Consider the following 250,888-nt stretch of genomic DNA (forward strand, 5'->3'; position numbering starts at 1 on the left):
TCTTAAGATTCTTTTTAAAATAGCACTTGAATTAGTGCCAAAATTCCTAAATGTATCTTATATATTTATTGACGTTGGTTTGATGCCCAAAGAGACTTACATCATTCATTGGTCGCTCAAACATTGAATGGAGTCGATTACTTGTGCGCATGCCAACATTCAAAATAAAAACATCTTCATACACATTAGCATATATGCCTAACTATGCACATAACTTGATTTCATACATGAGGTCACTCTCTCCCATTCTCACACGTACATACATATTTTGTTGATAATGCGAGCAAAGGGAAGAATACCTCGTTGTTGTTTTCATTATTATTCGAGTATGGATCTACATCTTGACATGGGATATGCATCAACATGACATCTTTGCTTCGCTTGCAGAAAACTATTGCTCAAATCGTAGCATAATACTCACTGCTCGTATTCTTTGCATTCAATAGCCGGCCCAGTTATAACAAATGGCCGAAGATAAATTTCAGTATGGGTCTCGCTTTTTTGGGGACGTGCCGGTAACTCCCGGTTGCTTGCCGGTCTCTCAACCTTTTTGTTTTTTAAAAATCAACTTGAAACGAAATACGTTATCTTCATCGATGTGACTCGCGGGCGCGTGGTTAAAGCTTCGCAGTGTGGGATCGGGGGTACAGTGTTCGATATTCGGAACAATTCTCCGGGCGAGACCAATGCCCGTTTTAGGGGGCTTTTAATTTGTGGGCCCCACAGTCACCCAACGACCGGGTAAACCCCTGAAAAAATGTGGGGCCCTTGCTGATATATATCCACAGCCATAACAAATTCTCCTTACAAGCCAATGCTGATTACGTTAAAAGACCTTCAGAGTATCAGTATGTTTGGTGATACCGAATCTTCGCTGAAGAGCTGTAAGACCTTTTGTATTCCCCAAGTCAGGGGGTTGCTAGTAACCATCCTACATAGCTGGAGACATGATTGAGGTGCTTCCATATGATGTTGTTGGGTTGGGTTACTGGCAAGCATTGTTGTACTTCGTGGTGATAGTTGGTGTTGATTGCAGTCATCATGCTGCACATTGTAGGCAGCATAAGTACTATCAATATTGCGGCTTAAGATGGAGTAAGTGGGACTGCATGGTGGTCGGAGCTTTTCAAGCCAGGGGTGCCTCAACACTTCTTCAATAGATAGCCGAGTCCGAGGGTTGCGGTCGAGGGTGCGCCTCAGGAGGTCCTTCGCCCCACCAGAAACATGGTTTGGCGGCCAGCGGCGCCCTGAACAAAAATCAAACTCAATGAGCTGATCGATGGGCCATGTCATGGCAGCTCGTCTGATGTCCTCTTTGCAGTCAGCTTGGTATCCCCAGAATGGGAAGGTGCCAGAGAGCATGGCGAAAAGGCATACACCCAAGCTCCAAACGTCCACTTTCTGATCGTATCCTTGTAGCTCTTGATCATCATGGCAAGGAGTACCTTCGCAGGCCCAAACTTCAGGGGCCATGTACTCCCATGTACCCAGCTGCTCTTTGGGCAGAGATCCTCCATTCAAATCTGCAACGAAGCCGAAGTCTGCCAACTTGAGGCTCTCAAAAGCTGCGCAAGCAGAGGCAGAGTTGTACTCCAATGTACTGTCTTCTCCATGCAGACTTGCAGGAAGGAGGAAGTTGTCCAGCTTGAGGTCGCGGTGGGCGAGGCCATGCGCATGGCAATGGGCGACGGCACGTGCCATGGCGCGCATCGCAGCAGCGGCTTCGGCCTCAGAGAGCTGCGGCGCGGGGCGTGCCTCCAGGACGCCCACAAGGTCTCCGCCGCGGCAGAGCTCCATGACCAGGCATACAGAGTACTGGTCTTCAAAGACCTCTTCCAGCACTACGATGTTGTTACTGCTAGGGCAATAAGTACTACTGTCAGCCTCTGATTCGATGTTGTTGCAGCAGCAGCTGGTGCAGTTGTTTGGATATTGATTAACATAACGATGATCATCATTACAATGGTTAATGTTGAGTCGATAGGACTTGGCCTTAGGGTTTAGGGTCTGAAGGGCAGCCACTTCTGCTGTGAGGCGATGGCGGAGGAGGCTGGAATCATGATGACTACGGCCGGCCGTGCCTGTTTTGGGGATGCGCTTGCAGGCGAACTCGCGGCGAGTGCGCTTGTGCGTGCAGCGCCATACGCTCCTCTCGTCGGCTGCCGAGCCGCCAGCGAGCTTCCTCCCCATCACATACTCATCCTCCACGTCCACTCCACGGCGAGCCCCCGCGCTCTCAGGCAGCCAGTAGTACGTCAAGCCGTCTCCTAAGCAGCTGCCGCTGCTGCTCCTCCTGTCATCGACGTTGTTGCTGCCAGCTCGAATATGGTCGTCCTCCTGCTCTTGCTTTTTGCCTTGCGATCCCATCTCTCTCTCTCTCTCTCTCTCTCTCTCTCTCTCTCTCTCTCAATAGCGTCACTATTTACGTGTCCATCCCTCGCTTCCCAAAAAGCCAAAAAACACACCCCCCCTACAAAATTCTCTTAAGAACGTACCGACAGTCTTTTACGACATGGCCAATAACTCACGTGGCATTCTAAAGGAATGCTCATTGCTCCTCATTCTCATGAATGTGGCCAACTACCAAACTACAATTGGGAGTGCACTATCCTAAGAGTCATTTCTCGCATTGCCTTTCCCCATAATTTTCACATGATTTTATTTCCTTCTCACAAGGCATTTGGCTTGTGTATAAAATTGTCATGGGCCCCATTTCGTTTTGCTGAATTTTGCCAACTTCCAACTTCCCGCCAATGCCCCTCTATAGTTCAACCCCATAACTTATTGCAACACCCATGAGGTCAAAGCAGTGTTCGGCAAAAAGAATTTTGTGAACCTGACATAGATCCTTCTGGTCTTAGCCTAAGGCGACGGTTCTATAAAATTTGAACCATCCAAAACTTTTACATTCCAAATTGAACCGGCCCAATTCTTTTGATCTTGCAAATTGAATCGGCCCAATTCTTTTTTGAATCTATAATGAAAGGATAATCACCTCTTTCTCACTATTTACAAGGATCTATATTTCAAGGTTTCCTTTCGAATTCGTTCAATTACTTATCTCTTACACCTTAGAAATCAAAACCCTTATTATCATTGAGCAACTTGATCTACATTACTTATCTAAAATTTTAATAGTAAAAAACAAATGTATACAAATAGTTTCTATGTCTATTAGTGGGTCTATGGCTTCAGAGAAGTATCTTTACTATTAGTTAAGGGGAGGTTGGGGGCAGGTGCCACGTGGCAGCCCCCAGCCTCCCCACGAAGAATGGCGGGGGCGGGTGCCACGCGTCCGACACTCGCCCTCCCCGCAACAAGGGCGCACCGCCTCGACCTGCCCTCCTCGACCTGCGCACCGCCTTGACCTGCGCCAATCCTGGCGCAAAGCGTTGGGGCGAGTCTAGGTGCGGAGCGCCTTGTATACATTATAAGCACAAAGATAAAGAAAAAGTATAAAATAAAAACCCAAAAGAGAAGAAGTTAAAGCATAGAAGAAACAAAAATAAAAAACAAAACTAACCTAAAAGAGAACATAATAAAATACAAGAAAAATTAAAAATTAAAAATCCTAAAAAAGTCAAGCACATTTTATTGAAAGCAACCATGATACAAAAAAGTAAAAACAAAACTAACATGAAAGAGAACAAAATGAAATACAACCAAAATTATAAACAAAATAGCTTTAAAAATGTTAAGCACATTTTATTAAAAGCAAGCGTGATCTTGTAAAAAAATGTGAAAGATTTCTACTCAAAAGATAGAAGCAACCAAGGAAAAAATAAGGGTAAAAAGGCAAAAAAACTGAGACAACAAAAGTGCAAATGATGCATATTGACTTCAACATTATCATAGGCCATTTAAAAATTATCAATTGCTCTTATGAATATGTAAATTTATTGCAAAACTAGTGAGCAAATTCATTGTGCTGTGTATAAATGTCGATGTGTTTTGTTAGCCCATAAGTCCATACTCTCAACGAACTCCATATCACAAAACTTAGAAGGCCCTTCAATAAAGATTTTCATTAATGTATCTAAACTCTTAATCTCCAAATGATTACATAGCTTACTCTTTATCACAGTTCACTACAAGATATAGACCTTATACCGACGTTTAAAGCGACGAAAACGCAAATAATAAAATTTGCCCCCGTCGTCGCAAAAAAGCGTCGTTATTGGTGACGCCATAGAACAGTCGGTATTACCGTCGCTATCAGCGTCAGTATTTGCAATGCTGATACCGACGCCAATACCGACGCCAATAACGATGCGAGCAGTAAAATTTGCAACGCTAATAGCGACGGTAGCAGGGAAATTTTTTTTTATGGCAGGGCAGTAAGCTACCCTGCCACATATAGCACTGTGTGCTTTATGAGAGCCATACAAAATAGTTTCTACACTACTGTGTACAATGCGCTTGCAAACAAAAACAATGTATACTGAAATCATAAAACTGATACATGAAATAAATACATGATCGCATAATAAGTGATTGGTACAATCATGATAGGATATCACTAATACATAGAAAATGTCTACATAGATCAGGCGACTAAAAAATAAAGGTGTGTGAGCTCCAAGGATCCAAGGGCAAGCTACAAATCCTTGTCCCCCGAAAGCTCGTCCCGCTGCAAAGGAGCATCGAACGGACTCTGCAAAAAAAGAAACAACGCATCAGTCCACTATACAATAATGCATTCAAATATCTCATGGTAACTACGAACAAGAAAGATGAGTGACTTACAGGGCCGCCGCGTCTATACAATTGGTCGATCAATGCAGTGAGACTGTGCCTCTCTGCATATCGAGTCTCAAGGCCAGTCGGATCGTGATTTGTAATGGAGTGCTGCAAAGAAAACAAAATGTTAACTGTTAGAAACATGATTGTCAGTACAAAGAATATTTCAAAAAAATAAACAAGCAAAAAAAAAGAAAAACTTACAAAGTCCTCCAAATATGTCCTATGGCCGCCACTCCCAAGATGATGGACCACTCCGGCCTCGAGTCGTGCCCTCGCCACCTCGCGTTGCTGACTCCAACGTCCTGGAGAATCTATAGCCTCCTCCCTCAGTCGGCGCCAGTCGTCTGTATCTAACCACTCGGGCTTTGCAGCCCCACTCTTGATTACCTTGCATGCATCGGATTGTCTATGTGATATGTATGCATGCATGCAATCCATCATCCAGCCCATAGAGAATCTATCTACTGCGGCTGGCATCGGAAAATCCTCGTGCAAGGATGCTGCTATGTAGTCCTTGCTCTCCTCTGGTATGTTCTTTCAATGATCCAAGACGTTGTGCCGAAAAACTTGTTGGCACAACTCTCTCATGTGAGCCATCACCCTCCTCCCCTCATCATTCATGATGATGGCTCCTGACCTACTATCGACTAGATATCCATAACCCCCTGGAGTCTGCCTAAGATGGGTCCTCTCCCATCTGCATCCACGCTCCTGGGCATATCCAGGAGACCCCTGTGCATTTGGTGTACCGATGGGGGTAATATCTCTCCGAGTGGCACCCACAGGGGTGCCACCTAGCTGATGGCTGCGCAAAAGCCAGAGTAATTGGAGTAGACGTCCCCATAAGTGTGACAAATCCTGGAGGTGACGCAGCTTCAGCTGAACGACGAGACGGAGACACCGCGTCTGTGTCTCCACAGCATCCACCTGAGCCTAAGGCATGCTCCCTAGAAGGGCCAGGAGAGCGAGGAGTTGCACATATATCCCGTGTCGATCGCGGGCTCACTGCTTCTGTATCTCTGCAGCATCCCCCTGATCCCGATGCACTCCCTCCCTCTGGCCCATGTTGTGAGCGTTGAGCTCGTCTGCTCGAAGCCGAAGCATCCGATCACGCTGAAGCAGATCTAGCAGAGTGCCCTGACAAACACCGAGACAGCTCCTGGTCTGCTATCTCTATGAATTTGGCGATCTGGTCTGGCGACATGCGTGCGAAGATGTCCTGTAACTCCTCATCGCTCATCCCTTGACTCATCCTGAAAATGTCACCTTCACAGACAAAAAATAATGTTAGAATAATCAATTTAAATAATACAAAGCACAATAATATAAATCATTTAAAAAAAATCTCACTTAAAATGCATATATTATGTACCCTTATAAGCGATTGGTCAACGAATTGAGTAAGTGGATGCTCCAAGTATGAAATATCCTATGGTCCCATGTTAATCTCCTGACACAACTCCGCATACACTGGAAGGTCGATAGACATGCCACCACAAAAGATACACTGGACAAGTCGATAGACATGTCCCATTTGGATGTGACTCCGCGTGGACTATTTTCAGCTCGTACCAACTTGTGGCGTTTATACGTATTGGAGGTCGTCCAAGGAAACCTTCCCTGAGTTCATGATCCTCCGGCAAGAATGCAGTGTGTCCTTCATATACCATCTTCTTCATGGTTCGTGACCTTCAGGAGTCTAACTGCGGCCCTCACAATGGACATGCATGATAACCTGAGGTAACCAAACCTGTTCCAACACCATGACCTAGTGAGTACTTGCTTGAATGAGATAAAATGTAGATATTACCAACGAGAACGGAGGCCTGCTCACCTGAGCACTCTCCCAATCCCGGAAAGTCATGCATTGTCCACATGAGAATGGCTTGAATATTGGCTGACCGACCATCGTGCCTGCTCATATCTTGCACGGTGACCCCCTCCTCCCACAAAATCTTAAGCTCATCGACTAATGGACGAAGATACACGTCCATATTTTTTACTTTGTAGTAGCCGAGGACGAGCAAGCTAAGGATGAGATGTCATTTCTTCGTAGAAAGCCATGGAGGGATATTGTAGTTGACAAGGACTGTAGGCCACACGCTGTAAGAAGTTAAGCGCAGACCGAATGGGTTCACGCCATCCATTGCAAGACCAAGCCGAAGATTCCTTGGCTCTTGGGCAAAGCCTGGGAAGGTAGAGCCAATGTGGCTCCATGCGCGCGAATCCGCTGATATTTGTTGAATTCCATCCGTGGACCTATTCTGTGCATGCCACGTTGTCAAGCTCGCCATGTCGGACGTAGAAAACATGTGGTTTATGCGAGGGATAAGCGGAAAGTGTGTGAGAAATTTTTGAGGGATGGTTTGCCCTTGCAAGTCCTGTCGATACCTGTGAGCACCACACTTTGGACATGTCTCCATAGTCTCGTATTCTCCTCGAAACAGTATGCAATCGTTGATACATGTATGGATGTTATTGTAGTCCATGCCAAGCTTTCGTAAAACATGTCGTGCATCATCACGAGACTCAGTCATGGTATTTGCAGGTGGTAATATATGATATTTCAATAACCTGAAAAAAATCATTAAACGCCTTGAAAAAGCACAAATGTTTGTAATAATAGTGCTGAAAAAAATAAATCAATGAAGCGTATGTACAAGGTACCTAAACAACTCGGTCACACTCGTATCACTCCACCCGTATTTTGCTTGCACACTTAAGAGTGCAAGCAATGTCTTCAGCCGAGATACTCGGCACCCATCATATAATGGTATGGATGCTTCCTCTCTAAGCGGATCAGAAGTCTCAACATCCATGGGAATCAATGCATCGATCATTGCCTCCATCTCAGGCTCCAAGATTATAGGTAGGTCTGGAAGGTTACCTGTCTCCTCTGGCCTTGCGAGTGGTGGATTGGCTCCTGCACTCCATCCATCGCACGCCCAGGTACCCTTCTAATTGGCCGCAAAGGGTGCACTCCCCCTTGGGACGAGACATCACCTCCCTGGATAGAAAATTTGCTAGCAAGACCCAATCTTGTTGTATATGGTATTCAATTAGCTTGCGAGTACAATGCATGATTGATATTAACTTCAAATTACCGTTTGCTGAAAATCTGCAATGGCCTGATCAATGATCTTAGATTGAAACTCGCCAAATCGTCGTACATATTCTATAGACAATCGGCGTTTTCGTCTAATTGTCAATTTACATTGAGAGCAAGGACATGGGACACACTAATTAAGATACGCCTCGCGATCTTGAACAACATGACCTTCTTCGTTTTCCATTTTGTCTACGTTACAACAAATAACTTGTTTTTGTTATCATTCTTTTTTTTTCTTAGATTGTTATCCTCTCCTTCCATCTCTCTCTTTTCTATAACCTAGCATATAGTATCATAGAACACTAGTATTTAGTACCTAGTACTCAGTACCTAGCACATAATATTTCGTTTTCTCTCTTCCTCTCCCTCTCTCATTTCCTCTCCCTCCCTCGCCCTCACCCTCTCTTTCTCTATTTCCCTATTAGGTTTAATGATATTTCTCTTTTTCTCTTTCCTCTCTCTCTCTCTCATTTCCTTTTCTCTCTCTACTCTCCCTCTAATTCCTCTCCCTCCCTCTCTCTTTTTCTCTCTCCTCTCTCTCTCATTCCTCTTTCTCCCTTGCCCTCTCTCATTCCATTTTCTCTCTCCTCTCCCTCTCTCATTTCCTTTTTCTCTCTCCTCTCCCTCTCTCATTTCCTTTTCTCTCTCCTCTCCCTCTTATTCCTCTCCCTCCCTCTCTGTTGTTCTCTCTCCTCTCTCTCTCTCATTCCTCTCCCTCCCTTGCCCTCTCTCATTCCTTTTTCTCTCTCCTCTCCCTCTCTCATTTCCTCTCCGTCCCTCGCCCTCGCCCTCGCCCTCTCTTTCTCTTTCCCTATTAGGTATAATGATATTTCTCTTTTTCTCTCTCCTCTCTCTCTTTCATTTTCTTTTCTCTCTCTACCCTCCCTCTCATTCCTCTCCCTCCCTCTCTCTTTTTCTCTCTCCTCTCTCTCTCATTCCTCTCCCTCCCTTGCCCTCTCTCATTCCATTTTCTCTCTCCTCTCCCTCTCTCATTTCCTTTTCTCTCTCCTCTCCCTCTCATTCCTCTCCCTCCCTGTCTCTTTTTCTCTCTCCTCTCTCTCTCTCATTCCCACTCCTCCCTTACCCTCTCTCATTTTCTTTTTCTCTCTCCTCTCTCTCTCTCATTTCTTTTTCTCTCTCCTCTCCCTCTCTCATTTCTTTTTTCTCTCTCCACTCCCTCTCTCATTTCCTCTCCCTCCCTCGCCCTCACCCTCTCTTTCTCTCTTTCCCTATTAGATTTAATGGTTTTTCTCTCTTTTTCTCTCTCCTCTCTCTCTCATTTTTTTCTCTCTCCTCTTCCTCTCTCATTTCGTTTTCTCTCTTCCTCTCCCTCTCTCGCCCTCACCCTCTCTTTCTATCTCTCTTTGCCTATTAGGTTTAATGATTTTTCTCTCTTTTTCTCTCTCCTCTCTCTCTCTCTCATTTTTTCTTCTCTCTCCTCTCCCTCTCTCATTTACCTTTCTCTCTTTCTCTCCCTCTCTCATTTCCTGTCCCTTCTTCACCCTGACCCTCTCTTTTTCTCTTTCTCTATTATTTTTAATATTTTTTTCTCTTTTTCTCTCTCCTCTCCCTCTCTCATGTCCTCTCCCTCTCTCGCCCTCACCCTCACCCATACCCTCTCTTGCTCTATTTGCCTATTATGTTTAACATCTTATCTCTTTTTCTCTCTCCTCTCATTCTCTTTTTTTCTCTCTCCTCTCCCTCTCTCATTTCCTTTTGCTCTCTTCCTCTCCTTCTCTCATTTCTTCTCCCTCCCTCCCTCTCTCATTTCTCTCTCTTCCTCCCCCTCCCTCTCTTTAATTTCCCTCTATTTCTCCCTCTCCCTCTCCCTCTCCCTGATTTCTTCTCCTTCTCTCATTACATACAAATTATACAAAAAATAAATAAATAAGAGAGAGAATACACTCTCCCTTTCTCATTCCCTCTCTCTTCCTCTCTTTCTCTCTCTCATTTCCTCCCCCTCCCTCTCCCATTTCCTCCATCTCCCTCTCTTTAATTTCACTCTCTTTCTCCCTCTCCCTCTCCCTCATTTCTTCTCCCTCTCACATTATATACAAATTATACAAAAATTAAATAAATAAGAGAGAGAATACACTCTCCCTCTCTCTCATTCTCTCATTTCACCCCCTCCCTCTTCCATTTCCTCCCTCTCACTCTCCCTTCCTCCCCCTCTCCCTCCCTCCCCCATTTCCTCCCTCTCCCTCTCTTTCTCTCTCATTTCCTCTCCCTCTCTCAATATATATACATAAATTATAAAAGCAAAAGGGAGAGGGAGAGAGAGAATGCACTCCCCCTCCCTCTCCCTCTCCCTCTCTTTCTCTTTCTCTCCCTCTCTCATTTCCTCCCCCCTCCCTTTCCCTCTCTTTCTCTTTCTCTCCCTCCCTCTCCCTCTCTCTCATTCTCTCATTTCATTCCCCTCCCTCTTCCATTTCCTCCCTCTCCCTCCATCTTCCTCTCCCTCCCTCCCCCTCCCTCTCCCTCTCCCTCTCTTTCTCTCTCATTTCCTCTCCCTCTCTCAATATATATACACAAATTATAAAAGCAAAAGGGAGAGGGAGAGAGAGAATGCACTCTCCCTCCCTCTCCCTCTCTCATTTCCACCCTCTCCCTCTCTCTCTCTCTCTTTCTCTCCCTCTCTCATTTCCTCCCCCTCCCTCTCCCTCTCCCTCTCCCTCTCTTTCTCTTTCTCTTTCTCTTTCTCTCCCTCTCTCTTTCTCTTTCTCTCCCTCCCTCTCCGTCTCCCCCTTCCTCTCTTTCTCTCTCATTTCCTCTCCTAAACAAGTAAAAGAGAAAGAGAATTAAACCCTAAACAAGCAAAAGAAGGAGAGAATGGACTCACCGATGAGATATGGCGAGGGTTTGGCGGCTCCTCTTCGCGATGAAGGCTCCTCCTCTCCTTTGTAAACGACGGCAGTGGCGGCGGCAAGCCTTCTTTCTCTTCCTCTCTCATGACGGTCTCTCTCTCTCTCTCTCTCGCTCTCCCTCTCCAAATGATCGATGAAAATGCGTGAAATGAATCCACGCTCGGTTTCGACCTATTTTTTTTCCCTGTGGGGCGTCGCTATTTGCGTCGCAAATGCGATGTGAATGGCGACGCAAATAGCAACGCCGCTACCTGCGTCGCTACCCGTCGTCGCTATAGGTTTAAATCCTTGTAGTGGTTCGAGCACTAAAACCTCTCTCACAAATAGCAATACTCGAACATTGGACAACAACTACTTGACAAAGAGTAAGAACATTCAGATAAGCATCCCTCCACATACTATTGTAAGCAAGTACTGAAGCTACCTCTGGCAATGTGAATCGTATCCAATCTCTAGAAGCTTGATGCTCAAATTTTCTAAATTCTTTCTTAAACTCATCAACTTCTATCATTGCAGGGAATTCTTCTATATTTAGCTTTTTAGGGAAACCATAATATGAAGTTAATTGATCTATCTCTTGGGTTCCATAGTTTTTAAAGGCCTTTTCATGTATTGGATGCTGTGCAAGCACAAGTATTTTTAAACATTTAAGTATAGAATTATCTTGAAATCGAGAATTTAAGCTACTTACCACTGACTTGGCAAAAGCAACTTGGAATTCTAAGGCTATATTAAAGTCTTGTCCATTAATTTTACGTTTTAAATCATGCTCATAAAATTTCTTTCCATGCAAATCACCTCTTAATGTATATAAATACCGTTTTTCAAGCCCATAGTTTGGAAGGATGTCATATCCATATATTCCAACAGTTAATGCATTCACATGAGGAGGAGGACAATCAATGTAATATTGTGTTATGGATACAATTTCATTATTTACAAGACTATCTATAGTTGTGACATCTACAAAGTCTTTTTGAAACATTTGGCTTAGTGTTGTTAAACCTCTCAAAATGTTAGCTAAGAAATGTAAGCAATAAACGCACTCAAAATCGACCAATTTTTCATAAATATGCAATGCCTCTCTTTTTGTGATCTCAAGTATGGCATCTAAAGACTTGCATACTCTACTAATAGCTCTATATCTACTTAACCATCTCACATCAAAAGTATGCTCAAGTCGAAGAATGGGACATGCCAAATCTTGTTGCATAGCTTGCAATCCTTCTAATCTCTTTGTGCTAACATTAAAATGCGAAGCTATAGCATTAATAAGTTTTTCTAGCTTTTTGCAATAAGGCATCTCTTTTGCTACACTAGATATTGCAAGGGCACTATGATGGGCAACACAATGAATTGAAGTTAAAAATGGATTAACGTGTTTTTTCAATAAGGCTTGCACACCATTCTCCTTTCCTACCATTGTGGAACATCCATCAGACCCAAATGCAATGAATCTAGACATAGCTTGCATTTCTTGAGCTCACTAATAATAGCCTCGAACAAAGATCTTGCAGTGCCATCATGCACATGTATGATACCATAAAAACTTGTTTTAGAAACACAATTAGCCTCAAGATATGATAAATAAATAACCATATGTCCATGTGAGGAGATATCATTGGACTCATCAATTAAAACACCAAACCATGGACTAGCTGAAACCTTTTCTATTGTTCTTTTCATAAGATATGATGCCATGCAATAAATCATTTCAGCACATGCCTTATCATCATTATAAAGAGTGGTAGTATATGGTGCATGGCAATCTTGCATTAAGCTTATCATTTCAGAAAACACAGAAAATGGTAAATTTTACTTTGCAATCAAATATGAAGTTCTAAATAATAAAAGTAATGCCTCATCTTTTACTTCTCTTATTTTTTTAACACTATTTTCAATGGAGTCTTTTCCTTTGAGCAAAGTAGCTTGCATAGCAAACTTATGACATGATGTGTGAACATGGGATTTTAAGTTGCTAATTTTAAAATTTATAGACCCCTCTTTGGAATATGCACTATGTGGATGAGGATATTTCAAACAAAATTTGCAATACATTTTTACTTCATCTCTATCATAAATAAGCCATTTGAATTGGTCTAGCCAATCCTCTTGAAAAAGTAATTGCCCTTCTTTTTTCCTTTCAAATTCATCCTTTTCTTCAAGTGACATATTATCAAATGATTAATTTGAAGATAACATATTAATTGAGGTTGAGCCCCCAACATTATCCATACTTTCTTTTAGCTTTTTAGAAGGATGCTTGGCTATGTTTTCAATCCCAACCCATGCAAGAAGGTTTCCTTGTCTCTTATCTTTCAATTTAGATGTCATTTCTCAAATATAAAAAGAGTGGTTGTGATCTTACCTTGTTTTTATCAATGTTGAAATTAGCTACATTTTGTTATGCATTTGTTCCCTTTGAAAATCCAAGCTCCTCTAATGGCCAAACTCTATCTTTAAATTGCAATGTCTCACGAACATTTAACCTATTAACAATTACATAGCAAAAAGAATTTAGTACTAATATTTTATCTTTAAATATTAAGCTATCACTAATAGTTTTCATTTCAAACATGAGAAAGAGAAAGAGAAGCATGTATATATGTACCTGGAAGCTAGGAGATGGATCTTCTTCTTATGGTTGTGTAGCAGTGTGCTTGAGCCTTGCAAGTTGCATTGTAGATTTGTGTTGTAGGTTGTAGTAATGTAGCCTTCAAGTTCCTTGAGGCTTGAGGTCCCAAAGTGATGCCAAATGAACTCTCTCTCTCTCTCTCTCTCTCTCTCTCTCTAGACTCTAGAGTCTAGACTCTATCTATGCCCTTTGAAGTTTGAAGTTTGGATCGAAGATTTCAACTTTCAAGACACACTCTCTCTCTCTCTCTCTCTCTCTCTCTCTCTCTCTCCTAAGCCCTTTGAGTGAGTCGAACGGACACACACACACACACACACTCTCTCTCTCTCAGTCGAGACTCAAACAACAAATGCTGAAGTTGTGAACTGGTTATGCTACGGTTGAAGACAGTGGAGTATGGACTCTCTCTCTCTCTCTCTCTCTCTCTCTCTCTCTCTCTCTCTATGTGCGACAGAAAGTGGAGTCTAGACTGAGGACACACACACACTCTCTCTCTCTCTTAGCATGCGGCATGCATGCCACACGGTGCTGGATTCCGCACTCTAGAGGACTGAAGCTTGAAGCTAATTAGCGATCGTTGATGATCATCGGCACCCCAAAATTCAAAGGGAAAAAACCTGAAGGTTAAACCTTGAAACTTGAAGTTGAAATTTTGAACTTTGAAGCTTGAAGGCCGTCCGACGTCCAGACTCCTTGGTCTACCTCGTCTCTCCATGCCGCCATGGACCACTATCACCACTGTAGCGCTGAGAGCTTGTGGAGAGGGAGTCCACTCTCGAGTCTCCAAGCCTAGCTGCCCAAGGAACCAGCACTCGACGATCGCTGCTCCAGCCTCCAGCTCCTGCAGGCCAAGAGATTCCACCCGGTGTCCAGACTCGTCACTCCACGAGTCCACTGTAGTATATTTTGCCCAGGCCACCCCAATGCACCCAAGGTCCCAGCCTCCAGGACGACTCACGAGGTTAAGAATATAATAAGCTGAGAATATAACAAGCTGAAGGCTGAAGCCTGAGAGTCAAGACCACACAAATCAGAAAATTAGAAAAGGCAAGGTTTAACAGTTAACTTGAGTGATGAGTCTTGCTCATTGGAACTTGAATTTTGGCAGCTGCCTTAATTGTAATTAAAACTAAAACGTTTAAATTGTAAAGATTAAACTTGAAAAGTTAAAACTTAAAAGGTTAATTCAAATTTCAAAATTAAAATTTAATATATATTATTTAAAATCATTTTCAATATATATTTAGAAGGATCTTATCCTTCTACTTTAATTATGAGAAGGATATTCTCCTTCTATGAAAAAGGTGAACTGGCCCAAATCCTTTTCACTTGTATTTTTCACAAGTAGGCAGTTCCTCCTCACATTGAATCGAATAAGTTTTCTCTTAAAATGAACAGGTCTTAGGATGAAGCGAACCCGCCTTTTCCCGAACACTAGGTCAAAGATTCTACATCTCTAAAAATCATATTTTATTAACATATCACCTTTTAATATTTCTTTGGATGTTGGTATAATTCACTATTATCAATTATCAATGCTATTGCTAGTGGTAGGATTAACATGTTATTATTCAAAACTATATTTGCCATTATATGTGCTATTAATAAACATGTTAATCCATCCTCTTGTGAATGATAATTACCTTTCAATCTTCATATGAATTATAATTGATATCGGCTTGTGATAATATTGTTATGGATGCTCAAGCATATGGAGCACATGGCAAAGCCTGAAACAAATCAAGAAAGGGGGAGTGTGGGCTTAGCCCAAGAAGACCCGTGACCTTTGGGTGACCAAGAAGACATTTAAATACAAAGGAGGGTGACCAAGACAAAAGAGGATGAGGATGAATTCAGAAGACATATCGATTTCTTTACCATCATAGCCCAAGGAGAGAGAGTCCTTAGTGAAAAAGAGAAGGCCCCAAGTAAGGGCAACAGTGCTATCCAACTAAATTGGTCCAAAGAGAGAGAGTTCAATCTCCAAATTCAACTCTGGAAACTTCATAGCTCAAGGGGACAGAGTTCCTAGATCTCTAGTTGCACATTCCAACCATCCACCCTAGAAAGAAAGCATCTTATAGAGCACAATAAGGAAGCAAGGGTTGAGATCTCCAATTTACAACCACTGCTGAGAATCAAACACAAGCAAAAGGAAGTTAGACGTATGAGAGAAAGATGACCAAACCTACATGCTCAGGTCAAATCAATCTTTAATAATCTATTTGGAATCCCGAAATAAGCAAGCTATCCACGTGTTCCCTACTTTTTATTTCCATCTTCGATTGGGTAAAGTCTTCACTCACACTAATCTCATGATAACTTTTTGGTGGAGATGTGGGGCCTCTTACACTTTAAACATGAGTAAACCGAATTCTCCCTATCACAATCCAACTTCATCAACTTATGTGGATGCACAAATGTTTTTGGGATACCCACAGCAAATCCTTGTTGACACAGACATCCAAGCCATATACAATCTAATAGTCTAGGTGAATCATACCAACCAATCACTCATAAATGTTACAAATAATCAAGTCGAAGCAAGCAAAAGAACAAACAATAGGGTTGACCTAAGACATACTCTACTTTACCAACAAAAGATATTCTCACTTGGATTGACCATTTTGAGGTGGCAAGTTACGACCAGTGGGGACACCAAAAAGACAAGCTCTAAAAGTAAGGATGTTGCTTGAAGGAATAGTGGTGACATGATTCCTACAGCAAGATGAACACACAAAATCAAATTGGCAACAAACAAAACAACTACTAATCCAAAACTTTGCACATGAGAATGTAACACGAACAACCTTATAATAGTTACAAGAACTAAAATAGCGACCGATGGAGCTACTAGCACAATTTGCTATGAAATTCAACTAATTGCTCCTACGAGCTAATCTAGCCATGACCGAGGCAATCAAGTTATTCTACCTTTGGCTAAGTATAAATTAAGAACTCGTGGGGTGAGTCCAAGTTCAAGGACCAACAACACTTCATGAGACAATACAGATAGCCCAAAGAATAGAAGTCAATATGACATTCTCAACACCAACCACACATGACCATCAAGACCCAAGTCCATTGGACATTGATGTACAAAATGTGTAGTTTGCACAAAAAAGAAAACTCCCAAAGAGAAATCAACAAGGTAAATCCAAATTTTTCTTGTGCAACAATTATGGCCACATTAAAATTTATTACAAAAAATAGAAGTCAGACTTGGCTAGAGAAAATATACAAATTTGCCAATACAAGCTGATGAAGCTACAACAACTCAAGAAATACTATAAAAAAAATTCAACTATTGGATGTTGGAGACAATCCATTTGCACACTCAAGCTACCTCTTTAAAAAAGGTTAGTATGCATGACAAAAATAAAAATAGCACAAGAAAATATAGAGACACTTGTGGACATTGGAAGCTCCATATCATCCATAGGCCTAGATATGGTACAAAAATTAGATCTAAAAAAACACAAATCACAATGAATAATTGTACAAAAATTAGATCTAAAAAAACACAAATCACAATGAATAATGGTCATGTTTGGAGAGACCATCAAAACCTTTACTACATAGATCAAGCAACCAAACTTACATTTAGTACAAACAAAATTTGCACATGAATTCTACACTCTACCACAACAAATATTCCCTATCACACTAGGCCTAGATAAGTTCCTCAATACTAGAGCCAAATTAGATTTTAAAGAGAAAATACTTGTCTACCACAAACACACCAATCCCACTAGGACAAAGTGTAGCTTTAGACACAATTTGCACACAATACATAAGCATAACACACTAAATCCTAGAAAAAGAACAAAGAACAATAGATATTGGATGAGTTCTAACTCAATTTACAAGCATTTTTCAGCCAACAAAGCCGAGATAAATAATCAACCTCCCAATCATACATCAAATTCAAACAAAGGATCACCCACCAATAAAGATGGCAATGAGACAAATATCACCAAAGAAATAGAGAACATAAACAAAGTGATGGATGAAACACTACGAAAAGGAGTAATAGAGTCATCAAACAACGACAATTGCACAATAGAACATCACCTCGTAAGAAAAAATAATGGGCAATACCGATTTCGTATCGACTTCAAACCACTAAATAATATCACACAACACGATGTCTATCCACTACAAGTTTAGACACATTACTAGATGTGCTTAGAAAATCAAAATATTTCACATTATTAGGTCTAGCTTCAAGGTATCGGCAGATACAATCAAACCCAAAAGAAGCCCAAAAAATAGCATTCTCCATGCCAAAAAGACTCTATCAGTTCAAAATGATATCTTATCGTTTGTCAAATGCAAGCAACACCTTTTAAAGCATAGTAAGTAGGGTCTTTCTATTGGGGTAAAGGTCAATGTGGTCAATTGTCCATCTTACTCACAAGCCCTAACTATGCATGTCTGCACTTATTCATTATTATTTGAGTAATAAGGTGATGCTCACAAGAGACCTCTCTCTCTCTCTCTCTCTCTCTCTCTCTCTCTCTCTCTCTCTCTCTCTCTCTCTCTCTCTCTCTCTCTCTCTCTCTCTCTCTCTCTCTCTCTCTCTCTCATTTTGTGTGTGTGTGTGTGTGCATGCATTTCTAGCTCTTTGTCGCACTCCATCAACTAATATTAAAGCATTAGGAGTCTCCAAATAGCGCCGCCAATAGAAACCTTTATGGTATCTATTTTGGATTAGATTTGGCATGCACAAAGAGATTGATTTTTTTTTAATTTTATCCATAAAAGGGCTCATTTTGCTCCATTTTTTTATTTGAGGCTATTTCGAGCTCCATTTTTTATCTATGAGTGTTGCACATGCTATTTTATCTTTTTTTTGCAATTCTATACATATTATTTTAAACCTATAAATCATGTCACAAGTTACAACATCCACTATATAGACATTGTATACAAATTATTAAGTTAAGATAACAAGTTACATGTTGTTGAATACAATTGTATCAGAGTACAAATTATTTTACAAATGTTACAAATTGCAATATTTGGAGTTCTACGATTTGTTTGTTGGCTTTCTCATTGATGGATGTTGAAAGATGCTTCCTAGCCTTTGCTCCTCCAAAGTAAGGATTTTTTGCAAGTTACTAATTTTGTATGATCTTTTCTTATCTTTTATAATTGTGACTTGATGCTTGTGTAGCCCAATTTTTTATAGCACTCACTCCACATTCCTACACATTGCAATGGCTTCTTTTTTCGGTTGCATCTTATAAGGAAAGAAAATATATTCATACACAATTTTCTCCATGATTCTGAAAAAAGCATGTGCTGAATAAATATGAATACGATCCAATTGAATATTTAAGATGGGCTTCCAATTGTGATCTTCTTTATTGCATGTTGATGCAACACTTGTCACCCTTTACTAATTCTTTTTCCTTTTCCTTCCCTCTCTGTCAAGCAATATAGGCATGGATGCTTTGCATTTGTACCATTGGAGATTCCACACATGCATTTTAAAGTTTTCAAGTCTCTAGCAAGATGCCATTCTGCCAAGTATTGACCATACCCTTCAACTGAGAGCATCTCACCATGTTCTTGAATGATGGACGATGTTTGGGATACTATTGTACATAAAGGTTATCTATAGCACCTCAAATGTTTCCTTAGGAATCTCAAATGTAATGAGCCACCACACATGGAGCTCTGATTGTAGCTCCAACCTCCTATAGGGTGTTGACCACCATTTGCAACTGGCCCCTAGAAGAGCACATCATGACTCACCACTATTTAGATTGCATTTTGACAGAGAAGGAGTTACACATTGCTAGTAGAATAGACTCTGGTGATTTCCTAATGGATGTGCTCACCTACATCACTCATGGAAGCATTCGGCCTGTCGACATGGACCATTATGCTCAAATGGAGTACAACCCAAACTTCTAAGCTTGGCTCATTCAAAGGTGAAACACCATGAGCATACATCGAATAGCCTTCAGCCTTCAACCTATAATCCTAGGAAGGATTCTTCTCATCTCGGAGGGGGAGGGGGGAGGGGCAAGGTATGGAACATAAAAGGTGTGGAGCATAAAACAAACCCTAAAACCTCAATCAACATTCAAAGACCGAAAAGAATGCATAAAAATCAACTCATGATTAAGGAAAAGTATCAAAAAAAATTTGTGGCATGCATGGACTGTTTAAGGGAAATTTTTATTTCTCTAATTAAGCATTTCAGTTCCCATAGGTATTTTTTCCATTTCCTATGTGTCTTTTTGCAAAAAATTATTTGAAGAATACTGATAGTGACCTATGGCTTCATGACAGGCGCCTACAATGGCAAGACAGGAGAAAACTAGCAAGCTGCCATTCTCAGAGGAAGAGTAAGCAAGGTATGGCCTCTCAGTGGAGACGAGGGCCTACAATCAATTCAAGTTCATGTACATCCTAAATTTGGAAGACATAGTCATGGACGAGCAGGCCATAAGGCAAATTGTGAAGCAATGCTAGCTATAGAAGTATGTGGAGAAGGTGGGCCAGGTTGTGGACTATGAAAAGTGCACGGAGTTCCTCTGTACCTTCAACAAGAAATCATGGCACAGTGACTATGCAACAAGGAGAGGCCACCTACCAAGTAGAAGTCGAGATGACCCCAGAGCTGGTGGAGAGAGCGTTGGGCCTGGCCAACAAGGTTGAAAGATGACCAAAAAGGGATGTGTACAACATGCTAGGAATGGACAAAGTAGTGGTCCACACAAACGATGGCATCATCTTAGCTAATATCCCCGACCCCAAAGTCCAAACTACATGCCAAAATGGTGCACACCTTGTTTTCTAGCCAAATATACAACGCATTGATGAGCAGAATCAATGTGCCAATGCTGGAAAGCATCGTAGCCAAATCGTTCAACAAGGTGAACTTGAATGACTTCGTGTGGAAGACCATCAAAACTTTAGTTAAGGCACTAGCTATGGGCAAAAGACCCATATCCACAAGTGGAGAGTCCTCGGCCTTCAAGGCAAGGAAGAAGTCGTCATCTAAGGCCTCGACTATTGGATTTGGAGGGGTCTTGAAGGCCATCATCAGATAGGCATTGGGGGAAGCACAAGAAGACGAGGGAGTTGGCGAAACACCAAATAGGTCCCCTCTCCACCAAGAACAGGAACAATCCAATGAGAGGACCATGAGTGACGAAGTGGGACAATAGGAAATGCGGTCTCTAGCCAAGGAAGGGCCAGGAAGTCGAAGAAGGGGACCCCCCAAAGGAGAGAAGAAAAGAAGAGAAGGAAGAAAGAAATAGTTGACTACCTCAAGGCCCAAAGGGAATACAAGGAGGCGGAAGAAGAAAGAAAGAGAAAAGTAGACGAAGAGGCAGAGGAGCTCAGAAAGAGAGAAGAAGAAGACATAACCAAGGCCATCCACCTGTCAGTGGAGCAACCCTCCAGGAGTTGGTTGCCATGAGCCCTCACGGAGAAGAATGCTCGGGGACAAGCTCCCAAGTATTGAAAATCAAGCCACCCCCAATAGCAACAGGCAAGGGGACAAGGGTGCGATTGACCCCATTCCACATGTCCTAGTGCCTACCACCCCAATCTCTGCACCCACCTAAGGCACTTCTACACAGTAGATGCTAGTAACCTCATGGCGTGGGTGCAGTTTCTGGTCAATAAAGAGATAGCTCAACGTGCAAGTGGAGGAACTCCTATGTGACTGGAGTAAAAAGACCGGCATCTGGTTGTGGATGTGAAATCCAAGACAAAATCCCAAGAGACGAAAGATAGAAACATCCACAATGACTACTCCTATAGCACTATTATCATCCACCAACTATGATGATTACATCAAAGAGATCCTCTCACAACTGGAAAGAGTGAAGGAGGAAAAGAAGGTGGCCATTGCTGAGCTAGAAGCTAAAAAGGATAAGTTAGTGGCCTTCTAGCTCAAGAAAACTCGCCAAGTGACCTTCTATAAAAAAGAGATAAGTGAGTTTAAAGTCGAGCTTAAGGCAAAGGAAGGAGAAGAAGATAGGTGGCAAGCAAGGCTCGTTGATGAAAAGACACAAAACCTCATAAGCCTACAACAACATTATGATGATCTAGTTGTGCTACATAAAGACCTGCAAGGGGAGATGGAAAAAGTCCAAGATGCAATGGAGGAGTTAGTAGCAGTAGAGGAAGAGAGGGGCCAAAGGTATCAAGAGTACATGGAAAATTTGAAGAAGAAGGTAGCCTTAAAGCTAGAATAGTAGAAAAGATTAGAAAGAGAAATTGAGGAAAAGAATGGAGACTAATGATCCTATCTCAAAGGCAGGGTAAAAGCTTAGAAGAGATTAAAAAGAGAGCAGATGAATGGGTGGGTAGTAGTGAAAGAAGAATCAAAGATCTAGCATGCCATCTAGCTCATGCAAAAGGTGATAAGGTGCTAGCAAAGAGCAAGGCAAAGGCCGCACAAGTAAGCTTAAAAGCCCAACAACGTGCCTTCCAGAGCACTGTCATGGATGTCACCCAAATAGAGGAGGAGGAGGCTATTGAGTCATTAAAAAGAAAGCTAGGAGTTTCCTGCATGGCTCTGAGATAGCAGGGGCTGCACGCGTTGCCCTCCTACTATCTTTTTGCATAGCTCTCTTAGAGGATATGAGCGACAATTGTTTCACTAGCTGCAACCATCCCTTCCTATCCACCACTCCTCTTAATGTTCCAATGCATCTAAAAGGATATATTCAAGGTAGACAATTTCTTAGCAAATCCACCAACTTCTCCCTTGCATGACCATGATGACGAAGATTAGTTATTTGTTATAATCCCAAAAAAAAGGAGAAAAAAAAAACACAGGAAAAAAAATGAGATAAAGAAAAGAAAATAATAAGAGAACAAGAGAAGAAAATAACAAGAGAAAGCAAATGAATCAACTCACTATATGTAGGCCAAAGTCACTGCACCTAGGGATCCTCAAGCTAGGTGCATCCATTGGCCTCAGTCAATCAGCTCCGCCCCTAACCCCCTAACCCTTTTTTGATTCCTCACTTCATGCTAAGGGTAGATCAAGGGCAAGACATACCTAGGGAGGTCACCCTCTCCTATGGTTAGACATGTCTCCCTAAGCTACACCCATTGCATCTCCCATATGCACGAACTGGGTCCTCAAGTGTGGGACAACACCCAGGCTTGTGGTTCGACCCAAATCCTAGTTCCACTAGCACAAGTAGAATGCACTGCATGGTAAGGTAGACAAACCCCTCAGGTAGTAGGAGTGCACCTTATTTTCTTTTCAGGTAAATTCAAATGCTGCAAACCACCAACTTTGGTGGCCCCGTCATTCTCTCAATTCACTCTCGGCCTGCACCACCTCAATCATTTGATCAACTTCTCCCCATGCCCAATCCCCACCATGAGGCCCCATTATCATCAACTGACACGACTACCCTTTAGATCATCGAACCCTCATCAACACAGACCTGCAAATGCCATGGGACTAGCACTCATCTAAGAGGGGGATAATGTTAACCCCAATGCAAAATGAGAAAAATAAAATTCAAAAATATGGAATAATGTGGACAAAGGAAACCAAACAAGGAATAAAAGGGGAAATGCCAAAAGCACAATGGCAACCTCAAAGGTCAAGTCGAAGGCAAAGGTGCATTTTATAATGCAAAGGTACCACTAAAATTTTGTAAAAGAGTGCCAGGCTCCCTCTTATATAAATTGTAAAATCTAGATGGGCATAGGTGAAGGGATAAGGCAACTAGAAGGGAATAGGGGAAGAGGAACTTGGCAAGATGCCTGATCATGTAAAAAAAGAGATGGGTGCCCAAGGGATTTAGGGCTTGTATATAAACTCAAAAAGTGAATGAGAATCTCATTCTTTGGTGTGTGGCTAAAGTGGTCTCTTCTTCTTCTCTTCTTCTCTCTTTCTTGCTTGCTTGTGTGTGCTTGAGAGAGGGAGTGTGAGAGTGTGAGGGAGTGAGTGTGTGAGAGTGAGGGACCATGATGGAGAAGCTCTCCATCATCTCCTCTCTTCCTTTTCTCTTCTCTTCTCTTGTCTCGCACGTAACTATGGAGGATGGAGCTCAAAGGGGGAGGCTTGATTTAATTGTGGAGCTACCAGCTTGCTTGAGGGAGGAGGCTACTCATTCGGGCATCAAGGTAAGCTCACTACACCCCCATAGGATCAAAGGCACGTCGGCTAGGTGAGAGCATTTTTTGCTCAATTGAAATGCTTGAAGCAATAAGCAGTCAGTGGGTCTTGGCACTTGAGTATGAGCTCCCACTCCATCCTCCTTCTTCTCTTCTCTTTTCTCTTACGTGTGGCTATGGAGGTTGGAGATTGGACCTTGGAGATGGAGCTTTTTAGGGCGAGTTCCTTGACTTGTGGAGCCATAAAAGGATTCAAGGAAGAGGACTACAACGATCAAATTCAACTAGTAAGCTCACTACATCCTTGTGTGAGAGCATGCATGGATATGTGAGAGGTAGCCATTGCCACTCACTTGAAATGCTTGACTTGATAAGTGGTCTGTAGGGTCTCGCGGTGGTTGCTAGCAATAGCAATGGCAAGAGTGAGGGAGAGGAGAGTGAGGGAATAGTGAGGGTGAACCATTATCTTCAATCCTTGCTTCTATCTCTTTTTCCCTACTTGCTTCCACAACTCGAGATGGTAGGACTTAAGTGAGAGGGCGAGTGTGAGGGAGAGAGTGAGAGAGTGTGAGGGAGTGGTTGGGGAGAACTCTTTTCCATTTTCTTTTGCTCTTTCTCTTCTATCTTCTTCTCTTGGCTTGGATTTTTTTGTGCTTGTGGTTGGAAGAAAGTGAGGTAGCAAGTTGAGGAGCACCTCTTGGATCGTAAAGCCACCTAAAACTTCTCTTTGATTCAGAATGTTTTTTGAGAAGGTAATTTTAGTGAATCTACTACAACCTTGTGATCTATCTTTTCTTCTTACTTCCATAGGACTTAAAGGAGAGGCATAGGTGGTTTCAAGCTAGGGTATGGGCCAAGTATGTGAGAGTAGCTTGAGCCATTAGTAGGTTTGAACCTCTTGAAAGGATAAGTGAGGCAATTTTTGATCGAAGGAATCAATGTGCTAGAGAGGGATGAGGAGGCCAAATCAAAACAAAATGGGTTTAGAGAAAGGAGATAAGATAGTATAACTTAGGTTCTAATTATGAAAAACTTTTTTAAAAACCTCATAATTTTTCAATCCTCAATCATTTTTTAGCTCATGTTTTGCATTTTGATTAGTTGGTCTTGCGTAATGCGTCAAGCATGGTTCATATTTTATCTACTTCGAGAGCATTGGCTAAGTTGTTGATGGTTTTACAAATAGATAAGATGACCATAACTACTAATGTGACTAAGACTTCAACTTGACCACGATTATCACATGACTAAGAATGTTTGCATGGCTAAGATGATATAGTGACTAAGAGGGAAATGGTGACTAAGACTACAAGTGACTAAGACTATAAAAGTGGCCATGACTAAAGCAAGATTGAGAGTGCATGATGACTAAAAATTCCTAGTGACTAAAATTCCATGACCATGACTACAGCTTTTTCATTTCACAATCCTAAAGCACCCCACTTTTCCTAGTGTTTGCGCTTCCACAACTTGTCACAATCATTGGAAGATCACCTAAGCTTGTTTGTTTGTACTTGCATTTTCAATTTCAATAATTTTGTTTGTGTTTTGACCATCCCATAAATGAACATGGTTGCATACCCTATCATTATGATGATGAATCCTTTTTATTTGACCTAAAAAGTAACCTTAATTTTTACTTTTTAACATTATTAGTCAACAATAGGACTCCATAGAACCACCTAAAACTATTTAATATTGTTGGCCTTTCCAATTTTAGGATTTTTGGTTTTGTGTTTGATGATCCTAATATGATTATGATTGCATGCAACATGGCCACAATTGCATCCCACATGACTAGGATTGCCATTTTTAAAAAAACATAGAAAGCAACATTGTTTTTTGTGTTTCCACACTGCACTTACATATGATGATTCAACACAATCTCAAGTTGCTAAAATGACTTTCTTTTTAGGGCTTTTACCACAAAATTTGACCATGTGTATTAAAATTGACGATGACTAATGACGAACACAATCATAGCAAACTACATACCACTTGACCATGACTACTAGAAACCTTAATTGTACAAAAACAAAGTATGTTATAAAGGTCTATAGACTATAAACCTTGACCATCATTATTGCCAACATAGGTAGGATCATCAAGGACCAATTTCTTTTTAATATTTTTGCTCCAACATGATCATCACTACAATTAAGATGATCACGATTGTTTCACACATAATCATGATCACATGAACAACCATTTTTGCCACTATCAAGCACCATAAGTGACCATGATTTCTAGTTAGGGGTGAGTATGACTACCAAGATACACAAATTTCACACAATAGTCCCTAATTGATGCTTTTGTGCATACCATGACTGGATAGAGGGTGTGCATGCATGTGTACTTGGAAACCCTAGCTTTTGCATTAGGTTGAGGGAAAGAGAGAGAGCATTAGGTTGAGGAAAAGAGAGAGAAAAAGAGTGAGAGTTTGAAAGAAAAATTACAAAAGGAGAGCAAGTTGCAAGCTCGGGTAAGTTACTCATGAATATATGTGTGCATCACGTGGGTTCAAAATAAGGGATTTTAAAAATACCATTTTTATACATTTTTTACATACAAAAGGATGTAATATAAAGGGGTTATTTGCATGTTGAATAGAAAAGTGTTATGTTTTATTCAAGAAAAAATCACAAATAAGGATATTTATAAATAGGCCTTGAAGACACGTGATGTAGAGGATATACATATAGTAACTTTCCCAAGGTTGCAAGGAGCTATAAAGGAGGACTCAATATCTATAGAGCAAGAGATGAAAGGGAGAAGGATTGAGGTCTACATCCACAAGAAGAGCTTCACAACATACTATCACATATCAACAAGGTAGGCTCAAAATCCAACTCTATGTCTATGTATGGCATTAAATATTGCATTTCAATAGGTACTTCTCGTCCTTTTCCATCTTCTATCCATAGTTGAAAGATCTCTCTATCTACTAAGCCACCATCTCCTCTTGTGATTCCATTAGCCTCTGCAGTTATCTCACACCCACAACTTGTAAATCTATGAAAGAAGAGAGCTCATCTCTTATTATAGCCAAAAAATAAACCACACAAGTGATAGTCAAACCCTAAAAACTTTTACTTTTTTATGCTCCCATTATTACAAAAGATACCATAAAATCTTTCACCAACTAGCCATGATATTATTTTCCTTGCCTATTGATGTGTTTTTGCACAAATAACCATGATTATCAAACTCCTACTTTGACTATGATTGTTGTTTTTTTTAGCTACCACAAGTGCTAATCATTAAGACTATTGACTACTTATCATCACCACTATTTTGTGGCTCTTAAATGACCACTAATGTTTCCTAGTATCATTGCCTCATATATAACTCAACTACTACAGACTAATCTCATGTAGTTTACTACACTTGACCTCATACATCATTGGGACTCCTCTAGAGTAACTCTATCTATACTAATCTCATGCATGACTAGGACTCCTACATCTTGACCTCATACAGCATTGGGACTTTTCTAAAGTAACTCTAGTATTGCCCCCACTGCTAATCTCACCAAGACAACTAGTCTGAAAACCATTACATAGCTTAAGACCACCACCACTGCAAAGCCTATAACCACTACCATTGTTTATTAGACTTGTTCATGAATATAGATCGACCATGACCATGATTTTAATCAATCTACATTGATCGTGATTGTGACTAGTCTAGACCATAAATGCTAGCTAAATACTCCTATTAGTGCAAACCCACTTACTCAAGGTACTATTAGTAGTTGATAAATTTTGTACATAGTGACTACAAGAAATTTGCATTACTAGAACCTCCAATTGACCAATCTAGGATGATCATGTTTCCTCATGCATCATGATAAGAACTACAAGCTATGCTCATGATAGCTAACTATTACACTTGGATCTTGCCAAGAACTACTCCTTTCACTTGCTTGCTTGATTGGTAGTCATAATGCACCTTGAGAGCATTGTGCAATTCAAATTTTCTCTTGTACACTCGATATATTTCCTCTCTAGAAGCTCAAGATTTACAAAAGAAATTATCCCTTAGACTATTGAGATTGCATGACCATAGCTGTCAATACTATTTCTTGAACACCTATTGCAACTAGTCTACTTGTTGAGTTCTAATTGCTTATGACTAATGAGCTTTGATTGCTTATTACTATTCGGTTATCATAGAGTAAATGTGGTTATGTAAGAATGAGGAAAGGTTTACTTGATTGCATTTCAAACGACACATTGATTTGAACTATTGCATGCAAGATTAAAATCTTGCAATTTCCTTGATTGTATTGAAACAAGAAGATTAAAGTGAAGTAGATGCATTAAGAAACAAGGTAGAATATCATGGCTAGAGGATATATGTGACACTAAAAACTATGGATCCTAAAAGTAAACTCATAAACAATTCTCTTGGACTCCAAGGGTTTGACCACAATTCTTGCTTGAAGCCCCAAACCCAAATTCAAAACCCTAATAAAGATGAACTTTGCTAGATATTGGAATTGTACCTGTTAACCCTCTCTAAGAAAGCAAGGACGAAGGTGAGATATGCAAGGAAATTTGCAAAATTTTAAAAAATGGGGAGAAATAAAAATGTTCATTAAGTGCTTGTAATTTTAACAATGACTTATTTTGTAAATTATTTAGGAGAGCCACCCATGCAAATTGTAATAATATTTTTAAATGAGGCACAAGTGTAACCTCTTGGTTCAATACTTTGGGAAGGATTTGTAACCAATAGAGTATGCACAAAAGTGGGAAAGCCTAGTTTAAGCCAATGAAATGGGAGGGTGCTAAAAAAATCAAGGCTATGTATACAAATTATGAAATGAAAGGATTGTTGAGAAATAGACAAATGATGTATGCTCCAGGAAGAGTTGTATTGAATCCCATATGCACAGTGAGGAGAGTGGAACAACCAAACTTCTATAAAGCATTGTACTTGACTATCACTTTTATATGGAATGAATACAATGTCATGATGCTTTGTACTTTCAATTAAGTGTCTTGTCATTGTCAGTCCTACACAAGATTGTGTTTATGAGTCCAAGCTTCCATCTTGGAACCTAATTCACTTGTGTAATAGTTTGTCCCTACTTGTCCATGTCATCATGAGTTTGGTTTTTATCTTTCATCCGCCATAGCTTCTGTCATGCTCTAGATCCACATCTTCTAACATGGCATCAAAACCCAATCGAGCATGGCGTAGCTCCTCTCCATCTCTTCTCAGCTTTGTTTGAGTATTGGACCCCATCCTCAACCTCAGTTGCATCTATACCTTCAATGAAGCTTCCATGTCAGCCATAGTTAGTAGCACCCTGTTAAATTGAAGCTCTCATATCTCTCTTCATAGGCCAAATATCTTTGAACTTCCTTTTGAAGAAGTGATCCTCTACTTCTAGGGCTTCTTCTTGGTGCATCAATAATTGACGTTGGGCAACTATAGCTCCAGCATTGCACAAACTACTGCTTGCTGTCCTGATTATGTTTGCAAATTGCTATGCCTACTAACCTTGGAGGAAGTAGTGTGAGAAAACTAAGGCACCTCAACCCTTGCTCTCTTCAAGAGAGTTGTTCCTTGATTGAAGCCGCTTCCTCCCATCACATTAGAAGTCAACATTATGCTCTATAGGATCAGGCATTGTCAAAAAACATGAAATCGACATGACCTAGTGACCAACAAGACATGCAATCTTCCAGATCTTTGTGGGGTATTTGAAGCCCCCCTAGTGCGAATTCTCAAGCTAAAAGGGCTTCCAAAAATACTCTCTCTATCCATCTCAATCAATGAAACCCTAACTGTCATCCCTGTGGGCAACCATAGCCAAAGCTTCAAAGTTTGACATTTTTCATGGTTTTCTCTCATTGAAGTTATCAACAGTGATTTTACTCATTGAGCAACACTCTTTGAAGTTCATTACAGTTTTGGAAGTGCCTGAGGAAGTTCAAAAGGCATCCAAAAAGTTTGTGAGAGAAAGAAGATCAAGTACCAACTAGTATCCATTAATACTCAACTAGTGTCAATCTAACACTGATCTTCTTGTGTCTCTTGACACATTAAAATAAAACCTTTTGCTGGTTAATTGAACCTTATCAACATTGCAGAGCTTGATCAAATAGATAAATTCAATGGTGAAGGTTTTCATGCCTGGAAGGAGAAGACCATGTATCACCTTATGTGAAAGGACTTATGGGGCCTATTTGAAGATGATGCAAATAGCAAGAAGGAAGATGATGAAGACGGGTGCGTTAAACAAGACCAGCTCAAAAAGAACGGGAGATGATGAATAACAAGGCACTAGGCATCATTGCGTGGGGACTAAGTGATGATGTGCTACATCATATTCTGGCTTTAGAGATGCTAGAACTCCTTGGAAGGAACTTGACAGGATGTTTGGTACCCAAGCAAAGAATTCAAAAGTAAAATTGCTCATGCAATTTTATAAACTAGATATCAAAGACAGTGCCTCTATGACCACACACATTAATAAGTTCAAGAGCCTAAAAACCCAACTTGCAACTCTTAAGAAGAATATTGATAAAGATGAAGCAATAGCCACACTACTTGCAAGTGTAAATAAGGATCCATATGAGAACCTTGTGTCCACCCTAAGTAATGTTCCCAGTCTCTTATTCAAAGACATTGAGCACTCACTGCTTGATGGAGAAAGCAAATTTAAAAGCAAAGGTGTAAAAGAGACCAGCTCAAGGGAAAATCTCCTATACACCAAAGGAGCTATTGAACCCAAAGGAAGAGGTTGTGGATTCAACACTGACAACAAAAGTCGGATGCAATTTCATTATTGTGGTAAAACTGGCCATATTGCCAGTGAATGTTTTCACAAGAAAAGAGCACAAAAGATGCAGAATGACCACCACCAAGGTCAATTCATGAATGAATGAAGAAGAAGAAGAAGAAGAAGAAGAAGAAGCTTCCACAGCCATCAACAACTCTGATAGATTGTTCTAATGAATATGTTTCCATAATGGGTTTGCTTCGTAAAAATCCTTGCTAAAAATGTAAAGTCTCAAGCTTTAGCTTGACTAGGCTACCTATGAGCTAGTCTCCCAAACCATGTTATCATGTAGGGGGGGCAAAAGCTAGCAAGCATAGGGACTCATCATTTGAGATGTATGCTCCATGAAGAGCTATATTCAATCCCATATGCACAGTGAGGAGAGTGAAACAACCAAACTTCTATAAAGCATTGTACTTGACTATCACTTTTATATGGAATGAATACAATATCATGATGCTTTGTACTTTCAGTTTAGTGTCTTGTCATTGTCAGTCCTACACAAGATTTTGTTTATGAGTCTAAGCTTTCATCTTGGAACCTAATTCACTTGTGTAACAATTTTTCTCTACTTATCCATGTCATCATGAGTTTGGTGATTATCTTTCATCCGCCATAGCTTCTGTCATGCTCTAGATCCGCATCTTCTAGCAAGGATAAGCTCATATGTGATGTGCAATCTTGTGGAGCTCTCTTCTTGCTTATTTCTTGTGTCTTGCTTATGCGAGAGAGTGAGAGAGGGAGAGTGTGAGGTAGAGTGAAGGAGTATTGTGGGTGAAGCTCTCGCTTCCTTCTCCTCCTCCTCCTGCTCTTCTTCTTCTTCTTCTTCTTCTCAATTAAGCTTGTGTGGTGAATTGAGGCCATGTAGGTGGAGCTTTCTTGAGGCACATTGCTTGAGTCATGGAGTCATAAACCTAAGGTTCAAGGAATAAGCCTTCCTACTTTTTCTCCGCTCTACTTTTCCTCCTCATTCTCACTTTTCCTCTCTATTTCTCTCCTTGACACGATGAATTGGTTATGGAGTGATGACGATGTCATGCCGCTATGCGGACACTATGTAAAAAACCCTAGAGTACATCATCATCTGGCTTTCTTATTAATCTAGAGAGTCAATGTCATATTAGTCATTGGTGTTAGTATGCATAGTATGGATAGTATGGATAGTTCCAAAATAAGGGATTTTTGGATAAGATTAGCCTATTTTTAATATTTTGGATATTATTTCTTGTAAATATCCTAAAAAGATGTAGAAAACTTCTAGAATAGGGTGACATGCAAAAAGCAAGTTGCTTTTTAGCCAGTTTGGGAGACCTCATGCAAAAAAAAATATTTTTGAATTCGTATAGCGCATGATCATAGTTTTCAAGCAACAAATAGCACTCCGAATTGGGAGGAAGAAAAAGTAGTGATCTAGAAGAAACTTGATCAGATGTCCTAGGTTTTACTCCCTTTCAGCAGAACCATCAAATTTGCCATCTAAGCAACAAAGAAGAAGCTAGGGTTTGGTGTCCTAGGTTTTAACTCCATACAAGGATTTTGTTTATCTTCTCATGTTCTATCAATACATAGTGCTTTGAATCATTGAGCTTTGTCTTTATATTGTGTAAAGGCTTTGAATCCCTTGCCTATTATTTTTCTTCTCTTCTATCTCCTATTCTCTACTTTCTTCTCTCTTTGATCCCCGATGGATGCAACCTTTTGACTAAAACCCCTCCAACATTGGTGAACCCAATATGAAAGTTAGTTAGAAGGAAAGATGGGATGGAAGAACCTGCAAGCACAATTTCTAGTGATGTTTTGCAGTAGTTTAGTGCTGAATATGAACATGCTTATGCATATAAATAACAACACGTGATATAGGCTTCTTCTCAAATAAAAACTATTGTGATGAATGCTTTGCAAGTAGTAGAGCGTGAGATGAAGTTTTTTAATGGCAGGAATGTCTCTACATTTTTGCATACCTATGCTCAAAAGATGGAGTTCTTTGGGATGGCTCAACTTGCATGGAGCTAGTATTTTGTATGGATCACTATATATGAATTAAAAGCTTGAGTTATTAAACTGTACATGCAGGATACTAACTGGGTAGCTTTCAAGAAGACACTCAGGGAAGAATTTTACATTGAAGAAACTAGTTTGATTACCCGCAAGATATTTCAGGAGTGGGTTCTACAACCCAATAAGAGTCTTGTGGCTATAGAGTTACTAAGAGAATTTGAAAGTCGGTTTGAGTAGTAGAATCTTGCAAAACAGCAAGCTCTTGCAAGTGAAAATTTTGAATTGTTTCTACAAGTGGAAGATCATGAGCTTCAAGAGAAGCTTGATGATTTGTTAGAGGATTAGACTACAGAGACAGGTCTTAAAATAAAGTGGAGGCATGTTAAGGAAGCTATTACTGCACTGGTGAAAAAGCATAGAAGAAGAGAAAGATTGCATGTATCTAGTTTGCCCACTGTTACGAGCAAAATTGCTACTGTAACCAGTAAGCCATCCACTTCTGTGGCTAACCCTATGGATGCACCTGTTGTTTCCAATGTTAGAGAAGATGCATTAGATGAATTGGTTCAAGGCATGCAAGATAAATTGGATGAGAAAGGACAAGAGGAAAGGTGACAAGTAGTAGCCCCTAAACCAAGGAAAAATATGTATGTGATGTGATAGTTTGCAGTGTAATGAAAGGAATGATTATGGTTTTTATTAAGAGGCCTTGGTATGATAACTTATCTTGATGGCAAGATCCATGCACAAGAAACAGGATTGCCTCTTGCTTTGAATTTTGGAAAGGGAGGTATGCAAAAGTTGTTAGAAGACTTGGCTATCTGAAATGCTTATGCGATTATACATGTTGCTACTTTTGATTTACAATTGGATAGAATGCCTGGCCAAGTGAGTCGAAAGGCTATAATATGGGCACATGCTTTGCATGCAGCTGAAAAGAGGAAAGCTATTGATAGTGAAATGTCTCGTGCAAAGCAAGGACATTCATGACATGATTGGCTTGGGATAACCAGTAGATGCATATTCAATGCATGCATATTTAGCAAACTGTAAGACAAAGATGTACTTGTGGAAGAGAAATGGAAGAGAGATGAAGATAATGCAAGGACCTTTAAGAAGTAACAAGAAGAAGTGTGGATGAGCCTAAAGCTACAAATTAGCAACCTCTTGAGCATGTTATGGAAGAAGTTGTACAGGAACTATGAAACAGGATAGCGAAAAAGAGGGCAATAATAAGGGCAAGAAGCTAGGATATAAGTTGCAGTTTGATATTGAGACAACCCACGGATGCCTTGGAAGTTCCTATAGTGGAAGAGTCAACCATTGCATATGTGGATTTTCTTAATGTATTTGAAGAGGTTTACGAAGCTTATGTTTTGCTTGATCCAGAAACTCAGAGGGAGGTGAAATGTTGGATGCACATGATTTGCAAGATACAGTTATCATTTCTAAGATAGTTCATGAGCTAGAGGCTATGTAGATAAAGGATTATGTATATAATGCTCCACAGTTGGAAACTATTTTGGATGCTTTATCAAAGGCCTTGATACACAGTTCAAAGATGCTTCAAGTTATGGAGTGCTTCACTATTTTTGGTGATGGTCAACATGTGTTGGATACAAACTGAGGCTTAGTTTATGTTTGATGCGGTATACAATTGTCAATGCAAGAAAATTTCTATACGTTGGACCGTTTGAAAGAGTAGCCATGTTGCTATGTATTTGTTGATGGGTGCATTGATAGCATGTATACGGAGAATCGACAGCCTCTAGTGTATGATGCGCACCCAAGGCCTTATGACCCTAGAGAGGGTACTAGGTGGGGCTCAAGAGTTATACAGACACTGAGTATTTTGATCATTGATCCAGGGGAATGCCTGTTTATGTGCATGATGAGCAAGAAGTTGATGTTATGGGTGTTTGACCCAGGTTGTAATGTCCCCATTACTTAGTTTATTTTAATGTGTGTATACATTCCAAAGAAATTTGCTTTATGTTGCACATTTTTTAAAAAAAAACTAGCTCTAATTATGAAACTAACTCTCATTATATGAAGATAATTATTATTACTAATGAGGTATTATATGTCAGTTCATGGAAGAAAGACTGGGGAGACCCTCCCAAGAGTAGCTTATTAGAACTATGTTTGTAGTATAGAACAACAAAAAGAACTAGCCTAGTTGATAGTCACTTGGCAGTTAAGTGCACTTTGGTGACGACACTACTGGGATGGGTAACCTCTCAGGAAGATTTTCCTACAAGCTAGTGGGAGCTTCTCGCATGCAGCCAACAACACCAACAAAGCCTTTGTAGCCCATTGCCAAGTATGCCAAGGCCAAGATGCCAATGTCTATGCCTTGGTCGTTGCCTTGGAGTGACGTACTACAACAAGCTAAAAAAATAGTTAGAAGTGCTACAACAACCTCCAAAACTGCAAATACGACAACCACATGATGATTACTGGTTTCAAGTACTTGAAAATTAAGAGTTACAAGTTGTGGATTATTTTACATATTTCTTTCAAGATGCAATGTCTTATTCAAGATCCAAATTGGGTGGTACATTGCCATACATTAATTGTGATGCAAATGCTAGAGCATCATTGATATCTTTCCAAGTCAATGCAATTATTCTTTGCAATTGGAGCGATAATCTACTTATTCTATTATGGTTCTATATCTTCATTCTCTATGATATAATGTGGATGTCATTATATATGATGAGTTCTCAGCCTTTGTATATTTCATTGAAATGGTTGTATTATAGAACTATGGCTTATTATCTGTCAGCTTGCAGATACTTTCATTCTAGCTATAATGAAAGGGGACATTATAAAACTCACCATTAATGGATTTAGGCTCCGAATACTAATTCAAGTTGATTATGATGGGCCATAGAAGGATTCACAAGTTTAGTAAGTAGTTGGAATCAATTTATGCAAGTCACAATTGTAGTGTCTGAAGTAGTAGTAGTGCAAAATTATATGGACATTATGGTTATTTGTCAGTTTTATGAGATAAATAGTTCTCAAACTTTGACAATATCTCATTGTACTTATGCTGGTGATATTTTAATGATGGCAGTAGTATTTATTTGTATTGAATGGAAAAAATAGATATCATTTATGTTATATGAAACTACAATCTTGATGAAGATGATTGCAATCTTGGTGCTCTATGAGAGATTGTAACACCATTGCATGAAATAGGGTTACTGTAGCAAGAAACAAGGTTATTGCAGTGGAAAATGAGGTTACTACTATAGGCAACAACTTCATCACTACAGGAATAGTAGGTTTATCGCTGTTGCAAGCAACGTGTTTACCATTGTTAGTAAATAATGACTCCATATAGTAAGACGACGAGGACCCCATACAGTAAGACTGTGACTTGATACAACAATATATTATATTGGTTGTAGAAAGCAATGATAACCCTAAGGGGAGTAAGGGAACTGATATGGAGACACTCCAGGAGCAGTAAAAGCCTTCATTGAAAACAGAGGAGGATTTTGATAGAATCAAGAAATTCACAGGAAGCCCACAGTTGCAATTGATTTGGTTCAACCTTCTACAGTGTTGCTTCATACAACAGTAGAGGCAGTGGGGTTTTGCCTCATAAGGCAGTTTATGATTCTCTCATTCTTTCTCGGCCTTGTGTAGTGTTGCAGCAATCATTTGTGTCTGGAAATATGAAAGTACTTATTCATGAAAAGAATGTTCTTAAGGAGAAACTTGATAGAATGTAGGTTGACTATCATAGACTTGTGAAAATGGTTACTAGTTTGCAAAGTGTTAAGCAGATTGATCATGCTGAAATTTGATTTTCGGATATTGATGTTGTCAAGGCTGATATCAATGATGTATTGCATGATATTAGTAAACATGTAAAGATCAGGGAGCTTACAATTGACAAGATTCATGAAGTTGATGTTTTGTCTCTTGTGTCTCATGAGCAATATGCATAGGAGCAGTCTATCACTGACTCTCATGATGCTCATGAGCCTCATAGCTCATGAGACACTCTTTTGTACCATTGTTAGATTTTGTTCTTTTTTCAATCATACTTACCATGCATGCCTTTATGTTTTATGACTGTCTTTTGAGTGGATTACGCAACCATATTAAAGGGATATAAGTATTCTACAAGAGAGGATCTACTTATCATTTCTCTTTGTGGCTTACTTTATGGTGCAAGGTTGTGAGTAAGGCATATTTTTTCTTACTAGGTATGTCAGTTTTTTAGATAAGGCATTATGACACTGTGAATTATGCAAGGGTTTGAGTCATGGCTATGCTAGGCATCCACTGGACTGTGCTAGGTTTTAGCCATGGTTTCACACTTCATGTTTTGTGCCCTTAGCATGGTTTTACCTTAGTCATATTAGTTCTATGTGTGGGGAAGTAGTGTACATGGGCAAGCACAGAGGCCTTTTACCCCAACAACCTCCCACTAAAGGGCCAATGTGGCTAGGGAGTGAAAACAAAGAAAAGAAAAAAAAGACAAGGTGAGGAATCATGACATCTCACCCAATGCCCAATCGAAAAGCAAGCTGTGCAAGAAGTGTCGGGAACCTCTGTAGAAGAAGAGTCAAGCATCCCCGAGTCCATGACATCCAGGAGATAAGCGATCCTGCAGCTCCATACAATGGAGAAATCCAAGAAACACCAAATTGGGGAATATGGGAATTTCCCATAAGTTTGGGACACATGGTCAAATCTTTGGATTTGTCATAACTTGAACACTATAACTCCAAATCGAGCACTCTATAGCTCAATAGATTGTGTTTTTCAAGCACTTTCCAATGATAGGTCACATCATATGGTTTTGAGAAACTTATGGGCATGTTATCCGGATGCCACCTTTTTAGTATTCAAAAAATGGGGATTGGGAGATTCCCAAACTCACGAATATTGTGTTAAGAATGCTTCTCAAGAAGCAAGCACAACTCATCAGTGCACTGCTGTAAAGTATCAGAGTCATGCATAGCATCGGCGTGGCGCATACAAGATAGTAGAGAGAAGTCAAACTCTCCAAAGTCAATCACTAAAAGAGAGCCAACATCGTGGACACTTGGCCAACAGGGTCTCAAGACTGCATGTGGCCTCAGCGAAGCGGAAGACTGACATATGGCTGGCTTTCCAGCCTGCGAAACTACAAGAAAAAGGCTCTCATGAGCCTGCAAGGGGTCTTGCAACTTACCACCAACATCCTGACCCAGACTGCTATGCATAGCTAGGTCATCTGGGCCAATAAGTGCCTCATTTTCAACATAAACAACTTGTTGTAATGGCATTGTAGCTGCTGTAAAATCAGCCATAAAGCATACTGAATGCTCATCAAGAGGCTTGAGAGGTGTTTGTGTCTCATAGAAGATAGCATGATGGCTGCGTATGACCTGCTAGGCATCCAAATCCCATAATCTATAGGCCTTAAAGTCACCACCTCATAACCAAGGAGGATACATCTACGTGACATAGGCTCATGTGGCATACGTACAGATGCTTGGCAGCCAAACATCCTCAAGTAATCATAGAAGCGCCGCATGCCACTCCATGCCTCATGGGGGGTAATACGATCCAAGGTCAAGCACGACGTCTTGTTAACCAAATAGACTTCCGTCATAAGGGCCTTAGCCCAAAAGCCATAAGACAACCCAGTTGTGGTAAGCATAGAAGCAACCTTTGCCTGTAAGGTCAGGCACATGCCATGAGCAATCCCATAATACCGTGGGCACAAGAAATCAATGCCATACTACTAAACAAGAGGTCCAAAAGTTGGGAGAGAGAGCATGACTCTCATAATCCATCTTCAAGCACCTAGGCCTACTACTAGCAGAGTCCATAAAGATCCTTGTCTTGGGGCTGCTGTAGGTGTTTGCCAAGGTTGGGGGGTGTTGCCAAGAAGACAAAGAAGACTCCAGATCAAGCTAGGTAAGCAATCAAGCTCTCCAATGGTTGCCACAAGCTCAAACCCTGCTGTGAACCTGTGAGCTAAAAATTGAGTGAGAGAAGAACTCCCATACCTCGTGTCAATGCCGAGAAGAGGCTGGGAAGTACTCACAAAAGGACCCACTCTGATACCAGTTGAAGGGAATGCAATGGCAATGGAGAAGGAGAATAGGAAAATGCGGGAGAGAAGAGCACACACAATGTAGGTGATGTCCAACTGAACTGACATCCTTCTTGAACTATCATATTATATATGAATAAATAATGGGCAGTCACAGTGTACACGGGCATGCATAGAGGCCTTTTACCCCAACATGAAATACAAAACTAAAAAAGTCTATCTGAATAGAAGGATAGATGAGGTTCGTCCTTCTTCTGGTGGTCTTCTTCTTCTTCTTCTTCTTCTTCCTTTGCTCTGTTTTCTTCTTCTTCTTTCACTACAACTAGATAGGCCTTTTGGGACCTCTTTCTAGCATGGCAAAACTTCTCTGTGTGTTTGGTCCTTTTGCAGAAGTCACAGAAGAGCTGATCCTTCTTCCCTTTGTACCTATTGCCAACATATAATGCATGCTCATCTCTAGAGGTCCTTAGTTCTTCCTTAGTTTTTAGCTTCTTTTCCTCCTCTAATAGTGATGCGTGGATATCAACAAGTTCATGATTTGGCATGTTGATTAAAGTTGTTGATACATTATTATATTCAGGAGGCAAACTCTTAAGTAGAACACTGATGCAAACATCTTCTTCCATTTTAATGTTGATTCCTGAAAGTTGGATTAGAAGTCCTTCCATGTAATTTAGATGCGTGGCAAGCGTTGTGTTGGACTTCATTTCAAGCCTAAAAAACTCAATCAGGAGACCATACTTTGATGATTTAGACTGTGCATCAAACAAAGTGTCAAGTCTCTTCCATGTATCTTGTGAGGTTTCACAGTTATCCACATGGTGGATATAGCTGTCATCTAGCTCCAGTTTGATAATGGCCCGAGCCTTATCATCGTTCTTTTGTCGAGTGACAGCAAGATCCGCATCACAAGGCTTCTTTTCTTTTCTAGTGGTAATGGCCCAAAGGCCCTTCTTCATCATGATGAGTTTGATGCGGGTCTACCAGGTGTGAAACCCGACTCCTTTGAAGCGAGCAGTTGGAGAGTATTTTCCCATGTTAGACTTGCGGGAACAACAACAAATCAAGTTCAGACTTATCAGATTTGAGTAATAGAAGAGTTGGTTGAGATGTGTCAAAAGACACAAGTGCTAAGAGCACTAAATGAGTGTCAATGGTCACTATGTTTCTTCCTTGAGTCTTCCAAATCTGCAAAATCCTTCAAGTTCTTTCAAATCCGAATCTTCCCCTTCTTGTTCTGATGCTGGGACAATAGATCGGAGTGGCAATGGGTTGTTCCAATGGGCAGAAGAGAGAAAATGATGAGATTTTTGAGCTTCAATGAAATTTGGCTATGGCTTCCTGGATTAGGGTTTTGACCCAACCCTAGTTTTTGGCTGATTGTGGGAGCTACAATGGAGACCACGAATTTTGTCAATGCTAGGCTTTGGAGTGGCCAATGTCAAGGTGTCAAGTGATAGGAATCTTCTCCCTGAGAAAAAGCACAACTCTCTAGATGGAAGCTTCCAAAGATATGATCTCTATGATGAGATATGAATGCTCCAAGTACAGTAAGTCCTATCTGGCTATGGAGGCCATGGAACAAAACCTGAGAAAATTGACAATGTTGAGTGGTGGATGAGGCAATGTCAAATTTTTGAGATGATATAGAGAAGCATTAGTAGTGGGGGAACACTTATCCATAAGGAAGCTTGATAAGATTTGGCATGTGGAGTGAGATACAAGAGCTTCAATCTGACAGGGTGCTGCTGGCTATGGCAGCCATGAAGGCAAGCTTGAAGGTGGAGATGGAAAGTGAGTTCATAGACTGAGACTGAGCTGAGTAGAGATGGACCAAAGGTGAAGATCTACTAAAATGAGCTAATCCATGCTTAGCTGAGCTTTGATACCATGTTAAAATATGTGGGATCTAGAGCATGGCAGATGCGGAAGCTATGGAGGTTGAAAGAGGAAAAGGGAACTCATGAAGACATTGACCCTGACAAGGACAAATTATTACACAAGTGAATTAGGTTGCAAGATTGAGACTTGGACTCATAAACACAATCTTGTGTACTAACATTGACATGACACTTTACTGGAAAGAAAGAGTACTATCATAGCATTAGAAAAAGAGTGCAAGACAATGCTTTATAGGATTTGAGTGGTAGTACTTTCTCTTACTGTGCATATGGGATTCTGGTCATGAGCCCTCACTGCCCCTCACAAAGGGACTAAAGTAGGTGTGATTGCAAATATTTCAACACCTAGGATAACCATGAGTAATTTACTTCTAGATAGTGAGTTGAACATTAATGATTTTGTGTGTGGTTTATTGGCTATTGAAGAGATATGCAAGAAATCCATGGACTAATGTAGAACTAATTAGGCATTTGAAAATCAAGAAGAAAGAGGCAAAAAATAGTATAAAGAAAGAACTTGAATCATGAGAGTCTTGTTTTATTAGCTAGGTCTTTAGCCATGCTAATTATAAATCTCTTCTCATAACTGGTATGTTTGGTATTCAAGAAAACCTCCTTTTTGTCATTTGCTTTTTTAACTAGCCTCACAACTTCTTCCTTCTTAACTATTTGATTAGTTTCTTGATGAGCAATGTTTGTTTGATATGTGGTAGCCAAAGAGTGTGGCTTCCCTCATATTCAGCTTGTGCACATAAAAGGTTCTTAGACACCCACCTTGGTTTGGTGTTTCATCTTATATACTCCTTGCCCTTTCTAGTTAATTTACTTCTTGATCATTATTGTATGGTCTTCTTTATTTGTGGAGGTCTGTGATGTGACTATCTTGGTTTCCATTCTCATATTCTATTGTTGCTTCCTTTTCTTAGTAGGGAGTGTAAACTAGCTTGCTAGTTTGAAGTTCTTATAAGCTTGTTGCACATTCACTAGCTATTATCCTTGCTTATGCCATAGAATTTTCAAACATCAACTCAATGTTATCCCTTTTAAATTAGTCTTCATCCCTGAATGGTACATCCATGGTGGCTAAGATATGCTTCCAATTCCATTTGTCCTTTGGAAAGCAAATATACTTTTTTAAGTAGCTTATAAATCTTTGTACTTGATCTTTATGTCCCGATAGCATCTTTAATATAACCTCTAGACCACAAGAGAGGGTTTCCAAGTCTTATTTCTATACATGCCTATCTATCATATTTCCAAAGAATACTACATAATCACCCCTATATCCTATGAGTCTTGCATTTCTCATCCAAGGTTTTGACATCCCCATGCAACAATGCAATCTTGACATCCATCTGATACATGTCCAAGGTCATCTTGACCACAGGAGAAAAGACTTCATCAAAGTTAACTCCGTGCTCCTATTTAAAACCCTTAGCAACAAGTTTTGCCTTATAAGCCAACTTGGGGTGTCCAAGGTTACTTCTCAACTTGTACACCCATTTGCATGGCAAAGTCTTCTTGCCAGCAGGTAGGGAAACCAAATCCCAAGTCATATTCTTATGCAAGAAGTCCATCTCAGACTACATAGCCCTCTCCCAGGAGTGACTGTCACCCCTGTGCATACCCTCATCATAGGTGAGAGGCTCTCCGACATCTGTAACCAAGACATAATGAATCGAGGGCTCAAATCGATCAAGTGGACATTTAGCTCTAGTAGATCATCTCACTACAAGCTCTGCTGCATGTCTAGCATCCTATCCCCAACACCCTAGCCATGTGTACCAACTGTTGCTGCACGTTGACCATCTAGTTGTGTAGGCTGTACTAGAGCATGCGGCTCCTCCTAGAATATAACCCTACATATCTCGACCACCTTCTCAGGCTACCTATGCATCTTGTCTTCATGGAAGACTACATCATGGCTGAGGATGACTTTTCATGCCTGTGGATCCTAGAGGTGGCAACCCATTTCACCTGCATCTCCATAGCCAAGGAAAATGCATTTGACACTCTTAAGATCCAGCTTACTATGCTTTGTCCTTGGACACATAGTAGAATGCCTCACATCCAAAGATACTGGAATGTGATCTATTTATGATATGCATAGTTGTAATGACTATCTCAATCCAAAAGCTCTGTGGTAGGCCTACATGGCTAAGCATACTACGTACACACTCTTGGATGGTTCTATTCATCCACTCAACCAAACCATTCTGGGGTGGGGTATAGGGGGCAGTCAACTAACACTTAATACCCCTCTCATCACATAGATGCTCAAAGGCACGTGACACATATTCTCTGCCATTGTCAGTCCTAAGGCATTTTAGTCTATGCCTAGTCTGGTTCTCAACTAATGCAAGCCATCTCTGAAACACAGCCAAGACATCTGACTTAAGCTTAATGGGATAAGCCCGGACTTTACGTGAAAAATCATCAATAAACACCACAAAATACTTTGCACTACCCATAGACTGATAGGGCATGGGCCCACAGACATCCGAATGTACTAATGCCAAGGGCTCACCTATGCGTGTCTGACTAGACTTCTTATGTGTATTTCTAGTCTGTTTGCCATAAAGACAATGCTCACATAAATCAAAACATGAGTAGTCAAGGGGTGGTAAGTATTGCAAAAACCAAAAAACATTTTCATTCCCTTCAAAGACATATGGCCCAAAAACGGGCATGCCAAAGAGGAACATGTGGGATGGAACCCCCTAACAAAACATGGTCAATAGAGGATCCATCAACTACAAGAGGATAGAGGCTGCCAGCCTTGGTACCTCTAGCAAGCATTAGTCTTCCACATGTGATCTTCCAGGTAGAGTCCCCAAATGAAACATGGAACCCAGCATCATCAAGCTGCCCCCTGCAAATATAAAACTGCGTGTAAGTGTAGGTACATGGCGTACATCCAATAACAGAAAAGTACTGCCAGTAGAGAACTACAGTCGTACATCCCCGATGCCAACAATAGCAAGTGACCTATCATCACCCAAGTGAACTGAACTAGAGACAGTGCGGTAAGAATGGAACCACTCATAGCATGGTATAGCATGAAATGAAGCGCCAGAATCCAAAAGCCAGCACTGCGCATACATAGAGTGAACCTCAGTTAACGGCGTAGCATCACAAGAACTAGCTACAAGTATGTACTTCCCATTAGAGTCATCAGTGTGCATGACATTTATCTCCTCGATTTTCACACTGGATTTCATAGGCATAATGTTGTGATCAAAGGACTTTTCCTGTACTTTGTCTTTCCCCTTCTCTTAGCGCTTCTCATTGTGCAACTCATGACACTGTGGGTGTATATGACCCTTCTTGCCGCAATGATAACATGTCACATTAGCATTTCTCCCACGAGACTTGATAGGTGACTTACCATGCGACTTAGACCTAGACTTCTACGAGTCTCTACCACATCCATACCCACGGTCATTCTTTCCATTGTCGTCTCTACCTCTAACAGTCAAAGCATGTAACACACGAGAGGCATCCAAGTTCTTACGGTTGATCTCTTCCTGTAGAAGAGCACTCTCTACATCAGGCAAGTTCAAAATAGTAGTAGGAGCACATAATCCAATGTGGAATACATCCCATGACTCACTCAGAGTCCCAAGCAAAAACAATGGAGTAACCTCATCATTAAAGGTAATATCCCGCAAAGTCAAGTTCTTGAGAATAGCATGGAACTTGCTCAAATGAGCAAACATTGTCATATTCTCCTTCATGCAAGGGTCCATAAGCTGCTTCAGCCTGGACTTTTCTTGTCATAGAGGTTCTTAATTTTGTCCCAAATCTTCCAAGCACTCTGTGCTTCCTCAACCACATTGTAATGCATATCTTCAATGAGAGAGAAGATGAGGGTAGACTTGCATAACTCATCAAGCTCATCCCATTTTTCATTAGTCATAGTTTCAGGCTACTCACTATGCATCCTTTTAGTGGCTTGATCTGAGATTTCAGCACCAATACCTGCCAAACTTGGCTCTTCCAATAGGCATAATTTGTACCATCAAGCTTAGTGGTGTTGAAGATAGCACTATCAGTGGAAGAAGATGCCATACTGCAGTCCAAAATGGTGTAGAGAATTCAAAACAGCTTGCTATTTTCTACTGAAACAGCCAAAACACCACCAAAATCAATGCAAAATGACCACGAACTAATAGCTAATGATGTTGCCCACCAAGTACCATCAAAAGTACATAAAATCAGGATGATTCAACATGAAAATTCCACGTCAATCCATGCATAACTATTTGCTGTAATAAATTACAACCATGTGCAATGAGAGCAAACTGTAGGCAAAATCAATGCACCAAGTCAACCATTGATTGTCAAAGCATAACCAACATCAAGCGGGCATAAATCAACATGTGACAGTCATACATACATCAAGCAAACACCCAAGCATGTCAAGTGAATCCTTCAGTAAGCCGACACACTCCCTGTGTAATAAGGAAAAGTATATACAACATTGGAAAGACCTAACACAAAGAGGTGTATGCTCAAGGAGTGCAAAGCCCAAATCAACCCAAGTACATCTGTGAGAACCATTGCATATCAGCCATGCAACATCCAAGCGAAGATCCCAGTCTCAAGTATCCAAATGCTCAAGTAGCATAAATTGCTTGTTGCTTAATGTCTATCAAGCATATCAAGATGCTCCCACTAGCACAAAAGCCATAAATATCAAGCAAAGAGGCTCAACAAGGGAATATGATAGCACCAGTGCCAAAAGATCCAAGACCAAGCATCAATAAGACCTCATGAATATATAGGCCATGTAGCATCCGTACATAGCATCCATAGACATCAAGTACATCAAAAGTGTAACTCTGGCAAGCCAAGAAATAGCCAAAGTAAGCTCCAGGCAATCAAATGTCAAGCCAAAGCAAGGTTTAGTAGCATCCAACTCCAAATAATGTAACGGGCATGTAGTAGTGGCATAGGCCAAGCATGTCAAGACCGGTTAGACATAAGCAAAATACATGCCATAATTACATCAAAGATGAAGATCCAAATGCTATGCAAAGCGAACTCAAGCTCAACCAATGATTTGAGAGCAAATCCAAGCTCTATGTTGATCCCCTGTCAAGATTATGGGAGAGAAGGAAGGAGTCTCACTTGTAGCTTTCTTGCTTGCACAATGGGGGAATACACACAAGGGTGGAGGCTGAAAACAGTTTCCCTCTTCTTAGTTGTGTAAGCCAAAAAAACTCTCTTACAAAGAAATAGAAGAACCCTATATGGGTCTCAAAACCAAACTCAACTAACTAAGGTTGCATACTAACTGAGCCACGAACTAGAGTAGATAAGGATAGCTATCATGTAGCTATTATTCATCGGCGGTGTACTAACCGCATCTGCAACTGACAAGTCGGTGACATAAGTACTCAACGGTCACCCTGGCGTATCACGAGTGGAGCTCGATATCTCAACACTCCCCCTCGAGCTCAATCCCAATTCCTGCACACCAAGCAGGTCTCTGAACTTGCACAGCTTCTCTGCGCCCAATGCCTTCGTGAATATGTCAGCTACCTGATCCTCTGTGCTGACATAAACTAGATCAATAAGACCTAGTAAAACCCTCTCCCGCACATAGTGATAATGCACCTCAATGTGCTTTGTTCTAGCATGATAGGCTGGGTTATTTGCCAAATGTATACTGCTCATGTTGTCACAATAAATGACAACCGACCCATCTGTAGGCTGATGCATATCATAAAGTAGCTTATGCAACCAAGCTACCTCACATGCAGCCATTGCTGCACCCCTGTACTCGGCCTCTGTGCTCGACAAGGCAACTGTAGGCTGTTTCTTGCTGCTCCAAGTGACTGCAGCACTCCCAAAAGAGAATACATATCCACTGGTAGATCGTTTATCAGAAATGCTACCAGCCCAATCAGCATCAGTGTATCCATGCAACTGTATCTGAACCCCAGTCTCATAAAATAGTCCATACTGCAATGTGGACTTCACATACCTGAGTATGCGTCTAGCCGCATCCAAATGCGGTTTCCTTGGAACCTGCATAAACTGACTTACCATTCCAACAGCATAGCTCAAATCTGGCCTGGTAATAGTCATATAAATCAAACTTCCTACTATGCGTCTGTACATAGTAGGATCTTCCAGAAGCTCACCTACATCTGCGCTCAGCTTCACATTCTGCTCCAAAGGAACTGAAATAGGCTTACAACCTGTCATCCCATATTTGGATAGCATGTCCAATCCATACTGCCTCTGCAAGAGCTGTATCCCACTTGGCGATCTAATCACCTCAATGCCCAAGAAATAACGCAGCTCTCCCAAATCCTTCATCTCAAACTTCTGCTTCAATAGCATTTTTACATGAAGGATATCTTCATCACTGTCACCTGTCATAATCAAATCATCAACATAAATGACAAGTAGCATAATACCTTTTGCTGTTTTTCTCACATAAAGTGAGAAATCTGCCTTGGAAATCTGAAAGCCAATAGTGACAAGATACTGTCCTATCTTGTCAGAACATGCTCTAGGTGCTTGCTTCAAGCCATACAAAGCTTTCTTCAACCTGCAAACAAACTCAGAATGAACAGCATGCACATAACCTGGTGGCTGCTCCATATAGACCTCTTCTTGCAAATCACCATGCAAGAAGGCATTCTTTACATCCATCTGATGTAAAGACCATCCCTTTGATGCAGCCATAGCAATGACTGCTCTTACGGTTGCCATCCTTGCAATCGGACTGAATGTTTCTTCATAGTCAATGCCATATGTTTGTGCATATCCCTTGACTACTAATCTTGCCTTGTATCTGTTCACAGAACCATCTGCATTGTGCTTCACCTTATAAACCCACTTACAGCAAATTGCATTCTTACCTTTAGGCAAAGGTACCAGTTCCCATGTAGCATTTGCTTCCAAGGCATCCATTTCTTCATCCATGGCTTTCTCCCATTTTTCTTTTCCCATGGCTTCCTCAAAAGAAGTGGGTTCTGGTTCCTGTATCACTTTAACCATATATGCATAGTGAATGGCTGTAAATCCATCATATTTCAGCCTATCCATAGGATACCTAGCTCTCGTAGACCTGCGCAAAGTAGGTTCACTCCCAGGTGCTCTCAAAACATCCCTGGTCTTCCTTACTCCAGGGGTAACAATAGAAGGAATACTCAACTCATCATCAATGCTCTGTTCTGAGCCACTGGATTCACCGTCCACATAAGAGTGACCTGTATTCACATCAAACATGGGCTGATCAACCTTCTCTTTTCCTTTTCGTGATACCTGCATACCACTATCTGCATTGCTTTGAGAAGATTCTCCTGATCTCAATCTGCCTGTCCATGGCGAAGAATGTGAACCACTGCTAGAGGACGCTCCAGGTCCACTAATATTTTGTGACTACTGCTATGAATTCTGTGCAGCATTACCATTTTGTGCATCTACATCATCAATCACATTTACTTGTTTATACCAGCTACTCATCTCATCAAAAACAACATCTCTGCTCACTGTAAACTTACGAGTAGAAGGGTTATAACATCTATACCCTTTTTGCTGCAGAGAGTAACCAATAAAGATGCACTTCTCAGCTTTTGGATCCAACTTGGATCTCAACTCATCTGGCACATGTACATAGGCAATGCAACCAAAAATTTTCAAATGAGAAATATCTGGTTTCCTACCAGTATACCTCTCCTCTGGAGTCATCCCATGTATTGCTGCAGTGGGAGTCCTGTTCATTATGTAGACTGCTGTAGCAACTGCTTCAACCCAATAAAAATCTAGCAGGTCTTTTTCATTGAGCATGGCACGAGATACCTCTCCAATATGCCTGTTTTTCCTTTCTGCAATTCTATTTTGTTGTGGGGTATGACTGCATGAATATTGCTGCTTTATGCCATGCTCCTGCAAGAACCTTGCAAACTCATTTGAGAGGTACTCTCCCCCTCCATCTGATCTTAGGCATTTTATTTGCAGGCCTGTTTCTTTTTCAACCATAGCTTTAAGAGTTTTGAAATGCCCAAAAACTTCACTTTTCTTTTTCATAAAATACACCCAAACTTTTCTGCTATAGTCATCAATAAAAGTAACAAAATAATGACAGCCTCCAAGAGATGCAGCTTTAGTAGTCCACACATCAGAGTGGATTAATTCCAATGGCTTCTCACTCTCTTGAACATGTCTAGGAAATGGTTTCCTTGCCTGTTTTCCAAACTGACAGGCTTCACATACCTTATGCATTTCTGCAACCTTGAATTTGGGCAATCCTGCAACAATATTTTGGGCCTGCATTGATTTAAGTCGCTGTACATTAACATGACCAATGCGTTTATGCCAGATATCAATATCTGCAACTACACCGGTCCCATGTGCAAACATTGCTGCACTCAATTCAGACATGTCTGCATCCAACGTAAACATTCTGCCCTTCTTCTTTCCTTTTGCTATCAAGCGACCTTTATTTTTCATATCCTCAACAAAGCATCCATGAGGATTAAATCTGACCTGCAAGCCCTGCTCAACCATTTGACCAACAGAAACCAGATTCTTGGTGATATTCGGGACATGAAATACATCGGACAGGTATTTCTTTTTCCCATCCTGCATAGACAAAGGAATTTTTCCAATCTGCACAATAGGATGTGCAGTATCATCACCAGTCTCCACAAATCCTGGTTTTTCCATTTTTCTTGCATCTTCCATCCATTCTGCATGACCTGTCATGTGGTTTGATGCACCTGAGTCAACATACCATACATCATTGCTTTCTTCTGCACTTGTCACAGTATTGTTCATGTGCTGCACCATAAACAGATGCTCATTTCTGTCATCACCCTGTCCTCCGTCTCTCTTCTTGTATTCTTAAGTGAGCTTCCTCTTGTGTATACAACGTGTGTTTAGCGCAGCAGCTCAAGCAAGTCCCCCACACGCGATTCTTGACAGTTTGTGCCTAGCCACCCATGTATTTTTACACTAACAATACTCACACACATGTATATTGTAGGTGACAAGTACCCATCACTGTCACTTCTTTCTTTATTTTTTCAATGACATTTGAATAAAGGAAAGGCTGGTCACCCATTGTGACTATTAGAGTTCCCACATCTTGTGTTTCTCTCTCTCTCTCTCTCTCTCTCTCTCTCTCTCTCTCTCTCTCTCTCTCTCTCTCTCTCTCTCTCTCTCTCTCTCTCTCTTGCTCCTTCCACCATAGCTCTTGATTCCACTCAAGTGCTTTCACTATGGGCTGACTTCCTTCAACTAGTATAAGAGCCAATCATTTGAGGAACTTCTTTATTCTTTGCTTTAGCTCGGATTCAAAGCTTTAACTCAAGGTTTCATGGCAACCATTGTTTCTTTCTCTCAAGGTATGCATTGAGTCTTTCCTTCTTCTAACTTATTCTAGCTTGCTCTACGTTTGTTGAGGAGCTTCGCAAGGTTTAGTAGAGCCTTGTTGAGTACTTATTGAGCTGAGGAGCAGTCACTTTATCCATTTTGAGTAGATATAGAGCATGTTGTAGAAGTTGTAGATAGCTAAAACACTATCATATTTTGGCCATAACTTTTGCATATGGTATCAGATTTAGGCATATAGTAAAAAATGAAGATTGCACAATGAGAGCTACAAAATTGACAGTCAGAAAGTTGATTCTATGTAGTTTTTTATTCTCTGTTTCACACAAAACAAAACTGTTCTACTTTGGACAACAAATAGTAAATTCCATAATGCATATTTGATGCTTTGAGGATGCTATTTTTTTGTACCTGGATGGCATGGTTTGTCAAGATTGTGGGAGAGAAGGAAGGAGTCTCACTTGTAGCTTTCTCACTTGTACAATGGGGGAATACCCACAAAGGTGGAGGCTGAAAACAGTTTTCCTCTTCTTAGTTATGTAAGCCAAAAAGAACTCTAGTATAGAGAAATAGAAGAACCCTATATATGAGTCTCAAACCAAACTCAACTAACTAAGGTGGCATACTAACTGAGCCACGAACTAGAGTAGATAAGGATAGCTGTCATCTAGCTATTATTCATGGGCCGTGTACCAACCACATCTGCAGCTAACAAGTCGGTGACATAAATGCGCAACAGTCACCCTGGCATATCACGAGTAGAGCTCGATATCTCAACACTCCCCCTCGAGCTCAATCCCAATTCTTGCACACCAAGTAGGTCTCTGAACTTGTGCAGCTTCTCTGCACCCAATGCCTTCGTGAATATGTCAGCGACCTGATCCTCTGTGCTGACATAAACTAGATCAATAAGACCTAGTAAAACCCTCTCCCGCACATAGTGATAATGCACCTCAATGTGCTTTGTTCTAGCATGATAGACTGGGTTATTTGCCAAGTGTATACTGCTCATGTTGTCACAATAAATGACAACTGGCCCATCTGTAGGTTGATGCATATCATAAAGTAGCTTATGCAACCGGGCTACCTCACATGCAACCATTGCTGCACCCCTGTACTCAGCCTCTGTGCTCGACAAGGCAACTGTAGGCTATTTCTTGCTGCTCCAAGTGACTGCAACACTCCCAAAAGAGAACACATATCCACTGGTAGATCGTCTATCAGAAATACTACTAGCCCAATCAGCATCAGTGTATCCATGCAACTGTATCTAAACCCTAGTCTCATAAAATAGTCCATACTGCAATGTGGACTTCACATACCTGAGTATGCATCTAGCCGCATCCAAATGCGGTTTCCTTGGAGCCTGCATAAACTGACTTGCCAATCCAATAACATAGCTCAAATCTGGCCTGGTAATAGTCATATAAATCAAACTTCCTACTATGCGTCTGTACATAGTAGGGTCTTCCAGAAGCTCACCTGCATCTGCGCTCAGCTTCACATTCTGCTCCAAAGGAACTGAAATAGGCTTACAGCCTATCGGATAGCATGTCTAATCCATACTGCCTCTGCAAGAGCTGAATCCTACTTGGTGATCTAATCACCTCAATGCCCAATAAATAACGCAGCTCTCCCAAATCCTTCATCTCAAACTTCTGCTTCAATGGTATTTTCACATGAAGGATATCTTCATCACTATCACCTGTGATAATCAAATTATCAACATAAATGACAAGCATCATAATACCTTTCTCTGTTTTTCTCACATAAAGTGAGAAATCTGCCTTGGAAATCTGAAAGCCAATAGTGACAAGATACTGTCCTATCTTGTCAGACCATGCTCTAGGTGCTTGCTTTAAGCCGTACAAGGCTTTCTTCAACCTGCAAACAAACTTAGGATGAACAACATGCACATAACCTGGTGGCTGCTCCATATAGACCTCTTCTTGCAATTTACTATGCAAGAAGGCATTCTTTACATCCATCTGATGTAAAGACCATCCCTTTGATGTAGCCATAACAATGACTGCTCTTACGGTTGCCATCCTTGCAACCCGACTGAATATTTCTTCATAATAAATGCCATATGTTTGTGCATACCCCTTGACTACTAATCTTGCCTTGTATCTGTTCACAGAACCATCTACATGGTGCTTCACCTTATAAACCCACTTACAACCAATTGCATTCTTATCTTTAGGCAAAGGTACCAATTCCCATGTAGCATTTGCTTCCAAGGCATCCATTTCTTCATCCATGGCTTTCTCCCATTTTTTTTTCCCATGGCTTGCTCAAAAGAAGTGGGTTCTGGTTCCTGTATCACTTTGACTATATAGGCATAGTGAATAGCTGTAAATCCATCATATTTCATCCTATCCATAGGATACCTAGCTCTGGTAGACCTGCACAAAGTAGGCTCGCTTCCAGATGCTCTCAAAACATCATCGATCTTCCTTACTCCTGGTGTAACAAAAGATGGAATACCTAACTCATCATCAATGCTCTGTTCTGAGCCACTAGATTTACCATCCACATAAGAGTGACCTGCATTCACATCAAACATGGGCTGATCTACCTTCTCTTTTCCTTTTCGTGATACCTGCATACCACTATCTGCATTGCTTTGAGGAGATTCTCCTGATCTCAATCTGCCTGTCCATGGCAAAGAATGTGAACCACTGCTAGAGGACACTCCAGGTCCAGATTGCTGCTGTGAATTTTGTGCAGCATTACCATTTTGTGCATCTACATTATCAATCACATTTACTGGTTTATACCAGCTACTCATCTCATCAAAAACAACATCTCTGCTCACTGTAAACTTACGAGTAGAAGGGTTATAGCATCTATATCCTTTCTACTGCAGAGAGTAACCAATAAAGATGCACTTCTCAGCTTTTGGATCCAACTTGGATCTCAACTCATCTGACACATGAACATAGGCAATGCAACCAAAAATTTTGAAATGAGAAATATCTGGTTTTCTACCAGTATACCTCTCCTCTGGAGTCATGCCATGTATTGCTGCAGTGGGAGTCCTGTTCATTATGTAGACTGTTGTAGCAACTGCCTCAACCCAGTAAAAATCTGGGAGGTCTTTTTCATTGAGCATGGCACGAGATACCTCTCCAATATGCCTGTTTTTTCTTTTTGCAATTCCATTTTGCTGTGGGGTATGACTACATGAATATTGCTGCTTTATGCCATGCTCCTGCAAGAACCTTGCAAACTTATTTGAGAGGTACTCTCCCCCTCCATCTGACCTTAGGCATTTTATTTGCAGGGCTGTTTCTTTTTCAACCATAACTTTAAGAGTTTTGAAATGCCCAAAAACTTCACTTTTCTTTTTCATAAAATACACCCAAACTTTTCTGCTATAGTCATCAATAAAAGTACCATATTCAAGGACATGCTTCGCAAGGAGTTAGAGGTCTTTGTCGATGACCTGTGTGTCCCTTCGACCTAGATTGAACACCTAGACAAACTCCGCGTGGTATTTAAACGGTGTCGCTTATACTGTCTCTCCCCCCTTGAAATGTCAGTTTTGGGTGAAGCACAGATGCATCTTAGGACACGTGGTGTCAAAGAACGGCATTGCCATGGACTTCTTGAAGGTCAAAGTTATCGTTGACCTTCCACCCCCAAGTAATTACAGGGGAGTTCAATGCTTCTTAGGTCACACAGGATACTATCGGCGGTTTGTACTGAACTACGCACTGATTTCTAGGCCATTGTACAAGTTGCTAATTGTCTTCGAGTGGACCGAAACATGCCAACGGGCGTACGAAGAATTGAAAAAGGCTCTAACAATGGCACCTATTCTACAAGCCCCAGATTGGACCATTACTTTCCACATACACATTGACGCCTCTAAGTTTATCTTGGGGGTACTGTTGTGCCAACATGGTGAGCATAACCTAGATTACCCAGTAAGTTTTGCTAGCATTCAACTCATTGAGACGGAGATGAATTATTCGACAACGGAAAGGGAGGGATTAGCCATGGTGTTCGCCGTGAAGAAGTTCCGGCATTACCTGCTGGCCACCCCCTTCACCTTCTTCGTAGACCATCAAGCCCTGCTCTATTTAGTGAACAAACCTTGTGCTACAGAACGTATAGCTCGATGGCTTCTCCTGCTCCTAGAGTTCGATTTCTCCATGGTGGTGCGGAAGGGAAAACAACATTACATGGCTGATCATTTGTCCCGTATACCCACAGGAGAAGCCGCTGGACGAGGCATCATGGACGAGTTACCGGACAGCCACTTATTCCATCTGTCCAGCGAAGGAGACCTATTCAAGGCCGATCTGACACCATACTGGGCAGACGACATAGTCCAAGTGCTCGAGCATGGGCTGCCTGAACAACCAATAGAACGGGCACGGCTTAGGTGCTTGATCCTGAAAATCCAGCCCTACCAGCTGATTGCAGGCCAACTCTATAGGCTGGAGCAAGATGGATTGCTATGTAGGTGCGTGTGAGCATGAGATGCACGATGTGCTCTCAGAGATGCACAACGGTATTGCAGGAGGACACTTTAGCGGAGACACGACAGCATGGAAGGTGCTGCAGTCCCAGCTATGGTGGCCCACACTTTTCCGCGATGCTACACAATTCGTCAAGCATTGTGACGAGTGCCAACGGACAAAAGTCCCGATTCGTAAGGATCGGATGGAGTTAACCCCTGTTATTACTTGCCAACCTTTCAAAAAATGGGGGATTGACTTCATAGGACCCATCAGCCCCGCGGCACAATACTCACAAGCCAAGTACATCGTGGTGGCCATGGATTACCTCACCAAATGGGCAGAGGCGAGAGCCACACGGAGAAACGATGCTAGGACGACTACCAAGTTCTTATGGGAGCAAGTAATCTCACGCTTTGGTTGCCCCATCGAACTGGTTAGCGACCATGGAACGCACTTCATCAACGAAGTGATAGCCCATCTCCTATCTGCCTTTCTTATCATCCATCGCAAATCCTCACCATACTACCCTCAGGCTAATGGCCAAGTGGAATCAACCAACAAAATTCTCATCAACGTCCTGACTAAAGTGGTCTTAGCCTCACGAAGTGACTGGGATAACAAGTTGATGGCAGTCTTGTGGGCCTACCGAACAGCTTATAAAACGGCCGTCGGTCAAACACCTTTTAGGCTGACCTATGGGACTGAAGCCATTCTCCCGTGAGAATTCTTCGTCCCTAGCCTGAGAATAGAGCTCCAAGAACGGTGGGAAGGGAAGGAAGCATGGATGTAATGCTTGGTTGAGCTGGAACGCCTATCAGAGATTCGTCTTCTAGCCACCCATGCACTTATCTGCAAGAAAGCCCAACGCAAAAGCTGGTTTGACAAACATGTCAAGCAACGGGAGTTAGAGCAGGGTGACCTAGTGCTCCTCTACTCAGTTAAAGGACATAAGCAAAAGATGAAATTCAGAGGTCTCAGACCCTTCAAGGTCCGTGCAATCAGCCGAACTGGTAATGTCGAGCTTGAGACACTAGATGGTGAAGGAATGGGCTTCTTCAATGGCAGCCGTGTCAAGAAGTACTACCCGCCCACTCATCCTTTGCATAAGCCACCAATGGTAGAACCACCCGTCAAAATACAAGTAGCCACAACTACGAAAATCTACGAGAATGAGGAGGAGCCTGTAGAACCCGCCTACCTCCGTGTCACGGTCACTGCCAATCAAACGTGCTCCTTCAACACCCTGATTGATGAGGGGGCGGATTTCAATGTTTTAACGCACAAGCATTGGATCCATCTCGGCAAGCCAATACTTCATCCCACAATAGCCAAATTAAGCCCATACGGGACTCAATCCTATCCACTTCTCGGCACATGCCGAGTCGCCATTTCTATCGAGTCTGAAACTATCCCCATGTTGTTTTACGTGTTGCCAAGTACCATGGATGCAAGCACAGAGTCATTGCTCGGGCAAACCTTTAAAAAGCAGACTCACTACAATGTTGATTATGAGTTGCAATGCATCCACTTAACGATTGGCAACATGCGTATTGTCACGACTTTCAGCAAGGGCCTCGTAACCCTATCACCCCTCATAGGGCCACCAATAGAAACAGCCGTAGGTAGGACTAAGGAGGTGAGTCATGCATATCTGCCGCACCCAGATCCCCATAAACCGTAGGCCGCAACACCCAAAGCAAAACCCCAACAGCCTCACTTGCAATGGGTACCTAAACAGCCTCGAGAACCGCCTAGAACTAGATGCGCATGTCTGCATAAGACCTACAAATCTAAATCTAGGAAACCAAGATGCCATCACCGCAAGTTCCACGTGATTAAACAAATATGGGTCCCTAAAATCCTCCTGCGTGCACAAGGCTACTATGAGGGGAATGCCTCGCTGTGGATCCCTAAAATCCCAACTTCCAAAAGCACTAGTCCTATGTCGACCTCAAGTCTAATCAGTCCTTGTCCCCCGATGCCTCAAGACCATGAATCGCAGTGCTCGCCCCACTCATCCGACCCCTCTATGCATCAACCCAAGAGAGTCACACACGCCTATCGGCCCAAACAACGGCCATCACCACAAGTGGCATCATCCAACCAAGTCAACCTACCGCTCCGCAGCCTAGCTGACTGCAGCAGCATAACTGCTGAGATCAAACCCGACCCATCCATCTTGCCAACAGCCAGGTTGCCGACTCAAACGGACCCCCAGCCGCAACTCTGTACTGTCAGAACCTCCAGGTCCAACAAACCTCAACCACCCGTCGACCTTAAGCCCTCCTATGAACGAAAGTCATTTCTAACGCTGGCCGCTGACCTTGCAGAGGACACTGGAGATGATGTGGTGGACTGCATCAAACAACTTGATGCCACCTTTGTTGCAGTGGCCCTCAGCTATGACCGCCTGGACTTGGGTCTATTAGCAGAACCCTTTGCAACAGACGTGCGCAATATGCCTTGCTCTTGGGAGACTTTTGAATTCGCCTTTGCACAGGCTTCTCACTCTGCGCCACCGCTGAGTTGCTCGCTAGCGAGGTCTCCAAAGAGCAAGCCATTAAGCAATGCCTCATCACATCATTTGACCCACGGACAACGTCTGCCATCACTGACCAAGAGAGTGCAAGGTTATCCCACCTGGCGGATACGGGATCACCCTTCTTGAAGCAGTGGTACGCTCTTAGGTTGCAATGGGAAGTCGACGGATGTCGCATAATGACCAACGCCGAACAATGCCGAGCCATCAAAACGGCCGAGTATGATCCCACCTACGTCGCACCTACCTCATAGAGAGTGTTAACCACTCTTCGGGGTTGGCCCATGGACGATCATATCTCAGGGCACCCCTATCTCGACCGCCTCTTAACAGAGGAAGAGCTCCACATTGCAAGTCGGGTCGACTCCGGTGATTTTCTCACAGATGTCCTCACGTACGTCACACATGTAGGCATTCGACCCTGTGACCTGGACTGTGCTGCACAACTGGAATATAACCCCAACTTCTACGTTTGGCTCCTACATAAATAAACATGAACGCCTTGGCCCCACAACCTCCAATCCTGGGACGGATTCTTCTTTTCCAAAAGGGGGAAGGGGCAGTAAGGGGATAAACGAAATAAAATCTAAAAAGTAAACCAAGTGTGAAACGCTCAAAATTGAAATGCAATATAAAAGGAGGTGATAGAAGTCTGAAAGGAAAAGTTAAGGCTATGGGCAATAAAATCTGCTATGCTTTTGGTCGTCCAGCAAATTAGTTGCCAAAAAATACTAAAGAGGGAAATGGCTAAATGTGCAGGTGGCGACCATGGCAAGCCAGGACAAAGCAGGCAAGCTCCCCTTATCGGAGGAAGAACAAGTAAAGTACGGCCTCACAGTGGAAACAAGAGCTTTCAACCAGTTAAAGTTCCACCACGTATTCAATCTGGAAGACGTAGTCATCGAAGAACCGGCAGTACGTCAAATTATAGAGCAATGCCACCTACAGAAGTACCTGGATGCAGTGGGCCGGAGGATAAACTACACCCTGTGCACTGATTTCTTGCGTACCTTCAACAGAAACAGGGCCACCGTCACGGTGCGTGACAAGGAAGCTACCAGACAGGTGCAGATCGAGCTAACCCCCGAGCTGGTAGAAAGGGCACTAGGGTTGCCAAATAAGGTGGAAATGAAGCCAAAAAGAGACATCTATGCCATGTTGGGGATGGATAAAGTGAAGGTTCACACCAATGACGGAATTAGCCTGGCGAACATCCCCAACCAAGAAATTCAGCTAGGCAAAGACAGCCCTATTCTCAAGCCAGAGGTACAACAACATTATGACCCGAATCAATGTACCTCTGCTCGACAGCATCGTGGCGCAATCGCTGGACGAGGTGAACCTCAATGGGTTTGTAAGAAAGACAATTGAGGCTTCGGCAAAGGCCCTAGCGACAGGAGGAAGAGCCGTGGCAGGAGAGTCCCCGTCATCCCGATCGACCCGCAAAGCCTCATCCTCCAAGGCCTCCACCATAGGGTTTGGAGGTGTCCTTACGGCAATCATTCAAGAAGCGATAGGGTAGGGATAAGCAAAAGAAGACAAAGAGGGAGGTGACGAGGAAAGTGGTGAATCATCGTCACAGTCCCAGCCTCACGCGGAAGAGCAGCAGAGGTCGTCTGATGAAACAGAAACAGACACCAATGAGGAGGAAGAACCCCAGGCTACACCACAAAGGAAGGCAGAACAACGAACTAAGGCCCTACATGGAAAAAGAGAGGAGGAGCGAAAGAAGAAAGAGAAGGAAGATCTAGAATGGGCCCAAAGGGAGTCGGTAAGGGATGAGGAGGAAAGAAAAAAGAAGGCCGAGGAGGAGCTGAGAAGGAAGGAAGAGGGAGAATTGAAGCTGGCAACCCGTCGCTCCATCGAGGAACAGTAAAGAAGAGACAAGGAAGGAGCAGAGGGTCTGCACCAACCTGAGGCACCCGGTCCCAGTACTGGTGTGTCGGAGATTACGCCCTGAAGAAACGTGACGTTGCCTGGGAGGGAAGAAGAAAAATCTTGATGGAGCGTCTCAACGGGGAGAGGGAAACGAATGCCCACCTTCGGCGCAAAAATGATCAGTTATCTGTAGTCAACCTGGAAGCGCAAAGCCAGCTTGACAAAATCAGACAGGAGGCTGCAGAGCTGGATCAATTAAGGGCAGAACAAGTGAGAAGGATGCAGGTGAAGCTGGACCAGCTCAATGCGCAAATCACAGAGGAACGCCAGGAGCAGTCCCGCCTGCACCGTGAGCTTGAGGCCCATCAGCAACAACTCATGGCAATGATCCTCCATCAGGGGGAGAGCCTGGAACATATGGAAAGAAGGGCAAAAGAATGGTCCAATCATAACGAGCATAGAGTACGGAACTTAGCACGCCGGCTAGCCAAGGCCGAAGGAGACAGGGTGCTGGCTGAGAATCAGGCAGAAGCGGCCCAGCTCTCCATGATAGCCCAGCAGCACACCTTTCTCAATACGCTGCTCCACGCCACCAAACGAGAAGGAGATGAAGCCAATGATCAGCTGCAAAGGAAACTAAGCATTGCGCGCAGAGCTCTCACAGTAGGCCTGCACGTGCCGCTGCAGTTAGGAGGCCCACCGCAGAGCCTAGAAGAGCAGAGAAGATATCTTGCACATGTAGGCCTGACGGTGCAGGAGATAGATGACCTCGGTTTCACAGAGGAAAAAACACAAGAAGACGAGCAAGCAGAAGGGGGTGAACCGGAGCTCGATCTGGGACCTCAGGAGGAGGAATACGTCCCACCACCCCCTCAACCACAACAAGCCGACGTGCAGCCCCCTGATAAATCAGCCGAGAGAAGAGCGGCCCAAACCAACCGTAGGAAAGAGATGGTGGAGAAGGCAAGAAGAAAGCTGAATGCCAGACGTGTCCCAAGATAGCCTGCCCCTCTCCTACCGCGCACCCAAGATTCCCCTGCTGAATTCTGTGCCGAATTGATTATCTGGGAACAGCAGGAGTATAATCGCAACCCCTTCGACTTGCGCTTTGAGTTTCCCACTGCCTTGAATAGGGTACTGCCCATTCAACTGGTGGAGGATGTCATTGCCATGGGGGCAAGGCTCAAAACCAAATGGTTAGTGGAGCGTGAGGCTCACCCAACTGCTTGGGGAGCCGAGGACCGCGAGTTTTGGCAAGATAAAGTCCCCCAGGTGCCTAGATCAGTGGAAGGCTATAATTGCCAACCCATCTGGAGGAGATGCATTTTTTACGTCAACCTGGAAGAATGGATGGCATTTTGCAACACCCTCCCTTCAGAGAGAAACGACCCCACTTTTATGCCGTATCCTCGAAGGGTAGGGGTAGACTTCAATCCGTCCATCCACGGCAGGTTCGATTTCCCCATCATCTATAATACCAATAGCACCTCCCATAGAAATGCCCTTCTTTTCACCCTCCCCGACTTGTATAGCTCTATAGATAAATTTCTTAGCGAGTTCACCTCTTGCCCCGACCCTGCATTCATCACCACTTGTAATTATCTTAGGTTAATTAGGATCCTAGTCCACCAAGAGCCCGCACCCCAAGAACGCCACCTCCCACCCCTCTATTTTGACCCCAACGCCATAGACAGCAACACCATGACTCGCCTCATGATGCGTGCTTCTCTTTTGCCATCTTTCTGTAGTGCACTACTCGAAGACATGAACGACAGCAAATTCACCCAATGCAACCACCCCTTCCTTTTTACCACCACCCTCAAAACCCGCCTCCACATCAAAGGCTACTTGTTGAGTCGAAAATTCCTTAATAAGGCCCCCTGCCCTCCACCAACCCCTACCCACTATTCAGATGACGAGGAGTAAACTCCTGTCATGCCCTTGTACCGCTTGCCTCCATGTATACGCCTCCTCATGCTATTATATTTATATATATATATATATATATATATATATATATTTAAAGGACGAAAAGATGCACCACAATCACCACACCTAGGACCCTCCCTAGTCCCCCCCCCACTTCACACTTAGGGCACATCAAGGGCAGGACGTTCAGACCTGTCACCCTAAGACTTGCACTGCACCACCAACAAAGCATGAACTGGGTCCTCAAGTGTGGGACATTACCAAGGGCTTGCCCAAGGTTAGACCAATCTCCCAATTCCACTGGCACGGGCACCATGCACTACACAGTGAGACAGACACATCCCCTAGGAAGTGCACCACTTTCCTTGCATGCTATGTTCATGTTTCAAGAACGGGATGTTGGGTTGAAGGGGATCATCTACTATATCCTCCAATGAAAATGAATTTTTTCAGGAGTCGGACATGACCCCATTACAGGAACTTCAGGAGCTTCGTTGCGAACGTTTCAATGGCTCAACGGATTTCATGTTGCCAATCATCTACCTACTGATGGCTACCATGGCTGAACCAAATCAAGCAGAAGGAAAACCTCGGGATGGGCTGCCATTGGCATAGATCTTGGAACCTCACCGTTCGATGATCTCAAATTTAAAGATCCTCTACTCCCCGACAAGGGCTTTCAGCCTAGGCTATGGCTTTTCAAGGCAAACAGGTTACGGAGGGTTTCTCCAGAATAAATCCCTCCAATACCATCCTCCTAAGGGATTGCTTATTGTTTCAAGCATTTCGGATACTCAAAAGACGACCGGCTCCATAGGGATGTCAGAACAGTGAGAAAGATGCCGCCAATCGTCAGGAAACCTAAAGCACGCCGAAATCTCTCCTGGTCATTGTCATCAAACTCCATCACTTCTCATTCACAAGCCTCGGTGTCATCTACCCACCAGTTACACCTAGCAATAGCATCATCTATTCCACTACTTCCCACGACAGTGCCATGGGACTGGCACTCGTCTAGGAGGGGGGTAATGTTAACCCCAACACGAAGAAAGCAAAAGAAAAAGAAAAAGAAAGTGGAAAAGATGCAGGGCAAAGGCGGAAAAAAGGTAGCCCGACTAAAGAAAGAAGAGGAAAAAAGACCAAAAGCGCAAGGGCAACCTTAAAAGTCCAAGGGAAATGCAAAAGGGGAAAGGCGCATTTTAAAATAAAAAGGCGTACCTCGAAATCTTGTAAAAGAGCGTTGGGCTCTCACCTATGCAATTTGTAAATGTAGACAAGAGGTGGAAAGGAAGCTAGGAAGATAGAAGGACAATGAGAAAAGGGGCCTAGGCTAATGGCTGGCCATGTAAAAAAGAGGGATGACCGCCCATGGAAATTAGGGCATGTATATAAAGTTAAAAAGTGAATGAGAAGCTCATTCTTTGGTGTGTGGCAAAAGGAGTCTTCTTCTTCCTCTCTTCTTCTCTCCTTCTTGCTTGTGTGTGCTCTTGAGAGAGGGAGTGTGAGAGTGCGAGGGAGTGAGTGTGTGTGAGAGTGAGGGATCAAGAGGGTGAAGCTCTTCACCATCTCCTCTCCTCTTCTTCTCTTCTCTTCTCTTCTCTTCTCTTCTCTTCTCTTCTCTTCTCTTCTCTTGCGCACACGGCCATGGAGGATGGAGCTTGGAGATGGAGGAGGCTTGAGGATGCTTGAGCTAGCATCTAGGATCGTGGAGCTACTGGAGTGCAAGAGAGAGGAGGGTACTCGATCGAGCATCAAGGTAAGCTCACTACACTCGTAGGATCGACGGCACGTCGGCTAGGTGAGAGAGCCATTAGAGCTCGCTTGGAACGCTTGAAAGAATAAGCGGTCCGAGGGTCTTGGCGGTTGAGCGAAAGCTCCCACATTTTGGTTCCGTTGGCCGGGACCAACGGATTCAAGCTTGAGCACTTGCGCGCCTCATATCGAGCATCGAAGTAGGGTATTCATCCCCGAAACGGAGCTTGAGATAGGTAGGAAGTTGGGTGTTTTCGATCTTCAGAATAGGTAAGTATTTTGGGATATTCTGGTTGTTTGATGATTGGAAAACATGGAGAAACTAGTTCCGTGTTTTGCTTTCGATTTATGTTGTGTTTAGGGTAGATTAATAGTAGGAAATCACACACGAAGAGGCAGAGGGTTGCTGCTGTGAAACAGGGAGAGAAAACAGGGGGAAAAATAGAGGAAATGCGAATGTAACTGCGTAGGAAACGCCAGGAGAGGGATCTGTAGTGTTCAGGGACGGACCAGCAGGGTATAAATTCTGGAAGGGCAAGAGAACCCCCATTTGCAACCAACGGAGAGTGAGAGAGAGAGAGAGAGAAAGAGCGAGCTTGGCGACCGTCCGATCGACCAGGGCACAGAGTGACATTGCATTCGGCGATCCCCAAGTACACCGATCTCCCCCTCACCACTCCAACTCCATCGCTAGTGAATTTCGTGGTCAATAGTAATAGACATCTGGAGATATTTGGGCGAATCCGTGTGCGCAAGCTCGTCGGGCCAGTGGACTCGGACGTCCGACCCAGTGTCCGATTTCCAGAATCGGACACTCGAACAACCGTCCGATCGAACGCTCAGAGACTCGGACGCTTTGACTCAGACCCACCCTGTCCGATCGGACGAATTAAGACACGTCACCAATCGGACCACCTGCCCGGTCCGATTCCCAAAATCGGACCCGCCCATAATCAAACCACTAGGATCGGACACTCAGACCAGTCTGCCCGATTCTAGAAATCGGACCACCCTGTCCGATTGGACCATTCGGACGAATCGGATCACCCAAAATCAGACCAGCCCAGAATCGGACCCCCCTTGTCCGATTCATTGAACACTTGCCTGTCCGATTTTTGAGAATCGGACACTCGGATTTTGAGACTGCCACTCAGCCCTGATACACTTGGTCCGATTCCCAGAATCGGACCACTGGTAAATCGGACGTCCGATTCCCAGAGTCAAACCAAAAAAAAAAAAAAAAAAAAACTTGACCCATCCAGGGACACACTGGGGCCCTCCCCAACGACCCACCCCCGCGTGAACAACAGGAAGCAGCACAAGACCCTAGAACCCGTTAGAACGGCCAGGACTGGAGTAGCAAAGCCTATCAGGCCCGAAACGAGCGAGAGTGAGTAAGACGCCGGGGAATTGCTTGCAGCACTCATGTTGAATTTTCGCACTTAAAGTACACTTAGGAAAGCTGAAAGCCTGATTGAGCACAAGTGCACGAGGAACAACACACTCACGAGTGACCATAAGTTGAGCACTGCATTCAAAAATTAAAGGAACTCATTCAGATAAATTGCTCAAAAAACCCACAAATAGGAGAAGACCCAAGGTATAGGCAAACGCGTGAAGCATAGGGTAGGATCAAGCAAGGAGCGTCAATGACAAGGGTCTGTCTCACGACCGGTTAACCTGATCGAGAGCGCAGCGAGGCGCAAGAATTCAACCATGACAGAGGAAGGCTCAGACCATCGGTTTACCGAGGGGCTCGATGTGAGCGCATTCAGAAAAACAAATGATAATGCCTAACCTTTCCTACGACAAAACCCATGGTTTGTTATAATCTATTATAGAATATTGATTTACATAGTCATTTACATTCATATCATACAACTAAATGCAAAGAAAATACAAATATCAATCAAACTATAAAGTTTTTATATTAAGAGGTTTCTTCTAGCATACTATAGTTGATGCAAAAATTTCTATTTGTAAAATCAAGTCATTTTGACATCATTACCACGTCCAAAACATATCAAAGTCTCTAAATCGACTTAATAAACTTTCAGTTCTGATATTGGATGAGGGAGAAATCATAAAACTAAGTTTTTATCCTACTCTCCTATTTTATGCGCAATCATATTGCTTTTATAAAGACAGCTAGAAAGGCTTTTTAAAAATGAATCACATAAAGAAAATAGCAAAGTATTCCATAAAGAAAGCTTGTTTTGATAAAAGTATATCTTAAAATAATAGTCTAATATTATTTATATAAATTATTGTTAAAGATGCTTAAACTTGTAATTTATAAATAAACTAATAATTTTAATAATATATAATATGATATAAATATATATTATTATATATGACACTTACTTTATAGATTCACCTAAATATTATTTAAATAATAATTTTCTTGCCACATCACAAGGCATGTTAATATCCCTCCATCTATTTGCTAGGCATAATAAGACCATTGTCACATATGCATACTTGTGCAACAAGTCACGGATCATGCGGCAAATACATAAAATCTATAATTAAAAATATTCTTACTTTCATAGTGAATTTTAGTAAAATATAGTAAATATCATAATTCCATAACATTTCCTAGGGATTAAAAATCATTTGTTCCTAGTTGATAAAAGAAGAAAAACAACATAGGTAATCAGCCATGTGCTAATGTTGCCTCATGCAGTGAATTTGCAATGTTCCTATATCGAGATAAGGTTCAATTTTCACAAAACATTGCGAATGTAGCAAATCGATGCCAATTATTAGGTAAGAACATCAACGGTGTTTACTTTTTAATGAAGTCAAGATAAAACTTGAAGATATTCAACCAAATAATAGCCATTTAATATAGATAGAATATATAGAGATTAAACAAATAATAGTTAAGGTGCAAATATAAACCTAAATTTATTTTGGTTATTGAAGTAAATTTTGAGTTGTGGGCATCTTGGGATTGAAATGCCTAAAATACCATTAATAATTAGAGTATTATACATAAATAAAAATTTAGATTTTTTAATCATTTACAAAATATATCCAACTAAGTATATTCTAAATATAAGGAACAAATGACCAAATTAATACTTGAAAATGACAAGAGAGTATACTTTTGGGAAAAGTGATAAAAATTAGACAAAGAGGTTGACTTTAGGTAAGATTAGCTTAAAAACTATACGTACTAAGTCAAAATTATGCCTAATACAAGTTATAGTTATTTCTATAAACTACAACTTTACTTTTTATAGTATATCTAAATTCTAAATAAATCAAAAATTATTTTGATGAGAAACTAGATCGTTATATATTTTTGAGTTGGAAAATGTGGCCAAGTTAATCTGAAGGTTAACATAAGTTTCTAAGTATTTTGATTCAATTTAAGATGATAACTAGAGAGTAATATATAATAAAAATTTTAATGAGTCATCTCCTATTGTGACTTGCTAATTTAGAAAATAAGAGTGAGAAAATAAAGCCCAAAGTTTGCCAAGTTATAAATTTCTGCTTATTGTTGTGAAATATGGGTTCATGCTTACTTTAGGATTAAAATATCTCATGAAATATTTAGAACTTATAATAAAACTTGCCTCTAATAAGAATTATACATCTTTTCAATCTCTAAATATTTTGTTTTTAAATCATCATTAAGTTCTAAATAGATAAAATATCTAGAAAATAGCTCCATCGAAGGATTTGGGACTAAAGTATAGTCATGATGACGACTTTGAGAGATTGGAGTTTGGACAATCCATATAATCATTCATAATTCAATAACTCTTTCCAAAAACTAGAGATGAGAAATATGAACTAGTTAACATAGTTAAGTAATGAAATTGAGGCTTTTGAAGTATGAGAAACATGACCGTAGCTTCTATGATCATAGCTTTTGTAGCCATAGCTTCCACTTGTTACGCTTTGTCTTATAGATCTTGATTGTTTTATAATGCTTGCCCTTACATAAGATGCCAAGAGATTGAAAGTTTGAAGCGTAGCCAAGCTCTAATATCACTATTGCGAAGAAGTAGACCATGTGGCAAACCTAGCATCTCAAATCTTAGATATAGAAAACGTAATTAAACATAACATTACAATTTGATGAAGTTAGCAAATTCACAAAGAACAAGATAAAAACACATGATAGGGCCCAACCTCCCCCATGATAAAATCCATGGTTTGCCATCCTCTATTATAGAGTATTGATTTAATAGCCATTTATATTCATATCATATATCTACTTGCAATGAAAATACCAATATTAAACAAACTACAAAGTTTTATATATTAAGAAGTTTCTTGTAGCTTGATATAGTTGATGCAAAAAATCACGTGTAGAATCAAGTCATCATTAGGAGAAATGTGGACTCTCTTTTTTGCCCCTTAAGGGGTTTCTCTCACCTCTCTCTCTCTCTCTAAAAAGAGATTCCAAATTAATATTAGAATAAGAGATCTTCTACAATCAAGAAAATCTTGTATTTGCATTTTCAATAGATTTTACCTATTATTTTATTCTCAAACTATAGGATAAGGTCACTTTTTCTCAAAATCCTCATAATTAAAAGAATATAATTCTATTTTATTTAAAAACAAAGTCAATCATTAATATACGACTCTTTAATGCCCTCATGACTTTTCAACATGAAAATATATTAGAATCGTTCTCATTCTTGCTTCTTAAAAGGACGGAAGTTAAAACATGATAAAAAATGACGTACACATCATATTTTAAGATTATTTTTTACCCAAAGACGCCTTTTTGACTCAAGAGTTTCCTTGTAAATTTTTATCATTTTTAGAAAAGTATATGCCTATTTCTGAGCATTTCTTCATTCCCTCTCAAAGCTCTAGTTTTGTCTAAAATTTTGTGTACTCTTCTCCTTCCCTCAAGGATATGGTTTCTTACATATGAATTCTTTTGAATCAACACTCATTACTATCTACAATACTCTCTACCCTGCTACAAGCAATCTCAGGAGTGGTTTTGATAGCATTTATTGAAATCAAATAATCTCTATCTACAACACTCTCTACCCTGCTACAAGCAATCTCAAGAGTGGTTTTGATAGCATTTACTGAAATCAAATAATCTCTATCTACAACACTCTCTACCCTGCTACAAGCAATCACCCTCTTCAATACTGCACTATAAGATATCTTTCTCTTCAACACTCTATACTACAAGCAATCAAGTAATAATTGAGGTATCTTTATTTTTTAAATCTCTATGATGTTATTATTCTTCATAGTTGTTGTGTAATCCTTAAGTGTCAATTTAGAGAGAGAGAGAGAGAGAGAGAGAGAGAGAGAGGGGGGGAAGGAGGGGGAAGAGAGAGGACTGTGTGAGGTGAACTAAGAAAATAAGTGATAAAGTGACAGAGAGTAAATTAGGGTAGAAGATAAGATGATGTTATTGTTCTCCACTAGCCAATCTTCTGTATGAATGTGTTTAAATATATTTGATCGATTCTGAGAGAGAGAGAGAGAGAGAGAGAGAGAGAGACAGACAGACAGACAGACAGAGGGAGAGAGAGAGAATATTTTGGATAGAACAGAAGATAAGATTGGATGCTGATTAGAGGTAGATTAAAAGCTAAGATTACAGGCAGATTAGGGATTGGTTAAGGTCTATCATGACTGAAATCAAGACAAAGAGACAAGATCCAACTAGGTAAAAAGAACACAAATATAGTGAATCAAAGGGGTGTAATTATGTGATTTCAGTTAGTTTAGAATTAGCTGCATGCTACTGGGACTTGCAGCTCCCAGATATTTAGACGTTCTTGCTATTGATCTGAAAATTGGCATCGACTCCTTAGTTACTATTAATCAAAGGGGTGTAATTGTGTAATGTTAAAATTGGCATATATTTTTCTTTGCAAGATGCATACGCAGGACGTACCAAGAGAAAGAGATATATTCACTTTCAATTGGAGGATGAATATGCACCAATGTTCAAAAGAATTGTAGAAAGGGATGATGCAATAAGATACAGGATGCAACAAGAAAGAAATGCAGGGGAAAAAAATGTGGACCTTTGGGTTGATGGGTGCATTTATCCACCCAATGATCCAGTCACTCAAAGGCCACCACAATTTGAAGGGCTTACATAATTTGTAAAGTTCGTTTGTGAAGGCAATGAAGGATTGTATGGATACACATTTATACTTGTCACATAAGGATTAGCGGGGGTTCATCAAGCCTTGAAAAATATGCAGACAAGATTACAAGGAAATATGTAGTCTTTGATGGAAAATGATAGATTATTGGCTGAGAAGGATAGGGAGAACCAGAGCCTACAACAAGCAATGTTTGCCATTGAAGATGCTATGCAGGCTACACGCATGCAAAATATGGAGTTATAGTCTAAAGTTATGGAGTTGGAGAAGAATAATCGCAACATAAAGAGATAGCTCACAAAAACTTTGGAGATTGGGCCCACTTTAAAAAACAAGTAAGCACATTGGCACATCCAATTAGTTAAACCAATTCACCAATTAACCAAAGGAAGTGGACAATATCATAGACAGATATATGTTCAATCTGCTACAATGAGAAATATATTTTCTCATGCAGAGAATGATACTATTGCCAAAGTCCTAAGCAAAGACATGGTAAAAAATGCATTGAAAAATCGTAAATTCAGGGACATTGTAGATGGTGTCGCAAGTGAACATCTTAGGGATGTGAGCAACTTATTTACTACTATAGATGCTCAGGGATTATGTGACAAGGTGGGAATGAGTTCTGAGTCATATAGTATGCTCTATCAACAATTGGATAGAGGATTTAAGCAAGTCTTCAAAACTAAGCGAGTAATGCCTCTGCCAAAACCATTTCATTTGAAGAAGGCTCAAAAACAAGTAAATGAGAAAGTTTTAGAACTAATTGGTGAGCCAACACATCTAGAAAATACACACATATTGAAGTATGGTTCCAAAAAAGTTACATTTGTATTGAATACATCCAACAACTTTGTATTGGATATATGTAGAGTTCAGATTGCTATGGTCAAGTTCTACAATATTTCTATGGAAGAATGTAGAGGCAAGCTTAAGTTTTGTCCTCAAACCTGATGAAAGTGAGATTATTAAGGGGCCAAAACTTGAACGTGTGAGTATAACACTTCTGAATCGAGCATTAGATTCCAACATCGATGAACACCATCCTTTATACTTCAGTGTATAGTTAGAGAATGAAATATGGTGGCTTGCAGCATTTGAAGTACCAAAGGAGGACCATGAAGTACTTAAAGTTTTTTCTAACCTTGCTAATATACCTAGTGTTATTCAACAGCAAAATAATGAAGCAATTTTACACATCGATGGGTTTGGGGACTATCAAGTTGAATGGCATCTTGCAAGTGATTTAAAAACATTGAAGTGTATGTTTGGTAACCCATATCGCCTACATCCCCATAACCAAGGAAAATGCATTTGACACTCTTAGGATCCAGCTTACTTCTCTTGTCCCTGGGCACATGGCAAAATGCATCACATCCAAAGACACGGAGATGTGCATAAGAGGGAGGTTTTCCAGTCCATACCTCCTCTGCAACCTGGAAATCCAAACCACTAGAAGGTGATCTATTTATGACATGCACATCTGTACTAACTGCCTCAGCCCAAAAGCTCTGTGGTAGGCATGCATGACTAAGCATACTGTGTACATGCTCCTGGATGGTTCCATTCATCTGCTCAGTCAAACCATTCTGGGGGGGTATAGGGGGCAGTCAACTGACGCTTAATACCCCACTCATCACATAACTCCTCAAAAGCACGTGAGACATACTCACCCCCATTATCTGTTCTTAGGCATTTTAGCCTATACCCAGACTGGTTCTCAACCAATGTAAGCCATCTCTGAAACACAACCAAGACATCAAATTTCAGCTTAATGGGATAAGCCCAAACTTTCCGTGAAAAATCATCTATGAAAGTAACAAAATACTTGGCACCACCCATAGACTGACAAGGCATGGGTCCACAGACATCCGAATGTACCAATGCCAAGGGCTCACTCTTGCGTGGCCTACCAGACTTCTTATGCGTAGACCTAGTCTCCCAGCCATAAAGACAATCCTCACATGAATCAAAACATGCATAAGCAAGGGGCGGTAAGTACTGCAAACCAGAAAGCATTTTCATTCCCTTCAAAGACATGTGGCCCAAACGGGCATGCCAAAGAGATACATGTGGGATAGAACCCACAGACAAAACATGATCAACGGAAGAAGCGGATACAATCAAGGGATAGAGGCTGTCAGCCTTTGCACCTCTCGCAATCACAAGTTTGCCACGAGTGATCTTCCATGCAGAGTCTCCAAAAGATACATGATAACCTACATCATCAAGCTATCCAGCTGACATGAGACTGCGTGTCAAAGTAGGTACATGACGTACATCCTACATAACAAAACTCCTGCCAGAAGGAAACTGCAGCCTAACATCACCAATGCCCACAATATCAAGAGAGTTGTCATCACCCAAGCGCAGAGAACCCGAAACAATACGGTATGAATGAAACCACTCTCGACAAGGTGTCACATGAAAGGATGCACCTGAGTCCAAGAGCCAACACTGTGTATACATAGAGTGTATCTCTATCATCGGCGAAGCATTAGAAGAAGCTACAAGGATATAATCATCATCATCAACATCCTCAGGGTGCATAACATTGATCTCTTCAATTTTAACATTGGACTTTGCAGGCACTATGCTGTGATCAGAAGACTTATCTTGCACTTTGTCTTTCCCCTTATCTTTGTGTCTTTCATTGCACAGTTCATGGCATTGTGGCCTGATATGGCCCTTTTTCCCACAATGGTGACAAGTGTCATCTGCATTCCTGCCATGGGATTTGTATGTGACTTCCCACAAGACTTGGACCGAGTGAGAATCCTGTCCACGGCCAGTGCCACTACCATGCTTTCCATATCCATCATTCCTGCCTCTAGCTGTCATAGCATGCAACACACGAGAGGCATCTAAATTCTTACAGTTAACCTCTTCCTGCAAAAGAGCACTCTCAACATCAGATAATTTCAAGGTAGCAGTAGAGGCACATAATGTAGTGCGGAATACATTCCATGACTCACTAAGAGTACCAAGCAAGAAAAAAGGAGTGACATCCTCTGCAAAAGTGATGTCTTGCGAAGTCAAGTTCTTGAGTATAGCATGGAAATATCTCAAGTGAGTAGACATAGTCACATTCTCCTTCATGCGCAGATCCATAAGCTGCTTCAGCCAATACATCTGACTCGTTGGACTTTTCTTGTCATAGAGATTCTTGATTTTATCCCACAACTGCAATGCACTCTGTTCTTCCTCAAATACATTGTAATGAACCTATTCTGTGAGAGATAATACAATAGTGGACTTACATAACTCATCAAGCTCAAGCCATTCCTCATTTGGCATAATTGCAGGTGGATGCCCGCTCAACCTCAATGGTTTGATCTGCAATTTTTGCACCAACACCTGCCAAATCTGGCTCTTCCAATAAGAGTAATTCGTACCATCAAGCTTAGTGATGTTGAAAATAGCATAATCAGTGGATGAACTCGCCATAATGCAAGCTGGAAGACTGTAGATAGTTCAAAAATACTTGCTGTTTACTGCAAAAAATGACCAAAAAATCACCAAAATCGAGAGAAAATGGCGAGAAAAGTGTAATCAAAGCTGCTGCGCACCAAGTACTAGTAAAAGTACATCATTTCAGAATATTTCAGCATGAAAAATCCATGTCAATCCGGAGTTATATGCTTGTTGTAATAAATGACAACAGGATACTGTGAGCCAATTGCTGACCAAATCACTGCACCAAGTCAAGAAATGACAGCCAAGACATGACCAGCCATAAACGGGCATAAATAAGTACCAAACAGTTATCAAGACCCTAAGCAAACACCCAAACATGTCACCAAAGCATCCTCAGTGAGGGTAGGCATACCCCCTGGACAATAGAGCAAAGTATATATAACACTGGCAAAGACCTGACACCAGTAGGTGTATGCTCACAAGAGTGCAAAGCCCAAGCTCAGGTCAAAAGCAACTCCAAGATATTAGTGCATGAACCATGCAACATTTAAGTGGTAAGAGATCCCAAAGTCTCAAGTATCTACAAAATGCTCAAAATAGCATAAACCTCCTGCTCAATGTCAATCAAGCATACAAGATGCTCCCACTGGCACAAGAGGCGGATAAATGAGCTCAACAACTCAATCAAACCAAGTCAGGGTACCAAAGACAGGTAACCAAGACAATGCCTCAATAGCATCCCAAGAGCATGACAGCTACAAAGCAACTGTAGGTAGCATCCATAAGCAAGACATACATCCCAATAAATATCTTTGACAACCAAAGTGGCATCCAATACAAAATTCCGGAATAGCAAATGAGAATCCAAACCAAGTCTTCAGAGAGCACTGAAGCTCAACAAGTACATGGTACACTATGCCAAGACAAATGCATCAAGCCGTAGGCGTCGAGTAAGCATGTACCCAAAGAGCATGTAACTGTCAAAGCACTGACCACTGTCAAGCATAAACCAATGTCAATAAGTGCAGGCTAAAATAAGCTCAAGCTTCCAAAAGCATCTGGATCCAATGACAAGCTCGAAGTCGTCCGTCGATGATCAATACATCATAGCATAATCCAAGACATACATCCGAAACCAATAGGCTTATGTCAAAGCATGAAAGATAGCTTCAGCCCAAGGGTATTCAACATGCATTTATGTTATAAGCTGAGTATTTCTAGCCCTACAATCAGGCCAAAATCATAGCATTACATGTAGCTTCAATCCCCCAATCAATCGACATCAATAGAAGCATCACATAAGCCATAGGCATACAAATACATGCTTTCTCAGACATGAAATCTGTTGCAGATATTCTATCATCAGAATTTGGTAAATCCAACATTGCCAAAGCATCCGAAGCATGCCAAAACCTCAACTTAGACTCTTACCTTGCCTGAATCGGGTTCCGAATGCTCGAGATATGACAAAAAGAGTGATTTTTGGGCCAGATTTTGAAACAGGTGTTTAAAAAAAAGGTGAGCTGGTTGGAGGGTTTGCTATCCCACGTGTTAACAACGGGGCCCAAAGGGGGCACAAATAGGGGCCAAAGAAGGCCTACACCAAGCCTCAGCAAGCCTTGATAGGCTGGAAGCAAGATCCATGTGAAGGAAGCTCCAAGAGGTGTGAGCTATGGCTACCCACAACCTGTGAAAACCCTGTTTACCTAGACCTGTGGACTGAAGTAAACTCTGAAATAATGAATCAATACCTGAATGTCAATGCCCTAATGGTACCTCAATAGGCCGAGAAGAAGCTCTGGAAGCTGGGGAGTGACGGGAGCTCAAGAGAATGAGCTATGGCTGCCGGGAAGGAGACCCAATGCGAGTGGGGAGTCGATGGGAAGCTGAGAATGCCACGAGCCAAACTCAAGAGTCGGGAAGCCATGCTCTGATACCAGTTGAAAGGTGAGAAGGATCAAAGCTTGCACTTGAGATCTATGGCAGGAGAGAAGAGCAAGAAAAAGAGAGACAAGAAATGGGAACTCCAACAGTCATAATGTGTGACCAGGCCTTCCTTTATTCAAACTGTCACTAAAATAATCAAGAATAAAGTGACGGTGGCGGGCGCCCGCCACCTGCAATGTGTAGTGGCGGTGACTGTCAGTGTAGTAATACATGGGAAGCTAGGTGGAGGCGCCTTTACCCCCAATAGATGCTACATGCAAGAAGGTAGAACGAGTCCTCTCTGAGGTTGGATTGCACGGAGGCCAAGTAGAAATAAAAAAGGACGAGAAAATTTTGAAAAATAGTGGAAACATCCCTTGTAAACCATGCTTTGGTGGACCCAAGGCTAGGAAGTTTATATCTCCACCTTGAGATGAGGAAGGCAATATACTTGTAAAACAACCAAAGAAGTATGAAGCATGGAAAAAGTTACACCTTGCTGTTCCAGATTGAAGCAATGGGGGACAAACAAGGATTGCAAAGACAGAAGTGTGGATACACCTAGATAGATTAGAAGCTCTCTTACAAAAGTTGAGGTTTAGAGATGGTGATGCCAATATATTTAAAGAGACACTTGCTAAATTTCATAAGTCCATGGTGGAGGCATGGACTACAAATAGTATAACACACTACATGGTCAGTATTGTCACCATTACAAAAAAATATCATCATTTTGAATTAAGTTGTGTTTCTAATCTCTCTTCTTGTGCAACATATACTTAAAGCACATTGTCCATACTTTGGAAATCAAGGAAGTTTGGTAATATGGTCAACTCAAGGCATGGAACGATCTCATTGGCAAGCTCGTTGTGCTTTTCAAAAGGCAACTGATCATGAAGGTGGCATCAATGATTCCAATTCTATAAGGCAATTATTACAATGGTGGTATAGGATATTAGAGATACGATATGAGGAAAAAGAAAAGAAGTCCAAAATCTCTCAAGCAGAATTTATAAGTAGGGCAATATATGAAGTGAGAAAAGCAAGATATGAAAACAGCATAGCTAGACAACACCACCCAGAATGATTGGCAACCCAAGAGAGAGATGGCAAGAAATAGAGACCCAGATAAAGATAATACTTTTGATGCATTTAGAGTCCATAAGAGAGCATATGTACCTAGGATATGACACATCAACACTCCTATCTTTAACATGAGATGTTTTGCAAATTTTGTTTAAAATTTCGAAAGTTTGTCATTATGTTCTTCAAAGTTGATTTCAAACTATGTTTTTTAATTTTAAAGTTCATTTACACCATAGTAAGTTTAAAAGTTTCGTATGTAAGTCAAGTCTCTCTTTTCATTTTTTCCCATTACTTTTCACTCTACATTGTATCTTTCTATCCTTCATCATCACAACCATGGTACGTTCCAAGCTTCCTATCAAGAAGGCGCCTGTAAGAGCAAGAGCTCAACACTCTTCTGAATCTAGTGATTGTATTGTGAGTGACAAAGGTCCCTTGGTGGCTGACAATAGTGGCCCTACTGCAACTAATAATGGTGGTGCTACTATGTCCAACAATGATGGCCCTAATGTGGTCAATAATGATGGTTAGCCATTGTCCAAAAATGGTGGTCCACATGCTCTAGTTGCTCCACCTCCCACTACTGCTCCAATTGGTAATACACATCCTCCAACACATAAGAGGCGAAGATGGAGACCAGGCACAACTGCGCTATATGAGATAAGGAAATCCCAAAAGAGTGCCAACTTGATTATTCCTAAAGCACCATTCTCTAGGTTGGTGCGAGAAATACTGCAAGATCTGTAGTTAGGGCATCATCACAAGTTCTTTTCAAGGAACCAGGCAAGGAATGTGGGGCGATGGTCAAGCCAAGCCTTGCTTGCTCTTCAAGAAGCAACTGAAAGTTACTTGATTGATCTAATGGGTGATCCTCAAGTTTGTCATTCATGCCCAACGTATCACTATTAAGCCCATAGATATGGTTCTTGTTCATAGGATCTGCAGCAACAAGGATGCATTTAATCTTAATGTCAATAATATACTTTGAGAAGCTACCTTATAATTGGATCTATATTTTTAGCTCAGGTTTGGTTGTAGATTGTAAGGAGCCTAGTTTTGGTTTATCTTTCCACTAGACCTTCAAGTATTTGATAGCAGTGGTCTACAAAATGGAGCTAAATTTTGCCTAGCTCTAGTTGTACTTAGTGCAATGCACTATCTACCGTGTATTTCATGGTTTCGTAATGCCAAATCACGCACACATCAATGATCAGTTGTACATGGGCCGATGCACTATATCTTTATTATATTTAGCGATTTGGCAATACTATATTCGATATGCGATATTCCATTAGACCCATGACTTATTTTTTGTGAATTTTTAAGTTTCCAATATTTCATGTAGTTTTGTTGACAACACATTTAATATACAGTTGCGTACACTCGGTGTGGTGGTGAGTTTTTCTGTTATAAGTGAATATAATCCAGTTAATTCATTTCCAAAAAATGATTGAACCTTCAATTTTATAAATCAAAATTTGGTGAAACTTCACCCACATGCCGAACATCATAAAAACTCATGGATATTAAAAATTTGCCCCCATCAAAAGTCTCTGGGACACCTGCCCGAAGGCTAGCATCCGGGGCCCTAAATCTAGGGATTCAGGGCCGCAGACGCCAGCGTCCAAACAGGTGTCTTAGAGACTTCTAATAAGGCCTTTCTTTTTTTGGATAGTTGATGTACCCTAGAGGAGTCCACATGTAAAATTTCATGTCAATCGGATCATTAGTCATATTTTTCCAAAGCCTAGATATATTAATTTAGGTTTAAGGGTTTTTTGAAAGTTTTGCTATAAGTTTAAAGTTTCACCTCATTTTACACATTTCACTTTTGAGTTTTGAGTTTTCTCTCCTAGAAGACATGGCACGCACCAAGCAGGCGGCCCGGAGACACCCCCTAGAAATCCTATGCAAAGGCCACCTCCCCCAACTCCACTACCATACCAGCATCGCAAGCGTCGATGGAAGGCAAGCACATTGGCTCTTTGTGAGATCCGCTCTAGAAGCTAGTGCCTCAGATTATGGATGACATACTCATTAAGAATAGCAAGAGTCACTTCCCAGATGGAACACGCTTGCAACAACCTGATCACTAGACTGCCCAAGCCCTCCTTGCACTACAAGAAGCTGTCGAAGCTTATGTCATCGACTTGTTCAGAGACTCAGTCTATGCAGCAATACATGCAAGGAGAGTCACTGTCATCGATAGGGATTTGAGGATAGTGAGATTCTTCCAGTGATGGAAGGATAGTCCTCGCGGAGATCAACTTTATTATTGTTTTATTTATGTCCTTGAGTTATCATTACATGCGTTTGAATGAATACATGTTGTGCACGAACTCGATAAAGCATTAAGTATTAAATTTAGGGTATGAATCATGTTGCATATAAATCCAATAAATCAACTTAATATTCAAGTAAAAAACAATAATAAATGACACCTATGACAAACTACATTGCACGCAACTTTGAGCTAGACTCCCCATGGTCAGAGCTATTCTTGATCATAGGCAACAATGCATTTCGCCCTAGTAGTTTCTGCCTAATGACATTGGGGTCTTCAACACCAGGACCCATGCCACGGGCCACCAGGAAAAAAGGTGGCCCAGACCTAGTACTAGAGAATAAGTAGAGGAGCTTTGAACGGTGAATTAACACTACTTTCTCCAAGCTAGAGTTCGTTGGGATGGTCTTGAAGAGCCCAGCCTTCGTTAGTACCCTCAACTTCAAGAAGTTCTCAAAAAAAGCCAGAGAGCATGTCTTATGGAATACAAAAATATCACTCACAAAGTTGGCTGATATACTCCTTCAATGCCAAGTCCTGCACCCTTCCTTGGCTATCAGATTGGCCACCTTGTCTAGATGAAAATTCATCTATATAGACAATATCTTGCATCACACAAGTTTAGTGTCAGACTCATTGTGTCAAACTCACTATGCATGGAGTGTGGTAAAGATATATACATCGGATTTGCATCAAAATTTACCAATAGGGCCTCTAGGGCATCGGGAGTGTGCACATCAAATTTTGCCAGGATCGAGCCCCCAAAGCTGCCCTGGCCAGAGGCTCACATTTGGGGACCTGAATGTGCATCAAGCCCCCAGACACGAGCCTTTGGCGCCAGGGCAGCTCTGGGGGCCCGATCTCGGCAAAATTTGATGTGTACACTCCTGATGTCCTAAAGGCTCTATTGGCAAATTTTGACGCGAATTCGATAACATTACCTTCTCTGCATCATCTATCTGCCGTTGTAATGGAGCATCCAAGTTTGATCCTGCAACTGGGCCACCCTCGTCTCTCTCTTGGGAAGGTACTGTGTAGTCAGGTCCAAAAATGCTTTCTTGCAACCACTCGAATTGGTCATCTAAGATCTCATAATGTGGCACCGCATTCTCAATCTGCTCTTGGATGTTCACAATGGCAGAGATGTCATCTACACTTGTGCCATCATATCGAGCCACCTCATCAACATGTGTTGGTGCACATTGTATATTAAAATCTATAAAATCATCAAGTGCATCACGCACCATGATACAATATAGCTCTTCTTCCCTTAGCTCCAAAATTTCTAGTACATCCTGCATAAGTAAATATTCCACCCCCTCGATGATGATAGCATGGAGAGAAGCAAGGGGTGGTCCATCACTTGTTGGCATCTCAACAAGGCAAGGAGGTGGGTGCACAATGGCTAAGCTTTATGCTGCCTCTACTCTCGGATCGAGTGTGATCTCTTCAGGCTCCCTCTTGAAATACTCTGACTATGGCCGAGAAGGTGTGTCAATGTCTTTCTCACTATCCTCTTGCACCTCATTGCACAAAACATGTATGGCAAATGATGCATTGCACTCGATGAGATTCATCATGGCGTGGTCCTAGGATGAGGTGGGCACTACTCTGGCGCGGAGATGCTGCCCCACATGCACGAGGGCTCGATTTATTACATTTGAATGGCTTGATCCATCATGTAAACTATATAGGAAATCTATGGGAACCCATCTTAGAGCAGAGTTTGGAATAGAGCAGGTGAGAGGGTTTGCCGCATCACAAAATGATGCCAATATACTAGAGCTAGCGTCTATGGCGGAAAGTGAGCTCTCTAGACTCAAGGTCGCACAAAACCTAAGGTATATCTAGTCTCCTATGTGTGCATAGCATGTGGAGCTAATCCATGCGGCAAAGGCGGGAGTGGTAGCCATGGCACACAAAGATAGAAGGGAGGAGAGCACGTGTAGGGAAGTAGAGAATGAAAGTGAAAATGAGTTTGGAGTTATAGCTTTTATGTACCTAGGGTTTTAAATAAAGGTTCTTTTTTAACCCTAAAGTTTCAAATTAAAACTCTTACCTTAGTTTCTTTATTTCAATACTTTAAAGTAACCATTAAAATTACTCATACAGACAAATGCTTCGTTCTACATTATTATATCCTCGAATATACTTGGGTCGCTAAGTATATTCAAGTCCAACTCTACAGAAAATATAGAAATTTTTTAAGAAAAATCTCTAAAAGACCTTCAAAATCCCTTGGATCTAATTTAATATTTAATTTTAAGAAATAAGTAGAAGAGATGAGCTACAATATATCATTATGAAAATACAATATTGCATAGATTATAGAACTCCAACGTGCAATTTAATTATGATTTTAACCAGCAAGATTGACTAATTACATTATGTATTATCGCACGCTTGGATCATAGTAAACTAAGATTATCTAAATTGAAAGTACTCAGAAGTTTTTAAAAAAATTATATTCGTTCTTTATTTTAAAAAATACAAGGATTCCACTATCTCAAGGATATGTGAAGAAGCAAATTGTTTAGATGTCATGGATCGCTCATTACAAATCCTGAATTTTCTATTATCTAACTTGAAATAGAAGTTGCAGAGGGGCTCATTGGAAATTAATTGGATTTCTTGTCTCAGAAAAGAAATGGGCCAATGGCTCTCTACGTTGACCACAAAAGGATTATGACCATTCCACAAGATAACCACATCTATGAGAGATGTATGTGTCTCATCTCAGGTATCTTGATCCAAGAAGCTGATCCACTCCCCTCGCAAAAGTTGCCATCTTCTATATCGAAAGTGAATGCATAGAGTTTGTCTAGCGATGAAATACATGTAATAAAAACAAAAATAATGATAAGTAAATGTGAATAACACAACAATTCATCTAAGTAAGACTTATGTCAATTAAATCAAGGCATTCAAAGTAGTAAAAAAGATTTACCTGAATGTGAGATCAAATTGGTTGACCCTGCATTCAATCATCTCATCAAAATATATTCTTTTGACTTTCCAAGACTCACCCAATAGCTGACTCATCCATTCCTCAGATGGACACTTGCATTGATAAGTAATCTTTGTTTTCTTCAAAACATCACATGAACGAAACAAATGTGCAAATAATGAGAATGGAATAAACCAACTAAGATGCACATCTTTGGAGCCTATGGTGGGTTTCATAGCACTATTGATGTCAAATTTTATCTTGGACTTACATGCTTTTGACAACTCCAAGCTACCAATCAACCATTCACCATTAGATAGTGGCAGCAATGGGACATGCTGCAATCTCTGGCTTTCTACTACATACAATGAATTATAAAAATATATATTTTGAGTTGCAAGTTGACTTGCAGAGTTATTATCATAGATCAAAGAGCCTATATCTTCATACCAAACATATATCTTGCCGCTCAAACATTCCACATTTTGCCATTCATGCAAAGTTGATGGATATAGAGATGTCACTAAAACAAGATTGAATTAGAACACTGCAAATATTTTTAAAAACAACTCCAATGCAAAAGAATAAACAATGATAAAATTTAAAAACTTACTGTTTAGTTTATAATTTGCAATGTAGTTCTTGTCGTGTACAGAGATTTGTTTGTGCATATAAACATGTTGGATCAACACTTCTGTTACTGTACTTATTCCATTAAACACTTTTCTAAACTCTAAAATTCTACCTTTCCAATCTTTGCTAGGGTTTGCAACATCCCTATGCCTAACCTTGAAACTCCCTCGAGTACTTGGGCGCATCAAAATCTAATCCAACATATAGTACTTATCACACATCCAATTACCGCTACTATCTTTCCTATTGAAGACCTCCACTGCAAGTATGTTACTTATGTTTTTCCTCCATGGTGAAGACATCTATGATAACCAAATAGAAAAGTTACCTATCAGCATGTGTATAATTTGCGAATGTTCTCTCCAAATGAAATGAAATTTAAATGGAGCAATTTAAAAAAACATTATACCTGTAATTCTTTTCACAAAGAAGTCCAGAGATGTTGAACAAGAAGTTGACTTATAACAAGACCATTGTTCCTTCACTAACAAATTCCTATAGTACAAAAACAAAAGAAATATCGACTCAAAGCATACATACACATAGGCTTTGTCCAAATGAGTTGAAACTTAACCATGGAGTAACAGAAAAAAGCGGCAATATACCTATGGCTCTCTTTGCAAAGAAGCCCAAAGATGTTGAAGAAGTTGAGTTTTTAGAAAATCATTGTTCTCCACCCTTGAAGACTCTAGGAGTAAAAAAACAAAGGAAAACTCAGTATGCATATAGCTTGCATGTTGTCCAAACGAGATAAAATTTAACCATAGAGCAGCAAAAAAACAAGACAGCATACATGTAACTTTGTTAACAAAGAAACCGTAAGATGTTGAAGAAGAAGTTGAGTGTTCAAAAGATCATTGTTCTTGACTATAAGAGACTCCTAGAGTACCAAAACAAAAGAAATTACATGTCAGAGAATGCACATAACTTGCACACGTTTTGTCCAAATGACATAAAACTTTACCATAAAACATCCATGAAAGAGAACAATATACCTGTAAAGTTTTATGATGAAAATCTTAGGCCTTTGGTAGAACAAGCTCTGCTCTCATAAAACATGTGAAACTCACTCTGTGCTTGTATAGAGGAAATGAAATTTCACAGGTTACAGATAGGGCAAGCAACAATGAGGCTGTAAGATTTCGTCAAGAAAGAAGAAGTAGGGAAAGAGATATAATAAATTTGAGTTCCACCTAAGAAAGAGGGGGAAACTAAAAAGGGGAGAAATGAAAAGTCAAACATAAAACAATAAGAAAATAAAAAATCGAGTCACAAACTTCCAAGAAGTGTCAACATTGTATTCCCCACATTTTCCCTTATTTTATTACTGAGGGAATATTTGGGCCAAGATGTGGGTAGAAGATTCATGTTACATGAATCTGGAATCCAAGCTCTCTCATTGGTTAGGCCTATATTGAAAGGGAAGTGGAACCTAGGAGGAAAAAGCTTGACGATGAGAGCTATGGTGGATGGAGAGCAAGAGCCAAGAGAGAGAGAGACTCAAAAGTGGGAACTCCAACAACCACAATGTGTGGCCGGGCCTTCCTTTATTCAAATTGTCACTAAAAGAATCATGAATAAGTGACTGTGACAGGCGCCTGCCACCTACAGTGTGCAGCGGCGGGTACTGTCAGTGTAGTAATACACAGGCGGCTAAGCGGAGGTGCCTTTACCCCCAACAACCTCCCACTTAAAGGCGAATCTTCCTCAGTGAGAGAGAAAAAAGAAAAGACAGTACAACATGTACACATGTACAACAGGATGAGGAAAAAGATGTCATCTCATCCAATGCCAATCAATCTCCTGAGGAAGGCAAAGCGCTCGGTAGTGAGGCTCTTCGTGAGCAAGTTTGCAGGATTCTGCTCAATTAGAATCTTGACAAGATCAACAGACCTATCCTCAACGACCTCGCGAATGAAGTGATACCTCACCTCAATATGTTTCGTCTTCACATGGAAGACCGGATTCTTGGCTAACTGAATGGCACTCATAGAATCCGAATGTAGTGCCAGTATAGCATCTATCATACCAAGGTCAGCAATCAAATGGCCTAACCAGATAGCCTCCTTGCAAGCCTCTGTGGCTGCAATATACTTGGCCTCTGTAGTGGAAAGGACCATACACTTCTACGCCCTAGACATCCAAGAGATAGCTCCTCCAGCATAAGTGAACACATAGCTAGAAGTGGGCATCCTACTATCTGCATGTCCTGCATAATCAGAGTTAGTGTACCCCATGACTCCTGTGTCTATCCTGGCTACCATAACAAAGACACATATCTGATGTGCCCTTCAAGTACCTTGTGATACCCTTCACGGCATCCCAATGTTTCTTGCCAGGAGTAGCCATATAACGTGCCACAACCCCAACTGCAAAAGCTATATCTAGACGGGTGGCTATTATGGCATACATAAGACTACCTACGGCTGAGGCATAGGGAATCTTGGCTATCTCAACCCTCTGCACATCCATCTACAGACAATCGGCATGTGAAACCTTCACATGAGAATGTAATGGACAGCCAATAGGCTTAACATCCTGCATGCGGAAGTGCTCAAGGACTTTATGAATGTACTCCTTCCCTGACAGATAGAGTAGTCCCTGAGATATATCACACGTAATGCACATTCCAAGTATATGAGAGGCATGTCCCAGATATTTCATCTCAAAGCTCTTCTTGAGCTAAGCCTTAAGAGCATCTAGCTCCTCATGAGCTATCCTTGCTAAAAGCATGTCATCCACATAGAGTACCAAAAACAGTAAAGAATCATCACGTGCTTTCTTCGTATACAAGCACAGATCCATAGCACTATGGCTGTAGTCCTGTGACTGCATGAAGGAATCAAACTTATGGTACCATTTCCTAGGTGCCTGCTTCAAGCCATATAGACTCTTCTTTAGCTTGCACACTAGGTGTTCTCTGCTAGGATCTGCAAAGCCCTTAGGCTGCTCCATGTAGATCTCATCATGCAAGTCCCCATGTAAAAAACCCGTCTTCATATCCATCTGGTACAAGTCCAGGTTAAGCTGTGCAACCACGGCTAAGACTAAGCGTAGGGTGGTCATCTTGTATGCCGGCTTGGGGTGTCTAGGGGTACTTTTCACTCATGGCAAAGTCTTCTTACCCTGAGGCAAGGAAACCAAATCCCAAGTCTAACTCTTATGCAATGAGTCAAGCTCAGACTGCATAGCCCCTTGCATAGCCTCATCATAAGTGAGAGGCTCTCCTACATCTATAACCAGTACATAATCCATAGAGGGCGCAAAATGGTCAGGAGGTCGTCCATCTCTAGTAGAACGCCTCAACCCAGGCTCTGCTACCTGACCGACATTCTGTGTAACATCAGTATGGGCAACTTACTACTATATTATTTTGGTTGTAGGTTTGGGAAGCCCCAAACCTCCAAAGGCTTCTCGAACCTGCCCCCTTTTCTAAACCTCTCTTTTTTAATTAAAACCCCCTCTCATCTCTCTCACATGTAATCTCTCCTTTTCTCTTCCCTCTCCCCTTTTTAATTAAAAGCCACCACCCCCCTCCCCCCCATGTATAGGGCCTAGGATTTCTCCCCCTCTCTCTCTCTTTTACCTCCCTTTTTTAAATTAAGACCCCCTTCCCTCTCTCTCATGTGTAATCTCTCCCTTTCTCTTCCCCCTCCCCTTTCTAATTAAATTCCTCCCCCCTCTCTTTCTCATGTGTAGGGCCTAGGCTCTCTCTCTCTCTCTCTCTCTCTCTCTCTCTCAAATCAAACTTCTTTTTAAATCAAAAGTCTCTCTCTCTCTCTCTCTCTCTCTCTCTCTCTCTCTCTCTCTCTCTCTCTCTCTCTCTCTCTCTCTCTCTCTCTCTCTCTCTCTTAATTTGATTAAACTTTTAAATTTAAACTTTTCTTTTAATAAAACATTTTTAAAAGTTATTTTTTAATTTGAAGTTCTTTTTACATAGGTTTTCACACACTTTGAGAGGGAGATAGAAGAGGAGAGAGAGAGAGAGAGAGAGAGAAGAAGAAGAAGAAGAAGAAGAAGAAGAGAGAATATGAACAAAGAGAGAGAATAATAGAGAGAAAATATAAAATTTAAAAGAGAGCCAGAGAGGAAAGAAAAATATTTAAAGAGAATGAAGAGAGAGAGAGAGAGAGAAGAAGAAGAAGAAGAAAAGGAAAAAAAGATGGAGAGAGAATGAAAAGAAAGGAGAGAGGGGGAGAAGAAAAGGAGAGAGAGAGAGAGAGAGAGAGAGAGAGAGAGAAGAAAAGCGGGGAGAGAGAGGGGAGAGAAGAAAAGGAGAGAGAGAGAGAGAGAACCAAGAGAGGAGGGAAAATCAACTAAGATGCAAGACACAGAGAGAGAGAGAGAGAGAGAGAGAGAGAGAGAGAGAGAGAGATGGGGAAGAGAGAGAGAGAGAGGAGAAAAAAATAGAAACTGAGAGGGAAAAGAGAAGAGAAAAATAGGAGAAATGAACTTCACTTGCCACTTCGTGGAGTGAAGCTGCCGCAAAGCAGCCTAGGATTTCATGTGCATGAAGCACATGTGGAACACTAGTATATATGACTTGAACACAATGAATTGTATAAAAACGTACATGTGATGCATGTATATAATACATCAATCTAAGAATCAACAAAAGTGAGTCCTTTTTTAGCATTAAATGGTAGAGGCCCAAATTTCCCACCCAAAATAGATCCCCTCATCAAAGAACTAGATAATGTAGATGCTTAGCAATGGTTACAACACATGGAAGAAAATTTACCAATGATACGACTAGCAACAACAAAAAATCTAAGAAGGGCTCAACAAGAACTAGAAAGAAAATATGACTTGGGACACAATAACATTCAGTATGAAAAAGGGCAAAAAGTAAGTGTATGTTTCCTGATCAAGAAAAATGACTCACAGAATCACTACTGCATAGATGGTTGAGACCATTCACACTCCTACAAAAAATATCGGCAAACACATACAAGATTGAAAGGGAAACAACACAAAGCATAATAACAATGTATTCAAGTTGAATAAAACCCTTCTACAAAACAAGACAAACAAACATACAAGAATATCAACATTTCCATGGGCAAGACAAAGACTAATATTAGGAAGAGGAACATCCCAATAGCACAATGACCCACAACGAAGATAACTTGCAAAAAGACACAACACAAAACATTCACAAGAAATAACACAATACAATACAACATATTGAAACCCATCAAAGAATACAAACTCTTTTCCTTGGGAGAGTTGTTATAGATGCTCAAGAATGTGGCAAAGCCTACAAAAAATCAAGAAAGGGGGAGCATAGCCCTGGCATCATCTTGGGTTGACCACAAAGGAGGGTGAGTGGGATAAAACAAGAGGTTGAATTTAGAAGAGGAAGACTAGTTTTTTCACCATCATAGCCCCAAGAAAAGCAAGGAAGTGAAGGTGGATCTCTAATTTGCAACTACTATTGAAAATCTAATGTGGGCAAAAGAATGACATTTGAGGAAGGAGAGAATGATGACTAAAGCTACATGCTCAGGTCAAATTAATCTTTTATAATCTATTTGGAATCTTGAAATAAGTTTGTTATCCACATGTTCCATGCTTTCTATTTCCATATTCGATTGCCGCATATCGAAAGAAAGCTCATGACATGCACTTTCAGCTTATATAGGAAGCACAACTCTAAAAATTGGTCATGATAAAAGCTATTCTAAAATAGTGACCTACCTAAGAATTGTCTGTAGTGAAATACAAGCTAAATATGTTTAATCCTCAACCAAAAGTGCCTCTTTGAGATTGGAAAACTCCTCCAATATAGATGCTAGTCTCCAAGAATTCATTGTCATAGTAGCACCCATGCACTATGTCTATGTACTCAATAATGCAACAATGGGTCGTTTCTTATTACTCTAAGTCATCACCCCACTTCTAAGGAAAAATACATAGCCACTAGTAAACTTCCTATTAGACACACTACTTGCTCAGTCTACATTAGTAGAACCAAATAACTACACCACCTAGTCAACCTCATAAAAGATACCATAATCCAATGTGGCCTTAAGGGACCACAAGGGACATCTCACAATATCCAAATGAGGCTTACGAGGCACCTTCATAAGCTAACTCCCCAAGACAACTATTACTTATAATCTAGCCTGGTGATAGTGATAAAAATCAAACTTCCCACCATCTTTCTATACATCTAGGATCCTCCAATATCTCACCCGCATTAGCACTTAGCTTAACATTTTGATCCAATGGTACCAAGATTGGCTTGCAATCAATCGTATTATACTTCATCACAATATCCAAGATATACTATCTTTGTGAGATCCATATCTCCTTAGATGCTCTTATCATCTCAATTCCAAGAAAGTACCTCAACTCTTTCAAATCTTTCATGTCAAAATTTTTGCTTTTGAGAAGACTCTTTACATGCTCCATCTCTTGTACATTATCACCCCCAACTATCAAATCATCCACTTACAAGGTAACCAAAACAATGCCACTATTACTCTAATGCCCATAAAGTGAATAATTTGCATTTCCAACATGAAAAAACATAGATACAAGATATTGTGCTATCTTGCCATGCCCTACTCTTGGTGCCTATTTCAGCCAAACATAAGGCTCTACATAGCCTACACACATAATTAGGGTGAACCATGTTCTCATAGCCTTGTGGCTGCTCCATGTACACTTCTTCTTGTAACTCACCATGAGAAAATGCATGTTTTACATCCATTTGATGCAAGAACCAACCTTTTGTTGTAGCCATTGGAATGATAGCTTTTAGAGTTGCCATCTTTGCCACCACTGGAGCAAATGTGTCCTCATCATCAATATCATAAGCCTATCCATGACCTTTGGTAACCAATGTTACTTTATACATGCCCATACTTCCATCTGCATTATGTTTTACTTTGTAAACTCACTTGCAACCTATACCTTTATTCCCCTCAAGTAGTGGCACAAAATCTCAAGTTTGATTTACATCTAATGCACCCATTTCTTCACCCATGGCTTTCTCCCAATGCACATAACCAATAGCTTTCTCAAAACAAGAATACTTAATTTATTTTATAACCTTTGCCATATATGCATAATGATTGGCAACATAACCATCGTATGTCAATCTATTTATGGGATACCTTACTCTTGTTGACCTATGTACATGCAAAGCATTCTGTGATCCCTTTACATCAACCTTGGGTTTTCACCATATGTATGAACAATTGGAATATCAAACTCCTCATCCACACTATGATCTAAACTATCAAATTCACCACTACATGTGAATAACTTACAGAAACATCTACCACACCAAGTGTTTCAACCACTTCTTATTTTTCCTTTTGTGATGCATTTTCTATACTTATAAAAGTGCTATTTTCATGCAACCTGCCACTCCATGGTCTCTTAGTAGACCTATTAGAAGATAACCCTTCTGCTCCACTCAATGTCTATGATTGTGGACTTGCACTTTCTACAATCACCTTTCCTTTTACATCATCTACAAAAATCTATTTTTCAACAGCATACCAATTGCTCATCTCATCAAACACAACATCTCTACTCACATGTTACTTGTGTATAACTAGATCATAATGCATGTAACCCTTTTGACTTGAGGGAATGGCCAATGAAAATGCACTGTTTAGCTTTTGGATCCAACTTCTTTCTTAGCTCATTAGGAACACGTATATATACAATGTATCCAAATACTTTATCATTTGAAAAATCTAGTTTCTTGCTAGTAAAATTCTCTTATGGTGTCACATCATGCACTACAATAGTGGGAGTCAAATTTATCATATATACAGCTGTAGGGACAACCTATTCATGTCTTCTAGTAGCTCAAAATAGTATATCAATAGCGATGTAGCATGAAGGAGCAATATCACCATGGCACACCTATCTATTCATGCATTCACATTGAAGAACAATGGGTGAAGACCGCCCTCTTATGCCACCTTCTAATTGAGCAATTGAAGAAGCAATCTTAAATAATTGCATATTGTAATGAAAGCGAGATCTAGACAGGAAGAGAAATCATCCATGAATCATTTGAAAGAAGGAATCAAATAATTCTCTCAAAACTTGAGGTTGTCTTCTGGCCTTTTTGCATTGACAATCTATATCAAAGGGAAATCATGCCAACCATGCCTTGCAAGTCGTAGTCAACTCCATGCCGCCTAGGATAAAGCATGTAAGTGGAGTTTCCTCATTCGAATAGTAGTGAGTAGTAGAAAGCTACCCATGCTTCCATGTTGCCAATTAGAATATTCATTCTCCATGCAAGCTAAGACTCATAACCATTCACAATTATTGACACCACAAACGCCCTATCATGCCAATAAATTGTTGATTCATGTTGCCACAATCCATGGTCTTGAAGTTTTTACTCCAACCAATTTTTTCCTAGCCTTAGTGACACCTGAATGAATCACCTTTTGCAGAACTGTTAAAGGTAGCACTTTTTTTAGCCCACGCAAAAAGTTAAATGCGGATTGCATGGGTGATTCTTGAGCCTCCCATTGCTTTCAAGTGATAAGCTCTCTATCCCAACTGACCAATAAGTATTCCTCAGTCTACGACAAGAGTATGTATGGCACTTCTTGAGAAGTGTTAGTGAGCTTCCTTCTACTTTTTTTCACCTGTTCTCTCCTTCTCTACATGGCTTCAAGTAATATTTCCTAGACTTCCATGGTTTGGTCAATTTTTTCTATGCTGGCTACCTCAATCATCTTCAATTCTTTTGTAGAGAGCCCCATTTCCCTAAGACTTTACACTTGTTCTTCCTTTGTCATATTGTACTCTCACTAGGGAACTATAATCTCTAGACTGTGCTTGAGTGCCTGCCTGGTGAATTGTAGCTTCTTCTTGAGAGTGTCTATAATGTCAGTCTCACATGACTTCCACACCCCAAGTAGTGTGTTAATGAAGCCTTATTGTTAAGCCCACATCACTACCTCTATTTCCTTAGCTCTTTCTAGTACCAAGCTTCTTTCACATTTTGCTTGCACTAAATGGGTGGCCATGTTTTGCAACACATCCACATTCTTTCTTTTCTTCCTACTAACTTACCTCTTCCTTTGCTATCTCTAGCCCTTGTTTTTGCCATTTAGCAAGGATTTCCAACATGGTTTACTATTCTTGATAGGTTTGGGCAAGGATGTTCCTGCACTTCATAGTCTAGTTGCTTTTGGAGTTGGGCATAGTTATGCATGGGCTTTTCTATCTTATTTTCCAACTCCACTAGATGCCTAGTGGGCCTCCTCCACTATCTACCTAGCTTTCTACTGGGCCTCCTCTTTGGCTTGATTTTCCTCCTCCATCACCCTTATTCATTGTCATTAGAGTTGCTTCATCTCCTCCGATTCTCCTTCAAACTTAGTTTTGTCTTTCATGCCTTGGGCATAGTAGCCTTCAAGTTTCACACAATTTTCTCTTTCTACTTCATAGTGTTCTTGCAACTCTTCATATCCTTTTTCTAATCATTACTTTTCCTAATCACAAAAGCTAGTTCTCTCTTTAGACTGAAAATATCTCTCTTTTTCCATTGCCAATATGTGGCATGGCTCTCATTTCCTTCTGTAAAGTTGCTAAGGCTTACTTCCTCTCCTTATCTAATTGATCCATTTGCTCTTCCAACTCTTTTAATAGCTCTTCAAAACAACTCTTCTGCTCTTGAGGGTTGCTCTACTAATCTTCTAATCACCAAGGCTATGTCTTCCTTCTCTTGCTTTCAAAGGCTCTCCTCCTCCTCCTCCTCTTGTTTTTAGCTTCATTTCTCTTCTTCCCTTTTGGAGACTTCTTTCTCTTTTTCAAGTTCTTTCTCGTCAATCATGCCCTTCTCTTGTTTGGTTGATATATTGGTGTCAATTTTTTCCCTTCTTTCCTTTTGATGGATATGGATTGTGGCTTTTGTTTGTTGCTCTTGGATTTCTAGCCTCCTTTACTATGGATCTTGGAACCCAACTAAACTTGTCATGGGGGTTTTGGCTGCAACTCTTTTATTAGGTGCTTTCTTGGTTTGAAGCTTCTACCAGGTGGCAACATGTCTTCTACTAGTCTCTACCTCCTATTGAAATCTCCTAATTTCCTATTCTTCTTACTCCCTTGAGGGCCCATGCTTTAAAGTTTCCATGCAAGTGGATGACACCTCTTGTATTGCTATGCCTAGAAGTTCCTCTAGACGGTTTTTCTCTTGGTGCCTTAGTGACTTCTTGTATAATGGCTATTAGTACTCCACTGAATCCCACGATAGTGGCTTTGGTTGTTGCCTTCTTTCTTTCTATGTTCTTGCTACTGCTAACATGGGTCATGATTTCGTTAACTCTTGTGCTCGAGAGATTAATGCCTTTGATGCATCATGGATGGTTTTTATGATGTAGGTATTGAGGTTTTTGTTGTTCATTGCCCGAGTAGCCACACTCTCTAGCCTTGCAACGTGGATCCTACTTGTCATGGATTTGTATCTGTTTCCAGAGAATAGGGCATGTATCAATTTGGCTTGAATTTTAATTGAGGGATCTAGGATGTCTTCTAGGCTAATGCCATCATTAGTGAAAACCTTTTGTTTATCCATCCCTAGCATTACATAGAGATCTCTCTTTGGTTGCTTCTCCCACTTATCTGGTATGCCCAAAGCTTTATGCACCACTATTGGATTAAGAGGGACCTCCACATGTTTCTGTCCATGGTTGTCACTTACTGAATTCATTATACTTGTCAAGATCGTAGGTCATTAGAAATTCTATGCACTCCTCATAATTTACTTCTCCTTCAATTTTTTCCATGTACTCATACAATTCATATTGGCCTATTGGCATCTAGATTTTTGGTTGCCACTTTTTTTAGGTTTTGGATCTATTTGTACCACAAGTGGTGATATCCTTTAATTATGTATTGAGCTTGTAGTCTACATGTTCTCTTTTAGAAAATTGTGTCTGGGACTTGGTCATCCTTTCGCATGCAGCTTTGTTTCCTTGTCCTACCATATTCAAAATCTAATAAAATTTTGTGGTGAGTTTTAAAGAAGTATTACATTTATTGAGAATAAAAAATATATGTACAACCTGCCAAGAAAAACTAAATCTTCACACCTCATACAAATTAAAAAGAGATTTTTGCATATAAAAAAAGTTAGAAAAATGATAATTTGCAGATTTTATGTCAAGTTTATGCAAACCCCTTCTCCTCCTCCCAATGGATTCCAAAATGTCCAAGATTACACAAGTGGGACATGGTGAGGATTTGACTTTGAGGTGCTAGCCCATCATCTTATATATAAAGAGACCCTCAACTATTTTTGTAACCACCACTTGTAGAAGTGCAGATGATATTTCATGGTAGCATAATGATCCATATCCTATGGGTGAATATTGATATGGATAATATAGGTCAAAACATCAACAAGAAGGTCCCCCTAAACCTATTTGACTACCAATATGAAGCTCTTCTTTGCTAAGGACTTCATCTATGTATGGATGTAGTACCACATTATCTTCTAACATATGTTTACAGGTTAAAGCAAGTATCCAAAACAATGTACATGCAACATAAGGAGGATCGTACTCTAACGTCTTAATAGCACATTGTTTCTCTATGTTCATCATGATCTAGAATCTCTATTTTCCATACATTCATAAAGTTAACTGATGCTACAAGAACAAGGAATCAATATGTGAGAGATGATCAAGGTTGGATAGTTCATCGAGTGTGTTCTCAACACAGCTCTATTTAAAGGAGGTGATTAATATTTCTTCAAGGCTTGCTCTCAGGAAACCTGATTTAGAATAAGCTCCTCGGCGATTGACGAAGCCTTAGTGAAGGTTAGTTCATATTCTTGCCATGAGCATGGTAGAGACCTCACATTGTTTGTGATATTTTCATTGAGGATGCCTAGATGAAGTCATTCATAGTTGCATGCAAATAGAGTAAAGGTGTTATCTAGCCACCCATCAAATACATGTGACTATATCATCATTTTAGTATTCATAACCATGTTAGCAACTAGTTCCAAGAGAGATTGCCTCTCATAAGAAGGTTTGAGGTCAAGAGGGACATTTGACTTTTGGTGATGTGGCTGATTTGATCAAGCGATGTGATTGTTTGATCTTTGCTTGTTGTAAGCATTGAATTCAAGGTGTTCTTAGGTTCAAATGGGGGATCTAGCATACATTGGCTGGACTTGGTCTTGGGAGGATGAGATTGAGGTACAATTCTAGTGGTCTTTGGCATTTCCTTGCAAGTAGGGATGGCTAACCTATGTGGGTCTATCAACTAAGTGAATTGTGATTTCTTTTACATGTTGCTTTCCAACTTCTAGAGCCTAGGATCTTTATGGGATTGACTAATCATGCATGTGGTTCTTTCATTTTGTAGGCTTGTTGAGGGACATAATTAGGTGTTGGTGGTCATGGTGATTTGTCTCCTTAGTTGTGGAAGTTTGGTGTCCCAGAATATTATGTGTGAGGATATTAGGATAGCCTCGTATGCGAGCTTCCACAAACTAGATGTGCTTGTTGCCAACATAGTAGCCTTGTGCTCTAAGTAGAGCTTTAGGAATATATCAAGTTGGATTTGGGGTATAATATTTGCATTGCCACTATACTTGGTTAGAGGTTGGTATTTACTAGACTTGATGAGCATGTGAGTGAGCATGTTGCCTCTGCCTATTCAACATCACCACCCACTTTTGATGGTTTGTATTGAAATGATGTGCTTGAGTGGTTTGCTTACCATGGTTTGCCTGAGCTTTGAGTAATTCATTAAGGAGAGCATCAATGCTTTTTTTAAGGGGTGAATTGGAATGTGTGGAGAGCATTGATGGTACTGCCTTCTCCCTCGAGGCATTAGTACTCTTGCTAAAAGTTGTGATGATCCTTACTTTGGGTAACTCTAGATGAATACAATGTAGTTCAATGTTGACTATACACTTGGTGAGTCATTTAAATGGGCATCCCAACAGTACCTCATTACCAACTCCTTCAATGTTAGGTAGCATGTAGGATATGGGGGTTAGACTTTTAGTCTCGATGGTTAAAATGATTTGATATTTCCCTAATAATGCATAAGGATATTTCCCATATGGATTTAACTTTTATAATCATTGGTGTGTGACTGGTGGTGCCTAATACCTATCTAAGCATTATATGTCAAAATGTTGCAATTACCATCTTCATCGATCTATGCAATGACGTTGCAAAATCTCCTTGCTATTAGGATATGCTACATGCATATGCCTTTCATGTTCAAAGTCCAGTGATTCTAACTGCCCATATAGCAATAGGCAATAGTGCCATTAGGGCTTTGTGTAGTGGATGTGCAAGCAGATAATATTTTTTGACATGGCTTCCATTGAAGAATCCTATGCCTTCACCATCCAATGTTTCAAGCTTTGACATTACTAGTTCTACTAATCGCACGCACTCGAAAAGGGTCAAGACCTTGGAATTTCATTTTTTGCCTATGCCCTCTGAATGGAATAGAGTAACACAATGTCACACTTCTCAAAATCCCATTGTTTGATGTGTTTGTAAAACTAGACCTTTCTTCATTCCTTTTTTAGATAAGAGCGTGTGTCACCAGTAATCATGTTTTAACAATTGTTCTAATTCTATTAAGTAGTTGGACCAAGCCTTCATACCTTCCCACCACTCTTGTAGTGCTACTCTCAAGCTTGGAACAAAGAATTTGACTAGCATAATCTCATCGGTACCATAAGTTAATTTAAAGGGAGTTTGGCCAATAGCGGTCTTGTAGTCTCTGCAATAGGCCTAAAGTGCTACCATTAGCTTGTTGTCATAATCACTTTGAGAGGTTGAGACAATTTTGATCAAGACATTAATCGAAATTTTGTTTGTAGCTTTGGCTTGACCATTTGTTTACAGGTAATATGGGGAGGATTTTCAATGTACGATCATGAATGTGGATAGCAAGTGTAAAAGCACTTCATTAATGAAATGCATACCTTGATTGTTCACAAAATGGGACAACTGAACCGTCAGATCACCTACTCCTATAAGAACTTTGATGTCATTCTCACTTCATTTTTCCTTATAGCCCTAGCCTCAACCCACTTGATCAAGTAACCAGTAACAATCATAATGTACCTAGGCTAAGAATATTGAGCTACGGGACTTATAAGTCCTACAAAGTCTATCCTCCACTTTTCAAAGGATTGTCCTGCAATTACTAGCATTAGCTCCACTTTTTCCTTCCTAAATGGAACATTTGTGTGTTAGGATTTGTCACAGTGCTTGATGAATCATGCAATGTCACAGAATCAAGTTGGCTACCACAACTGAGACTAAATCACATTTTCTTAGCATAAATTTTCCTTTCCTAGTTTATTATTTGGTATTGGTTACAAACAAACTTGTTACACAAACATCTATGCAAATCTAGATGCTGATAAAGAAGAGAAACGTATCCTACCTTTACATCAAGATTCTATGAATATGTGCATGAAGATGACCCCCTACAATTTCTATTTATGCCTTATCCAAAACTTCATACATCTCATGCTTGTAGGCACAATGTCTCATGAGACTATTTTGGCCTAACAAATGCAACTATTTGGCAATCAACTAATAGGGTTGTGTTTTAATTATGAGTCAACAAAGTTGAGCTTTTTCTATTGGTTGATCATCAAATATCCAATTTTTCAATATCTCAACAATGGCATCAATCTAGTGGGGTATGAGATTGTCTTTAAAGATGTCCTTTTCTTTAGGCATTTTTAGCAAATACGCATCTGGAAAGTCATATATGATGTCATTTCCTACTACTAGATCTCCATTCAGTATTTGACACAAATGGTCAACCATGTAATGTTGCTTCCCCTTTCACATCACAACTAAGAAGTCGAATTCAAGTAGAAGTAGCAACTATCGAGCTATGCAATCAATACAATAGAACTTGGTGGTCTATGAAGAAGGTGAAGGGTGTCGCTAGCAAATAATGCCACAACTTCTTTATAGCAAACACTGTCGCCAACCCTTCTTTTTAGTGGTTGAATAGGTCATCTCACTGTCTATGAGCTGGTGGCTAGCAAAGTTCACTGGGTAATCTAGTTTATGTTCTCCAAGTTGGTGTAACACTCCTCCCACCCCAAACTTCAAGACATCAATATGCACATCGAAGGCTATGTTCCAATTTGGGGCTCGTAAAATTGCTCTCATGGTTAGAGCTTTTTCGTTGTTTCATAGGCACATTGACACTCTTCAATCCATTCAAAAACATTTAATAGCTTATATAGAGGTTGAGTGATCAATGTGCAATTTAGCATAAGCCGCTAATACCCTGTATGGCAAAGGGATCATTGAACTCCCATGTAATTCATTGATGGTGGCAATTTGACAATGATTTTGACTTTCAAGAAGTCTATTGTGATGCCATTCTTGAATACCATGTGCCCTAAAATGCATATGTGTTACACCCAGAATTAGCACTTCAAGGGATTTAAGGAAAGACCGTATTGTCTACACCATTCAAAGATTGCTCATAGTTTCTCAAGATGATCTGTCTTGTTAGTGTGCATGCAAAGGTCATCCATAAACACTTCCAACCATTTACAGAGCATGTCTTTGAAAATTGTGCACATAAGTCATTGGAAAGTGGCAAGCGCATTGGTAAGGTTAAAGGGCATTCCAATGTATATAAACATGCTCCATTCCATGGAAAAAGCTATTTTGTGCTTATTGTTTACATGAACTTGCACCTAATTGTATCATGAGAATCCATCAAGGAAGCTGTAGGCTTCCTTTGTTACAACTCTTTCCAACACGTTCTCAATATAAGGCAATAGATAGTTGTCTCTTTTTGTGGCTACGTTGACTTTCTTGTAATTTATGCACACTCTAATTTTTTCAATTCTTCTTCAACACAATGACAATGGGCAAAACCCAATCTATGTGCTCAATTTTGTAGATAAATCTAGCATTTAGGAGCTTGTCAATTTCCTCATTAACTACATTGGCATGCTTTTGGGTTCATTGTGTATGGGTACTGCTTAGCTAGCACTACATCAAGCACCATAGAAATGTTATGGGTTACAATACTGCGGTCTATCCCCTTAAGCTCCTCGAGTGACCAGGTGAGCCCATCTTTGAACTCTCATAAGAGATGCAAAAGATTAGCCTCCTTGTCCTTAGTGAGGTCATTAGTAACAATGAAGACAAGTCTAGGTTTATCGTCCTAAATAGCTAAGCTAATCTCTTTAACTTTCGCTTGACTCTCAATAGGTTTGTTGGCTTGTCCTTGATGTTTGGCTCCCAACAATACTACTGTTCAATCTCCTTTTTTAAATTTAGTGAATTGCTCAAGGAGGTCCTATAACTTTTTTTGTTTTTCAACATCAGTGTTTGTTGCCTTCTTTCTTCTCTCTTTTAACATTTTGCATTGTAGGGTGACTCAAAGCTCCCCCTTTATGCATCGAGTTTTAAGCAAAAAGGAGATTTCTAGGTCACTATCTAAGCTTATCTCCAATTTAGAGTTAAAGTCGCGGCCTTTACTCAACAAGGGTGTTTCTCCTAGTGGTCGCAACTCAAAAGTGATTTCAACTTCATACGATGTTAGTAAATTGGCTTGCCACTTGTGCATAATCTAATACTTCCAAATATTCTAGCCAATTTTGATCACAATCCATCATGACTATTTTATCAACAAGCAACACGTGTGTTTCCCTAGGTTTGGAATCGACGATGATTTGCTTAATTGCATGCTTGCTAGTGTCATAGTCTATGGTTTCGAGTTCAATGGTTGAGGTTTCTTCTTCTTATTCGCAATCCATGTATGTGTTTTCTTTGTCTTTTGCATCAGAGCATTCATCACCCATAATTTCTTCCTCTTGCTATCCCTCATCTCTTTCTAGGAGAGCCCAATTATACAAAAATTCAAGTCATGGACTTTGGTCCACTTCCCATGTCAGGATTTCAAAATCTCTTCTATCAGTTTTAGGTTCACTCCAAGGTCATCATGCAACTCTTTTAAGAAGTCCAAGATATTTATAAACTCCAACTTTCTTGTAGGCATATAGTAGGGCATGCCAAGCTTTTTCTTGGTGTGTGGTGCCATCATGAAAATAAGAACCAAAGGTGGTATTTGACCTACTTCATTCTTCATTTCTCCTTGTTTCTCCAAATTACTAGCTATTTCAACTACTTTCTTATAGTCGTCCTCATCATCCGAGAAGGACAAATTGATGGTAACAAGAATGTACATCCAATCTTGCTCATCGTTACGATAAGGGATGTATCTTGTGAGTGGATCATAGTTTGGTTTGGATTTGATATTGCCCTTTAGGAGCAACGTAGAGATGGCGCCAAGGTCGACGAGTGAGGTCTTCCAACTATGCATCTCAATCCTAACAACTTTCATGTGATTTTCAAAAAACATCGAGTTGTTACCCCAATCCTCAATCATTGGAGTGCTTCTCATCCAAGGTCGACCTAGCAAAATGTCATAGTTGACTCCCTTCATGACAATAAAGTTCACTAAAAATCTAACACATGCAATTTTTATAGGCCAATACTTCAACATTACCAATGGTATGAACTTCATTCAATTAGCCAATGCAACATTAAATCACGCATTTTTCACAAGTGGGTTGCCCCAAGCTTGCAATACTGTATGGCTAAGGATACTAACCCCTGCTCTTGTGTCTACAATCCCCTTTGTGGTAGAGTCTCCCAATGTGACAATACTACTACATCTCCATTCCTTCCAAAAAGGCATTTACTTGCAAGTTCCCTGATGTGGGATGATTTAGAGTCAAACTATGTATGTGTGTGTCAAGAGTGTTGTCTTGGGGGATTGGTGTTTCCAATTGCATTGGTCCTTCGATCAAATTTTCAATGAATTCTAAAGTGAAGGGCTTTGCTTTGGTACTAGCCCTAGCAATAAGGCCACTAGCATTGAGGTCAAAGTAGCTAGCAAGCTAGCATTCAGTTTCTCATGTGCATATTCCACAATGTCTTGTTTCTAGTGGTCAGTTTGCAATTAATGTTGAGCTATGACTCTACTTGCCTAGAGAGGAGTTGTGTCAGGCGTATTGTTCTCTTCTATTCCCATGTAGGTAGGAGAAGTGGGTGGGCTCATTGTCAATGAGTTGTGCAGCCCTTCGTCCATTATGGATTCAATGTCCCAAAGGTGTGCTTGAGTCTCTTCTACACAGCTTCTCACTTTATCGATAGCATCCAATTATCAATTGGCATCTGCATATTCCCCAACTTTAGTACTCCCTTTTACGTTCATTTTGGGAGTTGAAGTCTCGACTTTAGAATCAAAAACTTATTACCCTTTTGTCAAGGTTGTTGCACTAGTAGTCTTAAGTGTTAGTTTCACTATAGTTCTCTTTTTCCTTTTCTTTTGATTCTTTTTGCCTATGGATCAGGTGTCCAAGTTGTTGGGTCTGCGCACTACAATGCTAGGATGTTTTGCCTAAGCTCTAGTCATAACATTTAATAGGATTGATGTGGCCTCATCGTCGGGTGTTTTGACACTAATATAAAGAGCACAAGTGGCAGTGCTAGTATCATCGTCAAGCTAGTGGAGGGTTTTGTCCTTGGATAATTAGCATACATGTGTGTGACACTACACTCTAAACACCTCAAATCCACTTTGTCTTTATTTTCTCGTTCCCTTTCTGGGCATCTAGATTATATATGTCTAGGGTGGGCCACATGTCCAACAAGTCAACACAAGCAGCACTTGTAGTGAGTTTCCTCTCATGCCTCGCCCCTTCCCCTACCTAAAGCCATGACTAGAACTGGTTGAAAATCCATTAGGACATGATATCCTTCTTTGTCAAAACTGACATATAGATTTACATATGGTTCATCTTTGGTTGTGGTTCTCCCACAAAGTATACTACTGCATCACTTGGTGAATGCATGACTATAGGTTGAGGTGGTCTTAGTATCCATGTTGAGTTTATGTCAATCCTAGGAGCTATGGGTTGTTGGTCATTGTGTGTGCAAGGAGTGCAAGCAGGGCTCCTCTTCCATAGTGAAGTTGCATATTCATCAAATAATATGGTTGTCGATAAGGCTAAGGATATGGAAGCCTTCTTGGTAAGTGATAATGCATGGCCTCATGGGTCATTCTTCCACATGTTGTGTAAGTGCATGATTGAGGATCTGCACACTCTGACAAAAGATGATTGCCACCATAATGGATGCATTGGACATGTGGTCTTATGTGTCATTGCAAGGCATTCTAAATCTTTGCCACATCTCTAGACTTGTTCCTATACTTCGTTTGAGATATTTATGCTCTTTCCTTTATCCTAGATGTTTATGATAGCTTGCTCACTATGGATTGTTCCTCTCTTACTACAGATGCTTAATATAAACCAAGGTATGATGTGCCCTCACTACCTTGCATAAAAGTGATAACTCTTTGGTGGTGTGTGGGGTATGGTGTGCATCCAATTGTGTGCATGCTTGGTAGTGCACCCAAGTGAGCTAGTCTTAGGATACATGCATGATAGATTCCCACTAGAATCCATTTATTATCTCTAAGCCAAGTTCACTATGTATTCCAAATCACGATGTCAACTCAAAGTGGGACTTCCAACTAGAGGTCTATTTGAAGTTTGTCTGCTTGTCTCAAGGTGGATGTCCAAGTTGGGGAGAGGATGGCTCTATGTGCCACTCATAGGACGTCCACTTGCATGGTGAGATACTTGCATGGTGTAAAACATCTCAAGATGGAAAGTATCACACTTAAAATGATGCTTCTTGATGTAATTAAATCATCTCTTCCAATATTTTCTAGATACTCAAAGTGAGCTAGCAAAACTTTCCAAAAAGAAATTGAGGCACTTGTCTTCAAGGAGAGGTTCAAGTATCCTAACTCCAAAGTAGTAGCAATGATTACGAGGGATGGTAGCAACATTCTTCTCCCACTTAATTAGAGTGATATGATCCTTAATTTAATGGAGTTGAGCAACATGAGAGGTGTGGTAAACACCTTGAAGTCATGGCACTAGTTCCACTTGAGGTGGTTGTGTTGGTAATGGGCTAGGCAACTTGATCACAAAGTGGTCTAGCTAGACTATGTTCCATCCTTCTCTAGAGACACAAGTATTTCATCCTCATGTTTGAGAATCACTTATAGTCCAAAGGCCCTTTTCTTCAACCAAGGGTTTGAGTGTACTATCAAATGAGAGTGAGCAACTCAAGGCATTTGGTTCCTTAATTAATTCTATACCATAAGATTATAATCATTAAATTTTTATCATGATTTTATTGCATCCATTAGTTTGTTAGCTATCCTTTGTGGTTTTTGTTGCATTGTTATCTCAAAAAAAAAAATTGTGGATTCTACTAATTGCTATTCGAAAATCCCTTTTTTGTGGTTATTGCATTGCTATCCCAAAGTTTGCTATCCATTGTCATCATGTGGATTGGATTGGAATAGTTCAAATTGAGGCAATGGATGTTCCTCCCCTTCTCCTTCTCGCCTAATGGCTTAGCCTATGCGAGCCTGTTTTGGTCTTCCTATTGGCCTTTCATGGCGGAGAAAGTATTTAAATACAAGGGGTCATCATTGTAAGGAGGGATGGCAAGAGTATTTGTACAAGAGGGCAAGGTATACCTCTCTCTCTCACACTTGGCCATATGATGGTTGGTGGCCTATTATGGACTGCACACTAAGAATGGGGTAAGGCAAAAAATCGTACAAGCTAGGCCATGTGGGCTGGCAGTCGTGCTAGCTACCAACACGGCCTAGGAGATGCAAGGGAAGGAGGAGAGGGTCACATGTTATTGGCAATCATGCATGCACAAAGGAAAGGTGCTTAATCCATCAAAATTGCATACAAGAAGGGAGGAGGTGACGCACAGCTATATGCTGGTTGTGATGATGATGTGACGAGAGGGGAGAAAATGAGCACATCTACAATTGATAGAGGGGGGGAGGTTTATAACATTAACATTTGAAAACACCTTTTGGCTCTATAGTATAGACATTTGGCTTATTTTATCAACTATTATGAATATTAACATGCATAACTTAATTCTACTAACCTCAATTCAATAATATTCTGATCTACCTAACTAATTGGTTAATCAATTCAATAATTATACTAACCACTTAGACTAGGTGTTCCATCACTTGTGCTTGCATAGTTCTCTTGCAACTTGGAAGCAAAGAATGTTGTTTTGAAAGAGCCACTTACCACAAAGCCTACATGGTTTGACAAAACTAGAGCGAAAGATAGCAACACAAGTAGCTATAATTAATAAATAGATTCAAGATGGCATCATGACGTTGACAACCAAAGTGCAAAAAAGGTACAATAGGCAATGGAAATAAGAAAATAGACAACTAACAAAAGACATGATAGATACCACATTTTCACGTCAATAAAGCCACATTACAAAAGAAGATTTTGAGGATGTTTAGAAGGTCTCAAAAGGATGGCATGAAAAAACAAAACGGAAACTAGATGGTGAAGACTATCAAGGATATCTAAGGATGTAATAGATACAAACTAGAGAAGAACAAACTAAGGCCAATTTTGGGAGATAGAGGATTCAAGTAAATGATACCATGGAAAATCACCAAGCAAGGAAAGATTCAAGCAACTTCGGAGTTTCGAAGTATACATGATAAAATCTTAAGTATTAAAGCAATCAAATGTTTCTAATGACCGAGGTATGGATCACAAATGAACTTACAATTTCACCAAATAAAGGCAACTAGAAAAGAGCACAAACGAACATTTTTATCAAGGTTGCAAAGCCATCATAGAGGAGTTCAAAAAGCCTAAGCACTAACTTATCTTGAGTAATTATCTATTTACTAACCTTTACAGCTTTAGGAGTTGATTCTCTCTTTATGCCCACAACATCCTAACATGGGTTTATTTTGTGCCAATGAAGACTAATGAATATAAAGTTAAAAGTTCTTCTTGTGCTAAGGAGAGAGTTCTGTCAATGTCCTATACACCTTTCAAGCATCTAAGAGGATGTTAATACAACTCCTCTCTCTCTCTCTCTCTCTCTCTCTCTCTCTTCAAAACCCACACACCCACCCTTACCCTCAAACAATCAGCCGTTTCACATATCCCAAGGGAGATGACAAAGACAATAGACTTCATATGTGCAAATGGAAATTACCAAAAAACAAAAGTTATAGCCGCAAAGTCGAGAGTGTTACTAGCTGACCAATATCAAAAACCCGTTTATTGCACGATGCATACGACGGTGCACGTGTCAAATTCTTCATATATATAAAGCACACAAAGGTATTTACGCTCTGACTACAATGGTGCAAAACAGGTACCTTCTCTCGCATACATGGATGGATTGCCAATGATATGCGAGAGCGGTGTTGAGAGACCTAGTGTGCCACCCGACAATAGAAAGGGCTGAGAAATGCAGTGCCCCGGTATAAACTGTACGATGTTATGCATGGGAATGTCAATGTTTTAAACCATATCCAACTTGATGATTACTCATGCAAAGCTTTCTGTAACTGTTTCTCACCATCTTGCCAATACTAACAAGCTTTCCATCTTCTCGCTTCCTTACCACAATGAACTCTCTCCACTAATGTGGCAGTGCAGGGTACAGAGCAGTCCTCAAGTATAATGGTCTAGGACAATATCGCAAGGCTAGAACAAACAATTTCCTCTCCTTCATGCTGAAGCCATCCTCAAAAAACTATTATTAGTTTTGCTAGCTCTGGAAAATTTGCCCAATGAATGTGTGTGAAGCAGGCTTTATATTTCTTTCACCTTATTAGCTTTATTAAGCATTGTCGTCTGGGCAAGGTTTTGTACATATTTACCTCTGTATTTTTATAGAGCCTTTCCACCTATATTGGGGTTTCCAAATAATGTATTGGCATATACAAGAAAAATGTGTGAGTGATGTGTGCAAGCCTGGATTGATAGAGCAGAAATTACGTACAGAATCATTACAGCGAAAGTAAAGAAACAGGATGCTGTCAGGATAGACTGCACGCTAACACTCTTGGACAACAGAATGCCTTCTCCTTGGCTCTCTCTTAGGGGTTCGCTAGGTAATACCATAATACCTCTAGCCAAGTCTTTGCACCATTGATTTCCTTGTGCAATCTGTTAACCCTCACAAAGGGAAAGGCTTAGACTCCATTCTGTTTACCTGTCAAGACCAAACTGGACCGCCCAGTGAGGAAAACTGTTAGATAATTTAAGTTAATAGTGCTTTTTGTAAGACTATTTGAATGCGAAGCTACGTATATAATACACACACGGCTATCCCTCATTTTCAAAATTGGAATTGATTCAAGCAGATTCTACGAACTCATAAGTCTGACCTACACCTCGTCTTTGTCCATCCCACCCTTTGTCAGCGAGGATTACATCCTACACCTTGTCTTGTTCTATAGATCGAGAAGCAGGAGCCCACACCAAAATGCAGTGTAATCCTCCATTTATCGTGATGAGACTGCTAACACTCACAAACTCACTCAAATTCACCAATATTACTGCTACAAATAGGAGGATCTCTACCTCACAAACTCACTCAAATTCACCCAATATTACTGCTACAAATAGGAGGATCCCCAGCTCAAATTGGTCTCCCACAAGGATGTGCAACTCACGAAGTTGCATTTGAAAGATTGGAGTAACAAGTCTACATACCCTCAGAAGTTGGAGATGATTATTTGAGCTCTGGGCTGCATGAATTTGTCTTTTGTGCTCTTCAATTTTTTTTGCCTCATATTCGAAGTTTTCAAGTTCTTTTGCTGACTCTCCTAACTCTCGATACAGAGCTGCAAAAGTTTAATGAGAGGGTTAGGAATGTGCTGGAGCTGAGAAACAATGCCACTGTTCAAAATTGGAGGACACACCTGTCAGTTCAGAAAGAACTCCAATCTGTGTTGGAATATCATGTAACATCTTTGCAAGGGTTAGTGAGGATTTCAGAATATCGTAAGCCTGACCAGTGTCATGTAATGCAAGAGCTAAACTTCCAAGAACTGTCAAATATTGTGATACAAGCTGATGATTTCCTAGTTGCTTGTGTGTCAACTTTAGCCCATTTGAAAGCCTTGTCCTACATAAGAAGGTTCATTGATTTTAAAAACGTAGAAACCTAACCATCAACAGTTAGTGACAAACAAAATAAGCTGCAGATTTGATAGGGTTACAAACTTTAAAAGATTTCTGAGCAGTTCTAGATTTTTAAAATTACCCAGAAAATGTTGAGGCCAGAGTACGAGATACAATATTAACATGTTCTTAAGGTTGTTATGGTTCAATATTTGTTCACTTTTTTATACCATGCCACAGACAAATAGACCAAATCACAATCCCACCTAATCAAGGATCAAGCTCTTTACACATCCTGTCATATCATGGAACATTCGATGCATACACCTTCAAGCCTGATATTCTGTTTGCCAATGCTATTTCTGAAGTTGATATGAAGCTTATCAATATGGTTTGCAAGATTCTGACAAATTGCATGGCCTTTTACCAGTAAAGAGGATGTGATCGTAAGAATGCTAACCTTGCTTCTTGCAAGTTGTGTTGTTTCATCTGCAGAAGACCTGAAGCAAACCAAACTCCTGTTTTCTCTCGCACCCCAACATATGAGTCCATGGTCCTATATATGGGTCCTATCAGGTCCAATGCCTACAACAGAAGAGTTTTATAAATAGAAATTCGAACCACAAGTTGTTGAACATCAAAGAATTGTGCACAAAGCTCAAGTTCATCTTTGTTTCTGTTCATAATGGAAAGACTCCTATGCATGAGATACCCTCAAAAGAAAGGTTCTAGGCAGTGCACCATATTTGTTAGCAAGAGATCTTACTACCTTAGCTGTGTCTAAACATTACTTGAAATGCATTCTCAGAATAAAAGACATGAAGAAGATGCTTAAGCTGTGGACAGGTAGATTGATGCACATAATGTAAAGACATAGCATACTCTTGAAGCTTTTCTACGAACCTGTGAGGATGAATCAGCATCACCAATGCATATGTACGAGATGGCTGCATATACATGGCACATTGCTTGGCAACTCTTGCTTTCAGTCAGCTGTGAGGAATTGCACTATCAATAAGTTTTCCAGCATGGGTTCTATAATTAATTGTGTGCATATTTTCACTACAGAACCATGACATAAAGGACCCAACCTTCTCTACATAACTGATTATAGGCACTAATACTTCATTCTTTGTATAATTATCGTCACTCCAAATATTATTGTGTAAAGGTTCAGGAACCTGATACGCATGAACTTCAAACATGTTTCATATTTTAAAAAACTTGCAAGTACTTTAAGACCTTTTACTGCATAAGCACTTGAAAGAAGCAGACAGGCATTATGCAACCAAAGTTCCATCTAACTTAATGCTGTGAACAGACAAAAATCAGCTCAGGCAAGTTAGCTGGTTTTCTCCGCGGCTCTGGTTCTAGCAGACATAAGGGAGTTTGCCTTGGTTTTCTCACAATTAGATTAATCAACTCATCAGGCAGAAAACAACATCAGGCGAGTGGGGTCAAGACAAATATCAACCGGGGGAAGTCGGTTGGTTTTCCCAGTCTCTGACTCTACTACGGATTAGGGGGCCACCTTGCTTTTCTCACAATTAGACTGATTAACTCCATCTGGCAGAAAACAACACACCAGAACACAGCTTGCCCAGATGTAGAAACATAAGGAAATTACATGTAATAAGAGACTAATATAAAATACCAGGTTTCAGTAGCAAAAAACAAAGGTCTAAACTTTTCAGGGAGAAACTTGCTGTAGTACTGTTTAGGACATGCCGTCCGAGCACAAAGACACACACCATTGTTTTCTGTGAAATATTGTAATGATCTAAATTAATGTAGGATTAAAATGTCATTACAATTTACAAATCTTTCAGCATAGAATTTTTCTTTAATTCTAAAGCTAATATATCCTTTCAAAAGTTTGGTGTCATGCACTCTAGCAACAGCCCATAGGTGAATATGAAATCCTAATGAGGAACTTCAACACCTTTTCCATCAATGGGCCTCTTACAATGCCTTGGCTGTGGACACAACATATGCTAGTTTGGTAAGCTGGACAGACTTTCATATTCTCATTAAAGTAAAGTTTTCCATTTATTAAGAGAATCCAGCCTCAAAGCAGTGCTTTCCGGTCATCAATGTGGCATGATTGCACTGTTACGCAAAAACAATTTGTAATCCGGACAGTCCAACCAAATTTCCTGGTATTTCCAGTACATTAGGAATAAAAAGGAGCTTTTCACACATCCAGGTCAAATCATATGATTTGGACAGGTCATGATATTAGCAGAGCCTTTAAATTAGTAAGTTGTGCAATGCATTGTGTTGTCCAACAAGCTTAGAAAAGCTTGTTTGTGACTCCACTAAGCAATCCAATTTCTGTCTTATTCAGACATATGTTAAACTTTGCCAAACTTCTAACATGTATCATTAATTTTTCCTCTCGTATTTATGCTACAACTATACATATTTTAAGCATCCAATGTAACAAACACATTTAGATACTTAAGCTTCTTACATTTGCTGCTTCTAAGAAATGCAGAGCAGCCTCATTGAAGCATCCAACAGAGTGTGTATAGTGGCCTAACAAAGTCTGAATGGTTGTCTCACATCCCTGCAAAATTGTTGGAAATCGGCGAAACCAATCCACTATCTGCACTAAAGTCTGCATCACAACCATAAAATCATCAAATCAATGTTGAAATAAGATGAACACAACAGACCCATCTTCCTGTACCACATAATAAAGTTTCAAAAGAATGTGGTACCATAAGGAACTAATAAATGAATGTTCAAACTCACAAGCACAATTTGTTGAGTACAACCAATATCCTAGTGTAAACATGCAAAGAGAGAGACAAAGTTAGCAACTACATATTGCAACTGCATGATGAAGGTGAGTATTCACTGCTCTCTGCTGAAATACACAGCAGCTGTGTTGTCCACATGACAATCTGCACAAAAACTGTGATTATCCTGTCATGACTTGTGAGCTGCCACAAGGTCCTTGAATGCTGAGCCCCACCCTGTGTGTGACTGCACCTGCTCTCTCCAGCTGCTGCCACCTGCCCCCTTGCTACCTCTACTCGATGCAGCCTGCCCCATCCTGCATCTGTGCCTGTCCCAAACACACCACCTTGCCCCATCCTGCGCCAATGCCTCTCCTAGCCACTCGTATGGTCGATTGAACCAGACATGGGAAGTGAAAGATTCCATACCCACATGGAAAAGGGGTTTGATCCTCATTTGTTGGAGTATGCGTTCGTAGCTTGTGATCTTCTTCCTCGACTCTAATGGCATAACACGACTACATTCCACTCCCTCCATAGTTGTCCTTCACCTTTAGCATACATCTTCGACATCCTGTTGCCGATGGACTGCGCTTCAATCCCTTCACTATGAAGATTCCCTTCAAGTGTTGTTGCCTAATCAAATAGGACAGTGCAGTTATCTTTTGAACTTTGGCTCTGCTATATCAGCTTTGTTTAGTTAGCACGATTCAATGCTTCATCTTCTTCTTTTATGTTTTCTGAGCTTCTCTTCTCTCTCAGTGTTTGCTATACACACTGTGTTTCTCCCCACAAACCCTATAGTCTCTCTAGTTTCCTTTCAAAATAGTCATTTCTTGACACTACCTCTACAATAGGCTATTCCGTTCCTTGTCATGACAATCCTCGACCCCCCTACAAGCAATGACAACACCTACACCTCTATAATCTTCCCTTCGACATCACCTAAACAGCCCTTCCCCCTCATGGGTAGTACACTTGCCCCCATAGTAGGCCATTCTTTTCATTACTATGCCCAACTCTTGCCACAAGACTTTTATCGATTTGGGTTTTGGACAAACATGAGACTTGCGAATCATGGGGAGCTTCCACTTCGATTGGAGGTGGTGATTTTTAGGATTGGCAAGTCTTGAAACAGCAAAGTGCACTATTGACTCCTCTAGATGGGTAGAACTATTACTACATCCAAGCTTCCCACTCTTGCCAATACTTAGAGACTCAAGTGCAAGTCATAGCAGTGAATGTTACCCTATCTATCCACACATCTAGTTTGTTTCCTCCCCAAGTGTGAAGAAAGGGGCCAAGGTGGGCTTCGTCTAGGATAGGAGCATCTTGGACATCATCTTCACCTTCTTCAAGGCTATTGAGTGGGCTTGGTAGAGTAGCAAAAGGGTTGAAGTGCTAACCATGAATCAAAAATGTCTTTGCATTGTACAAATTAGTAAGCAACCAAATGATTATAGGGGGGAGAAGAGGTGCAAACTTTCTACTAAAGCAATTAATCTAACAAGGTTATACCCTAGCTTCTTATGTGATGGGGATGTGAAATTTTAAGATGCTCTGCTCTTGCCAATAACATTTCATTAAGATATTAATCAAATATGCAAGGTTATTTAGCACGTGAGACACATGGCAATTATTTCATGGTAACACACCAAGGACTTCAAGTATGTAGTTGGTGCCAAAGACAAAAGTTGTAATAAGTTATGCCTAATAGATACTAGGTAGTATCCGGTGTTAGATTTGGGCCTAGACCAATTTATTGGCCACTAATGCAAGTGGTGACATTAGAGACTAGGCATTAATTAATTAATTGATGTCAGTCTAAGGGCCAATAAGTGCTCAACGATACTTAAAAGACAAATTGGCCTAGCCAATTTAATTATTGATTGGTAAAATTAATGTTTTGAGCAATAGAATAATTATTAAAATTATTTTCAGAATTAATATTCTTAAAATTAATTTAATAAGTTGAATAATGCTAAAAAATAGGATTAGAAGGCTCCCACTTTTGGCAAAACTTACCCATCCAAGAGAAAAAACGTTTTTAACGGCTAGTGAAAGTCTATTTCAGCCATTGTGAGAGAGAAAGAGGCTGTTAGAGAGCAAGGAGAGACTGTTGATGTGATTTGCAGCCACTAGGGATCAACTCTACAGCATGTGACAACAATTTGGGGTCCTCCAAGAGCAAATGACAACAACCCAAGGTTCTTCTAGTGCAAACGATAGCATACAGGAGAGAGCAACAATCTTTTTGGTGGTCCTAAGCTATAGCTAACAACCTCCATGGTTGTTTAAGCAAGGTAGATGTAGCTTTTCAATGTTCCTCGCAATGAAACTCTGAAATTTCTCTCTCTACTACATTCTCTCTCGTCCCCTAGCCATCTCTCAAGTTATCTCATCATTTTCCAACAATTTAAGCCATGAGAAGAATAGATTTCAATCAATCTTTGTTGTAGACCCTAATTTATAGTAGTATAATTAGGGTTTTGGCAGCCACCTCAGGATGTATGTTCAAAGTTGAGATCCTAGGACTCGAATTCCACTACCCCAAATTGAGGAATTTCAGGGAGATTCAAGAGGCTAGCTAGCTAATATCAAATTTGGGACTGAATTTCTCTTTCAAGGAGCAATCCCCAAGCAAAGCAAGGGGCAAATTGGTTTAGAGGCTTACGGGTCAGTTTTGACAGCAAGAGACACTTGGATTAGTAGAGGAGATCAAAGGATCTTAGTTATACTCCTTCCATTTGCAATATAAGATAAATAAATACTGCAAGGGACACCAATTTTGGGACCAACATAGAGTCTAATATTCAAAATTGAAGTGGTAAAGTATGCATTTTTAGTTTAAATGAATTTTATGCTTGTTGTAATTAGTGCTTATTCAAGTTTCACCACCCTCTTCAAGAGGGAAAGTTGGATTCAAGATTCCATCACTCAGATACCATCAATTCCCTTGAATTGGTGGGTTGGAGGCACTTGATTAAAGGTTAGAAGCTTTGCTCTAGTGCTGAAATTATATTCAGCTGAGCATTATAGCAACAATGTCTTCAGATAGTGAGATGGAATCAAGCAAAGATTATGCCTCTCGATTCAAAAATTCACAGTGTTGGAGAAAATGCACTGCATGATCTTGGACAAGGCACACAACATGGATATCAAGCTGATAATGTTGGCTCAAACCAAAATGTGGGTCCTTTTGGGCCTTTAAAAAATGATGACCAACAAGAAGAAGAGAAATTTGATGACTAGTGTAAAGATTCGTTGAGGATAGCAGCTAAAATGTTAAAGGAGAGAGGCAAAGGCAAAAAAACGAAATTATCTTCAAGAGGTTCAAGATAGCAAGATGCGCCAAACAAAGAGCCAATACAACAACATGATGTTCCAAATGTAGATAGTGAGCATAAGCAAATGATGCTAGTGGGGCAATTAATGCATATGCAAGGCCAACTTGGAAGTGCTAATCCAATGCTTTTTGGACAATAGGGCACAGCATGTAAATATGGGGCAACCAAGGTACTTTTGTGGTCACACTAGTTTCAATGCTATGGTGGGCTAGGGACTGCATACAGGGATGTATGGCACAACTCCTTACGGTATGCACCAACCGATGCGTGGTGTGCAAGGCCCAATGTATCCAGGTATGGTTGAAAATATGCATAACCCCATGTATAGTAATGTTGGCATGATGCTAAGGCACAAAGTAGCAAGTTTTGCAATGTATATATGCAGCCCACTCTATTTGAGACTCATGATATTAATGGTGGTTATGCAAATGCTCTATATAATGTTGGCCATAAGAAAAAGTGTTGCTAAAAATGCATACAATGTATAGGAAAATGTATCTCGGTATGGCTAGTAGTATGCAAATTTCCATGCACAATCACATTGCAATAGTCCAAAGTATGCAAACAAGAATGTTTTCTAATGCATATGGTGCTCCTAGCATGTTAGGTACACGTAAGAAGCTAGTCAATTAGATGCAATGTTGCATATTAATTAAGTTGGAATTGCAACAACGTGAAAGTATCAAGCATTGCAATGCTTAAGGGGAAGAAAGGCCTACAACCTAGTGAAGGTTTGAGGCAAGTAAAGTTAGAGGTAAAGTTTCCATAAGCTTCTTTGTAAAGCTTTAGTATTGTTTCACCAATAGATTAAAAGTGGATGGAAGAGGATGACTTGGCAAACCATCCTCACTCATTGCAACTTTACCAAGTGGCCTTTCAATTAGAGACAACTTTAGTTCAGGCTCAATTACGTTTAGCAAAGCAAGGGTCCGAAGTATTCGAGATGCTTAAGGGGGAGGTAGCACTTCCACTTTGCCACTTGTGGACAATTCTCGTATGTAGTGGATCTGAGATGTATTCAGCATACATCCAAGGTATTGTGCTGATAGTATGTTTGCCATGGGGCCACTACTTAGTGTACTAGTCATTGTGAAATGTATACAAATGAGTATGGTAATTACTGCAGCTCTGAGACTATACTTTTGCATCAGTTTGGGATTAGTTCATGATCAGTTGGGCAAGAGTATTTGCCTCAGTTTTAAGATCAAATTTTGAATAAGTTTCAACTCAGTTTTTGATTATTTGAGAACCGTTTATGGTCACTTTTGGGATCAATTTTGCATCAATTTATGCAATCAATTTGTGATTGGTTTGGAATTACATTTGCAACAGTTTGTGATCAATTCTCAAGTAAGCAAGTGATTAGTTTATAATCAGATTATGCTAAGTTTTCAAGATTTACAACTGGTTCCATGGACAGCAACATGTTAGTAAGTGTCATTGATAGTTTCAACCATGGTTTTTGCTAAGAATATGCTTTACTATTGAGAAACATGAGTTATGATGCATCCAATGGGTTTCTAGCAACAAAATCTAGGCTGATTCTCAGTATTATCTAATGTTTATGCAAGCTGAAAATTTTCAATAAGCTTTGGGGCATATAGCATGGTTAGACTAGGGTAATCACGTCCGATAGCGTCCGATTAGTATCGTACGATACTAGTACGGTACTTGTCCGACTAATAAATCTTGGACCTGCGTCCGATGAAAAAAATTGTACATTTATTTTAATTCCTAAATTGAATGTTGGGACTCAAAGTAATACACTTTAAACATTTAGAGACTTTATCCTAGAAGTTTATATATTAAGAGCTTGAGGATAGAGAGGATGGCCGATGGAGAGCTTGAAAGTGGAGATAGGTGTTGGTGAAGGAGAGCTTGAGGGAGTGGGGTTAGAGAGCTTGAGGAGAGAGAGTTTGAGAATAGAGAGCTTAAAAGTTGAGCTTGAAATTTGAATTTGAAATTAAAGAGAGAGAGAGAGAGAGAGAGAGAGAGAGAGAGAGAGAGAGAGATTTGGGATATATACAAGTGTGTGGTGGAGAGGAAGCCTAAACAACACCTACAATTTACCCCAAAAGTGACCCCAAATGGTCACAAATAGGCACTTGAAACAGTCGAACAGTTTTCATCAGAGGTCATACTGGACAGGACGGATCGAAAGAGTTGACCCCTCCATCGGACGTGGACAACCGTTAGACTTGTGATTGTGATGCCTTATGGAAATTCTCATACGGTTTGGTACAATGTACTGCAATCGAGGACGATCGCACTGATTTCGAGGGGGAGGTCTAACATGGGGACGTGAAATTTCAAGTTGCTCTAATCTTGGCGATAACATTTAATTAAGATATTAATAAAATGTCCGAGCTTATTTAGCACATGTGATGCACATGAAACTCATTTCATGGTAGCAGACCAAGGACCTCAAGGATGTAGTTGGTGCCAAAGGCAAAGGTTGTAATAAGTTATGTCTGATGCAACTGTTAAAAATAAAGAGTCACTGTGCCTTTTACCATGTTTGGGTGTATACACACCCTTACAAAGGTACTTTATATATATTATTAGAAAAACCTAAAGTGGTATTTTGTCATTGTACCCACACATGGAGTGTTACACTCTCTCTCTTCCTCACTCTCTACTCTACACTCCCTCTCTCATTGTGCATATCTCAGTCGCACTCTGTCTCGATCCTCACGCACTCAACAACAAATTGGTATCAAAGCGCAAGGAGTTCACGCTTCTCGATGCAAGCAGGAGAGGCCACATCAGCATTGGAGGTATGTCGACATGATCAAGCAAGTGGGCCTGGCGAGTAGGTGGTGGACTACACAATGAGGCCGTTGTCAAGTAAAAAGGCAACTGCTTGACACAAGTAGTCGACAAGCACAGGACCACGCGACCCTGTGACAAGTGGTTAGACGGCACGTCGCAGTCAACACTCGACGAAAGTCACAATCAGCAAGTTGACAAGGATGGACCAACGCATCTAGTGTTCAGATTCGATGGCAACTTTTTCGACTATTTTTTATATTAATTTCTCAAATATGTTCCTCTTCCACTGACGGGCATTCACATGTTCGTGCACAATGTGCAATTTTGACCTGAAAAACTGGGGCTTTTCTTGGATTTGGGAATTTTGATGCAAAACATGACAATCTAACTTAAAAATTACAAATTTGGTGCACATTTGCTTGGGAAATTTGAGGCTTTTCACATTTTAGTGAAAAATTTTTAATTTCATTGAAATTTATGCACACCGGACCCGAGAAAATTGGGGCTTTTATAGAATTTCATCAATATGTGCAAGAATTATCTAGTATATGCACTTGGGTCAAGTATTGATGCAATTAGGGCAATTTGGGACACATTTGCCTTAGGAAATTTGGGGCTTTTGACCGCAATCATCAAATTTGTGCTCGTAGAAGGCTGGCAATCAAAGCTCTGAGATGATGTGTTGAATGAAATTGATGTATTTTTCGGGCAACTTATTCAAGAAGAACGTAACTTGATTGTCGTCTGACTTTGGAGAGCCAATAGTAGCGAACTTGGCAAGTACCCGCCTATATTCAACCAACTTGACTTTCAGATCATCCCCTTCCTTAATAGAGAACTCTTGAAGCTCATAATCAAGATTTATGCGCCGAGTACGATCTCGGGCCGCATAGCGATCGAGAAGGTGACTCCAATGCTCTGACGCGAGTGGAAAGTATTGTAACTGAGAGAGAAACTAAGGAAGCAATCCTTGTATCAACTCAACATTGATGGTTGTGGCATTGCAGGCTCTCCATTGAAAAATGTAGTCAAGGTGAGCTAGGCTAGGATCCAGCATAGACTTTAGACCAATGACGAGGTCCCAAAGACCCTAAGACTCAAGCACTGTTACATGAAATTCGACCAAGTGGTGAAATTTGACCCGTTAAAACGAGTCTTATCCATGAAGGCATTTCTGGCCCTTGCAACAGGAGTGGTAGTGCTCGGAGATGGGTAGTGTGAAAAAGTGTCATAGGGGTAAGATGGGGGAGTGGAGTGCACTTGGGAATGGGCCCCAAAGTGCCCACCAAGCATACCGGTAGTGTGCAAGGTGGATCCATAGGTAGGGATGGGCTAACTAGGCATGGGCATGGCAGCCATATGAGTAGCCCATGGTGGAGGTGGGATGGAAACACGTGGAGCAGAAGATGGAAATCCCTACGTAGGTGTAACCCAAGGTAAGAGGGATGACGCACCATAAGCCGAGGATGGAATCCCATGCATCTAAGTGGTCATGTGAAAGGTGAATCTAGGAGTAGTGAGGGGGATGCCCATCACAGCTGTCCCAAGTGCTATGGGTGTGCTCATTTGCAGAAAGGTGAGAGGCACTGTGTTAAAGGGTGGCATTCCCCCTACTGAAGTACCATGGTGTAAAGAGGTAGAGAATGGGGTAGAGAAGGAGAAGGTGCTAGGAGCGGAGATGGAAGATCCACCCTAAGGTGTGTGAAGTGGATGTGGAGTGTAATCCCAGATTTTGAAAGAATGAAGAGAGATAATCAAGGGTGGAGGTAAAAGAGGGTGGGATGGGAGGGAAGTGAGAAGTGTGTGTTACATAATCAAATGAAACAGAAGTTGTAGATATACTTGAATTTCATCTGCTTCATGAGCCCCTCTATTAAAGTTCACATATGCAAAGCCATCCGGATTTTGCACCTCAAAAGAAGAAATAGGCGAGGGCTTTGATTCATTCAACTCAAAAGGGTTGTACGAACCTGACACTGGACCTGGCTGAAATGATAAAGATGGATCGCTAGATGCTTTAAGTGCCGTATGTCCTCCATGATCGGAGAGATAGCCAGCCTCACCAACCGGTCCGAATGTGGTAGCAAAGCTTGTAGGAGGGGTGTAAACATTATTGTACTTGTTGCGATAGTGCACCTCAAAGTCCTCCTCTGCCATGTTAGTGAAATCTAGAATAGGAGTAGAAAAAGAATATGAGGATGAAAGTGGAGTGTCATCCTCCTCATCAAGTTCATAATGCTGTCTCAGGGCCTCCAATGATGTAAAAGCCTTGAGCACCAAACGCAAGTAGGAGAAGCTATGAAGATGGAAGGCAGCCCCCAAATGAGTGTAAACGCAAAATGTGGATGTTGCCTGGATGAGGAGGAGAACCAACACCTATTGCCTGGAGAAAGAGACACCAAACACAAGTAGCTGAAGGTAATGAAGATGCTGGCGATGGCTGAAAGATGTCAAACACAGCCTGGAAGAGGGCGTCAAATAGTGGGCGACAGCGTGGAGGAAGGCGCCAGGGCACTACAAGGGCTGAGAGCTGGCAACATTCTCGAAGGCTGGACAGCCACATAGAGATAGATTGGTGGCTGAAATCTGCACTAAAGGGTGCGAAACCTGCACAAATGGGAATGAGGCTGAATGGGGGCAGCCTATCTATTTATAGATGTTGAAGGGTGCCCTAAAGAATTAAGGTTTTTGGGGGACGACTGAAAGTCTCTCGGAATGCTCCCCTTTTTAGGGTTTTTCATTAATTGAGTGTGTTTTGGGGCTGTTTTATGCTAATCAACTGCAAAGCGTGTTTTAGCTCAACATGCGGCTGTTATGACAGCCGTACACTTGATTAATTGGTCACCAAACAAGTCTTTTGGGGGGGGGGGGGGGGGGGGGGGGTATGTATGGTAATTTATGGGTGGGAGGGCGGTGGGTAGGCAAACGACCTTTGTATGCTCACTTGAGAGTGTTTGGCTGCAAGGCATTTATGCACATTCGCAAGAAAGAACGCACCAAACTTGAGCTAAAGTCCTGTAAATGTATTTTCCTAGCATATGGTGATGAGGGTGAAATGGGATATAGGCTATGGTATCCCGAAAAAAGGAAAATTGTACATAGCAATGATGTCATCTTCCCGGAAAATTGCATGCACAAATAGCTAGAAAAGACTCAGGAAGTCAAAAGGGTTGTATTCCAAGAAGATCTACTGATAGGACAGCAAAGAATGCCCGCTAGACAACAGCAAATACCCGCTGTATTTTGGCCCTGAAAATGCAAGAAATGATACTGAAAATGATCAACAAAATATTGCCCATGATGTACCACAAATTCAGCAAAAACAGAAGCCTTTGGAACAACGAGAACTAGTTGTATAGCAACGTTTCGATATGGGGGGGGGGGGGGGGGGGGGGGGGGGGGAAGAGAGCGGGGGGAAGCCATTGGTGTATTGTTGCCTTCATATGTGGAACTTAGTGCAGATGATAGTCCTACATCTGATGATGAAAATGTTGAGATGGCTAAGATTCCTTATGCTTCAATTGTTGGTAGCTTGATGTACGCTATGGTTGCTACACGTCCTAATATTGCATTTGTGGTGGAAGTGGTTAGCAAGTACATGGCATATCCTAGCAAAAAGCATTGGGAAGCAATGAAGGGTATCATGAGATTACTTAAGCGCACAAAGGACTTGTGTATCTACTTCGGGAAGCAAAAGTCATTGGTTGTTGGCTTCACGGACGAAAACTATGCTGGTCATCCTAACTGCATGAAGTCTACTTCAAGATATGTGTTCACGTTCATAGGGGGAGCAATCTCTTGGATATCTAGGCTGCAAAAGTGTGTTGCATTGTCTACTACAGAGACAGAGTATGTGGCTGCCACTGAGGCATACAAGGAGGCTTTATGGCTTTCACATCTGGTAAGAGAGCTCGATATTACAAAGGTTTCTATCCTTCACTGTGATAGTCGAAGTGCTATCATGCTAGCACCGAATCCTGTCTTTTATGCAAAGACAAAGCTCATACAAGTGAAGTATCATTTTATCAAGGATGTAGAGCATTAAGCTTATCAAGGTACATATCGATGATAACCCTACAGATCTTCTCACGAAGCGTCTTCCAGCAGAGCAGTTTGCTCATTGCCACCAAATGATGGGGATTAGATAGTATTTGTGTATTTCAGCTTTGTACATGCATAGACTGAACCAATTCATTCCTCTACCTTCAAGCACATTGCCTTTAAACAAGAGGTTGTTGGGAATAAAGAGACACTATGCATTTTATAATGTTCAGGTGTGTACACACTGTTACGCATGTACTTTATATATATTATTTAAAAAACCTAAAGTGATACACTTTGTCATTGTACCCACACATCCAGTGTCGTGCTCTCACTTTCTTCCTCACTCTACTTTGCACTCACTCCCTCTCTCACGGTGCATATCTCAGCCGCACTCTGTCTCAATCCTCCCGCACTAAACAACAGTAACCAGCCTTCCTTCCATGGATGGGTGGTAATTCCGTGATTACAACTTAGTTACAACAGTAACATTTATACAAAACTGAGAAATGCAAATTAACTTACAATCTTGGACAATGGATACCTTGTTGGCCCCAAAAGGGGCGTCCCTTTTGGTATTTTTTAAACTTTATTGAAGAAGAAGTTGATGTACAACAAGATTCTTCCAATCCCTTTCGATACTCCAACTCCCCTTGCTATCCAAAATGACCAACAAGTCTTCAATCTGATTTGCCCCTTAATTCCGGCAATCAATTAGTCTTCCCCCACTTAGATGGAGATGGAAAATGCCCCAAGTTCATTGATTTGCTAGTCCCTCCACTTGAATTTGACTAAAAGCAGCTTCAGGCCTCTTGAATCCAAGTCTTGGAGCTTCCAATTTCTAGTACGCTTCCTAAGGCTACTACTAAACCCTAATTTCTGTTATACACATTAGGGTTTATATCACAGAAATCTGAAATTTCTTTGTCTCTCTGGTGGTCTCGATGCTATAATCTTCGGAGCAAGGTTGTAGAAAGACTGGAGATGAGAGAGAATGCTAAGAAGAGACAAAATTCACACTTTCTTCGCGAAGAACTAAAGAAAATCGTTCATTTACTACTACTGCCCTGTCTCAATATCTTGTAGATACAAAGAACTAAAAACAATCAATCATTTACTCTTGTTGCTCTATCTCAATAGCATATAGATGCTGTCACCTGGTGTTGATCGGTCTTCTCCTACCCGTGGCAGCCTCGGAAGCTTCTCCAATGGCATATAGATCCTCTCACCTGCTATTGATTGGTCTTCTCCTGCCCCTAGCTGTCTCAAAAGGCCCTCCAATGGTTGTAGATCAAACCAACAGTATTTCCTTGCTCTCTCTTGTAGGTTCAATACACTACAATGCGTCTCATATTTTCAGTCTTGCATGGGCATTTTCGACAAAAGTGAAAGCCTCCCCAAATGGTTTTCTAGCATTATCCATATTTAAATATTAATTTTCAGTCTTTAAATACTGCAAATTCATCTAATAATTATTTCAATGCCCAAAAAAAAATCTAACTGGCCAATAATTAAATTAGCTTTGCAACTTCCATTCCCCAGTGTCTTTGCGCCATCTCTGACCATTAGATTGATGTTAGGTACCATCAAACGCCACTTTTCTAGTATCATCCACTGACACTTATGGCCAAATGAATGACCTAGGCCAACAACTAGCACCAGATACCACCATATCTATGCAACATAGCTTATAGCAACTTTTGCTTTTGACATCCCATGACTTCCTTGGATCCCACACTCGTTAATTTACTCTAACCCCAGTTACAATACATGTCTTCATGACACCTAACAGGTACTAGGTAATATCCGATGTCTTAGGTGGACCTAGACCAATTTCCTGACCACTAATGTCAATGGTGACATTAGAGACTAGACATTCATTAATTAATCAATGTTAGTCTAAGGGTCAAATAGTGCTCAAGGATACTTGAAAGAGAAATTGGCCTGGCCAATTTAATTATTGGCTCGTGAAGAATAATTGTTAAATTCATTTTTAAAATTAATATTTTGAAAATTAATTTAATCAGATGGATAATGCTGGAAAATGAGATTAGAAGGCTGCCACTTGGCCAAACTTACCTATGCAAAGTAAAAAAACGTTTTTAGCGGCTGGTGGAAGTCTATTAAATCCATTGTGAGAGAGAAGGATGTTGATAGAGAGCAAGGAGAGACTGTTGATGTGATTTGAATCCACTAAGAATCAGTCCTACAGCATGTGATAGCAATTTGGAGTCCTCCAAGAGCAAGTGATAGCAGCCCAAGGTTCTTCCAGTATAAATGATAGCCTATAGAAGAGGGTAACAATCTTTTTGATGGTCCTAAGCTATAACTGACAACTTCCATTGTTGTTTGAGCAAGGTAGCAGTAGCTTTTCAACATTTCTCGAGATGAAACTCTAAAATTTCTCTCTCTATAGCATTCTCTCTCATCCCCTAGCCATAGTGCTCAGAATTGAGGGCCCAGGACTTGAATTTCACCAGCTAAAATTAAGGAATTTCAGGTAGATTCAAGAAGCCAACCAGCCAATATTAAATTTGGGGCTGAATTTGTCTTTCAAGAAACAGGGTGAAGGTCAATCTCCAAGCAAAGCAAGGGGCAAATTAGTTTGAAGGCTTACTATTTAGTTTTGACAACAAGCGACACTTGGATTAGTGAAGGAGATCAAAGGATCTTAGTTGTACTCCTTCCATTTGCAATATAAGATAAAGAAATACGGCAAGGGGGCCAATTTTCGGACCAGCATGATGTTCAATGTCCAAGATTAAAGTGGTAAAGTGTGCATTTCACCACCCTCTTCAAGAAAGAACTCTGGTTTCATTTTACATCTTACTATTTCTAGAGGCAGTGGCTTGCTTCCTCCATTGGAGAGATGATGGCCTACTAAGACAAATCTACTAGATTCGAAATATGCAAATAGCATGCATAACACAATATGTTGAGGATGATGAGGTGATGCTTGAGAGGGTGAGACTAGCACTGGAGATATTCTATATGATAGTAGATGCGACAGTGGATACTTGATATCCAAAAGATTCCCACAAAAAAACAAGCTTGATCAAAGATACCCTCTTCTGGATAGAGTGCTGGTAAAAGTGGTTCCTCTTTGGTTACTATAATTGATGATTTCTTGTAAGAATGTTGCGTGTTGGTCTTCATCCAATGCCTTCGGCAAGTAGACATCTCTATCGACTGTCAATTCTTAATCCATGAAAGGGGGTGGAGTTTTATAAGCAAGATGTAACAGGGCAACCAATCCGTAGATGGATCTTCTCATCCACTTCCATCTTTTTTCCACTAAGTAAAGGATGTCATTGCGCCTTGGCGTGCCATCCATTATGTCAACACTACATTTTTTATTAAAAAAGCATTTAATTTAGTCATTCGAATTTGAAATTTGATACTCTTTACTTTAAACTTAACCAACTTATGCAAAAACAAGTGTAGTTGCATTGACTCCTCTACATCTCCTACTTTGCATGCCTTGATCTCTTCAATGGCCTCCCTCATGAAGTACACAAGAAGCCCCAAGGTGGCGCCCTCCATGTCAATCATGCGTAGAACCCTATATAAGGGGGCAATAGCAATGACTAACACTCGTACATCATTTCAAAATGCCTCTCGAGCAAAGCCGCTAAATGGCTTTTCCCTCCACACTTGAGAATTGCTTCTCCTTTAGCCATACTTTGAACTCCTTCAAGGCCATGGCTTGTTGAATTTTGTTTACACATCATATAGTAGCTTTAAAAGCAATCACATGGCGGCAAAATGGGCCTTGGAGAGAACTCTTTAACTCTATACTATTGTAACTGCAATAGATAGCCAAGACCTTATCTTCTTGGTGATGAAATCTACTATGAGACAAGTTTCCCCAACAATCTTCCTGACCCATTCCAATGATCCTATGTCTTCCATGAGGAGATCAATGCAACACATGATACATGGGCCCATAAAATGGATGGAAACTTTGCTTTAAGCAAGCGGCCCAACCTTGGACAATTGGAGGCATTGTCGGTGGCCACTTGCACCATTTTGGTTACACCAACCAACATGGCACAAGTGAACAAGGGGATAGGTTTGAGTTATGATGGAATCATTGATCCTGAAGATAGAGATTTATGAATCATGATGGAAAATGAAGAGATAGAGGTTTATGAATAGGCAAAATGAACTATGATTTATGAATGTTGAAACTGAAAATGAATAATGAATCATTGAATGATGAACCAAAAAAAGATTACCTCAATGATAGCTTGGCAAATATACAAGTATATGGATGTGCCCGTAGTTATTCGTCCTCTTTGCCCTACATATATGGCCTACGAGAAGAATATGCCAAGAGGTGAAGAAACAAGGATGATGGTAATCCCCCGTTTCTTCTAATCGCTCCATCCATTGGAATGTATGGTGCAACCATACTTTGCCCATCCAACATACACATGCTCAAGAGATTTATTCTCTCTCTCTCTCTCTCTCTCTCTCTCTCTCTCTCTCTCTCTCTCTCTCTCTCTCTCTCCTTGGTCCGCATATCATTATTGCTAACACTATACCACCCCTTGCATGGACCAATCACAGCAATGGCTTTGACCATTCTCTTCCACCTATCCACTCGAAGCAAGTGAAATGGAAGATTGCACTTAATGATAGTGCATGCAATGTCTATCTCTCCATTCCTTTGCCTCTCTTTGAAAAAAGACAAAGAACAAGAAACATCACCTGTAGCTTCTTGTGGTGAGGCTTGCCTACATGGCCTTTTGCTTGCAACGGTAGCGATAGAGCCCGAGGCCATTGAATGAACCTAACCTGCTGCGAGAGGTCTCTCCGTGGGTGCTGCTTGGACCTAACGGGCGAAACTTGGAGCGGCAATCCTGTAGATTGCTGGGATAGCCTTCGGGCACAATACTTGATGTAGGTGTAGGTGTAGAAGAAGGCATTTCCGAAGCATCCACTTCCATCAGGGTTACATTTCGTCCATGCACAGAACATGTTGTGTGGTATCATATCATATGGGCATTCCACACAATCCCATATAGTGTTCCATGCACTCTTAAAGGCACCAAGTGAATCCAACCATTGTAGACTATGCGCAATTCTCCATTTTCTCTCGCTTTTCTCATCGTTGCACACATGAACATTGGCTGATGGGCATTTTGTGTTTAAAAGTTATTCTCCTCTTTCTAACTTCTACTCTCCTCATATATGCGTCACCTCAGCCCACTATAAGGGACAGCCCCCCCTTCTTACCTCTTCATCCAAAAATCAGCCGCCTCCTTCAACCTTCCCCTCTTGGGCTCAAACTTGAAGCACCTCCAATGCCGCCTTCTCCTCTTGAGTCTTCTCCCCTCTCCTTCTTGCTCTCCCTTTCCCTATCCCTTTCTCTCACGTGCCTTCTTCTCCTCTTGAGTCTTTTCCCCTCTCCTATCCCTATCCCTCTACCCCTTGCTCTCCCCTTCCCTATCTCTTTCTCTCACGTTCTCTTCCTCTCCTCTTCCTCTCCTTCTCTTCCGCTTCTCTCTCTCTCCTCTCCGTATCCCTGTTCCTCTTGCTCTCCCTTTCCTTCACCTCCTCTTCATCTCCTCTCCCTATCTCTTGCCCCCCCTCCCCCCCCCTCTCTCTTCATTTCCACCACCTTCCTCTTCCTCTTCCTCTTCCTCTCCCTATCCCTATACGCAATGCCGAAGCCTCTTCACAAAGCTTTTGGTCTCTACACCACAAATCTTGAGAAGGCCTTGGGCAATGCAAATTGCTATCATTGGACTTGCAAGTTTTGTGGAAAGACAATGATTAGTGGCATGACATGGCTCATCACCCACTTGACCAAGGTGGGTGGACAATGCGGCCCATGTCCTTCCATCCCTATAATATTTCCATGCAATTAAAAGTTGGCTGGTTAGTTCGAAAGTAAGTTAGTCAATTAATAAGTTAATTAGGTTACTAACTAAGGTAAAAACTAACTAGTATTAATAACTAACAATTTTTACTTAATTAAATAACAATTTTTACTTAATTAAAAATATTTTATTTAAAAAAATCGAGTCATAAATCCGATCTTTTCCTCGGATTAACAAGGACCATAGCCACCCTTCACAGAAGTTACAACGTGAACGAGAGTTATGAGACATATTAATCACTAGTGTTAATATGTATAGTATGGATGATCCAAAAATATTAGATTTTGGGCAAAACTAGCATATTCTAGATATTTTAAAACGATATAGAGATTTCTAAAACTGGATGTCATTTAAAAGAAAAAACAAGTGATGTTTTAATTAGTTTTGGAGATTTTATAAAAAGAAAAAAATAAAGAGAGAAATTGACGAAATCCTGCGTGCCGCAATTGTGGTCTACAGACAGTAGACAGCACTTCGAACAGGGAGAGAAATAAGGAGTGATCTAAAAGCTTTCTAACCAAGTGTCCAAGTGTCTTGAGGTTTTACCCCCCTTTTGGAGCCAATGGAACCATCAGATTTATGTTAAGCATCAGATCACTAAGTTTTCCAAGAGTCCCTCCACCAAGAACTCTTGTTCTCAGCCACATCTCCTCTTCTCTAATTCATTATAAATATGAGGCATGGGGAGGCACAAGGAAGCATAAGGAGACCCCGAGAGGCTGTGAGAGGGAGGTAGAGAGAAGGATACCCCTCCAAGATATTGTGAGAGAGGTTGAGAGAGAGAGAGAGAGAGAGAGAATATATACTCCAAGAGGCTGCAAGGAAGAGAGTTAGCTCAATTCCCTCTATCTCGATCCTCGACTCAGCCATCTTCTCTTACGCTCTCCCATCTTGAATCTATTCCGTCTTCTTAATCTCTTGAGTCTACTTGCAGACGATAGCCTCCAAACGAAGAATGCCGCGTGTGGATGGCAATCCTACAACTAGCAATGAAGCTTCAGGCGAAGGCATCACTGTCAATCCAATTGCGGTTCCGGTCGTAAGTAATGTATTTCTAAATTAATAGATGCTTGCTCTGATTCTCGCATGAGATACATTAGGCCTTATACTATGATATACGAGAATAGATCATGGGAAGAGATAGGCCTCTTCTCACATATTCAAAAGATGGATTTTGCAAAATGCATGTATCAAGGAAAGTTAATTGCACTTAGTTGCCTATGGCTTATTCCTTGATAGAGCAGTTGGTCAGGGGTTATGAATAGCATAATCATAAAAAGAATAACATTAGGAATTGTGCATACAAGTATTAAGTAAATTTTGCAAAGAATCGCTCTTTGATCCCAAGAGGAAGAGCAAATATGAGATGGAATTATTATCGCATCTATTCTTGTATTGTTTGGGAAAAAAAATACAATTAGTTTTGTTGGTTGATTGAACAACACCCTAAATGCTTTTTACAATCAGCTGATTGTTGCACTGTGATTTGGATAAATATTCCAAGTGCTTATGTTTGATGGTAAAAGCATGGCAAAGGTCAGTAATGACAAGTAGCCATGGAAAATAAAGGAATGTTTCATTGGAAGATGATATTAGGCTGATTGCCTTGATTATGCTTGATTCTTAATTGGTTAATAAATGAAGGATATTTGCACGGGTGGATCATCTCCAAGATCGCACCGCGGATTTCCCCCAGAGGGCACTGTTCGATTCACAGGCCGAAGGTCGAGTGGTGAAAAAGCCAACCACAGAAAGTGTGTCTCACTCCTAGGCCGCTTGGGGTCAGTGGAACTCTAGACACCCCTTGCCGAGTCCGGAACGGAGTTCTAGACTGTCATGAGTCCAACGTCTAGGGTGTTGGAAGATCCTATTCTAGATAAAGGATGGAAATTTTGGTGCCATGTGATTTGGACCAGGTACTTCTGTTGGACAGAAGGGATACATAATTCTCTTGTATAGACAGGAGACAAAGATTAACTTGAAGATAAGTTAAGGAACTTGTTTGTCAAAAGGACTGCTTGTTTTGTTTTCATATCTGTAGTGTAAATTACGCAAACGAACCCTGTTCCCTAAAAGGATTAATTAATGAAGTTGATTTTAAATATCGCAGATAAATGTGATAGGACCTAATTAGAAAACTAAAGCTATCAGGGAAAGCGGGTGGACAGAATCCGTGACAGGTACACTAGGGTGGTCCCAGAGAACTAGAAGGCTTCTCACAAGGTTTTACCGTCATTCGACATTTAGGTATGGTTAGGTTAGAACCCGATTTATGTCGTTTTAGGGGACAAGAATGGGACTATGCCCTACGGGCAGAGAGATTGAACGGTGCATCCCTCTCGTTTCCCATTCTCTTTGAACTAAGTGCGGTATGGATCTGCTTCGGATTGGGTATCTCAACGTAAAGTAGAATATCCAAAACCCGACGCTAAAATGCTGTTAGGAGACCTTGGCCCTAGGAACCTAGATTTCAGGTCGATCCTAGTGGATTCGGCGTTGAACGTTCCGTTGCAAGGCGGACTTGGAAAATCCTAGGTGACAAACCCCGAAACATTCCCTAGGAGTGCCGGGCGGCAACCCTTAGACTCGTTTCTTGATGGATCGCTAAAACGTGCTTGGACAGCAGTCAATAGGCGGGCACGTTACAATCCCTCAATCTGTAGAGGATGAGATCATGGAGTACTCTCCCCTCTCATCAAAAGTGGCCATGTGTCATCAAGTATAGCAAAAGCTCAAGAGGAGGTGGTTCCCCTAACATGGAAGTGGATGCTTCCTTAATGTCTTCTTCTACATCTACTTCTACACCTTCTCCTAGCCCATGTGCCTTAACGGCCTCAGACTCCGTTGCCACCGTTGGAAGTAAAAGGCCGTGTAGGTATAGTTATCACGTACAAAAGGTATGATACGGTACGATATGATAAAATATGATACTAAATGGTACATTATGATTTTATAAGGTACAGTACAATATTAGTACAAAAAAATTTAACATGATTTATTTAAAAACTATAATTCATTAAATGATAGAACACAATGCACATGTTTAAAGTGAAAATAGCCATTTCATTACAAAATAGGATTAATACATGAGGGTGGTTGAGCTGCGCACAACATGCAATACAACTAGAGTCTAGTACATACGTGGTTCATACATAATGCATCATAGTGGTGTGTGGATACAATGATAGTAGATACAAATCAGAGAGAGACCTATAAATCTATGATGAGCATCATTATCATCATCAGAACCATTTGAGTGCTCATCAAGAGAATCCGAAAGGCTGAAGGGTCTCCAATGCGTATCCAAAGTTTTGCCACCAAAATAAAGGCTTCAGAAGTGACTGTCTCCTCCAACAACTGGAAGAGGCAAAAGCCACACGCTCTTTTGATCCACATAGCATCCTGGCTCATCCAGCATTGCATTGTGGTCACCCACAAGGACCACACGAGTGAAATGAGCAAGCTGGTCGCCGACCGGAGCTCTCTATCATTCATAACCGTTGACGATTTCTGCACCGGATGTACCAATACGACAAAACCATGGACGGGCTTATGCATCCATACTCATCTTCTCTCTCCTATCTCTAGAATATGTGCACGCTGTCTCTATAATCACCGTACAAGCACATGTCTCCACCAATGCCACTCTAAAGAAGTGAACAAGAATGCCCATGGTGGACCCTTGCAATCACTCATTCTGAAATAACCTAATCTCATGGGTAGTATAAGGAGCATTTAGCTCATCCCAAAGTGCAGTTCGAACAGAAAAAGATGTATCCATAAAGTTGGCACCTTATGGTACTAATACGTAAGGTACAGTACCTAAAGTATGGTATAGTATGAAACCTTTCATATGTGGTACTAGTCCAACTATGTGCTACCTTATGGTACTAATACGTAAGGTACAGTACCTAAAGTATGGTATAGTATGAAACCTTTCATATGTGGTACTAGTCCAACTATGTGCTAGCTTGATGAAATCCAAGGGGGACTAGGGAAGGAGTGCATAGCTGGAAAGGAAATGGGCTGAAGTATCCAAGGCTTCCATCCCCAACCCCCCCTCCACTCCCCCCCCCCCAAAAAAGTGCCATGTAAGAGACAGGCATAGGCAAAACACAAGGAGATGCAGCAATGGCCAATAAAGGCCTATTTTATCATACGAAACCGTACGGACACGTACAGTACTGTCGATACAAATCATACAGTACGAACAGTACTGTACAACATACGAGTGCAACTATGCATGTAGGCAAGCCTCACTACAAGAAGCTACAAGTGGTGTTTCTAATTCTTTGTCTTTCCTCAAAGAGAAGTGAAGGAATGCGGAGATAGAGATTACATGCACTATCATTGAGTGCAATCTCCCATTCCACTTTCTTCAAGTGGATAAGTGGACGAGAATGATCAAAGCCATTGCCGCAATTGATCCATGTGAGGGGTGGTATGGTGCTAGCTAAAATGACATACTGACCAAGAAGCTCAATCGAGAGACAGAGAGAGAGAGAGAGAGAGAGAATGACTTTTACGAAAAAAAAAAGAGAGAGAATGACTAAATCTCTCGAGTCTGTGTATGTCAGATGAGCAAAGTATGGTTGCATCATACTTTCTGATAGATGGAGCAATCAAAAGAAACGAAGGATTACCATCATCCTTGTTTCTTCACCTCTTGGTACATTCTTCTTGAGGGCTATAGATATGGGGCAAAGAGGACGAAAAACTACGAGCGCATTCATATACTCACATATTTGCCAACCTATCATTAAGGTAATCTTTTTTGGGTTTATGATTCAATGATTCATTACTCATTTTATGTTTCAACATTCATAAATCATAGTTCATTTTGCCTCTTCATAAACCTCTATCTCTTCATTCTCCATCATGATTCATAAATCTCTATCTCCATGATCCATGATTCCATCATAACTCAAACCTATCCCCTCGTTCACTTGTGCCATATAGGTTGGTGTAACCAAAGTGGTGCAAGTAGTCACTGATAATACTTCCAATTGTCCAAGGATGGGCCGCTTGCTTGAAGAGGAGTTCCCGTCCATTGTATGGGCCCCAGGTACCACGCATTCATTTTTTATCTCCTCATGGAAGACATAGGGTCATTGGAATGGGCAAGGAAGATTATTGGGGACGCTTGTCTCATGGTAGATTTCATCAACAAGAAGGTAAGGTCTTGGCTATCTACTGCACTTATAATGGTATAGAGTCAAAGGATCCCTCCAAGGCCCGTTTTGCCACCATGTGGTTGCTTTTAGAGCGACTATATGATGTGCAAACCGAAATTTAGCAAGCCATGGTCTCGAAGGAGTTCAAGGTATAGCTATAGGAGAAGCAATTTGCAAGTGTGGAGGAGGGGAAAGCCATTTAGAGGCTTTGCTCAATAGAGGCATTTTGGAATGATGTACGAGTGCTAGTCATTGCTATTGCCCCTTTATATAGGGTTCTATGCATGATTGACATGCAGGGAGCCACCTTAGGGGCTTCTCGTGCACTTCATGAGGAAGGCCATTGAAGAGATCAAGGCATGCAAAGTACTAGAAGCAGAGGACCCAAGGCAACTACACTTGTTTTTAAATAAGTTGATTGAGTTTAAAGTAAAGAGTATCAAATTTGAAATTCGAATGACTAAATTAAATGCTTTCTTAATAAAAAATGTAGTATTGACATAATGGATGCCACGCCAAGGCACGATGACATCCTTTACTTAATGCAAAAAAGATGAAAGTGGATGAGAAGATCCATCCACAGATTGGTTGCCCAGTTACATCCTGCTTATAAAGCTCCACCTCTTTTCATGGATCAAGAGTTGGTAGCCAATAGAGATATCTACCTCCTGAAGGCATTGGATCAAGACCAGCACACGTCATTCTTACAAGAAATCATTAATTATAGTGATCAAAGAGGAACCGCTTTTGCCAGCAGTCTAAGCAGGAAGAGGGTCTCTTTGGTCAAGCCTCTCTCTTGGTGGGAATCTTTTGGATATTAGGTACCCATTGTCCAAAAGATTGCCCTTAGAGTGCTTGCCCAAGTAAGTTGTAAGCACCCACTAGTAAGTTGTCACCTAAAGCTGAATTGTTGTGTGATCATTGAATTTGAATTTTGAAACAATTTGAACTTTTGGTCCAATGTCGAATTGTTCGACTAGTGCGTGTGAGATAAAGTAATTAGCATATTCTCTCATTCACACCAAGATCCAAAATAGGTTGAGCACACGGCAATTAGAGCGACTAATTTATTGTCGTTCTAACTTGCATATGCTTTAAACTATGCATGAGATGCCCATGGCTAGAGAGGTAAGTTATAACTTAAAAGTAACAAGTTGTATTCCACTTATTACGTATTCTAAATAATGAGTTAGATTGTAAATATGCAGATTATCATTTTACTTCAATTAGGTGAATGTTGATAAGATCATCTCAAGTAACGCTACCTTCAAGGGTATCAAAAAGGAGCAAAATGAGAAGCAAGAGGCCATCTTCAAGGATCTCTACATGGAGCTAGAGGAAATCGACCATCAAGTCTTACACACGCGTAGGGGCCATTGAGTTGTTGCTCAAGTTGCGAGCACTAGGACCAATCTCGTTGAGCTAAAACATGCTTTACAACTAATTAGTATTTTTAAACAGCCTAAAAACTCGCTTAATTAATGAAAAACACAAATTTGGTACACGGTTCAAGAGAGTTTCACACGCGTAGGGGCCATTGAGTTGTTGCTCAAGTTGCGAGCACTAGGACTAATCTCGTTGAGCTAAAACATGTTTTACAACTATTTAGTATTTTTAAACAGCCTAAAAACTCGCTTAATTAATGAAAAACACAAATTTGGTACACGGTTCAAGAGAGTTTCAGTGGTTCCCCAAAACCCTAATTTTTGGGACACCTTCAACATCTATAAATAGAAGGGCTATCCACCATTCAGTCTCATCCTTTCCTATAGGTTCCTCACTCTACCGTGCAGATTTCAGCCATCAACCACCTACCATCTGTTGTCCATCCATCACAGATTGCAGCCCATCACTATCCAACCCTAGGTGGCTTGTTTTCAGTCATTGCCCTACTGTTTGGAGGTCTTCATCTGTTGCGTCATCATAGAACTTGATCAGCCTACGTTTTCAGGATCCAATACAAAACAATGGGCTACTGTCATCTCTCCCACAAGGCAACTACTACAGTACCTGCGTTTTTGTTTCTGAAAGGGCACCTACATCAACACACACCTCTTCTGTTGTTGCTTGACAGTTCTTTGCCTCAGCACTCTTTTATCTTCCACTGGTGGCTACTACACTTCGGATCCATCTCCAATGGAGGTCACTATCCAACACTGCATTGCTTTGCCCTTGGGCATTCTATACACTCTTGCATTCATTTACAGCATCCATTCACTTCAGAGTTTCCTCTCTCTATGTTTGTCTCTGTTTTTGCATTTTGAGTGTCTGCGTTTTGCGTTTAGGGTTTGATCTGTCCAAGTCTTTGTATTTCAATCTTGGTTGTACATACTTTGTTTCCTCACTGCTTGGACAGCTTGCAACCATGTAATATTTCATACACATAAGTTGTGGACACTTCTTTGAATGAAGTGGATAGGTAGGTCAAAAGGTTCATCCAGAGCAGAGTCAGATAAGTAATTAAAGGAGAGAGTAAGAAGGGTAGAGAGCTGGAAGGGTCAGTATAAGTTGTGGACACTTCTTTGAATGAAGTGGATAGGTAGGTCAAAAGGTTCATCCAGAGCAGAGTCAGATAAGTAATTAAAGGAGAGAGTAAGAAGGGTAGAGAGCTGGAAGGGTCAGTATTGTCAGTATCATTGATGGGGTAAGTCATTGTGTTCCGTAATCACTCAGCAAGCAACCAAACAGGTAAGACCCAGGTGGGTAGAAGGTTTGTAAGTCGGTCGTTTGCTTGGACTGGAGGGTACAGGGGTATCGTTGATGGGGTGAGTCATTGTGTTCCATAATCACTCAGCAAGCAAGCAAGTAGGCAAGCAGGCAGGCAGGACCCAGGTGGGTAGGCAGGTTTGTAAGGTTTGTAAGTCAAGTCATTTGCTTGGACTGGAGAGTACAGGGGTGTCAAAGTGGAGAGGATGGGATGGCAGAGAGCTGGTAAGATCACAGGGGACAGTAGAGTCAGTGTCATGGGATGGGTTTTGGGAACAGGAATCAGAACAGGGACGGGGACAAGAATTGTCATCCCCTATCACCATGAGAGGGAGCTCTAACATAGGGACGGGATTGGGATGGGGTACAGGGACAGATGGGACTGGGATGGCAGAGAGCTAGAAAATGGCCATCCCATGTTACTATGCACTCACTTGTGGCACCCTGACAGGTGCATGGGTGGTGGGTGGGTGGGTCGTGGCTAGGTGGATGGGTTGGTGGCTATGTACGCAGGCAGGCAGGGCGCAAGCAGGTAAGTCGGTAGGTGGGTGTGTGCATGGATGGGTGCATAGGTCAGTGGCTGGCTAGCTGTGTCAGTGGCTTGTGTAGCTGGGTGGCTGGGTGGGCAGGCAGGTAGGCAATTATGTAGGTAAGAAGGCCGCAAGGTACTGTATACATTAGCCAGGTATGTCCACACACACCCCTCTCACTACATTAGAATACTAGGAGGAAGTATTCATATCATATTGAAATAGCAAAGATATGAAGGTGTAGTTACCAACCTGCTGTGCTTCTAGAAATTGGGTTCTAGTTAGGTCAATTATGACCTTATTCTCAAGCAGCTGGAGCAACAATATCAGATATATTCCAGATACCCAAATAGCCCAATGCTGAAGATCAACCTCTGCAAAAACGAAAGACCTACTGGATTCAGCTTTGAAGACCAGTTTACAGTTGAAAATATGGCAATGACAGCATTATGAGGCAATGAATAGGTGTAACAAGGTAAGCTAATTCAATATCCCATTGTTTGAAGGTTTGCCTGAGCTTACAGAATTAATCACTGTGAAGTATGCAAACTTAGCCTTCAGTATACAACTGGACACTGAAAAATAACACACTAACATCAAGAATGAATACAAGTTCCATTTGTAGTCACTCATTGGTTAATGCTAGCAAACACGTTCTTTCACTTTGAGAACAACTGAGGCATATGCCAGCTAAAGCATATTCAAGTCAGGAGAAAGAAGTCCCAGTAATAATTCATTACCATGACAGCACACAAAAAGGATGCAAAGCCAGCAGCTGACAGCTGTCTAGTTGCTATCATCAAAAGTCTTTAAATCATAAGTTCTGCACAGAGACTCCAGACATTTAAGATGTGCTTCTTCATGTTGGCATAAAATGAATAGCCACTATGATAGTTGTTTCCAGACACATTTGAAATCTGAATCAGACATTTGCAAGCATGTGTAGACCTCAAGATGATTTTGGGGTTTCAGATTGGCATGATTTTGAGGCAAATTTTTTTGGGAGAAGCTAAAAATTTGTATAGCCAGGTGCTAGGAGTTAGATGCCTATTATTTGACACACAGTATCTATTGTTTGATATTTGTTTTGGAGATGCTAAATAGTTTAATTGTAAAATTTCAATGTTATTGTATTGTCTCGGAATTTGTTAAAATATGTTAAAAAGTTAGGATCGTGTATGATTCAACTCCAAGGTTTGCATTATACTCAAATCATACTTTTGTATGCATTTGTGTTTTGGCATCTGATTCATGTGCAGCAAAACTATGGCCACTATGCACATCTCTATGTACTTTTATGTGCCTATTGACAATGCATTTGTTTTGTGTTGAACCACACAGTAGCAAAAACGAGTTACCATCCAAAAAGTAAAACACTTACAATAGAACCAAACTGTAGGAGCTTTTATATACAAATTAAGTATAGATATGTTAAAATTATTATGCTTGCAAAATAAGGTCGCTGACATAGACCCATACAAAGACAGCCAGACAATGTAATCATTAAGGACAAAACATAGAACACAGCTCCAGATCTTCAACCACTCTGAGTTGACGAAGTCCAACGTTTTTGCTTTCATTTACAAGAAGCCATAAAACATGTGAAAAATGCCAAAACACGGACTAAAAGTAAAAAGACATAATACATCCAATAACTGAATGGCAGCGGCTCACATTACTACGACATGGGCCGTTCAACACTACAGAAAAGGCAGCACAATCTGGTCTCAGCTATGACAACAGTCAAGATACAAACTGTACCCAAAATGTTTCATTTTGTAACTGCAATCTAAGATGTGAACTAACCTGGTCATGTACAAAGACATGCCTGGTTCTATGCCTGGCTATAGAACAATCCTCGCTACCTGAGTTTCCCCATAACCAGTTTATTCCTTTGATATAGTGTGGGTCGACTTGTTTCTTTGGCAAAATTCCCACATACCTTCCATTCATTTGCTCCCAAAATGCTTATTTTATACTCAAGGGTTGGTGATGCCGTCCATTCTAGTCTAGCCAGGCTACTATTCAATTTTTTCTGTATGGGAATCATGAATCATGATCAATGTGTGCTTCCTACATTACATAAGACATATTCCATACGTATATAAAGTTTCATAGTTCTTTTTCACCTGATTGAGGCTCACATGCAAGAGATGACCATACATGACACACATGACTGCTAACAATCAGACAATCCTCCAAATGAGATACTGGCCACGAAGTCCTGCATATAAGACCAGTTGGACAAGGAAACCACTGTGGATGCATGGGATCCTCATGGTCCAGGGGAGGGTATGTAAAAACCATGTGGCCACAGTAAACTCGGGCAGATTGGTATCAGTGTGGGCCCTCTAAGAATGCATCAGCAAAAGTTTCTTCTCTCTGTATGACGTGGCCGAAAGCAGTAATGATCTCAAACGGGTATGGACTGAACTACTCATTGACGCCAAGAAAGGAGAGATATAGTGGTGCCATCCCAAAGTACCAATAATCATGGCCCTTGAGGCATCTATCAAAATATACCACCAAGGAACTGACATTGAGCGACTTGGTGACAAGTTGAAATGTCCACATAGGATCCAACTTGCATACAAGATACAACACAAGTTGCATCCACGAACATAAGAGCAATGGACATCAGACTCACCTCCCAACCATAGCCAAACGGACTCACCCCCATGTTGAGCTAAAAAAACATTACAAACTGATTAGCTCTTTCAAACAGCCCCAAAACTCGAATGCTACCAAACTTTCATTAAAAAGAAATGTGTTTCTAGAAAGCTTGTGTCCCATAAGCAGAACCCTAATTTGGGAGAAGCTTTCTGCATCTATAAATAGACACGCTGCCCACCATTCAGCCCTCGTTTTGTAGGTTACACCGGTCCACAACCTCTCTATTGTAGTGGCGCCCCGTTCCCGCTCAAGTGGCTGTCCAAACTCACACAACTGCTGCCACATCATTACCATTTGCTGTTCAGCCATCATTGACTGCAGCCACGACTGTTGCAGCACCTAGCCCCCATTTTCCTGCGGCCGCCCAACTACCAAGAGACTTCACACAACTACACTTTGTATTAGGCTTGCATAGACTACCATGTTAGCATTCAAGTGGCAGTTCCCAGCCTATGTTTTATTGTACTGCAAGCTGCCATGCATCAGCACACATCCCTACAGCTGTCACCCTACTGTTATCAGCTCTAGTGATCAGTTTCCAGCCTCCGATTGGTGGCACACTGCTCTGTTCACCAGATTTCAGCCTCTAGACTGCTGCCTTTAGGTTATCAACCTGCTGCCATTCCACATTCAGCACTCTTTCAGTTCCAACCGGTGGTCAAAGCACTCAGGATCCATCTACAATGGATGTCACACTCTGACTACTCCCATTGCTCTGCCTTTGAGCATCTTGTACATTCTCTCCATCGTTTATAGCATTGATTCATTCACTTCAAAGTTCTCTTTCTTCTTTGTTGTGCTTGTTTTTGCATTTTATGTTTATGCTTTGTCTTTATTGCGTTACTGTCTAAGTTATTGTGTTTTAGTCGTGTTTGTATATTTTGTGTTTGCATTCCAAACCCTATCATATCTTCAAACCCCAAGCCTAGGAGCTAGCAGCCAACTGCATCACAACTGGGTCCCAAAAGTTGGTGTCATAGGGACATGTATTTTTAATGCTTAGCTTTGGCATTATTGAGTTGTACACATGTGAGATGCATTATGAAGTGCAACTAAGTTAAGTCATAGTGATAGCTAAATAGTATGCAATGGGTGACATTGGCAAAAGATGTATGAAGCTACATTGGACAAGTACTTATGATGGTTTGTGTCCCATAAGCCAAACCCTAATTCGGGAGGGTCCACTCATCTATAAATAGACAAGCTGCCCACCACTCAGTCTTATCCCTTGCGTTGCAAGTTTTAGCCATCAGCTCTCCCTCTAGTGATTGTCCAGCCCATCACGACTACTACCAGATCATCAACAACCCTTGGCACCCTATCCACTACTGTCACCTATTGACTGCAGTTGTTGGTGACTAGATTCTACCCCTTTAGGCAGCTCCATTTACCGTTTGAGCGAGCCGACTTGCTATCCAACCACTTCTAGTACATGTTGGAGCTTGCATTTACTGCAATGCAGGCCCAATCAGCGTCATCTTCACCTTCCTATACTTTCGCCAAGCTTCCTACACCCTTTGATGATTAGTAGCCTTCATCTTCAAGCAATTACATTGCCACATTTACCAATTCTAGCCCCAGAGATTGTTGTGTTTTGGTTTTCAACATGCTGCCCCTCCATTTTCAGCATCATCTCAGCTTTGACTAGTGGTTACAACACTCTAGATCTGTCTCGACATCAAACTCCAACTACTCCCTCAACCCATTCCCACCAGAAGGACTGACTATTGGACACCTCTTGCCTTTAAGCATCTTGTACATTCTTTACTTCATTTACTGCATTCATTCATTCACCTCAGTGTTCAATTTCTTCTTGGTTTGTGTTGACTTCTCTATGTTTCAGTGGTGGCCGTACACTTGGTGTTTTCTTTTGCAAACCCTAGCATATCTCCACGAACGGGCCCAATGGGATCATTTAGTCCTACAATCAAAAACCAATTCAGATTTGAGTGGAATATAACGAGCGCTATCCTCAAGCCATAGGACTTCCTCGATCGGAACTACCAATTCACATTGCCTAGGTTGTTCTTTCACACAACACACATGGAACACTAGATGAACTTTGTCACAACTCTATAGAAACAAAATTTGTATCCTTTTTCATTAATTTGTCTATATAATGATTTATTAAATTTGTTTCCTTTGCACTAATTAGATATAAAGAAAAGTGCATTGGAGCTGGCCACTGATGAGTGGTCACACGTTATGGTGGACCCACGCGGTGGGTTAGAGAAAAGATAGTTCACACTTCCACCTATATGGCCCAATTGGGCGCCTGTGACCAGAACTCACGCATATTAGGGTTAGACTCGCACACAGAAAGAATTGATGCCTTGAAGTGTGGGCTAGATCCGCCAGAACAGACAGTTACAATCAACAAGATGGCATGATCATGAAATGCTTGTACAATGTGCATGTGTGGGCTAAAAGCTTGAAATGCACATTTCTTTGCATAGGAAAGTCATATGAAGTCTCTGATACCGTTTTTGCGATGTACACGAAAAAAGCTTTCATATGACACCCATATTGCGGGGTCCCTAAATTTTAGGAGCCTCGAATTAGCCTAAAAATGCTAGTCCTAAAAAATAGGGATGTCATTTTAAAAATAGTAAATTCTGTACTCTGACTGTGCTTACTAAATTTGGTTGTTTCTATTCTTGACAGTATTCAGCCCAAACACGAAGTCCATAGAGAAGAGACAAGTGTCAAGACACTTGTCACACAAGTTTCCAAGTGTCCCACCACTTGTCACATCTCATGACATGTGACTGGGCACTTGTCTTGTGCTACTCCACTTTCCCCTTTTGTACTAGCTTTTCCCTCTCCTATAAATAAGAGCTCGTTTTTCTTCATTCAGCATCATTTTTCTTTGCTGTAAACTCATGTACAACACCCACAGATAGCTAGAAACTGGCCCTATCCATCCCCATCATCATCCCCCACTTCTCCATTATCAAATTCCTCCATATTCCCTCTTCTATCACTGCTGTTTTACAGGACAGCAAGCCTATAAATTCATTACAGCACCTCCTTCTCGAGCTCTTTCTTCCATTTTAGCAACAAGAAGCAAGCCCTATCCATGTACTGCTGATCAACGATGAAGAAAGGCTGATTTCCCCTCTTTCTTCTCTCATACTGTAAAGAAATCAGTTCTTATCATTGCATAATAGATAATGCATGTGTGTTTGTACATCTTTGCATGATCTTGTGAGAGTGAGAATTACTTCTCCTCACTCTCAGGTTGATTGTAACTGAGCTCTTCCCTAAGGGACTTGGGTTGAGCTGAAATACATTCCTTCGGGCGGGGGGGGGTTTTGGTTTGCCCATCTTCAACCCTCAATCTTGTCTCCATTACTTTTACATTTTAATGGCTGTAATTTTGTGAGTAATTTTCATTTTTCAGCTTTAAGTGTTCATTCTCTTTTATATTACATCTTGAAAACAAGCGAATATCATAATTGTTAAGCATACTACGTTGTTCGGAGCGTTTACAAACTTGGATATTTGAAGACAAATCTGAGCCCGTAAGGCTCTATGGCTAGGAGGTGAATCTGATGCCTATCCTCCATATGTTCACGGATAAAGCTTGTGTCATGTCTTGTGTGCAAGTTAGATCCTAGGTGGACCTTTCAATCTCATGAGACTCGCTAGCTCCATGTCTAGGTGGTATGGATGCTTCTTGATCAATTGGTACCAAGCTTTCCTATGGTGATTCCAACCTGTAGGGAGACCTCAACAGGAGAAAGCGAGATAGAAGCGGCTTCAGCAATGAATCTAACAAAGGCTGCTAGGGTGCACAAGATGTTGGAGGACTGGGCAGCGGTGCTATATAGGAAAGGCGAGAGAGGCAAAGTGAGGGAGGTGGTGCTATAAAAGAAGTGTCAAGTAGAACCAAAAGCAAAGAGAGCATGCACATTAATCGAGGTGCTCAATAGTACTGAACAGTGAGTGAGAGTGAGAGTGAGTCGACAGATAGGTGTGTACCAGTGTGGTACACAAAATAAAAGAATGTATTTATACTTACGGTACGGTACACTTACACCCACTAGGGTGATTTCATGTGTGTGAGGTAATATATACACAGGAGAGTGTAAAGGGCCTTTACACCCAACCTCCTCCCACTTAAAGGTCCTAAGAGAACCTTTAACAAACTCCCACAAGTCTAATGCAATGCTCATCTTGAGCCTTCCCAAGACTTTTAGTAAGAATATCTATAAGGTTATCCTATGATTTGATCTTAGTCAAGGTGACTAGACCATCATCCAAAACTTGTCTGATAAAATGAAACCGGACATCAATATGTTTGGTATATGCTACATAAGCAATGTCAGGTCTAGTGACAACCATAGCATACATGAGTAAACCACAAGTTGAAGCATAAGCAACACCCTTCATAGAGCTGGCTGCCTTATCATCTTTTGCGCAATCTACCTTGCTAAACTCAAGATAAGGTGGAAAAGATACACCAAGTCGCTTAGCATTAGCCATAGAAAAACAATCAAGTTCTCTGCTGATGTACTTTTCTTGTGAGAGAAATAAGAGCTGCTGCTCTCTATCTCATGTCACACACATGCCCAAAATATGTTCAATTGCACCCAAATCCTTCATGGAAAAGACTGAATTCAGCTGTCTTTTCAATGCATTAATCTGAATTTTATGCTTACCAGCAATAAGCATATCATCCACATAAGTATAATAAGGCTTCCATCATCAACCTTCTTAATATATAAGCAATGATCTGCACTACTCCTTTTAAAACCATGTGAGAGCATGAAGTCATCAAAATTTTTATACCATTGTCTAGGAGCCTATTTCAAACTATATAAGCTTCTCTTAAGCTTACATACCAAATGCTCCTATCCTTATATAACAAAGCCTTCGGCTGTTTCATGTACAGCTCTTCTTCCAAATCACCATGCAAAAATGCAGTTCTAACATCCATCTGATCAAGTTCAAGATCCATAGATGCTCCAATGGCAAATAACACTCGAAGAGTGGTCATTTCGAAAACATGAGAAAACACTTTCTAAAAATCAATGCCCTCCTTTTGTGTATAGCCCTTAGCCACGAGTCTGGCTTTATATTTCGGTTTGCCATCCACACATTTGATTTTATAGACCCATTTGTTAGGAATGGCTTTCCTATCCTTGGGCAATGTAACCAAATCCCAAGCATCATTCTAATACAATGACTTCATTTCTTGCCTAGCTAGCTCCCACTTTTTATTTAATTCACATGATAAGGCCTCTTTATACGTAAGAGGCTCACCTTCATCTGTGAGCAAAATGCAGTCCAAAGAAAGATCAAATCTTTATATAGATCTTCTAACACGTGTAGACCTTCTTGCCCAATGATCTATGTTATCAGGTAATGGATCCACATCCAAGGAAATGTCGACGAACCCATTGTTTGGGTGCTGAACTGCATGTTCAAGTGGCTGTAATATAATTTCAGGCTGCTGTAATTCATTTTCAGCATGCTGATTTTAGTGCTCAAACAGCATCCCCTTGCTGCCCATTTTCATATGGCTCAATAATGATATGCTAATTGTCATAATCAGCATCAAAAGGAGCTTAATTCTCAGAGGTTGATGGCTGCTCAAGTAACTGATCATGCTGAAATTTAATCTTATTTTGTCTAAGTCATTAGATGTGACATTTTTCAGCAGCTTTGACTCATTAAATATCACATCCCAGCTACATAGCACCCTTTTCATGCTTGGAACCCAAACTCTATAGCCCATTTCACATTCATCTCCATAACCGATGAATATACCTCTATGAGATTTCATGTCAACTTTGGTTCTACTATCAACAAGTACATGTACATAGCATTCACAGCCAAAGACCCTTAAGTGGTCATATGAAGCATGTTTGCCAGACCAAACCTCTTCAGGGATACCACTTTCAAGTGCACGATGTGGAGATCGGTTGCAAATATGCACCGCGGTTTTGAGTGTCTCTCCCCAAAACGACTGCGAGAGATTAGTTGTGGACAGTATGCACCGAATGCTCTCACATAACGTGAGATTCATTCGCTCAGCCACACCATTAGATGCTGAATTTTAAGGAGTCGTAAGCTCTCATTTAATCCCATTGACATCACAAAACTTATTCAATTCTTTAGATACATACTCTCCCCTATTATCTGTTCTTATGCATTTTAACTTTAAGCCATTTTGAGTACTAACCAATGCATAAAACTTTTTAAAAGCATCCAATGCCTCCCTTTTCTATTTAAGCAAGTAAACCCATAGCTTTCTAGAATCGTCATCAATAAAAGACATAAAATAACGGAAACCACTGTGAGTTTTTATTGGCATGGTGCATACATCAAAATGGACTAAATCCAAGATACATGCCTTCCTAGAGGCTCCATGAGAATATGGACTCTTTACATGTTTACCAAGAATACAATCATCACAAAAGTCAAGCTTTGAGTTTTTCACATCAACTCTTCCAAGTGAAGAAAGTGCCTACAAACCCTTTTGGCTCATGTGTCCAAGACGCTTGTGGCATAACTCCATGTGTGACTGCACTCAGCAAAATTGCAACAAACTTTCCAAGAAGTGCTTTGCAATAGAGATAATATAGAGTCTCCTTTTTACCACCTATAGTGACTAGCATAGACCCTTTCTGTATTTTCCACATTCCACCAAAAGTACTGAAGTAACCTTTGTTGTCTAGCTACCCAACAGAAAGCAAGCTCTTGTTGATACCAGGTACAAACCTAGCATCATGAAGAATCAATTTCTAACCATTTTCAAGAGCCAAGTGTATGGCGCCCATTCCTTCAATATCACATGCTTGATTGTTACCAAGGTAGACTTTTCCAAGATTACCTTCTGCATAAGAAGAAAAACACTCCAAAGATGGAGTTACATGAAATGAAGTACCGCTGTCAACAATCCACGATTGTGACAAACCATCATGAGCTGACAACAAAGCATCTATCACATCCATTTTAGTGATATACAGTATCAAGCCCCTTTATATCAACCAAGATATCATCTATGACAATCATTTTAATGTAAGTAATGGTCTTTTTATTTATTTTAGCCCAATCCTTATCTGACAAAGCAACACGCATATGTTTTGCTAAAGCATCATCACAATCCTTTAGAAAGAGTATACCCTGCATACGATCTTTCCAAAGATCAAAACCATTGCCATCAAATTTACGCAACTCAAATAGATTCTTTGTGTCAGATGTAGATACACTGCCAGCCATCTTCAGCAATACACAACTGCAATAAAGGGTTGAATGCTTTCAGCCAATAGCAAGGTTGTTGAATTGTAACAGCAAGTACACACTCTTGTACTTCCAAGGTGTCCAAGAAGCAAATGTTTAGCTGCAATTTCAGTCTCAAGTACTGATTACAACATATACATTAATCAAATCCGATACATTTGCATTAAAGACAACTCCCACTTCAGCAATACATCACCATAATACCCAAATGCAATGATCCAAATGCTGTATTTACCACTGTTTCACTGCATAGTGAGTATTCAGCAATACATCTATCAAGAGAAGCTGCCCTTTTTCAACATTTAAACCATCCAAAGCTCAGAAGACTCCCACTCAGTAGTGAATCTGCTGCAAATTTCATTGTCCAGTCTCAAATCAACTCAAAATACATCACCAATGTCAAAAGCCCCAAAAATTTTGCAATGAATCTGCTCCAATTGCATCAAAAAAGAGATAGATGCCCAAGGGATTTAGGGTATGTATAAAAGCCAAAAAGTGAATAGAGAAGCTCATTCTTTGGTGTGTGGCAAAAGTGAACTCATCTTCTTCTCTTCCTCTCTTCTCTTTGCTTGCTTGTGTGTGCTTAAGAGGGAGTGAGAGACTGAGGGAGTGAGTATGTGAGGGTGAGGGATCTTGGAGGTGAAGCTCTCTATCTTCTCCTCTCTTCTTATTCTCTTCTCTTCTCTTCTCTGGTCTCGTGCGCAGCTATGGAGGATGGAGAGGTGGAGGCTTGAGGATAATTGAGCTTGCATCACGAATCGTGGAGCTACCGATGTGCTTGAGGGAGGAGGCAACTCAATATCAAGGTAAGCTCAGTACATGCCGGTAGGATTGGAGGCATGTTGGCTAGGTGAGAGATAGCCATAGGTGCTCACTTGAAACGCTTAAAGGGATAAGCGGTCCGTGAATCTTGGCGGTGAGCTCCCTCTACATTTTGGTTCCATTGCCCGGACAAACGAATTCAAGCTTCACCGCTTGCGTGCCTCAACTCGAGCATCGATGTAAGGGTTCATCCTTGAATCGAAGCTTGAGATAGATAGGAGGTTTTGGGTTTTTAATCCTTGCAACAAGTAAGTATTTTGGGTTTTTCATGATTAGGCAAGTAGAAGAAATCATTTCAGTACTTTACTTTTTATTTTTGTTGCATTTAGAGATAGATAGGATCTAGAAATCGAGAGGAAGCTTTAGGGTTGCTACTATAAAAAAGACCCAAACAAGGCACAAATCAGGAAAAACGGGAAAAAAAAGAGTGCTTGAATGGCTTTATGTTGCTAAGAGAGTGATTGGAAAGGTCAAGCCTTAGTCAGGGAAGGGTTTAAAACCCAAGAGGCCAAAGGAGAGCTCATTTGCAACTATGGCATTGTGTGAGAGAGAGAGAGAGAGAGAGAGAGAGAGACCCACTTCCCGTGTTGGATCAATCACTTCACCGAGGAGTCTTTTGTACAGTGCAAGTATGTACAACTCTTCCCCCTCTATCCATAGCTTTGATCTGAAGGTGTATGCTATATGTCGTGACCTAAATCGTACGATTTAATCGATTCGTCGTCGTGTCTGCCAAAACCACGCCGCATTCAGCCCGCCTGAGTGACGGTAATTCTGGGCCGAACCCCAAAATCGGTCCTCCACCCTCTTGTATTTGGCCATTCGCCCCATCACCATTTGGACCCTTACGACTCGGCCCAAACAAATCAACCATTCGGACAACTTACATTTGGCCCACCTCACTCGGTCCTAAGTCGTTCGGCCCAAATCCATTCGAACGAACCACTCGGCCCAGTAGATTCAGCCAACTACTATTCGGCCATTATGCCCGAGAACCATGTTCGGACTTGCCCAATTTGGCATTCGGACCAGATGCATTCGGTGAAACCAGCCTTCCTTCACGGATAGGGTGGTTTAACCTGATTAAGCGCTTAATTACAGCAATTAGCAAATGAACATAAACTGAAATGCTCACTTTATCTTCATAAACTTGGACAGTGGACACCCTATTGGCCCAAAAACTGGCACCCCTTTCAGTATTTCTTTAATTTCAATTGCTAATGGATAAATTACAAGCCGAGATTTCACAATCTCCTTGGCTGATTCAAAAGCCCCTTGCTGTTCCAATAATCAACAAAGCATTCGGGCCAATTGCCCCTTGATTTTCACCCAAGACTGGCTCTAATGAAACCCCAATTGGTCAAATGCTGCCCCAAATTCACAATAGATGGGTTGGCATCTGAAATCCTCACAATTCCACGAATTTCCGGTGCTGATTTCAGTGTACAATGCCTTTGACTGATGGCACGGGTCCCAAGGCGGCTGCTATACCCTAATTACTGCTGTAATTTAGGGTTTACAGCAGTAAACTCTCTGCTGTCCACCAAATTTGGCTGTACTCTGCTACCCATGGCTGAAAATTGCTGAGAATACTTGAGCATAGACTAGAGGAGATGAGAGAATGCTATAGAAAGAGAGAAAATCAGCTGAAATGTATCTTCTGATTCGTAGCTCTAATGACAAATCTAATGGCACCAACAGCTTCAAAAGGGGAGTAAAACACCAGCTCAGCTAGCGAGCCCTCCTCTCCTACCGCCGCCTCTCTTGAGGCGGAAGAGAAAACCTGCTGCCCCCTGTTCTGTCGCGGCGTGTGATCAGCCGTCGTCGCCTCTCAGAGCCAAATCTGATCACCTCCTCTCCCTCCACCAAGCTCCGAATGGCTGCCATTCATCTTTCACCACCCTCCAATAGCCTTCTCCCTAGTTGCATGGGAAAGTTGCATTTTCAATCATTAAATTAATATTTCAGAATTAATTAATTCTGAAAATTAATTTCAGCCCTTTTGACCTTGCCCAAAATTAAACATGCCCATCTGGAATGAAATTGGCTAGGCCATTTGCAACTTGGAGCGGTTCCCAACCTCTGTTGACCCTTAGACTACATTAATTAATTAATTAATGCTAGTCCCTAGTGTCACCACTAACACTTAATGGCCAAACAATTGTCCTAGGGTCCAACCTGGCACCAACTGACCACCAAAACCCAATTCGCATAACTTAACACAACTTTTGCGTTTAAAACCTACTGCATCCTCGGGGTCCTTGGCCCATTCCCATAAAATAACTGCCATGTACATCACATGTGCTAAACAACCTTGCACATTTGATTAGTAACTTAATGAAATGTTACTAGCAAGATTAAGGCATCTCAAAATTTCACCTCCCCGTGACATTCGGCCCTCGGCCATTCAAACAGGCCAAATCAGACATTCAACCCCTGCAATTCAAACTTGCTGGGCCAAATTTGGATTTTTTCAAATTCTTAACTTGTAAACCCTCACTGATCTAGACCACTGTCGTACAAACCCCCGAAGCCCATACAGATGCTTAAAACACCTTTCTCACACAAGAAACAGAAAAATCAACGAAACAAGGACTTAGAAGCGACTCTAGCTGACCACCTAGCAATCCAAGCCCCTAGTAGGACCAGACTGAGTCATAGATCCCCATATACATCTTAATCGACCTAAGTGACGCAGCACAGACCCTAGGACCAATGAGAACGACCAAAAACGGAACTTACAGTCTATCAGGCCAAATCCGTAAACAAGAGTGCGAGAGCCGCATAGACACTTTACCTTCGCACTCGATCTATTTTCCAGCACTTGAAGTACACCTAAGAAAAGTTGAAAGCCAGATTGCACATAGTGAACGGAAGAGAGTACACACACACACACACACACAAAGTGAGAGTAAATTGAGGATTCTTTGTAATTAACAAGGAATGCACTCAAACATAACCATCGAACGAACCCACCACAAGGAGAAGACCCTAAGACATCGTCAAGTAATCGAAACCCCAAGCGTAGAACCAAGCGTAAGAGCCAACAAAGAAGCCAGACGCAACAAGGACAGACACCATTGGAGGAGTGAATCTACCCAATCTAATCAATCTCATCGACAACCTGATGGAGAGAGAGACCGCTGATATGGCAGAGACAAGTACTAACTACAGATGAAATGAAGAACTCGACCTGGGAGATTTCCCAGAGGTGATCTAGAAAATGATAAATAAATACGACACTCAAACCCAGTTGGACCATCAAACTAGGCTAGCTGAAGATATTATGGTGGATCTCAAGGAGGAAAGAAAGCTAGCACGCAAAGCCTTGCAAGGCATAGTTGCATACAATCAAGAATAGCAAACTAGAAGCTTACGGCAAAGCATAGAAATGTGAGAGATCCAACGAGTGTTAGCTATGGAAGGCAGAAATGGGACAGGACCAAACGCACACAGAGAGAGAGAGAGAGAGAGAGAGCCCTAGAAGAGAATCTCACACTGAGCGAACATCTGACGAAGCAAATACTAGATAACACGACAACAGAGCAGAGTGCAATAGCTCTAGTGACTTCATTGTTTGCAGGATAAGGAGTTACCCAAGGCTCCAAGAGCCAATCTAAAATTCATGTAGTGGCGAAGTAGCTAGATAAATACCAACCAAACAACAATCCCTACAACTTTGTAAAGCAATTCGAGCATGTCTGTGAAGCCAACAGCCTCACTGATCTCGCTCAGCGATCACAAGCTTTCAGCCTATGCTTAGGCGATAAGGGAAGGACTTAGTACACAAGTCTAGATGCGGCAAAGCGCAATAACTTCAATAATCTCAAGAATCTCTTCATTAAGAGATTCTCGGAGGCTAGGTACTTAGATTACCTGATCGTACGACTCATGAACGTGAAACAAAGATAAAGGAAGATATCAAGGATTATGTGATCCATGTGAGAAGTCACTTTATGAGAATCCCGACGAAGAAACAACCCATAGAGAGAGTGGTGTCCACAATCTTCATCAATGTGATACAGAGTGATAAAGTCAACAAAGCCTTGGCAGGCAACTCAAGATTGCAGCGAGACGCACTAACTAGGGCCTTTTAAGAGGCCATCAGAGTGGATGACCAGCTCAAGAAGAGAAACTCCAAGAGCTCAAGCCGAGAAGAGACTAATCCTAGAAACTTCCAGAGAGCTTCAACGTCGAGTAAAAGATCAGGCCCAAGTACTCAAGACAAAGGAAAGGGTGCTGACCTAAGTCAAAGCTAGCGGAGATGAAGATGGAGCTAGCCAAACTACAAGAGATTATGAGACGACCAACACGCCCTCACGTTCAATGTGTGTATTGTGACGGAAACCACTTGCTGAGTGTCAAGTCCCTAGGTCTCGACCTTGCACAAATTGCAGTAGGTTCTGCCATGATGCCATGCATTGCACACTATCAAGTAGACTTCGTACTCGCAACCTTACAATCGGCCTTATCTAGCGAATAGACCGCCAAACTTCTACGGAATACCCAGATCACCTAGACCCTACGTAACCCATCCACCAAGCGACACTCCGATCCACTATGTGGAGGAGCTGAAAAACGAAGAACCTTGCGTGAACCCTTACATCTCGTATGACGAAGAGGGTAATCGAATCGGATCCTTGTGGATTACATACCAATACCAGTGATAGCATTAGATAGAGATAGAGGTAGAGTTTGAGGAGAGCAGACCCAAGAGCAGATCTCATGTTGGAGTCACCCAACACATATCACCTCGCACTGCCCAGAGAGGGAGCAGGCCAACCGCGACAAGGCAGATCTTAGATACGCGGAGTGTGAAATCACTCATCTCTTTGTCGATTGCCCTAGATGGAAATTATCCTCTAGTTCGGCTATCGTACCATCAGTCCCATTGGGGTTGTTTGGTGTCGAGACACTCCACGGGGAGGCAACGCCCACTCGGTTGCATGTCATGACCCGCGCACAGACAAAGCAGGCCGCCATATCATTGCCAAGGCCTAGCAACTTAGATGCAGCCTCAATGAAAAAAGAGTCGTAGATGTGACGGAAAAAGAAACGAAACGCAAAGGTCACGCTAAAAACGGAGAGTGCCACAATGCTGCCTACTAGAAAAAAGATAACAGATGCAAAGGCAGAACCGTGGCTCCAAAGACGGTTGAGAAGGAAAGTGTGAAGGTCGGAGGGAGTACTCCAACCCAATGCGCCAACTTGAAGCCATCGAAAAAGTGGAGTGGGTGAAAGAGACCCAAGAACACTTAAAAAGAGGGTGAGCCCATATTGGAAGATGAGATCGATGATCTCTCAAGTATAAGCACGTCAAACTCACCACCACGCCAAAATCGAGAGACACAACTGCACCACAAGCAATACCGCTTATACAGAGCTCAAACGCAACAGGCCAGCGACTTAGTAAAGGCCATTGGCCTGAAAATGCAAAATTTGGAGAAAAGCAAGCAATTAGCAACCTCCTCACCATATTAGTGACCACCCTTGTGACGCTAAGCCTAGAAGACCTGCTTAGGCAGCATCCGATGTTGTGGCAAGAGCTGAAACAGTGGATTAAAGGTTCAATGGAGCAAGCTGTCACTGACTTGTACAAACATGATGCAGAGATGTAAATACCGAGTCTAACGCTCCACTCAATGCCTAAATCCTTGCACGTCAATGCTTTCTGGGAAGGCACGGAAATGCATGTTGTCTTACCTGTCTTAGCTCTTGGAGATACCACAAGAAAAGAAATTGTAGACATGGGGGCAGAAGTTAGTGTGCTTAGCCATGCACTACTCCATGGGATAAACCGCCTGTTAAGAATGTTAGGTTTAATATCACGCTAGCTAACAGAATGAAGGTAAGGCCATTCAGAGTGTTAAAGAACTGGCCCTTGAAGATCCCATGAGTCCACTTCTCCGTTGACTTTATAGTCATAAAGAGGGTGGACTATGACATCCTGCTAGGCCGGCCGTCGATGCGCAATGCACGGGTCATAGAGGACTGGGGTAATGGTCTAATCTTCTTACGCAATAGAACAGAAGCTGTAACCGGCCTTCCTTCCGTGGAATTAAATTGGCTAGGCATATTCCATTCCGGAGTGTCTCTACGCCATCTTTGACCATCAGATTGGTGTTAGATACCATTAAACGTCACTTCTCTAGTGTCACCAACAACTAACACTTATGGCCAAATAAATGCCCTAAACCAACAACTGGCACCAGATACCACCAAGTACCTATGCAGCATAACTTATAGCAACTTTTGCCTTTGGCATCCCATGATTTCCTCGGGTCACGAGCTCGTAAATTTACTTTAACCCTAGTTGCACCTCACATGTGCAACATTTACTTAATCATATGACTAAAAATTAATCCACATATTAAGTGAGGTTTCAAAAATACATGTCCTCATGACAACGCTTTCCCTTGAAATCCTTGCAATCGTCCTTGATTGCACTGCCAAATGCATCAAAAGCAAAGTACTACACTGGAATTTTCATAGGGCATCATAGTCAACACAACATTCCACACTATTGTTCAATCATTCCATATGCCCAACATATGCTGAAAATTACCAACCAACATAACATAACATAAGACTCACAAAGAATCTCAAAAACATTGCCAGATTATCATGTGACATGTTCATTTCTCATGAGCTCAACTCATCTCGTAAAACCAAACCATAGCATAGCATAACCAAGCAGAAACCATGGCTAAAACATCAATGGCATCATAACATATGCTATTGTCCATGGAACTAGATGTAAACCATTGAAAACTGAGCATAATCTAATCTTAAACTGATCATTTGCTGGTCTGAAAACTGATCACAAACTGCTACAAATGTGACCCCAAACTGATCACAAACTCATTGCAAAAACTGACCAACAATCAATGCAAAAACTAATGCAAAACTAATCCAAAAAGTGACCATAAACAATTCTCAAGCTCATCAAAAACTGACTTGAAACTTATCAAAATTTTTATCTCAAAATTGAGGCAAAACTCATGCCAAATTGATCATAAACTGATGCAAAAGTATAGTTCCAGTGCCTGGGTGAAACTCATGCTCATGTGCATACATCTCACCAGGACTAGTACACTTAGTGATCTCATGGCAAACATACTATCAACGCAGTACCTTGGATGCATGTTGGTCCACTACATACGAGCATTGTCCATAATTGGAGTGGAAGTGCTACCTCCCCCTTGAGCATCACACAATACTCCGGACCCTTGCTCTGCTAAACCTGATGGAGCCCGAACTCAAGTTAGCTCTAACTGAAAAGCATCTGGCTAAAGCTGCAACAATAGAGGATGGTCTGTGAAGTCATCCCCTTCCATCCAATTAGCATCCATTGGTGAATAATTTTAAAATTTCGCCAGATATCTCCTGGACACTTTATCTTTGACATTTCTTTCCTTATGTGTCAAAATCTACACAGGTACCAAAATCTCATCCAACTCCTCAACCTCAAGCTGAATTTCAACAGACATATCCTCTGGCACATGACCATGAAAAGACCTCACCAAACTGACATGAAAGGCACTATGTATCCGCCAATGCGGAGGTAATTTCAGCCGATATGCCACATCATTGATCTTCTTCAACACCTGGAAGGGCCCATAGTATCTCATACTCAACTTTGGATACAATCTTTCTCTTCCTTTCATCTTTTTCAGCGTTGCCTTTTTAAAACGCAGCAATCCATAATCACCCTTTGCAAACTGCAAAGCACGTCTATGGCGATCAGCTTCCCTCTTTTGCTTTTCTTGCGATCTCTGAAGTGCATATTTTATCTTTGCATAGGCTACATCCAAGTTTTCCACATAACGATCAGCCTCAAATATCTTTTCTTTTGTCTGCAAAATAAGGGGTACTTTCTTACTACCCTCTATTCAGCTTGCTGTTTATTAGGACAGCTGCCTGCCATATGCCCTTCCTGTTCACAAATATAGCATTTATTTGCAGCCATCAACTCACGTAGGTCGTGCATCACTTTTCCCACTCTTTCTCTACAATCTGTTCCTCTTTCCAACCCTATTTTCAGATCTGCCCTGATTTTCAGCTTTATTTTCAGATTTACCCTTTTTCTCAGCCTTTGCCTCTTTGACATGTGGCTTGGCATCATCATCATGGAATCCTGCATCCTTTCCACACAGCAATGTGTCGGCTGTAGTAGCAATTTCTATACGCTGAGACATGTTGGAAACTGTGGACTTAATGCAAAATCCCGAATACCCTTTGGCAAATCACAAATACACTTCTCCACCTACTCATGGAGGGGTATTGTGCGATAAGAAGTAATTGGCAGCAATGCATCCCAAAACTTCTTATTATACTGATCCAAGTTCTTGCAGTTTTTGGAATTCAACTAATTCCAAGTTGTCATATTGTCTACTTCACAGGTACTTGTCAACCAATTTGAAGCAAACATTTGCTTGAATTGGACCCAAGTGGTAGGTGACTTCCCTTGAATAAGAAGTGTAGACCACCATTGCAATGCATTTCCCTTCAAAAATGTGGCTGCCTTCTATATCTTAGATGCCTCTGTGAAATGGCCTCCAGAATAGACTGCATCAAACTGCTGAATAAAAACAAGTGCTTTCAACCTACCTTGTGCACCACTGAAAGGCTCAAACTTCACGCTTTTGCCACCTTCATCATAGTCCTTCGACGGACCTATGGGAGTCAAGTTATCATAAATGGGCTGCTACAAAAAGGGTACATTGGCTGTATTTGCATAAAAACCAGCACTATCTGAAGCACCTACATGACCAGCACCAAATCCTTGTGCTCCAACAGTCCCTGGGGGTGCCGATACATATACATATGGCCTGCTTTGTGCCCCAAGCATCATGCCTATGCTGCCATACATGGAATTTGGCATTCCACTTGCATTACCCAGATACATTGGGTGTTGTGAGCCATGCATTGGCTGTTGGATACCATAGGGATTTGTGCCATACATTCCCGTATGCGGCGCATGTTCAATCATAGCATGAAAAATGATACCACCACTAAAGTATCCTCGTTGTCCCATGCTTGCATGTGCAAAATTACCTTGCTGCCCATGTTCCCATTGATTGGCACTACCAAGTTGGCCATGCATTTGCACTTGATGCCCCACGGATACCAATTGTTTGTGCTCATCAAGCATTTTGGACTCTTCTAAAGAAGGCTTAGGCAATTCCTTCACTTCTTGTGGCTGTCCCGAAGATGTAGAGGGTGTCTTCTTCTCTTTGCCTTTGCTGTCCTTCTTTGAGGCATTCAAGAATCGAGTAAAATGGGGATCCTTTGCCAATTCAGCAAAAAGATTTGCTATTGTATGCATTCGATTCTTGAAGCTATCATCAAATTCTTCAGCCCCTTGCTGGTCATCAGCCTCTTTATGCATTGAAGTACCAACATTTGGGTCATTTTCCACATTTTCAGCATGCTGTCCATACTGAGAACCATGCCCAACATCAATCATTGCATTTCCCCCTTCACCATGTGATTGACCAAGGAGTGATGCATCCTCTCCACTTGATCCCATATCACGATGTGAAGGCATGCTTGCTGTAATTCATTGCTGAGAACGATTTCGGCAATAATGTAATAGTCCCAAGTTGCAATCAAGTACCACCATGTGCCCACCAATTCAAAGGATTTGATAGTATCCCAGCAATGGAACCATGTAACCAGCCTTCCCAAATGGTTTTCCCAACATCATCTATAATTAAATATTAATTTTCAATCTTTAAATACTGAAAATTAATCTAATAATTATTTCGATGCCCTGAAAAATAATTTGACTGGCTAATATTTAAATTGGCTAGGCATCTTCCATTCTCGAGTGTCTCTGCGCCATCCTTGACCATCCGATTGGCGTTAGGTACGATTAAACACCCACTTCTCTAGTGTCACCACAACTAACACTTATGGCCAAATGAATGACCTAGGCCAACAACTGGCACCAGATACCACCAAGTACCTATGCCGCATAACTTATAAAAACTTTTGCCTTTGACATCCTATGATTTCCTCAGGTCCCGAGCTCGTAAATTTACTTTTACCCCAATTGCACTTTACATGTGCAACATTTACTTAATCATGTGATTAAAAATTAATCCACATGTTAAGTGTGGTTTCAAAAATACATGTCCTCATGATAGAAGCAGTGAGGGTAGAGATGGACACTTGGAAGACAACACCAATCGACCTAGATGCCATCTAAGCCATGTTGAAGAGTGACACTCAGATTTGAAAATCTTACGGCCTGTTGACTAAGTATATCCCTTGTCCAAATTTTGAGCGAGATTGGACGCACGTGCTAGCCACTATCAATCTGCCATTCTCAGACGATGAGAAGTACAAGCAGGCTGCTAAGAGAGTCGGTAAACCCAAAGACAAACCTTCAGTGTCATTCTGCATGATGGCTAAAAGCTCAAACGAACGCCCAAACCCTGTCAAATTCCATATCCCGAACAACAAGCGAGAACTCCTTGAGATCCTAGAGCATCTGACAAACAAGCTAGCACACAACCCTACCGCTAACCTTAAACATCTTCAAGATCTCTTCGACAAACCTAAGTGGCGATGGACCAAAGTGCACGACTTAAACTTGATGTACAATTGGGCCTTAGTCAACAACGAAAAGGAGGAGCTGTATCAAGACTTAGGAGATGTCGAGCAGTCGGATAAAGATAGCTCTAATGATGAATATGAGGACTGTTGTTTCTTAAGTGATCAAAGCGAAGGAGCGATGGACACCAAAGAATACGACACTAAGGGACGAGTGATAGAATAGATACGAGCAGACTCCAAACCAAGTAAGAAGAATGTTTTTAGGATCGAGAAAGAAGTCATGCATATGGATTGCGACCACACATGGTTGGAGCACATAGGAGCAATAGATTACAAGCAAGCAAGCCTAGTCCAACCAAGTGCCCCACCATTGTTCAAGACAGATTCACCCTTTGAGCTACGACCTCCAAGAGAGACTCCTTCTTCTAATGAAGACGGAGAGTCCGATTCTGAGTCGGAAGTAAGCTTAGATAGTGATCCCGAAATACCTCAACCTCCTAAGACTAGATGCACCAAACGGAATCTACCCATTCACCTAAGCTGCCGGAGACTGAAGTAGGAAACAAGGAAGCAGCCCAAGAAACCACAGGCTGATGAGCAAAGAAAGCCATGAGACCTACCAAAGTGATTCACGAAGTTCAAAAAAGGCGATAGGGTAGTGATCTTGCTAGGAGCCAAACGCCAAGAACAAGCCAGCAAACCAATAGAAGGATCCGCCAAGGTCAAAGAGGTCAATTTCGCTAAGGAAGGGGAGACATCCCAACCTCTCTTTATAGCCGATGACTTGACTGAGGAAAAGGAAGCAAGTCTCATTGCTCTCTTGCGAGAGTATATAGACGTGTTTGCTTAGTCCCTTGATGAGCTAAAAGGGGTAGATCCGAGTGTAATGACTCACAACATACCCATAACACCCGATGCAATACCGGTCAAGTAGCGAAAGCATCCAATGAATCCCGAGCGCGCTCACGCAATGAAAGAGGAAATTGATAAGCTCTTGAGAGCAGGATTCATTTACAAGATTAAGCACACGAACTGGCTCTCGCCCATGGTGATCATGCTGAAAAAGAACAGAAAGATCAGAGTGTGTGTCAACTACAAGAAGGTAAACACTGTTACGAAGAGAGACAATTATCCATTGCCATATACTAATCCAGAGAGTGGCTGGTAAAGAAGCCTACAGCTTCCTGGACGGCTTCCCGAGATACAAACAGGTACAAGTGCATCCTGACAATAGGCATAAGACTACATTCGCCACTGAGTGGGGTATCTTCGCCTACATAGTCATGCCCTTTGGATTGACTAATGCACCAGCTACCTTCCAAAAGCTCATGGGTGCCATCTTCAAGGACATGCTTAGGAAGAAGTTAGAGGTTTTCGTAGATGATTTGAGGTGTGTTCACTCTACATGGAAGAAACACTTAGATAAGCTCGAAGCGGTCTTTGAACGATCTCGGTTATATTGCCTCTCGCTGAACCCCTTGAAGTGCGAGTTCTGAATAAGGCACGGATGTATCGTAGGGCACGTGGTGTCGCAGAACGGCATTGCCACGAACTTCTCCAAAGTCAAGGTTATTGTCGATCTTCCACCACCATCTGATTACAAGGGAGTTCAATGCTTCCTAAGCCACACGAGATACTAGCGACGCTTTGTGTTGAACTATGCATTAATTGCTAGACCTCTATACAAGTTGTTGATTATATTATAGAGGACCGAGGAATGCCAATGCACGTATGAGAAATTGAAAAAGGCTCTAACCCCTACACCAATTCTACATGCCCCAGACTGAACAATCACCTTCTATGTTCACATTGACGCTTCGAAATTCATTGTGGGAGCTGTGTTGTGCCAACCTGGTAAACACAACCTAGACTATCCAATGAGCTTTGCTAGTAGACAACTCACGGATACAAAAATGAATTACTCAACAACGGAGAGACAGGGCTTAGCCATGGTATTTGCTGTAAAGAAATTTCGGCATTATCTTTTCGCCACGCCTTTTACCCATAGAAACAGGGAACGGCCGTTCCGGCCTAGAGAAACAGCCTAACACGTTTCAAACCCTCCAAGGAGGTGAAATGGCCAGGGAACGTTCCCTGCCGTTCCCTGCCGTTCCCTGTTTGGAACGGCTATTCCAGGCCTGTTGACTGAAAATTGACATTTTTTCCCACTTTTTTTTTTGCTTAGGTCACAGTCTTTCTACAACATATTCACCCATCTCCATTGCCCAATGTGCACACACTAATCTCTCTCTCTCTCTCTCTCTCTCTCTCTCGGGTTGAAGATTCAAAGTGTCAAGACAACCCACAAGCTAATTAGGAATCCATGCAAAGTTCAAATTTGATGCATTATGAATTCTTGCAAATCAGAATCAAATTTCAGCCGACCCTCAATTCCAAGGTATTCATCCATTTATATTGTCTAATTTCAAGGGAAATTGGGATAATTGGAGCAATTTAAGGCAATTTGGAGCTATGGGGGTAATCGAGTCAATTTTGGGACATTTGGGTCAATTTCATGCATTGACGGGTATTAGGGCAATTAGAGGGACATTCTTTGGGGCAATTTGGATCATGCAGGGCATATTTGTGGCACTTATGACATGTGCCGTTCCCCCCGTTCCCGTTCCCGGACCTTGGACGTTCCCCCCGTTCCAGGGGGTCCCGTTCCCGTTCCCATTCCCCGTTCCAGGTAACTATGCTTTTACCTTCTTTGTTGACCATCAGGCATTGCTTTATCCTGTTAAAAAACCTTGTGCTACGGGACGCATTGCTCGATGGTTACTTCTACTTTCAAAATTTGACTTCTCCGTGGTGCTACGCAAGGGGAAGCAACATTACATGGCTGACCATATGTCTCGCATACCCACAAGAGGAGCCACTAGTGGATAAGGCATCCTGGATGGATCACCAGATGCGCATTTGTTTCACCTGTCTAGCAAGAGAGATTTATTTAGAGCTGATTTGATGCCATATTGGACAGACGACATAGTCCAAGTGCTTGCGCACGAACTCCCTGAAAACGACATATCAAGAAGGCCCGACTTAGGCGACTCATCCTTAAAATCCAACCCTATAAATTGATAGCACGCCAACTTTATAGACTAGAGCAAGATGGTTTGTTGGGTAGATGTGTCTGCAACCATGAAATGCACGACGTACTAGCAGAGGCACACGGCGAGATTGCAGGAGGACACTTCAACGAAGATACGACAGCCAACAAGGTGCTACAGTCTCAATTGTGGTAGCCTACTCTCTTCCGAGATGCAGCACAATTCGTAAAACACTGTGGCGAGTGCCAACGGACCAAGGTCTCGATTCGCAAGGATCAAATGGACCTAGCCCCTATCATTGCAAGACAACCTTTCAAGAAGTGGAGAATTGATTTCATTGGGCCAATTAGTCCTGCGGCACAGTATTCACAAGCCAAATACATCATCATTGCCACGGATTATCTCACGGAGTGGACTCAAGCACGAGTAACTTGGAAGAATGACGCTAGGACCACTATCAAGTTCTTATGAAAGCAGATAATCTCACAATTCGGCTGCCCCATCGAACTAGTTAGTGATTGAGGCACGCACTTCATTAATGAAGTGATCGCTTACTATCCTCAAGCGAATGGCCAGGTTGAGTCTACTAATAAAATCTTAATGAACGTCCTAACCAAAGTAGTCTCTGCTTCGCGCAGTGACTGGGATAACAAATTCATGGTAGCCTTGTGAGTCTACCGCGCAACCTATAAAACGGTTGTACAATAGACTCCCTTTAGGTTGACCTATGGGACTGAAGCAACTCTACCCGTAGAGTTCTTCGTTCCTAGCCTGAGAATCGCTCTTCACAAGAAATGGGATGAAAAGGAAGGATGGATAGAGCGCCTAATTAAGCTAGAATGCCTATCCGAAACTCGACTTCTAGCCACCCACACACTGATATGTGAGAAAGCAAGACGCAAAAGCTAGTTTAACAAGCATGTCAAGAAACAAGATTTCGAACAGGGAGACTTAGTACTCTTGTCATCAGTCAAGGGTTATAAACAGAAGATGAAGTTTAGAGGGCTAGAGCCTTTCAGAGTCCGTGCCATCAACAGAACCTATAATGTGAAACTCAAAACCCTAGAGGGAGAGGACATAGGCTTCTTCAATGGCAATTGCATCAAGAAGTACTACCCTCCCATGCACCCATTACATGAGCCTCCAATGCTAGAGTCCCATGTCAACATACGAGTAGCCACAATTACGGAGATTGAAGATGAGGATGAGAAAGCAGTAGAACCAGCTTACCTAAGCATAACGGTCACTGCCAAGCACACGTCCACCCTCAATGCACTGATTGATAAGGAAGCTAACTTTAATATCCTAACTCATGATCATTGGACCCAAATTGGCAAACCGCAGTTACAATCCACTAACGCCAAACTTAGCCCATTTAGGGACCGATCATATGCACTTTTGGGAAAGTGCAAAGTAGCAATCTCTATGGAGTCTCAGAGTATACCAATGATCTTCTATGTGTTGCCAAACACTAAAGATTCAAGTATGAAATCGCTATTAGGACGCACACTTAAAAAGCAAGCTCATTGCAATGTTAACAACGAGTCCTAGCGTATTCACCTCGCCATAGGCAACATACGTATAGTCACCGCTTTCAGCAAGGGCTGCGCCACTCCTTCAAAGTCTACAAAGCCACCGATAGAGAAACCCATCGTTAAGTCTAAGGAGGGGAGTCGTGACCTGTCACAACTCGCCAAACCTCAAGACAGGCAAATCACTGAAGTCAAAGCTGAGGCCTATGAACCAAAGCTTCAATGGATGGCTAAGCATCAAGGCCCGCCACCTAAGAGACTCCCACAGCCCCGCAAGGCTAAGAACCCGCACTCGAAATGAAACTAGCCTATCTTCTCGGATAGTGTGGTTTAACCTCATTAAGCACTTAATTACAGCAATCAGCAAATGAACATAAACTGAAATGCTCACTTTACCTTCATAAACTTGGACAGTGGACACCCTGTTGGCCCCAAAACTGGCGCCCCTTTCGGTATTTCTTTAATTTCAATTGCATTACAAGCCGAGATTTCACGATCCCCTTGGCTGATTCAAAAGCCCCTTGCTATTCCAATAATCAGCAAAGCATTCGGGCGAATTGCCCCTTGATTTTCACCCAAGACTTGCTCTAATGGAACCCCAACTGGTCAAATGCTGCCCCAAATTCACAATAGATGGACTGGCATCTGAAATCCTCACAATTCCACGAATTTCCGCTACTGATTTCAGTGTACAATGCCTTTGACTAATGGCAGGGTCCCAAGGTGGCTGCTAAACCCTAATTACTACTATAATTTAGGGTTTACAGCAGTAAACTCTTTGTTGTCCACCAAATTTGGCTGTACTCTACTACCAATGGCTGAGAATTACTGAGAATACTTGAGCATAGACTAGAGGAGATGCGAGAATACTGTAGAGAGAGAGGAAGGGGGATAAAACACCAGCTCCGCTGATGAGCCCTCCTCTTCTACTGCCGCCTCTCTTGAGGCGGAAGAGAAAACCTGCTTCCCCCTATCCTGTCACGGTGCGTGATCAGTCGTCGTCACCTCTCAGAGCCAAATCTGATCACCTCCTCTCCCTCCACCAAGCTCAAAATGGCTGCAATTCAACTTCCACCGCCCTTTAACAGCCTTCTCCCTAGTTGCATGGAAAAGTTTTGCCAAGTGGCAGCCTTCCTAATGCATTTTCAGCCATTAAATTAGTTTTTCAGAATTAATTAATTTTGAAAATTAATTTCAGCCCTTTTGGCACTGCCCAAAATTAAACATGCCCATCTATAATGAAATTGGCTAGGCCATTTATAACTTGGAGTGGTTCCCAACTTCTGTTGACCCTTAGACTAGTGTTAATTAATTAATTAATGCTAGTCCCTAGTGTCACCACTAATACTTAATGGCCAAACAATTGTCCTAAGGTCCAACCTGGCACCAACTGACCACCAAAACCCAATTGGCATAACTTAACACAACTTTTGTCTTTAACACCCACTGCATCCTTGGGGTCCTTGGCCTGTTCCCATGAAATAACTGCCATGTGCATCACATGTGCTAAACAACCTTGCACATATGATTAATAACTTAATCAAATGTTACTAGCAAGATTAGAGCATCTCAAAATTTCACAACCATGTGACAGACCTACTCAAATGTTACTAGCAAGATTAAAGCATCTCAAAATTTCACGTCCCGTGACACGAAACCTAGAAGGCCGAGACGAAACTACTAACATCAACGAACGGTCAATCTACGATGGATCTCCAAGACCTTATTGCAAGCTCAAGGCTATTACGAGGGTAATACATGGATATGGGTACCTAAAGCCAAGATGTCTAAGGGCACTACTCAAACATCGCCCTCAAGCTTTGACCACCCAAAGCATCAAGACAAATCAAGCACACATGCCACAAGCGACTCAAGCTGCGAAACCCATGGAACCTCAAAAGCCTAGGCTAGCAAATCCTGAACCGAGCTATCAACAAAAACTGCAGCCCGCTACTCACAAGCTACCTCAACCTAATCCCACTTGTACCCTTAAGGCCTCATAAGCATCTAGTAGCGTAACACCTGCAGCTCCAACCAAGCCCGTCGAACAAGTGGCCAAGCCACAACCTCAGGAGCAACCCAAGTTGCAACAATCACCTTCTCAACTATCTAGTTCGCAATCAAACCCCCACCACTGATCGGCCTTAGATGAAAATGCATCAGTTTTCGTTTCCCCGTGATGTTGCTTTTAGAGCCACATCTAGGTTACATTTAGTGCATTTAGATGTATGTGGGCCTATGCAAACAAAGTCATTGGGAGAATGCTACTATTTTGTGACTTTTATTGATGACCTTACTCGATTCTGCTCAGTCTATTCTTTGGTGAAGAAGTCAGAAGTATATGATGCATTCTTGGCTTTTGTAGCACTTGTTGAGAATCAATTTGGCTGTAAAATTAAAACTCTTTGTTTTGACCGAGGGAGAGAATATATATCCCCTATGCTAAATTCTTTTTTGAAGTAGAAGGGCATTGTTCATCATTTCACTATTGCTTATACTCCACAGCAGAACGGAGTTGCAGAGAGAAAGAATCAATTACTGATGGAGATGGCCAGATGTATGCTGAAAGCAAAGAGTTTGCCACATAGTTTTTGGATGAAAGCCGTTATGTGTGCTTGTCATGTTTTGAACAAATGCCCCACCAAAGCATTTAAGAAAATTACACCTTGAGGCTTGGAACAGCCGGAAACCTTCAGTTGGGCACTTCCGTACCTTTGGGTGTCTTGCATATACACACATTCCCCAGGTACTCAGAAAAAAGTTGGATGACAAGGCTATCAAATGCATTTTTGTGGGATATACTAGTGAGAGCAAAGGCTACAGAGTCTATGATCTAGTCTCTAAAAAGGTGTTTGTCAGTAGAGATGTACTCTTTGATGAAAAATCAGAATTATCCCTTGCTGGTTTAGACACATATCAAGCTGCCCGTGATGTATTTGAAGGGCTACTGCCCATTTCATTTGGTGATTCAGTTGGAGTTTCAGCAAGTGAACTCAATGTTCAGCCAACTGCTCCTTTGGAAAATGCAGAAAATCAGCCATTGGCTGATCTGAATATTCAGCAAAGTGCTGAAACTGAAATTCAGCAACAGCTTGTGCACAGTCAAGAGGCAAGACAAATGCCTAGATGGTATTTACAGACTATGATAGATAGTCATTTGGATGCACCCATGGCTGGTCGTACTAGAAGGCAAGCTCGTGTGCACATACCATGGAGTTTGTTATGGCAGCAAGTACAGTTGATGATGAAAAGCTTGAATGTTTTGAGGATACGCAACAAAGTGTGCATTGGATGGCAGCAATGCAAGCTGAATTTGATTCTATCATTAAGAATCAAGCATGGGATTAAGTGTCTTTGCCCTTTGGGAAGAAATATCATGTTCGAGTATGAACACTCCCTACAACCCTAAGGTCTAAGGGTTGTACTTTGTACTTTCAACTTACACTCTTTCAGTCTATTGCATTGGGTGTCATGCTTCACTCTCCACACTGTATACTGCACTCTCAACTGAGCTTCGATCCTCTCACTCTCTCACAGAAGTGCCTAGCTATGAGTGCCAACCCACATGGAGAAGGCGCATCCGTGAGATTATGGACACTTGGATGGCTTTTTGTAACATCTTGCCCTTCGAGCGGAACAACACAACGTTCATGTCGTACCCTCGAAGAGTAGGAGTGGATTTTGACCCCAATGTCCATGGCCGATACAACTTCCCTATAATCTACAGTGCGAATTGTACTAAACCTCAAGAGGCCCTTGTCTTCGCATCCGAAGATTTGTATGACTCTATAGTCCCCTTTATAGATGAATTCTCCTCTTGCCCCGACCCTGCTTTCATCACTACATGTAATTACCTTAGACTACTTAGAATACTACTTAGGCAAGATCCCACTCCACAAGAACGCAGCCTTCCAACCCTCTATTTTAATCCCAATGCCATAGACAGCTGCGCCATGACTTGATTGATGATGTGAGCTGCTCTTCTCTCTTCATTTTGCTTTTCCCTCCTTGAAGATAAAAGGATAGCTACTTTACGCATTGCAATCATCCATTTCTTTCTACTACCACTCTGCAAATCCGCCTGAACCTCAAACGGTACTTGCAAAGTCAGCAATTCTTAAATAAATCTCTTAGACCCCCATGTCCACCCCACTCGAATGATGAAGACTAGCTCTCATCATGACTATGTAATTTCAAAAAAAAAAAAAAGAACAAAGAGGAAAGAGAAAAGAGAAGCATCTCACAAGCAAAGCAATTAGACCACCTCACTTCACATAGGCCACAAGCACTACATCTAGGGGTTCTCACGTTAGGTGCTTCAGTCGGCCAACTCCATCCCTAACCCCCTAGCCCTTTTGATTCCCCACTATACACGCTTAAGGTACATCAAGGGCAGGACATACCTAGGGAGGTCACACTCGCCTATGGTTATAGACCTGCCTCCCTAAGCCGCACCCACCGCACCTCCCTTATGCACGAACTGGGTCCTCAAGTGTGGGACACCACCCAGGCTTGCCTGCGGTAAAACCCAGCTCCCAGTTCCACTCGCACGACCACAATGCACCACACGGTAAGGTAGACACACCCCCTAGGTAGCGCACTTCTTCTCTTTCAGGTAATGACAAATGCTGCAAACCACCAACACCGAAGGCCCCGCCATCCACGCAACATATCCTCGGCCTCCAACAACACAATCATTTGCCAAGCTTCTCACCCAGTACCCACCCACACAAGGCCCATTATCACCTCGACAACCACCCCTCCAAGCACCAAGCCCTCTACATCAGGGAATAAGCTGCAGCAACAGGATGTTTTTGCAACAAGGAACATCAAGGTGACATGACCATGGCTTATGAATATGTGGTATCCTACCTACATGATGGCAGATGCATGGCACACTCTGATGCAGTCTCTTTGGCCCATGCACACAGTTAGACATAGTTCTAAGGGTGCCACATCTAGACATCTACTTTCCTTTCTTGGCCTTAGAAGTGAAGTGACCATGGCTTATAAGTATGTGGTATCCTACCTACATGACGGCAGATGCATGGCACACTCTGATGCAGTCTCTTTGGTCCATGCACACTGTTAGACGTAGTTCTAAGGCTGCCACATCTAGACATCTACTTTCCTTTCTTGGAAAAGTTAGAAGTAATGATTTTTGGTCTATGGGACATGCAGATTTCCAACCTCATAATCTCCTCAATCTATGTGGAGAAAAGCCATGGGCATGCTTCATAACGTTGTGCATGCCACTATCTAAGAGCCACACAAATTTCTGCGAGTAAAAGCATCATCAACCAACTAAAGAAAGTATCTATAGAAAAGTAAATATATAAAAAATACAATGAGATGCTTTTACAGGAACAGCATAGAAGAGCCAACTTTGATATAACAAAAGGAATTCATATAGCAGCATACTGCTTCCATTGGGAAAAGCAATCAGAAAGAGACATCCTTCCTCAGAGAGTATGTAACAACCAGTCTGACAGGTAAAAATTGCCACATACCAGTAACATCTTTTTTGATACCAAGCTTTCGCAACTCCTCTGTAAGCACAGAAAAACACGATTTCTGGTAAGTACAAAAGTGTGGATGCAGGAGAGTCATGGATGCAAACAAGAACATTTTGAGGACCTCCATGCCTTTCATTCAACAGTATGAAAACAACCCAGATCAAGCACATGCATGCAAAAACTTCACCAATTATATTAACACTATGGATGCCGCCCAGCTCAACTAGTAAATATACCTTCTGCAGAGCTTATTCCAGTAAGAAGACGCTTGCCACATTCCTCAAACATGCCTTTTGGGCGCACACATATTATAGCCATCAAATCAACAAGCACAAGCACAGCGCTTCTTGGTAGCCAATCGCCATCAAGCGGAGGTGGTCCTAACCCAAGAGCATCTTTTAAACCTGTAGTCGATTTCTTGATCACTTTATTTGAGTAATTCTGGGCATGGCCCATTTTCTGGAATTGCTGGCTGAGTTCAGGAACCACAGTGCCAGACTGTTGATTCGCAACACCAGCAACTTCTGAAAAAGACTCTTTCACTGCTGCATCTAAAATTTCAACATGGGCTGCTGCTTCTTTATAGTCACAAATGCGAAGTAGGTAGAATACATGAAGGAGTTCATTGTAAAGATGCAGGCCAACACAAGATTTTCTCTGCAAACACAAAATAGAAATTAATACTATAATCTATTATACCAATGTCCAACAATCATTTACCAAAACTGTTTGTGTATAAACATTCAAGTCCTTGCCACTTAACCACGCCACTCAACAATAGAAACCCTATTAACACAACAAAATTGTCAAACCAAACTTAAAGATAATCTATGGGTAAGCACTTCCTCTAGCTAATGAGAGTTGTTAAGTGCTGCTAACACATAGCCTATTCCACTCTTCAAATAAAGAGTCTAAAATTGAGGCATAAAATAAATACGCAACCCAGCGGCTATCAACTGTTCAAGCATGTGATACCTATTCAGATGGTCAGTCTGACCACTAAATATACCAAACCAAATTTAAGGCAGAAAATAAAAGCACAGACTGACTGGCTAACAACTGTCCAAGCACATAATATTTAGATGGCTGGTCTGCTTGCGAGTGTGGAAGAGAATCCCTGTCCATTTGACTCCCTTTGTAAGTGGGCTTGGGGATCCATAAACATTCCCTCAAGTCATATGTATAACAAGTCATCACCTTCACCACACACTTCGCACATGACATGTATCTAATGTAAGTGGACTAGCTCAAAACCCTCAATTGAATTTGCAGGTCTTGTAAAATCTAGAGAATAAAAACCCTCCTGCTTGTCTATCAGCCTTCTTCTCTTCATGATGGCATCACAAGTTCCATAACAAAATTTAGAGGCCTTATTATTCCTCGTATATCCATCTTACCTGAGTCTAGAGGTGAAGCTTTCACATGCATTTTCCACCAACCACCTGTAGGAGACAATTCCGCCTTAGCCCATCTAGAGCAAGGAAAATTAAGGCTAAAACTTATTTGAAATTATCATGGATTTATGGCCTAATTCGACTCCTAAGTATAGCCCCAAAAAGATTTATTCACAAAGATATCTTAAAGACCAGTGTAACAAAACTCTCAAAACGTCCAAATAAAGGTAGTCGTGGGCATTCCCAACCTTTAATCTCCCATTGCCATGCCTGCCACACCCATTGCCATCATTGCGACAATTAGCAACATCCCTTCTTGCTGCATTTTTCCTACAGCCCTCTTCAACAACCATCAGCCTTCCATCATTATCATATCTCCTCATCACCTGGGGGACCTGCTGCGTTTTGAGAACTGCAGATGTCATCAGCAAGCTTGTTTCGGAACTGTTTTGCCGCTGCTGAAGGCTGTCATCTGCTGTGTTTTATGCTGATATCGTCTCCAATCTGACATGCTGCTGTTGCCACCTCCAGAAATACCTGTGGTTTCACTCCAGGAGATGTGTTTGCAGCCTTGGTGGGCTGTAGCCTGCTACTGCTGTGTGTGGTATCTGAAAGTATGACACACTCTTAAAGCTATTTCCAGCATCTCCAACTCCTACATAAGCTCACCTCATCCTTGGTCCTTGAGACACAGAGGTTCAAGGCCCCTCTTCATTCTTCTCTGCACTCTTACCTTCATGAGCATTCATCAGATTTGTTATGGCATGTCAAACAACTATGCTTCTCTATTTCTCCTAGCATTTCCTTAGGTGGTATCACAACCAAGTGCTCTTGACCAACACCTGACCCTTGATTCGGAAAGCTTGGCATGCAAGGGTCGAATAATTTCTGAGGGATTGATACCCTCAATCACCTACCACAAGTAACAGGGAATTCTACTCTTAACGGGATTTCTTGCATCACCCATGAAGAATACATGGAAGCCTAGAGACGGAGAGTTGATGAACAATGGAAAGAAGCTACAGTCCGGAGGGAGGTACAAAATATTCGGTGGGGCTTTACATAGACCAACATGGGCACAATATACTATCCAATGTTTTTGTTTCCACCTTAGTTGATGCAAGGTATGCATGGTTCACATTTTGTCCATACTTCTTCCATTATTGAATCTTCATTTCACATTGAAAGTCTGCTCATCTCCCCCTCTTCTCCTCTCCTTCCATCTTCTCATGATCCCATTTCTCATCCATCTTTTCATTCACATTCTACACCTAGTCACTCGGGGAGTTCTAATCACTCAGGTTTAAATAACATAGGCATATTTCTCTATCTATCAACCAAGTTCTAGAGGTGAGATAGTGGTGCAAGGAGCACAAACGCAAGAACGTCCATCCCATCTGTACCAAGCCCCTAATATCACTTGAGGCCACCCAATTTGCACGTATGCCAATGCCTAGTGGGCATCCTACTCTCCTCTTGCAAATCTCTCTTTCAATAGTCACAATCCGAGAAAGTGCCCACAACAAGCAACTTGGTGCCGCATGGAGTGCCCAACTAACCATCCTCTAGTGTCTTGCCACCTCATACATTCCTCGCCTCACTTCTCATCCCACTCTAACATCACGACAGAGAGCACATTTAGTTCATTCCAACAAGTTGAATTACACAACATGATCTACATGTTTTGGATTCACAAATGGGCCTTATTCAAGGACAAGAACCCTTACCCAATCCACATTGATCTTCATACAAGGTGAAAGAATTGCACTGCTACAACCATCGTCGAGTTGATGCAAGATCTTACGCCCCTATTTAATTCACAAGTCCAAAACTTGACTAATGGCCATGCAACTCATGATCATACCCATAGCATAAACCTTGAATATGTAGGCCATCTCATGGGCTTCACATTCATGCTTGCTAATCCAATTTATTAGGTACTTAAACTATTATTAAAACAGTTGTTATCTATAGTACCCTAAGACCCTAGTGACACTAGAGTTGGGATTTCTTATGACAATTAATCCATTTTAAGGTTAGGTTTTTCTATAAAAAGACACTTTGTACAACCCTAGCACATTAAGTGTAGCATCGTTAATTGTTGTCTTTAAGCATTGTACTTCCATTTATTCATCAGTACATTGGCTTCCGTTTTGTGATTGAGTGTCATTATGCATTGATTAATTCTCATCATCCTTCATTCTCCATCAACTTATCACACAATTATTCCATAGCCTTTGCTTGCAACAATTTTCCAAGTAGCCATTGCCATTGAGCACAACATATTGGCAGACCACCCCACAAAGCCATTGCCACCACATCGGCTTTTGTTGCTCCAACTAGTGGTTCCCAACAATTACACATCGCTATGCCACCATTGTTGCTGGCACTCTATCTAATCCCAAATTTTGGGTGCCTTTAAGGTCAAATTGGGCAAAAGCCCCAAATTTTTCTCAAAATTTGAAGTACAATTGAGAGATTTGATGGAATTTTTACCCAATTAATGTTGAATGTCATGCTGAGGCCAAAATGAGCCTTAATTTTGATGAATTTGGAAAATTTTCGTAAAAGCCTCAAAATGTATCCACAATTTGAAGAATTTTAGCAAAATTTTTACCCAAACACTATTCTGTGCCATAGCAAATACCAAATCAGGGCTCAATTCAATGAATTCTATCAAAATTAACAAAAGCCCCAAAAATTGGCAATGACTAGTGTTGAATTTTAGCAAGTCCATGAGAAATTCTTGAAATTGATGAGAATCCTCACTTCCAAATATGAATTCGTGGCCAATGGTCATTAAATTTGAGAAAATCCCCAAATTTCATGTAGATTGTGCTTAGATAGGGGCTTGCATAAGAACATGGCTTTGGATTTTGGCTCAAATAACTTCCTTCACCCTTCACATGTCTAAAAATAACATTAATAATCTTGTTGGTCCCATTTTTTCTTGACATTGAAGCCAAATTCTATTTATCGAGCATATTTAGATTATCAAAAAGCCATTAGTCATCGACTTCATCATACTTTTTACTGCCTCTTTATCAGGCAATGTTATACTTCTTCAAAATTATTGTTTTTGACTTTATTTTTTCTCTCCTCAATTTTCAATCAATGAGAGAAAATTTATTCTCTAATATTATTTGATTTCCACACATTATGTTAACCATAGTAGGATCAAAATGAATTTAGTTCTTCAAAAGCAGCAAGTATTACTTCTATTATTGGGTTAGCAATTCTTCATTTCAGGATTCATATTCTCTCTCTCCTCATTTGTTTTGGGCATATTATTTTGTTGAATTCTTTCAATGGTCAACGATAATAATGATTTATTGGGCATGCTCAACCCCGATGACGAGCTCGATGGCACAAACTATCCTATGTGGGCTTACATGATGCGACATGTCATTGTTGCAAAAAAGTTATGGAATATTGTAATCAGAACAAAGCAAAGGCCAACTTCTCAATACCAATACCACATCCCACCGCCACATTGAGAGGGGACTCTCATGATGCTAAGTCCTCTTCATCTTCTACACCAACTCCTACTCAAGACCAAAGCCGATGGGACAATTGTGATGCCCAAGTGCATGCCTTAATTGCCTCATCAATAAAGAGACATCATTCCCTCCATTCAATCATGCAAGGCAGACAAGGATGCATGGGAATAGTTTGCTTCCCTATATCAAAGTGTGAAATGAAGAGTGAGTGAGTTACTTACAAGCAACTAGAAGATGTTCGCATGGACCGAAGGAGATGATATGAATACTTATCTCATTGGCGACAAAGATCTTCATGATTAGTTATTAAATATTGATGAAGTGCTTCTAGATAATCAACTTGTTTTTATTATTCATAATGGTCTACCCAAATCTCATCAAGGCTTAGCAACTACTTTGCAGTTGGCAACTATGGGAAACCAAGTTACCTATACTTTCCACCAGCTTGTATCTCTATTTGTTATAAGAAGAATGAAGCCATCTTAACTACAACACTATTTTGCTGACAAAACATGCCTTTTCTGCCCACCATCATGAAAAGGGCAAGCCTCAAGCAAGAACAGGCCTGCTAGTCCAAAACCAACAAACCTTCATAGTAGGCATACTTTTGCTTTCACACATTCTACCTCGAAGACATGCACCCATGCTGGTCCCATCTTCTACCACCCCTCTAAAAACTGAAGAGCTGCAATGCCGAAAACCAAGGCATGATATCATTGAACATTGTAAGTGCATTGCATCAAAGTAGTAGTAGTCTAATCTTGCTATCACAAACAACTCATGAGACTATAAAGTATACTCAATTCAGGGATTATACTTTTTTCATTCGATGTCAATATAATCCTTCTATTCATGATGATGAGTGTTTCTCTATCATTGATGTAGGTTCATTGAGGGGGGGTGTTAGAAGACATGCATAGGAACCCACTATAAGCAAGGGAGCATAAGGGCAGATGAGTGTGAATAGCCCTAGGGGCAGGGGAAACCCTAATCCTAGCTTGGCAAAGGCTATATAAACAGCCTATGGGTCACTATCATGTGTGGGAGAGTGTACCCAAGTTGTACTCTAAGCAACTTAGTAAGCAAGATTTTGTTCTTGTACTTTGAGCTCTCTTCTCCCTCTTGTGCACACATTTCAATGCTGCAACTCTGATTTCCAACATAGGATGGGCCAGTGGTGGGAAGCATGTCTATTTAGAGATGAGTGGATCCTCCAAAATCAGGGTTTGGTTTATTGGATATTGATACTCTCTCGGAATGCGTTTCTCTTGAATGAAAGTTTGGCAATAATTGAGTTTTAGGGTTGTAATAAAGATCAGTTTTAAGCTCAACAACCCAATCATCATAAACCGAACACTGAGGGCCATCAAAGTTGATTCCAAATCCCGAAGTGGCAATGACTGAGATGGAAAGAAGGTTCTTCTTAATGGCAAGCACATAGAGAACATCTTGCAATATCATTGGAGTGCTTGAAACAAAGACAACATGTACATAACCAATGCCTTTAACTGTGTAAGAGGCCCTTCATATGGGAGATGAATTTTCCCAAATCTTCTCCTGATCGATATTCCAAGCTAAAGAATTCAATTTTAAGGAAGATTTTAGTATTTTTACCAGTGGCTCCATAGAGCTTTTCAAGCTCATCCCATTTTTCTTTAGCAGTGTTTAGTTGATCAACATGATGAATCAGGGATTCATCTAAGTGTAACATTATGATTGCTTGAGCACGTTGATCATCCTCTATATCAACCAGATTTGCAGAGTTTACAGCTCTACTGCCTTAAATGAGAGGCCAATACCCTCTCTCCATCATTTTGTATTTTATAAGTACCTGCCATGGGTGGAAATCTTTGCCATCAAACTTCCGAATTTGAGGACGGACATCAGCGTATGTTGTGGTCATTGAGAAGGTCTTACCACTTGTTAGGACAAGGGAAGTGTCTAGTCCCTTACAAATTTTCCACTGAATGCGGAAGCAAATCAGACAATTTGAAATCAAAGTTATAATGAAGAGAAAGGCTGAAAATCATATAAATGTAATATTTCAAAGTATGACTGTGGCGGTCCTTTTTTATGTGCAAACTTCTTCCGAGGTTTAATAGTCTTTTTAGGTTTTAATGAAGTAAACCTAGACTGGACTTCAGGCTCCTCCTTGTGGTATAGCTTAGTAGATGAAGCTTGTGTTGGACAAGGTTGGTCTATGATCTCAATGCTTATTGCTGATGATTCCGAGGAGAGTAGAATGACACTCATCCTTTTGATTTCATTGACCAGTGTACTTGAAACAAAGTCACTCACGGTATGCAATACACTTCTAGTGTATGATGGTCTATGTGTTTATAATTGTACACATAACCTTACAACAATATACGAAGAGAAATAAAAAACTCACTAGATTTTAGTGAATGCCCAGTAAAGCAAATGATTAGATGATTCATGATTAGTGTTTAGAAACACTAGTGTCAAGCTTAGTGAAGTGCTTGAATGGAACCCGGTTGGAAGTCGACTTCCCAATGCACTTAGTGATGTTCATTGAGCATGCCCTAGGGCTTTTGAATCTGGAATAAGCTTCAGAGATTATGCTTCAGTGATTAGAATCATTGTTAATGAAGCTCAGAGTGAAAAAATGACAAAATATCAAGCTTAGAGCTTCCTGGCTATGGCTGCCAAAAAATACAGAGTTAGGGTTTGGCTTGTAGCAGCCAGCAAAGGTTGAATTTCTCAGAGCCCTCTTAGGGGTAGATGGCCCGCCAGGGGGGCTACAAAAGCCCTATGGTAGCCACCATTAATGCACCTCCTACAGCCCGCGTTTCAGCACGAGGTAGTCGCCTGCCCAAAACTGCATCGTTCTGACTCAGAACGTAATGCCGTTCTTCTGCCCGCCTTATTCCACGGTCTATGGTGATAGACAGCTGCACCCTGAGATGTGGAAGAGTTCCTCAGAAGGAATTAGGAGCTAATATGGCCTCCTTTGTCCTCCCCAAGTCCTCCAATGGAGGTAGGTTGCAAGCAGTTATGGAGGAAAGAAGGATAAGATGAAGGAGATGATAGCTCATGTGCACTTAAAGGTAGCTGAGGGTATAGGAAGCTGAGGGGATCAGAGGAGGCTCTGATACCATGTTGGAAATCAGAGTTGCAGCATTGGAATGTGTCCACAAGAGGGAGAAGAGAGCTCAAAGTACAAGAACAAAATCTTGCTTACTAAGTTGCTTAGAGTACAACTTGGGTACACTCTCCCACACATGATAGTGACCCATAGGCTGTTTATATAGCCTTTGCCAAGCTAGGGTTAGGGTTTCCCATGCCCCTAGGGCTATTCACACTCATCTGCCCTTATACTCCCCTGCTTATAGTGGGTTCCTATGCCTGTCTTCTAACAAATTTGCACATTGTTGGCAACCTATCTCTGCTGTCCACACCCCATCTTCCAAAGGATATCCCAATTTGAGCTGTTGCCTATCATCATGTGTCTGCACCAACCCTCCTACTGCTGTTGGCAACTGTTTTCTAGCCAGTTTGCCTGCATTTATCAGTTTACTACTGTTGCCTGATTGCTGGCATCCTCCAGACAGTTGTATTTACTGTCCAGCACTGCTGTACAGCCTACCACCTCATCAGATTTGCTGTGTTTTGCTGCAGCAGCTGCCATCTACATCATGCTTAACTGTTTACAGTCTACTCCCCACTCTTCTGAGCTATCTAGCTTTATCTGCCAGACTCTATAGATCTCTGTTTGCTGCTGCTGCACACATTCAAAGGCTGAATAATGCATTTTGGGACCCATACATAGAATGACACACTCTCCAACTCACACTCTCTACCCTAATCCTAAGGACATAGGAGTTCAAGGTTTTGTATTCACCGTGCATAGTGTCTTTATTGCATGAGCATTGTATTTATTCATTATTCTTCATTTATTTTCAGTGTTCATTATCTTTGGGTTACCCTAACCCTACTAAGTTCTTTTATCAGACTGTGCTTTGTTATAAGATTGTGTTTGTTATCAATAGATGAGTATTTCTTTACATGGTATCAAAGCTAAGTACTCATTAAAGAAACCTAGGCTTTTGATTGGGAAGCTTGTTATTAGAAACAACATCTCACAGGGAAGATGACATCGAACACATCATCACCACTTTAGTCTCCAGAGCAACCTATGCTAAGAACTCAACGGAAGTGGGCATCATAGCTTGCTCTACACGGTTCCAACATTACAGAAACATCAAACTATTGTGGAATGGAGAAACCAGCCCAAAGTATTAATTTTATTTTCTCCTCCTCTGTCTACTCTTGTGTCAAGTATACCCACTTGTACTTCTATATCAACACATGTTCTTCTACTTCATTGCAAGATTTTGGCCATAATCAAGAAGAAGAAGGAACTCTTCAATCTATTCATAACAATTTAGGTCTTGAAGATGACCATTATCTTTATGTAAACACAAGAAAGATGTGTATTTAAAAAATCAGTGAACCCTTTTGTAAGTTTTCCTCAAGGTCAATCTGAACTTGATACACCATATTTTTCTTCATTTCCATCATTGTCCACATTTCAATTTCAACAATTAATATCAAAAATAAATAAATTCAATGTATTCACATCCATTTCATCCACACCTCAATTTCAAACCCAGCCCATCCCACCCACTTCTTTTGCTGCATCTCCATTATTCACACCTTTCACCTTTCCTTTTCACACACCACATGTCATCTCACATCACACCAAGGGATTCTTCAAAACACAAGCACAACCTTTAGGACCTCTATGTTCTCACATCCAAGTAATGACGATGCACCTATGGGGGAGGCTCATCCTCCATCTCACACACTTTCGGGTCTTTCCTTGCATGGGAAATCCTCCCAAGCATTCCTAAGCATGGACCAATTGGTACCATAGTTTGCCCACATGGCTATACCTTGTGGACCTTCTGGTTATCTTCCAATGTCCCAGTCCAAAGTTGGTCAAGGTTATTAGGTCTAGTGCCTCCTCCATCGGCACCTCATCCCAGTTCTGCCTACTCATCCTATCCTCCTTACCCATCAATCTTTCCCAACACCTCACAGTTCTTCTTGCTAATCAGCCAAGCATGTGTTCACTGACAAGACTCATTAAAATGGACCTAGCTATACTATTTAGTCAAATATAAGAGAAGTACACTACCATTTCACCAAAGAGCAAGTTGAGCTAGGCACCATCCTCCTAGAGTTTGTGCCTTCATTGCATGATTTTGCAGACATTTTGACCAAACAGGTTAATTGCCTAGTTCTTCAATATTTGCTACCCAGGTTCGACATGGATAATTTGCTACCCAAGATCAATGTGGACATATTGCATTGCTCTTTGCACTTACCCATGCATTGGCATTTTGTTCTTATAAACATGCATCTGTGCACATTTATCCCTGTTCAATCAGAGAGTGGTCAACTTTGGATCCACCATATTCATAGCAACTCAAGTTGCAATTTCCCTGGGTAGTTTCTGTGGCAAATCTACACACATACCCCCCATACTTTCCTTCTTCGCCAACACCCACGAATGGTCATAATAGCTTGCTTGTTTTGTGATGTGTTCGATTTGACCATCCCTTTTATTTTGCCTTTGGGGCACAGATGCTTGATAGGACAAAAACACTCAACTAAAAACACTGCCAAAAAAAAGGTGCAAAGTGGTTCCATCCACCTTTGCAAATCTTCATACACCACAGGGCAACCAATAAGCACCCTTTGTCCAATGCTTGGTCTTCTCTAGCGTAATCCTTTGGGCTCCCTTGATAAGATGACCATCACCTCTATAGTCTTGGTAGGTCTGATGCATTGGCTACTTTGGGCCCCGGGATGCCCAAGGCCCTAGGATAACTACATTTGTAGTCCCTTCCTATCTCTAATTTTGCACCTGAGAGAGGGTGTTGAGCTATAAAAATGCATTACAAATTGATTAGTTTTTTATTACAGCCCCAAAACTCAATTACTGCCAAACTTCCATTAAAGAGAAATGCATTCGTAAAGAGTGTCTATGTTCCATAAGTCAAACTCTAATTTGGGAGGATCCACTCATCTATAAATAGATGGGCTGCCCACAACTCAGCCCCTCTTGATTTGCAAATTGTTGGTGCCACATCTTTACTATCCACACTCTGTTTTCCAAGGAATATCTCAGTCCGAGCTCCTATCTATCATCAAACGCATGTATCCATCCCTTCTACTACAATTGGCAACTATTTTCCAATCAATCTACATCATGAGAAATCCATCAAAGGTTGTGTTTGCTACTATCAAACCTGCTTCTGCCTACACTTATTCGTTTGTTGTTGTTGCTTGATTGGTGACGTCATCCGAACAGTTGTGTTTACTATCCAACACTGCCGTACAGCCTGCCACATCATCAAATCTACTATGTTTTGTTGCAGCCATAAACATTCAGAGGCTGTCTGTTGTGTTTTGGAATCTGTACAAAAGGATGACACTTTCTTCATCTCACACTCTTTGTCCCGATCCTCAAGACGGGAATTTGAGGTTTTGTATTCATCCCAAAACAAAATGGTTGAGTGTAGTAACCAAGATGTGATGTGTGAAGATAAGCTAGGCTTTGCATTGAGAAAGCACAAAATGTCCAAACACAACTCAAACAATAATATAGAAACTCTGAACACAAAACAGAAAACACAAAAACACAAAAAGACAAACAAAACAGAGGAAAGAGAGAACTTTGAAGTGAATGAACCAATGTTGTAAATGACGGAAAGAGAGTACATGATGCTCAAAGGTAAATCAATGGATCCCAAGTGTTGTAACCACCAATCGGAGTTGAAAGAGTGCTAAATGTGGAAGGACGACAGGTTGGACAATGAAAACACAGTAGTCTGGAGGCTAGAAATTGGTAAATGCAGAAGTGTATCACCAAATGAGGCCAAAAAATGAAGCAACAGTTAAAGTGATGTGTGCCAATGCAAGGACACCTGCAAAACAACAAAACAAGTGCTGTTGACTAATGCCTAAATGCTAACGTGTCAGTACAGAGAAGCTTGTAATAAAATACAAATGTCTAGGTCCTCCTAGCAAGAGAGCCTCAAGTGATGGAGAAGCCTAAAAAGACATTGTGAATTGGTTACATGTTGTTGATGTATCTCACACAAAAACAAGCTCTCCAAGACAGCCACATGATACTCTTTATAAGAGCACCAGTTTTCATACCATGTGAAGATAAGCTAGAGTTTGCATTGAGAAAAGACAAAATGTAGAGACACAACTAAAACACAATAACTTAGACAGTAACACATAAACACTAAACACAAAATGCAAAACTCAAAAACACAAAAACACAAACACAAACACAAACAAAGGAAGAAGAGAGCTTTGAAGCGAATGAATCGATGTTGTAAATGATGGAAAGAGTGTATAGAATGCTGAAAGGAAAAGCAATGGTTGTAGTCGGAGTATGATGTCTACCAGAGATGGATCCTGAGTATTGTAACCACAAGTCAGAGCTGGAAGAGTGCTAAATGTGGAAGGGCTGCAGGCTGGTCACCAAAATACAGCATCTGGTCCAGCACCCTAAGATCCAATTTCTTTGAATGAATTCATTCTTACAATAAAATTGGATTCAAAGAAAAGAGAGAGCAATAAAGAGAATCCATTGGTAAATGCAGCAATGCACCACCCGAATGAAGCAGGAAACTAATCATCCGAGATGTAAACAACAAGGCATCAACTAGAGTGATGTGTGCTAATGCACGATGGCTTGTACAACAACAAAAGGCAAGTTGTTGACGTCTCAATGCTAATGATGTCTATCATGTCCCCCAACTTGGGGTGAACTTGGAAATAGCAAGGCATCAACTCGAGCGATGTGTGCTAATGCAGGTGGCTAGTAGAACAGCAAAAGGCAAGCTCTTGACTCACCTCCGAATGCTAATAATGTCTATCATGTCCCCCAACTTGGGGTGAACTTGTTATCTACTCCACAACTTTGCCGATTGGGGCAAGTAGTTTTCTTTACAACAGCGCACAGTCGAGGTCCTTGACTCTCAAACTAGTTTAGTGATTGCTTGCGGTTAGGAACAGCCTAGTGGCCTATACCACATGACCCATTTTCTTTCCAAGCCAACTGCTGAGGACTTAGAGTTCCACCACTTCCAAGCCTTGGCCACCGCACGGGAGCCTACAAACAATGAGTATCTTTGGGATTCTCGCTTGTGGCATCTTAAGTACAACTCTTTTTATGAGTTGTCTCGCCTACGGATGGTTAAGGGCGTTCCATGCCTCAATCCGTCTAGAAATATCTGCAAAGCTTGTTAACTACGAAAATAGCACCACAGACCATTCCCTCAGCACTCTACACATCAAGTTGAGACACCCCTTAGATTAATCTCACATGGCTGCGTATTCTTCAACCACTGCACACCTACATGACTAATACATTTATGCCAAATGTCAATATTAGCCACAACTCCTGCAGCTTATGCAAATATAATAGCCTTCAGCTTAAGTAAATTTACATCCAACGTAAACATTCTTCCCACATACTCGCTTTTTGCAACTAGCTTGCATCCATTCTTGAAATATTCTACAATACAACCATTCTAATTGAACTTTACTTGCAATCCTTGCTCAACCATTTGTCCATAGTAGTAGGCATCCTTTGGCTCTTAGCCTATAGTTTCCTATAAAAGGTGGATGCAACAATAGAAGCATGAAGGAATCCATATACCAAACACGAGACAGTCACATACAACAGTGAGTAACTAGTTGAGTGGGCATTGGCACTGGCTCCCTTTCTCCAACAAGGCATGCATTGGATTTACAAATGACGAATGAATGAATGTGGAGGAAGAGCCCGAATATATAGGACAAAATAGTGCCAATAAAGTGTCCACTTTCATCATCCATTATCCATTATTGATCCTTCATGATCAGCTACCTGCTGGCTCAACCTATCATGTCGCAAGCTGCCCCCCGCTCTGTCTGATCGCGCCCGCCACAGATCGACCACGCCATCGTCAACGCCCCAATTCGTCAACTCGCCCTCCCACACGCAAAGTCCCCCCCGCCTCGACGGCTCACGATTGTGTCCCGTCGTCCGTCTTTCCCCCCCACCCCGACAATTCACCTTGTCCCGTTCCAACAGTTTCAGCCCCGCTCCAACGGATTCGCCCCCAATTGAAACCAGCCTTCCTTCTTGGAATGGGTGGTGATAACCTGATTTAAGAGTTAATTACAGCAATAAATAAATGCACATAAAATGAAATACACACTTTACCATAACATTCTTGGACAATAGACACCCTGTTGGCCCCAAAATTTGCGCCCCTTGCGGTATTTCTTTAGCTTTCATCCAATTGGAAGGAGTACAACTTGAGATTCTTCAATCTCCTCCTGCTAACCAATTGCTCTTGCTGTCATAAATGTCCAGCAAGCCTTTTAGGTCATTTGCCCCTTGTTTCACCCAGGACTTCTTCTCCAATTTGACCCTTGGCTGGCCAAATGCTACCCCAAATCAATTTGGGATGGGCTGGCTCCTGAAATCCCTTGATAATCTTCAATTATCAGCTGCTGATTTCAATCCCTTGAGCCTTCAATCTCTGGCACGGATCCGAAGGTGGCTGCTAAACCCTAATTTCTGCTGTGAATTAGGGTTTACTGCAGAAATTACAGATCAGCCCACCAAAAATGGCTGAGATCTCCTCCGACTGGCTGAGAATTCCTGAGAATGGCTGAGCATAGGCTGAAGGAGATGAGAGAATGCTGTAGAGAGAGAAAATTTTGAGATTTGTCGCGAAGAACTGATGAAATCAGCTGCTGCCCTGCTGTACCAGCCCCAAACGGATGCACCAACAACAATAGGAGCATCAAAGACTGTGATCTTCAGGAGAAAGTGCATCAGCAGCAATTGTCAGCTTCCCAAGGTCAAGAATATGCAATCTCCATCACCAAAATGGTCTCCAATGGCTGGAAATTGGCCCCAAAAGCTGGCAGCAACAGTCCAACGCCCCTTTCCAACAGCTCCAAAATGAAAAAACGAGATTTCCCTCTCCCTTCAGCCCTATTTAGCCTTTCCCCCATGCAAAGCCAAGTGGCAGCTTTCTTAATCCATTTTCAGCAATTTCCAGCCATTTCATTAATTTTCAGTATTAATTAATTCTGAAAATTAATTCAGCCCTTAATGCATGCCCAAAAAATTAACCTTGCCCATCCAAAAATTAATTGGCTAGGCCATTTGCAACCCAAAGTGGTCCCATGCATTAATTGACCCTTGGACAAGCATTAATCTATTAATTAATGCCTGGTCCCTAGTATTACAACTAACACTTAATGGCCAATTAATGATTCGCGGGGTCTCCACCCTTTATAGATCGGCCACTAGCAGGGTTCTCATAGGCGGAAGGCGAGGGAAGGAGTTTCGGCTGGAGAGATCGGTTCGACAGGGCTGTCCCCTGGCCCCTTAACTATTTCTACTCTTTGCAGAGGCGATGTCTCACTTCCTCAAGTCACGTGTGAGTGGATTACACGGCCTCCGACTTCCAGTGAGAGAGGAGACTGAGTTGTTAAACTCAGAGTATGCAGATGATACAGCACTCTACATAGAGGACGATGAGTTGATGCTGGAAAGAGTGAGGCTGGCTCTTGATATGTTCTGTTCTGCAACGAGAGCGAAAATCAACTGGCCAAAGTCAGTTGGTTTCCTCACAAACCGAACTCTAGAACGGAGTGGGGCGTCCACCTGAGATTTAGATAGGTGAGCAGAGGGGTCCGATGCAAAGGCTAACAAGTGGGACTTGACATCACTCATGCCCAACAGTTTCTTCCTGTCCTTGATTCTATTCGGACGAAACTGAACTACTGGAGCACGGCTCGCCTCTCACTAGCCAATTAATCCCTGGTGGTTAACCAGGTCCTCCTAGCGACGGCCTCGTACATCGACTCATGTTGGTGCTTCTCCTCATCATGCACAGTGCAGCTTCGCCACCTAGTATGGAATTTCCTTTGGTCATGGTCAAATGGTTCCAAGGATTCCAGGGCCAAGGTGGTGTGGGCGACCATCATATGGGATCTATCAGAGGGAGGGCTTAGGATCATAGACCCAGAGTATCAGAGTATGGCCCTCTTGGGCAAGCTAGTTGTCCACGGCCTCACACCACGCGGGCAGACCTAGAAGGTCTTATTGCAGGAGGGCCTTCAGGAATGTAGACCGAGGCTAGGGGGTGAGTGGAGGTTGTCGGTGAGATGGAACTTCACATCAACCCAGATCACCCCTCCCCCGCCAGATTAACTTTCCTACGCAGCTTACTCCGCGTGTGACACGGCCTCCGTAAGGCCCTAATCTAGAGCCCCCCAGGCTGCCAAGAGGAGATAGACTGTCAGCTGATGATCTAGGAACCCCACGTCAAAGATCGGGAAGGGACACAGATCGGCGAGCACCCCCACATCCAGTGGGCTATAGTTGGGAGGCCGGCCCAACTCGTACCATCAGGACATGGCCGAAGGTGTACAGGATGGCGGACGAGGAGGTGCTGCAACGAGTATCAAGCTGCCAGAGAAGAGTGGAGTTGAAAAGAAGGGAGATAGACGCAACAATACCTCTGGAGTGGCTTGCTCCCTCGATACGAGAGCCGCTAGAGCCCGGGGAGGTATGGACAGCTAGGTTTTCACTAGCAGACATCCCCCTATAGGTGGCACCTAGAGTGGGCGGCGCCCCGCAGGGGACTTTCTTCGCCGTTTAGGAGAGGGGGCGTCTGGCCCCTGACAGAGAGCAGCAGGATGAGGGGATAGCCGCCCTTTTGTGGAGAAGGATTCGGGTGGTGGGCCTTCAGCGGAACACATGGCAACTGGATCCCTATATTTTCTGGAAGGAGCTCGAGTGGTGCCTCTGGATCTGGGAGGGTAGACCACTTGATGAGCTAGAGTGGGATCCAAGAGAGTGGCTATGGCCGGCCACTACACTCGCCAAGAAGCCATCCATGTTCCTGGAGTACACTACTAGGATTGGCGGACATGTACTAATGCAAGAGAATATGGATTCCGCGCCGTCACATAGCAGGCACTAGGCAGAGCACATCACAAAGCCTTTCCAACGCACCTTCTGGCGCCACCTATGGGATAATTGAAGGACGAGGAGGGTGTCGTATTTCTTATGGCTGGTGGCACATGGAGGCTTGGCAGCAGGAAGTTGGCTTGCCCAGATGCAGAAGGAAGGAGGTTGTAAGCGCTGCACACAGCAACCTCAGGAAACCCCAAAGCACTGCCTTTGGTCATGTGAGGAGACGCAGCTCGTGTGGAGAGGAGCATGCTGCATCCTTCGCCGTATAGCACCCAGCCTTGGATGTATCTCATGGGGAGCTTTCTGTTGGCAGGCAATCAGTTAAGGCCGTCACCTTCTATATGAGGCCGAGATGCAGGACACGATATTCATTATCGAGGCAGGGTCGTGCATAGTGGTCGGTTTGGAGGCTCTACCCATCTGCCAAGTACTGGAGCCCACAGCAGAGCATTCGGAGGTATGGGAGATCATAGGGAGTCCTTACTGAATGGCATATCTAGAAGGCGCGGTGTCAAGAGGCTTTCGACAGAGAGAGACTTTCAATACATGCAACCTTAGCAGAGCTTTGGCCCTCCATCATCCACTCCCTCCGCGGTCGATGGGATCAAGTGCAGGGCGAGTCCAGGGCTCGTCAGGAGCTCCGTTGTCATCTCATGCGCACTTGGGGCGGCCAGGACCTGTTTTTCATGCTGCAAGCAAGCAGCCCCACTTGGCGATACCCCTCCCCCCCCCCCATGGCTTCTTGCCCCCATCCCCCCCAAACCGCCTTGAGAGGCTTGTATACATGATGTATTTGTGACTTTGCATCAGCTTCAACTAGTCTGTTGAGCATGAGCACCCCGTTGTTATCAGTTTTTTTTTTTTTGTAATATAATCAGCCACATTTTACAAGCCCAAAAAAAAAAAAGATCAGCTACCTCTCCTCATTCTCACATCCCCCTGCTACCATCTAGCGCCCACACTGATGCATAGAGTTGCGTGTTGGGCTGACTATTGCAACCTTGTACCTTCAATCATGGCAATCACATTGTTCCTTCTCGCACCTCGGTTCTCTTTTTATCTCCTCTCCGTGTTCACTTTTCTCTTTCCATTGCACACTCTCACATGGTATGAGAGCCACGCATGGGAGCCGGAGATCACAAAGAGGAGTGTGTTGTTCGTGATGAAACTTGCCATGCACCATCCCTACATGCTGTAGACCTTGGATTTGGAGTCAAATAGGGGGGCAAAGTGCTCTCTTTCCAACACTTTACTACGCAAATTTTTCATTTTGACCTTTGGCAGCTTTTGATAGGTTGGGTGGCTTCTACTAGGCTAGGTTGTTGGGGGTAAAGGCACCTATGCCTAGCTCCCATAGCTTTATGGAATCACTTGCATGCCACAGTCCACTCTTTTCTCTTTTTGAGTTATGTAGATTCTATGCTCGTGCATGTTCAATGTATTTGCACCGATGCAAAGGTTTGGAGAAGATTGGCATTTCTCTTCTGGATCTAGACATTTAGGCATTGATTATCTCTTGAGTTGAAGTTACAACAGCTTTCTGTCACAAATTCCCCTATGATGAGGGATACATCCACAAGATAGAGAAGACACAAGATGAGTTTGCATCCCTTGGTACGGACATTTCTTTGGAAGACCTAGCTGTAACGCTTCTATCACATTTTCTGCCACCCACATATGATGTGTTCTACACCAATCTTCTCACTTCTCATAGCTAGGAGATCTCACTTGGAAGGAGCTAGCCCCATTAGTTCTTAAGCAAGATGCACATCACTGTGAGACAGATTCTTACCAAGCCCGTGCACATGGCCATGCTTATACGGCTTATCTACAGGTGCAGAATATGCCAAGGAGAAGAAAGGGAAGAGGAAGAAGTTGGAGTCATCTTCTGACTCTGATATAAATTTTGTAGGAAAACGTAGAGGATATCCCACGTGTCCTCACTGTGGGAAGACCTAGCACCCCAGAAATACTAGAGGATATATCCTCATCTTTTCCCCGAAGTGAAGGGTAAATCTACATCAAAGTCTTCGTCTACCTCTTCTTCGTCACCTACTATTACCATTGAGTCCATGTTTCTACACATTTATCAAGTGGAGAAGCCTTCTACGATTGTCTTTTCTTCTGAGCAGCCTTGGCTCATTGACACTGGTGCATTGAGTCATGACTCATCAAGGTGATTGGTTACACGATCTCCATCCGTCAAAGGGTATCATCACTGCTAGTGACATTTCTTCAATGCCTATTAGTAGTATTGGCACCTTGCCTCTATTGTGTGACCGTCCATCAAGCCCCGTTTCAAATGCCCTACATGTTCTAGACTTGGGGCTCCCTCTCCTCTCGGTTTATGGTCTTCCTAGACTTAGGACGCGCGTTGTCTTCATTGAATCGGCCATCTTTGTTAAGGATTCTTCTACATGAGCCACTTTTGTGATAGATTGGCAAATGAGGGCGCTATCTATACTCCATCCCCCTTCTATTCTGCAAGGCCCTTCGAGGCAACTTTCTATTCCCGCACTTGTTCTCGATTATACACCATTTATCCCACGGGTCCATCCCATTCCTCACCGTCTCCTCTAGTGGTTCGCTTATACCTCCCAACCCTTTCAAAGGGGAATGATATTGGTGATGCGGCTATAGATTTCTTGGCCCTTTGTGTTTCAAAGGGGGATTTCCCAAGATCGTGAGGAGTTTCTTCAAGGTTTGAAGTCTACATTGGGCCTTTCTTTTACGCAGCCATGTCTTGTTAGCAGTCATGTTTGTCATGCCTTGTCATCTCCTGCCTGTGAGCCTCAGTCTAAGTCAGATGAGGACTTTAGGAGCTCTAACTTGTCTATCACTTGTTTTGATGGAGGAGGTAGCTCATTCTAGAGCACTTAGATGTGCATTTCCCAGGGCAGTTTCTGCATTCTTCAGCCTGCCTCACCTGCCGGACATTGTCCACCCTTTCCGGGATTTTTCTGAGCATTCCTGGCATTTCTACCAGCATTAAATGCTGGTCGGATCAGCATTAAATGCTGGTCGGACATATTTATGGCCTCAAATTTCAGGTCGGCCAGTTTTTGGGTTTTTTGGCTATTTATAGCCATTTCCCACTTGGCAGTCAGTTGTATTATCATCTTCCCTCCTTCTTTGGCAGGTGCACACTCCGACTCCGTCATCTTCCTCCGTCTTCGGTCTGCCGTCATCATCAGCCTGATCTGGTGCCCTCACTGACGCTTCGGGCTGCGTGCAGGGACTGATCAGTCCATTTCAGTGTATTCAGCATTCATTTCAGTCAGTGCAGATTTTCTTCCTTCATTCCCTGCTTTCTCTCTCTCCTCCTCTGTGTTCGTGTTCTTCTTCCGTTGCGCACTCTCACATGGTATCATCGCCTGACTGAGAGCACGGAGGACCTAACCTTGTGGAGAGATACCTCACCCCTCTTCTGCTGCTGTCCCCTCATCTCCAACTGCCCAGGCGGCCCCTCCAGGTGGCCATTCTTCTTGCGTTTGCTGGAGACGACTACTCCCGAGGCTGCCACGTCATCAAACGACTCCTCTTCCTGCTTGCGTTTTCAGCCTGGGCGGCCCTCCTATAGCTGGGCGACACTCCTCCAGCCTGCGCCTTGCTGTTCTGGCTGTTGTTCCATCTTCCGGCGGCTCTTTTCCTACTGGCGACCTATTCCCAGGCTGCGTTTTCAGGCAGGAGGCTGTTTTTCTGTGGTGACTGCATCGTTAGCATTTGCGTTTGACATCATCCTTGCGTTCTGTGCAAGGCGGCCAGCTCAGGAGCTTCTCGTGTTTGTGTTTCGGCACCGGCAACCTTCCATTGTTGTGTTTTGGTGTTTGCAGATATCGAAGATGTCTTCTCATCAATTTACGGGCTTTGATGACTCAGATGACGAGCTTTTGTCTCGACACTCATCTGAACGCAGGCGTGATTTCTATCACGAGGACCGTCGTCCGGAGTCTATTCCTCTTTCCCGTCCCCCTTCTATTCATGTATCTCGGCGATCCCCTTCCAGTGGGCCGAAGATGCAGCCTTTGGTACCTCCTGTACAGGTACCCGTACTTCCTCAGCTGCCCAAAGAGGACCGGTTGGATGGCTCCAACTTTTCTCTATGGTCCTGCAAGGTGGAGTGTATCTTGGACTCCTTCGATCTTTGGGAGCTTGTTTCTGTTCCTATTCCCCGGCCTAAGGTGGATCCCCTAGATGGGACATCTATGGATCGTGCAGCCTTATGGGATCGGCTTAATTCTAGAGCCAGATCTTTCCTCTTTCTGAGTTTGCAGGATTCTGTCCGTGTTCATGTTCACACGTTGAAGACTGCAGCAGGCGTGTGGAGAAAGCTTGCGTCTCTCTATCCACAGAAGACGTTTGCCCACCGGATATCTCTCGAAAAGAAGTTGCGGATGCTCGCTATTGATGATAGTCCTTCCATGAAGGACCACATCAACAGATTACAAGATATGAGGGATGAGCTTGCATCCCTCGGTCGGACAATATCTTCTGAAGACATGGCTATGATTCTTTTGACTCAGCTGCCATCGCCTCGGTTTGATGTCTTCTACACCAGCCTTCTTACATCGAGGACCCGTGAGAAGCTTCTATGGGAGGAGCTATCCCCACTTGTCTTGGAGCATGACAAGCGACTCAGAGAGGTCAGTGCTAGTGGATCCGACTCCACTAGAGCCTTTGTTGCAGGTTCGGGAGGACAGAAGAAGAAGAAGACGAAGTCAAAGGCTAAGAAGAAGGACAGTTCTTCAGGCTCTGACTCAGATTCAGAGAGACCGAAGTACCCACACAGTGGGAAAGGGACACATCCCGAGGAGAAATGCTGGAAGAAGTACCCTCACCTTCGTTCGGGAGCGAAGGGTGGATCTACATCGGAGCCTTCTTCTACCTCTACACCAGCTGTTACCCATGAGTCAGTGTTCCTTCATATCCATGCTTTGGAGGAGGATCCTTCTTCCGTGGCTGCAGTGTCTTCTGCGCAGCCTTGGTTAGTGGACAATGGTGCTTCGAGTCATATGACTCCCCGAGGTGATTTGTTACAGGATCTCCGTCCATCAGAAGGTTCAGTCACTGTTGGTGACATTTTATCGGTGCCTATTAGTGGTGTTGGCACATTGCCTTTGTTTACCGACCGACCTTCGAGCTCCTTTTCCCAGGCCCTACATGTTCCGGATTTGGGCCTTCCCCTCCTCTCAGTTTATGGCCTTACGAGGCTTGGCACACGAGTGATCTTCACCGAGCATGCCGTTGTTATTGAGGATTCTTTTACAGGAGCTGTCTTATCTACAGGTTGGCAGGAGAGCGGGCTTTACAGGCTCCATTCCCCTTCTTTGCTACAGGGTCCTCCGAGGCAGTCTATTGCTACACCCGTTCCTGCTTGTGCACCTTCTATTCCACAGGTTCCTTCCCATCCCCCACCTTCTCCTCCGGTGGTTCCCTCGTACCCCCCATCCCTTTCCGAGGGGGACGATCTCGGTGATTCGGCTGTGGATTCCCTGGCCCCTAGTGTTTTAGAGGGGGATTCCCAAGATCGCAAGGAGCTCCTTCAGCAGCAGTCTACATCGACGGACTTCATCGACCTTGGCATTCCTCTTGCCACCCCAAGATCCGTTTCTTCCTTGGCCTTCCGCCACATCCAGGATCTGAGAGGGGGTGTTAGCAGTCATGTTTGTCATGCCTTGTCATCTCCTGCCTGTGAGCCTCAGTCTGAGTCAGATGAGGACTTTAGGAGCTCTAACTTGTCTATCACTTGTTTTGACGGAGGAGGTAGCTCATTCTAGAGCACTTAGATGTGCATTTCCCAGGGCAGTTTCTGCATTCTTCAGCCTGCCTCACCTACCGGACATTGTCCACCCTTTCCAGGATTTTTCTGAGCATTCCTGGCATTTTTCGGATCAGCATTAAATGCTGGTCGGACATATTTATGGCCTCAAATTTCAGGTCGGCCAGTTTTTGGGTTTTTTGGCTATTTATAGCCATTTCCCACTTGGCAGTCAGTTGTATTATCATCTTCCCTCCTTCTTTGGCAGGTGCACACTCTGACTCCGTCATCTTCCTCCGTCTTCGGTGCTGCCGTCATCATCAGCCTGATCTGGTGCCCTCACTGATGCTTCGGGCTGCATGCAGGGACTGATCAGTCCATTTCAGTGTATTCAGCATTCATTTCAGTCAGTGCAGATTTTCTTCCTTCATTCCCTGCTTTCTCTCTCTCCTCCTCTGTGTTCGTGTTCTTCTTCCGTTGCGCACTCTCACAGTCTTTTCTTCATCATCGAGCCACCATTCCTTGCCGCTTGGCCCTTGGTCCTTGTTGTTTATACGTAGCTTATGGCACCTTCGATAGTTCCTCACTATCATCTCATAGTTGGGTCAAAGACTTGGCTCACCCATTCCCAACTAGAGTTTTCAAGAGTGATCTGTTTCAGGCCTCTCCGTTTCCCTTGCCCTTTAGTGGCCTTCCATTTGATCAAGTTTTTCTATGGCGAGGGGTCTTGCTTCTCGGTTGGTTTTCTTCATTGACATTGGCACTCTTCTTGCCACCCTCGAATCCGCATCTCCTTTGGCCTTCTGCCACATCCACGATCTAAGAGGGGGTGTTAGCAGTCGTGTGTCTTGTGTAATCATCTCCTACCTATGAGCCTCAATCTAAGTCAGAAGAGGACATTAAAATAGGAGCTTTGACATTGTATTTATTTGTCATTTTATGTGTTTTGTCACTTTAGACAGAAGACACATATGAGCATTTCTTTTGATGCATTTTTGGCCATTTCTAAGGGTTTGCCCATATTTAGGGTTTTGCCTCTTTTTTGCCTGTATATAAATGGCCTGCCCTCCCACTTTCATCGTCCATTATCCAGCATTCCTCGTCATTCTCTCATCCTCCTACTACCGTCTAGCACCCACACTGACGCATAGAGCTGCATATTGGGACCGACTGTTGCAGCCTTGTACCTTCGACCATTGCAATCACATTGTTCCTTCTCTCACATGCGTTCTCTCTTTGTCTCCTCTCCATGTTCACTTTCCTCTTTCTGTCGTGCACTCTCACAACTGCTTTGCAGTCAGCACAACCTGTCAAATGAATGCAAAGTTATGATGGCTGAAGAGTCCCTAAACTAGTCACCTAGCTGCAGCAAACAAATAGGATCAGTAATCAGCAGAAAAACAACAACAAGAGCATAGATCCTGAAATTTGATACCATGTCAAAAGTGGATGTAGCAATGGAAGCATGAAAGAATGCTGAAATAAACTGCTGAACACAAGATAGAAGAGAAAGGAAAGAGAAAACACAAGAAGACTGCAAAGGAGAACTCAAAGATGTGCTCCGGAAATGGAATGCATATACCAAACACAAGAGAGTCCCATACAACAATGAGTCACTGGTTGAGTGGGCAGGGGCACCGGCTCCTTTTCTCCAATAGGGCATGCACTAGATCTGCAATAAGTGATGAATGAATGGATGTGGAGGAGATGCCTGAATATATAGGACAAAATAGTACCAATAGAGTGATCAGGTTGGCCAGCATAAAATGCTAAAATAATCACCATAATGACAACTAAAATATACCTAAATAACATAGTAATGCCTAACACATCCCAAACACACCCATGGGCTGACCATACTGCTAACATTTCCTACTTTAGAGTCTTCGGATATTGTACCTACACACACACACACTCTCCTCCCCTAATGATAGGATAGGAAAGCTCACTTCCCGAGCTGATCTCCTGATTTTTGTAGGATACTCCTTCGAGGCAAAACCTATCATTTGTTCGATCCTCAGACAAACAAGATGATCATACGGAGAGATGATGTTTTTATGAGAGGGAAATCACGTAATCTTCTGCACCAAACTATGAGCTGGTTCTTCATGATACACAATCGAAGATAGGGCCTTCTGAACCAAGTCTATTGCCCACTCTTGACCTTTCCATAGATTCTTCAGCTCCTAGGCCACATCTGTGAGACCCATTACTTCGCTTATACTAGCAAACTTTGCAAGATTCAAGGATCCTTCCACTGGATCCCACTCCGAAGGGCACTGCAAGATCTACCCGGCTTGCCCCTCAAGCTTCATTTACCACATGCACCATTATTCGCATCTAACTACATAGCACATTTCTAGTCAACAAGTTGGCAGGAGGCACTTTGGCACCCCAATGGCAAAAGGCCATGGAAAAGGAGTCAAAGAGTATTGACCGAAATGACACTTGGACCTTGGCGGATCATTCAAGGCACGAGAAAGTCATCGGGACCCAGTGGATTTTTAGGACCAAGCTAAAAGGTGGTGGGACTTTAGACAGGTATAAGGCTCAACTTGTAGTGCAAGGGTTTCGACAAAAGGACGTTTTGACTATTAGAAGAATTTGCACCTACTGCACAATTAACATCTTTCTGTCTATTGGTTGTGCTAGCCGCTCCCCACAGTTGGCCGATTTATCAAATGGATATCAAGTGCCTTTCTACATGTTTATCTTAAGGAGGAAGTCCATATGGAGCACCCACTCAGATTTTCTTTTGCTAACCAAAAAGATACAATGTTTCATTTGTGAAAAGCTCTTTACAAGTTGAACCAAGAACCACGATCTTGGTTCGAGAGGATGGACGAGTTTCTTCAGACTCACAGATAACATTGTATTCCTTATGACCCAAACTTATATGTCCATATCACTTCACAAAGGGTTAGCTATATCCTATTATATGCTGATGACTTATTTCTCACTCGCTCACATTCAGCTACCATAGCAAAAATTAAGGCCCAGCTTAGTTCCACATTTGAGATAACCAACCTCAGTTAGTTGTCTTATTTTTTGGGGATGGGGGTTGCTCATTCCAAGGATCGTATTTTTGTGTCATAGCAAAAGTACCCTCCTCAGTTGGTAAAATGGCATTGTGTTGATCAGACATGGCACGTGGACATGCCTCTCAATTCTACTGTCCACTTATCTAAGGAAACTCTCGGTCATCCCTTTAATGAGCATATCTATCGATTTGTTGTAGGGAAGCTTCTTTTATTGATTTATACTAGGCCACATTTAACGTACTCAGTTAGTTTGCTTAGTCAATACTTCATTACACCTAGGATGTCACATTGGACTACATGTTGGAGTGTTTTGATGTATCTGAAATGTACCTAATCTTATGGCTTGGCTTTTGGTCACGGTTTGTGCTTATAAGGCTATACAAATTCTAATTGGGCAGGAGATCCCAATACTCAGCATTCCAACAATGTCTACAGCTTTTCCTTGGGTACAGCTCCCATCTCTTAGTCAAGTTGTAAGTAGGAGCTGGTGGCAACTTCCACGGCCGAGGTTGCACATGGGACTCTCTACAATGGCATCACCAAGCCAATCTACCTAAGGAGCTTCCTTGCAGCGCTTCAATTCTCTTGTGCTACTCCCATTGTCATCTACTATGACAACCAAAATGCAATTGCACTAGCTAGAAACCCCATCATGAGGTATGTTGGAGTACACTTCCACTTCACCAGAGACCAAGCTAAGCTAGACACTATTCGCCTAGACTAAAAACCCCATCATCACCCCATGGACGAGGCATGTTGGAATACACTTCCACTTCACCAAAACCAAGTTGAGCTAGACAATATTCGCCTAGAGTTTGTGCCTTCCAATGACAAGACGTTGCTTACACATTGATTCAGTCCTTATGTATTTACTTTGTACTTTGTGTCTTTGTCCACATCATTAGGATGATCATGATTGTACAAAGACACTTTGACAAGTGAACAATTCCCCAATGACCTTTTTGAAGAAGGTCTCTCATAAATTCCCTTTATTCAATTCATTATCAAGTTAGGGAGGAGGATACCCGTAAGTAGGATTAGGAGGATCCCTACAACCATACGATACTAGTTTATCCTGGTCTTTTCTAAGAGATTTTGAACAAGAATGGAAAACAACTTCAAGCCCACAAAGATCTCACACTTCTAACGGCCATTGGCTCATAGGGGTTTGGCATAGCCCATTGCAAGTCAACAGAGAACTAGTAGCTTGTTCAAGATGCACGGCAATGAAAGAGACTCAATAGCATTGCACTTTTGTGACTATCCCGAGGCTCAAGAGGTTTGGAGGAGAGCCCTTAGAAAAGCATTCCCTAGCAAAAGACTGTGACTTGGGGAGCAACACAATGGATCATAGACAAAGGCCTACTTGTGGATACGAGGATTCTCAAGGAGAATAACTTATCAGATTTCAAACCAGCAGCTGCACATTATCCGACTTCCAAATTTTCTCACACAAAGTAGCCTACAAACCATTGCCACAGATGGGAGCTCATTTAGCAGCATCAAAGCTTGGGAGTTGGGACATCTAGACAGCAGGATGCATTGAGGCTATGCAGGACAGCTTATCTACTGCATAGACCCCCATTAACCTTTGGAAACAGCTTATTCACATCTTAGGCAGTCTAAGCTGGATTCCACTGACACAAATGGGGGCTCATTGGCAGCATCATTTGGAGAGACAGACACAATGAGGCTCTACAGAGAAGCCTTTCTACTTCATAGATCCTCACCCATGCTTGGACACAAAATATTCACACTTTCGAAGCTACATATGACATATTGCAAGGAGACGAGTGACACCTTCCACTTGGCAGTTCCCAACATGGTCGGATTATAGCCTACTAGAGCGATTAGTTCTTTAGCCTTAGATTCAGTCTCTTGTTTGAGCAAACCTGTCATCACATGATGCCCCTTCAGTTCTATGTCTACTATACCAAATTTTATACTTTTAGCACAGTGACAATTTCCACTATACTGCATTAGAATAGAATTTTCTATTCTTGGGAAACAAATAGAGAACAGGAAGAAAAAGGAAAGGAAAGCAGAATGACCTCACACTAAACATATGGGTTTCATTTTCTTCTTCTTCTTCTTTTTTAACATGATGGCAGCAATCATGGAAATCCACCCAATAAATTGATCAGGTTGGCTACAACTTGTAGCCTTTACGGCAACAACACTACAACAGGCCTTTTGCTAGGAAGATGATAGGAACAATAAGTTGCATTTATCATCTTATGGCAGTCATCTCTGCCATAAAAAACACATGGCTTCCTATATATGTGATTCAAAATTCCTAGATCATGTTTTAATAATGGATTTACATTGTTTTGGTAACATATATACATCCATGGAATGCGGACTCTAAAGAGTTGTGGGTGCGTTGATTAATATAGTGAATCTTTCAAAGCACCCTTTTAAGGTTCATTGTATCCAAGCTGATGTTGCTTTGTAGTAATGCAAAATGTGCACACGCAAGTGTGTGGGGGGGTTTTCATTGAGCCCTTTTCCCTTGCACGCTTAGTCCGACAAGGTTGCCCTCCGAACCCACGAGAAATGAAATGAAATGAAATGATATATTAACGTCTACAAACGGCCAAAATGACCTATGAGACCATGAGTTACAATCATGTGTATGATGGTACAACTGTCTGGGCAAAATATGTATGTAGCACAAAGCAAAATAAGAAAGGAAACTAACTATAGCTATGTGTAAAACATAGAGCTCTATTTAGTAACAATGAGCTCCAAAACGTACAGTCTCATGTGAGTATGGAGGACCTAGCTCTAGCCCGAGCAATAATCCCCTGTATCCGCCTATGAAGGTGTCGTCGGTGTCTGTGCCGAGGCCTACAACGTCTGGATCGGCTAAGCTGAACGGCTCGATTAATCAATACTCCTTGTCTATGTGTAGACTGTGGCTGTAATTGTATTGAAGTCTTCTGAGTCTCCTTTGCAAAGAAGTCTATGAGCTGCCTCTGTGAAGGGGCTCGATGTCCTAGGGCAGCTGTACTCCTGAGGCGCATGTCACGAAGCCGTCATATCTCAAGAAGAAAGAGGCCAAGGCATCGCTGATCGGCAAAATCCATGACTCTGGATAGTGGTCCAAATCCATCTCTAAGGAGACAGTGGAAACGACCACCGACCTCATAATACGCTAGGCAGCGACAAATATAATGCTCCTCTGTCTCTGGCTCTAATTGGCATATCTGGCATATGCGCTCCTCTGGTGGGATGGATCTATATCTGCCAATCTCAATCTTTAGCTGATGTGAGGAGGTGGGCAGCTGGCCAATAGTACATCTGATCCCATGGGAAAGGTGGGTGTCCATGTATCTCGGGCGAACAATAAATCCATCATATGTAGTATGAAGGAAATGCACACGGTAAAGAGCCATCTTTGTCCCTGGTTCCTGCCCTGGCATCAACCATGTCCACCTGATATCCAACTGGGTAAGTTCCATCCTGATGATCTTGCGGATCTATAACCTGCTCAGATCAAGAGATGGTGCATCAAGGGAGTATTGGAAGGGGGGTAACTTGTCCATGCTAAAGCCATGCAGCTCAAACCAAGCCGACATCTGTGCATACCAACATGAAGTATCACCCTCTCTGGCAAGATGCCTGGAGGACTCAAGGGCCAACCGTGCATATCTGTGTCTGGGTAACATCGACCTTCATCCGTCATAAGTGCGCCCTAATCTGCTACGGTGGTCAAGACTAGGCCCCCATATCTGTACTCCATACATAAAGTAGTATGGATGTGACCAGTGTATTGAAGAGTCATAGATTGGTACGGGGTGCTTGGAATTGCACCTGTGAGCATATCCTCTCCAAACCACCTAGTGCTGTGTATCCGCGAGTAAGTCTAGTGTCTCCTGCCTCTCGCATACACAAGGTGGGCCCTGTGAATAAGACTCCTAGATATGTATAAGAATCCACATACTCCAACTCCTCAGATCCATATGTGAATTTAGGTGCTGATCTCCTGACCCACTGTGGTGTAGTATTAAATACCATCACCTTGGTTTTACCAAAGTTCACTGAAAGCCCAATGTCCAAAGTATAGGAATGTAGTGCATTCAAGTGTCTCTGTAGGCCCTCTGGAGAGTCAGCTATCAATACAATGTCGTCTGCTAGTAGAGCTCCTCTATCTCCTTCCTGTGAAATGTAGTCAGCAATCCTATCAATATACAGGCCAAATAATGTTGGAGAGAGGGGGCATCCCTACTTCACCCCAATGGTGAGAGAGAGAGAGATCTACACTCACTGAAGAAAACTACCAAATACAAAGGAGTGGACTGATCAATCCCTGCACGCAACCTAAGGCGTAGTTGAAGAGAGAGAGTCCATCAAGCTATTCGCAAGGGCCAACTCGATTCTCTTCCATAGGGATCCCTACAATATCCGAGAAAATTGCTGCCTCCAACCAGTGCCCATGTACAACCCATACTAGGTCTAACCAACCACCCATCCTACTCCCCCCACATTATTGATATCTCATACGTGTTTCAATACAGCCTTCCAATGCCATGTTTTGGTCCTCCCTCCCCCATTCCTGGACACTGAGGGCCCACCAGATCAAGTTGAAATGATGACAGCAGCACCAATGGTGACTAAGACGATGACGGTGACTCAGATAGAGAATATCTAGCCTGCTGTCCACAGCAGAGACAAAGGAGATTGCAGCAACCAATGGAGCACCTATCAAGGAAGAGAAGACGATGGGAGGGGGGGGGGACCATGCCGTTGCTACCGAATGCACTTATATAGAAAGTAGCAGTGACTCAAAGCCATGCCTTGTTTCCACTCTACGTGTGATTCCCTATACCCAGTGGTGAATCCTCTTGTGTGCGGCGTCACGAGGGTGTAGTCCTGGGATGTGTCTATGTTGTTCCGCTTTTTGGATTGAATAATACAAGAGTATACCTGGAGCTCATATATCATGTTATCTTTCTGTGCCGTGTTGAGTGCGTAACGAGTGCAGGTTTATCACACTTGATATCAGAGCGACTCTTGCTCGGAGTGAAGGAGTGCTCACAGAAGCAGGAGGAAAGATCCAGCGCCCCGAAGAGATCGAAGTCGTAACGACGCACAACGCGACGCCCCGCGTCGCGTCGCCCCACGTCGCGATGTCCCCCCGACGCGTCGGCCTCGACATGACGTCCCAGCCTCGACATCCCACCGTCTGAAGACGTGACGCGGCTTCCCAGCGACACGACCCACACCACTACAGGCGAAACGCAGCTTCCCCGCGTCGACACCACCACCAACCACATGGAGGACGAAAGGGAGAACGTCACCCTCCCAACAATGGAGGAGAGGAAGAAGAGTAGAGGGCAAGAATGGAGAGTGGCCCAAGAGGAGAAGGTGGCCGGACTAGAAAGACAATTAGATGGTATGTCAGGCATGCTGGAGTCAATATGGAGGAACATGCAGATGAAGGAAGAGAAGGAAGAAAGGAAGAAAAAACTAGAAGTGGAGCAGGGCTATAGAGAATGGGCGATACAACAGCAAGAAGAGGAGAAAAGAGACAGAATGCGATAGAATGGGTAGAGAGGAGACATCTAGGAGGGCGTAAGATACAAGGAAAGAGAGGGAGAAAGTAGTAGAATTAGGAAGTAAAAAGAAAGACAAGAAGAAGCAGAAGAAGTACCACCGTAAAGAGGAGGAAGATAGTGATAGTTCAGAAGATGATTATGGAAAATTCAAGATGCCCCAACCAGCCAAGTACAAGGGAGAGAGAGATGGATTGGTTCTGAAGAAATGGATCGCAGAGGTGGATAGGTACTTGAAGTACTCCCGAATAACCTAAGACAGGAAGGCGGAGGTGGCAGCCATTTACTTGGAGGAGGACGCTGCCAGTTGGTACCTGCTGGAACAAGAGCAAGGCCACACCATCTTTTCGTGGGAAGAACTCTAGGAAGAATTGATGGACTACTTCATTCCAAAGATGGAAAAATTCAAAGTGAGAGATGAATGAAGGAACCTCAAGCAAACACAGGGGAATATAAAAGAATATGTCAGCAAATATCCAGACCCAAAATGCACCGGTCCAAGGGACCGTTATCAGGCCACGTATCATGACATGCAGTGCCAAGCAGGTCGAAAAATCAGTCAAACAAGGAGATATGGTCTATCTCTGTATGATCCGACCAATTAAAGAAGAAGAAAATGGCAAGAAACCCAGACAACAGAACAGAAACACAGAGGTGGCAGAAATACTTGAAGAATTCAAAGATGTAATGCCAACCGAGCTACCCAAGGGTCTACCACACAGGTGAGATGTGGATCACAAAATTGAGCTGATCCAAGGGTCTACCCCACCGGCCCGAGCTTCCTATCGCATGAACCACACTGAGCTCATGGAATTGAAGAAGCAACTATATGAACTAGAAAAACAACGATTCATTCGCCCTAGTAAATCCCCCTTTGGTGCCCCAGTGTTATATGTAAAGAAGAAGGATGGGGGACTTAGACTCTATGTAGATTATAGGGCCCTTAACAAAATCACCATAAAAAACAAATACCCCATGCCCCTAGTGGAAGACCTCTTAGATAGACTGCACGGGGCCAAGTACTTCAGCCGTATTGATCTTAGATCAGGATACCACCAAATCCGCATAGCCAAAGAAGATATCCCAAAAACAGCCTTCCGCACGCGATATGGTAGTTTTGAGTGGTTAGTATTAGGATTCGGCCTAAGCAATGGGCCAGGCACATTTTGTGGCCTCATGGATTGAGTCTTTAGACCGGAGATAGATATCTTTGTCATTATCTACATAGATGACCTCCTAGTCTACAGCAAAACCTTAGAAGAGCACAAGCAACACTTACGCCGAGTTTTTGAGAAACTGCAGCAGCATCAGTTATATGCCAAGCCTGAAAAATGTGCGTTCGCAGTGAAAGAGTTGGAGTTCTTAGGCTTTATTGTAGGAGCAGATGGAATCAAAGTGGACCCTAAGAAAGTGGAAGCCGTCCAAAGATGGCCTGTACTGAAAACTGTAAGAGAAGTGCGGGAGTTCCTCGGCTTCACAGTATTTTGTAGGAGATTCATCAAAGATTACAGCCTCATCACTGCCCCCCTCTCCCACCTCACCAAAGAAGATCACTCTTTTACATGGGGGAACGCGCAACAGGAAGCCTTTGAGCAGATGAAGAAGTGCATGAGCCAAACTCCCGTCCTAAGGGTGCCAAATTTCACCAAACCCTTTAAAATCTCTACAGATGCATCCGACTACGGCATAGGAGGTGTACTGGTACAGAAAGGTCACCCCATTGCTTATGAGTCAAAGAAATTTACCGATGCTGAAACAAAGTGGAGCACACATGAGAAGGAAATGTTAGCAGTCATCCACTGCCTTAGAAAATGGAAGCACTATGTTCAAGGCAAGCATACAATAGTCTTCACCGACAATATCTCCCTCAAATACTTCCAATCTCAGCCCAAGTTATCGGCAAAGCAAGCCCGCTGGCTAGACTTCCTAGCCGAATTCGACCTGGAGATTAAGCACAAGCCTGGCTCCACTAATAAGATAGCAGATGCCTTGAGCCGGAAAGCTGACCTGAAAGCTATCAGTGTGGTCAGCAGCAACTTCATAGAACTAGTAAAAGACACCCTAGAGCAAGAGCAAGAAATGCACAAGATAATCAGAGATGTGGAAGCAGAGAAGACCCCACATGGAATGTACACCTTAGAGGAGGGTATCCTATCTTTAGGCAAGAGATTGTATATCCCCAATAATTTGGAGTTAAAGAAACTCATCCTGCATGAGATACATGATGGCACAATTGGAGGCCACAAAGGGCAAAGCAAATCCTTGGAGGCCCTTAGGAAGCAATTCTTTTGGCCGAATATGAAGGAAGAAGTAATAGACTACATCAAAACTTGCCCCACTTGCCAACTGGTCAAAGCACCACGATCAAGACCAGTAGGACTACTACAACCATTACCGGTACCCAACCGCCCATGGAACGTCATCAGCATGGACTTCATTGTGGAACTACCTGAGTCCCATGGGTACACAATCATCTTTGTAGTGGTGGACTATTTTTCCAAACAGGCCCACTTCATCCCGGCCAAACCACCACTGAATGCCAAGGAGGTAGCACGCCTCTTCTTTACACATGTATTCAAACTTCATGGCTTACCACTGGCCATTGTATCAGATAGAGATGGAAGATTCATGAGCGACATGTGGAAGAAACTTTTCAAGACCCTGGAAACACAGTTGAGATTCTCATCATCCTTCCACCCGGAGACAGATGGACAGACAGAACGAGTCAACCAAGGCAACGAAGACTATCTCCGGAGTTATGCCCGCGTGGACCAGAAAGATTGGGCCTTGTACTTTGATGTCTTGGAATTCCACTATAATAGCTCCATCCACTTGGCAACAGGGTATACCCCCTTTGAGTTAGCCACAGGAAAAGAAGTCATTACACCACTGCCCTTAGCATCCGGAGCGGCCAAAGCAGAAGATCAAGATGCAGAAGAATTCTTGAAGAAATGGAGAGACCGAAATGCAGCAGCTAAGCAAAGCCTCGAGCAGAGCAAGATCACCATGACCGAGCAAGCAAACAAGAAGAGAAAGGCTGTACTATTCGCCAAAGGAGACATGGTCCTAGTTAGCTCCAAGAATATGTCACTTCCCAAAAACATGACCCCTAAGTTCAATCACCGCTACTATGGACCCTACCGAATCACTCAAGTGCTGAACGAAGTCACCTACAAACTGGACCTGCCAGACAGTGTTTGTGTTCATAATGCGTTTCATGCTCATCTTCTGCACAGGTTCTATCCTGACAACCAATGGGGACGGCGCGTATCAATGCTCCATTCCAACGGTCCCTTCGAAGTAGAAGCATTCCTCCGACGCTGAGAACAAAGAGGCTTCCCCGAATACCTCACCAAGTGGCGCGGGCGTCCACGCAAGGAGGCCACTTGGATCTCAAAAGCGGAGGCCCGTGAACGCAGAAAGGAGGCCTTCGCCCTTTGGCTCGAGGAGAACCCCGCTGCCCCTTCCAATGACCCTTCAGCCTCTCCAGAAAACCAAAAAACAATGTGGTTCTCAATCATAGACCCCAACGTGCCTCCACTCCTCAAATGTAATCAAGTCGAGGGTGGAGCCACATGGTAACAATCATCAAATAACTCCAAAAACAAAGCCTCAATTTTCCAGTCTAGATGGGTAGACACTGACCAGCTTGCTAGAAAAGGCTGTGCTAAGACCCCCAAGTCCTAGTGCGGCAGACACTGGCCAGTCTGATAGTATAGACTGTGTTAAGACCCCGCGGTCCCCTTAGACCGGCAGACACTGACCAGCTTGCTAGGAAAAGCTGTGTTAAGACCTCGAATGAGTCAAATAACAAACGTTACCCTTAGATTGCTGAGAACAGCAATTCAGTAAGCGGAGGTGAGTGTAAGGGCTTTGTAGCTATACCATGCCGTTGCTACCGAATGCACCTATATAGGGAGTAGTAGTGACTCAAAGCCCTGCCTTGTTTCCACTCTACGTGTGATTCCCTATACCCAGTGGTGAACCCTCTTATGTGCGGCGTCACGAGGGTGTAGTCCTGGGATGTGTCTATGTTGTCCCGCTTTTTGGATTGAATAATACAAGAGTATACCTTGGGCTCATATATCATGTTACATTTCTGTGCCGTGTTGAGTGCGTAACAAGTGCAGGTTTATCACCGGGGGGGGGACAGGCGCCTATAAATAGTATCAAGCCCACAAATCTGGCCGACCAACATCAACGGCTACCAAAAAATCAGCAGCTGATCATGTTAAAAATGCTGATGTGGCACTCTAGTGCACTCGCAATGTGGTAAGGGCAGCAGAATGATTTGGAAACTAGCTGACAAACACTCCTAAACCAACTCAAAGAAGAAATGCTGACTCTAGAATGAGCTATGTCCTCCGTCAATGCACATGACAAACATGTCAAAGCTCCTAATATCTTCGTCTAACTCAAACTGAGGCTCACAAGCACAAGATGACACTGCATGACCAAACATGACTACTAACACTCCCTCTCATATCCTAGATGTGGTTGAAAGCCAAAGAAGATGCAGATCTGAGGATGACAGGAAGAGTGCCAATGGCAATAAAGTCTATCGATGTAGACTGATGATGAAGAAGCTCCTCACTATCCTAGAAACCCCCCTTCAAAACATTAGAGGCCAGAGAATCCACAACCGCATTACCAATATCATCCCCCTCTAGAAGAGATGGAGAATACGAGGAAACCACCGGAGGAGAGAGTGGGGAATGGGAAAGTGCCTATGGAATAGATGGTACACAAGCAGGAATAGGTGTAGCAATAGACAATTGCCTCAGAGAACTCTACATAAGAGAAGAGGAATGGAGCTTGTAGAGCCTGCTCTCTTGCTAACCTGTCACTAAAACAACTCCCAAAAAAGAATCCTCAATAAACACAATCTACTCAGTGAAGACAACCCCGTACCAGGTCTAGTCACGCCATAAATGGAGAGAAGTGGAAAGCCCAAGTTTGGAACATGTAAAACTTCCAAAATGGAGCTAAAGGAATGGTGGTGGCAACAACAGCAAAGTGCCAACACCACTAATAGCACCGAACAAATGTCACTAATGGTGACAAACCTCAAACGGACGAAAATCATGTAGCATATCTCCTCATGGAGTCATATGACTCGAAGCACCACTGTCGATGAGCCAAGGGCTCTGTGAAGATGAGCCAACCACTGAAGAAGGCTCCTCTAACATATGGACATGAAGGAACACGGACTCATGGGTAACAACTAGTGTAGAGGTAGGGGAAGGCCCGAAAGATGTAGCTCCATCCTTCGCTCTTGGATGAAGTTGAGGTACTTCTTCCAGCACTTCTCCTCAAGATGTGTCCCCTTCCCACATTGTGGGTATTGAGGCTTCTCGGAATCTATGTCAAAGCTTGAAGAATGTTCCTATGTCTCCTTCTTGGGCTTGCCCTTTATTTTCTCTTTCTTCTTCTCCCCCCCTCCCATACTTGCAATAAAAGTTTATATGGAGTTGGATCCAATGGCTACCTCTTTCAGATGTTCGTTGTACTCCAGGACAAGTGTGGCAAGCTCCTCCCCTAGAAGAGTCTCACAAGTCCTCGACGTAAAAAGTCTCGTACAAAAGATATCGTACGTTGGAGAGGGCAGATAAGTCAAAATCATGGCGTATCCTCTGAAGAGATAACCCTACCAAGGGAACAAATCTCATCCCTCATGTCCTCCAATCTATTGATCTAATCCTTCATGGAAAAAGAGTCATCGATAGCAAGCATTCGTAATTTCTTCTCAAGAGTCATGCAGTGGTCAAATGTCTTTTAATGGTACAAAGAAGCAAGCTTTGTCCACACTTCCCTTGCCTATTGCAACCTACACACATGCACCAGGACAAAATCTTGTAAGCTCATAAAGAGGAAAGATCAAGCTCTAGAATTGAGTTGATCCCATAGGGCCAAACGATCCATCGTTGATCCCACTTTAGAATCTTCCACGGGACGAGGAATAGGGTGGACAACAAACTCCTAAAGATCGAAGGTGTGGAGTATACATTCCACCTTACACGACCAAAGCGAACAATTTAATTTATCCAAATGGTCTTGTTTGGGAAGAGAAGGAAAACAGGCACTTGTACTGACGTTGCCATCATAGGCATCCGAGGCCAAAACGATAGACCCTATGGGAGACATGGAAAGAGGGGGGAGCAGATGGCTGCTCCAATCTATGTGACCTTGAAAAGAGGGTTCCATTTAGAACGGGTCTAGGACCTCCAATCTTTGCAATGATCACGTCACCTTTCAAAGGAATGATGAGAGATCTCCTTGTCAAAGTCATCAAACACATTGAATGAATGATAAGACGTCTTCAACACCTGCAAACACCCGCAAAAATATGTGCTATAGATGGTCCCAAACGGTGGAAATCACCTATATCTCCACAGTAGATGGTCCATCTGTGTCGTGTGGAGCAGTAGAATGCAGAAAATCTGTGTTTTCAGCAAAGGGCAGATGGCTCAAAATCTGCATTTTCAGCCCGTGGGTCTCCTCTCGAAGGGGTAATTCCATGTACTCACTTTGGCGATGATACCATGTGAGAGTGTGCGATGGAAGAGAACCACGAACACAGAGAGAGAGAGAGAACAAGAGATGAAAGAAAGAAATATGCACTAACTGAAGAAGAATGCTGAATACAAAAGAGTAGACTAATCAGTCCTTGCATGCAGCCCAAAGTGTTAGTGAGGGCACTGGATCAGGCTGAAATGATGACAACAACACCAACAATGATAGAGACGGAGAATATCCAACCTACTATCCACACTGGAGACAAAGGAGACTGCATTAGCCAATAGAGCACCTGCCAAGAAAGAGAAGAAGATAATTTGTCAACTAGATTTGGGGGGGGGGGGGGGGGGGGGGGGGGCTATAAATAGCATAAAACCCCCAAATCTGACCGACCAGCATCAAAGGTTGCCAAAATATCAGGCCGATTATATTAAATGCAGTCAGCAGTAGTTGATCATGCCAAAAAAGCTGATGTGATAGCAGTAATGCTGATGTGGTAGTCTGGAGCACTCGCAAAGTGGCAAGGGCAGTAGAATGACTGGAAATTGACTAACAAATACTCCTAAACTAACTGAAAGAGGAAATGCTGACTCTAGAATGAACTGCCTCCTCTGTCAAAGCACATGACAAACATATCAGAGGTCCTAATGTCCCCGTCTGACTCAAATTGAGGCTCACAAGCAAGAGATGACAATGCATCACAAACATGACTGCTAATACCCCTTGCATCGGCTCTTCACCGCAAGGGTATTTCCAATGGGAATTGTTTCTTCTATACCACTACAATTGAGTCTTCCCATCATAGATTCATCTCATGTCCTTTTACTCATAAAATTTGGGCCCTCCTTTCTAACATTTGGCACGTTGTGTTAGGGGCTACAATGTGCCCTTTTGATTGGGTCTTTGGCAAGGCTAAACATCATGGTCCCACACAACCTCACATGAAGATTCCGTTGCACTTTTTCAAATTCTAGGGTTGTTGGCATATTTGAATCACTCACAATGCATTCATTTTTTAGGCTGCCTCAGGCATCAAGCGTCATGGTGCAAAGCTCAAGGGACTTCTTCAATGGCAACTTGATCTTATTCGGCATGTTGATATCTTAAACGAAGATGATTTAGTACCTTCCCGTCAAGTGGTCTCCTTAGTGACATTACCTTGATCTTGTATTTCCTTCTTCATGCGGCTTTTGTACTTTTTTAGTCATTTGATACAATACAATCACCCATTACGGAAAAAAAAAAAAAAGGGGGAGAAAAAGAGAGAGGGAGAAGGGAAGGGAGATGCATGCATGTCTACCTGAAGGCCAAAGTGACCTATGAGATTGAATGATGAATACAACAAATCCAAGGTATGTCTCATGATGGATAAACAAACACAGGGCAAACAAGCTAGTAAAAGTATAATCCACAAAGAGCTCATGGCTTCTTGTCTCTTTTACTATGCTAGACATTGAACATGAGATTGTGGTGAAGATCTCAATATGTCATTGGCAATATATACTAGAGTGCATCTCCTCAAGAATGTCTTGCAATAATGGGAGATGACAATTTGCACCCTCATCTAGTCACATGGACATCTCTAAGTAAAAGGAGGTTGGATTCATCAACTACCTTTGCTCTCTCAATGCGGTCACTTTAGGTGATTCTTTGCACATCTGGTCCAATGGAGATCTCCTCATCTAGGACATCTCCTAGTGAGAGCACATTGGAGCCATCTAGTCTTGACTACCTTTGTGCTATAATCATCAACTAGGTGCCATCTAGCCTTCACTCTCTCTCTCTTTGCGTTATCAATATGGTCACTTTAGGTTGTCATCACTTTTGCTTTGCAAAGTAGGTGCTGGTAGAGTAGCCCTGAAAAGACTTATGTTTCCACCATATCTTGTTGTGCGGACCAACCACTATTGCTTTAGGCCTAATCAATGATTCCCAAACCCCAATGTCTAAGTTCTTGAAGGTAGATCCCTAAATATCATTGGAGGAATGCCTATCCCATGAAGGGATCAAATCCTTTGTGGAGAAGATTGTACATGGCCCTTGGAACTTCTACTAGAAGACGTGTGTACATATCTCATGCTCCCATATCTTCTCCTCCATCTCACATTTGTGACATATCCTGCCCTCTTGCGCCTACCCAAGATGTTTTGTCTCAACTCAAAGCTAGCGTAAAGAGGTCCATATTTGTCCTCTTGCACAAACAACAGGCATGGCACGTCTACCTCCATATAATTTGGCTTCATCTATGTCACTTATCCTATATTTCCATTGGCCTGTTATGAATAGAATTGTACAGATGTCCCTCTTTATTGCACACATGCAATATATCTGTATCTAGAACATTTTTGCATTCTCTCCACTAGGCATTGAGTCTTCTTTCTTATCCTGTTGTAGCCAAAGCACGCAAAGTGCAACATCTACCAAACAAGAATCAAGCCTATTGATGACCTTAGCACACAAAGCCACAACGGGCATAAGAAGAAATACACAAGCAAGTACCTACAGTAAAGACATATTCTGCCATTTGAAGATTTATCAATGCTTCCCCGCTCGAGTGAATCCTTGCAACACAGTTGAATATATATCATTACTTGAAGTATAGTTCATCTTCGATTTAACATCTCACTGTAAGGGCACTCCATCTATCAATGCCTTTTAGAAATGGAGATTTTAACATTCGTTCATCATAGATAAGACAAGGCACAATCGATCTCCTTCACTCAAGAGTGGAGATGTTGGAGATTATTCATCCCCTGGACTAGCATTTCTCAAGTTACCATTGGTGCAGTCAGTTCTCTCAAAGGTACTCTTGGAGGGCATTATTTCATTATTCCTGTCAGTCAGTGGGCATTTTCAGCAGCCATTGGGTATGGGCAGTTTGTCAAGCAAGCAATGATGCCACATATCAGTTGGAGGACTGATCGTTGATTATTTTGTTCCTTTGTACAGTAGTCGGCTGGTTTTGATCAGGTCATCCAATTTTTTGCTGGCCGACTGCAGTATTTTATTGCATTCTTTTCTGTTATTTTGGCCCAGTTGGCAGCCTGCCCCACTCACTTGTTTTCCCAGGTGCTGGTGGGAGAGAGATGGCTTGAGGAGATACGTCTACAGACCTTGTATATCTGCCCGCTTCACTTCAGCATTCATTAACTGCAGATTTCTGTGTTCTTCTCTCTCTTTTCTCTCTCCCTTTCTCTCACGTTCATTTTCTTTCAGTCTTGTCCAGATGCTTCCGCATTCGCTGCACTCTAACAAGAGATACTTGCATCCCATTTCATCTTCATCTGAAACTTGACAAACATTAACTGTCAATCTATGGCTGCTCCTTCAGTAAAATGTTGCTCAACATAAGGGTGTCCATCTGTTATTGCTCCATGCTTAGGACAAGCCAAAGACTTTCATGATCATATTAGGAGTGTCCACTGAGCATGGATTCTTGAAGGGTGTTTGGGAGTGGCATTTTTCATATGAAATTTGTCCCATTGAACAAAGTAGATGGTGGAATCTTCTAATTATGTGTTAGGACTCAATATTATGAGTCTCCATCACATGAGCACCATCACAGCGAGAATTTTTTGCATATAAAGTACAGCTTAGTTGATTTATTGCCAAATGTATGTAACTCATCTCACAAATGGTTCAGTACCAGCATCTCAAGGTGGCACCTATGTAACAATAGCACAACTTAATGGGTAGCCCCTTGCTATTTTTCTACAGCTTACTTTCACACTATGTTCCTAGGGGGCATTGTAAACACAAACAAGACCCGCGTATGCAATTGGTCACCACTTTTATGACAAATCTTCCATTTTGCAAACTGTTCATTGTAATAATGACAGTATGTCTCTTGTAGTAACTAAAACAAGTGTTATCTTTACCTGCTCTGGTGACATTAGGGCCCAGATTTCATCGCACTTTAAAACAGCTTGGTGAACAAGTATCGCATCTTCCCATTGCATCAGATGAACATGAAGTATAGATGTAGCGAATACCATCTGCAACATGTTTAGGTTCCTTTTGAACATGGACATCTGTATTGACCAGAAAAACATTATTTTGCATCAATCACATCAAACCTGAAGATCAGGTTTTCCACTTTTTGTAGCAGAAGACAGTCCAGACTCCAAGGTCCTTATAGAGCTTGTGAAATCCCCTTCAGTTGCTAGAGCATTGGCAAGTTGCAAATTGAAATTGCACACCCACAGCAATGCAGAGTCCCTTCATAACAAAGGGAAAATGTAGTGAGAGTGAGCCTAATGGCAGCAAAAGTTTGAATTTAATGAGGAATTAAAAGGTACCTCTTTGTAAGGAAATCATCAAAATCTGCCATTCTATTTTTCTGACTTTTGTCTTCCTATTATTTTGCTTCTACTTCCTCTCCTATTTCTAAGATGATTCTGCTTCCTCCCTAAGACATGTCAAAGGTGCTCCTTAAATCTTTCCTAAACTATTAGTTTAAAAGGGTGCCCTCCACCATTATTGCTTTTATCTGACTTCTCTTAATGAGATCAAATTACCATCGGTCTACAACAGGGCCAGAATCCCTACAAGTATAGCATCATGAATCTAAATAGCCAGAATCCCTACAAGTATAGCATCATGAATCCCTACAAGTATAGTCGACTACATTAATCATGAAAAAACTTGTTTGCCTTGACAATCAGCTCATAGTTGAAAGTCACTCAGTTTTTATTACCTTTGGCAAACCCTTTATGTCTTTAGACTTGATATTTAAAAGTGCAAAAATATAAACAATTATACGCACACAAATATACCAGTATATGTACATCAACAAATTCTCTTACCCTTCTTCTGCAGCCATAGCAAGTTCCAACCCCTTTTTTAGTGTTTGTTTTTGAGATGGAATAGTTCCCACCAGGTGATAGCATCGACTCAACAAGCTGTATGCTCTACACTTGAGCTCAAAGCATGATGGAATTTGCTTTAACAATAGTTGCTGCAACCACAAGATCAATTGTGTGAATCAACTATTAAGAAACAACACTATCTGCCATTCCCATTTTCACTTGTAATGTAAAAGCACCTCAAGAATAAACAAATAGCCAAGCTTCAACTAATTCCTTAATTAAGCAATGTTTCTTTGAGCGTTCTTGGTGTGAGACAAGTGAAACTCTGTTGAACATTGGCCTAGAACATGAAATATTATAATTGTAGAGCTATTGACCATAGCAAACTTAGGTTCAGCACTACTATACAAACCATGAAGAGAGGTGAAACTTGCTGATACCGCAAAGCTTTGCAGTCATTCTGGCCAACTACTCAAACTTCCATCAGCAACCAGCACATAGAATGCTGAGATAAGGCCAGCATCCCTTTTCTTGACAGTGAATGTCATTCATCATTGCTTCTCAACCCACAATTCCACACACATGGATAGATATCAAGGTGCCATGCCACCTAGTACCCACTCATAATATATGATCTTATGTATCTTCTGTGTGGCAAGCCACTATGCATCAAAATTTGAAGCCTAAACACCATATCTTTGGATGCCTACAGGAAAGGTCTTTGGAACTGGAACAAAATGTCCTCTTTCATTTTTTATGATGGTGGGAATTATGGCACCTATGGTTCACAAGAAATGCCTTAAATGTTTTGTTCAACATTGGGCATTTCTTTGGATGTGACAAGGATTCTGATTTACTACTTTGGCAACTTTCTTCACTAGAAGCACTCAGGGTGATTGAAAATGAAAAGCTTAAACCCTAGTTCCCAGTATTCAAGGATACCAAAGTGGCACATTAGCCTCTTGATGTGTAACAATATCACTTATATGGGACCTACATGTTGGCCTGACGGCCTTAAGTTTTTTATTTCCAAAGAAAAGGGTGGTTCTACTGATAAATCCTCTCATGACAAATTTTCCCAAGGCAAAGTATAAAATTAGCCTTGTAACGGACTTCCAAAAAATGCAACAAAAGAAAGCCTACTATAAGGCATGAATGTACAAATAGGCATGAATATGTAACCAATCAGCCTGTCAGGAGGTCTATTATACCAAACCATGTGTGGCTAACAATGAAAGAAAGTGCCAAAAATCCTAGATCCTGAAAAAAGCCTCTCTTCCCATAGTCTATGAGTCGTCGTGTAGCTTTACATTCCCCACCTCCTACAGAGTGTGGAAAATCTTTTTCCAAATCCTAAAGAGAGTCTTTGCAATGGATATCCAATGAGTTTATAGCATGACTAGATCTAGTAGTCTAAATATAACAAATTGTGATGCTAGCTATTAGCTCTCATCTATGACAATGTCCCTAACTTTTCAGCATGGTACTCCTACTCAAAGCTAATTAGAGATGAAGATAGAAATGACTCCCTCGCACATCCTCATATCCACATTTCAAGCCTTTGTCTATGATCCAAGCCATTGTCCCCCAAGTCATTATCATGGTCTTCGTTGTGCCATGACACACCATCATGAACACCCTCCTTCAAACCTCCTAAGATCTAGGGCAGTCCTATATACAGTGTCTCTGTGTCTCTCCACATCTAAAACAAGCAACTAGATCCCTAGTCACTACCATAGCTAAGACAAGTGCCAAGTGCTAATTGGTAGGTCATGTGTGCTAGTAACCACAAAAAGAGTGAAAGCTTTCTTGGTCTACCAAAAGTCAACCTAGGTGAAAAGTTAAAACATTGATCTGCACAGAGTCGCCTAGCTGAAAACACATCCCCAAAGCTAAGAATGAAACTAGCCTTCCCCAACTCACAATGACTAGTACATTCAATAGTGATCTCAATGGAAAAAATACTATCAACATAAAGTATACAGGGTGCAAACTAAGCACATCTGACATCCACTACACAACTAAGCTGTCCATCTCTAGGGAAATGGAGATGCAACCTTCCCCTTGAGCATCAAGCAATACTTTGGACCCTCTTGCTCTACTAAACCTAAATGACTCTGATTCAAAGTCAACTCCAACAAAAACACATCAAGGTAGAGTACAACACTGAGGATGATCCGCCAAGTCACCCTCCTCCATCCACAAGTAGAACAATCCTGAAATTTCACCACGTAGCACATGGAAACTTTACCTCTCACTTCGCTTGTTGGAAATGGAGAGAAGTATGCATGTGTGTGAGAGAGTGAACATAAGATAGTGAGCTAGAGTGGGTAGCAACCCCAACTCAAAAGATGAAAATATTGAAAAGATAGAATGAAAGTACAATAGGTCTAATGTGAATTACCCTAACTTAACTGGTGTTAAACTAACTATAGAAGTAGTGAGAGAACACCCTAAGTTAACTTAGCTATGTCCACACCACACACAAAAACATTAGGAAGTTCCCCGAAATTGATCAATTCTAACACTGCCTATAGTGCCAATGTGATCATATACAAGGAGTAAATCAATCACCAAAAATTGGTAAGTTCAAGGATTTCCAAAATTCCTCAAACTTTTCGTGTGACAGTGCCTTGGTGAAAACATATGCAATATTCTCGTGTGGAATTGTAGATCATATTGATCTCTCCTATATGTGATCTCTCTCTAACATAGTGATAATGCATCTCAATGTATTTCATATGAGCATGAAACACTAGATGTAATGCTACTGCAATAGCATTCTAATTGTCAAAAGGAATAGGAGTGGGTCCCTCCAAATGAACATAAAGATCAACCAATAACCAACATAATCAGACACATTCAATTGTCGCTATGAAAGCTGCCCTATACTCAGCTTTACAAGATGAGGTAACCACAATAGGTTGCTTCTTGCTTAGCCAAGAAATGCATGATTAGCCTAGAAAGAAACAATGTCCACTAGTAGACTGTCTTGTATCATGATCACCAGCCCAACATGAATCACTATAAGCACACATTTGCAAGTCTCCCACCTTTTGAAATAGCAAACCATATGACTATGTTCATTGCAAATATCGAAAAGTGCGCTTAATAGCATACCAATGCAGTGTTGGATTTTGCATGTATCTAATCACCTATGATACTACATATTGTATGTCAAGATGAGTGTTGCACAAATGGATGAGGCAACCCACAGCCTCGCTATAAATAGCAACATCTAATAGATCATTGCCCGTCATGCATTGAAAGTTTCAGCCCTCTTTCCATAGGTGTGCTCATAGGTTTACGATCTTGCATGTTAAGCCTTACTTAGCAACTTCTAAATATATTTGACTGACACATAAAAATACCCTGCTAGTTTTGGGTGAATTAAATCCCCAAAAAATAGTGAAGCAACCCCATGTCTAACATATCAAAAGTAGACTGCAATTCAGCCTTGCAATCTACAATCTTTCTCTCATTTCGTCCAGAGAGCAACATATCATCTACACAAAGAATGATTATTATCAAATCACCCCCTTCAATGGGTTCAGTTGGGCTGTTGTGAAACCCCTGTGCGATCAAAAATGCATATATCTTGAAGTACCAAGTACGAAAAACATGTTTTTGTTAAAGTGCAGCAAATGCAAAAGCATATGGACAAGACTAAAAGACAATGAACACAAGAGAAAGGGAGAGAGAAAAGAGACAAAAAAATGCAGAAATTTGTAGTCAATGAATGCTGAATGAAGAGGGCAAGTGTACAAGGGCTGTCAGTGTATCTCCTTGAGCCAGATCTCTCTCTCAACCTAAAATGAACAAGTGACGAGGGCAGGCTGAAGTGGTACAATAAACAGCACAAAAGAATGCATAAAATAATGCAGGTCAGCCAGCACAATCCAGCCAACCACTGCTAGATCAGGCCAACCTACCAATACTGGCTGAAACCACCTCAAAACAGGCAGCCATAAATGCTGCAATAAATGTGCTGCCCATGTGGCACTGAACTGCCCATGAAACCTGCCCGTACATTGGTGACTACTGAAAAGAATGCCCAAATAACTGACCACAGAAAGGGTGTAAGGCAAGTCAGCAAGAGGAGATCCTAAAACAAGTAAACGAACTATTGGAAAAAGGGTTAGTTCAACCTAGCTCTTCTCCATAGTGCTCTCCAATCTTACTTGTTCAAAAGAAAGATAGTTCTTTCAGTATGTGCATAGACTACAGATCTTTGAACAAGATCACAATCAAGAATCATTTTCCTATCCCAAGGATAGGCGATATCTTGGATAAGTTGCAAGGGGCTAGTACCTTTCGTTGCATTGATCTCAAGAGCGACTATCACCAGATATGGATATCACTTGAAGATGTTCATAAGCCAGCTTTTCATACAACATTTGAACTATACGAGTTTTTAGTCGTGCCATTTGGTTTGACTAATGCACCCGCCACATTCAATCAAATGATGGAGAGAATTTTTAGACCTCACTCAAAGTTCATAGGTGTCTTTTTTTATGACAGTCTAATATTTTCATGGTCTCATAGAAAACATCTGAGAATAGCCTAAGGAAGCGCCTTCGTAAACAATCTACTAGATTATCCTCTGTCTTGTAGTAAACCACATCAATAGTCTCATCCAAGATCTTCTCTCCAATGAAATGGTTCTGCATCTCAATGTGGTTCGACCTAGCATGAATTGTTATGTGTGGTGGATACTTTAGCCCCTAGCTTAAGCATTACTGGTGAGTAGATTTACTCACATATCAAGAGAGCCATAGATGAGACTGAGGCACAATATGTGGTCCAAGTCATAACAGATGATGGCTCAACTAGTGCCAAGATGGGTAAGTTTATTGAGAGGAACTATCCCACTACTGTATGAACTCCATACGCTTCACACTCACTCAATCTCATAATGGAGAATACGTTAACACTTCCTTAGGTAAATCCAACCTTGGAGAAAACCTTGCGCATAATCAATTTCATCACTAGTAAGTCCTTGTCTTTGACTCTGTTTAGAAGTGTTTGCCATTACAACTTTGTGAAGCAGACAAAGACACGATTCGGCTACTTATTTCTTATGCTTCATCAGTAAGTAATTATTTATGATTTTCATTATAAATCATAATTATGTTGTATGATGCATCAGCTATCAACATGCACATTGAAATTTGGCATAAAACAAATGTTCCAACTTTCCAAATGTTTTAAGTCTTACTTATGATTTACGTATTTAGAATGGTGCAAACAAAAGATTCTCTTCATCGACTTACATGTAGTGAGAAGTGGAATGCATGGAGTAGAAGTCGAAAAGTCAAAGCACGAGAAATAACAACTTGCATCTTGTATCAAAGAAGCCATTGCACCTCTCTATTTTATCTTGCGGCTCTTTGATCATGAGGGATGTACCATGAGCTTACTTTATCATTATATGCATGAGCTTTATAAGACCATGTCATCCTGTCGTACTTTGTCTACAGAGAGGTAAATACTAAACGTTAATTTATATATTCATTTTGTAAAATTACTATTGAAAGCTACTAATGAGAGTTTTCACTTGTAGAGTTAATGATCTCACCCATGTATAAAATGAGAGATGGGATTGGTTTCATAAACCAATCTACATTGTTTCATAGCTCCTCTATGCTTTGTATAAGAATATGAACCATAGGAGTGATAATAAACTTATGTCGTGATGGATTCAATACCTTGATCAAGTCTTTGAGTCGGAAAAAAGAGATCGATTAGCTCTCTCCCTAGCTTATAACTGATAGTTTTTTTTTTCCAAGTAAAATGTGACTGATTATATTCCTCAAAAAAGCTGATTACAACGGAATATTCATGCTCAATAGACAAGCTGGAGCATGAATATCGCCAACTAGAGCTGCCTACCTACATTACGAAAAACAGGTCTTGGCAGCCCCAAGTGCGCATGAAATGACCACAGGGCTCTGGACTCGCCCTGCACCTGATCCCATCGGCCGCGAAGAGAGCGGATGATGGAGGTCCAGAGCTTTACTAAGGTCGCATGTACTGACAGTCTCTCCGCTAGACCTCCTAACACTGCGCTTTCCAGATATGCCATCCAGTAAGCCTCCCTATGATCTCCCATACCTCCGAGCAGTCTGCTTAGGCTCCAATACCTGTCAGATGGGTAGAGCCTCCAAACCGACCACTGCCCACGACCCTACCTCGATAATGAAAATTGTGTCTTGCATCTCGGCCTCATACAGAAGGTGACGGCCCTGGCTAACTGCCTGTCAACAAAAGGCTCCCCATGAGATACATCCAAGGCTAGGTGCCATACGGCGAAGGATGCGGCAAGCTCTTCTCCACACGAGCTGCGCCTCCTCACATGACCAAAGGCAGTGCTTTAGGGTTTCCAGAGGCTGCTGTGTGCAACGCTTACAACCTTCCTCCTTCTACATCCGGGCAAGCCAACTTCCCACCGCCAAGCCTCCATGTGCCACCAGCCATAAGAAATATGACACCCTCGGCCTCCAGCTATCCCATAGGCCACGCCGCCAGGACCGTCCAAAAGGCTCCGTAATGCTGTGCTCCGCCCAGTGCCTGCTACGTGACGGCGCCCACTCCATATCCTCCTGCATCAGTACGTGTCTGCCAATCCTGGCAGTGGACCCAAAGAACCTGGGTGGCTTTTTGGCAATCGTCATGGCCGGCCATAGCCACTCTCCTGGATCCCACTCCAGCTCATCAAGTGGTCTGCCCTCCAGATCCAAAGGCGCCACTTCCTAAGCTCCTCCCAGAAGACATAGGGGTCCAATCGCCATGTCTTCCCATAAAGGCCAACCACCCGAGTCCTGCTCCACAAGAGGGCGGCTATCCCTATCCTGCTGCCTTCTATCAAGGGCCAGACGTCCCCCCTCATGTACTGCGAAGAAAGTTCGGTGTGGGGCGCTGCCCACTCTTCCTACCACCTGTAGGGGGATACCTGTTGGTGAGAACCTAGCTGCCCATATCTCCCCAGGCTCTATCGGCTCTCGTATCGGGGGAGCAAGCCACTCCAGAGGTATTGCTACGTCTATCTCCCTTCTCCTCAACTGCACTCCCCTCTGACAACCTGATACTCTTTGCAACACCTCCTCTTCCGCCATCATGTACACCTCCCGCCATGTCCTAATGGTACGAGCCGGGCCACCCTCCCAACCAGCCCACTGGATGTGGGTACGCTCACCGATCTATGCTCCTTCCCGATCTTTGACGTGGGGGTTCCAGATCACTAGCTGACGGTCTATCTCCTCTTGGCAGCATGGGGGGCTCTATGTTAGGGCCTTGCGGAGGCCCTGCCATAGGCAGAGTAGGCTGCATAGGAAAGGTGATCTAGGGGGGTGATCTGAGCTGACGTGAAAATCCATCTCAAGGACGGCCTCCACTCACCGCCCTCCTGCAATAAGACCTTCCCCGTTTGCCCCAGGCCGCGAACAACTAGCTTGCCCAAGAGGGCCATACCCTGATATCCTGGGTCTATGATCCCAATCCCTCCCTCTAACCGATGTCGTATAATGGTTGCCCACGCCACCTTGGCCCTGGAGTCCCTGGAACCATTTGACCTTGACCAGAGGAAATTTCACACTAGACGGCGGAGCTGCGCTACGCAAGATTTCATTGATCCCTATTTCATTTAAGGGTCTTAATTCATCGCCTTCTCAATTCAATGCTTTTACATGTAGAGGTCCCATTCAGTCATTTTAATCCCCATTGTTGTACAATGTCATTTCCTCGCTTTGGAAGGACTAATTCACATGGCAATGTTCTCTCTCTCTCTCTCCCTCCCTCCCTCCCTCCCTCCCTGCCCAATCAAATTGGCTCATAGACCTTCCTCTCTTTTTCATTCTTGACCTAGAGGAAAGCTATGTGCAATACTCTGAAGCTCATGTGGCACATTCTTTTTGCTCTAAAATAGTCTAGTAGTATTGGTCTTGGGGAAATGGAAACATGACTTGCTTTTGACATGTGGCTTGGAAGCGTACAAGTACTCAGTGGTACTAATGAGCCTCAAAGGGACCTAGATTCTCTAGCATAGTCTATCTAAAGGGCTTCCCTAGACATTCAGTAAGTCTGTTAGAACTACATGTGGTATGACTCTTCAGAGATGTGGAAGGACTTTATTCACTTGATATAAGAGTTATGTCACAATAGGGCAATAAAAACCTCAGCATGTGAGGTGGCTCCCATAGGAACACAAATGGCTCTCTTGAGGCTTAGGGTTTGTTCGCAGATGACTTTGCTTGTTGATTCGATAGCTCTAATTATGTAATATCCAACTTCTCCAATCCCCCATGTACTCCATTGTCGGTGGGACTAAGCATAGAAAACGGTTCGTTGTGGTTTCCTTGTCCTCAAGTGTTTTGGTTAGCCATGCTATTATTTACATTTGGTTCTTCTTCATCAAGGAGGCATTTGGGTTGTCGTATAGCACAACAATAGAGGTGGTATTGCATGTGGTTTGGCAACCATAACCAACAATTTCCTACATATTACCCTTGAGCATGTGGGAGGGACTTTGAAACCTCATCATTGCATTAGGCTAGCTCTTCATCACCATCTTTATCTATAAGCTTTGGATCTTGTTCTTCATTGCTATGAGTTTGTTGTTGCTTAGTTGCAATGATTTTAGGGTTCTTGCTAGTCTTCTCCTTCCTAGTGTCCTTCTTGTCCTTGTCGGAGCAATCTTTTTTCCAATGACTTGTCTTGCCACATATGTGACAAGTAGATGGAGTTTTCGATCCTTTCCTAAACATTATTTCTTTTGCATATAAAATGAACACTGACAAGGTAAGCCCCAATGCCTAGAGGCAATACAATGGAGATCAAGGAATTGTTCAAACTGAAGGTGCATATGATTACGCAGTTTGGTAGGACCTAGAAGGATGCTGCATTGTGACCTTGGCTTTGTCCTCTTTGGACTTCTTGTCCTTCTTCTTCTTATTATTATTCTCCTTCTGGTGGAAAGATTGTCCGGTCAAAGCCTCCAACTTGGGAACACTCTAACCTTTGAGTTGTTCCACTTGGTCCAAGACCATAAGAACCAATTTCTCCCACTTAAGGGTCTCTATCCGCCTTGAAGCAATCAAGGCGGAGTAAAATGCACTGAATCGGGACGGTAACTAAGAAAGAAGAGTTATCACCATATCCTCGAAGATAATCGCCTTCCCTACATTCTGAACATATACCTACAATTGCCGAGGCTTTTTAATAAGCTCCTATATAGAAAAAGACTTGTTAGGGCTCAAAGTCCTCATCTAAACCTCCAAAGGCACCTACTTCATCACGATCATCCAATTGTATAATTGATCTAGCTCCAGCTATATCTCTCGAGCCATGGTCAAGTACTCGATGTGAGCAACGATAGCTAGAATACAAGAGAGAAAGAGGGAAAAACATATGCGAGCATTCAATTTGTCCCAATGTGTTTGTCCCTTCATCAACTCAGCTTTCTTGTCTGCAAAAAGCTTGGAGGCATCACGGGCTATAGGAGGGTCTATAGCTTCAATCATGAGCTCCGTGAAATCATAAGACACCAAGATAGCAAGCATCATTACATGCCAAATGCAGTAATTCTCCGCATCAAGCTTTTGATCTAAAGAAAGAGCTCGCAACACGAGGACCTTAAGGTCCATAATAGCCTAAAACTTCACATCAATTTTGGTCGACATTGTAAATGGAATCACCTGCACAAAACAAGGGCAGTCCCCCTCTCACTCCACGCACGGTGCTAGTGCCTACTAGGGCTTTATTCGCTTGTCCTCAAAGAGTTTCACCCACCAAAGGTGATGAAAACTCAAAATCTACATCAAAAAGCTGAAAATGCAACCCTTTCTCCTCCACAAACAGGAAGAACCTGTAAAAAACAGCAATTTTGCTCCTTTTCCATGCACAACCTATTCAATGCAACCTCCAAAGGCTGAAAACTTAAACTTTTGTCGCAAAGAATCCTCTTGATCAGGTCAATGTGCAGCGAATGCAGAAGCATATGGACAAGACTGAAAGACAATTAACACAAGAGAAAGGGAGAGAAAAAAGAGAGAGAAGAACGCAGAAATCTACAGTCAATGAATGCTGAAATGAAGAGGGCAGATGCACAAGGGCTGTCAATGTATCTCCTCAAGTAGGATCTCTCTCCCAACCTGAAATGAACAAGTGAGAAGGGCAGGCTGAAGTGGTGCTATAAATAGCACAAAAGAATGCATAAAATAATGCAGGTCGGCCAGCCAAATCTGGCCAACTACTGCCAGATCTGGCCAACCTGCCAAATATGGCTGAAACCACCACAAAACAGGATGCCATAAATGCTGTAGTAAATGTGCTCCCCATATGGCATTGCAGTACCCATGAAACCTGCCCAAACACTAGCAACTGCTGAAAAGAATGCCCAAACAACTGAGAAGAAATGCATAAGTCCCTCCCCGAGAGCTAACTATACCACTTGTCTCTTGAGAAATGTTAGTCCCAGGGATGACTAATCTCTAACAGTTTTAAGGCATACAAGGCTTTATTCAGCTCGCATACCTTGTGATCTTGGCCTTGGACAACAAAGCGTGGAGTCCAAAGAGTCTAATGTGGCTGGCATTTCAAATGTATGTGCTGAATTTTCAGAGAACATAACATCTCTACTCAAAAACCTTGTGTGTGGAAGGGCTACACAACCTATGCCCTTTGCTTTCCATGCTATATCCAACAAAAATGTATTTTTCTGCCTTGTCATCAAGCTTTCCAAAAAGCTCTTTGGGTGCATGGGCACATGCAATACAACCAAAGATATGAAAGTAACCCACACTAGGCTTCCTGCCATACCATACCTCATATGATGTAATTGTCTTCAATGCTTTTGTAGGGCCACAATTCAAAACATAGTTTGCACACACAAAGTCTTCAAGACAAAATCTATGAGGCAACCCTTTGCTCTTCAACATACATCTACTCATTTCCATAAGAGTGTGGTTCTTGCATTCCAATACTCTATTGTGTTGAAGAGTTATCCTCACCGTAGATCGACGTGCAATGCCATGATTCAATAAATAAGCATCAAAGGCTATAGACATGTACTTCCTCCCTATCTATACAAAGAGTCTACACTTTCAAATCAATTTCAACTTTCAATTTGGAAACAAAGTGTTTGAAATACATAAATACATCTGATTTGGCCTTCAAGCCATACACCCAAGTATACCAAGAGTAATCATTGATAAATGTAAACAAAATGAAGATGACCCCAAGAGCATGGATCCACATGGGACCACATACATCAGTGTGTATAAGCTACAAACTTTGACAGCATGCACTACACTATCCATTTTGAAGGCAAACTAAGGCATTTTTCCAAGAAGGCAACCCTCGTAAGCATGGGGAGGTGGAGTATTCAAAGTAGGCAAAGCATCAACCAGCTAACACCTTTGAAGAGTCCCAAGATTGCTAAAACTCATGTGTCCATATCTAACATACCACAACTCTATATTTTTCATTGCAAGAATGAGTGTATCAACTAAAAATGCATTGTCAAATCTCTTCACATAATCTTCCAAAAGAAAGAGAGATTTAAATAAAGTGTCACACTCTCTCACACACAATGCATTTGTCATCCTCAAAGATAACTTGACATCCACTCTTATTAAAAACAAACACTAGAAGCAAGTTCTCGGTAATCCTTGGCATATTCAAAACATCCAAATGTCAAAAAGTTGTGCCATCAGCTGCTATTGTAATCAACACCTCACTAATAACGCAACTGCATGAGAAGTGTCGTTGGCACAAAATACATTCTTGCCAGAAGGGGCTGAACGTAAAGAAGAAAACAAACACTTCCTAGAAGTGATATGACATGATGCATCACTTTCAATATACCAAGTATACTGAGAGTTTTTTTCGCATTAAAGGCTGACCCATCCATAGAAGAATCATAACTTCATGTAAGAGAAGTATAATCCTTCTCCACGAGGTTGGTTGAAACATCACCATCAATCATGCAAGGCATTGATGTCTCTTGGACAGCCGTACCAAAGTCTTTTTCCTTCTCTTTTGCAAGCCCTTTCCGACATCCTTCAATGTAATGGCCTAGCTTTTTGCAATAGTGGCAATTTCCCTTCTTTGACTTATCATCATCATTGCCCTTATTTGAAGGCTATCCAACAACCATCAGCCTTGGGATGATTTGAATGTTGCTTTCCTTTCCCTTTGCCTTTGTACCTAGAAAGCATGGCTAAATCACCTGAACATAGAGCCATATTTTTCTGAGTCTACTCCTTTTGAAGCACGAAGCTGGTTAACTCTATGAATGTGAGAGACACTATCCCCTCAAAGACAAATTTAGTGAAGTGTAAAAACCAAGATACACCTCTAGAGGAGAGTACAAAGTGATGTTCATCATCTCATATCTTCACCCACCTCATCAATATTGAGCAGTTGCTCACGCAAATCTTGAATGTATATGATGTGATTTGTCACAAAATCACATCACCCATTAGATTAATTTATTCTTATGTGTGAGCGCACATTATTATGTGTAAAAGTGTGTGTTTAGGTGTGAACACCGTTTACACCACTTAGCATTTAATAAGGTCAAAGGTGTAGATGGATACCTCAACCTATATATTCAGGCCCCTTATTGTGTACTTGCCCATCATGAAGCTTCCCCCTCCATAGCCTGCTGGTTCGTCTTCATGAGCTCCATACCCAATAATGATATTAGAGCATGATCGACTAGTTCACACCACCTTTGCTGCTTCAGCATGCCCAGTTCAGGCTTAGCTGCCACCTATGACATTGCATTCAGAACCCATTGGTTTTTGTGCTGTCTATCCAGCACAGCAACCAGATCTGCAGCACTTCTGCCCTGTTGCCTGTTGTGTCTGCCGCCCAGGACTGCTCACACTGTGATGCAGAAGAAGAAGAAGAAGAGAAGAATAAGAAGCTGCTCTGTGACGTTGCAATCACTGCCCCTTGTGCATCTGCCACCAGCCATGGCTTACCCAGCCTTGCATGACAAGTTGTGCCCATCAAGTCTGCTGTAGCTGCACCCAGTCGGCCCCTCCACATGCTACTGCGCCCAGGCATTGCCCCTCCGTCAGTCCAGTCAGCACTTCCACAAGCACCATTCACGCAACCTAACCTGCCCTGTCATAGTTCGTTGTGTCTCAGAGCCGCATCAGCCGCTCCTGCCCCGTCACATTCATTTCATCAGGGACATGGCCCAACATCTGAAGATAAGCCCAAAATTAAAAGCTTCAACATTAATTAATTGAATTGGAACATGGGCTTGTTAGAGGCAGTTCACATGAAATTGGGGATTTTTCATTTTTATCAAAATGTCCCATCATTTACCAAATAAAAATTGGGGCTTTTCAAATCTGCGGCTGCTTTCTTCAAATTTCTTCATGAAAATTTCAATCCTTTTCAATTTTAGCTCTCCCCATGGCATCTACCATTAGGATGTCAAGATATGGCATCACGATTGAAAAATTCTCGGGCATCAGCTTTTCTAGCTCATACTCATGCGAGAAGGCACATGGAAAGCCATCTCCACTAATGAGCTAGAGCGGGCAATGCATTACTTCATCAAGAGTGACTCGAGAAGAATGAAAGCGCACTCGCCATCATTAAGCTCAGCCTCTTTGACAACCTTCTTCATCACCTTGATCTTACAAAAACAAGAAAAGAGGTATGCAATGGCCTTCAAACCACATTTGGGGGAGATATTAATAATTCCAAATTATTTGTAAAGATGCAGTTGTTTAGTATCTCCTACAATCCTTCGGAGACTCTTAAGCAAGATCTCAATCATTTAAGCCTTCTTTACCAACTGGCAACAATTGACCACTCTCAAAAGCCATCTAGATGATGATGATAAAAAGGCTCCCCTTCTTAATAGCCTAATGAAAGAAGTACAATTCCACGTGAGAGGTGTCCGCCAATCTCAATCCAAGGCACACCATTTAGTAGTCTATCAGTGGGTTTTCAAAAATGACGCCGCCGTTTCTTGGAGTATCACAGGTTTTGTCACTCAAGCCCTATTGAGTCTACATCACAACGGAAGAGTTCCGGCCAAACCCACTAGGATTAACCTGAATTTCCAAGTTCCTAAAATCAAACGGGTCTCCTAACAGCCAGCTAGCGTCAGTAATTTTAAGTTCGCACTTCCTACAAGATTACTTGAACCGAAGCGAACTTGCCATTGCACTTGGTTCAAAGAGAATGGGAGACGGAGGGGAGTGCGATACGTCAACCCTCCTGCCCATAAGGCAAAATCCCATTCTGGCCCCCTAAAACAATGCAAGTCGGTTCTATCTAACGACTTTTTACCATCCGTATTATAGACACCGACACTAATGACTAATATGGCTCATAACTCTCGTTTATGTGGTAACTTCCATGACTAGTGGCTACACTCCTTGTTAATCCGAAAAAAATTAGGAGTTACAATCATCAGTTTATTTTTGCTCGAGATCTTCTCTATTTAATGATTTTAGAGTTCTTCAAATCGATTTTACGAGAACTCGGCGTGAAGATTTTAAATCAAAGTCGAGATATCACACCATGAAACCATGACAGCTCTCAAGGTGACTCAAGAGATGAAACATGAAGAAATGGTCGCCATCCTTCTGGATGAAAAAAGGCATAATAAAGATATTGGCATTGCACCAACGCCTTCTACACCAAGAAACAACTGACCAAGTGCCGATATTGCAAGCATATTGGTTACACTATTCACCAATGCTACAAGAAGAAAGATAAGCAACAAGACAAGCAACATGCCCGCTACTAATACCTTATCTAATAGTGACTCTAACGAGCCACCTACCACCTCTGATAAGGCCCTTAATGTATCTGTTCAATCATTGTCTCTTAACGATGTTAAACCCTATCAATATACTTTTTAAATCAAATCATCAATAAATAAATAATGTGTTTTGGAATCACACATTAACCATACCCATGTATCTGTTAAAACCTTTCCAAACACTTAAATTGTCTAGGATACTTTATCCATATTTTTATCCAAAGCCATTTGTACTTTCTATTTATCATTCTATTAGGAGCTATATTTCAAAGGAAATTCTAACCACTTCTTGCGTGACTACTAAGTTAATCCCGAAAGCTATACCCATGTATTTTGACCTCTCATCATGTGTCCAGTGGCTCTAAGCAATGCTAACTTTTGATTAACCTATGAGCTATGCACACACACCTCTGAACCATGTCCTACTTCACATCCTTAAGCTTCTTAGTAGACCATGTCATGATCTTCCTCACAGTGCATCTCTCTCACTTATGAATCTCTTTTTCAAAATCATTGTACGCGATTAGACACTGCCTCTTCAAGGTAAGACCTTCCATTTTTTCTTTCTCGTATATTTCCTGTCATAAGTTTAGCCACCCATAACCCAAAGGAAGGATTTGTTGAATTAATTTTTCCCCGTGTGTGAATGCATATTATTGTGTGTAAAAGTGTGTTTAGATGTGAACACCTTTTACACCAAGCATTTAATAATGTTTAAGGTGTAGGTGGATACCTCAGCTTGTATATTCAAGCTCTATCACTTGCACTTTCATCAAAAACTATCAAATCAATCTATTCAGCTTTGTTTTGTACCTACAAGAGCCACAGTCCACACGAGAGCCTCTCTCACCGCCACAATCTACACATAGACAAGGAGTATTGATTGATCGAGCCGTTTAGCTTAGCCGATCCACACGTCCTAGGCCTCGACACAGACACCAACGACACCTTCATAGGCGGATACAAGGGATTATTGCTCGGGCTAGAGCTAGGCTCTCCATACCCACATGAGATTGTACCATTTGGAGCTCATTGTTACTAGATAGAGCTCTATGTTTTACGCATAGCCATAGTTAGTTTCCGTTCTTACTTAGCTTTATGCTACATATTTTGCCCATACAGTTTGAACCATCATACATATGATTGTAACTCATGGTCTCATAGGTCATTTTGGCCTTTTGTAGATGTTAATATATTATTTCATTTCATTTCTTCTTCAGGGTTTACTTTTCATTCCGCTCAATATGCAACTACCTGGTCGCGGTTGGACCGAATGTATATCATGCAGGGGGATGATTTTCTTCCCGAGATGCTAGAAATGAAAGTCTTGCAGCAATATGCCTTGTCGGACCATCTCCCTCTCTAGCTTACCTATTGCACCTTTTATGCAGTGGCTAGAAAGACTCTCGTTATGTTTCAACTCATCCTATTTGCAGCATCCAATCTTTCAGGCTATATGCAACAATTAATTGAGAGATTTCTATTGGACTTCACCGCTGAGGGCTTGGCTTCTTTTGCACGGCTGCTCTCTAATGTGCAGCGGGTTGCTCGGCAGTATGTGATCCATCATGCCTCTATTTCTCGCCGGCGCCGACACGCAGCGGAGAACTTACTAGCGTTGGTTCGGTTGCTGCTGGTGGATACCCCAGATGATGAATTTCTGCTGTCACTGGCAATGCGTTTGACTGATCTTATTCAAGTATTTCAATTAAAATTTTATCAGCAGGCCAAAATGCACAACTTCACCAACACATTGCAAGATAGTGCTTGTCAGACTCATAAGTTCTTTCGCGCATTGCATGCTTTTCCTGCTCGAGCAAATATAACTAGACTCCAGGATTCAGAAGGTCGCATGGTCACTGATCCGCAGACCATTGTCAATATGTCCAGGAATTACTTTCAGGATCTTCTTGATTCTTCTCCATCTCCTTCTAACCAGGTTACGCATGCACGTTCCATCTTCTATGATCTCGTCCGCCAACAAGTTCCACTTGATATGCAACCAACGTTGGAGGCAGATATTTGTGAGGAGGAGGTTATGGATGTTTTGTTACACCTGCCTAAGGATAAAAGCCCTAGGTGGGATGGTCTCACCAATGAATTCTTTGAGAACTTCGCCACCTAACTGGTGAAGCCACTGGTGGCTTTGTTTCAGCAGGTTTGGGAAATAGGGATGATGCCTTCCTCATGGAAAGAAGGCCTTATCAAGTTGCTTCCAAAGGTTCCTTCGCCGTCAAGGTTGCAACACTGGAGGCCAATTTCTTCGATGGGTTCGATGTACAAAATCTTTTCCAAAGTGTTGGCGAATCGGCTTCACAAGCACCTTCCAGCTATTCTGCATCCTCTTCAATACGGTTTCATTAAGGACCACAACATTCTGCATAATATTTTGAATGTGCAAATGGCTATTGACTATGCGAGGCACTCCAATCAAGAAGTGGTATTGATTCAACTGGATCTGGAAAAGGCTTTTGACTACTTGGACTGGTCTTTCATTGCAGAACTTATGTCCGCTATGGGTTTTGGTCCTCGGATGTCCTGATCTACACCATTAGTGTTGCGGCTTCTTCACGCGTCATGCTCAATGGTGGGGTTACAGAGCCACTTGTCCTTGCACGCTCAGTGAGACAGGGTTGCCCTTTGAGTCCTCTCTTCTTTGCCCTGGCAACCCACCCTGTTCTTTCAGTGTTATCTTCAATGGCAGCTTCTGCTCAGCTGGCCGGATTGTCGCTTCCTTTGGGACAACACTTCATTAGCCAATCACTGGCTAATGATAGCTTTATGATTTTGCGTGCGGACAAGGACAACATTCGCAAGGCATTAGACGTTTGGACGCTCTTTGGTCATGCTTCTGGTCTTCGCATCAATGCCTTCAAATCAGCCATTCTCAGTTGCACGGAGTCTGGTTTACAATCATTGGGCTTGCAAGGTCAAGTTGTTCCCCGTGGCTCCATTGTCAGGCATCTTGGATACCCATTGGGGGTTGATGTTCGGCCAAAGGAACTGCTGGAGTGGATTTCACAGAAATTGACAGCTAAGTTTATGTATTGGAAGTTGCAAGCGTGGTCATTCCATGTCCGCCTCACAGTGGCGCAGACAATTATGCTGCCGATGCTCACATACTTCTTACCATTGCTGCCGTGGACGCCTACTACTTTGAAGGCTCTCACTCGCCCCATTCGTTTCATGTTATGGAAGAAGGATTCTTTGCACGCAGGTATTTCGTGGATTTCATGGTCACATACAAATGCACCCCCAAACGCCTCGGTGGGGGGGCTATTTTGGATGCTGAAACTCATGCGGGCTCTTCGTTGGTCTCTTTTTCGCGCACTATGTGTGGATCATCACCTATGGACCATTATAGCCTGTTATTTTCTTGAGGACAACGGGCTCCGGCATGGTAATACACGACTTCGGTGCTCCTGGTGGCATATCCTTAATGCAGACTCTTGGTTTTCCAGTCCCGCCTCCTCTTTGTTACTGCATTTGGTTGGCTCCTAGAAAGTGGTGCTCCAAAAGGCGCGTTGGCAGTCAGTGGGGGATCGCGTGCATGCTAACTCCTTTCAACTGGAATTGCTGGCAGTCTCCAGATTACTTTCATGGGAAGCCAAACATGAGCTCAGACCAAGATTTAACCGCATGGCCCGTTTGGGTGTGACTTCAGTTGCGGATGCCACCCTTGCCAGTCGCAATGTCTTTGCATCCTTTCGTACTGCCAGGAGACTTTTAAAAATCCCGCGCAGATATCGTGATTTGTGGGACTATCGGTGCTTCAGGCAGGCAACGCTTTCCTGCCATCGTTGTGGATCGTCCTTGGCAGGACTGGGACCTTGCAGGCTGCTTGAGTCTGGAAAAGGCTTCTGCTAATCAGGTGTATCATCTTCTGATTAAAGATCACCATTGGCTGGCTGTGAAAGCTAATACTGTGTGGGGATTGCGGAAATCTGAGTCATGGTGGAAGGCAATTGTGATGGAAGGCTGGTTAAATAAGACCCCTTTCAAATGTAAGGTCTTTCTTTGGCGCGTCATGATTGGTGGTCTCCCTCTTGCTTCGGCCCTTTCCAAGCGTCGCATCTTCTCTCTCTCTCTCTCTCTCTCTCTCTCTCTCTCTCTCTCTCTCTCTCTCTCTCTCTCTCTCTCTCTCTCTCTCTCTCTCTCTCTCTCTCTCTCTCTCTCTCTTATATATATATATATATATATATATATATATATATATATATATATATATCATGGACCTTCACCCTCCATAGCTTGCTAGTTCATCTTCATGAGCTCCATACCCAATATCGACCTCATTTATGTAGCCATTGGTCAACTTTCTTCTTAAGAAAGAGATGCAAGTCTCATTCCTAGCTACAAACATCTGCTCCAAGACAACCAAGCTACATGTGAGGTTTTGCAAGTCCAAATGTGAGGTAGAATGGCTCTCGTCATCACTGAGAGTCAACAGCATACTACCCTCTACTCTCCCTTGTGCGGAAGGAGGTATGTTAGGAGAGATCAATGCGGATCAAACTTCATCACCCATGACATAATCTCATAGACTCTTAGCCATAAGGAGGTTCCGAATCATGAAACTCTGGAGGGACTAATTCATACCGTTCAATTTGTCCTCACTAGTGAGGATGCCAAGAACATCATTGTTAGTCCTTGCCATTGCTCAATCAAACAAAAAGGAACTTATAACCAAAACTTCTAGCATAAAAGTGATGTAAATGACCAAAATCTACTTCAAGATCCCAATGCAAACAAGAGTACTTCTTGTTCCAAACTATGAAGTATTGAATCACTGCTCTATCGCCAAACAATGGTTGTCAATGTCTCAATTTTCATTTCCAAATTGATCAAAACAACAATTAATGTTGTATCACCACTTGTAGTGTGCCTTTGAAGGCACAAAAGCAAAAAGGCCCAAATTTTTCTGCATAAATTTAGACAAATTGCAAAATGTTCAAAACTATTTACAGTAGTGACCAATGTCGATGATGAATCCCTAGACCTCAGCACCAATGGGAATCAATTTCAGCAAAAGCATCGAATTTCCACTAGGAAAGTTAAGAATTTCAAAAATTGGACAAGTCGGTTGAAAATCCCTAAATTTTTGGGTACCAAATGCTTAAGAATTTTTTTTTAATGAAATTCACAATAAGATGAGCAACATGGACCAAAAATTGCACAAATTTCTAAAACCTCCAAATTCAAAAATTAGGGTTTCTACTCTTCTAGGGTTTTTTAGTTTTTCTATACAGTTGAAAATGGCGAAGACAACCAAGATGGACCAAAAATTGCATAGATTTTTGAAACCCCCAACAATCGAGAGTCTACTGTCCAAGATTAGTTGGTAACATTTGTATTTTAGTTTATGTGAATTAATTACCTAATATAATTAGTGTATAATTAAGTCATTTACCACCCTTTTAGAGAAGAAAGTTTGGTTTCACATAGTCTCACATAGTACTTGTGATGCATCCACTTACATTCCTCATCCTCACACTTGTCTCTAGAAGGTTGTTCTTCAATCTCATAGGGTCATCAAAGACTTGGCTCTACTTTTTGCAATTCAAGGAGGGGTTGTCAACAAATATGTCAGTTCATGGCTGAATCTGTGCATGTTAGTGGGCTAGGGCACCAAGATATTATCCTGATTATTTAGGCGTTTTTCCCGGCATTTTATGATGGTCATTTTAGCATTTATTGCTGGCCGACCTAACATGATTTATGGGAGCAGGTGCCAATGTCTTCACAATCGGTGACTCACATTGGTTCTGTATTGTCTCATACCTTGGTATATGGATTCCATTTTCCAAGTATTTCCTTGTGCAATGTTCTTTTCTTTTGTAGTGTTTCTCTCTCTTTTCTTTGTCTCTTGTGTTTAGCAGTTTATTATAGCAGTTTTCGACACTTACATCACTGCATCCACTTCTAACATGGTATTAGATTGCAAGATCATTGTTCCTACAGCTGTTTTACATTGTTTCAGGTCTGAGTTTTGACTTTGTGTCTGCTGATTGAACCTGTTCTGACTGCTCTGACTGATTTACAGCCTGGGCAACTATCTTCTCATCATTTTAGGCTTGTCTCCTCAGCGCTTTGTAGACTGCCATTTTCGTTTTCAGCTTTTTGGGCCTGTTTTAGGGCTAGGGACCTATTATTGACCCTTCCAAATCTGCATTTTGGTGTCTGCTGCCTGCGTTTTACTGATCAACACCTGCATTTTGGCTGTTTGCTCCTGTGCAGTACTAGGCCACAATATTTTCAGGCTGGTTTGATTATTTTTGGTATGTCTTCTCACTTTGTGGTACACTGCTCAGATTTAGAGAGCGTTCATGTGCATCCAATTGTCGTGTTCTCATCACTACACTCTAGTTACTGTTGATCTTTTCTCTATGTGGTTTCTTTACTCCTTGGAACTCGTGCAATCCTTGTAAGTTTGTATTTTTGGCATACTTTTCTCTCTAAAGATCCCTTACCTTTCTTCATCTTGTCTGTATCCCCCTCATCATGGCTCCTCTGGCATCTCCTCCCGATGATCAGCATGCAAATATTCTTTACTCATCTACCAATGTTATGTTGGAGACTTGCTGTGTTCAACTTCAAGTTTTTGTGAGGATGCTCTCTTGGTACTTCAAATGTTCAAGTTTCAGAGAGGGGTGCCATATGGCCAAAGAAGAAGTCTCAATGCTATTATTGTGGCAAGAAGGGACACCTCCAGAAGGACTATAGGACATTAGTGGCTTTACGACAGGAGCAAGTGCGGACCGTGACGATGAGTGACGACTCTCTTGGCAAGTCTTCCTCTTCTCCAGGTCCAAGTTTAGGCTCCATCTATGTGGCCCCAACAAGCAATGGCTGCAGGGGCCTCCCTTCCAAGCTACTAGTACAAGTGATGGGGTCATCCCCCACAACTCTCCACTGCCGGAGAGGGAGTGTGAGAGGGTGGTGAGATGGGGTAGGTGAACCTCATCTATTGTAAACGCCCCGAACAACATAGTATGCTTAACAATTATGATATTCGCTTGTTTTCAAGATTTAATATAAAAGAGAATGAACACTTAAAGCTAAAAATGAAAATTACTCACAAAATTATAGCCATGAAAATGTAAAAGTAATGGAGACAAGATTGAGGGTTGAAGATGGGCAACCCCCCCCCGAAGGAATGTATTTCTGCTCAACCCAAGTCCCTTAGGGAAGAGCTCAGTTACAATCAACCTGAGAGTGAGAAAAATGTAATTCTCACTCTCACAAGATCATGCAAAGATGTACAAACACACATGCATTATCTATTATGCAATGATAAGAACTGATTTCTTTACAGTATGAGAGAAGAAAAAGGGGAAATCAGCCTTTCTCCATCGTCGATCAGCAGTACATGGATAGGGCTTGCTTCTTGTTGCTAAAATGGAAGAAAAAGCTCGAGAAGGAGGTGCTGTGATGAATTTACAGGCTTGCTGTCCTGTAAACAGCAGTGATAGAAGAGGGCATATGGAGGAATTTGATAATGGAGAAGTGGGGGATGATGATGGGGATGGATGGCGCCAGTTTCTGGCTATCTGTGGGTGCTGTAAATGAGTTTACAGCAAAGAAAAATGATGATGAATGAAGAAAAACGAGCTCTTATTTATAGGAGAGGGGAGAGCTAGTACAAAAGGGGAAAGTGGAGTAGCACAAGACAAGTGTCCAGCCACATGTCATGAGATGTGACAAGTGGTGGGACACTTGGAAACTTGTGTGACAAGTGTCTTGACACTTGTCTCTTCTCTATAGCCTTCCTTTTTGGGTTGAATACTGTCAAGAATAGAAACAACCAAATTTAGTAAGCACAGTCAGAGTACAGAACTTACTATTTTTAGAATGACATCCCTATTTTTTAGGACTAGCATTTTTAGGCTAATTCGAGGCTCCTAAATTTTAGGGACCTCCTAAAATTTAGGGATCTCCTAAAATTTAGGGACCCCCCCAATATGGGTGTCATATGAAAGCTTTTTCCGTGTACATTGCAAAAATGGTATCCGAATCTTCATGTGACTTTCATATGCAAAGAAATGTGCATTTCAAGCTTTCAGCCCACACATGCACATTATACAAGCATTTCATGATCATGCCATCTTGTTGATTGTAACTGTCTGTTCTGGTGGATCTAGCCCACACTTCAAGGCATCAATCCTTTCTGTGTGCGAGTCTAACCCTGATATGCGTGAGTTCTAGTCACAGGCGCCCAATCGGGTCATATAGGTGGAAGTGTGAACTATCTTTTCTCTAACCCACCGCGTGGGTCCACCATAACCTGTGACCACTCATCAGTGGCCAGCTTCAACGCACTTTTCTTTATATCTAATTAGTGCAAAGGAAATAAATTTAATAAATCATTATATAGACAAATTAATGAAAAAGGATACAAATTCTGTTTCTATAGAGTTGTGACATCTATATAGCTATACAGGTGCACAGGTTCTGGAGAGGGGTTTTCCTGACGCACCAACTAATGTCTAGCATTTTCAAATCCTGGACCTAGGATTGACATCCAGGTTTATGATGAGTTGGTTATTTGACACAGAATGGGATTGGCTCCTTGTCTAAGCTCACATGAGGGGACACTTTGGCAATCTGGCCAAAGGCGAGGAATCCATGGTCACATATGTTTAGAGGCATTTTTGACGGGATGGTCTTGTATACTCTTGTGAGACATTGTTGACAGATATTGAGAGCTGTTTGGAATCTTCTCTATTTTTAGGAGCTAGTATGATTGACATTGACATCACGTTCTCTTCGAAGCACCTTGGTGGCGGCTTGCGCACCCACTACTTGGGTATCCATGGTTCTACTCTGGTGGTCCTTGTTGTATGTACTATGATGGGACATTATCATTGTATATTGTATTGTATCAGATCACCCATGATCTGAGAGAGGGTGTTAGCAAATATGTCAATTCATGGCTGAATCTTTGCATATTAGTGGGCTATCCCACCAAGATATTATCTTAATTATTTAGGCATTTTTTCTAGCATTTTATGATAGTCATTTTAGCATTTATTGCTAACTGACCTGACATGATTTATGGCATTATTTTTGCCTATTTATTCAAGCTTCTCCTCCACATTCTTGATTCATTCATCGCCTAATTAGTTCTAGTGGAATGAGAGGAGTAGGTGCCAGTGTCTTCACAGCCAGTGACTCACATCGGTTCTATATTGTCTCATATCTTGTTATATGGATTCCATTTCCCAAGTATCTCTTTGTTTTTGAGTTCCTTGCGCAATGTTCTTTTCTTTTGTAGTGTTTCTCCTCTTTTCTTTGTCTCTTATGTTCACAAGTTTATTATAGCAGTTTTCGATGCTTCCATCACTGCATTCACTTCTAATAGGGGTCAGCTGACAAGAGCTCATAAATAGTTGTCTCTTGTAATCCAACCACAAACACTTTTGAGACTGCATACTATGTCAAATACTCATTCTCAAGGATCCATCACATCACCCGTAATGTTGCATATCTTCATAATATAATCCTTTTTTTGATGAGTGCCCCCCTCCCTCTTGCCAACAATTCCTCAACAATTCTCAACTATTCATAGCAAATTTCAGCCATTGAAAGAAGATAGCAGAAGATTTGCTACTATAAACCCTAACTGACAACAGAAATTAGAGTTTACCAACCACCTTGTGATCCATCCACTTCAATTCCTCATTCTCACACTTGTCTCTAGAAGGTTGTTCTTCAATCTCATAGGATTATCAAAGACTTGGCTCTCCTTTTTGCACTTCCAGGAGAGGTCAGCTAGCAAGAGCTCATAAATAGTTCTCTTGCAATCCAACCATAAACATTTTTGAGACGGGATACAATGTCAAATACTCATTTTCAAGGATCCATTACGTCACACGTGATGTTGCATATCTTCATAACATAATCCTTGATGAGTGCCCTTCTCCCTCCCATCCCCCCTTTCCTCTCCCTTTTTTCTACGTAGAGTTGGTTAACTTGAGTCTTGACAGCCAAGTTGTGGGTCGGAGCTCAACTTAGCAAGGCACGGGTTCAGCTCATCTCATAAATGCATCAACTCACCAAAGTTCTCCATGACTACATCAAGTAGATGGTGATCTAATTTGAGAACTCAACAATCAACTATTTGCATCAGCTCTAATACCAATAAGGATATTGTCTATACAAGAATATGTCACTCCTCACATAACCTGTACTATTGATCCCATCATTTTCAATCATCAATAGGAATCAATGTGAATGAGACAAGACAAGTAAACAAGACAAGAATGTTGAATTGCACGCCATCCTTCTTCCCTACATATGTGGCTTAGGTTTCAAGCCTTTGATACTCAAAACAACAAAATTAAGAACAGCACAAATCAAAAAATATGGCAAGCTGATTTTCTCCTTTTCAAGACCTTTTGCTTTTGCTAATTCTTCCACAATTTAGAAATCCTTACATGTGAGAAAGTTGCCTCATAGCTCCTTATTGGGAAGCAACAATGCTAAAGATACTTTGAGCTTGATAGGACATGTAGATGGAGAGTTTGTCAATAATATAAGACATTATGCAAAGATTCTTGCCTACAAGAAGCTACACAATGACATAGTCAACCTCCCATAATAGTTACGTATAGCCATGACCAAGCTTCTATCATTTGGGCCTAGTTTAGATAACCCTCCCTCTATTAGAGTTTGGCATTCCTTGGACAGTTTCAAATCTGAGCAACGTTGCAACAGTTTCTCCAAGTAGTCCAGGTGGATTCAGTCCGTATAGCGGGCGTCAATGAGCACAGTTTGCTGCAGTTGAACAGCTGCTGTCGAGTCGGCTGCATTAACCTGCATTATTTTTGGCATTTTTCCTGGCCTATTCATTGGCCCTGATTTCAGCAATCTCCAACAGCTATTTTCACAACAATTGATCTTATTTATCTTTGGAATACATCATATAATCCAGCCCGTAGGCTAATCCATAATCCGCCTGAAGGCAATCCAGCAATCCTCAGGGATTACTAATCCAAGTTTCCGCCCGTAGACTAGTATGTGGGCCTCGAGATCCAATCCCGAGTCACGTCGGCCTCTTGTACAGGACCCGAAGGAAGGCAAGGGATTTACGGCCAGAGCCCCCCTGGCACCCAAGCGTCCTCCTACTCCAAGTAGCGCCCCCACGAAGAGACCTCTCGCGACGGGTTCGGTCCACGTTCCCGGCACGGCTAACAACCCCCCTTGGATAGGGTCAGGTAGACAGTCGGGGGTAACTAATGATGCCTCTCTCTTCAAGCCTTTAACCTGAAGCATTAAGTATTTTTCCATCTTTAGTTCTTTGAGCAAAGCAATACAAACAGTGATCCTAAATTGCACAAACACAATCAATCCCCAGTGGTCATTTGTTTGGCCAACTGCTAAGGTATGAATCCATCTCTCTGAATGCATCTAGCATTCAATCCGGGATCAGTTGCGAGTTGGCAAGATCCCTCCAGGGTTTTGTTACTTGTTTTACCCTTTTATCCTTGGGTTAGAGTTTACGAGGCTCTGTGATATTCTGATAGGTTCTGTTGAGGTTCTGATTAGTTCTGATACCTTCTGTTTAGCTTCCATTTCGTTCTGATTTTCTTCTATATGAAGCATGGATTGATTATTAATGAAGGTTGAAATATTTTGGAAGTTTATTGAATAGTTTTTGATAGTTTGAAATGGTTTTAGTATGAGTTATGAGGATTTGTTGTTCTCTGATGACCTTCTGTAACCCTTTGTAAACCTTCTGTAGAGTCTCTATCTCTATTCTTGTTATGTTCTGTTCTGTAGATCTTCTGTAAGTGTTCTGTAGAATGCATGTGTGACTTTGGAAAAGTTTTCTAACTTTTGGAAAGGATGAATCTAAGTTCAAAAGAGCTAAAACAAATGGAAAAAGCAATTGCTAAAGACTGAAGAGAAGATTGGAGAGACAGAGATAGGAGCGAGATATGAAGGGTTACTGTTGAAAAGTTCTCGGCCAACCGGGACCACCCATCCGTAGGACGGACCCATGGCCACATCCACCGCACTTTCCTCAGGGTTGCTTTAGTTATCTAATTACCTATCACATTTAGTTTGACACGCAAAAACAGCTTCCTTAATTAGCCAATTATTTACCGGTTCCTTCACGTAATCTTAGCACTGACATAGAAAAACAATGTCAAACAAGTTCATATGTAGATATTCTCTCTCCACCCATGTATATTTCTGCATCCTTATACAACATTCTTCACTGCAGATTTTCTGTATTTCACTATCTCTTTCTCTCTCTCTCTATTCACTCTTTGTCTTGGTCATTCACTTCTGCATTGCTTCACTCTAACCTAGTATCAGAGCATTGAAGGACTGACCTAGGGTGGACCCATCTAAAGAGGAGATTTCAGCACGACACAAGGCTGTGAATTCAGCGTTCAAGTGCGAGCAGGAGAGCTAGCATCAGAACAAGGCTGAGGTGAGCGTGGGCAAGCAAGAAAGGAGAAAATTTGCTGAAGCTACTGCTGGTTTTTGCTGTTAGAGAAGGAAGAAGGCTGTGTTTTGGGCCTTCGAATGCAGATTTTACATTTTCATCGCCTCTGACGAGTGAAGGAGCAAGACCAGCGAGCAAGAGCCCTAGCAGGCTATATTCCCACAATCAAAGGGGGCTACTCTTTGTGTTTTGTGCAAGCATTGTAGGTGAAGATGTCTTCTGAGGCCAAGACAGAATTTCAAGAGATCATGGACAAGAAGGTGCCTATTTCACTGGCTCTTCCATCAAATCAAAAGCTCGATGGCGAGAATTACCACATCTGGCAGGTCATGATGCTTGCCATTCTAGAGTCCTATGATTTGGCGGAGCTTGTTAGGAGGCTATTCATCGTCCTTCTTCACAAGATGAGTCCCGACTCTCTTCCAATGATAAGGTGGAGTTGGCAAAGGCTCGGGCACATTGGGATAGACTCAATGCTCGCATTCGCTTATTTTTATTTTTCTCATGTATTGCAAGCGTTATCTCTTGAGCATTTGACGATAGCCCGAGAGATATGGCTAGAGCTTGATCAGATGTACAATCAAATGACCGTCATGAAGAGAGTTTCTTTGGAAATGCAGATGCAAACCATGAGTGTCACTGAGTCGTCTTCTATGCAGGAGCATATCCACAAGCTGAGGCAACTTCAGATGCAAGTTCAAAACGTAGGGAAGGTGATCACTTTTGAAGACATGGCAATAACTCTCATTTTATAGTTACCGCCCCGTTTCAGTGGTTTTTATTCCACCTTGATTGCTTCAGGGCGGTATGAGACTCTTCGGTGGGAAGAGTTGGTTCCTATGGTCCTAGACCAAGAGGAGCAATTGAAAGGGACCAATGCTTCTAAATCTAAGGCCTTGGTTGGTCAGTCCTCTTAGAAGAAGGGAAAGGACCAAAAGAAGGAGGAGGAGGACAAATCTAAGGACAAAGAAAAAGAGTCTACTTGTCACATTTGTGGCAAAACAGGTCACTGGAAGAAGGGTTGTCCCGACAAGGAGAAGAAGAAGAACAAGAAATCTTCAAAGGAATCCCAAGCAATGTCTACTCCCTCATCAACTACTTTCCTTCACTTGGAGATGGTTGAGGATTTAACCTTGGCGGCTTCTGATGCTGCGTTGACGGCCCCATATACTCGAGTGGATTGTTGACACTGGTGCCTCCTAGCACATGACTCCTCCAGCAAGTGTTGCTCATTTACGGCCTTCGCATGGCCAAATTCTCATCGGTGATAGTTCGTCTATTCCTATATAGAGATAGGGCAACATGCATCTTATTCTAGATAGACATGGTGGTGCCCATACACCCGAGGTACTTTATGTGCCAGCCTTGGGGTACCATCTACTTTCAATGCACAAGATTTGTGCCCTCGACCTTTTGGTCAAATTTGAGGATTCTTCTCGGATTCTTGATCGAGGATCGAGACAGAATCTTTCATCTAGTTATGAGGAGAATGGAGTCTACAAGTTGCGGTCTTCTTTTGCCTTGACTTCTCTTCTTCTTACCTCACAAACTCAATCCGAGCTTTGGCATACTCGGTTTGGCCGCCTCAATTAAAATTTCCTTTGGAAGGCATCCAAGGGACAGCTTGTTCAACTTCGAGCGGTCTTCAACACCCTTGGAGCTTGTTTCTAACAATCTTTGTGGACCAATGAGGACGGAGCCTCTTCGACGGAGCTTGTATTTTATGCTAATTATGGATGATTACAACAAGATGACATGGGCTTATTTCTTCAAGCTGAAGTCGGAGGCTTTCTCCAACTTTAAGGATTGGTTGCTCTTTGATAAGAACCAACCGGGCCAGAAGTTGAAGACCTACAATCGAATAAGAACCGAGATTTTGTTTCTAATGAGCTTGCTCGTTTTCATGCAGATCATGGTATTCACCAAGAGTTTGCCAATACAAAGACCCCTTAGAAGAATGGCATCTTGGAGTGGAAGAATCACATTGCGATGGAGCATCATCAAACACCTCAGTGTCTATGGGCTGAGGTTGTGGCTACGGCAGTTCACATCCTTAATCGTTCTCCTATTTCCGTTGTTGGTATGAATCCATATGAGGCGTACTTTGGGTCTAAGCCAGATGTTTCTTATTTCAGGGTGTTTGGGTGTGATGCCTATGTTCACATCCCAAAGACACAACCTAACAAATTTGAAGCGGCTTCCATATGATTGATGTTTGTGGGCTATAGCTCACAATCTGAAGGATACCAATTGCATGATCCTATTAAGCGAGATGTCTACACGAGCAGTGATGTTTGGTTGGTGGAAGTTCCAGCCTTACAGAGGGGTGAGGAACACCTTGTTTCTTGGAGATCCCGATGATAGTTGGGTGCCAGCGATTGTTCCTCTGGAGCTTGTGCCTCTTGAGGACTCTTCTTCAGATGATGAGCTTACTTCTCAACCACCGGATTCACTGATTGCTCCCCCGCCTTCAATGGACCTTCCAGAAACTTCAACAGGTGTAGAGCGGCAAGGCGAGATCCAGGCCCCTCCTCGTTGGGCTGGTAACACTCTTCGTAATGCAGGGATTGAGGGGATCCCTGAGAAGTGGCAACCACACGATGGCCCACGGCGTTCTCGAAGGAAGCAAGCACACCACACTAAGCTTGTTTACACTAATTACTACTCGATGACTCATGTCATGCAAGATCGAAAGCCCACTTCCATCAAGGAGACTTTACAACATGATCATGGCGGAAAGCAATGGAGCAGGAGCTAAAGTCAATTGAGAGGAATGGCACTTGGTTTCTTGTGCCGAAACCTCCTCATAAGAAATCATTGGAGTCAAATGGATCTCCAAGACCAAGTAACACAGTGATGGCACCTCGAACAAGCACAAGCCCCACCTTGTTGCTAAAGGTTTTGCACAGTGCCCAAGCATTGATTTCCATAACACTTTTGCCCCTACAGCTCGGATGGCTACTATTTGCGTAGTTCTTGCCTTGGCTAGCCATAGGAGATGGTCGGTCTATCAGTTGGATGTGAAGTCCGCCTTCCTAAATGGAGAGTTAAAGGAGGAGATCTATGTTGAGGTCTACAGTGTGCAGAAGGCTCTCTATGGCCTTAAGCAAGCTCCCTGTGCTTGGAATGAGAAGATTGACTCATTCTTCAAGGAGAAATTAGGGTATCAACATTCCAAAGCCGACCCCTAGTTGTAAGGACACACCTTAGGTGAAGGTCGTGTGATGTTTGTCCTCTATGTGGACGACTTGATTGTGACAAGTAACCATACTCAGATGGTCAAGCAGACAAAGGCAACACTTCATGAGCAGTTTGAGATTACGGATATGGGGCTTCTTCACTTCTTTCTAGGTCATGAGATCTATCAAACTCCGAGGGGGATCTTTATTTCCCAACAACGGTATGTACATGAGCTCTTGACTATGTGTGAGATAGAGGGATGCAAGTCTCTTACAACTCCTATGAACTCGAATTGGAAAGCTACAGCTTATTCCGATTCTCCTTTGGCAGATGCTACTCAGTATAGGCAGCTGGTTGGTTTCTTGATCTAGCTTCTTAATACCCATGTTGACTTATGTTATGCTATAGGTATGCTGGCCATGTTCATGAGTGAACCCAAGATAGTGCATTGGCAAGCTACTTAGAAAGCAATTCCTAGGAGAGACTCCTGATCTTGGAATCTATTATCCCACTGATACAAATCCTATGGACTTAGTACTTACAAGTTGGATTGATTCAAATTGGGCTGGTGATGTAAATCATCGAAGATCCACAATAGGTTATTGTTTTAACTTGGGTGCTCGTGCTGTTTCATGGAACAACAAGAAGCAACCAACAATTGCCCTCTCTTCGACTGAGGTGGAGTATCAAGTGGCATCTTATACTGCATGTGAGATAGTGCGGCTTGGTAGGCTCCTGTAGGAGCTTGGTTGCCAGCAGAGAGGTCCTGCTGTCAGTGCAACAATGAGCTTGGTGTCAGTGCAACAATGGTAGGCTCCTGTAGGAGCTTGGTTGCCAGCAGAGAGGTCCTGCTGTCACTGCAACAATGAGAGTTGTGTTGCCTTGGCCAGGAATATTGTATTTCATACTCAGACGAAGCATATTGAGATCCACCATTTCATTTGGGAGAATATCCTGGATAAAACCATTTACCTGGTCTATTGCAAGACAAAGGACAATCTTGTAAATTTGTTTACCAAGGCACTTTCCCAGGCTTTACTTCGACAACACTCCAAATCCCTTAGCCTTCTACCGTGTCCACGATCTGAGAGGAGGTGTCAAGAGTTGGGCATTCCCTAGACACACAATTTCAGAGATGAGCAACAATGCAACAGTTTCTCGAGGCAGTCCACATGGATTCAATCCATACAACCAGGCGTCAAGGAGCATGTCAAGATGACGTACCAACGAGACAGTAGGGTTTGCGGGGAGGAATACGGAGTGAACTCGGCAAACATGGAGAATAGAAGAGAAGAGAGAAGAAATTCTAATAAATGGATTGATGAAGATCTGAATCATGGAGTGAATGTGATACAAGGAAACAAGGGTGCCGTAGCACAAGGAAGATGATGAAGACAGCCACGAACCACAAACCGCAATGTCCTCCTAAAGGGGTGTGAGGGTAGTGGAGAGGCTGGAGAGAAAAGGTGACGAACTGAATGAATCAGTCGTAAGAAATGAATGAGAGTGGCCTATAAATAGGCATAATCAGTCTAGGATGGCGCCCCTTTTTGGGGCTACAAACCCTAAACGCAAAACGCAAAAACGCAAACTGCGGATGAAGGGTTTCTCAACACCCCCTCTCAGGCCCACAAAGGGAAACAAGAGAAGAGTGAGGTGGAGATGCAATGCTTATGCAACAGGTGCCACTTGGACAGTGTCCCTCATGGGAAAATTGTTCACTTGCCCAAGCGCCCTAGTACAAAGATGATGAAAATATGCAATGCATAGAAGGAATGTCGGACTTTGTGTGGTACCGAGAACCATGAGAATATGCCCGTACTCGATCTCGGGAGGTGGCTCCATGCTGACCAAGGGACGAAGGCAAGAAGAAGAGGAGGAAGAAGATGTAGAGAATTCCCAAGTTCCAAGATTTCTACTGAAAAGGGAACCTGCAGTAAAGAATAGTAGACAGAGTAAACTAGAGAACCTGAAACTCAACCTCGGGATACGAAGGCCTCGTCACGAAGTCGCAGCTGAACCTCCGAGGTCCCGATCTAGGTGGCACCTAAAGATTCGGGATATCAATAGAAGAGATGACTTGTCGAAGACAACCATCCTAAGAAAGTAGAGAATGGGTGAATAACTTCATGTGGAGTAGGTTCCCCCTTTGAGGTGGAAGTGGAGGGACCCCCGCTGAAGTCAAAGAAGTAGATGATGCCTCCTCTGAGGGCAAAAGAAATAACATCCCCCTCTAAATCCCCCGCTGAAGTAGATAGGGAATCCAAAAACTCATGGATCACACACTCCGAAATGTCTGATGACGAAGGAAGTACCGCTGGTCGTGCTGAAGAAGGTATCTAGGGTGCCGAAGAGCTCCCAGAGATGGCCTCTCAAACCTGAGTAGTCAAGGGTGGAGAAGGGTGGGGCTTAGAATGAGCAAGAGGTAGGCAACAGTCGCTGTCTCTCAGTGGAGCAAATTGGGTAGCCGAAGAAGAGAAAGACGTCGAGCAGCCACTGTCTCTCGAAGGAGCAGACTGACGAGGAGACGGTATCAAACAATCATTGTCTCTCGATGGAGCGGACTGCAAATCCGTAGGTCGTGGAAGCCACTGTACTTGAAAATAAGTGGGAGAAGACTGCCGCTGGAATTGCGACGATCTTCAAGAGGTTGTAGCGCCAATCGATCCTCCATGTGCTCGAAAGAACTTAGTGCGCATCAGATGCGTCTTATTGCCTTGAGCATAGTACTCTGATAGCTGATGCAAAACGTTCTCTATGGCCAAGAAAGGAGAGGTGGCACAAGAAGTGCCTGGTGGAATACGCATACACTCCCGGGGGGTAGAAAGCAAGGGTCGAAGTCGGCAAGCATTGGTGGTGTATCCAGTGATGCCACGGTAGGAGCACCTAGTAGTCTTGTCATCTGTTGATAAAGAAGCCATGGATATCAATATGCCTTGTTAAAGAAGGAAGAGGTCAGCCACAATGAACCACAAACCGCAATGTCCGCTTCAAGGGGGGTCAGGGCAGTGTAAAGCATGACCACAATGTCCGCCTCAAGGGGTGGGGGGGCAGTGGAGGACTGGAAGTGAGTTGCCAGTGGGAGGAGGATGCGACCAGCAGTAAGAGATTGCAACCAATAAAAAAACGCAGGTGAGGAGAGAGAAAGAATAAAAACGCAGACAGCATGTGAGAGAAAGACTAAAAACGTAGACAAGACAGCCTGCAGGAGAGAGAAAGACTAAAAATGCAGACAACAGGAGAGAAAAAGACTAAAAACACAGGCAACAGGACTGTGATGAAGTGGCAAGCTGTACGGCAACAGGTTTGCACAAGAACAACAATTGCCTAGCTGGAATCAGCTCCAAACTGCATGAAGAGGGCTGGAAATTAGGCGCCAACTGATGGAGACAGCAATGGATAGCTTTGATTAAGATGTCCTCCGCGAACAGGGTGTGGACAACAAGCTGAAACACCTGAAATCTGCAAAAGCGAGATTATTTTCTGAATGGAGAGTGAACAGCAACAATCGCTTTGCTGTAAACAGCTGCAAACTGCGGGTGGAAGGCTGGAAACAGACGTCAAACTGTAGATGACAGCAAGGGACAGCTGAGACTGCGATGTGCTCCGTAAAAGGGGTGTGGGCAGCAAGCTAAAAACACCTGAAAACTTGAAAAAATGAGATGTTGATGCAACGGAAGAAGAATTCAACTCTGATACCATGTCAAAAGATGACGTACCAGCGAGACAGTAGGACTTGAGGGGAGAAACACGGAGTGAACTTAGCAAACATGGAGAACAGAAGAGAAAAGAGAAAAAATTCCGATAAATGGAATGATAAAGATCTGAATCATGGAGTGAATGTGATACAAGGGAACAAGGGTGCCGTAGCACAAGGAAGATGATGAAGACAGCCACGAACCACGAACCGCAATATCCTCCTGAAGGAGTGTGAGGATAGTGGAGAGACTGGAGAGAAGAGGTGACGAACTAAATGAATCAACCGTAAGGAATGAATGAGAGAGTGGCCTGTAAATAGGCACAGTCAGTCTAGGATGGCGCCCCTTTTTGGAGCGACAAACCCTAAACGCAAAACGCAAAAACACAAAAACACAAACTGCGGGTGAAGACTAAAAGATTTCTCAACAGAGCATGGGTGCCACATGGCACAGTCGGCCAGCTTGTTGCAATCAAATAGCTGCTGTACAATCGACTGCATTAACTTGCATTATTTTTGGCATTTTTCCTGGTCTATTTATTGGCCTCGGGGTTGACGAGACTGAGATCTGCGGGGTGGAGACTTCAAGTTCCAACCATAGAGACTGCCCTCGGGGCTGACGAGACTGATATCTTCGGGGTGGAGACATACGCAAATATCCTCTCTGCACCTGCGTATATTTTTGTATCCTTATATATCATTCTTCGCTGCAAATTTTCTACGTTTAACTATCTCTTTCTCTCTCTGTCTCTTCACTCTTTGTCTTGGTCATTCCCTTCCGCATTGCTTCACTCTAACAACCTCAAAGTGGCCAAATGAAACAAATCCATTCTCCAAATGCAAAGAAGCATCGCTCATGTGCACATTTGCACGTATCTTATTTAAGTGTGGAAAGTATCAACCCGATAAATGCATCGCTATTGTTAGATTGAATAGTTAAAATAAAAGCTTGATTAATTGGTGCTTTCTTACTATTATGCTGCAAATAAGAAGAAAAAATAGTCTCAACTAAAGGAGTGCATACTCTGCACACTAACTTAAGGAGGGTGGACAAATGTATGCAAGTATTGAGTAGACCTAGTTGCTATTGGAGGGAATTCGGAACACCAGCGAGTGCATTCAAGCGAGGCACGGAAGTTATAAAAACTGCTCTTGCAGCTAACTAAGAATAATCAGTCAAGGGCCAAAGCGACAAGTACAAAGTGTACTAAGCTATACATCCTCTGACTGAAGTGCCAACTGACTGAGGCAGACACCTTAGAGACTGCTACCCTCCCCCATGTAAATGGTAAGGAGTTCATCCATACCACATGAAAAAAATCCCACCAATCCCTTGGAGCTTTAGCTTGCACACATTATGGTCTAATTTTTCCCTTTGAGAACACAACGTGAAACTTGTAAGAAGCCACCGAGGTTCTCCTATCGTCTGCAGGTGTTATGAAAGCTGTAACGAATCAAAGCAACATCTTGAGATTGTTTTGACAGTCCAAGGAGACTCACAGCGCGCTCCAGGTGGCTTTTGGCGTGCGTGACATTGTCAGTGTGGTTGAGAAGCAGAGTGGCGATGCGAAGGCGAGTCTTAACCTCCACAATGGGCAGGAAAGAGACGTGGCTTTGGCAGATGGCCTCCAAACACTTGACCGCCTGCGCCACGCACCCGCTCTCCTCGAAGCGCTCTGCTAAAGACCACAGGCCCTCCGCCACAACTTCCATAGCTCGCGGCGTCAGGACCAGAAAACTTGAATAAAACGTTGCTCTTCTGTAAGCTTACTCTCCCATTTCGGCGACATAGACACACAGTCACAAGTAAAAGGTTTTTACTCTAACGAATGTATGGCGACTTTTTGCAGCCACGAAGCCTTTCGCACGGGCCACATGGAATAGCACAAATGAGGCACCCATTCCCTAACTCCGCCATCCCATAGCCTATTATTAAGGTGCCAAGCCCCCATACAGGTGAGGCAAATTAAGACTGACTCATCTCTCGGAATCAAACTCAGCCAAGGTAACCACGAAACATGTTCCAGTGACAACGTTTAAATAAATATTGGTGTCACGTCTTTAGTGATAAGACACACACCCATTAATAATAGTAACTCTTCTAGGTATTTGGATTCACACCCTCGTCCGGTGCTTCCCAACGCCACTGCCGTCTACTCTACATATCAACTGAAGCATTCACAATTGTTAAAAATAATTAAATAAAATCTAACAAAAGTGAATACCTAACAGTCTTCAGCTACAAAATAATTAAATAGGTTGGAACTCTGTCTTTACCTTAATTTAATTTGAGTGCACACTCTAAACTTGTAAATATCCATTAATTTAGTATGTATTTTATGGAATCACCCATGTGCATATTAAATTAATATGATGCCCAAAAAGGACAAGCATCCCCGACCATCAACTTCTCGTACAATGAATCCTCATTGTGTACGAGCCCCGGCAATAATAATTTTAAGGAATCCACCGAAAAACCTTACAGAATCTACCATGGAATATGCCTCATGGCATCATACCCCAAGGCTGGGATAGCAATTATCCTCAATTACTATTAGCTCAATGTGGAGTCAGTACTGAGGGATAAGGACTTGTCACGGGCATTCATCCATTGGGCCTCTTTAAGATTATGGTTTTTAAACTTAACCAAATATCTAGAATATCTACGGCTAGTTCTAGTGGTCATAAAGTCAGTGTCTAGAAAAGTTTCAGGTTCAAGGATTTCAGTTTCTTCTTCTAACAAACTGATATGAAAAGTATTATGGATCTTCCAATGTTTGAGTAGTTCTAATTTAAATGCATTGTCATTGATCTTGTAAATTATTTTGAAAGGTCTATAAAACCTAGATGCTAATTTAACAATAAGGTGTTTCTTAATACTTTTCAATCTTCTCTTTTCAATGCATAACCAAACATAATCACCAACATTGAAACTCATAGCTTTTCTTTTCTTATTAGCTTGTTTAGTGTATGATTGTTGGGCTTTCGCAATCATATCTTTAACTTGAGCAAAAATAGTAGCATGCATATTAGAAATATCATTAGCAACTTTAACTTTATTCGATAATGATATGACAAGTGTAGGCAATCTATGTCCATAAATGATTTCAAAGGGTGCTTTACAAGTAGCTATGTGTGGTGTATTATTGTATGCAAATTGAAGTAAATGTAAATGTGTGTCCCATGTTTGTGGTTTTAAAATTGCGTGCACGCAAAAGATCTAGCATTATACTATTAGTAGCTTATGTTTGCCTATTGGTTTCAGAATGGAATGCATATGAGAAATCAATCTTAATATCCAAATTAGCAAACAAAGTGGTCCAAAAATTATTACAAAATCTAGAAACACGATCAAATTTAATAACTTTTACCACACCATGATTAGTAAAAACAGTCTTCAAAAACATTTGTGCAGCTTGAGATGTAGTTAATGTTTTCTTGTATGGTAGAGAATATGCTTGTTTACTAAATCGATCTACTATAGTCCAAATCATATCATGATTAGCTTGTGTATTAAGCAAACCAATTATAAAATCTACTGAAAAATGTTTCCATGAACGGTCAGAAATTGATAAAGGCATTAACAAACCATATTACTTACCATAGTGTCGCTTGACTCTTTGGCAAATTAAACACTCAAAAACAAAGTTAAAAACATTAGATTCCATTTGCGACCGGTAAAAATCTTCAACCAATGTTCTTAAAGTGAAAATAATACCTTTATGACCTGGATATGGATGACAATGAATTTCGTGTAATACAAATGTTCTAAATTGAATAGTGACACACAATCTTTTCTCATAAAACATAAATCCATCTGAATAAGATAAAAAATCAATTGGAATCCAGTTATTAGCAACTAATTTGTTCCAATTAGCTTAAAAACTAGCGTCACGGTCATAGATATCCTTCATAGGAGTAAAGGAATCAAAGGATAGAATGGAAATATTATGGATACTTGGTCTTCTACTCAATGCATCGGCAACAACATTTTCTCTTCCTGGCTGATATTGGATAAGTGGATGAAAACTTTGAATGAAAGCAGTCCATTTAATATGGTTGTCAGAAATTTGGACTGCATAAGGAGATTTTTGATACTTTGCTGGTCAATTTGAATCCTAAATTCGGATCCCATCAAATAGTGTTTCCATTGACATAAGGCTTAAACTACATCTCACAATTCTTTATCATAGATGGAATACTTCAACTTATAAGGTTTAAGCTTGCAACTAGAATAGGCTATGGGATGTGAATCTTGCATGAGAACAGCTCCTATTCTTGATCTGCTAGCATCAGTGATGACTATTAGGAAGAATGGTCGACTAAAATCAGGTAATTGCAAGACAGGTGCATGTGTTAAAGAATGTTTCAACAAATCAAAAGACTTTTGCTGGTTTGTCAGAACAACAATACACAATACATTTCTTTAACAATTTCATCAAAGGCAATACAAGCAATGAAAAATTTCTCAAAAATTTTCTATAAAAGTTGGTAAGGCCTAAGAAAGAATGTAACTCATGCACATTTTTAGGGATTGGCCAATTCAAAATTGCCTCTATCTTTTTAGGTTCAACGTGAATACCATTAGAAGAAACAATGTGACCTAAGTATTCAATCTGGGTTTGGAAAAATTTACTCTTGTCAGGGTTAGCATATAATTGATTCTCTTTCAACAATTTGAAAACTAAAGATAGATGTTTACAATGCTCATTCTCATTCTTACTGTAAACCAAAATATTATCAAAGAAAACAATCACACAATTCTGATACTTCAAAAATATACAATTCATCATACACCTAAATGTAGCTAGTGCATTGGTTAAACCAAAAGCCATAAATAGAAATTCATAATGACTAAATTAAGTTCTAAATGCAGTCTTTAAAATGTCATATGTATCCATGTGTACTTGATGATATCCAAACTTAAGATCTATTTTGCTAAAGCCAATAGCCCCTTGTAGTTTATCCATGAGGTCCTCTACCCTAGGGATTGGATATCTATTATTAATAGTGATTTTGTTTAGGGCACGATAGTCAATGCACATCTTATAGGTATTATTTTTCTTCTTAACTAATAGGACAGGTGCACCAAAAGGAGAACTACTGGGCCTAATGAGTCCTTGGTTCAACAATTCCTCCAACTTATATTTGGATTTCTTTTTGTTCAATCTGATTGTATCTATAAGGTGCTTTACATGGTGGTCAAGAACCTGGGATTAAATCTATTTTATAGTCTTCAGGACATATAGGTGATAAGCCAAGTGGCAATTTAGCAGCAAAACAATATTTAAATCGTGGAAGAAATTGTGCATGCATAGGATGCATCTTATTTTTATTAGCTTCAATTTCATTTACCTATACTAAATATGATTTACTACTTTTTCTCAATGCACATTTGACATGTGTGTGACTAAGTAGTGGAAAATTATCAAAGATGCGCAATCCTTATAATGTGATTTGGTTTCTGTTAAAATCAATTTTCATGGAATGTGTGGAATAATCTATATCCTGATTATATTTGTGACGCCAAGGTATTCCTAAAATAATATCACTAGCTTGCAAAGGCACAACCAAGAAATTTCTACTCTCAACATAATCACCGATTTTAATCTCTAAATCATACACATCTTGTGTACCATTATATCTAGTGCCTAAGAATGTAGCCTTTATGCAATAATGAGTTGGAATAGTAGATAAATTTAATTCTTTTACCAACTTTGCGAAAATAAAATCATACTTGCTTCCATAATCATGCAAAATAATCTTTTCTTGACCATGCAAAAAATATTTCATTGTTAATAACGAATGAGGATTTGGCATACCTAGTAAAGTATCTGAAGCATCGCTGTTATCATCATCGTCTTCAATGAAGTCTAGCAAATCTTCATGGTCCTTGTCATTAGTTACTCCCAAGTGATTGATTTGAACAGCTTGCTTCTTGGACTGATAGTTCGCTGCTAAGTGTCTAGACTGATGGCACTTGTAGGAAACCATAAGCTTTGCTTTTGGAGACATTGTTGGTAAAGGCTAGAAGTTTAGGTATATTGGGATTTGGCTGGAAAGAAGTCTAAAGGGTTTGAATTTGTATTTGATAGTAAAGCAGGAGGTCAAGTCCAAGATTTACGGAAAGAAGAAGAAACAAAGAGATTTTGATTGAATTTTCAGCAATTAGAATTGAATTGCTTTGTACCAAAGTTACCATTGACAAAAAATTATTGTAGTCGCTTTTCTCGTCCACGAATTTTATCCTTCATATCATGCGCTAAAGAAATCACATCCTCCAAAGTCTTTGGCTCGAACATATTCACTTTCGCATAAAAGTGACCAAGCAAACCGGACATATACTTGCGCTTGTGGGTCACCTCAGAAACATCTTCAAGCATTTGAAGTTGAAGTAAGGCATTCCGAAAATGCACAGTGTACTGCGGAATGGATTCACGATCTCTTTGTTGCAGAAGATCCCACTATTTGATGGCTTTCTCATGGAATTGAGGCGGAATGAAATTCTTCAAATTTTTCTTTTAAAAGGCTTCCCAGGTAGAGGGACAATCAATACTCTTGCGGACAACATTTCACCATAATGATGCTATGTCTGCTAGATGGTTAGTAATGCATTTAAGTTTATCTTTTTCAGCAGATTACTCTTTATGAAAATAGTTGTCAAACTGACTAATGAAAACAAAGACAATTTTGCCATCACGTTGCTTATTAAAAGTGTGAAATTTAAAATTTATTTTACTTATCTTGGCCTCTTTCCTAAGAGCTTGTGCATCGAGTGTCGCATCAATAGTACGTCAAATGACATCTTCAAGTTGCGCTCCCTCTTGCTCAACAGTGGATTGTTGAAGTGCAGTCAATTGTGCTTGTAAGTTTTGACGTTCCTTTCACTCTTCTTGAAGCTGCATCATGATAAGATCCAATTTCTATTTCATAGTTGTCTCTGGCAAATCGCCTTCGCCCATAAAATCATCCATGTTATGATCCGACATCCTGGATTTGATTGAAGATCTGCCGCTCGTCCTCTAGTCACGTGTGAATAAGACCACCACGAATTTGCTTTGTTTATTAATATACTTTTGCTTTTACGATCTTGCTCTTCTCGGATACAGTAATTGAAAATTGTATTCTTCCAAGAAAAATAGTCTTTTGTATAGACTACGTGTGATAGCCTACTTGATGTAAATCCGTTCAGCCAAGTTGCACGTGGGAACAAGGGCTTACTGAAGCTTCAAAACCAGTTCGGGTGTACCATAATATGAATACCTACTATGTCAAATAATTGGTAGTTAAGCTTTAAGATTAAGTTAAGCTTAATAGCTTAAAGCTTTTTAAAAAAAAAGCTTAAGTAATTCGTTGAATCAGCACAGGACAACGGCATGCGTTTGTTGCAGTCCAGGTCAATGAGTAGATACCGAAGTCCTAGTGCGACAAGTTTTGAGCCTAAGCTCTCTCAGCTTAAACATAAAGCTTAGCATTGCCATTGCTTGCTCTGTCTCCTCTCTGAAAATCAATGACTTATAGAAGAGGTTTCCCGAGTGGTCCTCCGCCTGCTATGAGAGGTCCTTCATAATCAGAGGGTATAGCAAGGGGTTCTTCACCACCAGGAATGTGCCTATGTTGTCAGTTCTTCGCAAGATAGCCGGTAGAGCCCGTTCATTCCAGGAGCTTCGCCTTCGTGCAAGATGCCAAGTGATTGGAAGCTGTTGATCTCAGCTTCACTCTGATACCATTGCTGTGCAAATTGATTATTGTGTGTATGCGTAGTGAATGTTAGAAGGTCCCCAAGTACAAAGAACTCTACAAACCTTCATAATTTCAAGTAACAAAATAAAAGCAAATTTTGCACAATATGAGACAAAAGAAACAAATTGGGTGCAATCTCCCCCCCATGTCTTGTGTGAGCACTTCACAAGGCATGTATTTATAGATTTATTTATCTTCAAGCTCAAAAATAGCTTACTTTACAAATAACATACTTTTGCTTTTGCATTTGCATTTGCCCAAATATAAAGTAAGTTGTTTGGGCATCCAAAACTCAAGCTATGTCCAAATACAATGATCAAATAATGAAATATTTAACTAAGGGTCTATGTGCATTCAAGATAATAAATGTTTTGTCAAGCACTTTAATAAATAAGCACACTTAAATAAATATTGGTGCCACGCCTTTAGTGAGAAGGCGCGCACCCATAAAAAATAGTAACTCTTCCAGGTATTTGGATTCACACCATCACCCAGTGCTACCCAACTCCACTGTCGCCTGCTCTACACATCAATTGAAGCATTCATAATTGTTAGAAATAATAAAATAAAACCCAACAAAAGTGAATACCTAGTAATCTTCAGCACAAATAATTTAATAGGTTGGAACTCTATCCTGATCTTAATTTAATTCGAGTGTGTACTCTAAACTCATAAATGTCCATTAATTTAATATGTATTTTATGAAATCACCTACTATGGAATCATCCATGTGCACATTAAATTAATATGACGCTCGAAAAGGACAGGTGTCCCCGTCAACTTCTCGCACAAGGAATCCTCCTTGTATATGAGCCTTGGCAATAAATAGTTTTACGGAATCCACCGAAAAACCTCACGGAATCCACCATGGAATATGCCTCCTAGTATCAAATGGACAGCCAATAGGCTTCATGTCTTGCATGCGAAAATGCTCAAGGACTTTATGGATATACACCCTCTGTGAGAGGTAGAGTATTCCCTCATCCTATCACGCTTAATGTGCATACCAAGAATGTGAGAGGCCTGTCCCAAATCCTTCATCTCAAAGCTCTTCTTTAGCTAAGATTGAAGAGCATCCAACTCATCATGAGCTTTCCCTTCTATCAGTATATCATCCACATAAAGTACCAAAATAAGCAATGACCCATCACAGGTTGTCTCAGTGTAAAGATACGGATCCATAGCGCTTATGCTGTAGCCCTGTGATTGCATAAAGGCATTAAACTTATGATGCCACTCCCTAGGTGCCTGCTTCAAGTCAAAAAGACTTTTCTTCAACTTACACACTAGGTGCTCCCTGCCAGGTTCTGCAAAGTCCTTAGACTGCTCCAAGTAAATCTCATCATGCAAAACCCCATGCAAGAATGCAGTCTTGATATCCATCTGATACATGTCCAAGTCAAGCTATGTGACTAAGGCCAAAACCAAGTGAAGGGTAGTCATCTTGACCACAGCAGAAAAGACTTCATCAAAGTTAACTCCAAGCTCTTGTTTAAAACCCTTAGCAACAAGTCTTGCCTGATAAGCCGGCTTGGGGTATCCAGGGGTACTTTTCAACTTATACACCCATTTGCTTGGCAAAGTCTTCTTGCTAATAGGCAAGGAAACCAAATCTCAAGTCATATTCTTATGCAAGGAGTCTATCTCAGACTGCATAGCCCTCTCCCACGAGTGATTGTCCCTGAGAGTCACTACATCAATGCATACATCCAAGACATAGCTTGAATCCAATAGGCATATTCAAACATAAGAAAATAAGCTTTAGCCTTGAATATTCCAACAGCAAAGAAACGTCCAAAATTGAGCAAACAGTGGCTCAATCCAAGCTAAAAACCATAGACAAACCATAGGCATACTTTCCCATACTTATAGGCAGCAACCGGGCATAATCGAGCATCAAATGGCTATATAGCATGAGCATAAAGTGTAATGACAGGGGGTTGCTCTGTTTCACGCTGCTTCTGGACTGTGTAAAATAGTAAATGACTAAGAAAAATCAGTCCCAAAAGCATCTCATATCATAGGCATACATTCCCCTAACATTTGGGAGTATTTGTGACCAACTAAGCAGCCAATGTCAATGCCAACCAAGCATAAACATAAAGTGTTGATGTAACACTATTTGTGGCTGCCTCTGGACTGTGGAAAATAGTCCTAGACAGAGGTAAATCAGTCCACAAATCAATGCCAATGATAACCACCAATGTTAAGCATCAACGGCAGTTTCCAAGTGCTAAATGAAGTGTTTTCAAGCTACCAATGAGTGCCAAGGGAGGGCTGAAGTAAACAATGAATTTTTTGCAGGTCTTCAAGCTAGCCCAAACTGATCTGGGGCCTATGAAAGGGCTAGGCAAGGTCAAGGAAAAGTTGGGGGAGTAGTCAGGGAACCCCACGAGCTCCCTCTTGAAGGGCAAAGTCGCCAATAGACAGTAGGCATCACAAGAAGCAAGAGGGCATGGCTGCCTTGCTTCACAAAACTTGTGGACTGAAGTAAAATAACAAAAGAGAGCCCCAATACCTTTGAAGGAACGCCCTGAGGGTGCCTAAATGGACTGGATAGGTGCTTGGGAAATCGAGGAGTGATCGGAGCTCAATGGAGTCGAATATGGCTACCGGGAAGGAGACCAAAAGAGTGTAGGTAATCAATAGGAAGTTGGAGATGCCATGAACCAAGCTCGAGTAGTCATGAATCTATTCTCTAATACCAGTTGAAAGGTGAGAAGGATCAAAGCTTGCATGGGAGAGCTATGGCGGGAGAGCTAGAGAGAGAGAGAGAGAGAGAGAGAGAGAGAGAGAGAGAGAGAGAGACTCTCACAATGTGGGAACTTAACCAAGCCTTCATTTATTCAAACTATCACTAAAAGAATAAAGAATAAAGTGACGATGACACGCCCCTACCACCTGCAGTGTGTAGTGGCGGGTACTATCAATGTAGTAATACACGGACCTGCTAGGCATAGGCGCCTTTACCCCCAACACAATTCTATCTTAATTTGCCCCAAATTTGCAAAATTTAGAAATTAGGCCGAAATTTGAACCAAATTTGGACTTTGAAAGTTTGCCCCAAATCTTAGGTTGATCTGAATTTCCAAATGTGAAAACTACATCCCAAATCTGAAAGTATAGTTCCAAACATTCCCAAATGTGAATAATTGAATTTCGGATATCTACAAGTTTCTCATTTCTTAAATTCAATATATGCTCAA

The 250,888-nt window shown here is 41.8% G+C and overlaps 1 protein-coding gene and 1 pseudogene across 3 annotated transcripts; both read right to left on the bottom strand.

The window, feature by feature from the left end:
* Nucleotides 1-102,829: 102,829 nt before the first annotated feature.
* Nucleotides 102,830-241,847, bottom strand: LOC148014461 (Tetratricopeptide repeat (TPR)-like superfamily protein). Of its 3 annotated transcripts, XM_087666749.1 has the most exons (13): nt 241,440-241,843; nt 205,809-205,960; nt 205,080-205,221; nt 204,882-204,998; nt 163,439-163,859; nt 163,197-163,235; nt 132,048-132,169; nt 107,067-107,213; nt 105,497-105,586; nt 105,054-105,178; nt 104,392-104,597; nt 104,183-104,313; nt 102,836-103,693 (listed from the first exon to the last, which is right to left on the bottom strand). In XM_087666749.1, the coding sequence occupies exons 1-13, from the start codon at nt 241,650-241,652 to the stop codon at nt 103,676-103,678; spliced, it is 1,923 nt and encodes a 640-aa protein (XP_087522875.1). In that variant the 5' UTR covers nt 241,653-241,843; the 3' UTR covers nt 102,836-103,675. The 3 variants fall into 3 exon arrangements, with proteins under 3 accessions (XP_087522876.1, XP_087522875.1, XP_087522877.1); XM_087666750.1 differs by lacking the exon at nt 105,497-105,586 and having other exon boundaries at nt 102,830-103,693; nt 241,440-241,845; XM_087666751.1 differs by lacking the exons at nt 102,836-103,693; nt 104,183-104,313; nt 104,392-104,597 and adding an exon at nt 104,675-104,955 and having other exon boundaries at nt 241,440-241,847.
* LOC148014462 (uncharacterized) lies at nt 191,692-192,327 on the bottom strand (annotated as a pseudogene).
* Nucleotides 241,848-250,888: the final 9,041 nt, after the last annotated feature.

This window comes from Lygodium microphyllum, chromosome 25 (assembly GCF_053477565.2).
Source record: "Lygodium microphyllum isolate KBCC chromosome 25, Lygodium_microphyllum_v1.1.10, whole genome shotgun sequence".
In the NCBI taxonomy this organism is placed as follows: domain Eukaryota; kingdom Viridiplantae; phylum Streptophyta; class Polypodiopsida; order Schizaeales; family Lygodiaceae; genus Lygodium; species Lygodium microphyllum.

Excerpts from the sequence above, each read along its gene's own strand:
- LOC148014461 (XM_087666749.1), bottom strand. The coding sequence starts at position 241,652 with ATGGAAGTTGTGGCGGAGGGCCTGTGGTCTTTAGCAGAGCGCTTCGAG. Across the intron at positions 107,214-132,047 it reads AATTTCTAGAAGCACAGCAG|ACTTTAGTGCAGATAGTGGA; the intron begins GTTGGTAACTAC and ends GTTGTGATGCAG. Across the intron at positions 105,179-105,496 it reads ATGCTGATTCATCCTCACAG|GCATTGGACCTGATAGGACC; the intron begins GTTCGTAGAAAA and ends CTTCTGTTGTAG.